We start from the raw sequence: 281,292 nt of genomic DNA on the forward strand, positions 1-281,292 counted from the left end.
ATTAATCCGTACAAATGAAAAAGTACTTTTTTTTCACAAAAGAATTCTTTTAGCCTCAATTTTTTCATTTTCACATGGGCAACAGGATAAAATGGATCCTAAAATGTGTTGGGCAATTTCTCCTGAGTACACCAATACCTCACATGTGGGGGTAAACCACTGTTTGGGCACATGGTAAGGCTCGGAAGGGAAGGAGCGCCATTTGACTTTTTGAATGAAAAATTATTTCCATCGTTAGCGGACACCATGTCGCGTTTGGAGAGCTCCTGTGTGCCTAAACATTGGCGCTCCCCCACAAGTGACCCCATTTTGGAAACTAGACCCCCCAAGGAACTTATTTAGATGCCTAGTGAGCACCTTAAACCCTCAGGTGCTTCACAAATTGATCTGTAAAAATGAAAAAGTACTTTTTTTTCACAAAAAAATTCTTTTCGCCTCAATTTATTCATTTTCACATGGGCAGTAGGGTAAAATGGATCATAAAATTTGTTGGGCAATTTCTCCCGAGTACGTCGATACCTCATATGTGGGGGTAAACCACTGTTTGGGCACTCGGCAGGGCTCGGAAGGGAAGGCGCGCCATTTGACTTTTTGAATGGAAAATTAGCTCCAATTGTTAGCGGACACCATGTCGCTTTGGAGAGCCCCTGTGTGCCTAAACATTGGAGCTCTCCCACAAGTGACCCCATTTTGGAAACTAGGCCCCCCAAGGAACTTATCTAGATGCATATTGAGCACTTTAAACCCCCAGGTGCTTCACAGAAGTTTATAACGCAGAGCCATGAAAATAAAAAATAATTTTTCTTTCCTCAAAAATGATTTTTTAGCCTGGAATTTCCTATTTTGCCAAGGATAATAGGAGAAATTGGACCCCAAATATTGTTGTACTGTTTGTCCTGAGTACGAAGATACCCAATATGTGGGGGTAAACCACTGTTTGGGCGCACGGCAGGGCTCGGAAGGGATGGCACGCCATTTGGCTTTTTAAATGGAAAATTAGCTCCAATCATTAGCGGACACCATGTCACGTTTGGAGAGCCCCTGTGTGCCTAAACATTGGAGATCCCCCAGAAATGACACCATTTTGGAAACTAGACCCCCAAAGGAACTAATCTAGATGTGTGGTGAGGACTTTGAACCCCCAAGTGCTTCATAGAAGTTTATAATGCAGAGCCTTGAAAATAATAAATACGGTTTCTTTCCTCAAAAATAATTATTTAGCCCAGAATTTTTTATTTTCCCAAGGGTTACAGAAGAAACTGGACCCCAAAAGTTGTTGTCCAGTTTCTCCTGAGTACGCTGATACCCCATATGTGGGGGTAAACCACTGTTTGGGCACATGCCGAGGCTCGGAAGTGAAGTAGTGACGTTTTGAAATGCAGACTTTGATGGAATGCTCTGTGGGCGTCACGTTGCGTTTGCAGAGCCCCTGATGTGGCTTAACAGTAGAAACCCCCCACAAGTGACCGCATTTTGGAAACTAGACCCCGAAAGGAACTTATCTAGATGTGTGGTGAGCACTTTGAACCCCCAAGCTCTTCATAGAAGTTTATAATGCAGAGCCGTGAAAATAATAAATACGTTTTCTTTCCTCAAAAATAATTATTTAGCGCAGAATTTTTTAATTTTCCCAAGGGTAACAGGAGAAATTTGACCCCATTATTTGTTGTCCAGTTTCTCCTGAGTACGGTGATACCCCATATGTGGGGGTAAACTACTGTTTGGGCACATGCCGGGGCTTGGAATTGAAGTAGTGACGTTTTGAAATGCAGACTTTGATGGAATGCTCTGCGGGCGTCACGTTGCGTTTGCAGAGCCCCTGATGTGCCTAAACAGTAGAAACCCCCCACAAGTGACCCCATTTTGGAAACTAGACCCCGAAAGGAACTTATCTAGATGTGTGGTGAGCACTTTGAAACCCCAAGTGCTTCATAGAAGTTTATAATGCAGAGTCGTGAAAATAATAAATACGTTTTCTTTCCTCAAAAATAATTATTTAGCCCAGAATTTTTTATTTTCCCAAGGGTTACAGGAGAAATTGGACCCCAAAAGTTGTTGTCCAGTTTCTCCTGAGTACGCTGATACCCCATGAGTGGGGGTAAACCACTGTTTGGGCACACGTCGGGGCTCAGAAGGGAAGTAGTGACTTTTGAAATGCAGACTTTGATGGAATGGTCTGCGGGTGTCACGTTGCGTTTGCAGAGCCCCTGGTGTGCCTAAACAGTAGAAACCCCCACAAGTGACCCCATTTTAGAAATTAGACCCCCCAAGGAACTTATCTAGATATGTGGTGAGCACTTTGAACCCCCAAGTGCTTCACAGACGTTTACAACGCAGAGCCGTGAAAATAAAAAATCATTTTTCTTTCCTCAAAAATTATGTTTTAGCAAGCATTTTTTTATTTTCACAAGGGTAACAGGAGAAATTGGACCCCAGTAATTGTTGCGCAGTTTGTCCTGAGTATGCTGGTACCCCATATGTGGGGGTAAACCACTGTTTGGGCACACGTCAGGGCTCGGAAGTGAGGGAGCACCATTTGACTTTTTGAATACGAGATTGGCTGGAATCAATGGTGGCGCCATGTTGCGTTTGGAGACCCCTGATGTGCCTAAACAGTGGTAACCCCTCAATTCTACCTCCAACACTAACCCCAACACACCCCTAACCCTAATCCCAACTGTAGCCATAACCCTAAACACAACCCTAACCGCAACACACCCCTAACCACAACCCTAACCCCAACACACCCCTAACCCTAACCACAACCCTAATTCCAACCCTAACCCTAAGGCTATGTGCCCACGTTGCGGATTCGTGTGAGATATTTTCGCACCATTTTTGAAAAATCCGCGGCTAAAAGGCACTGCGTTTTACCTGCGGATTTTCCGCGGATTTCCAGTGTTTTTTGTGCGGATTTCACCTGCGGATTCCTATTGAGGAACAGGTGTAAAACGCTGCGGAATCCGCACAAAGAATTGACATGCTGCGGAAAATACAATGCAGCGTTTCCGCGCGGTATTTTCCGCACCATGGGCACAGCGGATTTGGTTTTTCATATGTTTACATAGTACTGTAAACCTGATTGAACACTGCTGCGGATCCGCAGCCAAATCCGCACCGTGTGCACATAGCCTAATTCTAAAGGTATGTGCACACGCTGCGGAAAACGCTGCGGATCCGCAGCAGTTTCCCATGAGTTTACAGTTCAATGTAAACCTACGGGAAACAAAAATCGCTGTGCCCATGCTGCGGAAAAACTGCACGGAAACGCAGCGGTTTACATTCCGCAGCATGTCACTTCTTTGTGCGGATTCCGCAGCGGTTTTACAACTGCTCAAATAGAAAATCGCAGTTGTAAAACCGCAGTGAAATGCGCAGAAAAACCGCGGTAAATCCGCCATAAATCCGCAGCGGTTTAGCACTGCGGATTTATCAAATCCGCAGCGGAAAAATCCGCAGAGGACCAGAATACGTGTGCACATACCGAAACCCTAACCCTAACCCTACCCCTAGCCCTAACCCTAACCCTAACCCTACCCCTACCCCTACCCCTAGCCCTAACCCTAACCCTACCCCTACCCCTACCCCTACCCCTAGCCCTAACCCTAACCCTACCCCTAACCCTACCCCTAACCCTAACCCTATTCTAACATTAGTGGAAAAAAAAAATTCTTTATTTTTTTATTGTCCCTACCTATGGGGGTGACAAAGGGGGGGGGTCATTTATTATTTTTTTTATTTTGATCACTGAGATATAATGTATCTCAGTGATCAAAATGCACTTTGGAACGAATCTGCCGGCCGGCAGATTCGGCGGGCGCACTGCGCATGCGCCCGCCATTTTGGAAGATGGCGGCGCCCAGGGAGAAGACGGACGGGACCCCGGCTGGATTGGTAAGTATGATGGGGTGGGGGGGGACCACGGGGGGGGGATCGGAGCACGGGGGGGGAATCGGAGTGCGGGAGGGGTGGAACGGAGCACGGGGGGCGTGGAACGGAGCACGGGGGGGCTGGAATGGAGCACGGGGGGGTGGAACGGAGCACCGGGGGGGTGGATCGGAGTGCAGGGGGGGTGATTGGAGCACGGGGGGGTGATTGGAGCACGGGGGGAGCGGACAAGAGCACGGGGGGGAGCGGAGCACTGGACGGAGGGGAGCCGGAGCAGTGTACCGGCCAGATCGGAGGGCTGGGGGGGGCGATCGGTGGGGTGGGGTGGGGGCACACTAGTATTTCCAGCCATGGCCGATATTTCAGCATCGGCCATGGCTGGATTGTAATATTTCACCCGTTATAATAGGTGAAATATTACAAATCGCTCTGATTGGCAGTTTCACTTTCAACAGCCAATCAGAGCGATCGTAGCCACGAGGGGGTGAAGCCACCCCCCTGGGCTAAACTACCACTCCCCCTGTCCCTGCAGATTGGGTGAAATGGGAGTTAACCCTTTCACCCGATCTGCAGGGACGCGATCTTTCCATGACGCCGCATAGGCGTCATGGGTCGGAATGGCACCGACTTTCATGACGCCTACGTGGCGTCATGGGTCGGGAAGGGGTTAAGTGGTAATAACTCAAGGACCCTTCAAAGGATCCCAGTTATTCTGAAATTGTTTTTGGGGGGACATATTGTACTTCACGGCAGTGGAAAATTTAGGTAGATTTTTTTCTGCATTTATTTGTGAAAATTTGCGAATTTGAGCAAAAACGTTGAAAATTTCACAATTTTCAAATTTTCAATTTTTATTTCCTTAAAACAGTTAGTCGGGCTATACAAAATAATTTATATATAAAATTTCCCATATGTTTACTTTATAACAGTATACTTTTTTTTTTGTTAAGATGTTAGAAGGGTTAAAAGTTCATCAGCAATTTCTCAATTTTCCAACAAAATTTACAAAACCATTTTCATTAGCAACCACATCATGTTTGAAGCGACTTTGGCAAAAAAATACATGACAAAAATAACCAAAAGTGACAACATTTTAAAACTGCACCCCTCAAAATGCTCAAAACCACATTTAAAGATGTTTATTAACCTTTTAGGTGCTTCACATGAATTAAAGCAATGTAGAAGGAAAAAATAACTATTTAATTTTTCTCACAAAAATCTTCATTTAGCCCCAAATTTTGCACTTTTACAAGGGTAACAGGAGAAAATGAACCATATACTTTGTTGTTTTGAGTTCGCCGATACCCCATATGTGGGGGAAAATTAGATGGCACCCGGCAGGGCTTGGACCGGAATCGGTGTCATTTGACTTTTGGAGAACAAAATTGTCTGGAATAGATAGCAGATTTCATGTGGATTCTGTAGAGCCCCTAGTGTGTCTAAACAGTGGAAACCCCCACAAGTGACTGCATTTTGGAAAGTACACCACTCAAGGAATTTTTCTAAAGGTGTAGTGAGCAGCGTGAACCTAGAGGTGCTTAACAGAATTTTATAACATTGAGTCGTTAAAATGAAAATATATTTTTCCTGCAAAACTGTTGCTTCTGTTCAATTCCCAAATTTTTCATTTTCACAAGAGTAACAGGAGAAAATGGATCTTACAATTTGTTGTGCAATTTCTCCTGAGTACACCGATATCCTGTGTTTGGTGGAAAATTACTGCTTGGGTATACAGCAGGGCTCGAAAGGAAAGGAGTGCCAATCCCAGGGTAATTTTGGCTGGAATAGAGTGCAGATGCCAAGTCACATTTGAAGAGCACCTGACCTGCCAAGACAGAGGAAACCCACACAAATGATCCAATTTTGGAAACTACACCTCTTGAGGGATTCATCTGGGGTTGTAGTGAGCATTTTAAACCCTCAAGCAATTCCTAGAATTTTATAACATTGGGCTGAAAATTATTATTTTTTCCACTAAAATGTTGGTTTGGCCCCAATTTTTCATTTTTCAAAAGGGATAATTGGAGAAAATGAATGGTACAATTTGTTATGCAATTTCTTCTGTGTGCCCCAATACCCCATATGTACTTTTCAGGCACAGTGCAAAGTTCAGAAGGGAAGGAGCACCATATTGCATTGGACATTTTGCAGTTATGGATTGCTAGTGCCATGTCACATTGGAAAAGCCCCTGAGGTTCCAGAACAGCAGAACCCACCCATAAGTGCCCTCATTTCACAAACTACACCTCTCAGTGAACTCATGTAAGGGAGCCGTGATTCTACTGACACCATGGGTGTGCCACAGAATTTTATATTATTGAGCGGTGAAAAAATGATACTTATATTTTTGCCCCAAAAGATTTGTTCTAGCCCCAGATTAGACATTTTCATATGGGTAAATGGGGAAAAGTGGCACTAAAATGTGTCACACACTATATGCTGACAGTGGTAATGCACCATAAGTGTCTATACAGTACTGATTAGCCACATGGCGAGATTGAAAGGAGTGTTATATTACTCTTGGAGAACAAATTATTTTAGAATAGCTTGCAGACTGTATACAGAGCCCTTAAGTGCCAGAAGAACAGAATCCCCCCTCAAGTAACCCCATTTTGGAAATTACACCTCTCTGGGAATTTATCTACAGGTGTAGTGATGATTTTGACTCCATAATTGTTTTCCAGAAACAAGCAGCAGTGAATGTTGCTGAGCAACAATTGAAAATCTGCCATTATACTGCCCATAAATTGTAGTGCCCGTACATTGTAATGACTGTAAATTGTGCCTAGCTCGTACTTATCGAGACATGAACCCTGTAAATTAAATGGGTTCTTATCATTACAGAGATACCAAATGTCACGATCCAATTTTGGATTTGTGGCAGATCTGGTTGCCTCAGTTTAAGACCTTTTTTCCTTTCTGGTCATCGGGGGTTAATGCAGTTTTTTCCCCCCCAGTGGCCGCTGATGTTATTGCATTGCTGCTTGGTCGGCTGATGTTTGTGGTGACCACTCCCTCCATCCTTTAAGAGGTCACCGGGTTCATCAGCTGACTGTCGGTGTTAGTTCATTCTTCAGCGACCAAGCCGGGAGTAGGAGCTAGCTGGGAACTGTTGTTCTACAGGTGTGTCCATTGTATCTGGTGTTTCTTCCTGCAGTGCTGTGCCTTGCAGCATTAAGCTAAGTGTGTTTTTCCTTTTCCTTGTCTGTATACTCTGTTATGGTGATATTTATACACTGGTGCAGTCCACCTCTCTTGGGGGAAGAGGGGGTCACTGATAGGGCCTGCACAGCAGACAGGGATACGCTGGCGGCTCAGGCCTCCTAACTTTCATCGGTACCCCTGAGATAAGGGAAAGCCAGGGCCCCTTATAGTGGCAGGGACAGGTGCGGGTTAAAGTGCGCCGTCCTGCCCCTTTATTGCCATAAACGGCGTGACGTTAACACCGACCTTCACATTTTTTTGGGTGAGCCATGGCTCAGATGCAGGCCTTTGCCCAACTGCATCAGACACTCACCAACGAGTTTAAGGTGCTGCGTGGTGAGGTGGTACAACAGCTGCAGCAGTTGGTGGGGTTTTGGGCTTCGGCCCAGGTACATGCTCAACCAGAGCCCAAGATATCTCTTCCTGACAGGTTCTCTGGTGGGAGAGATACATTTTTGGTTTTTAAGAAGGCCTGTAAGTTATACTTTAGGCTCCGCCCTCGTTCATCAGGGAGTGAGGAACAACGGGTGGGAATCATCATTTCCCTTCTTAAAGGTGATCCCGACAGTGGAATGACTCGGCCCTTAGGAGCCATTTTGTGCAGGGTCTGTCCCCTAGGTTACATGATACTTTGGTGCAGTACGCCGCCCCCAAGTTGTTGGAGGCCGCCATGTCCCTTGCCATCCGGGTGGATAGACGCTTGAGGGAGAGGCACACACCAGCTAACATAGAAAAAACTCAGAAAAAACTCAGAAAAACCTCAGAAAAAACACAGTGTGAGTTTTATCAATGTGCATTTTTTCTGCTAGGCAGCCAACCCCTGCAATGTTTGGTTGGGGTGGCTGTTTTTATCAAGTAGTCTGCTCCTGTGCCGCTCCTAGCCTTTATCGGTGGAGGCCTGCTGCATCCTGCTAAGTGTGCATTTGTCATCAGACAGGGTTTTGGGAAGGCCGTATCTCATGGTACGGAGAGGCACACACCAAATGTACCCCCTATAGTCCTTGTAAGGGAGGAGGACACACCTGGGCAGGCGGACGAACCCATGCAGCTGGGAGGAGTTGGTTCCCAAACGGGGTTGTCTGGGGTTCGCCGTGGTGTGGGGGTATGTTTCTACTGTGGGCAGACTGGTCATTTTATCAATGTCTGCCCAGCTCGCACCAAAATACCTGTTCCATCTAAAGAGCCGCGTCCTCCTGGTTGTGTGGAAGGAAGCGACCAGGGAGTGTATATTTCCTCCGTTTTCTCATTTCAGTGTACTTTACCTGCTGAGGTGGTTGTTGGTGGGGTAACTGATAATATTCCGGTGCTGGTGGACAGTGGAGCAGGAGTCAATTTGATGAATGCTCATTTTGTCCAGACCCATGGCCTGATGAGTAGGTCGCTAGCTACACCCCTAAGTGTCCAGGCCATTGACTCTGTACCGCTCAGCCAGGGGACCATTACCCAAGTCGTTGACAATACACTTCTGCGTATAGGGGCTTGTCATGAAGAGTACCTGTCATGTTACGTCTTGAAGGGCATACCAACTCCCATTGTCTTAGGTCTCCCTTGGTTGAAAAGACACAACCCTGTCATAGACTGGCGGTCCAAAGAAGTAGTCAGCTGGGGTCGGTCGTGTGAGGACTGCTGCCCTGGAGCTACGATCTCTGTCGTCCTTCTACAACCTACCCCTTCTTCTCCAGTGGGGGCAGTAGAGGTGCTTAAAGGAAGTAGGGGCAAGACTCTTCCCTCTCTACATTCTAACCCGGTATGTCAGAGACCTCTAAGGAGGAGGGGTCAGAGGAGGGTGGTGGTTCCCTCGGTGCATATTGCGGGGTGTGAGTTTGGTGACACAGGGGGACCCCACTGCTGTCGGTTCTGTAAACAGTTCACCATCTTGTGGCAGATGCATGCGTGAAAATAAACATTCAGGTCCGGACCTGTGTGTGAATGACTACGTATGGGTGTCCACCAAAAATATCAGGTGGAAGGGTGGAACTGGAATCTGGAGTTCGAGGATAATCGGGCCATATCGGGTGTCAGCCATTGTCAGTCCGAAGACTTACCAGTTGGAGTTACCCTCAGTAATGCCCATACACAACTCATTCCACAGGTCGACGCTCTGGAGATTTGTGCTGCCTACGTTGTCTTCTCCACCGTGCTGTGTCCACCGTAAACCTGAGGGTCAGGTTACTGGGGAGGTGAACTCTGGTGAATCGAGTCATTCTCACTGTAGGTTGTTTACTGGTGAGGTCCAGTGTTGAGGGTCCAGAGGCCCCTCATTGAAAGGGGGGTACTGTCACAATCCAATTTTGGATTTGTGACAGATCTGGTTGCCTCAGTTTAAGACCTTTTTTCTTTTCTGGTCATCGGGGGTAAATGCAGTTTTTCCCCCCAGTGGCCACTGATGTTATTGCATTGCTGCTTGGTCGGCTGATGTTTGTGGTGACCACTCCCTCCATCCTTTAAGAGGTCACCTGGTTCATCAGCTGACTGTTGGTGTTAGTTCATTCTTCAGCGACCAAGGCGGGAGTAGGAGCTAGCTGGGAACTGTTGTTCTACAGCTGTGTCCATTGTATCTGGTGTTTCTTCCTGCAGTGCTGTGCCTTGCAGCATTAAGGTAAGTGTAGTTTTCCTTTTCCTTGTCTGTATACACTGTTATGGTGATATTTATACACTGGTCCAGTCCACCTCTCATTGGGAGAGAGGGGGTCACTGATAGGGCCTGCACAGGAGACAGGGATACGCTGGTGGCTCAGGCCTCCTAACCTTCATCGGTACCCCTGAGATAAGGGAAAGCCAGGGCCCCTTATAGTGGCAGGGACAGGTGCGGGTTCCAGTACGCCATCCTGCCCCTTTATCACCATAAACGGCGTGACACCAAACATGTCTATGTTAAAATGTGTTTTAGGCACACTGGGGCTCAAATGGGAGGAGGACATTTGAATTTGGGAGCTTAAAATTAGTGCTGAGCCACCTCCCTAGTGTTCGAGTTCGGTTCGGTTCGTCAAACAGGGAGGTGTTCGCCGAACTGTTCGTCGAACGTTCGACGAACACCGTCAAACCCCATTGAAACCAATGGCAGGCAAACACAAACACATACAAACACATGGAAAACACATAGAAAACACCTTAAAAGGTGTCCAAAAGCTGACAAACTGCTCAGAAGACACAACAAACATGGAAAAGTCACAACTACATATACTCATGCGACAAGAAAAGAGGTGGAGGAGTAAAAAGAGGAAGAGACACAGATATAGGCATATCATGCCCTTCTAAAATCAAGAAAGGCTGGAGTAAAAATGTAAACTCACTTTACCAACACCCAGACGTCTTGACAAAAAAAATAAAACAATAAATATCTTTAGGTAGAATAGTGGCGGGTCCATTCAGAACACTTTCCTTAGAAGACGTAGTGGTGACCACGTTCGGAGTTGTGCCAAAAAATGAACCCAATACATTCAGACTAATCCACCATTTGTCATATCCAAGGGGTAGGTCAGTAAACGACAACATCGACGTGGAACCATGTACAGTACATAGTACTATGTACTGTACCTCCTTTGACAAGGCAATCAGGCGGGTCAAGAAGTTGGTAAGGGGCACCCTAATGGCCAAAACAGACATTGAGGGGGCGTTCCGGTTACTACCTGTGCCTCCGAATGGTGTCCTCCCATTGGGCTGCTTCTGTGATGGAGCATACTACATAGTTCGCTGTTTGCCCATGGGGTGCTCCATATCCTGCTCACTATTTGATTCATTTAGTTGCTTCCTCGAATGTGTCGTCATGGACGTTTGTAAGGCCATCCAAAATATAAATGAACAGCGCTCCACCCAGGTGTAGAAATCTTCAAACAACGCTTTATTAAGCCATGGTATAACAGCAACGTTTGTAAGGCGGCACATATTATCCATTACCTCGACGACTTCTTATGCCTGGGCCCAAAAGATTCGCCACAGTGTGAAAACACGCGGTAGTCCACCTGTGAGAAGGAGAGAGCTGGAGAGAGAGTGGACACCCCAGAGCCGAGGGGTAAGATTGAGAAAGAAAGAAGGCGGTGTAACTTGCTTCATGGGTGAGTAGCAGAAATTGCGACTAGGCCCAAAAGGATTTCCTGGGCCAGATGCCGTTAAAAAATAGTACTTAGGTAAACATGCGGTGGAGCTTGCATCATGGGTGGGGTATGCTGCTGAGTAGCACTAAATTCTACTAGGCCCAAACGGATTTCCTGAGCTAGATGACATTACAAAATAGTAGTTAGATAAACAGGCGGTGTAGCTTGCTTCATGGGTGGGGTAATCTGCTGAGTAGCACAAAATGCTATTAGGTAAAAAACGATTTCCTGGGCTAGATGCAGTTAAAAATTAATAATTAAATCAACAGGAGGTGTAGCTTGCTTCATGGGTGGGGTACGCTGCTGAGTATCACTAAATTCTGCTAGGCCCAAACGGATTAACGGATTTCCTGGGCTAGATGCCGTTACAAAAAAGTAGTTAGGTAAACAGGCAGTGTAGCTTGCTTCATGGCTGGGGTACTCTGTTGAGTAGCACAAAATGCTATTAGGTACAAAACGATTTCCTGGGCTAGATGCCGTTAAAAAATAGCACTTAGGTAAACAGGCGGTGTAGCTTGCTTCATGGGTGAAATACGCTGCTGAGTAGCAACAAATTCTAATAGGCCCAAAAGGATTTCCTGGGCTACATGCCATTAAAAATTGTACTTAGGTAAACAGGCGGTGGGTGGCTGGGCTACTCTGCTGACTAGCAGACACTGAAGCTTTAGGGCAGACCTCTGAATCCCAGACCATAGTATGAGGAAACAACTCTGCAGACGACCCCACCCACCTGGAATTGATGATGGCAACGTCATGTAAAACTCAGCAAGGGGACTAAATAAAAGAGTCTCCATTTTTTCCAAAAATTCGGCCACAGACACCACTTAAGTGGCATCAATTTTGCCAGAGTTTTTTAAAACGGTTGGTGAGGTGATTTTCAAAAATCATCAAGCTTTTAGTCTCCCCAAGATGACACAGGGGTAGAAAAGTCCTTGCGGATCCAGGATTTGTTCATCTTGATGAACGTTAGTCTGTCTACATTGTCACTGGACAGCCGCGTGCGCTTAGCTGTCAGCACACTACCAGCAGCGCTGAACACACGTTCAGAGAGAACGCTGGCTGCGGGGCACGACAAGATCTCCAAGGCGTGAGTGGCGAGCTCAGGCCATTTTTTAAGATTGGAAGCCCAAAATGAGCAAGGGTCCAGTTCCACAGTCATGGCATCGATGTTAACTTGGAGATACTCTTGTACCATCCTCTCTAGGCGTTGGCTGTGCGTCAGACTTCTTGTCTCCTGTTGCCTTGCAAAGGATGGTCTAAAAAAATCTTGAAATGATTGGATAAAATTGCTGTTACCACCAGATATGATGTTACTGTTACGGTTTGAGTGATGACTTGATAGTCCCACAGTTGGCAAGTTAGAACTCAGAGATTGACTACGTGCACCACTGGAGTTTTGTGGAAAAGCAGATGTTAGATTCTGTAACAGTCTCTGCTGATACTTCTGCATGCATGAATCCCTTTCTATGGCAGGAATTATTTCACCAAATTTGCTTTTGTACCGGGGATCTAAGAGTGTGGCAACCCAGTAGTCGGCATTACTTCGGGTCCGAGGGTCATATTGCAGGTAGTGCAGCAAGAAGGCACTCATGTGTCTTGCGCATCCAGGAGTCCTTGTTGTCTGTCCTTGTTGTCTTGGTGGTGGCGAGGTGAGAATCATGCTTCCTTCATCTGCCCTCTCCCCCCAACCTCGCACAACAGAAATTTGATCAAGGTCTCCCTCATCTGATGAGTCTTCCATGCCCAGCGCCAGTTTGTCCTCCACTTCTTCCTCACCTCCTGCACCTTCCTCAGCAGTTTGACTTCTACCATGCGCCCTCGGTAACCCCTCTCCCCCAGCCTCCAATGCCAGCCGCCTTGGTGCTGTCAACCTTCTTGACCTTGGAGATATGATCCCTTCCGCATACGACTCCTCCTGTTCCTCCTCCTCCTCTTCCTCCTCTTGTTCCACCACCTGACTCTGAACACTGTAATGTGTGCTCCAGCATGTAAATCTGTAAATCACCGGAATGGTCATGCTGATAATGGCATCGTCAGCACTAAACATCTTCGTTGCTATTTAAAAACTGTGCAGAAGTGTGCATAGGTCACTGATCTGAGACCACTCCTGCAGCGTGATTTGCCCCACCTCTTGATCTCGTTGGTCCAGGCTATATGTCATAACGTATTGCACCAGGGCTCGTCAGTGCTGCCACAGTCGGTGCAACATGTGCAGTGTTGAATTCCACCGTGTGGGCACATCGCATTTCAGTCGGTGAACTGGCAGGCCCAACGACTTCTGTAGAGATGCAAGTCGTCGAGCTTCGGGATGTGAACGGCGGAAGTGAGCACACAGCGACCGTTCCCTCTGCAGAAACCCATCCAGTCTGAGATAGTGGGATAAAAATTACTGGACAACCAGGTTCAAAACGTGAGCCATACAAGGCATGTGTGTGACATTGCCCCAGCCAAGGGCCGCACCCAGGTTTGCAGCATTGTTGCACACAGCCTTCCCTGGTTGCAGGTTGAGTGAAGACAACCATTGATGGAACTCGGTCTCCAGAGCTGACCACAACTCCTCTGCTGTGTGACTCACATTTCCCAGACATTTCAATGTAAACACTGCTTGATGCCATTGAGCTCTGGTGACAGCATAGTGAGGAGGTGTGCAGGATTCCTTCTGTGCAGTTACAACGTCAGTGGCATTACCAGACAGGCTTTGGGTGCAGGTGGAGGACCGAGAGGAGGTTGAGGAGGCAGAAGCAGTGGAGGAACTTCTAGATACAGAGGATCGACGAGAAACTCGTGGCGACGGCAAGACTTGGACAGCAGCCCCTTCTCCTGATGTCACCGTAGTTACCCAGTGCCCAGTCACCGACATGTAACGCCCCTGTCCATGTATACTCGTCCAAGTGTCTGTGGTGAAATGCACCCTGTCACACACAGAGTTTCTCAAGGAAGCGGTGATGTTGTGTGCGACATGCTGGTGGAGCGCAGGCACAGCTTTCTTTGAGAATTAGTGGCAACTGGGCATCTGGTACTGGGGCACTGCGACGGACATAAGGTCTCGAAAATCCTTTGTGTTCACCAGGTGGAAAAGCAGCATTTCTGTAGCCAACAGCTTGCAGATGGTGAAATTCAACCTCTTAGCTTTGTCATGGCTAGGAGGAAATGGTCTTTTACTTGTCCACATCTGAGGGACTGAGGGCTGGCTGCCGTGCTTAGACGGAGTTGAGTAGGGAGTCCCCGGCAAACTGCTGGTCTGTGGGGAAGGTGCAGGCGGAGATGTTATGTTCGTAATAGTATAGGGAGCAGAACGGCACTAGAGCAGAATGTTTCCAAGCATGCAGGACTGTTAATGGACAGCTGTGTATTCAGGCGTCACAATCGTAAAGGGTAATGGTGCTCTGCATGAATGTCCAGAGAGTAATCGGTATGCAGTAAAAGAGAAGAAACTAATGCGGCACTCACCCCGAATTTGCTGTGAAGATTGTGATCTTTAATGGAGAAAGATGAAAATTACATCCATCAGGACATCAGGTACATATGAGGGTGCGGTATAGGAGCACAGTCTACCTGCCTGGACTCGTAGAAGCACCTGTGTGTGCGAAACGGCCGTCGTCCGTGCTCCTATACCGCACCCTCATATGTACCTGATGTCCTGATGGATGTAATTTTCATCTTTCTCCATTAAAGATCACAATCTTCACAGCAAATTCGGGGTGAGTGCCGCATTAGTTTCTTCTCTTTTACTGCATGGAGATGTTATGTTGCCTTGATCAAAATGTGGTGTTGATGTCAGAGAGCGCTCAACACCAGCAGGTGTTTCCACTAGCAAATGTCTTGACGACCTGCCAATCACACTGGCTGTTGCGGGTAAAGAGGTGGAAGGTCTGCATCCAAAACCATGTGTGACTGCTGTCCCCACAGTCACAGAGGATGAAGAGGACGCGAATGCACTTGATGGGGCAGACGGTGGTTTGCCCGGCCCACTAGGCCGCATTGTAGCACAGTGAGCTTCCCACTGCAACTTTTGCCTCATATCCATGTGACGGTTCATGCATGAAGTACTCAAGCTAGTGATTTTTTGGCCTCTACTGAGATTTTGTTGACAAATCTTACAGACAACATGAGTTGGGTCATCCTTTGCCATGTCAAAAAATGCCCAGGCTATGCAAGGCTTAGAGCCTGTGCGACCTGAAGAGCCACCACTACTTCTGGTCTGAGGCACAGTTGGGGTTGAGGATGCAGTTGTTGACGTGCTTCCAGTACTCTGTCTCTGTCCAGGAAGTCGCACCGTTACCTTGTCATCAGACTCGTCGCTAGCATCCTCCTCCACCTCCTCTGCTGACCTCATGGACTGGCGGACTGGGGTTGACAATAAGTGGGGTCTACAACCTCATCATCATCATCCTGTGTGTTCTCACACCCGTTGTCCTCAGAACCAACCTCTTCCTGTCCCGACCGAAAAGTCAAGTTTTCGTTCCAATCAGGTATCTCAGTCTCATCATCATCTTCCTCATGGTCTCCACCAACAGGAGTTACAGTTTGGGAACGAGGGTCTACATTATGCTCAGAACCTTCTTCATCTGGGCCTGGATGTGACTCACAAAGATTCTGGGCATCAGTGCAGATAATTTCCTCTTCTGGATTCACAGAAGCTCTGGAGCAGACCTCTGATTCCCAGGCTATAGTATGCGTCAACAGCTCTACAGACTCAACCATGTGTGTTACCCCATGCTCAGACGGGCAGCTGGAGACTTGGGAGCTGTGAGGAAGCAAGTGTGATTGGGGTGACAACTCGGAGGACTGGAGTAGTTGTGATGTTGAAGTTGACATGGAGGAGAGCCCACTTGAACGAGCACTTGATATCCGTTCAAGCACCTGCTGTTTTTGTGCCTCATCTGGAATTTTTGGCGATGCTTGTAGCAATGGTCGTAAGAAAGGGATCATATCAGATTGTCCACCAAAAGAAGCAGACATCTTACTTTGGCTGGAAGATGGTCTTTCTTCTGCAGATGTTACTGTTGCTTTACCACCTACCCCATGGACACAACCTTTTTTTCCCTTTCCAACACACCTACTCTCCTTTCCACCAGCAGCAGGCCTTTTGCCACTCATTTTAGTGCTTAACTAATTGGCAACTCTGTATCTGTAGTTGTTGGCACCACAACCGATGGATGAAAACCGAGCAGAACTGAGTGGCCAAACTGTGGTACTAGGCCCAAAACTAATAACTGGATTAGATACAGCGAATATTGAGATACACAGGCGGTATAGTTTGTTTCACAGGCGGGCTACTCTGCTGACATGCAGACACTGCTGCTAGGCCCTAGACTATTAACTGGATTAGATGCAGGGAAAATTGAGATACACAGGCATACATCCCAACTTTTGAAGATGGGAAAGAGGGACAAAGTTTGTGGCGCGCAACGTGCGCCGCGGCAAATTTTAGGCCACGCCCCTGACCACACCCATTCATAATTAGTCACACCCATATCCACATCCCAACCACACCCATTTAGCACTGCTGATCACACGGTTTCATATACAATAATTATAAACAAAAAAAATGGCTACACAGTGCTCGATACTGTATAATGGCCACACATGATGTTCCATACTGTATGATGGCCACATATGATGCTCCATACTGTATAATGGCCGCACATGATGCTCCATACTGTATATTGGCCGCACATGATGCTCCATACTGTATAATGGCCACACATGATGCTCAATACTGTATAATGACCGCACATGATGCTCAATACTGTATAATGACCGCACATGATGCTCAATACTGTATAATGACCGCACATGATGCTCCATACTGTATAATGGCCCCACATGATGCTCCATACTGTATAATTCATACCATATAATGGTGACACATAGCACTTCGTACCATATAATGGCGACACATAGCACTTCGTACCATATAATGGGGACACATAGCACTTCGTACCATTTAATGGCAACACATAGCACTTCGTACTATATAATGGCGACACATAGCACTTTGTACTATATAATATAGCACTTTGTACCATATAATGGCGACTCATAGCACTTCGTACCATATAATGGCGGCACATAGCACTTCGTACCATATAATGGCGACACATAGCACTTCGTACTATATAATGGCGACACATAGCACTTCGTACTATATAAGGGCGACACAGCACTTTGTACTATATAATGGCGACACATAGCACTTCATACTATATAATATAGCACTTCGTACCATATAATGGCGACTCATAGCACTTCGTACCATATAATGGTGGCACATAGCACTTCGTACCATATAATGGTGACACATAGCACTTCGTACTATATAATGGCGACACATAGTACTTCGTACCATATAATGGCGACACATAGCACTTCGTACCACATAATGGCGACACATAGCACTTCGTACCATATAATGGCGACACATAGCACTCCGTACTATATAATGGCGACACATAGCACTTTGTACCATATAATGGCGACACATAGCACCTCGCAAGCACACGGCTCCGCTCCGTACACCTCGCACGCACACGGCTCCGCTCCGTACACCTCGCACGCACACGACTCTGCTACGTACACCTTGCACGCACACGGCTCTGCTCCGTACACCTCATACACACACGGCTCCGCTCCATACACCTCGCACACACGGCTCCGCTCCGTACACCTCACACACACACGGCTCCGCTCCGTACACCTCACACACACACGGCTCTGCTACATCCACACTGTACACCTCCTGACCCCACACAAGGCAGCATACTTACCTCATCCTGCAGCACCATGTGGCAGCAAGTTGGCAATCAGCACAGGCAGCGAGTCCTGCAATCCACGGAGGTCCCGATCATGTGACCGCTGACTCCTCCCCTCCTGTGACCTCATCACAAGTCCTGTGCACAGAAAGCAGGCAGCTATATGGAAGGGTAAGGGCCCGGGGCATGGCTTAACACAGGGGGGCGTGTCGGTCCTGCTGTCTGCGGGTGCGGGATCAGAGCGTCCCGTGCAGGACAGCAGGGCAAAGGCTCAAATCCAGGACAATCCCGCTCAATGAGGGACGGTTGGGAGCTATGACACAGGTGGTAAAGTTTGTTTCACAGGCTGGCTACTCTGCTGACGTGTAGACACTGCTCCTAGGCCCTAAACTAATAACTGGATTAGATGCAGTGAAAATAGAGATACACAGGCGATATAGTTTGTTTCACAGGCGGGCTACTCTGCTGACGTGCGGACACTGTTCCTAGGCCCAAAACTATTAACTGGATTAGATGCAGTGAAAATAGAGATACACAGGCGGTATAGTTTGTTTCACAGGCGGGCTACTCTGCTGACGTGCAGAAACTGCTCCTAGGCCCAAAACTATTAACTGGATTAGATGCAGTGAAAATAGAGATACACAGGCGGTATAGTTTGTTTCACAGGTGGGCTACTCTGCTGATGTGCAGACACTGCTCCTAGGCCCTAAACTAATAACTGGATTAGATGCAGTGAAAATAGAGATACACAGGCGATATAGTTTGTTTCACAGGCGGGCTACTCTGCTGACGTGCGGACACTGTTCCTAGGCCCAAAACTATTAACTGGATTAGATGCAGTGAAAATAGAGATACACAGGCGGTATAGTTTGTTTCACAGGCGGGCTACTCTGCTGACGTGCAGAAACTGCTCCTAGGCCCAAAACTATTAACTGGATTAGATGCAGTGAAAATAGAGATACACAGGCGGTATAGTTTGTTTCACAGGTGGGCTACTCTGCTGACGTGCAGACACTGCTCCTAGGCCCTAAACTAATAACTGGATTAGATGCAGTGAAAATAGAGATACACAGGCGGTATAGTTTGTTTCACAGGCGAGCTACTCTGCTGACGTGCAGACACTGCTCCTAGGCCCTAAACTAATAACTAGATTAGATACAGTGAAAATAGAGATACACAGGTGGTATAGTTTGTTTCACAGGCGGGTTACTCTGCTGACGTGCAGACACTGCTCCTAGGCCCTAAACTAATAACTGGATTAGATGCAGTGAAAATACAGATACACAGGCGGTGTAGTTAGTTTCACATGCGGGCTATTCAGATGACTATCAGACAATGTTACTAGCCCAAAAGGATTGGCTGAGCTAGATTACACCAAATGCTGTGACAAACACTTGCACAGCACTGGCACAGACCTGCTTGGCAAACAGTGCTATGAACTGCATCGAACGACTCGAACACCGCCCAAAACAGCTCGAATTTGAGATTGGCGAACAGTTCGACTCGAACACCGCTCATCTCTTCTTAAAATATACAGGATTTTTTGGGGGGCAAGGAGCTATAGTTCTTTTCTTGAGTCTGTGTGCTACCAGTAAACAAGGAAACTCCCTATATTTCCATTAACAGATGAAGGACCTGTGTGTATCTACTATATAATTGTCTAAGGGGTACTTCCATCTGTCCTTCTGTCTGTCTGTCTGTCTGTCTGTCTGTCACGGATATTCATTGGTCGTGGCCTCTGTCTATCATGGAAATCCAAGTCGCTGATTGGTCGCCACAAAACAGCTACAACTAATCAGTGATGGGCACAGTCCGGAAGAAAAGGGCCGCTCCATACTCCCCACAGTCAGTGGCCGGCGCCCGCTCCATACTCCCCGCAGTCAGTGTCCCCGGCGCTCAGCTCCCCGCAGTCAGTGTCCCCAGCGCTCCGCTCCCTGAAGTCAGTGTCCCCAGCGCTCCGCTGCTTACTCCCTGCAGTCAGTGTCCCCGGCGCCTGCTCCATACTCCCCTCCGGTCACCGCTAACACAGGGTTAATGCCGGCGGTAACGAACTGCGTTATGCCACGGGTAACGCATTTCGTTACCGCTGCTTTTAACCCTGTGTGTCCCCAACCTTTTACTATTGATACTGCCAATGCGGCATCAATAGTAAAAAAAAAAGTAATGTTAAAAATAGTAAAAAAAACAAAAAACCTGCTATACTCACCCTCCGTAGTCTGCTGAGCCGCTGGCGCCTGCCGCCATCTTCCTTTTCCAGCGATGCTTTGTGAAATTACCCAGAAGACCTAGTTGTCTCGTGAGACTGCTAAGTCATATGGGTAATTTCGCAAAGCATCCTGGGAACGCAAGACGGCGGCAGCAGCGCGCCCATCTGCACAGCGCCGTTGGATCACAGGAGGCGGAGAGACGGGACGCTGAGGAGCAGCGACCAGAATGGTGAGTATGTTAAACTACAAGGGGCCCTCGGATCGTTAGGTGAGTATGTTTATTTTTTATTTTTTTAACCTGTGACATACGTGGCTCGGTAATATACTACGTCACTGGGCAATATACTACATGGCTCTGTGCTGTATACTACAAGGCTGGGCAATATACTACGTCGCTGTGCAATATACTACGTGGCTCTGTGCTGTATACTACATGGCTGGACAATATACTACGTCGCTGTGCAATATACTACGTGGCTCTGTGCTGTATACTACGTGGCTGGACAATATACTACGTGGCTCTGTGCTGTATACTACGTGGCTGGGCAATGTACTACGTGGCTGGCCAATATACTACGTCGCTGTGCAATATACTACGTGGCTCCGTGCTGTATACTACATGGCTGGGCAATATACTACGTAAATGGGCAATATACTACGTAACTGGGCAATATACTACGTGACTGGGCAATATACTACGTGGCTGGGCAATATACTACGTGGCTGCGCAATATACTACATCACTGAGCAATGTACTTCTTGACTGGACAATATACTACGTGGCTGGGCAAAATACTACTACGTCGCTGGGCAATATACTACGTCGATGGGCAATATACTATGTAACTGGGCAATATACTGCGTGGCTGCGCAATATACTATGTCACTGGGCAATATACTACGTTGCTGGGCAATATACTACGTGGCTGGGCAATATACTACGTGGCTGGGCAATATACTACGTGGCTTGGCAATATACTACGTCGCTGGGCAATATACTACGTAGCTGTGCAATATACTATGTGGCTGGACAATATAGTACGTGGACATGCATATTCTAGAATACCCGATGTGTTAGAATCGGGCCACCATCTAGTATTTTTATATTTACCTAATACAGATAAGTTAAACTCAATCGGGCTGCCTTGATGTGTTTGAATGTGTATGTTTTTAGCATTTGACTTTCCCATGTTTCTCACTAAATGGGTGGTTTATCATCCCCACCAAATATGACTTTTTGCCCTATAAAGATTATCTAATTTGACCCCTGTGGCTTGCTAGCTGTTACTGGGATTTCATCTGTCTTGTGAAGTATTGTATTTAACCCCTTTACCCCCAAGGGTGGTTTGCACATTAATGACCGGGCCAATTTTTACAATTCTGACCACTGTCCCTTTATGAGGTTATAACTCTGGAATGATTCAACGGATCCCGGTGATTCTGACAAAGTTTTGTCATGACTTATTGTACTTCATGATAGTGGTGAAATTTCTTTGATATTACTTGTTTATTTGTGAAAAAAATGGAAATTTGGGGAAATTTTGGAAATTTTGCAATTTTCCAAATTTGAATTTTCATGCCATGAAATCACAGAGATATGTTACACAAAGTACTTAATAAATGACATTTCCCACATGTCTAATTTACATCAGCACAATTTTGGAACCAACATTTTTTTGTTAGGGAGTTATAAGGGTTAAAATTTTACCAGCGATTTCTCATTTTTACAACACCATTTTGTTTAGGGACCACATCACATTTGAAGTCCCTTTGAGGGGTCTATATGATAGAAAATAGCAAAAAGTGACACCATTCTAAAAACTGCACCCCTTAAGGTACTCAAAACCAAATTTAAGAAGTTTGTTAACCCTTCAATTGCTTCACAGGAAGTTTTGGGATGTTTAATAAAAATGAACATTTAATTTTTTTTGACAAAAAATTATTTCAGGTTCAATTTGTTTTATTTTACCAAGGGTAATAGGAGAAATTGGACCACAAACGTTGTTGTACAATTTGTCCTGAGTACGCTGATACCCCATATGTGGGGATAAACCACTATTTGGGCGCATGGCAGAGCTCGGAAGGGAAGGAGCTCCATTTGACTTTTCAATGCAAAATTGGCTAGAATTGAGATAGGATACCATGTTGCGTTTGGAGACCCCCTGATGTGCCTAAACAGTGGAAACTCTCCATAAGTGACACCATTTTGGAAAGAAGACCCCCTAGGGAACTTATCTAGATGGGTGGTGAACAGTTTGAACCCCCAAGTGCTTCACAGAACTTTGTAATGTAAAACCGTAAAAATAAAAAATCATTTTTTTTTTTACAAAAATGATATTTTCGCACCTATTTTTTATTTTCCCAAGGGTAACAGGAGAAAGTGGACCCCAAAAGTTGTTGTGAAATTTGTCCTGAGTACACTGAAATCCCATATGTGGGGGTAAACCACTGTTTGGGCGCATGTTGGGGCTCAAAAGGGTAGTAGTGATGCTTTGCAATGCAGACTTTGATGGAATGGTATGCGAGCGTCACATTTAGTGTTGAGCATTCCGATACTGCAAATATCTTGTAGCGGCCGATATTCACGGTATCGGAATTCTGATACTGAGTTCCGATACTTTCACAATATTGGATACCGGAATTGGAAGTTCCCATAATTCAATGAGCCAGTTTTATTTAATTCAGCCAATGACAAATCCTAAGAAGTGTGGGCACATCCTGTTATGCATGTTAGTCATGTAACTACTGGCATGGCTGTGATTGGCTGCTGAAATGATGTCATGATACATAGTAACATAGTAACATAGTAACATAGTTAGTAAGGCCGAAAAAAGACATTTGTCCATCCAGTTCAGCCTATATTCCATCATAATAAATCCCCAGACCTACGTCCTTCTACAGAACCTAATAATTGTATGATACAATATTGTTCTGCTCCAGGAAGACATCCAGGCCTCTCTTGAACCCCTCGACTGAGTTCGCCATCACCACCTCCTCAGGCAAGCAATTCCAGATTCTCACCGCCCTAACAGTAAAGAATCCTCTTCTATGTTGGTGGAAAAACCTTCTCTCCTCCAGACGCAAAGAATGCCCCCTTGTGCCCGTCTGTTGTGAATTCTGTGGCTGAATTCACTCCTGTGGTCACAAGTGGTACTGCAGCTTCTGAGCTTCCTCCCTCAGGTGTTCTGGTGAGCTCGTTAACTGCTTCATTACTTAACTCCGCCTGATGCTGCTATCCTTGCTCCTTGTCAATGTTTCAGTGTTGGATCTGAGCTTCTCCTGATTGTTCCTGTGACCTGCTGCTCTGTATAGCTAAGTGCTTTTTGCTTTTTTGTTGCTTTTTTTTCTGTCCAGCTTTTCTTTTGTTTTGCTGGAAGCTCTGAGACGCAAAGGGTGTACCGCCGTGCCGTTAGTTCGGCACGGTGGGTTTTTTTTGCCCCCTTTGCGTGGTTTTGCTTTAGGGTTTTTTGTAGACTGCAAAGTTCGCTTTACTGTCCTCGCTCTGTCCTAGAATATCGGGCCCCACTTTGCTGAATCTATTTCATCCCTACGTTTTGTCTTTTCATCTTACTCACAGTCATTATATGTGGGGGGCTGCCTTTTCCTTTGGGGAATTTCTCTTGGGCAAGTCAGGCCTATTTTTCTATCTTCAGGCTAGCTAGTTTCTTAGGCTGTGCCGAGTTGCCTAGGTAGTTGTTAGGCGCAATCCACAGCCGCTTTTAGTTGTGTTTAGGATAGGATCAGGTGTGCAGTCTACAGAGTTTCCACGTCTCAGAGCTCGTTCTTGTATTTTTGGGTATTTGTCAGATCACTGTGTGCGCTCTGATCGCTAAGCACACTGTGTTTCTGGATTGCCTTCATAACACCTGTCATTAGCAAACATAACACCCGTCACCTTCCTTGGTATAAACAGATTCTCAGCGAGATATTTGTATTGTCCCCTTATATACTTATACATGGTTATTAGATCGCCCCTCAGTCGTCTTTTTTCTAGACTAAATAATCCTAATTTCGCTAATCTATCTGGGTATTGTAGTTCTCCCATCCCCTTTATTAATTTTGTTGCCCTCCTTTGTACTCTCTCTAGTTCCATTATATCCTTCCTGATCACCGGTGCCCAAAACTGGACACAGTACTCCATGTGCGGTCTAACTAGGGATTTGTACAGAGGCAGTATAATGCTCTCATCATGTGTATCCAGACCTCTTTTAATGCACCCCATGATCCTGTTTGCCCTGGCAGCTGCTGCCTGGCACTGGCTGCTCCAGGTAAGTTTATCATTAACTAGGATCCCCAAGTCCTTCTCCCTGTCAGATTTACCCAGTGGTTTCCCATTCAGTGTGTAATGGTGACATTGATTCCTTCTTCCCATGTGTATAACCTTACATTTATCATTGTTAAACCTCATCTGCCACCTTTCAGCCCAAGTTTCCAACTTATCCAGATCCATCTGTAGTAGAATACTATCTTCTCTTGTATTAACTGCTTTACATAGTTTTGTATCATCTGCAAATATCGATATTTTACTGTGTAAACCTTCTACCAGATCATTAATGAATATGTTGAAGAGAACAGGTCCCAATACTGACCCCTGCGGTACCCCACTGGTCACAGCGACCCAGTTAGAGACTATACCATTTATAACCACCCTCTGCTTTCTATCACTAAGCCAGTTACTAACCCATTTACACACATTTTCCCCCAGACCAAGCATTCTCATTTTGTGTACCAACCTCTTGTGCGGCACGGTATCAAACGCTTTGGAAAAATCGAGATATACCACGTCCAATGACTCACCGTGGTCCAGCTTATAGCTTACCTCTTCATAAAAACTGATTAGATTGGTTTGACAGGAGCGATTTCTCATAAACCCATGCTGATATGGAGTTAAACAGTTATTCTCATTGAGATAATCCAGAATAACATCCCTCAGAAACCCTTCAAATATTTTACCAACAATAGAGGTTAGACTTACTGGCCTATAATTTCCAGGTTCACTTTTAGAGCCCTTTTTGAATATTGGCACCACATTTGCTATGCGCCAATCCTGCGGAACAGACCCTGTCGCTATAGAGTCCCTAAAAATAAGAAATAATGGTTTATCTATTACATTACTTAGTTCTCTTAGTACTCGTGGGTGTATGCCATCCGGACCCGGAGATTTATCTATTTTAATCTTATTTAGCCGGTTTCGCACCTCTTCTTGGGTTAGATTGGTGACCCTTAATATAGGGTTTTCATTGTTTCTTGGGATTTCACCTAGCATTTCATTTTCCACCGTGAATACCGTGGAGAAGAAGGTGTTTAATATGTTAGCTTTTTCCTCGTCATCTACAACCATTCTTTCCTCACTATTTTTTAAAGGGCCTACATTTTCAGTTTTTATTCTTTTACTATTGATATAGTTGAAGAACAGTTTGGGATTAGTTTTACTCTCCTTAGCAATGTGCTTCTCTGTTTCCTTTTTGGCAGCTTTAATTAGTTTTTTAGATAAAGTATTTTTCTCCCTATAGTTTTTTAGAGCTTCAATGGTGCCATCCTGCTTTAGTAGTGCAAATGCTTTCTTTTTACTGTTAATTGCCTGTCTTACTTCTTTGTTTAGCCACATTGGGTTTTTCCTATTTCTAGTCCTTTTATTCCCACAAGGTATAAACCGCTTACAGTGCCTATTTAGGATGTTCTTAAACATTTCCCATTTATTATCTGTATTCTTATTTCTGAGGATATTGTCCCAGTCTACCAGATTAAGGGCATCTCTAAGCTGGTCAAACTTTGCCTTCCTAAAGTTCAGTGTTTTTGTGACTCCCTGACAAGTCCCCCTAGTGAAAGACAGGTGAAACTGTACAATATTGTGGTCGCTATTTCCTAGATGCCCGACCACCTGCAGATTTGTTATTCTGTCAGGTCTATTAGATAGTATTAGGTCTAAAAGTGCTGCTCCTCTGGTTGGATTCTGCACCAATTGTGAAAGATAATTTTTCTTGGTTATTAGCAGAAACCTGTTGCCTTTATGGGTTTCACAGGTTTCTGTTTCCCAGTTAATATCCGGGTAGTTAAAGTCCCCCATAACCAGGACCTCATTATGGGTTGCAGCTTCATCTATCTGCTTTAGAAGTAGACTTTCCATGGTTTCTGTTATATTTGGGGGTTTGTAACAGACCCCAATGATAATTTTGTTACCATTTTTCCCTCCATGAATTTCGACCCATATGGACTCGACATCCTCATTTCCTTCGCTAATATCCTCCCTTAAAGTGGACTTTAGACAAGACTTTACATAGAGACAAACCCCTCCTCCTCTCCGATTTTTCCGATCCTTCCTAAACAGACTGTAACCCTGTAAGTTAACTGCCCAGTCATAGCTTTCATCTAACCATGTCTCGGTTATTCCCACTATGTCAAAGTTACCTGTAGATATTTCTGCTTCTAGTTCTTCCATCTTGTTTGTCAGGCTTCTGGCGTTTGCGAGCATGCAGTTTAGAGGATTTTGTTTTGTTCCAATCTCCTCGCTGTGGATTGTTTTAGAAATGTTCTTACCTCCCTTCTGAGTATGTTTTCCTGGATCTTCTTTGTTCAAGTCTAATGTTTTTCTTCCCGTCCCCTCTTCTTCTAGTTTAACGCCGTCCTGATGAGTGTAGCGAGTCTTCTGGCGAATGTGTGTTTCCCAGGTTTGTTGAGGTGTAGTCCGTCTCTGGCGAGGAGTCCATCGTACAAGTAATTCACACCGTGGTCCAGGAATCCGAATCCTTGTTGTCTGCACCATCGTCTTAGCCAGTTGTTTGCATCAAGGATCCTGTTCCATCTCCTGGTGCCATGCCCGTCTACTGGAAGGATAGAAGAAAAAACTACCTGTGCATCCAGTTCCTTTACTTTCTTCCCCAACTCTTCAAAGTCTTTGCAGATTGTCGGTAGGTCCTTCCTTGCCGTGTCATTGGTGCCAACATGTATCAGAAGAAATGGGTGGACGTCCTTGGAGTTGAAGAGCTTTGGTATCCTATCGGTCACATCCTTGATCATCGCACCTGGAAGGCAGCATACTTCTCTTGCAGTTATGTCCGGTCTGCAGATGGCTGCTTCTGTGCCTCTCAGTAGTGAGTCTCCCACCACCACCACTCTTCGTTGCTTCTTGGCTGTACTTTTTGCTGTCACTTGTTGCTGTGTGCCCTTTTCTTTTTTGCTTGCTGGTATTGTTTCATCCTTAGGTGTGCCATCTTCATCCTCTACAAAGATTTGATATCGGTTCTTCAGTTGTGTGGTTGGTGATTTCTCCATGGTCTTCTTGCTTCTTTTGGTCACATGCTTCCACTCATCTGCTTTTGGAGGTTCTCTGACACTTTTTTCACCTTCTGTGACCAGTAGAGATGCTTCTGTTCTGTCTAGAAAGTCTTCATTCTCTTTGATGAGTTTCAAAGTTGCTATTCTTTCTTCCAGACCCCGCACCTTTTCTTCTAAAAGGGCCACTAGTCTACACTTCTGACAGGTGAAATTTAATTCTTCTTCTGGTCGATCTGTGAACATGTAGCACATGCTGCAGCTCACCATGTAGGTTGTCACATCTGCCATGTTGCTCCTAGATCCTGCTGACTTGCTGTGTGTTTTCCTTCTTGTGTAATCTACTCTGATGATGCACTATAGAAGTCGCTGCCGCCATTTTGATTCACTCTGCTGTGAATTCATTTAGGGACAGGACGCTGTGTTCTGCTAGATTGTGGAAAAACACTATATAGGAGTACATAGAGGAGCTTTTTTGGCCTTGCAGCGCTGTTCACGGCTGTCTGCAAGGTCTCTGTGTGAGTTAAGCTCATGCAGTAGTTTGTTCTGCAGCCACAGCTGATTGTAGTCAGCTCAGCGTGCGTCACTGCCTCATACTGTTCAATTGTCCTTTTTTCAATTAGTGCTGCCTGCTGCATATTTTTCCAGATTTATCCTATTAGTGGGTTTCCAACCATATCCTGCTAGATTGCGGAAAAACACTATATAGGAGTACATAGAGGAGCCTTTCTGCAGCCTTGCGCCCTGCAGCCCCAGCCAGATTAGTATTAGCCTATTTTTTGGAGCCTCATCTATTGCATTGTAGGTTACCTTCCTGCATTGCAATCGCTCCAAAAAGTTTGTGATACTATTGGTTTTACATCTTTGGGCACATCCAGTGTCTTTTTGTGAAATAAACAAAAAGTTAATAAAGTTTGTGTAGGCCACATTAGCTCATATTAAAGTCTAGTCCACACTTTATAAAATTAGTGTTTCTTATACCTGTTAGCAGCTGTTCAGGAATAAGCACACTAAGCCCTTAGTACTTTTCTGCCTATCTTTATCAGTCTACCAAGATGAAGAAGGTAGGGAGTAAGGCACGTGGTCGTGGGTGTGGAGTTTCTGCAGGGAGAGGACGTGGGGATTCTGTGCCTGCTGTGGGCAGCAGTGACTCATCATCCCCCAGTTTTAGCAGGGAACAGTCCTTCATGCGCAGCTTTGTAGGAGCTCGCCGTACCCCACTGCTGCGGGACGAAAAAATTGAAGCCGTTGTCGGATGGATGGCAGCTAACGCATCGACTTCAATTAGTGCCACATCCTCTCAGGCACAGAGCACTGAAGAGCACCCATCTGTCTCTTCACCACCTGCCAAATTGCCCAGGCAGTCAGAGAGCCCAGGACAGGAGCCATCTCTACTTCTGTTCTCTGAATCTCTTGGCTTGGAAAGAGGGGCCAGCCAAGCAGCATTCGAGAAATTGAAGAAGAGGCAGTATGCAGTGATGCGCAACTGCTTTGTCTCTCTGAATCTGAAGAGGCAGGTGGGCCAGTGCCTCCGGTCAGCACACCTCAGTATGCATCTGATGATGAGACTCAGGTGCCACTTTCTGGTGCGTACTGTGCCGCTGAGACTACCCAGGAGAAGCATATTGTTGGAAGAGGGTAGTGTAGATGATGAGGTCCTTGACCCATCATGGCGTGAGGTACAGGAAGGTGGTGGGAGCAGCTCTGAGGAAGACTGCGTTGCCTGTAGCCTCCACTTCTGCACCCATTAGGAGCATGCTTCTTTCAAAACCCAAAATGGGTGCTCACAAGACTTGCAGTGCCTTGTCCTTTTTTGACACAGTTGCAGATGACATTTGCTTTGTCAAATGCAAGCTGTGTAATCAGAAAGTTAAAAGAGGGAAAAGTGTCAGCAACCTCAATACCACAAATATGTGGAAACATGTGCGGACCAAGCAGTTGGTAGAGTTACAAAAACACACTGAAGACCTAGGCCAACCTACAGCGGCACCTACCACCTCTTCAGCTCATGTTGTAGCCTCTTCCTCCAGCTCACATACAGCTGGTTCGGCTTCCTCACATGATCGCAATGGAAGAACCTCTGGCACTGTTGCACAGAGACCCAGTGTAATTCCACCCACAGCACCACGTTCCCTGTCATCCCCACACTCCCAGCCCAGTCTACAGCCATCGGTAGCACAGGCATGGGAGAAAAGGCAGCCATTCTCTGCAAAGCACCCCCAAGCACAGGCTCTGAATGCTGGCATTGCAAAACTACTGTCCTTTGAAATGCTCTCATTCAGGCTGGTGGAGACTGACACCTTCCGTAACTTGATGGCATTAGCAGTCCCACAATACAACATGCCCAGCTGCTTTTATTTCAGCAGGCAAGCCGTCCCTGCCCTGCAAAAGCATTTGGAGGGAAACATTAAACATGTGCTACTAAACGCTGTCAGTAGCACGGTCCACCTCACCACCGATGCGTGGACCAGTCACCTCACTGCCCATTGGATAAATGTTGTGGAGCCGGGTACAGATCTTGAGAGTGGCGCTTTACATGTTCTCCTCCTCATACTCCAGTTCCTCTGAATCAGCGCTGCCGGAGCTGTCACAGTCTACCTCTACATGGACCCGTGAACGCTTACCTGTTACGACTGATATGAGCACAGCCATGGCCAAACGTCAACAGGCCGTATTGAAATTAATTTCTTTAGGGAATTGAAGCCACACAGCGCAGGAGCTCTGTAATGCCATCAAGGAGGAGAGCGATGTGTGGTTTGTGACAGCAAATCTCCAGCCAGGCATGGTAGTGTGTGACAATGGCCGAAATCTGGTGGCAGCTCTGGGCCTAGGCAACCTCACTAATATACCATGTCTGGCACATGTGCTCAACTTGGTCATGCAGAGTTTTTTGAGGGACTATTCAGATCTTGATGCACTGCTGCACAAGGTCCGCCTAGAGTGTGCTCACTTGAATCGTTCCAACATGGCAAGATCGCGCATTGCAGCTCTGCAGCGCCGAGTCCACCTTCCGGAACATCGCATCATATGTGACCTACCCACCAGGTGGAATTCAACCTTACATATGTTGGAGCAGTTGTGTGAGCAGCAGGCAGCAGTAATGGAGTACCAGCTGCATCAGGCGCAAAAAAGTTGCACTGCGTGTCATTCAGACTTAACAACCACTGAGTGGGCCACTATGAAGGACATCTGCCAGGTTTTGCGTGCCTTCGATGATTCCACGCGGATGGCGAGTGCAGATGATGCACTAGTCAGCATGACTATCCCCCTTATCTGCCTGCTTGAAAAAACTCTGCAAGCGCTAAGGGAGGAGGTTGTGGAAAAGGTGGAGGATAAGGAGTCACAAATGCCATCTGCTTCTGGACAGTCTGCGCAGTGTGGTTCCTCACAAAGGCCTAGGCAGGGAACACTTTGTGGGGATGAGGAGGAGTCAATGGATGAGGAAGACATCTGTCCAGAGGATGGAGTTACACAATGCTTTAGTAGTCAATATGTAGAGCGAGGGTGGAGAGCAGGCAGAAATCACGCTTCTAGCAGGAGATAGCGTTTCTTGGTCTGTTGGCGGTCTGCAGCACATGGTTGATTTCATGCTGCAGTGCCTGAGAAATGACTGCCGCATCGCCCACATTCTCAACACGGCTGATTTTTGGGTGTACACCCTCCTACATCCTCGCTACCGGGACAACTTAAAAAGCCTCATAACACCGTTGAACCGGGAGCGTAAAATGCGGGAGTACCAAGACACACTGGTGCATTCCATCATGTTCTCCCTTCCAACTGAGAGTAGTGCTGCTAGTGCTTTACAAAGCAGCTCAGTGTGTCGAGGCAGTGGAGGAAGCTCTGCACAAAGAGGGAGCAGATGTAGTGCCTCAGCACAAGGCAAGACCAGTTTGGCCCAAATGTGCAAAGTTTTGTGTGCCTGCCACAAATGTCTACACCATCACAGACGACTCCAGTCAGCAGGAGGCAACGTTTCCGTCAGATGGTTTCAGACTACACGTCTTGCCCTCTCAGTGTACTCCCACACGGCTCTTCCCCCTTCAAGTTTTGGTCTCTAAGCTGGATACATGGCCAGAGCTTAGCCAGTATGCATTGGAGGTGCTGGCTTGCCCTGCTCCTAGTGTATTAACGGAACGCGTCTTTAGTGCTGCAGGTGGTGTACTAACAGACCGTCGCATGCAACTATCCTCCGATAATGTTGATCGGCTTACTTTTCTGAAAATGAACAAGGCCTGGATCTAGAAGCAATTTGCCACTCCTCTTCCAGATTAAATAATTGGTTGGCAACAGTATCCAGGTCTCCTGTTGTGTTCATGTTTCTACCACCTGAAATGTAATCCCTGGGCTCCAACACCGCAAGTTGCTGCTCAGAAGTGCCGTCTGCACAGATAACACATGACCCAGTGTTATTGAGTTTTAGTAACGTCAGCTGATCCCCTGCTGTGTATCCGGCAATTTCTCCTGCTCCCTCCACACTCACACTACAACAGATATTAAACGTGCTCCAATTAGGCCTCAGCCTACACTTTGGTTCTCCTGGATCCATGGGCTCCAACACCGCCAGTTGCTGCTCAGAAGTGCCGTCTGCACAGTCAACACTTGCTGCCGTGTTATTGGGGTTCAGTAACGTCAGCTGATCCCCTGCTGTGTATCCAGCAATTTCTCCTGCTACATCCACACTCACACTACTTCAGATATTAAACTTGCTCCAATTAGGCCTCAGCCTGCACTCTGCATCTCCTGGATTCCCTGGGTTCCAACACCGCCAGTTGCTGCTCAGAAGTGCCATCTGCACAGTCAACACTTGCTGCCATGTTGTTGGGGTTCAGTAATGTCAGCTCATCCCCTGCTGTGTATCCGGCAATTTCTCCTGCTCCCTCCACACTCACACTACAACAGATATTAAACTTGCTCCAATTAGGCCTCAGCCTACACTCTGCTTCTCCTGGATTCCCTGGGCTCCAACACCACCAGTTGCTGGTCAGAAGTGCCCTCTTCACAGTCAACACTTGCTGCCATGTTATTGAGGTTCAGTAATGTCAGCTTATCCCCTGCTGTGTATCCGGCAATTTCTCCTGCTCCCTCCACACTCACGCTACAACAGACATTAATCTTGCTCCAATTAGGCCTTGGCCTACACCCTGATTGACCCTGTGCTCCAACACTGCCAGTTGCTGCTCAGAAGTGCCGTCTGCACAGAGAAAAACACTAGCTCCTGTGTTAGTGGGGTTCAGTAACATCAGCTGCTCCCCTGCTGTGTGTCCGGCAATGTCTCCTGCTCCCTCCACATTCACATTACTTCAGATATTAAACTTGCTCCAATTAGGCCTCGGCCTACACCCTGATTGACCCTGGGCTCCAACACCACCAGTTGCTTCTCGGAAATGCCGTCTGAACAGAGAAAAACACTAGCTCCTGTGTTAGTGTGGTTCAGTAACGTCAGCTGCTCCCCTGCTGTGTGTCCGGCAATGTCTCCTGCTCCCTCCACATTCACATTACTTCAGATATTAAACTTGCTCCAATTAGGCCTCGGCCTACACCCTGATTGACCCTGGGCTCCAACACCACCAGTTGCTTCTCGGAAGTGCCGTCTGAACAGAGAAAAACACTAGCTCCTGTGTTAGTGTGGTTCAGTAACGTCAGCTGCTTCCCTGCTGTGTGTCCGGCAATGTCTCCTGCTCCCTCCACATTCACATTACATCAGATATTAAACTTGCTCCAATTAGGCCTAGGCCTACACCCTGATTAACCATGGGCTCCAACACCGCCAGTTGCTGCGCGGAAGTGCCGTCTGCACAGTCAACACATGCTCCAGTGTTTTGGGGTTCAGTAACGTTAGCTGATCCCCAGCTGTGGGTGCGGCAATTTCTCCTGCTCCCTCCACAATGACACCACTACAGATTTTAAACTTGCTCCAATTAGGCCTCAGCCTACACTCTGTTTCTCCTGTAATTCCTGGGCTCCAACACCACCAGTTGCTGCTCAGAAGTGTCTTTGGCACAGGTACTCCCTCCTGCCCAGCCTGGTTCCAGCACGCCAGCTGTTTCCGGGTAGTGTCAAGGTCACTTTGCCTCCAATACGTTGTACTGTCGGGTTGCGGTCGGGTTAGCCAACTCTATGGTGTCTGCAGTTTAGGTGCTTCCTATGTGGGCTGCGGGAACTGGCAATCAAGGCTGGTTCCATAGTGCTAATAGGACAAGCTCCCCCTGTAGGACTGTGGGTTTTCTGTAACTACGGCCGGCTCGTGGCCCAGCAATTTTTTTTTCATGTGGACCTTCTGCTGTCTATCTGAGTTCCAGCACCATTATCTGGTTCTTTGGAAGACAATCTTGAATAGGTCCCTCTGGTTCCAGTACCGTTAGCTGGTTCCAAGCCTTTGGTTCTAAGGCTTTGGCTTAGGTGCCTCCTTCTCGGTATCCGAGTTCCACCAACGTCTTGTGGTCCTTGGTAGTGCTTTCTGGCACGGGTACCTCCTGCTTAGTAACCGGGTTCCAGTACTGTCAACTGGTTCTTGGTAGTTCCATTGGCTCTTGAACCTTCTGCTACCCATCCGGGTTCCAGTACCATCAGCTGGTCCTTGGTAGTTCCATTGGCTGTTGTACCTTCTGCTACCCATCGGGGTTGCAATACCGTCAGCTGGTTCTCGGCAGTGTCTTTTGCTCTTGTACCTTCTGCTACACATCCTGGTTCCAGTACCGTCAGCTGGTTCCAGGCAGAGCCTTTGGCTTAGGTGCCTCCTTCTCTGTATCCGAGTTCCACCAACATCTGGTTTTCCTTGGTAGTGCTTTCTGGCACGGGTACCTCCTGCTTAGTAACCGGGTTCCAGTACCATCAGCTGGTCCTCGGTAGTTCCATTGGCTCTTGTACCTTCTGCTACCCATCCGGGTTGCAGTACTGTCAGCTGGTTATCGGCAGTGTATTTTGCTCTTGTACCTTCTGCTACACATCCTGGTTCCAGTACCGTCAGCTGGTTCCAGGCAGAGCCTTTGGCTTAGGTGTCTCCTTCTCGGTATCCGAGTTCCACTAATGTCTGGTGGTCCTTGGTAGTGCTTTCTGGCACGGGTACCTCCTTCTTAGTAACCGGGTTCCAGTAACGTCAGCTGGTCCTCGACAGTTCCATTGGCTCTTGTACCTTCGGGTAGCCATCTGGGTTGCAGTACCGTCAGCTGGTTCTCGGCAGTTCCTCAGCCTTCTTGTACCTTCTGCTACATTTCCAAGTTCAAGCTTTTGGAAATGGTTTTCGCTAATCACCCTGGATCTCCCTGACGATGACCCTAAAGACAACGACCCTGAAGACCACCCCGAAGAAGATGACGACTCCGGAGACGACGACCCCGGAGACAATAATATGATGAAGAAAAAGAATATGAAGAAGATGAAGAAGTAGAATATGAAGAAGAATAATAGTTGAATAAAAAGAATATGAAGAATGTAAAAAAAAAAGAATAATAGGAAGAAGGTGAAGAAGAAGATGAATAAGGTGAAGAAGAAGTCGATGAAAAAGATGCTGCTGCTGAGGATGATGAAGAAGAAAGTGTGGGAGAAGTAAAAAAGAAGGTGAAGAGCATGGAAGTAGTGAAACATAAATATCTGACAAAATATAAAAAATCTTAACATAGTCAATATCTTTGTAACTCCGAACGGAAAAAAAAATAATTAATTCCTACTATTCCATTTGATTGGGCTAAACCTCTATGCCTTTAATGTCTCCTCCATCTCGCCCAATACATCCTACATTATTCTTAGTTGTTTCACTTCATGTAGAATTAACCTACAAGGAAAGAAAGGGTTTATTTTAATTCCGATATTTTTGTTCCATTGACTTGCATTGGTATCGGGTATCGGTACCGGCGATATCCGATATTTTTTTGGATATCGGCCGATCCAATCCGATACTGATATTTCCGAATATCGCTCAACACTACTAAACACCAGTTGAAAATGTATTGACCACATATGTGATTTGAAAAAATCCCTTTAAAAATTTCCAAAAAAATAAAAAAAACCTCTTAAAAATTTTCATAAACCTTTTCTATTAAAAAATAAACCCTCATCCAACTCTGAATTGCATGTGTGTACATTTGTACATACACCACACTTTAAAATATACCTTTATGAAATTATACTACGGACAGTTTGAATTAAAAAATTTTGTTGAAAAGGATCTAAAGGATTTAGAATACAGTTCAAACAACAACAATAAAATGCGAAAAAAACCTTTCATATCGGCAGTGGAAAGCACTCAATGAACTAAAATCGTTGAAAAATATAATCATTAACCCCTTCCCGACCCATGACGCCACGTAGGCGTCATGAAAGTCGGTGCCAATCCGATCCATGACGCCTATGTGGCATCATGGAAAGATCGCGTCCCTGCAGATCGGGTGAAAGGGTTAACTCCCATTTCACCCGATCTGCAGGGACAGGGGGAGTGGTAGTCTAGCCCAGGGGGGGTGGCTTCACCCCCCCCGTGGCTACGATCGCTCTGATTGGCTGTTGAAAGTGAAACTGCCAATCAGAGCGATTTGTAATATTTCACCTATTATAACTGGTGAAATATTACAATCCAGCCATGGCCGATGCTGCAATATCATCGACCATGGCAGGAATTACTAATGTGCCCCCACCCTACCCCTCCGATCGCCCCCCCAGCCCTCCGTTCTGTCCGGTACACTGCACCGGCTCCCCTCCGTCCTGTGCTCCGCTCCCCCCGTGCTTTTGTCCGCTCCCCCCGTGCTCCAATCACCCTCCCCGTGCTCCAATCACCCCCCCTGCACTCCGATCCACACCCCCCCCCCCCCCCCCGTGCGCAGTGCGCCCGCCGAATCTGCCGGCCGGCAGATTCGTTCCAAAGTGCATTTTGATCACTGAGATAGATTATATCTCAGTGATCAAAATAAAAAAAATAATAAATGACCCCCCCCCCCCTTTGTCACCCCCATAGGTAGGGACAATAAAAAAATAAAGAATTTCTTTTTTTTTCCACTAATGTTAGAATAGGGTTAGGGTTAGGTGTAGGGTTAGGGTTAGGGTTAGGGTTAGGGTTAGGGTTAGGGGTAGGGTTAGGGGTAGGGTTAGGGTTAGGGGTAGGGTTAGGGGTAGGGTTAGGGTTAGGGGTAGGGTTAGGGGTAGGGTTAGGGTTAGGGTTAGGGGTAGGGTTAGGGTTAGGGCTAGGGTTAGGGTTTCGGTATGTGCACACGTATTCTGGTCCTCTGCGGATTTTTCCGCTGCGGATTTGATAAATCCGCAGTGCTAAACCGCTGCGGATTTATGGCTGATTTACCACGTTTTTTCTGCGCATTTCACTGCGGTTTTACAACTGCGATTTTCTATTTGAGCAGTTGTAAAACCGCTGCGGAATCCGCACAAAGAAGTGTCATGCTGCGGAATGTAAACCGCTGCGTTTCCGTGCAGTTTTTCCGCAGCATGTGTACAGCGATTTTTGTTTCCCATATGTTTACATTGAACTGTAAACTCATGGGAAACTGCTGCAGATCCGCAGCGTTTTCCGCAGCGTGTGCACATACCTTTAGAATTAGGCTATGTGCACACGGTGCGGATTTGGCTGCAGATCCGCAGCAGTGTTCCATCAGGTTTACAGTACGATGTAAACATATGGAAACCAAATCCGCTGTGCCCATGGTGCGGAAAATACCGCGCGGAAACGCTGCGTTGTATTTTCCGCAGCATGTCAATTCTTTGTGCGGATTCCGCAGCGTTTTACACCTGTTCCTCAATAGGAATCCGCAGGTGAAATCTGCACAAAAAACACTGCAAATCCGCGGAAAATCCGCAGGTAAAACGCAGTGCCTATTACCCGCGGATTTTTCAAAAATGATGCTGAAAAATCTCACATGAATCCGCAACGTGGGCACATAGCCTTAGGGTTAGGGTTGGAATTAGGGTTGTGGTTAGGGTTAGGGGTGTGTTGGGGTTAGGGTTGTGGTTAGGGATGTGTTGCGGTTAGGGTTGTGATTAGGGTTATGGCTACAGTTGGGATTTTATAGTTAGGGGTGTGGGGGGGTTAGTGTTGGAGGTAGAATTGAGGGGTTACCACTGTTTAGGCACATCAGGGGTCTCCAAACGCAACATGGCGCCACCATTGATTCCAGCCAATCTCGTATTCAAAAAGTCAAATGGTGCTCCCTCACTTCCGAGCCCCGACGTGTGCCCAAACAGTGGTTTACCCCCACATATGGGGTACCAGCATACTCAGGACAAACTGCGCAACAATTACTGGGGTCCAATTTCTCCTGTTACCCTTGTGAAAATAAAAAAATGCTTGCTAAAACATCATTTTTGAGGAAAGAAAAATGATTTTTTATTTTCACGGCTCTGCGTTGTAAACGTCTGTGAAGCACTTGGGGGTTCAAAGTGCTCACCACATATCTAGATAAGTTCCTTGGGGGGTCTAGTTTCTAAAATGGGGTCACTTGTGGGGGGTTTCTACTGTTTAGGCACACCAGGGGCTCTGCAAACGCAACGTGACGCCCACAGAGCATTCCATCAAAGTCTGCATTTCAAAACGTCACTACTTCACTTCCGAGCCCCGGCATGTGCCCAAACAGTAGTTTACCCCCACATATGGGGTATCACCGTACTCAGGAGAAACTGGACAACAAATATTGGGGTCAAATTTCTCCTGTTACCCTTGGGAAAATTAAAAAATTCTGGGCAAAATAATTATTTTTGAAGAAAGAAAACGTATTTATTATTTTCACGGCTCTGCATTATAAACTTCTGTGAAGCACTTGGGGGTTCAAAGTGCTCACCACACATCTAGATAAGTTCCTTTCGGGGTCTAGTTTCCAAAATGGGGTCACTTGTGGGGGGTTTCTACTGTTAAGCCACATCAGGGGCTCTGAAAACGCAACGTGACGCCCACAGAGCATTCCATCAAAGTCTGCATTTTAAAACGTCACTACTTCACTTCTGAGCCCCGGCATGTGCCCAAACAGTAGTTTACCCCCACATATGGGGTATCACCGTACTCAGGAGAAACTGGACAACAAATTTTGGGGTCAAATTTCTCATGTTACCCTTGGGAAAATAAAAAATTGCAGGCTAAAAGATCATTTTTGAGAAAATAATTTTTTTTTTATTTTCATGGCTCTGCTTTATAAACTTCTGTGAAGCACTTGGGGGTTCAAAGTCCTCACCACACATCTAGATTAGTTCCTTTGGTGGACTAGTTTCCAAAATGGGGTCATTTGTGGTGGATCTCTAATGTTTAGTCACACAGGGGCTCTCCAAACGTGACATGGTGTCCGCTAATGATTGTAGCTAATTTTCCATTTAAAAAGCCAAATGGCATGCCTTCCCTTCCGAGCCCTGCCGTGCGCCCAAACAGTGGTTTACCCCCACATATGGGGTATCAGCGTACTCAGGACAAACTGTACAACAACATTTGGGGTCCAATTTCTCCTATTACCCTTGGCAAAATAGGAAATTCCAGGCTAAAAAATCATTTTTGAGGAAAGAAAAATTATTTTTTATTTTCATGGCTCTGCGTTGCACCTGGGAGTTTAAAGTGCTCAATATGCATCTAGATAAGTTCCTTGGGGGGTCTAGTTTCCAAAATGGGGTCACTTGTGGGGGAGCTCCAATGTTTAGGCACACAGGGGCTCTCCAAACGCGACATGGTGTCCGCTAACAATTGGAGCTAATTTTCCATTCAAAAAGTCAAATGGCGCGCCTTCCTTTCCGAGCCCTGCCGAGTGCCCAAACAGTGTTTTACCCCCACATATGAGGTATCGGCATACTCGGGAGAAATTGCCCAACAAATTTTATCATCCATTTTATCCTATTGCCCATGTGAAAGTGAAAAAATTACGGCAAAAATAATTTTTTTGTGAAAAAAAAGTACTTTCTCATTTTTACAGATCAATTTGTGAAGCACCTGAGGGTTTAAAGTGCTCACTAGGCATCTAAATAAGTTCCTTGGGGGGTCTAGTTTCCAAAATGGGGTTACTTGTGGGGGAGCGCCAATGTTTAGGCACACAGGAGCTCTCCAAACGCGACATGGTGTCCGCTAACGATGGAGATAATTTTTCATTCAAAAAGTCAAATGGCGCTCCTTCCCTTCCGAGCCTTACCATGTGCCCAAACAGTGGTTTACCCCCACATATGAGGTATCTGTGTACTCAGGAGAAATTGCCCAACAAATTTTAGGATCCATTTTATCCTGTTGCCCATGTGAAAATGAAAAAATTGAGGCTAAAAGAATTTTTTTGTGAAAAAAAGTACTTTTTCATTTTTACGGATCAATTTCTGAAGCACCTGGGGGTTCAAAGTGCTCACTATGCATCTAGATAAGTTCCTTGGGGCGTCTAGTTTCCAAAATGGGGTCTCTTGTGGGGGAGCTCCAATTTTTAGGCACACGGGGGCTCTCCGCTAAAGAGTAGAGCCAATTTTTGATTCAAATAGTCAAATGGCACTCCTTCCCTTCCAAGCCCTGCCGTGCACCCAAACAGTGGTTTACCCCCACATATGAGGTATCAGCGTACTCAGGACAAATTGTACAACAACCTTCGTGGTTCAGTTTCTCCTTTTACCATTGGGAAAATAAAAAAATTGTTGCTAAAAGATAATTTTTGTGACTAAAAAGTTAAATGTTCATTTTTTCCTTCCATGTTGCTTCTGCTGCTGTGAAGCACCTGAAGGGTTAATAAACTTCTTGAATGTGGTTTTGAGAACCTTGAGGGGTGCAGTTTTTAGAATGGTGTCACTTTTGGGCATTTTCAGCCATATAGACCCCTCAAACTGACTTCAAATGTGAGGTGGTCCCTAAAAAAAATGGTTTTGTAAATTTCGTTGTAAAAATGAGAAATCGCTGGTCAAATTTTAACCCTTATAACTTCCTAGCAAAAAAAAAATTTTGTTTCCAAAATTGTGCTGATGTAAAGTAAACATGTGGGAAATATTATTTATTAACTATTTTGTGTCACATAACTCTCTGGTTTAACAGAATAAAAATTCAAAATGTGAAAATTGCGAAATTTTCAAAATTTTCGCCAAATTTCCATTTTTATCACAAATAAACGCAGAATTTATTGACCTAAATTTACCACTAACATGAAGCCCAATATGTCACGGAAAAACCATCTCAGAACCGCTAGGATCCGTTGAAGCGTTCCTGAGTTATTACCTCATAAAGGGACACTGGTCAGAATTGCAAAAAACGGCAAGGTCTTTAAGGTCAAAATAGGCTGGGTCATGAAGGGGTTAAGAAAAGTGATAAGTGGGGGTTTAATAGTCATATTAAATGAAAGTGACTATAAGGACAAAATGTACGAACTATTATCTGATAATGCTACCTATGATAAATTAAAAAGGAATCCAACTAAAGAATACAATGAGAAAATCAAGAAATTGATTGAAGAGGGTGCATTTCTAGCAGTTATTAGTAAAAAACAAGCTGAATATCTATATGTAGAAACCCCAAAACTACCTATTATGTATGGCCTTCCCAAGGTGCATAAAAGTACAGGCTTACCAGCCATGCGACCAATAATATCAGGTATAGGCTTCATGTCAGAACACTTATTTGAATGGGTAGACTCATTATTACAACCGTTGGTGAGGAAAATGCCCAGGATACATCAAAGACTCCAGAGAAATTTTAAAAACATTTAGAAATTGAAAATGGGAGGCCAATCACACCTGGCTTAGTTGCGATGTAGTCTCGCTATACACAAGTATACCCCATGATATAGCCATGAAAGCGCTAGAGTTCCATTTAAAGGATTATGGTCAATATTCCCAAAGTCTGATAGATTTTTTATTAAGAGTAACATTCTTTCTCATGGAACATAATATCTTTTCATTTGATGGTGAAGTGTATGTTCAAAAGTCGGGAGTCCCAATGGGGGTGAAATATTCGCCATCTTTGGCTAATTTGACAATGGCACATTGGGAACAGGAATTTATTTATTCTGTTGAGAATCCTTATGTTGACCACATCTCCTGGTATGGCAGATACATAGATGATACCCTCATTATTTGGGGGGGTGATGTGTCTGCCATACCGGGATTTGTGGAATACATTAATTCTAATAAATTTGGCATCAAATTTACTTCTGTTCAGAATAATAACTCCATTTCTTTTTTAGATTTGGAGCTGAGTGGTATTGTAGGCGAAGAAATTACTAGTCGAACTCACATAAAACCAATCAGCGGCAATACAATTTTACACGCTAAAAGTAGTCACCTTGCCCATACTATAAAATCCATACCAGTGGGGGAGTTTACCAGGTTGAAAGGAAATTGCAGTAAAAAAGAGGATCAATCAATAGAGTTTCATGAATTAAAAACTAAGTTGAAAGCCAGAAATTATCCAAATTGGACTTTGAATAGGGCTATCAATATAGTGGAGAAAAAACAAAAGGAGGACTTACTAGTCCCCTTTAAAAACAAAAAGTGTGCAAATGATAATAAAAATAAAAATAAAAATAGGAAACATGCAAATAATTTACACCTATGTTTACAATTTTCCCCACAATTCAATTCAATCAGAAAAATCATTAATAAAAGATTACCTATTCTTTATGAAGATCAAGTGTTGTCACACTTATTAAAGGATGGCGTAAATATAGTTGCAAGAAGGGCACAAACTATTGGTGACATAATTGCCCCTAATTCATTTCAATCTAAAATTAAATCCAAGTCCAACACTTGGTTAGACTGCAAGGGCTTTTTTAAATGCGGTACCGCAGCTTGCAGCACTTGTGCTCATGCGCAGCTGGGAAAAAAATTTTGGAATTCTGATAAATCCAAGAGCTATAATATCAATAGCTTTATAAATTTCCATACAAAAAATGTAGTTTACGAAATAGAGTGCACTATGTGTCAGAAATCTTATGTGGGCTGCACATCACGCAAATTAAAAACACGTATTACAGAGCACCTTAGAGATGCCAATATGTGCAATACGACTAATAGAAATATGTCAATGGCGGCAAAACATTTTCGCATGATACATAACGGTGACGTTTCATTACTCAAGGTGTATGGCATTGAAAGAATCTATCCGTCTAATCGGTGAGGGGACATAAAAAGACGCCTACTCACAAGAGAGGCGTTTTGGATCTTTAATCTAAATACTCGCTTTCCCTTAGGTTTAAATAAAAGAAACGAATTATTGTACTACTATTGCTAATTGTTTAGTGTCATTGTTTTACATTGTTTGTTATACTCGCATGTATGTTCGTAGGACCTTTCACAAGAGATCATGTGATGTGGAGAGGGCGGAGCCTTTGTCTTTGAACACTATATGTGTAGTCTTCATTTGTACTGTGGCATAGGCATGAGTAAGACCGATTCAGGTCGAAACGCGTAGCCAATACCATTACAAACACCTGTTTGGTCCATCGTATGTAAGGATTTTCTGTTTTAACCATTTTGGATCAATAAAGATTTCACGTTTTTATCGGAGCTGGAGTATCTATCTTCTATTTGGAAAAAATTTTAATAATTTTTTTTCATTTTCATTTTTTTTTACCGTCACAATTAGGAGCTACAATTCTCTTTATTTTAAATACAAGTACATTAACTGTAAATGTTTTCAACAACACAATTAAAAAAAAAAATTTAAACACACAGATGCACACACATGCACAAAGCACACCGACACACACACAGACACGCACACAGACACACGCACGCACACACAGACGCATGCAAAAATGGCAGAACTCACACTGGCTGACAGGCCTCTGGCTGGATGCTGGCTGGCTTCTGGCTGGATGCTGGCTGGCTTCTGGCTGGACGCTGGCTGGCTTCTGGTGGGACGCTGGCTGGCTTCTGGCTGGACACTGGCTGGCTTCTGGCTGGATGCTGGCTGGCTTCTGGCTGGATGCTGGCTGGCTTCTGGCTGGCTTCTGTCTGGATGCTGGCTGGATTCTGGCTGGATGCTCGCTGGCTGCTGGCTGGCTTCTGGCTGGATGCTGGCAGGAGTCTTGCTGGCACATTTGGGGGTGAAGCCCCAGGCCAGGTTTATATAGATTTGGGGCTGTCTGGTAAATTGGCTACAAAATCTTGCTTTCGAGCATGCTCAGTGTAAAAAGACGTATTACAGCGCTGGATTTCATCATACGACCTGCCACGACGGATCCTGTGTCCATATGCTTCCATTCTAGCCAACAACTTATGCCGCAGGATCCATCGTGGCATGTTTTTCCGACGCAGACAAAAAACATTACATTGAACGTTTTTTCCAGACGATGTGTCGTCAAATTCCGACGGATCCAGTGCACGACGGACGAAACGTGTGGCCATACGTTGCAATCCGTCGCTAATACAAGTCTATGGGAAAAAAAACGCATCCTGCGGGCAAATTTGCAGGATGTGGTTTTTTTCACAAAACGACTCATTGTGACGGCCGCCAGATGACGGAAGTGTGAAAGCGGCCTTAGACTGCAGTATCTATCCAAACTATTTTTTGTGTGTTTTTAGGCACAACTGGAGCCTTGATAAGCACCATATAAAATTTCAGTGTTGACAAAAATTGCAGTATTACTATTGCATGAAAATTTGCACAATTCAGATGTACTGGTTACACTGCGATGTTATTGAGATCCAACCAAGTCTGTCTATATGCTTTTGACGCACAACTTCCGCAATAAAAATGGTATATAATATTTCCCTTGCAGGATTAAGAGCGCAAAGAATATTATTAACCCTCAAAAGGGGTTTTGGTATGAGTTGTAGTCTGCAGCATAAAGGACATGCAACAAGATCTCTTGAACACAATTTCTCCCTAAGGCTAGGGAGCAACATTTGCGGTTGAGTCTGCAGCGTATCATCTGCAACTGCAAACGCATGCAAAAAAGCATGTAAATGCATGATAACGCCGCATTTTTTTATCCACATCAGCTTACGCATGACGGCAAAAATAAGCAGCGTTTGCATGCATTTTTACATGTGTTTATGCTTTTTATGCACATGCGTTTGATACTTCCAGGAGGGCGTGTCTCAATGGGTGTGTCTAAATCAGTTCCCGCACATGCGCAGTCCGAAGTACGCAAGCACATCGAATGCATGCTTATGCAAAGACATGCGTATGCATGTGATCCTATAGACATTAATGCATTTTTTAACGCACTCATCCACATGCGCATGCCTGCGCATATTTGATGGAAATTTACCTCCTCAAAAATTGCAACATGGTGCGTTAGCCGTGCCCCGCCACACACCGCGAAAAAACACATGCGTAAGCAAATGTGGGCCAACACATGCAAACATGCAGTGAGCAGAGGGGACCCGAACCATAGTTAGTAACTAGGGACAGTTACATAGGAAAGGAGACACATGGGACAGGATCATGAAAAAGATGGGGCAGGATTACGAGACAGATGGGGCAGGATCATGGGACAGGATGGAGACACATGGGGCAGGATCATGGAACACATGGGGCAAGATGCAGACACATGGGGCAGGATCATGGAACAGATGGGGCAGGATCATGGGGCTGGATGGGGAAATATGAGGGAGCATCATGGGACACATTAGACAGGTTCATGGGACAGTATCTGTTATGAATTCTGTTGTTAAGCTCCCTCCTGTGGTCATGAATGGTACTTCGGCTGGTTCTGTCCATGGGCTTCCTCTGGTGGTTGTGAGTGGGGCTGCGGCTTCTGAGGTTCCTTCCACAGGTGACGAGGTTAATTCGTTAGCTGGCTGCTCTATTTAACTCCACCTAGATCATTGCTCCATGCCACCTGTCAATGTTCCAGTATTGGTCTATTTCGCTCCTGGATCGTTCTTGTGACCTGTCTTCCCAGCAGAAGCTAAGTTCCTGCTTGTTTTTCTCTGTTTGCTATTTTTTCTGTCCAGCTTGCTGTTTTGATTTTTGTCTTGCTTGCTGGAAGCTCTGGGACGCAGAGGGAGCGCCTCCGCACCGTGAGTCGGTGCGGAGGGTCTTTTTGCTCCCTCTGCGTGGTCTTTTTGCAGTTTTTGTGCTGACCGCAAAGTTACCTTTCCTATCCTCTGTCTGTTCAGTAAGTCGGGCCTCACTTTGCTAAATCTATTTCATCTCTGTGTTTGTAATTTTCATCTTTACTCACAGTCATTATATGTGGGGGGCTGCCTGTTCCTTTGGGGAATTTCTCTGAGGCAAGGTAGGCTTTATTTTTCTATCTTTTGGGCTAGCTAGTTCCTTAGGCTGTGACGAGGCGCCTAGGGAGCGTCAGGAGCGCTCCACGGCTATTTCTAGTGTGTGTGATAGGATTAGGGATTCCGGTCAGCAGAGTTCCCACATCTCAGAGCTTGTCCTGTATTATTAGTAACTATCAGGTCATTCCGTGTGCTCTTAACCACCAGGTCCATTATTGTCCTCACTACCAGGTCATAACAGTACAGGTGCCCAAAAGTATTAATGCATCTCAATAGAGGGATAAGAGAAGTTCTGAGACCATTTTTTTTTCTTTGCAGTGTGTTTTGTCTCTTTTCCCCTTTACCTCTGGGTGGTTCAGGATACAGGTGTAGATATGGACATTCAAGGTCTGTCCTCTTGAATGGATAATCTCACTGCAAGGGTACAAAACATTCAAGATTTTGTGGTTCAGAATCCGATGTTAGAGCCTAGGATTCCAATTCCTGATTTGTTTTTTTCGGGGATAGATCTAAGTTTCTGAATTTCAAAAATAATTGTAAATTGTTTCTTGCTTTGAAACCTCACTCCTCAGGTGACCCTGTTCAACAAGTGAAAATCGTTATTTCTTTGTTATGTGGCGACCCTCAAGACTGGGCATTTTCCCTTGCGCCAGGAGATCCGGCATTGCGTGATGTTGATGCGTTTTTTCTGGCGCTTGGATTGCTTTATGATGAACCAAATTCAGTGGATCAGGCAGAAAAAATCTTGCTGGCTCTGTGTCAGGGTCAGGATGAGGTAGAGATATATTGTCAGAAGTTTAGGAAGTGGTCTGTACTCACTCAGTGGAATGAATGTGCGCTGGCAGCAATTTTCAGAAAGGGTCTCTCTGAAGCCCTTAAAGATGTCATGGTGGGATTTCCCATGCCTGCTGGTCTGAATGAGTCTACGTATGTCTTTGGCCATTCAGATCGATCAACGCTTGCGTGAGCGTAAAGTTGTGCACCATTTGGCGGTATTATCTGAGCATAGACCTGAGCCTATGCAATGTGATAGGACTTTGACCAGAGCTGAACGGCAAGAACACAGACGTCGGAATGGGCTGTGTTTTTACTGTGGTGATTCCACTCATGCTATCTCCGATTGTCCTAAGCGCACTAAGCGTTCCGCTAGGTCTGCCACCATTGGTACGGTACAGTCGAAATTTCTTTTGTCCGTTACTCTGATTTGCTCTTTGTCATCCTATTCTGTTATGGCATTTGTGGATTCAGGCGCTGCCCTGAATTTGATGGACTTGGAGTTTGCTAGGCGCTGTGGTTTTTTCTTGGAGCCCTTGCAGTATCCTATTCCATTGAGAGGAATTGATGCTACGCCTTTGGCCAAGAATAAGCCCCAGTACTGGACCCAATTGACCATGTGCATGGCTCCTGCACATCAGGAGGATATTCGCTTTTTTGTGTTGCATAATCTGCATGATGTGGTCGTTTTGGGGTTGCCATGGCTACAGGTCCATAATCCAGTATTGGATTGGAAATCTATGTCTGTGTCCAGCTGGGGTTGTCAGGGGGTACATGGTGATGTTCCATTTTTGTCTATTTCGTCATCCACCCCTTCTGAAGTCCCGGAGTTTTTGTCGGATTACCGGGATGTATTTGATGAGCCCAAATCCAGTGCCCTACCTCCTCATAGGGATTGCGATTGTGCTATCAATTTGATTCCTGGTAGTAAGTTTCCTAAGGGCTGACAGTTCAATTTATCTGTGCCAGAACACGCCGCTATGCGGAGTTATATAAAGGAATCCTTGGAAAAGGGTCATATTCGCCCGTCGTCGTCACCATTGGGAGCAGGGTTCGTTTTTGTGGCCAAGAAGGATGGTTCTTTGAGACCTTGTATTGATTACCGCCTTCTTAATAAGATCACAGTCAAATTTCAGTACCCTTTGCCGCTGCTGTCGGATTTATTTGCTCGGATTAAGGGGGCTAGTTGGTTCACCAAGATAGATCTTCGTGGTGCGTATAATCTTGTGCGTATTAAACAGGGCGATGAATGGAAAACAGCATTTAATACGCCCAAGGGCCATTTTGAGTACCTGGTTATGCCATTCGGGCTTTCCAATGCTCCATCAGTATTTCAGTCCTTTATGCATGACATCTTCCGAGAGTACCTGGATAAATTCCTGATTGTACATTTGGATGATATTTTGGTCTTCTCGGATGATTGGGAGTCTCACGTGAAGCAGGTCAGAATGGTGTTCCAGGTCCTTCGTGCTAATTCTTTGTTTGTGAAGGGGTCTAAGTGTCTCTTTGGTGTTCAGAAGGTTTCATTTTTGGGTTTCATTTTTTCCCCTTCTACTATCGAGATGGACTCTGTTAAAGTCCAGGCCATTTATTATTGGACTCAGCCGACATCTGTGAAGAGTCTGCAAAAGTTCCTGGGCTTTGCTAATTTTTATCGTCGCTTCATCAGTAATTTTTCTAGTGTTGCTAAACCGTTGACTGATTTGACCATGAAGGGTGCTGATGTGGTCAATTGGTCTTCTGCGGCTGTGGAAGCTTTTCAGGAGTTGAAGCGTCATTTTTCTTCTGTCCCTGTGTTGTGCCAGCCAGATGTTTCGCTCCCGTTTCAGGTCGAGGTTGATGCTTCTGAGATTGGAGCAGGAGCTGTTTTGTCGCAGAGAAGTTCTGATGGCTCAGTGATGAAACCATGTGCCTTCTTTTCTAGAAAGTTTTCGCCTGCTGAGCGCAATTATGATGTTGGCAATCGAGAGTTGTTGACCATGAAGTGGGCATTCGAGGAGTGGCGTCATTGGCTTGAAGGAGCCAAGCATCGCGTGGTGGTCTTGACGGATCACAAGAATTTGACTTATCTCGAGTCTGCCAAACGGTTGAATCCTAGACAGGCTCGTTGGTCGCTATTTTTCTCCCGTTTTGATTTTGTGGTTTCGTACCTTCCGGGCTCTAAGAATGTGAAGGCTGATGCCCTGTCAAGGAGTTTTGTGCCCGACTCTCCGGGAGTTCCTGAGCCAGCGGGTATTCTCAAAGAGGGGGTAATTTTGTCTGCCATCTCCCCTGATTTGCGGCGGGTGCTGCAAAAATTTCAGGCTGATAGACCTGACCGTTGCCCAGCGGAGAAACTGTTTGTCCCTGATAAATGGACTAGTAGAGTTATCTCTGAGGTTCATTGTTCGGTGTTGGCTGGTCATCCTGGAATCTTTGGTACCAGAGATTTGGTGGCTAGATCCTTTTGGTGACCATCTTTGTCGCGGGATGTGTGTTCTTTTGTGCAGTCCTGTGGGACTTGTGATCGGGCTAAGCCCTGCTGTTCTCGTGCCAGTGGGTTGCTTTTGCCCTTGCTGGTCCCGAAGAGGCCCTGGACGCATATTTCTATGGATTTTATTTCGGATCTCCCTGTCTCTCAAAAGATGTCGGTCATTTGGGTGGTTTGTGATCGCTTCTCTAAGATGGTCCATTTGGTACCCTTGTCTAAATTGCCTTCCTCCTCTGATTTGGTGCCGTTGTTTTTCCAGCATGTGGTTCGTTTACATGGCATTCCGGAGAACATCGTTTCGGACAGAGGTTCCCAGTTTGTTTCGAGGTTTTGGCGATCCTTTTGTGCTAGGATGGGCATTGATTTGTCTTTTTCCTCGGCTTTCCATCCTCAGACAAATGGCCAAACCGAACGTACTAATCAGACTTTGGAAACATATCTGAGATGCTTTGTTTCTGCTGATCAGGATGATTGGGTGTCCTTTTTGCCTTTGGCTGAGTTCGCCCTTAATAATCGGGCCAGCTCGGCTACTTTGGTTTCGCCGTTTTTCTGCAATTCTGGTTTCCATCCTCGTTTCTCTTCAGGGCAGGTTGAGTCTTCGGACTGTCCTGGTGTAGATACTGTGGTGGATAGGTTGCAGCAGATTTGGACTCATGTGGTGGATAATTTGACATTGTCCCAGGAGAAGGCTCAACGTTTCGCTAACCGCCGGCACTGTGTGGGTCCCCGACTTCGTGTTGGGGATTTGGTTTGGTTGTCGTCTCGTTATGTTCCTATGAAGGTTTCCTCTCCTAAGTTTAAGCCTCGTTTCATTGGTCCGTATAAGATTTCTTAGGTTCTCAATCCTGTGTCATTTCGTTTGACCCTTCCAGCTTCTTTTGCCATCCGTAATGTATTCCATAGGTCGTTGTTGCGGACATACGTGGCGCCTGTGGTTCCATCCGTTGATCCTCCTGCCCCGGTGTTGGTTGAGGGGGAGTTGGAGTATGTGGTAGAGAAGATTTTGGATTCTCGTATTTCGAGACGGAAACTCCAGTACCTGGTCAAGTGGAAGGGTTATGGTCAGGAAGATAATTCCTGGGTCTTTGCCTCTGATGTTCATGCTGCCGATCTGGTTCGTGCCTTTCATTTGGCTCGTCCTGGTCGGCCTGGGGGCTCTGGTGAGGGTTCGGTGACCCCTCCTCAAGGGGGGGGTACTGTTGTGAATTCTGTTGTTAAGCTCCCTCCTGTGGTCATGAATGGTACTTTGGCTGGTTCTGTCCATGGGCTTCCTCTGGTGGTTGTGAGTGGGGCTGCGGCTTCTGTGGTTCCTTCCACAGGTGACGAGGTTAATTCGTTAGCTGGCTGCTCTATTTAACTCCACCTAGATCATTGCTCCATGCCACCTGTCAATGTTCCAGTATTGGTCTAGTTCGCTCCTGGATCGTTCTTGTGACCTGTCTTCCCAGCAGAAGCTAAGTTCCTGCTTGTTTTTCTCTGTTTGCTATTTTTTCTGTCCAGCTTGCTATTTTGATTTTTGTCTTGCTTGCTGGAAGCTCTGGGACGCAGAGGGAGCGCCTCCGCACCGTGAGTCGGTGCGGAGGGTCTTTTTGCGCCCTCTGCGTGGTCTTTTTGTAGTTTTTGTGCTGACCGCAAAGTTACCTTTCCTATCCTCTGTCTGTTCAGTAAGTCGGGCCTCACTTTGCTAAATCTATTTCATCTCTGTGTTTGTAATTTTCATCTTTACTCACAGTCATTATATGTGGGGGGCTGCCTGTTCCTTTGGGGAATTTCTCTGAGGCAAGGTAGGCTTTATTTTTCTATCTTTAGGGCTAGCTAGTTCCTTAGGCTGTGACGATGTGCCTAGGGAGCGTCAGGAGCGCTCCACGGCCATTTCTAGTGTGTGTGACAGGATTAGGGATTGCGGTCAGCAGAGTTCCCACGTCTCAGAGCTTGTCCTGTATTATTAGTAACTATCAGGTCATTCCGTGTGCTCTTAACCACCAGGTCCATTATTGTCCTCACCACCAGGTCATAACAAGTATCATGGGACAGATGAGGCAGGATCATGGGACAGATGGAGTTAGGATTATGGGACAGATGGGGCAGGATCATGGGGTCAGAATCATGGGACAAATGGGGCAGGATCATGGGACAGATGGGGCAGGATCATGGGACAGTTGGGACAGGATCATGGGACAAATTGGGCTGAATCATGAAATAAATGGGGCATGATCATGGTACACATGGAACAGGTTCTTGGGCAGGATCATGAGACAGATGGGGCAGGATCATTGGACAAATGGGGCAGGATTATGGGCCAGAATTATGGGAGAGATGGGGCAGGATCATGAGAGAGATGGGGAAGGATCATGGGACACATGTGGAAGGATTATGGGACACAAGGGGCAGGATAAAGAAAGATAAGGGAGCATCATGGGACACATGGGGCAGGTTCATGGGACAGATGGGACAGGATGAAGACAAATGAAACAGGATCATGGGGCTGGATCATGGGATAGATGTGGCAGGATTATGGTACACATGGGGCAGGATCATGGTATACATGGGGCAGAATAGAGATGTCAAATGGAAAAGGATGGGAGATCATATCGGGCAGGATGGGACATCACATGGGGGCAGAATGGAGACACATGAGGCCAGAATGGTAAAACTTGTGGCTTGAGCCAGGAATGAGACACAAGAGGGCCAAGATAGGAGATATTATTACTGCAGTGATGTATTTTATTTTTGAGGATACTGTTTTCAATGTGGGGGTCTTATTACGGTGCAGGGCGGCACTAGGTTGCCTTTTTTTCTTCATCTGGTGAAGTGTAGAAGTTGGGGAAAAAAATAAGTAATGTGCTCTGCAAGCAAGTCTATCAGGGATTTGACACTGCAACGGAGGTTCAAACTCCTACAAGACAATGACTCAAAGCATACTGCTAAAGCAACACTCAAGTGGCTTAAGAGGAAATGTGTGATCATTTTGAAGCAAACAGGTCATGTTTTCAGGATATCCTTGTATTGCACAGGTGATAATTTAATCACCTGCACAGAATGATTCCAGCACCTCGTGCAATGCGAAGGAAATCTTGAAAACACGCATGGTCTGAGGCCCTCGAAGAATGCAGTTTGAGACCCCTGCTCTACAAAGTACTGACTTAAAGGCAGTGAATAGTTATGCACTCTGTATTTTTAAGTTATTTTGTCCTATTTGTTGTTTATTATAAAAACAAAGCCAAATGTTCACAGTTGTAGGCATGTTCTTTTCATGAACTGGTGCAAACCCTCAAAAAAAGAGGAAAATTCCAGGCTATGGGATAGCAAAACACAAATAGTGCCAAGGCTGGGTGAATACTTTTGCAAGTTACTGTAAATTGGCAATGGTAAGTAGGATCCTTAATTATTATTATTATTGTTATTATTTAGTATTATAGTGCCATTTATTCCATGGCGCTTTACATGTGAGGAGGGGTATACATAATAAAAACAAGTACAATAATCTTAAACAATACAAGTCATGACTGGTACAGTAGGAGTGAGGACCCTTCCTGCGAGGACTCACAATCTACAAGGGATGGGTGAGGATACAATAGGTGAGGGTAGAGCTGGTTGTGCAGCGGTTTGGTCGATTGGTGGTTACTGCAAGTTGTAGGCTTGTCAGAAGAGGTAGGTCTTCAGGTTCTTTTTTAAGGTTTCGATGGTAGGTGAGAGTCTGATATGTTGTGGTAGAGAGTTCCAGAATAGTCGTGATGCGCGAGAGAAAACTTGTATGCGATTGTGGGAAGAGGAGATAAGAGGGGAGTAAAGAAGGAGGTCTTGTGAGGATCAGAGGTTGCGTGCAAGTAAAGGTACCGTCACACTTAGCGACGCTGCAGCGATACCGACAACGATCCGGATCGCTGCAGCGTCGCTGTTTGGTCGCTGGAGAGCTGTCACACAGACCGCTCTCCAGCGACCAACGATGCCGGTAACCAGGGTAAACATCGGGTAACTAAGCGCAGGGCCGCGCTTAGTAACCCGATGTTTACCCTGGTTACCATCCTAAAAGTAAAAAAAACAAACACTACATACTTACCTACAGCCGTCTGTCCTCCAGCGCTGTGCTCTGCACTCCTCCTGTACTGTCTGTGTGAGCACAGCGGCCGGAAAGCAGAGCGGTGACGTCACTGCTCTGCTTTCCGGCTGACCAACGCTCACAGACAGTACAGGAGGAGAGCAGAGCACAGCGCTGGAGGACAGACGGCTGTAGGTAAGTATGTACTGTTTGTTTTTTTTACTTTTAGGATGGTAACCAGGGTAAACATCGGGTTACTAAGCGCTGCCCTGCGCTTAGTTACCCGATGTTTACCCTGGTTACCAGTGAAGACATCGCTGAATCGGTGTCACACACGCCGATTCAGCGATGTCTGCGGGGAGTCCAGCGACGAAATAAAGTTCTGGACTTTCTTCCCCGACCAGCGACAGCACAGCAGGGGCCTGATCGCTGCTGCCTGTCACACTGGACGATATCGCTAGCCAGGACGCTGCAACGTCACGGATCGCTAGCGATATCGTCTAGTGTGACGGTACCTTAAGTAACGGGAGACGAGGTCACAGATGTATGGAGGAGACAGGTTGTGGATGGCTTTGTATGTCATGGTTAGGGTTTTGTACTGGAGTCTCTGGGCAATGGGGAGCCGACGAAGGGATTGACAGAGAGGAGAGGCCGGGGAATAGCGGGGGGACAGGTGTATTAGTTTGGAAGCAGAGTTTAGAATAGATTGGAGGGGCGTGAGCGAGTTCAAGGGGAGGCCACAGAGCAGTAGGTTGCAGTAGTCGAGGTAGGAGATGATGAGGGCATGGACTAGGGTTTTTTCAGATTCTTGGTTTAGGAAAGTATGGATCCGTGAAATATTTTTGAGTTGAAGGCGGCAGGAAGTGGAAAGGCCTTAGATATGTGGTTTGAAGGAGAGATCAGTGTTAAGGATTACCCCGAGGCAGTGGCTTGTGGGACTGGGGAGAGTGGGAAGTCGTTTACTGTAATGGAAAGGTTCGCTGGGGGGGGGGGGGGCGTGTGAGATGGGGGAAAGATGAAGAATTCTGTTTTGTCCACGTTAAGTTTTAGAAATCTAGCGGAGAAGAAGGATGAAATAGCGAACAGACATTGAGGGATTCTGGTTAGTAAGCTGGAGATATCTAGTCCAGAGCTGTAGATCTGTGTGTCATCAGCATAGAAGTGATACTGAAAGCTTTGAGATTCCATGAGCTGTCCCAGGCCAAAGGTGTAAATGGAGAAGAGCAGTGACCCTAGGACTGAACCTTGCGGGACTCCAACAGTTAGGGGACAATGTGAGGAGGTCATGTGTGAGTGGGAGACACTGAATGTCTGGTCTGTTAGGTATGACGACATCCAGGATAGGGCCAAGTCTGTGATGCCAAGGGATGAGAGGGTCTGTAATAATAGGGATTGGTCCACTGTGTCAAAGGAAGAGGACAGGTCCAGGAGGAGGAGGACAGAGTAGTGTCGCTTGCTCTTGGCGGGTAATAGGTCATTGGTGACCTTAGTTAGGGCAGTTTCAGTGGAGTGCTGTGACCGGAAGCCAGATTGAAAGTGGTCGAAGAGGGGTCAGGAAGAGAGATGGGAGGACAGTTCAAGATGGACGTGTTGTTCCAGTAGTTTTGAGGCATAGGGGAGAAGTGATATAGGGCAATAGCTAGATACAGAGGATGGGTCAAGAGAAGGCTTTTTGAGGATAGGTGTGATTGAGGCATGTTTAAATCTTGAGGGGAAAACATCAGTTGTTAGCGATAAGTTGAAGAGATGCAACATATTTCTGACTGAAGACTGTAATTTGCCACACAACCTTACTAAAAGGCCTCGGAGCTCACAGTTACACACTTCCACTACACAATATCAAAAAGTTTTCTTTTACAAAATTGTCAATACACAGGGAAGGAGATGTGAATAGTTATAGTGGAGTAAAGGAATTAATGACTCTTCAGATGACAGCAAACCTATCTGTATGGGCAAATTAAGAAGATATATTATTCTCAGAAAATGCAGCAAAATAAAACTGTTTTCACAAATTAACTATAAAAGCTGACAAGCATGGCTTGGTTTAGCTTCAACCCTAACAGGATAGTTAGAATAAGTATAGGGAATGAAGACTTGAAAGGATTTAATGGTGCCCTGCAGAGATATTTAAATGGTGTTTAAATTGAGATTAAAGTACAGCCCAAAATATGTTTACATTTTGTTTTATTATTTTACCGAAAACTAAGTTTTGTTCCTGAAGGAAGAGAACAAAGAGTCAAAGTTGAAAATTGTCTTATGAAGAATTTAAATCACAGGAAATAGTAGAAAATAATGTACAAATTTTTAACAAACAGCTAGCTTTGTTCTGTTTAACATAATAACTGTCTACTTGATATATATACATCCTCTTTTATCTGTTTCTCGGCACTATTTCAAAAAATAACATATTTATTGAAATCATTTTAACAGCCGGATGCAACAATCAACCTACTGTAGCATAACATCCTCCTAATTGCTACTGTCTGAGAAAGCCAAGATATATTGCTAGTTCTGACAAATGAACTGATGATTAGAGATGAGCGAACCTTTCAGGGTTGGGTTCGGCTTGGCAAATGTTCCGATGCTTGACAAACAAGCGACAAAAAACTGACTGGCACATCCAGACTAGTGTGAATAGGTGCATACAAGGAGGAGCTACCTCCATATACAATATACAAAAAAAGGTTGCACTCTATCATGCTAAAGCATGTCAATGTGAAATATATGAAATATGAACAGCAATAAGGCTTTTGAATATTAGGAAAAAGTTTTGAGATGCTTAACATAAAATTTGGCCAAATTTTATCTGCCCCTCAATCATCATCAAGGTGGTCCCAAAAATTGATGGGTCCCTACGTGTGTCCAGGATCCGGATCCGCTTGCCTCATCCCAGACCTCTTTAATCAGATCGAAGGAGCAAAATAGTTTTCTAAACTTGATCTCAGGGGGGTGCATAACCTCATTCATATTAAAGAAGGTAAAGGTTAAAATCCTGCAGTGACCGCAAGGTCCTCCTGCTCAAGAACGCCCATGTGCAGGCCCGTCCCAAGTTTACAAATGAACACCTGGATGATTCTGTGAGTGATTGGGAGAAGGTGCTGGGGTCAGATGAGACAAAAATTGAGGTCTTTGGAAAAGAAATGCTGCCTATGACCCAAAGAACATCTTGCATCTTCACAGCATAGACAATTGCCTTCAGATGACCCCAAAGATAAAAGTTCCCACATGAACAGTTTTCTGGAAAGTGGATTGGTCACCGTGAGCCAGTTGAATGACCACCAAGGTCTCCCAATCTGACCCCCTTAGACTTATCTTTGGGGTCATCTGAAGGCAATTGTCTATGCTGTGAAGATACAAGATGTGCAGCATCTGAAACAACAGATACTGGAAGCCTGTGCTAGCATTTCTTCTGCGATGTTGCTATCAGTGTGTCAAGGGTGGGAGAAGAGGGTTGCATTGACAATCCAACACAATGGGCAGCACTTTGAACACATTTTATAAGTGGTCATAAACTTGTAAACAACTCATGAAACAATAAAATTACATTAAAACCAAGCACACCATTGTTTTTCTTGTGAAATTCTCAATAAGATTGATGTGTCACATGATCCTCTTCCCATTGGAAAAAATAAAGTTGGATCCAAAATGGCTGACTTCAAAATGGCTGACATGGTCACCACCCATCTTGAAAAGTTTTCCCCCTCCCATTTACTAATGTGCCACAAACAGGAAGCTGATATCACCAACCATTCCCATTTTATTTAGCTGTATCCATATAAATGGCCCACCCTGTATAACAAATTATTGAGATGAACTTTTGTTAATGACCAAATACTTATTTTTCACCATAATTTTCAAAATAAATCTTGTCAAATCAGAAAAGGTGATTTTCTGGATTTGTTTTCACATTTTGACTCTCATAGTTGTGGTCTACCTATGATGTCAATTACAGGCTTCTCTCATCTTTTTAAGTGGGAGAATTTGTGCAACTGGTGGCTGACAAAATACTTTTTTCCCCACTGTATATTACCAGCACAAAATATTTTTATGCAGAAATGTGGCCTTGCTTCAGGACCACGCTATTAGCATAAGTCATTTGAATTTTTAAAAGTGGACTCCTGCCTGGCCAAATATATTAAATATATTACCAGCACAAATATTTTTCTGCACAAATGTGGCCTCCTGGCTGAAACAAAATATAAGCAGCACAAAAGAGTTATATCCTGAAAAGTGCCCTGGTGTCCCTGGACCCCACAATGAGCAAAAACAATTGATCTGCTGGATGGTTGATTTCACAGCCACACATGATCCTGTGTATCTGAACTAGCTAACTGACAATCAACCGCCTAACTATCTGACTATCCAGTACCAGCTGCAGGAGCAACCTCTCTGTTACACAGACAAAATGGCGCTAAAACAACATGTCCGCTCTTTATATGGAAAGGGACATGTGACTTTGGCAGCCAATGACACAAGCCCTTGTTTTTGGACGTTGTGAATCTGCTCCACATTAAGAAAAAGAAACTAATTAAGAATAACAGTCCGCCGCTCATCTAACCTCTCCCCACTCACTCCCCTCATCAAACACGTCTCCCACGCTCATCATACAGCACCACTATCCTAGCCAAAATCCTAACAAAAGCATTAGAAACACAATCATGTAACCAAGTTTGGCCAAATTTCGGCGATTTTTAGTAAAAATGGTCTGGTGTCTGAACACAAATCCTAATGTACAACGTTTGTGTCTAATTTGAGATTAGAGAACATTGTCCGAAAGTTCGCTCATCTTTACTGATGATATAAGAATAAAGGAAAGGCCAGTGAAAATATAAGATGTTCATTTATTTTAGATGCCTTATCTTTGGGACGTACCTAGGAGTGACTAGTGAGGCATGTTAGGCTGGATTTCAAAGGGGCACCAGCAAACCTCTCTGCCCCAGCTAAGAAACTTAGGAATAGGTAACTGACGGTGCCAATGGTAAATTGTACCCATAAAATTAAATTAGTAATGGACCAAAATGTCTGCCCACATGTACGAGTCAGCTAAAAACTCAAATGTACATTTATTGTAAAGCAGCTATGAATACAGCTAGTTCTATCATTTGTTTGTTGCCTTTCAGCAATGAAATTTAGTGTTTAAATCTATCCAACAGCTGGATCTGAATGAAATTTTGTAACAAAAATAATATGTGAAAATAATTATTTTTGTCCAGCACTCAATCTCTAAATAAAAACTATATCTGCATTATTATTCTATTTAGATGGCATGATTGGCATGAGAGATAAACAACAGAGACACATTTTGGATTTTGGCATTAGATACCCGTTCGGTATGAATCTATGCACATCTTAATATACAGTATACTTACCTTGTAATGTCTTCACATCCTGTCCCATCCCGATGTGTCCGGATCCCAGAATTCCAAGAGGCGGAAATTCACCGACCGCCATTTTGGGACACCCAAGTGATGGGTGTCTCAATATGAAAACTGCTGGTGCTAACAGCCTCTTGCATGGTACTATCAGCAGAACACCATCGCACCACACATACACTGTATACGCCATACGTACTACACACAAACACGCACTGTATATGCTGTACGCACCACACACACACACTGTATACGCTGTACGCAGCACACACACATACTGTATACGTCAAATGCAGCCTCTTGCACGGTACTATCATTAGAACGCCGTCGCACCCCACACACACACACACTGTATACGCCATACATACCACACACACACACACAAACACACACTGTATATGCTGTACGCAACACACACACACTGCATATGCCGTACGCAGCACACACACATACTGAATACGTCATGCAGCCTCTTGTGCGGTACCACCAACGAAACCACCGTCGCGAGCATGCTGCCGCCGGGATCAGCCGAATGATTCACTGACCACCGCCATCTTTGTACAGGAGAAGTGCATGCGCAGTATTAATGTGGCCGCCACTAACTGTCTGCACAAAGATGGTGGTTGTCTGATTTACTGCGCCTGCGTGAATTCTGCACAGGCGCAGTGAATCATTCAACTGATCCCAGCGGCAGATGCGTGACGTGTCTACAGGAAGAGGAAGCCGGTCACAGTAAAGGGGTTTTCCCATGAACGAAAGTTCATTTTAAAAATTGTCTGTGTCTGACCGTGTACGGAGCATACCACATCTCCTGGGCAGGGGAGGAAGCAAGACAATGCTGACATTACAGCAGGGGATTCATTTTGTGAGATAAAATATTTCAGTGACTGTTTTTAAACAATATTTTACCTCACAAAATGTACCCTCTGCAATATCCTGCTGTAATGTCAGTATGGTCTTTTGCTTCCTCCCCTGCCCAGGAGCTGTGGTATGTTCTGTACACGGTCAGACACAGACAATTTTTAAAATTAACTTTCAGTCGTCGGAAAACCCCTTTAGATGGGAGAAGTCAGCACATAGGGAAAGGGAGAGTGGATAGGTGGGCGAGCACATGAGGAGGAGAGATTCTCAACGCTGCTAAGCCAGCCCCATCGTGACATTACCACCCTCCATCTAGTATCTTATATTTACTAAAGATTTAGTCTGACCACTTTATTGAGTATTCAATATGTAATTGTATTGTGTTGTAAGTGCACCTTGCTGCTTTGTGTGTTTTTATTAAAATTTCTCATGGGCTTTGTATTACAAACTTGTTTATTAATTGCTAATAAACACACCCAGTTTGGTTGAGGTCTTTTTGGTGTAGTTATTCAGGATTCAAACATATAAAGAGAGCATTGAAATGGATTCACGCCCATACCATGATTAAGAGCCGGTTACATTTTCAAGTTCAAAATGTGTAGAGTTTTTCTCAGCATGTCCTGAATTTAAATTTGTGCGGGCTTTTTTTATAAATTACTCATTTAATGGAGTAATGAAGCAAATATATATTTTAATTGGTGAGTGAGTGTTGAACAGAAATTATTATTTTTTCTATATGTACTAGGCCACGTTCACATGTTCAGTATTTGGACAGTATTTTAAATTAGTATTTGTAAGGCAAAACTTAACACCCCTCATACTTATTTACCGCCAATTCTCACATGGCAACTGGTACCCTTTTTTTGGTGCAGGTTGCCATATGAGGTTTGGAGTCTTAGGCAATGTGCACATGCTGAGTATTTGGTATGCTTTTACTTCAGCATTTGTAAGCCAAGACCAGGAGTGGGTAAACGATGCTCACATGGTGCATGTTTTTCTACTTTACTTTTTCTCTCGGAAACGCTGCAGCCGCCTGAAAATGGCTTTAGTGATAATTCTCCCTTTATTTTTTTTCAGTAAATTTATTTATGTGAATTTAAATGCATACAGAAAAAAGCAAAAGCAAAAAATACTAAAAAGTTTTTGTAGTTTAGTTTGTAAGCGCTTTAGTTCCCAAGCGACCAAGCAACCCCCACATGTACTTATGCTGGCTAAAAGATGTAAATCACCCAGCTACGGCAAGAAAAACTAAATCTCCAAGCACTAAAAAATTCTCTAAGGACCCCCGAGCATGCTCGAGAGATCTCGAATAATGAGTATATTCGCTCATCACTACTCCTAACCCTATCCGCACTATAGGCTGTGTAGAAACTGCAACAGTCTTTTATCCAGTAACCCATGTGTTCCTGGCATCAGTGAAGGGACAAATCATAAAATATGCATAAAAAAATGTATAAACTCCCTTAATTAGAAAACATTTTTTAAATTTAATTCAATAGGTTTTGGTCATTAACAAAATTAATTTAAAAAAAAAATTACTCCCATTAATACTACTCAACAAAAAGAGACTATACATTTTCCCAGCAGCTGAAAGGTTTATTTACCAGCCTGCCTTATTACATCGTTTTATTCAAACCACTTACATCCTTCAGAGACATAACCTCTTTTCTAAACCTTTCTCTCTGCACTTCAATAAATATATCTCACAAGCTCTATAATGTTTTATATCTGCACTATGTTCTTTTATTACATTCTTTTATTACCAACAGAACATTTAAAGGAAGGACAGGTCTCCGTAGCAATATGCAAAATGACTTAGGTCAAATGCATTCCCTATATAAAATATAATGTACAAGATCTATATTCATGTACATTTCATGAATTATCACAATCCTTTTTATTTATGAAGCAAATTTTAAAGGGAATGTATCACTTATATTTTTACTGAGTAAAACCGCATACTGAAACATTATTTTTCTAATCTGTTTTATTTTGTAATTTGTATTCATTTTGGATTCTTTTTGTACAGGATGATAATGGCAGCCAATTTGCATGTTCATAAATATCCTTAACAGAATCCACATGGATCATAGTGTGAAGATGTTTATTAACTTGGAAGAGTTTTCTAGGCAAGCTTTGTGAACTGTGCAGAGGTTATTGTGCAGGGAGGGAGGGGGAGGTGAGTTGTGACCATTACCAATTTTATGTGATCCTGCCTGCTGTGATAGCAATATGGTGATATGTAAATAAATGGAAGTATCAGATAAATATGAGGCTCAATGATTACAGTGCAAACTGAAAGATTTCAGAGTTTTTAAAAATATATATATATAGTCATGTGAAAAATCGAATGAAAAATATTAGCGTGGGAATTTTTCTGAATATTTTCTCAAGCTCGAGTTCATCTGAGTTTATACCAGCAGGGGGCACAGCACCGCAAGTCTAGGTAGCTACGTTCCCCTTCTTCCCATTCATTCCCCAGTTTTTACAGGCAGGGGCGGCTGCATTAGCAGGCTCCTGCTTGTAAAATTATTTAACCCCTTCAGATGGTTTTACATCGTGGGATATGACTGAGCATCGGAGAGGTATGGGATATTGTTGTTTTTTTTATTTTAACTTTGTTTCAGGTGGCAAGGGTCTTCAATTGGATTGAGAGTATAATAAACTATTACAACACCATGTGTCTTTATTTCAATAAAATACTCTTTTCATAATATGTGTGTGTTTTATTAACTATTTACTACTATTGGATTAATAATGGATAGGTGTCTTATTGACGCCTCTCCATTATTAACCTGGCTTAATGTCACCTTACAATTGCAAGGTGACATTAACCCTTTATTACCCCATATCCCACCACTACAGGGGAGTGGGAAGAGAGTGGCTAAGTGCCGGAAAAGGCGCATCTTCCAGATGTGCCTTTTCTGGGGTGGCTGGGTGCATATGTTTTTAGCCAGGGGGCCAATATCCATGGTACCTCCCTAAGCTATTAATATCTGCCCTCAGTCACTGGCTTTCCCACTCTGGCGGAGAAAATTGCGTGGGAGCCCACGCCAATTTTTTCCGTGATTTAACCCTTTATTTTAACAGCTAGAGCCCGCAAATTTTGCACACATACACTTGTAACACTACTAACGAGGAATATGTAAAAAAAAAGAAGGGATATGAAATGGTTTACTGTATGTAAACCATGTCTCATATCCTGTCGGGTTTGAGAAGGAGATAGCAAAAGCCGGCAATTGAATTACCGGCTTTTAAGCTATCTATCGCTGTATTAAATATAAATATATATATATATGTCTCACAGTCTAGACTGTATATATGTTTTCAGGAATATTTGAGCCCATGGATCCATTGTATGTCCGTTTTGCAAGCCGGCGAGAAAATCTCGCTGTACGGATGCCATACAGATTACATATGGAGGATGACATGCGTAAAATACGCTGCCACACCCTGTCTACGGATGACATACGGATCACTGTTTTGGGAAAATTTCTGCATATTACACATGTAAAATATGGACCGTATTTCCCTACGCTGAGTGTGACCGCGGCCTTAGGCTTGAGCTGCAGGTAACACTCCATGGGCAGCAATAGGCACTGGGGCAGCTGACCCCAAGGATAAGGATCGCAGTCACCAACTCGGAGTCACTGGCAGGACAGGATTTCAAATTACAGGTAGACTAGATGATGGAACTTGTTCAGAAAATACAGATTCTGGATCACAAGACAGGACAGCCCTAGTACTGGTTCAGACAGTGCGGTTTCTGAAACACTAGACACAATGGACACTGGTGCTGGTAAGCATTGCTGGAGGGGGTTCAGGTTCAGCTAGCGCCGAAGCGGTTTCATGTTAAGATACCACTTGAGCCGTTTCAGGTTCAGCTACCGCTGGAGTGGTTTCATGTTCAGCTACCGCCGGAGCGGTTTCAGGTTCAGCTACCACCAGAGCGGTTTAAGGTTCCGGTAGTTCCAGAATGGTTTCAGTTTCAGGTACCATCAGAGTGGTTTCAGGTTCAGTCAGCATGGTTAACGAGAACAGGGACCTGGCAACAAACTAGTTGCACCAACACTAACTAGCCAAAGTGGAAGCATTATGTGCGCGGGCCCAGGGAAGCAGGAACCCACAGAAGAGGAAGAACATACCGCAGAGTGGCCAGGGCAGTGAGTATGTTGGTGTCCCTGCCAGGAGGAGGGCATGGGACCGTGCAGGGCATTACAAGCAGGAGTGTGACATTGTTTATATTTGGAGACCATTGGACAGGAGCAGGCATGACAGAAGAGCAAGAACAATATAGTTGTGTGAAACAGTGTTTACCCCCTTCCTATTTTCCTACTCTTCTGAATGAGGCCGCCGTCACACATGCGAGTTTTACGGACGTAAGAGCGCAGAATCTACGTCCGTAAAACTCGCAAAAAATACGGCACAATTATTCTCTATGCCCCTGCTCCTATTTGCCGTATTTTACTGATCAGTATTATACGGCTTTCTACGGCCGTACAAAATCGCAGCATGCTGCGTTTGTCACCGTACTGCGCAAGAAATACGCCAATGAAAGTCTATGGAAGCGTGAAAAATACGGATTACACACGGACAAGCAGTGTGACTTGCGAGAAATACGCAGCGCTGTTAGAGAGAAAAGCCGGTAATTCAGTGCGGTGTACAGTAAAATCACACTGACAGCTTACAGTAGAATAGGTAGAATAAATGTGTACACATAGAATAGGTATATATATATATATATATGTCATTAGACACATATATGTATATATATTAATATTTATTCCAGCGCTAGACAGCTTGAAAGCCGGTAATTCAATTACCGGCTTTTTCCTTCTCCTTCCTAAAACCCGACATGATTTGAGACATGGTTTACATACAGTAAACCATGTCTTCTCTCCATTTTTTTTGCAGATTCCACACTACTAATGTCAGTAGTGTGTATCTGCAAAATTTGGCCGTTCTAGCTCTTAAAATAAAGGGTTAAATGGCGGAAAAAATTGGCGTGGGCTCCCGCGCAATTTTCTCCGCCAGAGTAGTAAAGCCAGTGACTGAGGGCAGATATTAATAGCCTGGAGAGGGTCCACGGTTATTGGCCCCCCCCTGGCTAAAAATATCTGCCCCCAGCCACCCCAGAAAAGGCGCATCTGGAAGATGCGCCTATTCTGGCACTTGGCCACTCTCTTCCCATTCCCGTGTAGCGGTGGGATATGGGGTAATGAAGGGTTAATGCCACCTTGCTATTGTAAGGTGACATTAAGCCTAATTAATAATGGAGAGGCGTCAATTATGACACCTATCCATTATTAATCCAATACTAGTAAAGGGTTAAATAAAACACAAACACATTTTTTAAAATTATTTTAATGAAATAAAAACAATGGTTGTTGCAGTATTTTATTCAACGCCCAATCCAGTCACTGAAGACCCTCGTTCTGTGAGTAAAAAAACATAATAAACCAACAATATACTTACCCTCCGCAGATCTGTAACGTCCAACGATGTAAATCCTTCTGAAGGGGTTAAAACATTTTGCAGCAAGGAGCTGTGCTAATGCACGCTGCTCCTCGCTGCAAAACCCCAGGGAATGAGGCTAAAAATAGATCAATGATCTATATTTAGCTTCATTTGCGGTGAGGCGCCCTCTGCTGGCTGTTCATAGATCGTGGGAAATTACCTAGAAAGCTCCCTGGCTTTCTAGGTAATTTCCCACGATCTATGAACAGCCAGCAGAGGGCGCCACACCGCAAATGAAGCTAAATATAGATCATTGATCTATTTTTAGCCTCATTCCCTGGGATTTTGCAGCGAGGAGCAGCGTGCATTAGCACAGCTCCTTGCTGCAAAATGTTACTGTATGTAAACCATGTCTCAAATCAAGTCGGGTTTTAGGAAGGAGAAGGAAAAAGCCGGTAATTGAATTACCGGCTTTCAAGCTGTCTAGCGCTGGAATAAATATTAATATATATACATATATGTGTCTCACTGACATATATATATATATATATACCTATTCTATGTGTACACATTTATTCTACCTATTCTACTGTAAGCTGTCAGTGTGATTTTACTGTACACCGCACTGAATTACCGGCTTTTCTCTCTAATATATGTGTCTACTGACACATATATATATATATATATACAGGTCCTTCTCAAAAAATTAGCATATAGTGTTAAATTTCATTATTTACCATAATGTAATGATTACAATTAAACTTTCATATATTATAGATTCATTATCCACCAACTGAAATTTGTCAGGTCTTTTATTGTTTTAATACTGATGATTTTGGCATACAACTCCTGATAACCCAAAAAACCTGTCTCAATAAATTAGCATATCAAGAAAAGGTTCTCTAAACTACCTATTACCCTAATCTTCTGAATCAACTAATTAACTCTAAACACATGCAAAAGATACCTGAGGCTTTTATAAACTCCCTGCCTGGTTCATTACTCAAAACCCCCATCATGGGTAAGACTAGCGACCTGACAGATGTCAAGAAGGCCATCATTGACACCCTCAAGCAAGAGGGTAAGACCCAGAAAGAAATTTCTCAACAAATAGGCTGTTCCCAGAGTGCTGTATCAAGGCACCTCAATGGTAAGTCTGTTGGAAGGAAACAATGTGGCAGAAAACGCTGTACAACGAGAAGAGGAGACCGGACCCTGAGGAAGATTGTGGAGAAGGACCGATTCCAGACCTTGGGGAACCTGAGGAAGCAGTGGACTGAGTCTGGTGTGGAAACATCCAGAGCCACCGTGCACAGGCGTGTGCAGGAAATGGGCTACAGGTGCCGCATTCCCCAGGTAAAGCCACTTTTGAACCATAAACAGCGGCAGAGGCGCCTGACCTGGGCTACAGAGAAGCAGCACTGGACTGTTGCTAAGTGGTCCCAAGTACTTTTTTCTGATGAAAGGAAATTTTGCATGTCATTCGGAAATCAAGGTGCCAGAGTCTGGAGGAAGACTGGGGAGAAGGAAATGCCAAAATGCCTGAAGTCCAGTGTCAAGTACCCACAGTCAGTGATGGTGTGGGGTGCCATGTCAGCTGCTGGTGTTGGTCCACTGTGTTTCATCAAGGGCAGGGTCAATGCAGCTAGCTATCAGGAGATTTTGGAGCACTTCATGCTGACCTGGCACCTGCTCACAGTGCCAAAACCACTGGTAAATGGTTTACTGACCATGGTATTACTGTGCTCAATTGGCCTGCCAACTCTCCTGACCTGAACCCCATAGAGAATCTGTGGGATATTGTGAAGAGAAAGTTGAGAGACGCAAGACCCAACACTCTGGATGAGCTTAAGGCCGCTATTGAAGCATCCTGGGCCTCCATAACATCTCAGCAGTGTCACAGGCTGATTGCCTCCATGCCACGCCGCATTGAAGCAGTCATTTCTGCCAAAGGATTCCCGACCAAGTATTGAGTGCTTAACTGAACATTATTATTTGATGGTTTTTTTGTTTGTTATTAAAAAACACTTTTATTTGATTGGATGGGTGAAATATGCTAATTTATTGAGACAGGTTTTTTGGGTTATCAGGAGTTGTATGCCAAAATCATCAGTATTAAAACAATAAAAGACCTGACAAATTTCAGTTGGTGGATAATGAATCTATAATATATGAAAGTTTAATTGTAATCATTACATTATGGTAAATAATGAAATTTAACACTATATGCTAATTTTTTGAGAAGGACCTGTATATATATATATATATGTAGACAGTATATATATATTTTCTTTTCTTTTTGGGACACATGGATCACTTCTATAGCGGTATGTTGGTTTTGCTAGCCTGCGAGAAAACCACGCAGTACGGATGCCATACGGATTACATACGGAGGATGCCATGCGCAAAAAACGCTGACACACCCTGCCTACGGAGGAGCTACGGACCACTTTTTTCGGGACTTTTCAGCGTATTACGGCCGTAATATACGGACCGTATTGTTTTACGCTGTGTGTGACGCCGGCCTGATTGTCACACTTAAATGTTTCAGATAACCAAACAAATTTAAATATTAGACACAGATAGTAAACAAAAAAAGCATTTTTTTAAATGAAAGTATTTCTTATTAAAGAAAAAAGAAATTCAAACATACAGGGTCCACTTTGAAAAAGTGATTGTCCCTTAAACCTAATAACGGGTTGGTCCACCCTCTGCACATGTTGCACTCATGGTATGTCCGCCCTTGCCAATGGAGAACACAATCCTGACACTGACGAAGTAGTGCTGATATGGGAGGTAAGCATGCATTCGCCATCACCAAGCCTCCTGGCAGCACCTGAAGGCTTGCTACAGAAACAATATGAAATGCAGCCACCTGAATTAATATTCTGGCAACACGAGTCATGGAGATTATTAAGGTTTCATGAATGTAACCATTTCAAATAGAAGCCAATTTAGAGATCAGTCTAGCTTTAGAGTTTCCTGGCAATCAGATTTTCTGGCAATCAGTTGCTATCAGCTGGGAGAGGCAGCAGCTAGTCATACTGTTTGCTTCCTTTGCAGTGGGTACTCACATACTGTAGGAAAATATAAGACCTGCTAGCTGGTGAACTGAATGGCTGCTCATATAACACACATTTATCAGTGGTTCTCTTCATTGACTCAAACAGAGGTGTCGGAAGCGATGGACCCCCATATGACATCCTTATCTCTTTAACGGCAGAAAAACCACAGTACAAACTAGAAAATCTGTCATAATGTCATGTTAATCATAAGATTATTTCTGTAATGTTAATTTTTTTTGTTTTGCATAACATTGCACTACGGGCTTTAGTGATAATTACCATCTCCGGAGGACTCCACATATTCCCATAAAAATACAACTGCTTCCAATGTGTAACATTAACACATTTATTTAAGAATATCTGTTAGCCTTTGTAAACCATGAGAAATGTGAGATACAAGCATTTTATTAATACTGTAATCTGCATACAGTACATGTGTTTGTGGTTACTTCATATGCAAATATATTATGCTACAGCATCTGCTTCTTTGTAATGATTACAATGACTCTACAGCTTACCATTTACTATTGTAGATACATAGAAGGTTTTGGTTTTCTGTTCAACTCCCCCAATGAATAACAGCATAGTTTCCATCTGCTTATAAAGAAATATGGAAAGGTGAAAAGAGTATAATTAACAAAATACTGATATTTACTTTTATGTTGTTCATACCTTTCATTTAATACTAATTTCTCAATATACTGTACAATACAAATGTTGTATTGGGTCCTGAATGAATAAAGCAAAGAATAGAATATTTCATCATTTTCCTGGAAAGAATTACCGTCTTCTGTGTGGATAAATCAAAAGGAAGACAAAAAGAATTAACAGATGAACCTTTGTCTTCTCAGTTTGTGAATGCTTGTTTACTAAATGTCAATGCATTCTGCAGTCAAGGATAGTGAAGAAACGTGTAAGAGAAGAAGGAAGAAACACGTCTTGCATATAATATACCACAAATGAAGATGTATTTACTGGTAAAAGAATGAAAAAACACTGAAAATTATCCAAAATGTTATGATAAAAAAAAAAATATTTGTGTTCCCTGATACAGCACGATATCAACATTGTAATAAGATTCACATATTTTACATGCTGATTAAATGTGTCAGATTAGTATTTCCCCTTATCAACACAGGCACTTAGTATGTTTTGGTCACTTTGGAGACTTAGGGGTAACTATCTATCTATTTATCCATACATCTAATATTTAGCCATGCAAATAATAAAATGAATGGCTTTGTAATAGGATAGTTAAATAGTTATTTAGGATTAACAGAATTACGTTTGGAGGTTGCTGTGTATTGGATGATCTTTACCGGCATGTGCTTGCTTCATATGGGGTTTTGCCTTTTTAGTTTTACTCCTGGCAGTTATTATTTAATTGCGTAGCATTCACTACTGAGACCTTCATCTCTTAGGAAACTAAGTTTCTCAATGGCTTTTTGGCAATATTGTCAAAACAAAGATGAGGTGAAAAGGTGGCCCTCTCTGTTGCAGCCTTAGGGCTCTTTTCCATTTGCAAGAAACACGTCCGTGTCTCGCATGTGAAAACCAAGCTCTGGCGCTTGCACTTGGGAGCGGAGCGTGCAGCTCCATGTGTTGCTATGCGGCCGCACGCTCCGCTCCCAAGTGGCGGCGCCAGAGCTTGGTTTTCACATGCGAGACACGGACGTGTTTCTTGCAAATGGAAAAGAGCCCTTAGGTAGATACTATGAGATTAATTATTTGGGTGGACCATGTATGCCTTTACCACTTCTATATGTGGTTAATGCAGAGGGTCCAGGTTGCAGAAGTATAATGTTACCTCATCAAATATTTTGCCCAGAGATTTGAATTCCGTCATGCATTTAGGGCACATCACACATTCTAGAACGTTTTTAATGTTTCTGTGCTGTTTCTCCAAGGACCTCTGTTAAGGATCTACATTCTCTGGGAATTAAAGACAAGCTTTATACAAAAATAAATTGATTAGTGAATATTTATTGACTACATCAGCAGTTTGTGAATGAGGTAGAACAATTCAATAAAGACCAGGGGGCCTTCCTGTGGCTAATGTTTTTAGCTTCATTTTTATAGGTGGCCACTTATGTGAACTGAACACATTTTTTACTTTTAATGCAATATTACCGTAATACTGCCTATTTAGTACTGTATATTCAGTTCCTCTTTAGTATTGTTTGCCCATAGCCTTCTCCCCATTATCTAGACAGCTATATGGAGCTTCTAATTAAAGATCAAAAGTAACAATTTAATTATCCAGTGGAATGATTAACTCATTTACTTCACCTTGTCATGTTCACATTACTCTAGGAGTTGGCTTATTTATGCACATGTGAACTTAGCATCTGAATTACAGCGTTAATATATCACCTTTTCTCAGCAATTTGTTTCTCCATTATAAAACGAATTTCTTTCAAAGCACTAATGATTCATGCCAGCCCTGCACACCACACCTCTACGTTAATCATTTATTAATATTACTCTGGTGCAGTTTAAGGCAAATTAACTTAAAATAACAATATTCTATTTACTTGGTGGCAAATTGACTTCCTATTACAATTCTGGATGCTGTAATGATTGAGAGCATAGGAAAAAAAGATTTCAACGTGTTTCTTGTTTTACTAATATTAATAAGTATGCTCTGCTGTTTTCTCCATTAGAAATAAATGCTTTTCATGTGTAGTCACCTCATTGTTCATTGCGGATGCAGGACAGGGATTCTAGAGTTAAAGTGATCCTCAGACTTTGCTCAATACTAGAGATGAGCGAATTTGCTTGGGTTCCCTCTTATTTGGCAAGATATAACGCTTGCCGAATAAGCTGCAGAGAAAACCCGGGTTCTTGGATAGTGCTGGCCGATCAGCTGATCGGCGCCGCACCTGCATGTGTCGCGGCTGTGTGACAGTTACAACACATGCAGCCCAACAAACAGGCTCTCCTTGCATGTGCCATGACTGTGACACAGCTGCGACCCATGCAGCTGCGGCGCCGATCAGCTGATCAGCCGGCGCAATCCAGGAAGCCAGATTCCCATGCAGCTTATTCCTCAAGCGCTATAACTTGCTGAATAAGAGGGAACCACAGCAAATTCACTCATCTCTACTCAATATATCACATTGGATATATTGAGACTGCTGTGTACCTTACATATGATATACTAATTTTGATGTATATACAGTGGGTACGGAACGTATTCAGAACCCTTTAAATTTTTCACTCTTTGTTTCATTGTAGCCATTTGGTAAATTCAACAAAGTTCATTTTTTTTCTCATTAATGTACACTCTGCACCCCATCTTGACTGGAAAAAACAGAAATGTAGACATTTTTGCAAATTTATTAAAAGAGAAAAACTGAAATATCAGATGGTCATAAGTAGTGTTGAGCGATACCTTCCGATATCGGAAAGTATCGGTATCGGATAGGATCGGCCGATATTCAAAAAATATCGGATATCGCCGATACTGATAACCGATCCCAATGCAAATCAATGGGACCAAAATATCGGAATTAAAATAAACCCTTTCTTTCCTTGTAGGTTCATTCTACATGAAGGAAAACAACAAAGAATAATGCAGGATGTATTTGGGGAGGTGGCAGAGACATTAAAGTCATAGAGGTTTAGCGCAATCAAATAGAATAGCCTTTTTTTTTTTTTAAAGACGTTCGTAGTGACTAAGATATTGACTATGTAACTTTTTTTTTATTTTGTCAGATATTGATGTTTCACTATTCCACGCCCTTCCCCTTTTATTTTTAACTTTTCCCACACTTTCATCTTCATCATCATCATCAGCATCTTTGACATCAACTTCTTCACCTTATTCATCTTCTTCTTCATCTTCTACCTATTTTTTTTTTTATTACATTCTTCATATTCATTTTATTCAACTATTATTATTCTTCCTATTCTACATATTCATTTTATTCAACTATTATTATTCTTCCTGTTCTACTTCTTCATCATATTCTCATTTGTGACAGGCATTCCCGTAGTTGTTATCTATAAAAGTTTGAAGATTACACCTTCCGTTCTGCCAGTCACAAAAGTTACATTTGTCCGCGTTCAGTTTGGCCTGCAGCATCAGGCTTTATCCAGGGGCACCACGAGGAGGAACGGACTCACCCCCATACACTGCTTAGTCTTCTTCTGCATATAATTTAGATAATATCTTTTGCTCTGATATTAAGTGTTATGCTTAATGTTCTTCTGCTCTTTGTTCTGCAGCCTCTTGTTCTTCTGCTTCTCTGTCTTCCATGTCGTCGTCTCCAGGGTCGTCGTCTCCAGGGTCGTCTACGCCGTCGTCGTCTCCGCCGTCGTCATCGTCATCGGGGTGGTCTTCCGGGTCATCGACTTTAGGGTCTTCAACTTGGAAATGTAGCAGAAGGTACAAGAAGGCTGAGAAAATGCCAAGAACCAGCTGATGGAACTGGAACTCGGATGGCTACCCGAAGGTTCAAGAGCCTATGGAACTACCGAGGACCAGCTGACGTTACTGGAACCCGGTTACTAAGCAGGAGGTACCCGTGCTAAAAAGCACTACCAAGGCCCGCCTGACGTTGGCGGAACTTGGATACCCAGAAGGAGGCACCTAAGCCAAAGGCTCTGCCCGGAACCAGCTGACGTTACTGGAACCAGGATGGGGAGCAGAAGGTACAAGAGCAAAAGACACTGCCGAGAACCAGCTGACGGTACTGGAACCCGGATGGGTAGCCGAAGGTCCAAGAGCCAATGGAACTACCGAGGACCAGCTGACGTTACTGGAACCCGGTTACTAAGCAGGAGATACCTGTGCCTGAAAGCACTACCAAGGACCACCTGACGTTGGTGGAACTTGGATACCCAGAAGGAGGCACCTAAGCCAAAGGCTCTGCCCGGAACCAGCTGACGGTACTGGAACCAGGATGGGGAGCAGAAGGTACAAGAGCAAAAGACACTGCCGAGAACCAGCTGACGGTGCTGGAACCAGGTGGTGGACCACAAGGTCCACAGGAGAGGAGAGAACAGCTAGGCCGCGAGGCAGCCGCAGTTACCGAACCCCAACAGTCCTACAGGGGGAGCTTGGCCTACTGGCACTACAGAACCAGCCTTGACTACCAATTCACGCAGCCCACATAGTAAGCTCCTAAACTGGAGGCACCCTGGAGTTGGCTAACCTGACCGCAACACGACGGGGCAAGCATAGGCGTCTCAGTGAGCTTGACACTACCCGGAAACAGCTGACGGTGCTGGAACCAGGCTGGGCACGAGGGAGTACCCGTGACAACTAGGGTTGAGCGAAACGGGTCGAACATTTTCAAAAGTCGCCGACTTTTGGCTAAGTCGGGGTTTCATGAAACCCGATCCGACCCCTGTGCGGGGTCGGCCATGCGGTACGCGACTTTCGCGCCAAAGTCGCGTTTCAATGACGCGAAAAGCGCCATTTCTCAGCCAATGAAGGTAAACGCAGAGTGTGGGCAGCGTGATGACATAGGTCCTGGTCCCCACCATCTTAGAGAAGGGCATTGCAGTGATTGGCTTGCTGTCTGCGACGTCACAGGGGCTATAAAGAGGCGTTCCCGCCGACCGCCATCTTACTGCTGCTGATCTGAGCTTAGGGAGAGGTTGCTGCCGCTTTGTCAGAAGCAGGGATAGCGTTAGGCAGGGTCCATTAACCACAAAACCGCTTGTGCTGCAGCGATTTGCACTGTCCAACACCACCCTCGGTGTGCAGGGACAGTGGAAGTTTTTTTTTTTTTTTTTCCCCTCAGCGCTGTAGCTCATTGGGCTGCCCTAGAAGGCTCCCTGATAGCTGCATTGCTGTGTGTACGCCGCTGTGCAAACCAACTGCTTTTTTCAAAGCACAAATCCTCTTGTTCCTTCCTTTCTGCACAGCTATCTTTTTTGTTTGTCCACACTTTTTATTTCATTTGTGCATCAGTCCACTCCTTATTGCTGCCTGCCATACCTGGCTGAGATTACTGCAGGCAGGGAGATAGTAGCTGCCTGCCATACCTGGCTGAGATTACTGCAGGCAGGGAGATAGTAATTGTAGGACATTCCCTGTTTTTTTTTTTTTTTTTTTTGTGGTGGGAGATTAAGATTGGCAATTTGGCATTTCTGCTAGAGTGCCATCCCTGTGTGTGCCATCTCTCTCACATAGTGGGCCATAGAAAGCCTTTTCATTTTTCTGTATTTTTTTTTGTGGGGTGTATAAATTCTCCCTGATAAAAATACAGTGGGAGATTAATATTGGCCTTTGGGCTTGTGTGCCATTCCTGAGTGTGCCATCTCTCTCACAAATAGTGGGCCATAGAAAGCCTATTTTATTTTTTTGGGGGTTTTATAAATTCTCCCTGAAAAAAAGGGAGATTAATATTGGCCTCTGGGCTTGTGTGCCAGTCCTGAGCGTGCCATCTGTGCCAGCCCTGAGCGTGCCATCTCTCTCACAAATAGTGGGCCATAGAAAGCCTATTTAATTTTTTTTTTGGTTTTATAAATTCTCCCTTAAAAAAAGGGAGATTAATATTGGCCTCTGGGCTTGTGTGCCAGTTGTGAGCGTGCCATCTGTGCCAGTCCTGAGCGTGCCATCTCTCTCACAAATAGTGGGCCATAGAAAGCCTATTTAATTTTTTTTTTGGTTTTATAAATTTTCCCTGAAAAAAGGGAGATTAATATTGGCCTCTGGGCTTGTGTGCCAGTTGTGAGCGTGCCATCTGTGCCAGCCCTGAGCGTGCCATCTCTCTCACAAATAGTGGGCCATAGAAAGCCTATTTAATTTTTTTTTTTGGTTTTATAAATTCTCCCTGAAAAAAAGGGAGATTAATATTGGCCTCTGGGGTTGTGTGCCAGTTGTGAGCGTGCCATCTGTGCCAGTCCTGAGCGTGCCATCTCTCTCACAAATAGTGGGCCATAGAAAGCCTATTTAATTTTTTTTTTGGTTTTATAAATTTTCCCTGAAAAAAGGGAGATTAATATTGGCCTCTGGGCTTGTGTGCCAGTTGTGAGCGTGCCATCTGTGCCAGTCCTGAGCGTGCCATCTCTCTCACAAATAGTGGGCCATAGAAAGCCTATTTAATTTTTTTTTTGGTTTTATAAATTTTCCCTGAAAAAAGGGAGATTAATATTGGCCTCTGGGCTTGTGTGCCAGTTGTGAGCGTGCCATCTGTGCCAGTCCTGAGCGTGCCATCTCTCTCACAAATAGTGGGCCATAGAAAGCCTATTTAAATATTTTTTTGGTTTTATAAATTCTCCCAGAAAAAAAGGGAGATTAATATTGGCCTCTGGGCTTCTGTGCCAGTCCTGAGCGTGCCATCTGTGCCAGTCCTGAGCGTCCCATCTCTCTCACAAATAGTGGGCCATAGAAAGCCTATTTTTTTTTTTTTTTTGGGTTTTAGAAATTCTCCCTGAAAAAAAAAGGGAGATTAATATTGCCCTTTGGGCTTGTGTGCCAGTACTAAGCGTGCCATCTCTCTCTCTCTCTCAGTCAGTGGGCCATAGAACGCCTATTTTTGGTTTTATTTGTTTTCTAAATTCTCCCTGAAAAAATCATTTTATTTTATTTGGTTTCTAAATTCTTCCTGATAAAATCATATTTTTTTTATTATTTTTTTTTCTAAAGTCTCCCTGAAAAAAAAAAAAAAAAAAAAAAAACAGTGGGAGATTAATATTGGCCTTTCTGCTTGTGTGCCAGTCTTGACTCCTGGGTGCGTCATCTCTCAGTCAGTGGGCCATAGAACGCCTATTTTTGGTTTTATTTGTTTTATAAATTCTCCCTGAAAAAATCATTTTATTTTATTTGGTTTCTAAATTCTTCCTGATAAAATCATATTTTTTTTATTATTTTTTTTTCTAAAGTCTCCCTGAAAAAAAAAAAACAACCAAAAAAAACAGTGGGAGATTAATATTGGCCTTTCTGCTTGTGTGCCAGTCTTGACTCCTGGGTGTGCCATCTCTCTCTCTCTCTCTCTCTCTCTCCAATTGTGGTCCATAGAAAGCCTATATTTTTTTTCCTTGATTTGGGTTCCAAAATCTACCAGAGAAAATAACTACATCAATCATTGGTAGAAAAATATTGGCCTCTGGGCTTGTGTGCCACTCCTGACTCCTGTGTGCGTCATCTCTCAGTCAGTGGGCCATAGAACGCCTATTTTTGTTTTTATTTGTTTTATAAATTCTCCCTGAAAAAATCATTTTATTTTATTTGGTTTCTAAATTCTTCCTGATAAAATCATATTTTTTTTATTATTTTTTTTTCTAAAGTCTCCCTGAAAAAAAAAAAAAACAAACAAACAAAAAAAACAGTGGGAGATTAATATTGGCCTTTCTGCTTGTGTGCCAGTCTTGACTCCTGGGTGTGCCATCTCTCTCTCTCTCTCTCTCTCTCTCCAATTGTGGTCCATAGAAAGCCTATATTTTTTTTCCTTGATTTGGGTTCCAAAATCTACCAGAGAAAATAACTACATCAATCATTGGTAGAAAAATATTGGCCTCTGGGCTTGTGTGCCACTCCTGACTCCTGTGTGCGTCATCTCTCAGTCAGTGGGCCATAGAACGCCTATTTTTGTTTTTATTTGTTTTATAAATTCTCCCTGAAAAAATCATTTTATTTTATTTGGTTTCTAAATTCTTCCTGATAAAATCATATTTTTTTTATTATTTTTTTTTCTAAAGTCTCCCTGAAAAAAAAAAAAAAAAAACAAACAAAAAAAACAGTGGGAGATTAATATTGGCCTTTCTGCTTGTGTGCCAGTCTTGACTCCTGGGTGTGCCATCTCTCTCTCTCTCTCTCTCTCTCTCCAATTGTGGTCCATAGAAAGCCTATATTTTTTTTCCTTGATTTGGGTTCCAAAATCTACCAGAGAAAATAACTACATCAATCATTGGTAGAAAAATATTGGCCTCTGGGCTTGTGTGCCACTCCTGACTCCTGTGTGCGTCATCTCTCAGTCAGTGGGCCATAGAACGCCTATTTTTGTTTTTATTTGTTTTATAAATTCTCCCTGAAAAAATCATTTTATTTTATTTGGTTTCTAAATTCTTCCTGATAAAATCATATTTTTTTTATTATTTTTTTTTCTAAAGTCTCCCTGAAAAAAAAAAAAAAAAACAAACAAAAAAAACAGTGGGAGATTAATATTGGCCTTTCTGCTTGTGTGCCAGTCTTGACTCCTGGGTGTGCCATCTCTCTCTCTCTCTCTCTCTCTCTCTCTCCAATTGTGGTCCATAGAAAGCCTATATTTTTTTTCCTTGATTTGGGTTCCAAAATCTACCAGAGAAAATAACTCCATCAATCATTGGTAGAAAAATATTGGCCTCTGGGCTTGTGTGCCACTCCTGATTCCTGTGTGCGTCATCTCTCACTCAGTGGCCCATAGAAAGCATATAGTTTGTTACATTTGTTTTCTAAATTCTCCCTGCAAAAATCTATTTTTTTTTTTTGGGGGGGTTTCTAAAGTGTTCCTGAAAAAAATAAAAATAAAAAAAAAATAATAGTGTGACATTAATATTAACATTTGTGCTTCAGTGACAGTCCTGCGTGTGGGGCATCTCTCTAATTTGCAGCCACCAAAAAAAGAGTGTGTAACATTGGGCCTGATTTTCGCTGTGGTCTCACCAACCTGTAAAGGGGTAGCTAAATCATACTGAAGTTATAGCTCACCGTGTAAGTTGTGTGACTGCAACAAATAACGTTAGTTTGGTTACGTTTTTAAAACAATGAGGAAGTCTAGTGGAAGAGGTCGTGGCCGGGGGCGTTCATTGTCAGCTGGTAATGAGGGTAGTGGTAGTGGTGGAGCATCAGGTGGTCGTGGGGAAAAAAATATTGCACCTAAGTCTGGAGCTGTGGAGCCAGGTTCGTCGTCCGGCTACACAAGGCCTCGAACGCTCCCTTTTCTGGGATTAGGAAAACCGCTTTTAAAGCCGGAGCAGCAAGAGCAAGTTTTGGCTTATCTTGCTGACTCAGCCTCTAGCTCTTTTGCCTCCTCTCGTGAAACTGGTAAAAGTAAAAGCAGCGCGTCGTTAGTGGATGTTCACGGTCAGGGACAAGTCACTTCCTTGTCCTCTTCAGCAAAAACAACAACAGAGAAGAATGCAGCAGGCGACACAACGTGTTACTCCATGGAGCTCTTTACACATACCGTCCCTGGCTTAGAAAGTGAAGCAGTTAACAGTCCATGCCCATTACAAGTTGAATCTGACATGGAGTGCACTGACGCACAGCCACAGCCAGACTACTATGCTGGTCCTTTGACTCAGACCACAACATTGCCCTCGCAGGGTGCTGATCAAGAATCAGACCCTGATGAGACTATGTTGCCCCATCACGAACGCTATACCACCGAACGACACGGTGACACAGACGAAGTTGCGCAGGAGGTACAAGAAGAGTTATTAGATGACCCAGTTCTTGACCCCGATTGGCAGCCATTGGGGGAACAGGGTGCAGGCGGCAGCAGTTCTGAAGCAGAGGAGGAGGAGGGGCCGCAGCAGGCATCAACATCGCCACAGGTTCCATCTGCCGGGCCCGTATCTTGCCCAAAACGCGTGGCAAAGCCAAAACCTGGTGGAGGACAGCGTGGCCATCCGGTTAAAGCTCAGTCTGCAATGCCTGAAAAGGTATCCGATGCTAGAAAGAGTGCAGTCTGGCATTTTTTTAAACAACATCCAATTGATCAGCGCAAAGTCATCTGTCAAAAATGTTCTACTTCCTTAAGCAGAGGTCAGAATCTGAAAAGTCTCAATACTAGTTGCATGCATAGACATTTAACCACCATGCATTTGAAAGCTTGGACTAACTACCAAACGTCCCTTAAGGTTGTTGCACCCTCGGCCAATGAAGCTAGTCATCAACGCAACATCCCTTCCGGCAGTGTAGGACCACCATTTAGCGCACCACCTGCTGTATCTGTGCAGGTATCTTTGCCAGGCCAAAGCAGTCAGGGTCAGGGAATCACCAGTTTCGTAGTAGGAAACACTGCATCTAGGGCACCGGCGGCAACAATACCATCTCCCACCGTCTCTCAGTCTGCCATGTCCACCGGCACCCCCGCTAGTTCCACGATCTCCAGCTCTCCAGTCCAGCTCACCCTACATGAGACTATGGTTAGAAAAAGGAAATACTTAGCCTCGCATCCGCGTACACAGGGTTTGAACGCCCACATAGCTAGACTAATCTCGTTAGAGATGATGCCCTACCGGTTAGTTGAAAGCGAAGCTTTCAAAGACCTGATGGACTACGCTGTACCACGCTACGAGCTACCCAGTCGACACTTTTTTTCCAGAAAAGCCATCCCAGCCCTCCACCAGCATGTTAAAGAGCGCATCGTCCATGCACTCAGGCAATCTGTGAGCACAAAGGTGCACCTGACAACAGATGCATGGACCAGTAGGCATGGCCAGGGACGTTACGTGTCCATCACGGCACACTGGGTAAATGTGGTGGATTCAGGGTCCACAGGGGACAGCAAGTTTGGGACAGTTCTGCCTAGCCCACGGTCTAGTAAACAGTTGTCTGTAGCCGTTCGCACACCCTCCTCCTCCTCCTCCTCCTCGTCCTCCTGCAGAAGCAAGAGCTCGTCCACAGACCGCAGTCGCACAAACACTCCATCCGCACCTGCCACTGTTGCACACCAGGTCTCCCATTATGGGGCAGCTACTGGCAAACGTCAGCAGGCTGTATTGGCTATGAAGTGTTTGGGCGACAATAGACACACCGCGGAAGTTCTGTCCGAGTTCTTGCAGCAAGAAACGCAGTCGTGGCTGGGCACTGTAGATCTTGAGGCAGGCAAGGTAGTGAGTGATAACGGAAGGAATTTCATGGCTGCCATCTCCCTTTCCCAACTGAAACACATTCCTTGCCTGGCTCACACCTTAAACCTGGTGGTGCAGTGCTTCCTGAAAAGTTATCCGGGGTTATCCGACCTGCTCCTCAAAGTGCGTGGACTTTGCGCACATATCCGCCGTTCGCCTGTACACTCCAGCCGTATGCAGACCTATCAGCGTTCTTTGAACCTTCCCCAGCATCGCCTAATCATAGACGTTGCAACAAGGTGGAACTCAACACTGCACATGCTTCAGAGACTGTGCGAACAGAGGCGGGCTGTTATGTTTTTGTGGGAGGATACACATACACGGGCAGGCAGTAGGATGGCAGACATGGAGTTGTCAGGTGTGCAGTGGTCGAAGATTCAAGACATGTGTCAAGTCCTTCAGTGTTTTGAGGAATGCACACGGCTGGTTAGTGCAGACAACGCCATAATAAGCATGAGCATCCCCCTAATGCGTCTGCTGATGCAAAGTTTGACGCACATAAAGGATCAGGCGTCTGCACCAGAGGAAGAGGAAAGCCTTGATGACAGTCAGCGATTGTCTGGTCAGGGCAGTGTACATGACGAGGTACCGGGCGAAGAGGAGGTGGAGGATGAGGAGGATGATGGGGATGAGTATATTTTTAATGAGGAAGCTTTCCCGGGGGCACGGGAAATTGGTGGCGTGGCAAGGCCGGGTTCTGGTTTTTTGAGGGACACAAGTGACGTAGATTTGCCTGCAACTGCCCCTCAACCAAGCACAACCGCAGATTTGACAACGGGAACTTTGGCCCACATGGCGGATTATGCCTTGCGTATCCTCAAAAGGGACACACGCATTACAAAAATGATGAACGATGACGATTACTGGTTGGCCTGCCTCCTTGATCCTCGCTATAAAGGCAAATTGCAAAATATTATGCCACATGAGAACTTGGAACTAATATTAGCAACAAAACAATCAACTCTTGTTGACCGTTTGCTTCTGGCATTCCCTGCACACAGCGCCCGTGATCGTTCTCACACGAGCTCCAGGGGCCAGCAGACCAGAGGTGTTAGAGGGGCAGAAATCAGAAGTGGCGTTGGCCAGAGGGGTTTTCTGACCAGGTTGTGGAGTGATTTTTCTATGACCGCAGACAGGACAGGTACTGCAGCATCAATTCAAAGTGACAGGAGACAACATTTGTCCAGTATGGTTACAAACTATTTTTCATCCCTTATCGACGTTCTCCCTCAACCGTCATTCCCATTTGATTACTGGGCATCCAAATTAGACACCTGGCCAGAATTGGCAGAATATGCATTGCAGGAGCTTGCTTGCCCGGCAGCTAGTGTCCTATCAGAAAGAGTATTCAGTGCTGCAGGTTCAATACTAACAGAAAAAAGGACTCGTCTGGCTACCCAAAATGTAGATGATCTAACCTTCATTAAAATGAACCACAACTGGATTTCAAAATCTTTTGCCCCACCCTGCCCGGCTGACACCTAGCTTTCCTATGAAAAGGTCTTGCCTGTGGACTATTCTGAATGACTTTTCCAATCTCGTAATTTTCTTCACCTGATTGTCCAGCATACGACATGTTTCCACCTCACGAAATGGCCAAACTCCCCACACGGGGCCGTGCTTTCGCCACTTTGCGCTTGGACCCTTGAGAATGCTGTTTGTCTGAAGAGGTGGGTGTGGCCGCTTTTGGTCGACGGCACTGCCACTGGGTCCCTCATAGTACAATAAAGTGTCTCTGGTGGTGGTGGTGCGCACCCAACGTCAGACACACCGTTGTAATATGAGGGGCCCTGTGCCTGTACCGCCGGCCACAAGACAGTTCCCCCCCCCAGCTCAAACAGTGCTCTACCACTAGCAAAATTATCTCTCACAGCTTCACCAATGTGTAGTCTAGGCGCTGACATCCTTCAATGCCTGGCACTGACAATACCATTGTTTTGACATTTTTGTTATGTTAGGCCTTCGAAGCCTGTCTGCGGTCCCTTCTTTCTACAACTACTACACTGACCAGGCCACTGCTGGCCGTGTTACCCTGGAACCAATTTAAAAGTGCCTACAGTCAGCCCAATTTTGTTATGTTAGGCCTTCGAAGACTGTCTGCCGTCACTCCTTCCACTAGACTTCCACTGACCATACACTGCTGCCCATGTACCCCTGGAACCAATTTAAAAGTGCCTACAGCCAGCCCAATTTTGTTATGTTAGGCCTTCGAAGCCTGTCTGCGGTCACTCCTTCCACTAGACTTCCACTGACCAGACCACTGCTGCCCGTGTACCCCTGGAACCAATTTAAAAGTGCCTACAGCCAGCCCAAGTTTGTTATGTTAGGCCTTGGAAGCCTGTCTGCGGTCACTCCTTCCACTAGACTTCCACTGACCAGACCACTGCTGCCCGTGTACCCCTGGAACCAATTTAAAAGTGCCTACAGCCAGCCCAAGTTTGTTATGTTAGGCCTTGGAAGCCTGTCTGCGGTCACTCCTTCCACTAGACTTCCACTGACCATACACTGCTGCCCATGTACCCCTGGAACAAATTTAAAAGTGCCTACAGCCAGCCCAAGTTTGTTATGTTAGGCCTTCGAAGCCTGTCTGCGTCCCGTTCTTTCAACTACAACTACACTGACCAGGCCACTGATGGCCGTGTTCCCCTGGAACCAATTTTAACTTGCCTACAGCCAGCCCTATGTTATTATGTTAGGCCTTCGAAGCCTGTCTGCGTCCCGTTCTTTCAACTACAACTACACTGACCAGGCCACTGATGGCCGTGTTCCCCTGGAACCAATTTTAACTTGCCTACAGCCAGCCCAATGTTAGGCCTTTGATGCCTGTCTGCCGTCACTCCTTCCACTAGGCCTCCACTGACCTGTCTATTGCTGCCCGTGTACCCCTTGAACCAACATCATTAAATATAAAAAAAATTAATTTGATTATAAAAAATAAGATCGTTTTGAGATCTCAAATGCAGACATTTTAACAATCAAAACAAACACACAACAAATATCTGGAACTGTACTACAAAGGTCCAACAGCTACAATTTCTTTCTCCTGCAAGAAGTTAACTGAAAGTTTTTTGGAGTTGTTAACACAGATATGGCATCCACCGAGTGTTGTCCTGTCGCGTCTCCTTTAAATTATTTCCAATAAGATGTTAAACTATTAATTTAATAAAATCAATAATTAAAAAAATAATTGAGTAAGTCAAAAGCACATTGCAAATAAACATTAATTACAAATCAAGAAGCATGGCGCGTCCGAGGGTGAGTAGATACCGAATAAGAATATAATCACCCTCGGACGCGCAATGCTTATTTACAACAGCCTTCCTTCCTAAGAATCAGCCCTTTCGTGGTGTAGAGAGAGGTTGTGTTACACTCCAAGGTGTTCCCCGGGTTGCCTTTCATGAGCTTCGATCTTCCGGCTCTCGTTTAGTAGTTGGTGGAAACTACGCTGCATTAGGCCTACAAATTTGGTATGGGGTGTAGAGACAGGTTGTGTTACACTCCAAGGTTTTCACCAGGTTGCCTTTCCTGAGCTTCGATCTTCATGCTCTCGTTTAGTAGTTGTAGAAAAGTACGCTGCATTAGGCCTACAAAATGGGTATGGGGTGGAGAGAGATGGTGTGTTACACTCCAAGGTGTTCCCCAGGTTGCCTTTCCTGAGCTTCGATCTTCATGCTCTCGTTTAGTAGGTGTCGGAAAGTAGGCTGCATTAGGCCTAAAAAATGGGGAATGGGGTGGAGAGAGATGGTGTGTTACACTCCAAGGTGTTCCCCAGGTTTCCTTGCCATTGCTTCGGTCTTCCGACTCTCGTTTAGTAGTTGTAGAAAAGTACACTGCATTAGGCCTAAAAAATGGGTATGGGGTGGAGAGAGATGGTGTGTTACACTCCAAGGTGTTCCCCAGGTTGCCTTTCCTGAGCTTCGATCTTCATGCTCTCGTTTAGTAGGTGTCGGAAAGTAGGCTGCATTAGGCCTACAAATTGGGTATGGGGTGGAGAGAGATGGTGTGTTACACTCCAAGGTGTTCCCCAGGTTTCCTTGCCATTGCTTCGGTCTTCCGACTCTCGTTTAGTAGTTGTAGAAAAGTACACAGCATTAGGCCTACAAAATGGGTATGGGGTGGAGAGAGATGGTGTGTTACACTCCAAGGTGTTCCCCAGGTTGCCTTTCCTGAGCTTCGATCTTCATGCTCTCGTTTAGTAGGTGTCGGAAAGTAGGCTGCATTAGGCCTAAAAAATGGGGAATGGGGTGGAGAGAGATGGTGTGTTACACTCCAAGGTGTTCCCCAGGTTTCCTTGCCATTGCTTCGGTCTTCCGACTCTCGTTTAGTAGTTGTAGAAAAGTACACTGCATTAGGCCTAAAAAATGGGTATGGGGTGGAGAGAGATAGTGTGTTACACTCCAAGGTGTTCCCCAGGTTGCCTTTCCTGAACTTCGATCTTCATGCTCTCGTTTAGTAGGTGTCGGAAAGTAGGCTGCATTAGGCCTACAAATTGGGTATGGGGTGGAGAGAGATGGTGTGTTACACTCCAAGGTGTTCCCCAGGTTTCCTTGCCATTGCTTCGGTCTTCCGACTCTCGTTTAGTAGTTGTAGAAAAGTACACAGCATTAGGCCTACAAAATGGGTATGGGGTGGAGAGAGATGGTGTGTTACACTCCAAGGTGTTCCCCAGGTTGCCTTTCCTGAGCTTCTATCTTCAGGCTCTCATTAAATTGTGGTTAAATGGAACAACTGCATTTGGCGTACTAGTTGGTTTGGGGCCTACTATCGGTGTCTGCCACTCCTTGCTGTTCTCCTGGTTTCCTGTCCTGAAATTCCATTTTCAGCCTCTCGTTAAGTAGTTGTTAATGTTAGACTGCATTTGGCCTACTAGTTGGGTTGGGGCCTACTATCGGTGTCTGCCACTCCTTGCTGTTCTCCTCCACTGAACAAAGCTGTGCCGCCTGTTTACTACGGTTGCCAATTTTGAACTGCATTTCGACTACTTACTGATTTGGCCCTACTCTCTGTGTCAGCCTCTCATTCCAGTTGTCCTCCACTGCAATGCCCCCTGGTTATTCCTGTGTTACCAATTTTGAACTGCATTTAGCCCACTTTCTTCTTTGGGCCTATATCTGTGTTTCCACTTCATCGTGCCCATTGCCCAGCCAGTGATAGATGAGTCTGCTGGTACATTGACCCATAACGCAACATTCCCCGTGCACGCTACACAACAACATTGTGACCCTGCTGAAAGTCAGGTTGCTCTTCCCGCATACCATACCACCTTACACAGGGACAAAGAGGAAGGTGCAGATGAAAGTGCAGGTTCCTTCATCAGGTGGGGGGAGGAATACTAGTTGGCGACGTCACTGGCACAGGGCCTCTCATAGTACGCAAAAGTGTTGCTGCCGGTGGGAGGCGCCCCCGCCGTGCAAACACACCGCTGTACTTTGAGGGGCCCTGTGCCAGTGCCAATGCCAACGAGTGGGCCCCCCCTGCTTGCTCAGGTTCACAGCACTTGCAAAGTTGAAATACTTACCTCTCCCTGCTCCACTGCCGTGACGTGGTCCAGATTTCCTGGGCCCACTAATTACTTGAACCAGCCCTACCCCCCACAACTTTAGCCAAATGACCCCCAATTTCAAATGCCTTCCAATTATTATAAGGTAAATTACGCTTGACAAGCTTCATTAAGAAGAATGGATGGTTTTGACATTAAAATGGGTACTCTAGGTGTTTTCCTGGCCCCCACTCACTGCCGACTATGCTGCCCCATTGACTTGCATTGGGTTTCGTGTTTCGGTCGATCCCGACTTTACGTCATAATCGGCCGATTTCACTCGACCCGACTTTGGACATAGTCGGGTTTCGCAAAACCCGGCTCGACTCTAAAAAGGTCAAGGTCGCTCAACTCTAGTGACAACAACACTGCCGAGAACCAGCTGGCGGTGCTGGAACCCAGATGCGTTGCCCCAGTGTGCAAGAGCCAATGGCACGACCGAGGACCAGCTGACGGTGCTGGAAACCGGTTACTAAGCTGTAGGTGCCTGCGCTTAAAAGCACTACCAAGGACCGCCTGACGTTGGCGGGACTCGGATACCCAGGAGGAGGCACCTAAGCCAAAGGCTCGGCCCGGAACCAGCTGACGGTGCTGGAACCAGGTGGTGGACCACAAGGTCCACAGGAGAGGAGAGAACAGCTAGGCCGCGAGGCAGCCGTAGTTACCGAACCCCAACAGTCCTACAGGGGGAGCTTGGCCTACTGGCACTACAGAACCAGCCTTGACTACCAATTCATGCAGCCCACATAGGAAGCTCCTAAACTGGAGGCACCCTGGAGTTGGCTAACCCGACCGCAACACGACGGGGCAAGCATAGGCGTCTCAGTGAGCTTGACACTACCCGGAAACAGCTGACGGTGCTGGAACCAGGCTGGGCACGAGGGAGTACCCATGACAAAAACACTGCCGAGAACCAGCTGGCGGTGCTGGAACCCAGATGCGTTGCCCCAGTGTGCAAGAGCCAATGGCACGACCGAGGACCAGCTGATGGTGCTGGAACCCGGTTACTAAGCTGTAGGTGACCGTGCTTAAAAGCACTACCAAGGACCGCCTGACGTTGGCGGAACTCAGATACCCAGGAGGAGGCACCTAAGCCAAAGGCTCGACCCGGAACCAGCTGACGGTGCTGGAACCAGGTGGTGAACCACAAGGTCCACAGGAGAGGAGAGAACAGCTAGGCCGCGAGGCAGCCGCAGTTACCGAACCGCAACAGTCCTACAGGGGGAGCTTGGCCTACTGGCACTACAGAACCAGCCTTGACTACCAATTCATGCAGCCCACATAGGAAGCTCCTAAACTGGAGGCACCCTGGAGTTGGCTAACTCGACCGCAACAAGACGGGGCAAGCATAGGCGTCTCAGTGAGCTTGACACTACCCGGAAACAGCTGACGGTGCTGGAACCAGGCTGGGCACGAGGGAGTACCCGTGACAAAAACACTGGCGAGAACCAGCTGGCGGTGCTGGAACCCGGATGCGTTGCCTATTAAAGATTGTCATCCTAGAGCCCCAACTAGCGGTGTTGGAGCAAAGGGTAAGCAGGGGGAGCAGAGTGTAGGCCGAAGTCTGCACTGGAGGCAGCTTTGTGTCTGCGTTGCGTTTGCAGGACACTTTGCCGGCTACACAGTGGGGGAACAGCTGCCGTTGCTGAACCCCACTGACATAATGGCGGGTGTTTTTCTCTGTGCAGCTAGCACTTCCGGGCAAAAACTAGCGGTGTTAGAGCCCGGGGGCAGCAGGAGGAGGAGAGGAGCAGAGTGTAGGCCGAAGCCTAGTTGAACCAATTTCAAAGGAAACCTTTAACCCCCCTCAGGTGTTACAAAGTACAAGAGACACACCTTGTGCAGTATTAATGCTGCACAAGTCAAAGGTTGCTCTATTAATTTGTCTACTTGCACACGCTGAATGAAAGACGTACACAATTTAGCCCATTCTACAGTCAAACTGTAGTGGAGGCGTGACATGGCTTTTTAAGGAGACGCAGCACAGGTGTCCCAAATAACGCCTTGGTGCTTGGCGCAGCTTCCTGAGCGTTGTTATTTGCTGTACAGGAGTCTGCGCTCTTGTGTTATCCCTTGGCACTGCCCTGTTAGCGCTGCCCGTCTTATGACCTCATTTCATGTTGGCCGCTGCGGTTAACGATGGCCATAAATCCCAGACCCACAGTGCCTTTTCATAAAGTCACACTGCAGTGCTGGGATTCGTGGCCTTGAGCAGTAAATATTTTCGCCGCTCACACACGTCCTTACACCTGCTTCAGACTGGGCGGCCTCATCTGATCCCTTATCGCATGCCGCGGCCATGAGGCCACCCAGTCTGAAGAAGGCGGAAGGAGATGAGTGAACACAGGCAAACATATGCACTGCTCGTGCCCATAAACCACACCCTCGCTGACAAAATAAATAAGAAACCGAGGGGCGTTTTTTCGAGCAGGGCGGACGCACAGGCGCAGCCAGCTAACCAATGATGTCAAAAGACGGGAAGCGCTACCAAGGGTGGTGCTGCGTATCATTAGAAAGGAAAGTAACACCTCAGGGACAGTGGAATGGTCTCAATGAGACACATTTTGTACGTGTTGAGTTCCACGTGGGCAAGTAGAAAAAGTCAGCCACCTTGTACAAATGCAGCAGTACTGCTGTACAAGGTGGCTGTTATACATAGAAACACCTGGTGGGGTGGGGGCTGGTTCCCTTTAATTTCAGTTCAGGTGCCTGTATGGCGTTTGCAGGACACGTTGCCAGCTACACAGCAGGGGAACAGCTGGCGGTGCTGAACCCCACTAACACATTGGCTGGTGTTTTTCTCTGTGCAGCTCGCATTTCCGGGCAAAAACTAGCGGTGTTAGAGCCCAGGGTCAGCAGGAGGAGGAGAGGAGCAGAGTGTAGGCCGAAGCCTCCACTGGTGGCAGCTTTTGGTCGGTTGTGCCAGCGTGGCTTGTGCTGGACATGATGCCGGCTACACAGCAGGGGAACAGCTGGCGGTGCTGAACCCCACTAACACATTGGCTGGTGTTTTTCTCTGTGCAGCTAGCACTTCGGGCAAAAACTAGCGGTGTTTGAGCCCAGGGGCAGCAGGAGGAGGAGAGGAGCAGAGTGTAGGCCGAGGCTTGCACTGGTGGCAGCTTTTGGTCTGTTGTGCCAGCGTGGCTTGTGCTGGACACGATGCTGGCTACACAGCAGGGGAACAGCTGGCGGTGCTGAACCCCACTAACACATTGGCTGGTGTTTTTCTCTGTGTAGCTCGCATTTCCGGGCAAAAACTAGCGGTGTTAGAGCCCAGGGTCAGCAGGAGGAGGAGAGGAGCAGAGTGTAGGCCGAAGCCTAGTTGAACCAATTTCAAAAGTTACCTTTAACCCCCCCTCAGGTGTTGCAAGGTACAAGAGCCACACCTTGTGCAGCATTAATGCTGCACAAGTCAAAGGTTGCTCTATTAATTTTGCTCCTTGCACACGCTGAATAAAACACGTACACTATTTAGCCCATTATACTGTCAAACAGTAGTGGAGGCGTGACTTGTCTTTTTAAGGAGACGCAGCACAGGTGTCCAAAATAACACCTTGGTGCATGGGCGCAGCTTCCTGAGCGTTGTTATTTGCTGTACAGGAGTCTGCGCTATTGTGATCCCTTGGCCATGCGCTGTGAGCGCTGCCTGTCTTCTCACCTCATTTCATGTTGGCCGGTGCAGTTAGCAATGGCCATGAATCCCAGGCCCGCAGTGTGTTTTCAAAAAATCACACTGCGTGGCTGGGATTTGTGGCCTTGTGCAGTAAATATGTTTGCCGCTCACACATGTCCTTACACCTGCTTCAGACTGGGCGGCCTCAGCTGATCCCTTATCGCCTACCACGGCCATGAGGCCGCACAGTCTGAAGAAGGCGGAAGGAGATGAGTTAAGACAGGCGAACATATGCACTGCACATGTCCATCAATCACACCCTCGCAGCCAAAATATATGAGACAACGAGGGGGGTTGTGTCGGGCATGGCGGACGCACAGGCAGCCAACCAATGATGTCAGAAGACGGGCAGCGCTACCAAGGGGGGTGGTGCGTGTCATTAAAAAGGAAAGTCACACCTCAGGGACATTGTAATGGTCTGTAATGAGACACATATTTTACGTGTTTAATTCAACGTGGGCAATGAGAAAAAGTCAGCCACCTTGTACAAATGCAGCAGTACTGCTGTACTAGGTGGCTGTTATACATAGAAAGACCTGGGGGGGTGGGGCCAGGTTCCCTTTAATTTCAGTTCAGGTGCCTGCATGGTGTTTGCAGGACACATTGCCAGCTACACAGCAGGGGAACAGCTGGCGTTGCTAAACCCCACTAACACATTGGCTGGTGTTTTTCTCTGTGCAGCTAGCACTTCCGGGCAAAAACTAGCGGTGTTTGAGCCCAGGGGCAGCAGGAGGAGGAGAGGAGCAGAGTGTAGGCCGAAGCCTGCACTGGTGGCAGCTTTTGTTCTGTTGTGCCAGCGTGGCTTGTGCTGGACATGATGCCGGCTACACAGCAAGGGAACAGCTGGCGCTGCTGAACCCAACTAACACATTGGCGGGTGTTTTTCTCTGTGCAGCTAGCACTTCCAGGCTACAACTGGCGGTGTTATAGCCCAGGGTCAGCAGGAGGAGGAGAGGAGCAGAGTGTAGGCCGAAGCCTGCACTGGTGGCAGCTTTTGGTCTGTTGTGCCAGCGTGGCTTGTGCTGGACACGATGCCGGCTACACAGCAGGGGAACAGCTGGCGGTGCTGAACCCCACTGACACAATGGTGGGTGTTTTTCTCTGTGCAGCCAGCACTTCCGGGCCCCAACTGGCGTAGTTAGAGCCCAGGGTCTGCAGGAGGAGCAGAGTGTAGGCGGAAGCCTACTTGAACCAATTTCAAAGGTAACCTTTAACCCACCCTCAGGTGTTACAATGTTGAAGAGCCACACCTTGTGCAGCAGTAAAGCTCCACAAGTTAAAGGTTGCCCTTTAAGTTTTGCTCATTGCACACGCAGAATGAAAGACGTACACAATTTAGCCCATAGAACAGTAGTTCAGTTCTGTATTGGAGGCGTGACTTGTCTTTTTAAGGAGACGCAGCACAGGTGCACATAAATAACGCCTTGGTGCTGGGCGCAGCCTCCTGAGCGTTGTTATTTGCTGTACAGAAGTCTGCGCTATTGTGATCCCTTGGCCATGCGCTGTGAGCGCTGCCTGTCTTCTCACCTCATTTCATGTTGGCCGGTGCGGTTAGCAATGGCCATGAATCCCAGACCCGCAGTGTGTTTTCAAAAAATCACACTGCGTGGCTGGGATTCGTGTCCTTGTGCAGTAAATATGTTTGCCGCTCACACATGTCCTTACACCTGCTTCAGACTGGGCGGCCTCAGCTGATCCCTTATCGCCTACCACGGCCATGAGGCCGCACAGTCTGAAGAAGGCGGAAGGAGATGAGTTAAGACAGGCGAACATATGCACTGCACATGCCCATCAATCACACCCTCGCAGCCAAAATATATGAGACAATGAGTGGGGTTGTGTCGGGCAGGGCGGACGCACAGGCACAGGCAGCCAACCAATGATGTCAGAAGATGGGCAGCGCTACCAAGAGGGGTGCTGCGTGTCATTTAAAAGGAAAGTCACACCTCAGGGACACTGTAATGGTCTCTAATGAGACACATTTTGTACGTGTTGAGTTCCACGTGGGCAAGGAGAAAAAGTCAGCCACCTTGTACAAATGCAGCAGGACTGCTGTACAAGGTGGCTGTTATACATAGAAACACCTTGGGGTGGGTGGCAGGGTCCCTTTAATTTCAGTTCATGTGCCTGCGTGGCGTTTGCAGGTCACGTTGCCAGCTACACAGCAGGGGAACAGCTGGCGGTGCTGAACCCCACTAACACATTGGCTGGTGTTTTTCTCTGTGCAGCTAGCACTTCCGGGCAAACACTAGCAGTGTTTGAGCCCAGGGGCAGCAGGAGGAGGAGAGGAGCAGAGTGTAGGCCGAAGCCTGCACTGGTGGCAGCTTTTGTTCTGTTGTGCCAGCTTGGCTTGTGCTGGACACGTTGCCGACTACACAGCAGGGGAACAGCTGGCAGTGCTGAACCCCACTGACACATCAGCTAGTGTTTTTTTCTGTGTAGACAACACTTCCAGGTCCGAACTGACAGTGTTGAAACCCAGGGAATCAAAGAGGAGCAGAGTGTAGGCCGAAGCCTGCAGTGGAGCAAGTTGAAAGGGAACCTTTAACCCCCCACCCCCCCAGGCATTTGTTGCTGAAAGAGCCATCTTGTACAGCAGTAATACTGCACATGGAAAATGGTGGCTCCGAAAATTATGCTCCTTGCAAACGCTGAAGTACACACTCATATAATGTGTCCCCTCACACCGTCAAACCGTCCCGGAAGTGGGACTTTCCTTTGTAATGTGACACAGCACAGCCGTCATTCCAACCCCATTCCAACCAACGTTGTTTGGTTCTGTCAAGGAGCCCGCGCTGTAATATTATCCCTTGGCCATGCACAGTTAGCGGTGCCCGTCTTCTGACATCATTTAGGTGTCAGGCTGGCAGTGCCTGTGCGTCCAAGCTGCCCGAGATCCAACCTCGCAGTGTCATCTAATGTAATCCCACTGCGGGCCAGGGATCCAAGGGCATGCGCATTGCATATCATCGCCTCTCACTCACCTCCTTCCTGCTTCTTCAGACTGTGCGGCATCACGGCCGTGGTATGCTATTAGGGATCAGCTGACGCCGCCTAGTCTGAAGAAGCGTGAACAAGGGGAGTGAGAGGCTAGTATATGCACTGCGCATGGCCATGGATACCAGGCCCACTGTGGGATCACATTAGACGACACTGCGAGGTGGGATTTCGGGCAGCGTGGACGCACAGGTGCAGCCAGGACGACAACAAATGATGTCAGAGGACAGGCAGCGCAAACTGTGCATGGCCAAGGGATAACATAGCAGCGCAGGGTCCATGACGGAATCAAACAACGCTAAGGAGGCAGCGCACGGTGCCAAGGGGGTAGCAATGACGGCTGTGCTGTGTCACATTACAAAGGAAAGTCCCAGCTCCGGGACGGTATAACGGTATCAGTGAACACATTTTATAAGTGTTAAGTTCTGTGTGTGCAAGGAGCTAAACTAAAAGAGCTACCTTTTCCTTGTGCAGCATTACTGCTGCACAAGATGGCTCTTTCAGTAACAAACGATGGGGGGGGGACAGGTTCCCTTACATTTAGGTTGTTGTGCCAGCGTGGCGGTCGCAGGACACATTGCCGGCTACACAGCTGGGGATCAGCTGACGTTACTGAAACCCAATAACACTGGGTCGTATGTTTTTACTGTGCAGCCTGCACTTCTGAGCCGCAACTGGCGGTGTTGGAGCCCAGGAATAGCAGTTCAGGTGGTAGAAAGATGAACACAGCAGGAGACCTGGATGACACCCAATTACTTAATCAGGCAGAGGAGTGGCAAATTCCTGCGAGATCCAGGCCTGGTTCATTTTCAGGAAAGTAAGCCGGTCAACGTTATCGGAGGATAGTCGCATGCGACGGTCTGTTAGTACACCACCTGCGGCACTAAAGACACGTTCCGATAAGACACTAGCCGCAGGGCAAGCCAGCACCTCCAATGCATACTGGCTTAGCTCTGGCCATGTATCCAGCTTAGAGACCCAAAACTTGAACGGGGAAGAGCCGTCTGGGAGTACAGTAAGAGGGCAAGCCATGTAGTCTGTCACCATCTGACGGAACCGTTGCCTCCTGCTGACTGGAGCCGCCGGTGATGGTGTAGACATTTGGGGCGGGAACACAAAAGTGTGCCAGAGTTGTGCCATACTGGGCTTGCCTTGGGCAGAGGCACTGCTTCTGCTCCCTCTATGGGCAGAGCCTCCCCCACTGCCTCGACGCACTGAGCTGCTTTGTAAAGCACTAGCAGCACTCCTCTCAGTTGGACATGAGAAGATGATGGAATTCACCAGTGTGTCGTGGTACTCCCGCAATTTACGCTCCCGGGTCAACGCTGGGATGAGGGTTTGGACGTTGTCCCGGTAGCGAGGATCGAGGAGGGTGAACACCCAATAATCAGGCATGTTGAGAATGTGGTCGATGCGGCGGTCGTTTCTCAGGCACTGCAGCATGAAATCCACCATGTGCTGCAGACTGCCAACTGGCCCAGAAACGCTGTCCCCTGCTTGAGACATGATCTCTGCCCGCTCGTCATCACCCCACCCTCGCTGTACACACTGACCACTGGACAATTGTGTTGCTCCCTCCTCTGGACGGAGCTCTTCCTCCTCCATTGACTCCTCCTCATCCTCCTCACAAAGTGGCCCCTGCGTACCCCTTTGTGAGGAACCACGTGGCGCTGACTCTCCAGAAGCTGATGGAAAAGGTGACTCCTCATCCTCCACCTCTTCCACAACATCATCCCTTAACCCTTGCAAAGTTTGCTGAAGCAGGCAGATAAGGGGGACAGTCATGCTGACTAGTGCATCATCTGCACTTGCCATCCGCGTGGAATAATCAAAAGGATGCAAAACCTGGCAGACGTCCTTCATAGTGGCCCACTCTGTGGTTGTGAAGTCTGATCGGCGCTGACTGCGACTTCTTTGCGCCTGATGCAGCTGGTACTCCATAACTGCTTGCTGCTGCTCACACAACCGCTCCAACATATGTAACGTGGAATTCCACCGGGTAGGTAGGTCACATATGATGCGGTGTTCCGGAAGGCGGAATCGGCGCTGCAGAGCAGCAATGCGGGATCTTGCCAAGCTGGAACGCCGCAAGTGAGCACACTCTAGGCGGACCTTGTGCAGCAGTGCATCAAGATCCGGATAGTCCCTCAGAAAACTTTGCACAACCAAATTGAGCACATGTGCCAGACATGGGATGTGAGTGAGGTTGCCAAGGGCCAAAGCTGCCACCAGATTTCAGCCATTGTCACACACTACCATGCCTGGCTGGAGATTCGCTGGCAGTAACCACACATCGCTCTCCTGCTTGATGGCATCCCAGAGCTCCTGCGCTGTGTGGCTTCGATTCCCCAATGAAACTAGTTTCAAGACGGCCTTCTAACGTTTGGCCACGGCTGTGCTCATGTCGGTCATAGGTAAACGTTCACGGGTCCATGTGGAGGTGGACTGTGACGGCTCCTGCAGAGATGATTCTGAGGAACTTGTGTAAGAGGAGGAGTCAATGCGTACAGACTGGATTCCTGCAATCCTTGGAGTGGGCAGGACACGTCCTGCGCCACTCGCACGATCTGTACCTGGCTCAACAACATTAACCCAATGGGCAGTGAGGGAAACGTATCGCCCCTGTCCATGCTGACTGGTCCACGCATCGGTGGTGAGGTGGACCTTGCTACTGACGGCGTTCAGTAGCGCATGTTTTATGTTTCCCTCAACATGCCTGTGCAGGGCAGGGACAGCTTGCCTGCTGAAGTAAAAGCGGCTGGGCACCTTGTACTGTGGGACTGCCAATGCCATCAAGTCACGGAAGCTGTCAGTCTCCACCAGCCTGAATGAGAGCATTTCCAGGGACAACAGTTTGGCAATGCCTGCATTCAGAGCCTGTGCTCGGGGGTGGTTGGCCGAGAATGCCCGCCTTTTCTCCCATGCCTGTACTACCGATGGCTGTAGAGTAGACTGGGAGTGTGAGGATGACTGGGAAGGTGGTGCTGTGGGTGGAATTACACAAGGTCTCTGGACAACAGTGCCAGAGGTTCTTCCATGGCGATCCTGGGAGAAAGCCAAACCAGCTGTGCGTGAGCTGGAGGAAGAGGCAACACGAGCTGAAGAGTGGTAGCTGCCGCTGTTGGTTGGCCTACATCTTCAGTGTGTTTCTGTAACTCCACCGCGTGCCTGGTCCGCACATGTTTCCACATATTTGTGGTATTGAGGTTGCTGACATTTTTCCCTCTTTTTACTTTCTGATGACACAGCTTGCATTTGACAAAACAAATGTCATCTGCAACTGTGTCAAAAAAGGACCAGGCACTGCAAGTCTTGGGAGCGCCCTTTTTGGCTTTGGAAAGAGACAGGCTCCTAACGGGTGCCAAAGTGGAGGCTACAGGCTCCGCAGTCTTCCCCCTTCCTCTCCCTCTTTGGCCCGTAAGGGGAATCTCTTCCTCAGAGCTGCTCCCACCACCTTCCTGTTCCTCACGCCACGATGGGTCAACGACCTCATCATCTCCACTACCCTCTGCCACCAACTGCTCCTCCTGGGTAGTCTCGGCAGCACAGTACGCACCAGAAAGCGGCACCTAAGTTTCATCATCAGATGCGTACTGCGCTGTGGTCACCGGAGGCACTGGCCCACCCGCCTCTTCAGAGTCAGAGAGACAAAGCTGTTGGGCATCACTGCACACTGCCTCTTCTTCCATTTCTCCAATGCTGCTTGGCTGGCCCCCTGTTTCCAAGCCAAGAGATTCAGAGAACAGAAGTAGAGACGGCTCCTGTCCTGGGCTCTCTGACTGCCTGGCCAATTTGGCAGGTGGTGAAGAGACAGATGGCTGCTCTCCAGTGCTCTGTGCCTGAGAGGATGTGGCACTAACTGAAGTCGATGCCGAGGCGTTAGCTGCCATCCACCCGACAACGGCTTCAATTTGATCTTCACGCAGCAGCGGTGCACGGCGCTCTCCGACAAAGCTGCGCATGAAGGACTGTTCCCTGCTGAAACTGAGTGACGACGAGTCACCGGTGCCCGCAGCAGGCACAGAATCACCACGTCCTCTCCCTGCTCCTCTCCCTGCTCCGCGCCCACGCCCACGTTCATCTTGGTTGACAGATAAAGATAAGCAGAAAAGTACTAAGGCCTTAGTGTGCTTATTCCTGAAATGCTCCTCCTAACAGGTGTAAGAAACACTAATGTTGTAAAGTGTGGACTAGACTTTATTATTTTTCAAATGTGGCCTACACAAGTGTTAAGTGGTGTTTGGTGAACTTTACTTTTTTTTTTTTCTGCAGATCGTACTACAGAGCAAGTTTAACTCACACGGGGACCGTGCAGACAGCCGTAAACGGCGCTGCAAGGCCCAAAAACCCTCCTCTAGGTTATACTATGTAGTGTTTTTCCACTATTTAGCTGGAGACGGGTGGAAAGACACTAATAGGAAATTTTTTAAAAAATTTTAAACAGGCTGCACTATTTGAAAAAAAGGAAATTTTTTTTCAAGGTATGAGGCAGTAACGCACCCTGAGCTGAATCCAACCGGCTATGGCTGCACACAGACTACAGGGCGAGCTGCGCTCACACGGAGACCGTGCAGACAGCCGTAAACGGCGCTGCAAGGCCCAAAAACCCTCCTCTAGGTTATCCTATGTAGTGTTTTTCCACTATTTAGCTGGAGACGGGTGGAAAGACACTAATAGGAAATTTTTTTTTAAATTTTAAACAGGCTGCACTATTTGAAAAAAAGGAAATTTTTTTTCAAGGTATGAGGCAGTAACGCACCCTGAGCTGAATCCAACCGGCTATGGCTGCACACAGACTACAGGGCGAGCTGCGCTCACACAGAGACCGTGCAGACAGCCGTAAACGGTGCTTCAAGGCCCAAAAAACCCCCTCTAGGTTATCCTATGTAGTGTTTTTCCACAATTTAGCTGGAGACGGGTGGAAAAACACTAATAGGAAATTTTTTTTTAAATTTTAAACAGGCTGCACTATTTGAAAAAAAGGAAAATTTTTTTCAAGGTATGAGGCAGTAACGCACCCTGAGCTGAATCCAACCGGCTATGGCTGCACACAGACTACAGGGTGAGCTGCGCTCACACGGAGACCGTGCAGACAGCCGTAAACGGCGCTGCAAGGCCCAAAAAAACCCCTCTAGGTTATCCTATGTAGTGTTTTTCCACAACTTAGCTGGAGACGGGTGGAAAAACACTATTAGGAAATTTTTTAAAAAATTTTAAAGAGGCTGCACTATTTGAAAAAAAGGAAAAATTTTTTCAAGGTATGAGGCAGTAACGAACCCTGAGCTGAATCCAACCGGCTATGGCTGCACACAGACTACAGGGCGAGCTGCGCTCACACGGAGACCGTGCAGACAGCTGTAAACGGCGCTGCAAGGCCCCAAAAACCCCCTCTAGGTTATCCTATGTAGTGTTTTTCCACAATTTAGCTGGAGACGGGTGGAAAAACACTAATAGGAAATTTGAGAAAAAATGTGCAGCAGGCTGCACTATGAGCAAAAAAGGACAACTGTGTGAGGCAGTGTGAACCCCCCTGAGCTGAATACAACCGGGTATATGGCTGCACACAGACTACAGAGTGAGCTGCACACACACACACACAAAGAGACCTTGCAGAACGCTGTTAAAACAGCGCTGCAAGGCAAGAGCAAGGTGAACAGTGAAGAACACACAGCGTTTTGCTAAATTAGCCTTGGGAAAGGAAAATAAAGCAATAAGCTATCTCAACTGGCCCTCAGTTAGAACACAGCGTCCTGTCCCTAACTGAAATCACAGCAGAGTGAGCGCAAAATGGCGGCAGCGTTTTTTATAGTGCAGAGTGACATCATTTCAGCAGCCAATCACAGCCTTGCCAGTACTTACATGCCCACCATGCTAAACAGGATGTGCCCACACTTCCAATCATTCCTCATTGGCTGCTGCGTTCAGTTTGAATTCTGGGAACTTCCGATTCCGGTATCCAATACGCGGGAAGTATCGGAATTCGGTATCGGAATTCCGATACCGCAAGTATCGGCCGATACCCGATACTTGCGGTATCGGAATGCTCAACACTAGTCATAAGTATTCAGACCCTTTGCTCAGTATTGAGTAGAAGAACCCTTTTGAGCTAGGACAGCCATGAGTCTTCTTGTTAATGATGCAACAAGTTTTTCACACTTGGATTTAGGGATCTTCATTCGTCACAGAGAAAAATGCAGAGGTGTTTACCTGCTGAGGCCTCCAAATAAATGCACTGCAGGGTGCAGTGGACCGGATTAATGATGACAAACACACAGGTGCAAAAAATACAGATGAAACAACCACTTTCAAACCAGTGTTGGCTGTTTAGCTTTAGTGCACAAAAAGATAAGCGATAATAGTCTGTATGTGGCGTTGTTCACACAGGCAATGCAGAGCATCTGGTTTACAGCTTATTACTAACGCACATATATGCGGAGTGGATACAGAAGGTTACAGATGAAGGACCTTTGCACAATTCTGCACAGTTTTGAAATGGCTACTAGGATGGTTAGCGCTGATGATATCATCAACAGCATCCCTATTCTGGTCACCTAAATGCTGGAGAACACTTTGAATAGCCTGCGGGAGGAAGTGATCCCAGAGGAAGAGGAGGAAGCAGAGGAGGATGCAGAAGAGACACCAATATCTCTAAGTTCTGGACTGTCATTGCACAAGTGGGTGCCATGGGAGCATGGATTATAGCAATCGAGGGGGGCACATGGTATCAAACTGTGAACTGACAAGCTGAGGAACAAATGGAGGATGAGGAGGATGAGAAGATGGGCATGGAACAGTCAGGAGATGAAGAGGATAATGATCCCCTTTCTGTTGTCTGTGGTAGGCGGGAGGGGATGAAAGAAGTATGCTTGATTGTTACACCACCACCAATACACTATGGACCTCAAGTAAGGACCCGACACATAAGCACCTTCTTGCTGCACTATCTGTAACATGATACCTGCATTGTTAGGATTAGAAATATTGCTGATTACTGGGTTGCCACTCTATTAGATCCATGGTACAAGAGTACATTTTTCCAGATGCTTTCCCCCTGGAAATGCACACGCGCATGCTGGAATATCGAAACACGCTTGGAGACAATGTTAAGAGTGATTTTCCCCAAGACAGCAGTGAGGCACACAGTGTGCAACACAGTTATAAACTTCCAACTCTGGGAACATTGGGTTGTCAATACAAAATCATTAGCATCAGCAGTGTAAGTGGCAGAAGCAATTGCTGTGATTCATTTCACACATTTTTTTAGACCAGCCCATGCACCAGCAGAACAGAGTACAAGCTTGACACATACTGAACAACTGGAGAGGATGGTGCAGGAGTATCTTGAGCTAAATATCAATGCCATTGGGGGGTTTGGACACTTTTGCATTTTGGTCTTCAAAAATTGAAGAGTGGGCTGAGCTCGCCTGTCATGCCTTGGAGGTTTTGTCATGCCCGGCAGCCAGTGTTCTCTCAGAACATGTCTTCAGTGCTGCTGGTGGTGTCCTGATGGATAAGCATATCCAGCTGTCCCCTGAAATTGTAGACTGCCTAACATTTATCAAGATGAACAAGTCATGGATCTTCAATGACTTTTGCACCCAAGTTGCAGACTGGGCTGACTAGGTGATGGTGTAGTTTTTAGTATTCTGCATTGATCTCACGTTATAGCAGTCTGTGACACCTTTGTTGCGCCTTCTATGCCTGCTGCTGCTACTGCTGCTGTGGTTACTATCATTCTTTTAAAATGTGGAGAGTCCAAGTTGTGTCTCCGTCTGGTGGGTTGCCTGTAGTGGAAGGGGTGTCAGAGCCCCATTTTAATTTTTCCACTCTGAGGAAAGTGATGTCACTTTAGAGGTGTCTGTCCCTAATTTTTGGAAATTTTTTATCTCCAAGTTGGGTGTCCTTCATGTGTGTTGCCTGTAGCAGAAGGGCTCCCAGACCAGCAGACCTGCACTTTTACTTTCATTCAACTACCTGTGTTTCTATTAGTGATGAGCGAATATACTCGTTACTTGAGATTTCTCGAGCATGCTCGGTGGTCCTCCGAGTATTGTTTTAGTGCTTGGAGTTTTAGTTTTTCTTGCCGCAGCTGAATGATTTACATCTGTTAGGCAGCATAAGTACATGTGGGGATTCCCTAGCAACCAGGCAACCCCCACATGTACTTATGCTGGCTATCAGATGTAAATCATTGAGCTGCGGCGCTAAAAACTAAAACTCCGAGCACTAAAAAAATACTCGGGGAACCCCCGAGCATGCTCGAGAAATCTCGAGTAACGAGTATATTCGCTCATCACTATTTTGTATCCTTAAATTTGTCTACCAATAGTAGTCTACAAAAATTATATTTGTGCCACCTGACTGCTGCCATTATAACATTTCTACTGTGAGTTAATTGATGCCACTTTTCCTGAGCTCTGCCTCTAATTTCTGGAAATGTTTGGACTCCAAGTTGGGTCTCCTTAATGTAGGTTACCTGAATTTTGCAAGGCCCTCAGAGCACCAGGCTTATATTTGTCACTCATCCATCTGTTACTGATCAATTTTTAAGCTAGAAATAATGATCCAAGCTCTGTCCCATGCATCCATACTGTGAAATGATAATATTTGTACTCTGGGTTAGTTTGGCGGTTGGAGAGTAGTGACGTGGGGAAAACAAGGGTAATTTGGGTACCACCACTGAGGACAGTACTGTGTGTGATATTAAGGTGGAGGAAGAGGAGGAGAGATCACTTGATGCCACGCTTGCCATCCACTGGAGCACATGCTCTTTCTGGCCATCATCTATAAGGCATACTGCTGTGTGGCTGCAAAAGAGAGGGAGTTGAGTAGCCCATCAACTAACAGAAGTTGTCAGTTATCTTTGGATAGGATGAGCCAGTGTTTGTTCAGTAGAGCTTTCAGTAACATTACCACCTACCCCATGTACACCACGAACACCAAGCCTATTCCCCCTTCTAGCATGACCTCACTTTTTCCCTACTTATGTGGGATATACCCTTCCCCTCTTTTATCCAGCTGTTTCAAAACCATAAGCCTACACCTGTCATTTAGCTGTAAGTAAATTAACAATCTGTATTTATTTGCTGAGATAGCGTGGCTGGACCACAGAATGAGTAAAAAAAAATTTAAATGTTGAAATGTGGACTGATGTCTGGAACACATAATTAGCACAAAGAAGTCAGATGCTGAAATGTGGACTCCTGGATGGACAACACAATTAGCACAAAGGATTTAGATGCTGAAATGTATACGGCTGGCTGGACTATACAATTTGCACAAATGATTTAGATTTTGAAATGTGGATTCCTGGCTAAACTACACTACTAGCACAAACCATTTTGACTCTGAAATGTGGACTCATGGCTGGACCACACTATTAGCGGAAAGGATTTAGATTCTGAAATGTAAACTTGTGTCTGGACCACACTATTAGCAGAAAGGATTTAGATTCAGAAATGTGGCCTGGTGTCTGGACCACACTATTAGCACAAACTATTTAGATTCTGAAGTGTGGCCTCCTGGCTACACCACACTATTAGCACAAATGATTTAGATTCTCAAATGTGGACTCTGAGATACACCACACTATTTACTCAAACGATTTAGACTTTAAATGTGGACTTTCCTGGCTGCACTACACTGTTGGCACAAACAATTTAGTTGCTGGAAAGTCTATTTGACATAGAATCCTATCTAGCTGAACTAACTGACAATAAACTGTGTAGCTAACTATCTGACTACTTGCAGCAGCAGGAGCAGCCTCTCTGAGCTCTTACACTGACAAAAAGGCGCAAAAACAACATGTCTGATATTTGTATGGAGAGGGACATGTGACTTTGGCAGTCAGTGACAGAAGCCCTTGTGTCTGGACGTTGTGAATGGTTTCTTCAGGAAAGAGAAGGAGATCCAGCTCAACGATGTAGTGAAAGATCCATAGTTTTATTTCACTTCAAAATATAGTGTAAGGATAAAACATCAGCATACAAAAAAGTTAAAAACCAAGGTCAACGCGTTTCCGGTGACTAAGCACCCTTAATCATGATCCTTACACTATATTTTGAAGTGAAATAAAACTATGGATCTTTCACTACATCGTTGAGCTGGATCTCCTTCTCTTTCCTGTTCGCCCACGCCCTGACACAGCGGTTCCGTGCTCCGAGCTCTTGGGAATGTCGGCATGGTGAGCTGGACTTTGTTTTTTCTTCCAATGGTTTCTTCACCCTGATTGGCTGCTGGAATCTCCTTACATTAAGTTATTAAAAAAAAAACCTTCCGCCCCTCCTCTGACCTCACCAAACCCCCTCCCCTCATCAAACACGTCCAACCCATTCATCATGCAGCACTATCCTAGTCAAAGTCCTAACAAAAGTATTAGTGGAAACTTGATCATTTGGCTGAATTTTGCTGATTTTGAGGAAAATGCTCGGGAATCTGAACACAAATCTGAATATGCAATGTTCTTGCTGACTTTGCGATTGGCGAAGTTCGCTAATCTCTAATCGCTAGTCAGCTCTCAGTTCAGAAAATATCCCAATTAATTATTACTAGCGCTTTAAGATTTTTTTTAAGTATGTATTTCTTTATTTAATGTAAAATCTCTATATATAATTGTCTAAGGGGTACTTCCGTCTGTCTGTCTTTCTTTCTGTCGGCAACTTCCGTCACGGAAATCCCGTGTCGCTGATTGGTCTCGCCAGCTGCCTGTCATGGCTGCCGCGACCAGTCAGTGATGTGCACAGTCCGATTAGTCCCTCCCTACTCCCCTGCAGTCAGTGCCCGGCGCCCGCATACTCCCCTCCACTCACCGCTCACACAGGGTTAATGCCAGTGGTAACGGGCCGTGGGTACGCACTCCGTAACCGCTGCTATTAACCCTGTGTGACCAAGTTTTTACTATTGATGCTGCCTATGCAGCATCAATAGTAAAAAGATCTAATGCTAAAAATAATAAAAAAAAACAAAAAAACCTGCTATGCTCACCTTCCGTAGTCCGACGATGCGCTCGCGGCTGCCGCCAGCTTCCGTTCCCAGGATGCTTTGCGAAATTACCCAGTCTCGCGCGAATAGGGACAGCTTCGCTGGATCCCGGCGGGTGAGTATATAACTATTTTTATATACTACGTGGGCAGTGTTATATAGCGCGTGGGCTGCGTTATATACAGCGTGGCTGCTATATACTATGTGGCCAGTGTTATATACTACATGGGCAGTGTTATATACCGCATGGGCTGCGTTATATACTATGTGGCCAGTGTTATATACCGCGTGGGCAGTGTTATATACCACGTGGGCTGCGTTATATACCGCGTGGCTGCTATATACTACGTGGCCAGGGTTAGATACTATGTGGGCTGTGTTATGTACTGCATAGCCTGTGCTATATATTACGTGGCTACTGTTATATACTACATGGCCTGTGTGATATACTACGTTGCCTGTGTTATATACTTCGTGGCTGCTATATACTGCGTGGGCTGTGTTATATATTATTTGGGCTGTGTTATATACTGCGTGGCCTGTATTAACGCATTGGGTATTCTACAATATGTATGTATATAGAGGCCACATAGTATATAGCACAGGCCACATAGTATTTGTCTGCTATATTGTACATGGTTCCTATATACTACGTGGCCTGTGCTATATACTATGTGGCTGCTATATACATACATATATACATATTCTAGAATACCCGATGCGTTAGAATCGGGCCACCATCTAGTAATAAATAACAGACAATTTCAATAAATTCTTGCTTTATTTCCCCCTATCTACATGAAATTTGAACTCATAGATTAGAGACTTAATACTAGTTTCTATAAAGTAACTTTGACAACAAGACAGCACGGACAGCACTTAAAATATTTTCACGCGACGGGTCACGTGACCGCGATGTCATCGAAGGTCCTTTGCTCAATGCATTCTTAGGAATGGAGGCTGCCGCTTGCACCGCTGAGAGCGGTGGGCCGTCGGAGGGTAAGTATATCCCATATTTTTTATTTTTATTCTTTTTTTACATGAATATGGATCCCAGGGCCTGAAGGAGAGTCTCCTCTCCTCCAGACCCTGGGAACCATTCGCACCACACACGCCGTATAAGATGATTGGGCGTGTAAGATGACCCCCGTCTTATACGGCGAGTATATCCCAAACTCCATATTTTATATGGAAAAGTTGGGGGTCGTCTTATACGCCCAGTCATCTTATACACCAGAATATACGGTATATAGAAAATAGAAAACAATGATACTCCACTGTATAAATCACACAAGATTACAGAGGATACACTGAGACACTGCTGGACATATTACATAGAAAATACTGAGATTGTGTTGTTAGGTATTGTGGTTCTGTGCTCCCACCTGGAAATGGATCGGGTCTGGTGCTATGCTACTTCAGTCATAAGCGCCACAATTGTCCTGCTGGCCCCAATAGGGTACACTGTCAGCCTTCCCTGGTCATCAGGAAGGGGTCTGTTCACCCTGATGGTGGAGCTACCACGTGCTCAGAGAGAGCATGCTCAGGGAGAACATCCCATTGTTATGGAGCGTCGCGCTCTGGAGAAGTAGTATGATGTGTGGGGATGCTGGACACCGTATCTCCCACGGATTTCACTGCCCTAGGAATACAGGACGGTGTGTGTCCTGGTTGCCAGGTAACACAGGACACTGTTGTGTATGGAACTAGGCAGTGGTGGGGTTGTGTCCATTCTGTTGTGCAAGTTAGAAGGGAGTTGGGTTTTGGGGGTGATTGGGAGGTATTCAAACCTGATCATTTCTTCAGCATCAGGTGGGCTATTTCACTCCCAGTTCAGGTGTTTGTTTTTTATTAATCACCAAAAATGTCCCACTATATAGAAATATTGGTACTTCTCGACACTTACAACACCAGAGCGACCGTGAATTATGGTCAACTCAATGAAGCTCACCAATCAAAAAATACTTTTTAAAATATAACATTTATTAAAGAATATTTAAAAAGATCCAAAAGGCCACATATAAAGACACGAACAATAACCCCATATCAGAGGGGAACATCCACCCACAAGCCAATACACATATATATACACAGGGATAATCTATAAATCTGCTGGAAAGAAAGCAATCACATATAGTAAACCCAGGCTGAAGCACCTATTCATATAAGCATACTGTGCCCATCGGAACTCTATCTACAATGAGTGCAGAAAACCGCATCCCAATAGTACTGAACCGACGGGAATCATAACAAGTGCCAAGGATTCAGTATATTAACAGCCCAGGATGATATATACAAAACCATCCGCATCTTACCAGGAAAGTGCCCGTATAGTGGATGTCCTCCTCTGGCGCCCCGACGCGCGTTTCGCCCTCTGCTTCTTCCGAGGGCGTGACTATGGAGGTGAGGAGGGTTTATCTAACTAGGGTTGTAGCCAATAGAAAATGCCGAAAGTGTGTGGAGGGTAGGAAGGGCGGAAGTCTAAAGAGGGTACAACGGCGCATGCGTCAGCCACTCACCACCGTAAATGAAAAGCACTTCCTGACCTGCGCTAAGCGGACCGCATGTGGAACACATGCAGGCCCATAGCAGGTGCAGTCAGAAGTGTACGGGGTACGGGCCGACAGCGCATGCATACCACCTCCGTGGAGTACTGATAAGAATATATGTGCCGTCCAGAATCAGCACATTGCGCATGCGTGCCCACAGAGGAAATAGCTTGTACTGCTGAACTTAGCCAGTAGTGGGGATTAATAAAAAGAATAAAGAGTGAAAAGAAACGAAAAAGCGAAAAAATTCACCGCTAATAACATATACAGTGCTGCATGAATGCACAATAATTATACCAAAAATTAAATAGATAAATGACCAACATGATAGTAGCGATATATTACACCAAAGAGATAGAAAGTTAAAAAAGGGGAAGATACCAAAGTGTGTAGAAACGAGAAATCCTTAATAAAGATAATAATAAAAACCCCTAAAAATTATATATAGATATATAACTAAGGGCACCTATATATAATGTGATAACCACGGACATAAACTCACAATAAGGCCCATAGGGCCATAGCGCAATAAACATCTTGTATATAAAACCCCTAGATGCTTGTGAAACAAGGCGCCAGGTGCAAAATGCAATAATATACAATAATATATAAAGGTACCCTACCCCCAAGGATATTAAACACAACCCCCTATAACAGTTATACAAAAATACATGTATAAAACACCTTTGTATTGAAAAATTTTTTACTATATAGAACATCTTTTCATATTAAGTCCCTTACCTCATCCTTTGGACTTACTCAGTGGTCCTCCGCAGCCACCCACACGGATGGGCATACACTAGACCTGGTATTCACCCGTCTCTGCTCTCTATCTAACTTCACCACCTCCCCTCTCCCTCTATCCGACCACCATCTGCTCACCTTCTCATCCCTATCCTCCTCACCAATCATCCATATCCAGCAACATGCACATCCACGCAGAAACCTTGCACACCTAGACACCCACACACTCTCTGACTCCATCCTACCACTGGCATCAATATCCTCACTCCACGACACAGACAGTGCCGCTGCTTTCTACAATGCCACTCTCGCATCAGCTATTGACACGGTTGCCCCTCTCATCCATGGCAGAGCGCGACGTATCAATAGACAACCTTGGCATAATAGCACCACCAAAAAGCTAGGGCAAGTGTCCAGGGTTGCGGAGCGGCGTTGGAAGAAAACACACTCGCAAGACAACTTCACTGTATTCAAACAAGCAACACTCGCTTTTAAATCTGCACTCACCTCTGCTAAACAGGCCTACTTCACAACCCTCGTATCTTCCCTATCCCACAACCCCAAACAGTTGTTCAAAACATTTAACTCCCTCCTCCGCCCACCACTGCTCCCTCCAACCTCCCTCATCTCTGCTGAGGACTTTGCCACACACTTTAAAAATAAGATCGACCAGACAAGGCAAGTCTTTATTGTTCAACCACCACAACCCCTTTGTATACCAGACCAATGCCCAAACCCCATAACCTCCCTATCCAACATCACTGAAGGGGGACTTAATTGTCTCCTCTCCAAATCCCACCTCACCACCTGTGCGCTCGACCCCATCCCATCCCACCTCCTCCCCAACCTCACCACCACACTTATCCCATCCCTAACCCACCTCTTCAACCTATCATTAACTTCTGGCACCTTCCCCTCTGCGTTCAAACATGCCACAATCACGCCTATCCTTAAAAAGCCAACCTTCGATCCAACTGCTATGTCCAGCTATCGCCCAATATCGCTGCTCCCATTTGCTTCCAAACTCCTGGAGCAGCACGTCCATGCTGAACTCTCCTCCCACCTCTCATCTAACTTGTTGTACGACAATCTACAATCTGGTTACCGCCCCCATCACTCAACTGAGACTGCCCTGACCAAAATCACTAACGACCTACTTACCGCCAAAGCTACTGGACAATACTCTGTACTCCTCCTTCTAGACCTGTCCTCTGCTTTCGACACAGTTGACCACTGCCTCCTACTGCAGATGCTCTCCTCCTTTGGCATCAAAGACCTCGCCCTATCCTGGATCGCCTCGTACCTTTCCAACCGCACATTCAGCGTCTCCCACTCCCATACTACCTCCTCATCCCACCCTCTCTCTGTTGGAGTCCCCCAAGGCTCTGTTCTAGGACCCCTACTCTTCTCAATCTATACACTTGGCTTGGGACAACTCATAAAGTCCCATGGATTCCAGCACCACTTCTATGCTGATGACACTCAGATCTACCTCTCTGGCCCAGACGTCACCGCTCTGCTGTCCAGAATCCCAGAGTGCCTATCAGCCATATCCTCCTTCTTCTCCTCTCGCTTCCTCAAACTCAATGTGGACAAATCTGAACTCATCATCTTTCCTCCATCCCACAAATCTTCCTTACCTGACCTATCTATCGCAGTCAATAACATCATGCTTTCCCCTATACCCGAAGTCCGCTGCCTCGGAGTAACCTTCGACTCTGCCCTGTCCTTCAAACCACACATCCAAGCTCTTTCCACCTCCTGTCGCCTCCAGCTCAAAAATATCTCCAGGATCCGTCCTTTCCTCAACCCCCAATCTACTAAAATGCTTGTGCACGCCCTCATCATTTCCCGCCTTGACTACTGCAACATCCTTTTCTGTGGCCTCCCTGCTAACACCCTTGCACCTCTCCAGTCCATCCTTAACTCTGCTGCCCGACTAATCCATCTCTCTCCTCGCTACTCCTCCGCTTCCCCCCTCTGCAAATCTCTTCACTGGCTCCCATTCCCTCAGCGTATCCAGTTCAAATTGCTAATACTGACCTACAAAGCCATCCACAACCTGTCTCCTCCATATATCTCTGAACTAATCTCTCGATATCTTCCCTCACGTGATCTCCGGTCCTCCCAAGACCTCCTTCTCTCCTCCACACTTATTCGCTCCTCATCCAATCGCCTCCAAGACTTCTCCCGAATATCCCCCATCCTCTGGAACTCTCTGCCCCAACACGTCCGACTATCAACCACAGTCGGATCCTTCAGACGGAACCTGAAAACTCATCTCTTCAGGAAAGCCTACAGCCTGCACTGACACCGCTGCTGCCTCATCACTATCGAAGCTACCGCCTCACCAACACCGGAGCTACCGCCTCAACAACACCGGAGCTACGGCCTCACCAACACCGGAGCTCCTGCAACCCTCAACCTACTGTCTCCTTCCCCATAATCCTGTAGAATGTAAGCCCGCAAGGGCAGGGTCCTCGCCCCTCTGTATCAGTCCGTCATTGTTAGTTTGTTTACTGTATGTGATATTTGTAACTTGTATGTAACCCCTTCTCATGTACAGCACCATGGAATCAATGGTGCTATATAAATAAATAATAATAATAATAATAAATAATAATAATATTAAGTCAAAACCAAACAATAATTACAATATAAAAACTTGTCAATGTGAGGCAAAGTAAAAGAAGAAAGTCCCCGACTGTATTTCTTGGCTCTTCATCATAGATGGAATAAACAAATCCTCCACACGTACATAGTTCACATAAGACGGCAACCCACACAGATGACAAGGCCACGACCCTCTCAAAATAATGGAAACTAATGGAAAAAATTCAATAATTAGTACAATGAGACAAAACATAATTAAAACCAGATTAGTAAAAGCATGATAAAATAACCCAACCATCCCTAAAAGGATAACCATTCCCCCTCAGGGATATACTATACATTAGAAAGCTACCAAAAAACCGCAAAACCCTAAAAAGACACACGTCCATTTATAAGAAAGCTGAAAAGCCCAAGGTTTCATTCAACCCGTGGGGACTTAAAGTACTCAGTCGGTAGATCCATCTACTTTCAATTTGGGCCAAAACCTTGGCCAGATCCCCTCCCCTAGATCCTAATTGAACTTGGTTAATGGCCTTAACCACCAGACCTTTAGCATCACAATTGTGGTATGCTTTAAAATGTCTGGGAAGGGGTTTAAGTATTAAGTCCTCCTCACTGGTTTTAGCCTTCTCAATATCTCTAATATGTTCCCGTGTCCTTACCTTCAATTCACGTGTAGTCAATCCAACATACACTTTCCCGCACGGGCATTGTGCATGATAGATGACCCCCTGAGAGTTACAGCTCAGATGTTTCCAAATGTTGAAGGAACGGGATCCATCATAATTACAGAAAGTCTTGGATTTGATGTGGTTAAGACAACCTTTGCAGAGGCCGCACGGGAAAAAGCCAGGTGATCCAGGTGATGATTTTGTGCCAGAGTTTTTGGGGTCATAATGGCTCTGTACCAGAATGTCCTTTAAATTAGCAGACCTTTTGGGTACAAAAGATGGTAATTCAGATAAGATTTTACACAAAACTGGGTCCATTTTCAAAACCTGCCAGTGTTTACATATAATTTCTTTCAACTGGTTCCATTGATTACTATAGGTAGAGATGAACCTTATTGGATGTTGCTGATCCGGTTTCTTGATATTAGATGGACCATATAGCAACCTGTCCCGACTAATTCCACATGCCCTTTGGTATCCTTTCCTAATCATTTTTTTACTGTAACCCCTTTCAGTGAACCTTCTTGTGAGGTCAATGGCCTGTTTTTCAAAATTACTCTCATTAGAGCAAATTCTCTTTGCTCTAAGAAACTGGCCAACGGGAATTCCACGAATAGTAGCAGGGGGATGAGCGGAATTAGTGGAATTAGTCGGGACAGGTTGCTATATGGTCCATCTAATATCAAGAAACCGGATCAGCAACATCCAATAAGGTTCATGCATCTTATTGCTTACCGGGGTGGTGGCTGCGGTGAAGCGAGGTTCCAGGGTTGCTGCTGGCGGAGGCAGGAGTGGGGCGATGCTGCAGACCCCAGGCTGCGATCTCATCTCCCAAAACCTTGATGCCGAGATCTCTATCTGCGCATGTGCCACCCCCAGCAGCCATTTTCCCGTTGTCCACCGCAGAGTAAACCATGGAAGTGTGGGGGTTCTGTGCTTTCACAAAGTGTCGGCGGAGCCCCCGCACCACCAAACACCCACAGCATCGCACAACTGAACACCCTCTTATCCTAGCCTGCAGCAACGCTCCACTCTTGCCTCCTCCAGCAGTGACCCTGGGACCCTGCTCCACCAGTAAGGTATATTTACATTACACTGGGGAACACAATTTTTTAGGAGTTAGGTCAGACAACTGTTCTTAACTAATTTTTGGATGCTGAATCCAGAAATGATCTCAGTTTTTCTCTATCACGTCAAGTTTTTGAACTATAGGATTTTTGTCTTCTCAAAAATACCTAAACTACTGTTCCTAAAAAGTGTTGTTTTTTTTTAAATAGTACAAATAGGCATTTACGACGAGAGGAAGAAGGAGCAGACATGATCTGAAACAAAGGAAATATGTACATATGTAAATAAAACACTGAGATGGAAAGTTACAAACTTTGAAAACTAACAGAGAAAAAAATCATAAAAGATATATAAATTACAACTAAGCGCCCAATGTAAAGAGAAAAGCTATCACAAATCCTATTTATTCCTACTATGATAATTTTTTTGTGTAAAGATATTGATAATTATGACGTATTGGGAGCTGCAAACACCTCTCACCACACTGTCTCAGTTGTGACTACTCTTACAAGTTGCCACGTAGCTCTATATGAGTCGAATTGTAATCAGATAACAAGTCTTATTACAGATATCAGTGCTTCTCTGGCAGTTAAGTTGTGGAGGAAAAACTTGACGTGCTAGAAAAAAAATGACTACATTTTTGGAATCAGCATGCCAATTTTAGTATAAATCAGCTCAAAAACCTAACTCAACAGAAATTTTTTTTCAAATTGTTCCCCAGTGTTATTATTCAAACAAAAGAAAAAAGAAAAAAAGTTGTGCTGCACAGCCTCACTCCTTTCAGCGAATCAATCGCGGTGAGTAGAAACAGTCTAACTTCAGCGCTCGCATGGAAACCAGATGCACATGTCATGAATATAAAGAAGAATATGCGGCAGCACTCACCCACCTTCGTGTGGTCCAGTTCTTTATTTAAGACATGAAAAAATACAGCTTCACGGCCCGAGGGAGTGCAGATAGGAGGGAGGTGAGCAGGAAACGACGACGGCCGTTTCGCGCTGATCCAAGCGCTTCTACGGGTCTGGTATCACATTATTAGACGCACCCCCTTTTTCCCAAAAAAATTTTGGGGGAAAAAACTCTGTCTTATAATCCGAAAAATACAGTACTTCATATAGGATTCCCTAGAGAGTCTGTTGAACCCATTGCAAAAAATACACTGAGACTGCTGTGTACATCGCATAGACTTCAATAAGACTGTTGTATACATGACATGAATAAACTGATATTCTGCTAGATACTCAAAAAATGGAAAACAATAAGACTGCATTGTATAAACCATGCAAGATTACACAGGATACACCGAGACTCCATTAGATATATTACATAGGATACACTGAGATTCTGCTGGATACATCATATAAAATACACTGAGAATCTGCTCTATATAACACAAAGGATACACTGAGCCGGCTGTCTATACACCGCATATGATACACTGACTCTTCTGTATACATCATTCAGGATACTATAAGACTGATGACTAATGCAAACATCTTCTATATAGTTGTCTAAGAGTCACTTCCGTCTGTCTGTCTGTCTTTCGGTCTGTTTGTCTTTCTGTCACGGATATTCATTGGTCGCAGCCTCTGTCTTTCATGGAAATCCAAGTCGCTGATTGGTCACGGCAAAACAGCCACGACCAATCAGCGACTGCCACAGTCCGGGAAAAATGGCCGCTCCTTCCTCCCCGCAGTCAGTGCCCGCTCCATACTCTTCTCTAGTCAGCCCTCACACAGGGTTAATGCCAGTGTTACCGGAACGCGGTGTAACGCACTCCGGTTACGCAGCTATTAACCCTGTGTGACCAACTTTTTACTATTGATGATGTGTATGCAGCATCAATAGTAAAAAGATCTAATGTTACAAATAATAATAATAATAAAAAGGTTATTCTCACCATCCTCCGTCGCGTCCTCTCCTCGGCAGTGCAAGCGGCAGGTTCCAGGGCCAAGGATGGTATGCGAGAAGGACCTTCCATGACGTCACGGTCATGTGACCGCGACGTCATCACAGGTCCTGCGCTTATCCAACCCTGGGACCGGAAGCTGCCACGTGCACCGCACACAGACAACAGGACTACAAGGGCTCCCTCGGAAGGTGAGCATATGTTTATTTTTTATTTTAACTCTTTTTTAACCTGCTACATATGTGTCTGGGCAATATACTATGTGGCTTGGCAATATACTACGTGACTGGCCAATATACTACGTGACTGGGCAGTATATTACGTGGCTGTGCTGTATACTATGTGGCTCTGTGCTGTATACTACGTTGCTGTGCAATATACTACGTCGCTGGGCAATATACTACGTGACTGGACAATATACTATGTGGCTGGGCAATATACTACGTGGCTCTGTGCTGTATACTACTAACTGGGCAATATACTACGTGACTGGGCAATATACTATGTGACTGGGCAATATACTACGTGACTGGGCAATATACTACGTAGCTGGGCAATATACCACGTGAGTGAGCAATATACTGTACTACGTGGCTGGGCAATATACTACATGTCTGTGCTGTATACTACGTGGCTCTGTGCTGTATACTACGTCGCTGTGCAATATACTATGTAGCTGGGCAATATACCACGTGACTGGGCAATATACTACGTGGCTGGGCAATATACTATGTGGCTGGGCAATATACTACGTGACTGGGCAATATACTACGTGGCTGGACAATATACTACATGGCTGGGCAATATACTATGTGGCTGGGCAATATACTACGTGGTTGGGCAATATACTACGTGGCTGGCCAATATACTATGTGGGCTGTGCAATATACTATGTGGATATGCATATTCTAGAATACCCGATGCGTTAGAATCGGGCCACCATCTAGTCACATATAATACACTGAAACTCTGATTTATACATCACATGGCATACAGTGAGACTTTTCTGAGACATTACATAGGATATACTGAGACTCGGCTTTAGATATCACATGTGATACAATGAGACTGCTGTATATACAGTGCCTTGTGAAAGTATTTGGCTCCCTGGAACTTTTCAACCTTTTCCCACATATCATGCTTGAAACACAAAGATACCAAATGTAAATTTTTGGTGAAGAATCAACAACAAGTGGAACACAATTATGAAGTTGAACGAAATTTATTGGTTATTTAAAATTTTTGTGGAAATTCAAAAACTGAAAAGTGGGGCGTGCAATATTATTTGGCCCCTTTACTTTCAGTGCAGCAAACTCACTCCCGAAATTCATTGTGGATCTCTGAATGATCCAATGTTGCCCTAAATGCCTAAATGATAATGATAAATATAATCCACCTGTGTGTAATCAAGTCTCCGTATCAATGCACCTGCTCTGTGATAGTCTCAGGGTTCTGTTTGAAGCACAGAGAGCATCATGAAGACCAAGGAACACAACAGGCAGGTCCGTGATACTGTTGTGGAGAAGTTTTAAGCTGGATTTGGATACAAAATGATTTCTAAAACTTTAAACATCCCAAGGAGCACTGTGCAAGTGATCATATTGAAATGGAAAGAGTATCATACCACTGCAAATCTACCAAGACCCGGCAGTCCCTCTAAACTTTCTTCTCAAACAAGGAAAAGACTGATCAGAGATGCAGCCAAGAGGCCCATGATCACTCTGGATGAACTGAAGAGATCTACAGCTGAGGTGGGACAGTCTGTCCATAGGACAACAATCAGTCATACACTGCACAAATCTGGCCTTTATAGAAGAGTGGCAAGAAGAAAGCCATTTCTCAAAGATATCCATAAAAAGTGTTGTTTACAGTTTGCAACAAGCTACCTTGGAGACACACCAAACATGTGGAAGAAGGTGCTCTGGTCAGATGAATCCAAAATCAAACTTTTTGGCAACAATGCCAAACGATATGTTTGGCGTATAGGCAACACAGCTCATCACCCTGAACACACCATCCCCACTGTCAAACATGGTGGTGGCAGCATCATGGTTTGGGCCTGCTTTTCTTCAGCAGGGACAGGGAAGATGGTTAAAATTGATGGGAAGATGGATGGAGCCAAATGCAGGACCATTCTTGAAGAAAACCTGTTGGAGTCTGCGAAAGACCTGTGACTGGGACGGAGATTTGTCTTCCAACAAGACAATGATCTCAAACATAAAGCAAAATCTACAATGGAATGGTTCACGAATAAACGTATCCAGGTTTTAGAATGGCCAAGTCAAAGTCCAGACCTCAATCCAATCGAGAATCTGTGGAAAGAACTGAAAACTGCTGTTCACAAACAATCTCCATCAAACCTCACTGAGTTCGAGCGGTTTGCCAAGGAAGAATGGGCAAGAATTTCAGTCTCTCGATGTACAAAAATAATAGAGACATATACCAAGCGACTTGCAGCTGTAATCACAGCAAAAGGAGGCGCAACAAAGTATTAAGTTAAAGGGGCCGAATAATATTGCACGCCCCACTTTTCAGTTTTTGAATTTCCACAAAAATTTTAAATAACCAATAAATTTCGATCAACTTCACAATTGTGTTCCACTTGTTGTGAATTCTTCACTAAAAATTTACATTTGGTATCTTTATGTTTGAAGCATGATATGTGGGAAAAGGTTGAAAAGTGAATACTTTCACAAGGCACTGTACTTCACATGGGATAAACTGAGACTTTGATGTATTCATCACATGGCATACAGGGAGAATCTATCATTTGCATTATATAGTATATACCGAGACTATGCTATATACATGTCACAAGGGTGTCACGACCCCCTGGGAGACGTGGAGATAGAAGGTCACAACAGGTAATGAATCGCAGGTCTTTAGAGACTGTGTGATTTGCATCTTATTTTAAATGGATTTCCTTTCCATCAGTCCTGAAGAGGTTAAGGACTCTTTCCATGCTGGCTGGGAACATACAGGTGGTTGCTCCTAGCTGCAGCTGCTAACATCATCTCATCTCCTTATATATACTAGTCCTGGGCATTTCTTCCTTGCCGGTGAAAGAATCAGCCACACTGCTTTGCTGTTTGCTTTCCTCCTGTTCATTTTAAATATGACTATGAACAATACTGTGAAATTACAACAGAACTCAAACCATTAATCTTTAAAATATTCCCTCCATTAGATATTAACTCCATAGATTTAGGAACAATACCTTATAGTAGGCCTGCAATATACATACATTTTTAATATTAATTATGCATTGTTTCATTAATGATACATTTTTGCTATGTGTAAAATGGAACATGAATTTCATTGTACTCAAGGATGTAGTAACTGTTTAATGTGTCATAAGATTAATTATTAACTAAATGCTTTTCTGTGAACTTGAGGCTTGATTGGTTGGTTTCATATCTGTCATTGGCAAAGCAAAGATTAAGTTTTATTTGTAATGCAAAATTAATTTGTTTCTTGAACATGATTGATGACTTAGCCCACATACCTGGCACCAAGAAGTGATTTCCTTTGTTTCGAGCAAACTAAATGTGATACGTCTGTGGGTTACATTATCAGATTGGGTGGAGTTGGCACATTACCATCGCAGGTTTCAACCAAGCCTGCTTCATTTGGAGTCTGTTCGACTATTCATCCACTCACCGCCTTCAGAAGAAGACCTACGTCACAATGTTTTGTGGGGACTATGTAAGTTTTATTACTCTATTGATAACATACATTGGAATAACTTGGGTTTTTCATATAGATCTAAGTATATTGTTGAATGTCATTGCCATGCTTTAGTTATCCATACTGTATAGTATTATTTGCCCTTTTTGATAAGCAGAAAGTAAATTTTAGAGATTATTCGCAATCGGGGTAAGAATGAGACAATTTAAGTTTGGCTCATGTTCTGACTAGTGCATTTTTGGGACAAACATTTTGTGTTATTCGTTTCTGACAACATTTTATATTGTATGTTTTATTAGTGAATTTTTTGTAATATAATATCAGATTTCTTTTCCTTTTGGTTTTGTCCATTTTGTTCTGTGACTATGACCTTTGACTACTGAACCTTGACCACTGAATCTTAACAAAATCCATACATGAGAATGAAGATGGCACACTTTCTATTTATCCCGTGACTGTTAAATATACCCATATGGAACATTTTACTTAAGCCACATTATATTTTATTGTTGGTATTGAGGTATGCAGTAATTTTATGATCTGACCCATTATCGATTTCCTCGGATGTGGCTGTTCCTATATTTCACAGTAAGACATGTTTCAATTAATGCTATCAATATCATCCAAACAGGTAACAGTATAGTGACAAAAAAGTCTCATGACTATACCAAGGTAACGATCCAAAATAAGAAAAGATCGGACACTCCCCTACAACATATTTCCTACAAGAGACATGGAGTAAAATGTACAAGAAATAATAAAATCACAATTTTATTAAAGATCATAAAAAGTAACAGTAGACATAACGTATCCCAATGGTCTGAGTACTGATCGCGATGCATGGACTAGCTGCAGGTCTCCTGACTTGAACCTGACAGCCTTGCAGGCATAGATAAGGCTGTCCACTTCTGGTCAGGAGACCCTTGGCCAGTCCATGCATCACGGTCTGTACTCAGGCCGTCAGGATACACGATTGGCTGAATTCGACCTTACAGAAAATCCGACTCTGTTCTATCCATTGTTAACAAGATCTCTTCTATCTAACATAAAAGACTTTGTAGCCAAATCGACTATACATGTTAAATATATTATAAAGGTTGCTAGAGAAAGCAAACATTGCTCCCAGCAAAGCCTACAAGCTAATCATGTGTAGAGTCTACAGGGATTTCTTATCAGGAGCTGCACTATTTTCCGCGTTGTGTATTTTTTGCCATTGCCTCAATATTGTAATTAAGAGCTGCGATGTAAAACGGGCTACTTAATTTCAGGCTTCTGTGCACACAAATTGTATGTTGGTTCATTCAAACACAGGACTGTGTTGGAGGATTTGGGAAAATAGCAGAAATTGTATTTTAGGGATTGCTTTTAAGAAGAAGTAAGTAGTAACGATTAAGGGAAGAAATCTGTGTTACAAACCATAGTCAGCCATATCATCAGCATATTGTAAGGTAAACTGAGCACTAATGGGCTTGGTCACCATCAAAAGTTGACTTTGTGATAAGCTTCTTCTGCAAACAAGTCACAATTCACGGGGACATTCAGTGTGCTATATTATATGCTACATAAATGCCTAGCTATTCAATATTTTCTCTAAATAGCAAATTAATGTGACTATGCTAATTCTAGGAAAATGTAGGCAGTTGTTTTGTGCTATTTTTTCCCTAAGACTAATAATGAAGGATGACAAACAAAAAACGGAGAATAAACAAATATTGGAATTAACAAGTTACAGATGAAGCAGCCGCCAATGTTATGGCCTTGATGTTATACTCTGGTAAAAACAGGGGTAGGCCTCTCTGCCATTTTATATAGTCCCCCAACAATCTTGTCTTGCCTGTGTGTGGCTAATTGCTTGTAGTTTCCATAAGAAACCGAGGGGCTGCACACAGCCATCGCTGTGTCCACATAAATGTTAGGAGAATGGGATCCATTCCAGCGGCCAAGTAGAGTTGTAGCGCTCTTCATTGGAATTTATGCAATTTACTTTTTCAATGGGACAGCTCTCCTAAGTCCTAAGTCCTAAATAAGGGTAAAGGAGACCCTCATTATTTCTATAGGTGCAGATGCCACTGCCTTGTCTACTATCAGACATATACTGTATTTCTGTAATGACGGAAATGTCTCTGATGGATACATATATATACAGTGGGGCAAAAAAGTATTTAGTCAGTCAGCAATAGTGCAAGTTCCACCACTTAAAAAGATGAGAGGCGTCTGTAATTTACATCATAGGTAGACCTCAACTATGGGAGACAAACTGAGAAAAAAAAATCCAGAAAATCACATTGTCTGTTTTTTTTATCATTTTTTTTGCATATTATGGTGGAAAATAAGTATTTGGTCAGAAACAAACAATCAAGATTTCTGGCTCTCACAGACCTGTAACTTCTTCTTTAAGAGTCTCCTCTTTCCTCCACTCATTACCTGTAGTAATGGCACCTGTTTAAACTTGTTATCAGTATAAAAAGACACCTGTGCACACCCTCAAACAGTCTGACTCCAAACTCCACTATGGTGAAGACCAAAGAGCTGTCAAAGGACACCAGAAACAAAATTGTAGCCCTGCACCAGGCTGGGAAGACTGAATCTGCAATAGCCAACCAGCTTGGAGTGAAGAAATCAACAGTGGGAGCAATAATTAGAAAATGGAAGACATACAAGACCACTGATAATCTCCCTCGATCTGGGGCTCCACGCAAAATCCCACCCCGTGGGGTCAGAATGATCACAAGAACGGTGAGCAAAAATCCCAGAACCACGCGGGGGGACCTAGTGAATGAACTGCAGAGAGCTGGGACCAATGTAACAAGGCCTACCATAAGTAACACACTACGCCACCATGGACTCAGATCCTGCAGTGCCAGACGTGTCCCACTGCTTAAGCCAGTACATGTCCGGGCCCGTCTGAAGTTTGCTAGAGAGCATTTGGATGATCCAGAGGAGTTTTGGGAGAATGTCCTATGGTCTGATGAAACCAAACTGGAACTGTTTGGTAGAAACACAACTTGTCGTGTTTGGAGGAAAAAGAATACTGAGTTGCATCCATCAAACACCATACCTACTGTAAAGCATGGTGGTGGAAACATCATGCTTTGGGGCTGTTTCTCTGCAAAGGGGCCAGGACGACTGATCCGGGTACATGAAAGAATGAATGGGGCCATGTATCGTGAGATTTTGAGTGCAAACCTCCTTCCATCAGCAAGGGCATTGAAGATGAAACGTGGCTGGGTCTTTCAACATGACAATGATCCAAAGCACACCGCCAGGGCAATGAAGGAGTGGCTTCGTAAGAAGCATTTCAAGGTCCTGGAGTGGCCTAGCCAGTCTCCAGATCTCAACCCTATAGAAAACCTTTGGAGGGAGTTGAAAGTCCGTGTTGCCAAGCGAAAAGCCAAAAACATCACTGCTCTAGAGGAGATCTGCATGGAGGAATGGGCCAACATACCAACAACAGTGCGTGGCAACCTTGTGAATACTTACAGAAAACGTTTGATCTCTGTCATTGCCAACAAAGGATATATTACAAAGTATTGAGATGAAATTTTGTTTCTGACCAAATACTTATTTTCCACCATAATATGCAAATAAAATGTTAAAAAAACAGACAATGTGATTTTCTGGATTTTTTTTTCTCAGTTTGTCTCCCATAGTTGAGGTCTACCTATGATGTAAATTACAGACGCCTCTCATCTTTTTAAGTGGTGGAACTTGCACTATTGCTGACTGACTAAATACTTTTTTGCCCCACTGTATATATAACACTTTTATTGTGCCCCTTGGGAGTGATTAAACATGGCAATGTGCCCCTCAGGCTAGAAAAAGTTTGGCATCCCTGATGTAAAATGCAATTTCTGTGCACTTTGAATGAACAGTGTGCTACCTAAATAGTGTAGAGACACTATCAGGTGCTGCGGCGGCACACTACAGCTATTGATAGCTACTACATCTGTAACTAGTGAATGAATTAACAGCCAAAGAGCTCGGTAAAGGGTTTCCCAAGCGTTTTCTCCCATCCCATATTACATTGAGAGATGCATGAATATCATACATGGGTACTGTTCTATTTTCTGGAAACACTGTTAAATACTCAGTATCAGGAATTTGTCTTACCGATCTGATTGCCCAATGTGTAGTCATGTCTCAAAGGCAGATTTCATATTAGGTGGAAGGGTACTACTGTTTTAAGGCCCATATGTGTGTGCATGAATTAAACACAATGGCATACCTTGGATGAGATCTTAATAGTTTATCCTTTAGCAAGCAAGAAGTTATCTCCTACTGTAGCTTGTATAATAAAGGTACCGTCACACTCAGCGACACTGCAGCGATATAGACAACGAGCCGATCGCTGGAGCGTCGCTGTTTAGGTCGCTGTAGAGATGTCAAACACAGCAGCTCCAGAACGCTGCAGGAGCGATCCAGTGACGTAACGGCGACTCACTTCTCGTTCTCGCTGGTTGTTAGCTCCATGTAAAACGTTGCTGGCATCGTTGCTTTTGCTGTCAAACACAACGATACACGCCGACCTGACGACAAAATAAAGTTCTGGACTTCTAGCTCCGACCAACGATGGCACAGCAGGATCCTGATCGCTGATGCGTGTCAAACACAACGAGATCGCTATCCAGGACGCTGCAACATCACGGATCGTTGTCGTTCTCGTTGCAAAGTTGCTGAGTGTGACGGTACCTTAAGTGATAACTTATAAACTCAGCACAAGCCCTTTGAAATGAAGGCATTTTAGTGTCCTTATTAAGGTGCACACAATAGTCAAGTCTGTGTGATCTAGATTACACCATTGTACCCTTTTAACAAATAATGCTGTGTAGAAGGATAAATAATAGGTTTGTCATATAGCATTTCAATTGTTGCATTGTGTTCCATTCTGTAAATGAAGGCGGCAATGTTAACTATAGACATTTCCAGTCCTTCTATCAAGGCTATGTCATTGGCATGTATAAATCTATATTATTATTGTGTTTCTTTCACAAATATAATATATAAGAAAAATGTCCCCGGACATAGATAAAATGAAATCTTCCATTGCTTAGTGGAAAATGGATGTAGGTTTTATATTACGTAATGACATTTGCTAACCTCTGGCTGAACGCTTGTTTCACGTTGCACAATCCTCTCCATATTAATAGTCCACAGAGCTCTACTTGTACAGCTGAAATAATCCCCTTATAAACATGGTTTACAATAAAGTTCTTCAAGAAAAATCTTTTTGAAAACAGCCAAATTATTTGCATGAATAGTAGCCACATTTTCATGGGATATTATGATTTTTCATTCAATGCACTCTGTGTTTTTGCGGCCCTACTACAGATTTTTAATAACCATTTCATGCTCAATATCAAAGCGTTTTGATGCCTTTTGGATGCAGAGACACAAAACAGGGGTTAATTGTGGCCTTTAATAGGGGTAAAATATTAGATAAAAAATCCTATGAATTTCGAACTTATAAATACTGTATGCACAATAGCACAAGAGTAAAGAAATTAATATATATTTCTATATTATATATATATACCGTATATATTTCTTAAATACAAACATGTTTAAATTGAAAATGGGATGATTACAAATAAAGCCATGATATAGATAGATTTACCATAACCATGTAAAGTAAATTATAAGCATCAAATGCACAGAAGGTTCCATGCCTGTGCCAGTGCAAAAGAAGGGTGTACTGCAATGTCAAACGGGGATAATCACATGAGGGTCACAAGCAAAAGTGCGAATAGCATAAATTGATCCCACATAGATAAAGGATATAAAGTGCTTAGTGCAATAAACAGATATGATAAATATATCATGAAATAATAAACATGACTATAAGGGTCCCATGCAAAAAAATTATCTTGTGTCCCAGTAACAACTGCCATCTCCTATCTCAGTAATGTAAAAACCTATGTATACTGAATACAATTTTTTACCTGGGAATTGAGAATTTTGATAATGAAATAGCAGTCCTGGCAGAGAAAGAAGCTAATTTCTCTGATAAGATATATTACAAAGTTTCTAATTTTTGTCTGATTCATAAAATGAAAAATTTAAATGAAGGTTACTATGCAAATGCTGTTGTCAATTAACCCCTTTACCCCTGAAGGTGGTTTGCACGTTAATGACCAGGCCAATTTTTACAATTCTGACCACTGTCACTTTATGAGGTAATAACTCTGCAATATTTCAATGGATCTGAGATTTTTTTTCGGGACATATTGTACTTCATGATAGTGGTAAAATTTCTTTGATATGACAGGAAAAAAACTGAAATTTGGCAAAAATTTCCACATTTTCTAACTTTGTGATTTAAAGGTATGAAAATTCAGAGATATGTAACAAACATACTTAATAGGTAACATTTCCCGCATGTCTACTTTACATCAGCACTATTTTGGAACCTACAATTTTTTTGTTAGGAAGTTATAAGGGTTAAAAGTTGACCAACGATTTCTCATTTTTACAACAAAATTTACAAAACCATTTTTTTTAGGGACCACCTCACATGTGAAGTCACTTTGAGGGGTATATATGATAGAAAATGCTCCAAAGTGACACCATTCTAAAAATTGCACCCCAGTTTGAACCCAGGACTCCAGCGCTGCAAGGCTGCTATGCTAACCACTGCGCCACCATGCTGCCCCATATAGTATAATGCACCCCATAGACAATTCACCCTATAATTCTCCACATATTATAATGCACCCCCATAGGCCTCCATATATTGCAATTCACACCATAATCCTCCATATATTATAAGGCAACCCCTGAGTGCTCCATATGTATATATATATATATATATATATATATATATATATATAATGCACCATCCATAGCTCTCCAAATACTATAATGCATCCCCCATAGCCCTCCATATACTATACAGCACCCCCATGTACAATACAGCACTACCCCCATATACAGCACAGCACCCCTATATGCAGCACAGCATCCCTATATGCAGCACAGCATCCCTATATGCAGCACTGCATCCCAATAAACAGCACAGCATCCCCATTTACAGTACCCCTATATACAATACAGCACCCCTGTATACAATATAGCACCCCACATATACAGCACAGCATTCACATATACAGCACAGCACCCCCACATACAGCATAGCACCCCCACATACAGCACCCTCATATACAATACAGCACAGTACCGCCATATATAGCACCCTCGATATAAAGCACAGCACCCCTATATAGAATACAGCACCCCCATATACAGCACAGCACCCCCATATACAGCACATCACCCCCAAATACAGCACTCCCATTTATGGCACAGCACCCCCATATACAACACAGCACCCCCACATACAGCACAGCACCTCCCATATACAGCACCTCTATATAAAATACAGCACAGGACCCCATATACAGCACAAGTCGCCCATATACAGCACATGACCCCTCATATACAGCACAGGACCCCCATATACAGCACCCCTCATATACAGCACAGCACCCCCCACATAGAGCAAAGCACCCCCACATACAGCACCCCCCATGTACAGCACAGCACCCCTATTATACAGCACCCCCACATACAGCACAGCACCCCCCACATACAGCATCCCCCACATAGAGCACCCACCACATACAGCAAGAACCCCCCATATACACTACAGCACCCCCTATATACAGCATAGCACCCCCATATACAGCACCTGGAGTCTGATGAACACAGACACAGTCACTTGATGTGGAGAGGTAGAATGACTCACAGATGAACCAATCATTCACACTCCCTGGCTGGATGGGGCGGATGCAGAGGAGGCAGAGTCAATTGCTGCTGTATTGAAGGTGAAAGTGCAATCAGGCAGCCTACTCCCTCCCAAGTCCTGACCACAGCTTGTTCTTCTGACTCACTGACAACACACAGAAATGCACGCAGGAGAAGGGCACCAAGTTATCTGCCTATAGGGGCGGCGCCGCGCTGCCGCCTTCTGTCTTCACAGACTTTACTGCCGCCTGAGGCAAAGTGGTCAACAGGCCTCATTATAGGTGCACCCCTGGACAGGGAAACTGATGGGCGGAGCTAGTGACATGCATCCGGTTTGCGCAAGTAAAATGCCACTGTAAGAGTTTGACAGTGGCATTCATCATTTAACAGCTGTGGGTGGATCGCGATTCCACCAGATGTTGTTAGTGACACATGTCAGCTGATCAAATCAGCTGTCTTGTGCCTGAAAAGATGCGGGCTCAGCGTCGGAGGAAGCATCAAAGGGGGAGACATGACATATGATGTATATATATATGTTGTGAATTCTATTGTACAAGCTATTGCAATTTTTCATGAAATATGGGAAAGGACAGATTAAAAAAAAAAATCTGAAAGAGGTCATTTATATAAAGGGATAAAAGATGATTTCTCAACAATAACACATCTGATGTGAGACACACAGGTAGGACTGTCTTCAGCAGTCTATAACCTGTACGCCCATATTAATAGTGTAGATAGGTCAAATGTGGTGACAGATTCCATTTAATACAGACCAGAATAGTGCATGCTGCAATTTAATTCTACTTGCACATAGGTTTATATTGGTCTGTGTCTGGTCTGTGTGCAGCCCATTGTGTCCATGAACATAAAAAGCTCATCTGAACAAGCCCTTACACTGCCCATTCAGCATCCTCTATTATAATGTACAGAGTACATACCGCACAGAATAATATATGTAACAGCGTCACCGAAGCACAGAACATATTGTCATATTGCGTTAATTATTTCATTGTGTAGAGCGGGATTATAATGGAATAAGTGTTCAATGTCACAAGGCGAGTTATTCACTAATACGGAGTTAAATGTGACAATACAATTACAATGGGAATTACCTGGGATTGGTATAATATGCTTTACGCAATAGAGGCAAATGTCGCTTTGGCTGCTATGCTCCACTGCACCTTTGTATTTGCACTTTTAAAATGTTTTCCATTATTCTAGTAAATTGCATGTACACCTATCTTTGGCTTTTACACTCCTGTGTGTTTTGTGTAAAGGTCAGTAATCAGTAAAATAATGAATATCCATCGGTCCATCTGTCCTACAAATAAAGAGACAACGTGGTAAATAGTACATTGAAGGATTTGCCAAACATTTTGCATTTTTAACCCACTTATGTTAAATAGTTTGACTACTTTTTCTTAATTTTGACAAACGTGTTGGAGACGTGAATTTGTGGCAGTCATTAATATTTCAGCATTGCACGTTCTTCTGCTGCACATGTTAATTCACCTTCTCTAACAGGCTGCACAGATCTCCTGTTCTCAAAATGATGGCGAAGGATATGAGCAGGGTTATTTGTATAGCTGCTGCTGCCCTAGAATACATCCCACAAGTCTGGGACAAGGTGAATGGAGTAGTGTCTGCAAACACGTGGCCATACCTGTGGATTTGAAAATCTGCACCATGCTTTGAAAGCAACTATTTTTTTGTGGTGTATGTGAATGGGGTTTTATAAAAATTAAATGTCAAGTACTGTAAATTGGAGGAGATATTTGGTGTAAAATCAATCCAAAAATCCGTAACAAATTTGCCATATCTGAGCAGTTTCATACATTTTTAGGCAATGATCACACCGTGGGTTCTCCAGTGGAAAAATCTGATGAGTATATGCAGTGGAACCAGGTACAAATCCAAAGCTGTTCCTTGGATTTTACTTGAGGATCAACAGTGTGACCTGCATGGGGTCAGCAGATGGGTTAACACCACTTAGTATCCCTACCTGGTACCTGGTACCTCGTCGAAACCTCTCACATTGGAAACAATTGATAGACAGATTGTGGGTGGGTTTCACAAAGACTTTGGCGCAAATCCCCATGAAAGTTTCATTTTACCCCAAAACACATTTCTGCCACTTTTCTACATCTATCTAATCAGCTAATTCTTTTTCGATTTTGGCTTTGTTCTGAAATTCTAAATGCATTCACAATAAATTCAAAACTAGAAATTTATCAGCACGCATGTGTGTCTATATATCTAAATATATACAATATTTATACACTCTGCACATATACATGTACACATCACACACTGCACATTGTTATGCACACACTATATTCTGGTATATATATATCTATATTGTAGGGATTCACGTTCTCAGGTAGTGTTCACACAGGCACTGGATTCTTTAGCTAAAATAATGTGACATTTACTTCCACAGGTTGCACAACATCAAACAACAGGCCCGGATTTAGGGGGGGCCAAGGGGCCCGGGCCCTGGACCACCCACCAAGTGGGGGCCTACCGCCAATATAGAGATAAATATCTCAAAACTTGTAAAATACACGTCTCTTCGCTGTGAACCATTTCTAATGATAAGGAACATTTAACAAAATAGAAACTATTGAAAGTGTAGGGACCTGGCTACGGTCCTACATCTCAGTGGCTGGCGCAGAGCGGCACCGCACGCACTCCCGTGCATCCAAATTATTATTTTGGTTACGCTGACACCCCAGTTGTGGTGTCGAGCGCAAGAGGTCTAGTTGTACTCTAATCCCGAGTCTAAGGGTAGAGTTCTGTGACTCCTTTCTTGCACTCTTTGTGCGGTACCACGGCCCTGTGACACAACAGGGTTCGCTTTCTTCATACTGGGTGAAGTTAACCCGTGTGTGAATCCATATTGTACCGCTATATATTACTATTACTCAGCAGCAGGTTCCATCTCTGCACAGTGGACCCCGGGCTGCGAACGCACCTTACTCTATTTTTCTAATTTTTGGGTGTGTTCCGCTAGCCCTTACACTCTGCGTAAGTGATTTTTGTAAATAAACTTGCGTTCGTTTCATTTTGTGTTTTTCATTACATATTGCAACACCTTGAAAAATGGGCCTCCCTCTAAAATAGGCCCCGGGCCACCCACCTCTTAAAACCGGCCCTGCCAAACAACATCATAAACATAAATCCATAGCCATATCCGGTAGCTACCTGAACAGAGTAGACCCTGGCTGAGCTAGTCCCAATTTGGTCAAACACAACAGTTATTGTAAATTAGATAAACACATAACTTGTTTATAGCCAGAGCTAGCCAGGTGCAAATCAATGCCTGCAGAGCTAGGATGTAACAGTAGCTTACTCGGCATTGCTACAATATAGAGGTACTTCTCACATTGAAATTGCAACAAAAATGTTACTGAATTATGGATATGACAGGTTCGGTAGGCATGATAATAACATAAAAATGCTAAAGAAATGTAAACATTTTCATTTATATCCATGTAATTTACAGATAAATAATTATTGCATCATGGTAGAACGATATGGAAAAACTAATCCTTCCCCCAATAGCATACATATAGTCATGGCCAAAGGTGTCAGCACCCCTGACATTGTTCCAGAAAAAGAAGTATTTCTCCCAAAAATTATTACAATTACACTTTTTTTATGCACGTTTATTCCTTTTGTATGTATTCGAACAACACAAAAAACAGAGAAAAAAAAGTAAATTGGACATAATTTCACACAAGACTCCAAATATAGTCCAGAAAAAAATTGTTGGCACCCTCCACTTCATATTTGGCTGCACCGCCTTTGAAATAAATAATTGCAAATAATCACTTCCTATAATCATCAATAAGCTTCTTACACCTCTCAGCTAGAATTTTTGACCACTTTTCTTTTGCAAACCGCTCTAGGATTCTCATATTTGAAGGGTGTCTTCTCCTAACTGCAATTTTAAGATTTTTCCATAAGTTTTCAATGGGATTTAAATCCAAACTCATTGCTGGCCATTTTAGAACTCTCCAGCACTTTGTTTCCATCCATTTCTGTGTGCATCTTGAAGTATGTTTGGGGTCATTGTCCTGCTGAAGGAACCATGACCTGGGATACAAAACCAGCTTTCTGACACTGGGCACTAAATTGGGATCCAAAATCCATGGGTAATGGTATTCCATGGTAATCTTCAGATTTCATGATGCCTTGCACACAGTCAAGGTACTTAGTGCCAAAGGCAGCAAAACAACTCCCAAACCTCTTTGACCCTCCACCATATTTGACTGAAGGTACTGTGTTCTTTTTTTTGCAGGCCTTATTCTGTTTTTGCTAAACAGTAGAATGATGTGCTTTACTAAAGAAGCTCAATCTTGGTCTCAACTGTCCACAGGACACTTTCCCAGAAGGACTTTGGCTTAATCACATACATTATAGCTTTTTTATGTCTCTGTATCAGCAGTGGGGTCCTCCTGGGTCTCCTGCCATAGTGTTTCATTTAATTCCAATGTCAATGGATAGTTTGCGCAGACACTGATGCACCCTGAGCCTGCAGGACAAATTGAATTTCTTTGGAACTTGATTGGGGCTACTTATCCACCATCCAGCCTATCCTGCATTGAAACCTTTGATCAATTTTTCTCTGCCTTCCACATCCAGGAAGATTAGCTACATTTCCATGAGTTATAAACTTCTTGATTATGTTGTGCACCGTGGACAAAGGAACATCAAGATCTTTGGAGATTGACTTGTAACCTTGAGATTGTTATTTTTCAACAATTTTGGTGCTCTAGTCCCCAGACAGTTCTCTTATCCCCTTTCTGTTATCCATGCTCAGTGAGCCAAACACCAACATACATTGTAAAGATTAAGTCAACTTCACTCCTTTTTATTTGGTTTCAGGTGTGATTTTAATATTGCCCACAGCTGTTACTTGCCACAAGTGAGTGTGAACGAGCATCACATGCTTGAAGCAAAGTTGTCTACCCACAATTTTAGAAAGATGCCAACAATTTTGTCCAGAACATTTTTGGGGTTTCCTGTGAAATTATGACAAATTTGCTATACTTTCCCTATTTTTTTGTGTTGTTCCAATGCACACAATGGAGACAAACATGTATATATCAAAACATGTGCAATTGCAATAATTCTCTGGGAGAAATAATTCATTTTCTGGATCAATTTCAAGACTTTCAGCCATGACGGTATATGTTACATACTAATCCAATGTCTTGATTTTATTTTATGACATATAGATCTGATTTTGTTTCTGAATTTATTTTTCTTACTTTAAAAAAAATAAAATGTGTTTCTTTTCTTTTTTTAAAATATCAAGAAATATTTCTTCAGGGTTGGCTATGTCATACATAGTCTTGACTATGGCCTGAATAGGACCCGACCATGGGCTAAGCTCTAAGCAGCAGCTGGCCTAATCACATCAGCCTGCACTTGTTATATACATATATATATATACAGTACAGACCAAAAGTTTGGACACACCTTCTCATTTAAAGATTTTTCTGTATTTTCATGACTATGAAAATTGTACATTCACACTGAAGGTATTAAAACTATGAAGTAACACATGTGGAATTATATACTTAGCAAAAAAGTGTGAAACAACTGAAATTATGTCTTATATTCTAGGTTCTTCAAAGTAGCCACCTTTTGCTTTGATGACTGTTTTGGCATTCTCTTGATGAGCTTCAAGAGGTAGTCACCGGGAATGGTCTTCCAACAATCTTGAAGGAGTTCCCAGAGATGCTTAGCACTTCTTGGCCCTTTTGCCTTCACTCTGCGGTCCAGCTCACCCCAAACCATCTCGATTGGGTTCAGGTCTGGTGACTGTGGAGGCCAGGTCATCTGGCATAGCACCCATCACTCTCCTTCTTGCTCAAATAGCCCTTATATAGCCTGGAGGTGTGTTTGGGGTCATTGTCCTGTTGAAAAATAACTGATGGTCCAACTAAACGCAAACCGGATGGAATAGCATGCCGCTGCAAGATGCTGTGGTAGCCATGCTGGTTCAGTATGCCTTCAATTTAGAATAAATCCCCAACACTGTCACCAGCAAAGCACCCCCACACCATCAAACTTCTTCCTCCATGCTTTACGGTGGGGACCAGGCATGTAGAGTCCATCCATTCACCTCTTCTGCGTCACACAAAGACACGATGGATGGAACCAAAGATCTCAAATTTGGACTTATCAGACCAAAGCACAGATTTCCACTGGTCCAATGTCCATTCCTTATGTTCTTTAGCCCAAACAAGTCTCTTCTGCTTGTTGCCTGTCCTTAGCAGTGGTTTCCTAGCAGCTATTTTACCATGAAGGCCTGCTGCATAAAGTCTCCTCTTAACAGTTGTTGTAGAGCTGTGTCTGCTGCTAGAACTCTGTGTAGCATTGACCTGGTCTCTAATATGAGCTGCTGTTAACCTGCGATTTCTGAGGCTGGTGACTCGGACAAACTTATTCTCAGAAGCAGAGGTGACTCTTGGTCTTCCTTTCCTGGGGCGGTCCTCATGTGAGCAAGGTTCTTTGTAGTGCTTGATGGTTTTGCCACTGCACTTGGGGACACTTTCAAAGTTTTCCCAATTTTTCAGACTGACTGACCTTCATTTCTTAAAGTAATAATGTCACTTGTTTTTCTTTACTTAGCTACTTTTTTCTTGCCATAATACAAATTCTAACAGTCTATTCAGTAGGACTATCAGCTGTGTATCCACCAGACTTCTGCACAACACAACTGATGGTCCCAACACCATTTACAAGGCAAGAAATCCCACTTATTAAACCTGACAGGGTACACCTGTGAATTGAAAACCTTTCCCGGTGACTACTTCTTGAAGCTCATCAAGAGAATGCCATGAGTGTGCAAAGCAGTCATCAAAGCAAAAGGGGGCTACTTTGAAGAACCTAGAATATAAGACATAATTTCCGTTGTTTCACACTTTTTTGTTAAGTATATAATTCCACATGTGTTAATTCATAGTTTTGATGCCTTCAGTGTGAATTTACAATTTTCATAGTCATGAAAATACAGAAAAATCTTTAAATGAGAAGGTGTGTCCAAACTTTCAGTCTGTACTGTATGTATATATATATACATGATCAAATACTGACTAGGAGGCAGGTTTAGACAATGTGTAATATGCCTTAATGCTAATACAAAGCTCTGGACAAAATTTGTACCATATAGTGTAACTATTGTGTAACTTACCCCATTCTGGTCATATTGACAGCTTATAAGGTCAAGAACATCTTTCTTTTGTTGTAACATTTGTTGCTTTGCTTGTGTGACAGAAGCTATATCTCTTTCAAGTGTAATTGGTTAAGCATATCTTGCTGCAGAGCTCCAGTGCGACACTATATATTTTCATTTTTTTTCTTTTATTAAATCCTGATATTCAGCAGTGTAATTATTTATATTTTGACAATTCAGCAGGTCCAGGGGACAGTGTTCCCAAACGCCATCTGTGATCCCATGATAGACGCACAACTTATTGGAGGGGCTCTACAAGGATTTGGTCTGTATTATATTGTAATTATGAAACATATGTGATATGTACCTATAAAAATCATTTATCATTTATTAAATGTGCATGTTGTCCAAAGTATAAAGAATTATATATCTTTCAAAACCCAAACTGGCAAATATTGGTACAACACACACACGCATATATACGCATACATACACACATAAACGCACAAAACAAATGTAATAAAAGTGCAGGCCTTGGATTCCCAGCATTTCACATATAAATTAACTCAATAAATTCCCTGTCTTGTGATTGGTTGTGACATTCTAAATGCCAGAAACGGTGAGCCATCTAGCCTTGGCTAAAACAAAATGTTATGCTTTGTTATTTCAGCAGTAAAGACTAGAGGATTTCAATACTGTATTGTCAAAACGTATACACTAGGAAGGTTGAAACAGGTCACCCACTTCAACCCATTCGCACATTGTGGCATAACAGTATGTAGGCGTGAGTAATTTGTTCCAGCAAACTGCTATAGTCTTTGGATAAAATGATGGCGTGAACATAAGAGCAGTGCAAAAAATCACTCGGGGGCACCTGCTGTATTGTACAGCTGACAGCCTGCTCCAACAGCTGGGGTCAGAAATTTCTTATTTATCCGCGGAACCTAAATAGTTTTACAGCAGGAAGGGGCTCCCTCTGTATCCTAACAAATTAGTTGTGACAAGGGTGCTAATAATGTCAGAACTGTTATTTCTAAAATCCTTCTCTTAAAAAGATAGTTAAGTAGTTGTAAAAACCCAAAATAGCACCAATGAAAACTACAACTCATCCTCCAAAACCTCCTACAGCAACTCTGGAAGAATAAAAAGTGACAGCTCTTCAAACGGAGTGACAAAATAAAAAAAAATGTTAATGCAAAATCAGTAAAACATCAAAAACTCATCAATTTGGTATCAACAATGTCACCATTTGAAACTAAAATAATAATTTTCTGTGTTAATAAAAGTTATTCAATACATTATACTGTATATATATACACATCAAAATGATCAATAGCAATACAACTGATACTCCAAAACAAGCCTTATTCCTGCTAGATCAACAGCGAAATAAAAAAGTATAACCCTTAGAATATGGAGATGAAAAAAAAATTAAAAAATCATTTAGGGCCCAAATTAGACCACGTACTTGAACAAGTTGTTCAGTACTTTGGATTGGTTATCAATATCAGCTCTGACACCCCTCACTCCGCACGTTCAACTGTTTGTCGCTGCCGCAGTGTCCGGATGTAGATGCCTGGAACAGCACAGCTCCAGACACTGTGTCGTGGACTCGCTCTGGTGCTGCCGCTCAGCGTCCATTACTCTGGAACAGGCACTACAAAGGGGATAGAGAAGTCCTGTTCCAGCTCTGTACACTGGCTACATTCGGCCGCTGAAGGAGCTGCAAACAGCTGATCAGTTGGGTGTTTTATGACGTGCCCCCATTGACCTAATACTGGTTACCTATTTTGTGGGTAGGCCATCAATAAATAAGTCCTGGAAGCCCAATTATCGGATAAGAAACTGTCACTTTTTGCATTTGTTACATAAAATTAAATGTAAACTAAATAAAGCTGGCCTCTGTTGTCATCTAGGCAATTCTCTTACTTTCATGGGTTTAAAAACCCTGCTGTTGTCTTCGCTCAAAAATGACTGACCTTGAACTTCAATATTCTTTAAAATATTCAAGATGCGGCCCTGAAACCCGTGGCCGACCGACCCATCCTCATTTAAGTCAATCAACTAGAAGTTTCAGAACCGCATCTTGAACACCCCCAAAAATACCAAAGTTCAAAATAGGTCTCCCCAGACCGAAGACAACAGCAGGGTTAAGTAAATTTGGCGGGTGTGTTTGGCCCCTTTCCTGTGACCAAAAATACCAAATCTATTACAGAAAAAAAGTCCCTCTGATGCTTTAAGGTTAGATATTGTAATTAAAGAATCAGTAACATTAATGCGACTTTAAAGCCTCCAGTTCAGTCCCTACTTCACTTCATCAGCACAAGATGCCTATCATTAATGTTTCTGGAATGAGTGCTTTAATTGTTTCTTGTATTTAGAGCACTTTTGATAACTGATTATTTTAAGCACTTTAGCAACTGTTCCCCACAACACTCCATCTACAAGGAATTTAATAGAGTTTAATTACTAGGCACTGTATGCTAAAGGCACAAAATGTTGGTCATCTGAGATACATTTAGTTTATAGTTTAAATGATGCATCTACATTGAATTTTAATCGGGTATATACGAATGCTAGGCAGAGTTATAGGCAATTATAAATTTAGACATCTCATTAGCAATTTATTCTCAGCACAGATCAAAAGTTGTAAGCTATAAATTAGCCAGCTATTCTTTTATGCAAAGATGAACGTGTACGTACAGTGTATACTAAATTTACTGCAACACAATCTGTCTGCACTGCATAAACTATCCTGCATGCACAGCACTCTGAATCATCATTGTAAACGGTACAAGAAGAGGCATTTTGTTACTAACCTCCTCCTTAGATTCTGGCAATTTAGAGAACGACTTTGTTTCTTTCAAAGTTTCACTATATCGATTTGATCAAAGAAAAACACTATAGGCTGTCCCATAAATCAATAAAATTGATGCTTCGTTATGTTACAATTACGCACTTAATCTCCTACAGGTAAAAAAATGTAAATTGCATTTCACTGAATAATTCACCATGGGGCTATCTGCTTTAAAGAGAACGTCTCGTAAAAATGACCTACTATTTAACTCAAGCTTCTATGCTAAACATATTTTTTTTAAATTGTGCTTTAAAAATGCTTTAAAGTGTTAACAGTTTATCTTCATCAATTAATAAAATGCAAGGCGAATAAACAAAAGAAAAATCTAAATCAAATCAATATTTGGTGGGACTATATAATTCGCCTTTAAAAGAACATACATTTTCTAGACACACTTGCTCAAAATTTGTAGGATTATAGTATACAGTTAAACCACACAGTTGATTATGATCATCATGTTCATACCTAGGCTGAAACATAGTTGTTATCTGAAACAGCAACAGCTGTGTAGGAGGCTGAAAACTCAGTAAAAAAACAGCTCAACTCTGCTACAAGGGTGAGGTTGTAGAAGTCAGTTTCATGTCACAGGTAGGGTTGAGCGAAACGGGTCGAAAATTTTCAAAAGTCGCCGACTTTTGGCAAGGTCGGGTTTCATGAAACCCGACCCGACCCCTGTGTGGGGTCGGCCATGAAGTCGGCGATCTTTTGAATCTAGAATCGGAATTCCGATACCGATTCCCGATATGTTTATATCGGGAATTGGTATTGGAATTCAGATTTAAGTGTAAAATAAAGAATTAAAATAAAAAATATCGTAATACTTACCCTCTGACGCGCCCTGGTACTAACCGGGAACCTTCCTTCCTTAGAATCAGCCTTCCAGGACCTTGCGGTGACGTCGCGGTGACGTCGGGGCTTGTGATTTGCCGCGCGGCCGCCCATGTGACCGCTCGCTCGACCAATCACAAGCCGCGACGTCACCGTGACGTCACCGAAGGTCCTGGAAGGGCTGATTCTTAGGAAGGAAGGCTGCCGGAAAGAAGCAGGGCGCGTCCGAGGGTGAGTATATACCTAATAGGAATATACTCACCCTCGGACGCGCCCTGCTTCTTTCCGGCAGCCTTCCTTCCTAAGAATCAGCCCTTCCAGGACCTTCGGTGACGTCACGGTGACGTCGCGGCTTGTGATTGGTCGCGCGAGCGGTCACATGGGCGGGCCGCGCGGCCAATCACAAGCCGCGACGTCACCGCGACGTCACCATAGGTCCTGGAAGGCTGATTCTAAGGAAGGAAGGTTCCCGGTTAGTACCAGGGCGCGTCAGAGGGTAAGTATTGCGATATTTTTTATTTTAATTCTTTATTTTACACTAAAATATGGATCGCAGGGCCTGAAGGAGAGTTTCCGCTCCTTCAGACCCCGGGAACCATGGAAACCCAATGCACTGCATTGGGTTTCGAGTTTCGGCCGACTCCGACCCCGACCCCGACTTTTTTATAGGAGCGGCCGATTTCACTCGACCCGACTTTTGAAAAAGTCGGGTTTCGTGAAACCCGACCCGATCCTATAAAAGTAAAGGTCGCTCAACCCTAGTCACAGGTCTTACACTATGGAAAGACGTAGCAAACTCAGACACAAGGTAGTTATACTATAGTAGCGACCAAAAGTTTAGGAATTTGTTTAAGTGTGAATATTTTTGTCTGGTTCTTGTGATGCCATTTTCTTAGTGATGAATTGAAAGTGCATGAAGTTGTTATCATGCAAGACCTTAATTTTAACCAAGATGCTTTAGAATATAAGTATATTAATTTAGTTAAAGAAAACTGACTGCCAAAAGTTTTGCACATACTATTTATTGATCACAACATAGAGAGCAATTCATTGTTTAGAATGCCATAATTTAGTATTTTGTAGCATAACCTCTTGCTTTAATTACTGCACCACACTGATGGGCATTGAAGCCATTAGGGTATTCAAGACTTCCTGAAGCATCTTGCTCCATTCCATTTGCAAATCTGCAAACATTTCATCTTTATTGCTATGGGTACAGGCCCCAACACGTCACCCTAACTCATCCCAAAGGTGCTCTATAGGGTGTAAATCAGGTGATTGGCTTTGTCATTGCAACAGATGAACATTTTTCTTTGCTAAACATTTTTACTAAATTGGATGTGTGCTTAGTATCATTGTCTTACTGGAATTTCCAGCGCCAGACTACTTTGGCTTTACCATGTGGCAGCATTACATTCTCCAGTATATCTTTGTACATTTTGTAGCATTCGTATTTCCATCAATTCAATGCAGGGGGCCAATGGAAGATGCAAAATGGTAGCCCCAAACCATGACCTTGCCACCACTATGTTTCACTGTAGGTATTTGGTACCTTACATCATTATGTTTACCATTTGGGCAGTATATATAATGCTTACCATCACTAAAAAACTGATTGAACTTGGATTTATCTCATCACAACACAATCGACCAATCTGACTCTTTCCATTGACTGTGTTCTTTGCCAAACTCAAGTCGGACCTTCTGGTTCTTTGCAGAGATCAAAAGCTTCTTGACTGAAACCCATACAGTCAAACCTACTGCTCTAAGTCGTCACATCACAGTTTGGCAACTCACTTTCACCTCATATTCTTCATTCATTTTGTGAGAAATCTGTACAGCACTTTTGTAGATATCAGATACTGACTTTTTCCTAATAATGTGTTCAAATCTTGATGAATAATAAGCTTCCTTACATCTGATGATAAATTTAGTTTTGTCTTTGCCATGTTTTAACCTAAAACCACACCAACAAAAAAAAAAAAAAAAATTTTAGGAAAAATTTGACTACCCATTACAAAATATGCAAAACATTTGGCCGAGCGTTGAAAACTAACACATAAAGGGATAAAATCATGTCAAACACAATATTCATCCTTAGAGCGGAAAACCATTTGCTTTCGGTTTACTAAAATCACCATGAAAATGGCATCACAACAACCAGACAGAAGTAATCACACTTTTAAAAAAATGTAAAAAATTTGGTTGCTGCTGTACATCAGTAATGTCTCTCCCAGGAAAAAAATTCAAAGCAGACTGTGCTTTCAAATGTGCTGTTCAAGATCTTTTGAAGAAATGCCAATCAATGAGCATCGCTGATTATCAAAGATGCAATTGTTGGCCAAGGTAACTTAGTGCAGCAGATCAGCAGATGAAAAAAACATTATGTTTACCTCCCATCACGGAAAATGTCCAGCTGAGAACTGCCAGCAACCAGTGGAATACAGCTAAAGTCCAGCCAGTAGTGGTCTTCAGGGGAGAAGTGCAGCTAAAAAGCCATACATTTGTCATAGAAACAAGGCCAAGCTACTAAACTATGCATAAAAACATAGGATCTGGGGTGCAGAAAAATGGCAGCAAGTGCTTTGGACTGACAAATCAAAATTTGGCTGTAACGAAAGGCATTTTTTTGGGTGAAGGGCTGGAGAATGATACAAATTGAGTATCTTAAGGTAACAGTGAAGCATAGTGGATGTTCCTTGCAAGATAGGCCCTTCATTTTGGTAAACAGAGCTCATGATTTTGTCAGGAATAATGGTGTCTTTAAAGGGAACCTGTCACCCCCCCAGGCATTTGTAACTAAAAGAGCCATCTTGTGCAGCACTAATGCTGCATTCTGACAAGGTGGCTCTTTTAGTTATTGTTCGTTGCACTGCAGAAATAATCGCTTTTGAATTTGGTCCCTCATACCTTCAAAACGTCCGGGGGCAGGTCTTTCCCCCCTCATCCAGGCACAACACAGCCGTCACTCTGCGAGAAGGGCGCCTCCTCCTCGGCGTTATTCAGTTGTCCAGGCGCCTGAGCGGTCATATTCTGCCAGGGTCAGGGTCCCGGGCAGAGCCAACCAGCGAGCTCCTGTAGGGGATACTGGAGAATGGCGGGGCCGAGGGGAGGTCAGGCAAGAGGTCAGCAGGGAATCAGAATGAGAGACAAGAGAATGGTCAGGTCAAAGCCAAGAGTCAGATATCGCGAGAGCGACGGAGGTACTAGAGGAACAGGCAAAACGGGCAGTCAAAAAACGAAGCAGGAGTCAATACCAGTCGAACAAAAAACAGTACAGAATCAGCAGACAAGAGCAAAATGGGAATAGACCAGGTCAGAAACAGGGGGATCACACGAAAGCATGCACAAGGCACAAGCACTCAAGGGTCAACTAACTCAGCTGAGGGCAGGAGTATCACTGACAAAAGGACAGCCCAAGAAAGGCTATTTAAAGCCCTCCCAAAGCCAGAGGGAGACCACCAGGATTAACCCCAGAGACAGTAGGCAGAACTTAATACAGACCATGACGTATTCAAGTGGGAGGGGGGGCAAGAATAGCAGCAAATCAAAATAAAGTGGAAATGCAACCCAGCAACGGGTGTTCCCATATTATAAATATAGTTTATAGTCTATATATAGACAAAAAGCACACCCACTCTAAAGCTCACTTAATGTCAAATAAGCACCACAAGATAATCAAGTAATATATTGAGCAAAAAGGGTGAAAAATGTCAATGCCAGGGAGTCAATTGTGACCACCTGGTGAAGAAAAGTATACCACTTTAAGGGAACAAAAACATATTAAGTGTGCCAAAAACTGCCCATGCCCATATTTACCACCTGGGGACCACCTGGAGACCCATTGCAGCAGCCCCAACGCATATTTTGCATGGGCTTCCTCGGGGGGGGCTGTAGCAAAAGGTGTCATGTCCTGTCCTTAAATAGTGATGCCAATCATTCAGACTTTGTCGGGGCATGCGCGGTGCCTCACAAATGCCTCAAACTGGCGCCGTTGGAAGGGGAAATCCCCATATGACGTCATTTACCCAGACTGCACCAATGGGTAAATTACTGATACAGTCTGGGTAAATGACGTCCAACTGTTGGAAGTAGCGATCCTATAATTCACAATCAACCCTTTAACGAGTCTTGCAATATGACTTAGGATAAAAGCCAAATCAGAACCTCAATTTGCAGACACGGTGTTTTGGGCTTGGGCTTGTCAGTGCAAAGTATGAGAACTGATTTGGCAAGGTGAGCTGAAGAGACAGAAGGATTTGTAGAAGCCTATATCCACAGACGATCTGTGATTAGTTCTGAAAGATGTTTGGAATAACCTCTCTGCTTTCTTTAAAAACTGTGCGAAATTGTGCCAAGAAGAATTGAGGCTGTTTTAAATGAAATGGTGATAACACTGGTCAAAAGTTTGAATGCACCTATTCATGTAATGCTTTTCCCTATTGGAATGTACAGAGAGAAGATTCAGACTGAAAGGAACACACATATGCAAATAAGGAGTGAAGAAACTAGTATGAAGCAAACTAGGTTAAGTGTTAAACATTAGATTCCCCAAATTATCCTCCTAGAGGAGCAAGCTCAGAGAAGGACGTCCAGGATGGTAAGCGGACTGCAAATATTTCCTATGAGGAACGATTAAAGGATCTATTCTATTCTTAATAGCACATGGAAACACAAGAAGCATTGGAATGAAACTGAAAATGAGAAGATACAGATTAGATATTAGAAATACATTTTTGACAGTGAGGGTGATCAATGAGTGGAACAGGCTGCCATGAGAGGTGGTGAGTTCAACTTCAATGGAAGTCTTCAAACAGAGGCCAACAGACACGTGTCTGAGATTATTTCATTAATCCTGCACTGGATTGACACAATGACCCTTGAAGTTCCTTCCAACTCTAATGATTCTATTACTCTGATGACAGATTTATACCCCTTTGGAATTCTTTCAAGCAGCTTCATCAAGTAGTCACCTGTAATGAGAAAATTTGCCTAATCAAGAACTATGGAATCATCGGCCTTCAGAATGTATTTGCGGCCATCTAGTGTGTTTTGTAGAGCCAGTGTTAGTACACAGTTCCGTGTACTGCTAAGCTCTATTCCATAGCTGTTCTAAGCTATAATTTGACAGTTAATTCAGAAATTTGCTAGAACCTTGAAGGTATCAAGTATCATTGTGAAAACCATCAGTCAATGTAATGAAACTGGCCAAGAAAGGAAGACCAAGAATTACCTCTGCTGTAAAGTTACTAGTCTCTGAAACTGCAAATTGACAGCACCTCACTCAGCACTCCCAAATAATGCACATCCCTCATAAACGATGCACAAACATGAAGTAGCAGACACATGTCAACATCAACAGTTCAGAGGAGAAGAAGAAACTATGAGAATGGGCCTTTATGATTGAATTGTTACAAAGAAGCCACTATTAAGGACCAAAAACAAGAAGAAGAGGCTGGCCAAGCAACCTAAGGACTGAAAATTAGCAGAGTGTAAAGCTGTTCTGTGCTCTGGTGCGTCAAATGTTAAACATTTTTATACCAACCATCATGTCTTTGTAAAAAGCAGAAAAGGTTATCATATATTTTCTACATATATGGTGCCAATCGGGAAAATTAGTGATGACGTGGGGGCACTTAACCAGCATAGCTACCATGGCACTGTGCAACAACATGCCATCTCATGTGATTTGACCATGATTTTGGTTTACAACAGGACAATGATCCAAAACAATCCTCCACGCTCAATTTGGGCTGAGTAACCAAGAAGGGGAGGGATTGAGAGATGGAGTGCTGAGTCCGGTGATATGGCCTCAATCCAAGTGAAATGGTTTGGGATGAGTTAAACCACATGGTAAAGGTAAAGCAGCCAAGAAGTAGCCAGCACCTCAGGGAACTCCTTTAAAATTGTTGGAAAGTCATTCCAAGTGACCACCTGATGTAGCTCATTGAGAGAACGACAGTGGTATGCAAAGCTGTCATTGAAATAAAAGTGGAGTACTTTGAGGATTCAAAGGTTTAACCCATTTTCTGATGTTTCACATTTGTTTCTTTATTCCTTGTTTCTACACTTGTTTCTTCTTCCTCCTCTCCCTGCACAAGGACTTCAGTCCTTGTCACAGAGTATGCTCACAACACTATCACATAAAATACATTTTATGTGGTTTTCACTTCACAGGTGTGCCCTGTTTTTGCCATTGCACTTGGGGACACTATCAAAGATTTCCCAATTTTTCGGACTGACTGACCTTCATTTCTTAAAGTAATGATGGCCACTCGTTTTTCTTTACTTAGCTGCATTTTTCTTGCCATAATACAAATTCTAACAGTCTATTCAGTAGGGCTATCACCAGACTTCCTCTCAACACAACTGATGGTCCCAACCCCATTTATAAGGCATGAAATCCCACTTATTAAACCTGACAGGGCACACCTGTGAAGTGAAAACCATTTCCGGTGACTACCTCTTGAAGCTCATCAAGAGAATGCCAAGAGTGTGCAAAGCAGTCATCAAAGCAAAAGGGGGCTACTTTGAAGAACCTAGAATATAAGACATATTTTCAGTTGTTTCACACTTTTTTGTTAAGTATATAATTCTACATGTGTTAATTCATAGTTTTGATGCCTTCAGTGTGAATTTACAATTTTCATAGTCATGAAAATACAGAAAAATATTTAAATGAGAATGTGTGTCCAAACTTTTGGTCTGTACTGTATATATATATTTTTAAGCTCCCTTTGTCCTCCTTTTTGAGATTTCTTGTTTGAGAGCAAGTGTGTCAGTAATCTGGCCTCTAAGTGGCTAGGGAATTTGAACTCAGCTTCCCAAAGATGTGATAAACCACAGTTAATTTATGTTTTAAGTTAAAAGGCAATCACTTTTTCCCACAGGGTCGTGTAGGTTTGGATTTATTTTTCAATTAAGGATAAAGACCTTCAATTAACAACTGCATTTAGTGTTTATGTGTGTTATCTTTGTCTAATATTTAAATTTGTTTGGTGGTCTAAAACTTTGAACCCCTTAACGACCGCCGATACGCCTTTTAACGGCGGCAGTTAAGGGTACTTAAACCACAGCGCCGTTAATTAATGGCACTGTGGAAAAGGTGAATAGCGTCCCCCAGAGTCGGATTTTCTCTGGGGTCTCGGTTGCCGAGGGTAGCCGAGACCCCAGAGAACATGATTCAGGGGGTTTTACCGATCTCCGGGTTGCAATCACCGGTAATTAACCATTTACCAGCGGTCGCAAAAAAAAAACACAATTTCCCATTTAATTTCTCTGTCCTCCAATGTGATCGCACATCAGAGGACAGAGAAATGGGGTCCCCGATAGCCCCCCGATACTCACCTGTCTCCACGATGCTCCTCATGGCTCCCGATGGGCGCCACCATCTTGTTCCGGTCAAAAAATGGTTGGCGCATGCGCAGTGCACTCGCTGGCCGGCACAGGGGAAAATCTTTGGGGTCTTGGCTGCCAGGGGTAGCCGAGACCCCAAAGAACATGATTGTGGTCAGTTTTTACCGACCCCTGTTTTGCAATCGCCGATAAATAACTGTTTATCGGCGGCTGCAAAAAAAAATGTGATCTGTCATTCTCTGTCCTCTGATGTGATCGCACATCAGAGGACAGAGAAATAGGGGGATTTGGAGCCCCTGCTATACTTACAGGTGTCCCTGTTTCCTTCTGCATCCCCTCCTGCCCGCCAGCTTCTTCATCCGCTAAGAAAATGGCGGGCGCATGCGCAGTACGCCCGCCATGATCTGCCGGCCGGCAGCTGGAGGAGTTGGGGCTAAATTTAGGGTTAGGGTTAGGATTGGGGCTAAATTTAGGGTTAGGGTTAGGGCAAAATTTAGGGTTAGGTTGGGGCTAAATTTAGGGTTAGGGTTGGTGCTAAATTTAGGGTTAGGGTTGGGGCTAAATTTAGGGTAGGGTTAGGGTTGGGGCTAAATTTAGGGTTAGGGTTAGGTTTGGGGCTAAATTTAGGGTTAGGGTTGAGGCTAAATTTTGGGTTAGGGTTGGGGCTAAATTTAGGGTTAGGGCTAGGGTTAGGCTTCTTTCACACTCGCGGCAGTACGGGGCCATCGCAATGCGCCGGCCTGACGTACCGATGCATGTTGTGAAAACTGTGCACAACGTGGGCAACGGATTCAGTTTTTCAACGCATCCGTTGCCCAGTCTATGTCCTGGGGAGTAGGGGCATGCGCGGCCGGAAATGGCGGTTAGGGTTGGAGTTAGATTGGGGGGTTTCCACTGTTAAGGTACATCAGGGGTCTCCAAACACGACAGCAAATTTTGCGCTCAAAAAGTCAAATGGTGCTCCCTCCCTTCTGAGCTCTGCTGTGCGCCCAAACAGTGGTTTATCTCCACATATGGGGCATCAGCGTACTCGGGATAAATTGGACAACAACTTTTGGGGTCCAATTTCTCTAGTTACCCTTGTGAAAATAAAAACTTGGGGGCTACAAAATCTTTTTTGTGGAAAAAAAAATATTTTTTATTTTCACGACTCTGCATTATAATTTTCTGTGAAACACTTGGGCATTCAAAGTTCTCACCACACATCTAGATAAGTTCCTTGGGGGGGTCTAGTTTCCAAAATGGGGTCACTTGTGGGGGGGTTTTACTGTTTAGGTAGATCAGGGGCTCTGCAAACACAACATACCACCCGCAGACCATTCTATCAAAGTCTGCATTCCAAAACGGCGCTCCTTCCCTTCTGAGCTCTGTCGTGCGCCCAAACAGTGGTCCCCCCCCCCACATGTGGGGTATCAGCCTACTCAGCATAAATTGCACAATGAATTTTGGGGTCCAATTTCTCCTGTTACCCTTGTGAAAGTAAAAATTTGGGGGTGAAAAGATCATTTTTGTGGAAGAAATATGATTTTTTTTATTTTCATGGCTCTACATTATAATCTTCTGTGAAGCACTGGGGCATTCAAAGTTCTCACCATACATCTAAATAAGTTCCTTGGGGGGTCTAGTTTCCAAAAAGGGTCACTTCTGGGGGATTTCTACTGTTTAGGTACATCAGGGGCTCTGCAAACGCAACATAATGCCCGCAGACCATTCTATCAAAGTCTGCATTCCAAAACGGCGCTCCTTCCCTTCCGAGCTCTGCCATGCGCCCAAACAGTGGTCCCCCCACATATGGGGTATCAGCCTACTCAACATAAATTGCACAATAAATTTTGGGGTCCAATTTCTCCTGTTACCATTTTGAAAGTAAAAATTTGGGGGTGAAAAGATTATTTTTGTGGAAAAAATATGATTTTTTTATTTTCATGGCTCTACATTATAAACTTCTGTGAAGCTCTTGGGAGTTCATAGTGCTCACCACACATCTAGATATGCTCCTTGGGGGGTCTAGTTTCCAAAATGGGGTCACTTGTGGGGGGTTTCTACTGCTTAGGTACATCAGGAGCTCTGCAAATGCAACATGATGCCCGCAGACCATCCCATCAAAGTCTCATTCCAAGCGGCGCTCCTTCCCTTCCGAGCCCCGATGTGTGCCCAAACAGTGCCCCTCTCCCCCCCCCAAATTTGGGGTATCAGCATACTCAGGAAAAACTGGTCAACACATTTTGGGGTCCAATGTCTCCTGTTACCCTTGAGAAAATAAAAAATTGCAGGCTAAAAAATCATTTTTGAGGGAAAAAAAGGATTTTTTATTTTCACGGCTCTACTTTATACATTTCTGTGAAGCACTTGGGGGTTTAACCTGCTCACCACACATTTAGATAAGTTCCTTACGGGGTCTAGTTTCCCAAATTGGGTCACTTGTGGGGGGTTTCTACTGTTTAGGCACATTAGGGGCTCTCGAAACACGACATGGCGTCCGATCTCAATTCCAGCCAATTCTACATTGAAAAAGTAAAACGGCACTCCTTCTCTTCCAAGCTCTGCGGTGCGCCCAGACAGTGATTTACCCCCACATATGGGGTATCGACGTACTCAGGAGAAATTTCACAACAACTTTTGTGGTCTAATTTATCCTGTTTCCCTTGTGAAAATAAAAATTGGGGGGCAAAAATATAATTTTTCAAGAAAAAAATGTGATTTTTTATTTTCACGGCTCCACGTTATAAACTTCTGTGAAGCAACTGGCTGTTTAAAGTGCTCACCACACATCTAGATAAGTTCCTTAAGGGGTCTAGTTTCCAAAATGGTGTCATTTGTGGGTTTTTTTCACTGTTTAGGCACATCAGGGACTTTCCAAACGCGACATGGCATCTGATCTCAATTCCAGCCAATTCTACATTGAAAAAGTAAAATGGCACTCCTTCTCTTCCAAGCTCTGTGGTGCGCCCAAACAGTGGTTTACCCCCACATATGGGGTATCAGCGTACTCAGGAGAAATTGCACAACAACTTTTGTGGTCTAATTTCTCCTGTTACCCTTGTGAAAATAAGAATTTGTGGGCGAAAAAATCATTTTTGTGTAAACAAATGCAATTTTTTATTTTCACGGCTCTACGTTATAAACTTACGTGAAGCACCTGGGGGTTTAAAGTGCTCACCACACATCTAGATAAGTTCCTTAAGGGGTCTAGTTTCCAAAATGGTGTCAATTGTGGGGGTTTTCCACTGTTTAGGCACATCAGGGGCTCTCTAAGCGTGACATGGTATCCGATCTCAATTCCAGCCAATTCTGCATTGAAAAAGTCAAACGGCGCTCCTTCTCTTCCAAGCTCTGCGGTGCACCCAAATAGTGGTTTACCCCCACATATGGGGTATTGGCGTATTCACGAGAAATTGCACAACAAAATTTATGGTTACATTTCTGTTCTGAAGTAAAATGTTTGCAAAAAAAAGTTAAATGTTCATTTTTTCCTTCCACGTTGTTTCAGCACGTAAAAGGGTTAATAAACTTCTTGAATGTGGTTTTGAGCACCTTGAGGGGTGCAGTTTTTAGAATGGTGTCACACTTGGTTATTTTCTATCATATAGACCCCTCAAAATGACTTCAAATGTGATGTGGTCCCTAAAAAAAAAATGGTGTTGTAAAAATGAGAAATTGCTGGTCAACTTTTAACCCTTATAACTCCCTAACAAAAAGTTTCCAAAATTGTGCTGATGTAAAGTAGACATGTGGGAAATGTTATTTATTAACTATTTTTTGTGACATATCTCTCTGATTTAAGGGCATAAAAATACAAAATTTGAAAATTGCAACATTTTTAAAATTTTCGCCATATTTCCGTTTTTTTCATAAATAATCGCAAGTAATATTGAAGAAATGTTACCACTAACATGAAGTACAATATGTCGTGAAAAAATAATCTCTGAATCTGTGGGATCCGTTAAAGCGTTCCAGAGTTATAACCTTATAAAATGACAGTGGTCAGAATTGTAAAAATTGGCTCGGTCATTAAGTACCAAATTGGCTCCATCACTAAGGGGTTAAGGGTGACAAACATTCAAAAGAATAGGAAATCAGGAAGGAGGCAATCACTTTTTTATACAACTAAATTCATATGAAGAAAAAAAAGGATATCAAATATATTATTAGAAGATTAGGAAATTATATTAAAGTGAATTTTGGTACATAAAAAAAAGGACACGTTCCTGCTAATCTTTCATCCCTAGGATTGATCACAGAATGTCATACTAATAAGACCTCCACGATCCATAGGGTTATCAAGAGCTGAAAAATAAAGTAACCAACAGGGGAATGGGTAGTGTATATCTTCTCATGAGAGGAATGCATCTGGTGTTGTGTCTTGTAGGGAATAAAAAAGATCCAATATTTTATGGATCTTGTAGTGTGCTTATAATTTTACGGAAAAAAAGGAAGTCACACCATAAAAGCAATACATCTCTTATCTGGTTCCACTTCCTCCCAACAATTGATGCGCATTTGCTGTATTTTTTCCAGATATGTATTTCTTTTAAATAAAGGACTATGTTGCTGCAGCAAGATGCAGAAAACCAACAAGGAAATAAAACACATTACAAAGAATATATTTACACTAGATGGTGGCCCGATTTTAACGCATCGGGTATTCTAGAATATGCATGTCCACGTAGTATATTGCACAGCCCACGTAGTACTGTATATTGCCCAGCCACGTAGTATATTGCCCAACCATGTAGTATATTGCCCAGTCACGTACTATATTGCCCAGTCACATAGTATATTTCCCAGCCACATAATATATTGCCCAGCCACGTAGTATATTGCCCAGCCACGTAGTATATTGCCCAGTCACGTACTATATTGCCCAGTCACGTACTATATTGCCCAGCCACATAGTATATTACCCAGTCACGTAGTATATTGCCCAGTCACGTAGTATATTGCCTAGTCACGTACTATATTGCCCAGCGACGTAGTATATTGCCCAGCCACATAGTATATTGCCCAGTCGCGTACTATATTGCCCAGTCACGTACTATATTGCCCAGTCACATAGTATATTTCCCAGCCACATAGTATATTGCCTAGCCACGTAGTATATTGCCCAGCCACGTAGTATATTGCCCAGTCACGTACTATATTGCCCAGTCACGTACTATATTGCCCAGTCACATAGTATATTACCCAGTCACGTAGTATATTGCCCAGTCACGTAGTATATTGCCTAGTCACGTACTATATTGCCCAGCGACGTAGTATATTGCCCAGCCACATAGTATATTGTCCAGTCGCGTACTATATTGCCCAGTCACGTACTATATTGCCCAGCCACAGAGTAAATTGCCCAGTCACGTAGTATATTGCCCAGCCACATTGTATATTGCCCAGTTACGTAGTATATTGCCCAGTCACATAGTATATTGCCCAGTCATGTAGTATATTGCACAGCCCGCATAGTATATTGCACAGCCCGTGTAGTATATTGCACAGCCCGCGTAGTATATTGCCCAGCCCGCGTAGTATATTGCACAGCCCACGTAGTATATTGACAAGCCCACATAGTATATTACCCAGCACACGTAGTATATTGCCCAGCGCGCATACTATAATGCACAGCCCGCGTAGTATATTGCACAGCCCATGTAGTATATTTCACAGCCCGCGTTGTACATTGCCCAGCCTGTGCAGTATATTGCCCAGCACGCATAGTATATTGCACAGCCCGCGTAGTACATTGCCCAGCCCGTGTAGTATATTGCCCAGCTCACGTAGTATATAGCAATGTGGGCATCATATCACTGTTAAAAAAAAAGAATTAAAATAAAAAATAGTTATATACTCACCTTCCGTTGGCCCCTGGATCCAGGAAGCGTTTACCGACGCTCCTCGCGCACTCCGGTCTCAAGAGTGTATTGTGGTCTCGCGAGATGATGATGTAGTGGTCTCGCGAGACCGCTACGTCATCATCTCGTGAGATCGGAATGCATGGATCGGTCACCGGAGTGTCGCGAGGAGTGGGAAAGGTGCCGGAAGGTGAGTATATGATGATTTTTTAAATTTTTTTATTATTTTTAACATTAGATCTTTTTGATAATATACTATTGATAATAATAATCTTTATTTTTATATAGCGTTAACATATTCCGCAGCGCTTTACAGTTTTGCACACATTATCATCACTGTCCCCGTTGGGGCTCACAATCTAAATTCCCTATCAGTATGTCTTTGGAATGTGGGAGGAAACTGGAGTACCTGGAGGAAACCCACACAAACACGGAGAGAACATACAAACTCTTTGCAGATATTGTCCTTGGTGGGGCTTGAAACAGGACTCCAGTGCTGCAAGGCTGCTGTGCTAACTACTGGGCCACCGTGCTGCCCAATAGGCAGCATCAATAGTAAAAAAGTTGGTCACACAGGGTTAATAGCAGCATTAATGGAGTGCGTTACACCGCGGCATAACGCGGTCCATTAGCGCTGCCATTAACCCTATGTGAGCGATGACTGGAGGGGAGTATGGAGGGGGCACTGACTGCGGGAAGGAAGAAGCGCCCATGTTGCCACCGGACTGCACCCGTCGCTGATTGGTCGTGGCAATGGTCGTGGGCGTTTTGCCACGACCAATCAGCGACCTGGATTCCATGACAGACAGAGGCCGTGACCAATGAATATCCGGGACAGACAGAAAGGCAGAAGTGACCTTTAGACAATTATATAGTAGATATTTTTTTCTTCTTTCTGTTGTTGACGTATGCTGCATTCATTTTTCTTTTCATAGCATTTTTGTTATATTGAAAATTGTCAACATATTTTTTTAGGCGTTAATCAATTCCTATAGGGAAGCCTTGAAATAATATATATATATGGGAAATGCCTTGAAATAATGTCAAACACATAAAAGAAGCCAAACAATACAGCTAAATATTCCACTTAAGGAACACAGATACAGAACATGTTCATGAGGAACAAGGTGGCACACTGGTAAGACTCAGGGTCCTTGGTTTGGCTTCATCCAGTGGCAATTAGGGTTGAGCGACCTTGACCTTTTTAGAGTCGAGCCGTGTTTCGCGAAACCCGACTATCTTAGAAGTCGAGTCGAGTGGAATCGGACGATTATCGCGAAAAGTCGGGTATCGCCCGAAACACGAAACCCAATGCAAGTCAATGGGGGAGCATAGTCGGCAGTGAGTGGAGGCCAGGAAAACACCTACACTGCCCATTTTAATGGCAAAAACATCCATTCTTGTTAAAGAAGCTTGTCAATCATAATTTGCCTTATAATAATTGGAAGGCATTTGAAATTGGGGGTCATTTGGCTAAAGTTGTGGGGGGTAGGGCTGGTTCAAGTAATTAGTGGGCCCAGTAAATCTGGACCACGTCACGGCAGTGGAGCAGGGAGAGGTAAGTATTTCAACTTTGCAAGTGCTGTGATCCTGAGCAAGCAGGGGGGGCCCACTCGTTGGCATTGGCACTGGCACAGGGCCCCTCAAAGTACAGCGGTGTGTTTGCATGGCGGGGGCGCCTCCCACCGGCAGCAACACTTTTGCGTACTATGAGAGGCCCTGTGCCAGTGACGTCGCCAACTAGTATTCCTCCCCCCACCTGATGAAGGAACCTGCACTTTCATCTGCACCTTCCTCTTTGTCCCCGTGTAAGGTGGTATGGTATGCGGGAAGAGGAACCTGACTTTCAGCAGGGTCACAATCTTGCTGTGTAGCGTGCACGGGGAATTTTGCGTTATGGGTCAATGTACCAGCAGACTCATCTATCACTGGCTGGGCAATGGGCAGGATGAGGAGGAAACACAGATATAGGCCCAAAGAATAAAGTGGGCTAAATGCAGTTCAAAATTGGTAACACAGGACTAACCAGGGGGCATTGCAGTGGAGGACAACTGGAATGAGAGGCTGACACAGAGAGAAGGCCCAAATCAGTAAGTAGTCGAAATGCAGTTCAAAATTGGCAACCGTAGTAAACAGGCGGCACAGCTTTGTTCAGTGGAGGAGAACAGCAAGGAGTGGCGGACACCGATAGTAGGCCCCAACCCAACTAGTAGGCCAAATGCAGTCTAACATTAACAACTACTTAACGAGAGCCTGAAAATGGAATTTCAGGACAGGAAACCAGGAGAACAGCAAGGAGTGGCAGACACCGATAGTAGGCCCCAAACCAACTAGTACGCCAAATGCAGTTGTTCCATTTAACCACAATTTAATGAGAGCCTGAAGATAGAAGTTCAGGAAAGGCAACCTGGAGAACACCTTGGAGTGTAACACACCATCTCTCTACACCCCATACCCAATTTGTAGGCCTAATGCAGCGTAGTTTCCAACAACTACTAAACGAGAGCCGGAAGATCGAAGCTCAGGAAAGGCAACCTGGAGAACACCTTGGAGTGGAACACACCATCTCTCTACACCCCATACCCAATTTGTAGGCCTAATGCAGTGTAGTTTCCAAGAACTACTAAACGAGAGCCGGAAGATCGAAGCTCAGGAAAGGCAACCTGGAGAACACCTTGGAGTGGAACACACCATCTCTCTACACCCCATACCCAATTTGTAGGCCTAATGCAGTGTAGTTTCCAAGAACTACTAAACGAGAGCCGGAAGATCGAAGCTCAGGAAAGGCAACCTGGAGAACACCTTGGAGTGGAACACACCATCTCTCTACACCCCATACCCAATTTGTAGGCCTAATGCAGTGTAGTTTCCAACAACTACTAAACGAGAGCATTAAGATCGAAGCAATGGCGAGGAAACCTGGGGCACACCTTGGGGAGGCAGACACCGTTAGTAGGCCCTACCAAAGTTGTACCCCCAATGCAGTTTTAAAATTCCTAGAGGCTGAAAACAAGACTATTGACGCTCAGCTTTTTTCAAAGGAACACAGCTGAATTGAGTGGCGCAGACAGACACAGGTAGTAGGACTTAACCCAAAAATGTGCAGCTTAAAAAAGTTACAGGGGTACACAAGCAGCAGTGCTCTGGGCAGTGGAGGACAATTTCAATAGTGGACCGCAGACAGACTTTGTACGCCTACTATTAAAAAAAGGATGCTCTATGCAATTAAAAATAGGTTCCAGGGGTCCACGGGCAGCAGTGGTGTGGTCAGTGGACGAGTATTGGAAGGAGGGACCGCAGACAGGCGTAGTAGGCCTAACATAACAAAATTAGGCTATAGACACTGTAAAATTGGTTCCAGGGGTACACGGGCAGCAGTGGTGTGGTCAGCGGAGGAAAATTGGAATTAGGGACTGCAGACAGACTTTGTAGGCTGTCTCCTGTGGACCATGCATCCAACACATTAACCCAGTGCGCCGTAATGGACACGTAACTTTTTGTGGACATGCCTACTGGTCCATGCGTCTCTTGTCAGGTGCACCTTTCTACTGTTTGATTGCCTGAGTGCTATGACAATGCAGACTTTTTCATGCCGGTGGAGGGCTGGGATGGCTTTTCTCGCAAAAGAAATGTCGACTGGGTAGCTTGAACCGTTGCACAGCGTAGTTCATCTGGGCTTTCTAAATATAAAACAAAGAAAAAAAGGAGGCTACATGCACTTTCAGCTGGGTTCCAGGGGTACACGGCCAGCATTGGTCTGGTCAGTGGAGAACTATTGGAAGGAGTGACCGCAAACAGGCATCGAAGCCCTAACATAATAACACATTGCTGTTGGCAATTTTAAATTAGTTCCAGGGGAACACGGGCAGCAGTGGCCTGGTCAGTGTAGTAGTAGTAGAAAGAACGGACCGCAGACAGGCATCGAAGGCCTAAAATAAAAAAATTGGGCTGGCTGTAGGCAATTTTAAATTGGTTCCAGGGGTACACGGGCAGCAGTGGTGTGGTCAGTGGAGGCATATTGTAAGGAGTGACCGCAGACAGGCATCGAAGGCCTAAAATAATAACACATGGCTGTAGGCAATTTTAAATTGGTTCCAGGGGTACACGGGCAGCAGTGGTGTGGTCAGTGGAGGCCTAGTGGAAGGAGTGACCGCAGACAGGCATCGAAGGCCTAAATTAAAAAAATTGGGCTGGCTGTAGGCAATTTTAAATTGTTTCCAGGGGTACACGGGCAGCAGTGGTGTGGTCAGTGGAGGCATATTGTAAGGAGTGACCGCAGACAGGCATCGAAGGCCTAAAATAATAACACATGGCTGTAGGCAATTTTAAATTGGTTCCAGGGGTACACGGGCAGCAGTGGTGTGGTCAGTGGAGGCCTAGTGGAAGGAGTGACCGCAGACAGGCATCGAAGGCCTAAAATAATAACACATGGCTGTAGGCAATTTTAAATTGGTTCCAGGGGTACACGGGCAGCAGTGGTGTGGTCAGTGGAGGCCTAGTGGAAGGAGTGACCGCAGACAGGCATCGAAGGCCTAAATTAAAAAAATTGGGCTGGCTGTTGGCAATTTTAAATTGGTTCCAGGGGTACACGGGCAGCAGTGGTGTGGTCAGTGGAGGCATATTGTAAGGAGTGACCGCAGACAGGCATCGAAGGCCTAAAATAATAACACATGGCTGTAGGCAATTTTAAATTGGTTCCAGGGGTACACGGGCAGCAGTGGCCTGGTCAGTGTAGTAGTAGTAGAAAGAACGGACCGCAGACAGGCATCGAAGGCCTAAAATAAAAAAATTGGGCTGGCTGTAGGCAATTTTAAATTGGTTCCAGGGGTACACGGGCAGCAGTGGTGTGGTCAGTGGAGGCCTAGTGGAAGGAGTGACCGCAGACAGGCATCGAAGGCCTAAAATAATAACACATGGCTGTAGGCAATTTTAAATTGGTTCCAGGGGTACACGGGCAGCAGTGGTGTGGTCAGTGGAGGCCTAGTGGAAGGAGTGACCGCAGACAGGCATCGAAGGCCTAAAATAAAAAAATTGGGCTGGCTGTAGGCAATTTTAAATTGGTTCCAGGGGTACACGGGCAGCAGTGGTGTGGTCAGTGGAGGCATATTGTAAGGAGTGACCGCAGACAGGCATCGAAGGCCTAAAATAATAACACATGGCTGTAGGCAATTTTAAATTGGTTCCAGGGGTACACGGGCAGCAGTGGTGTGGTCAGTGTAGTAGTAGTAGAAAGAACGGACCGCAGACAGGCATCGAAGGCCTAAAATAAAAAAATTGGGCTGGCTGTAGGCAATTTTAAATTGGTTCCAGGGGTACACGGGCAGCAGTGGTGTGGTCAGTGGAGGCCTACTGGAAGGAGTGACCGCAGACAGGCATCGAAGGCCTAAAATAATAACACATGGCTGTAGGCAATTTTAAATTGGTTCCAGGGGTACACGGGCAGCAGTGGTGTGGTCAGTGGAGGCCTAGTGGAAGGAGTGACCGCAGACAGGCATCGAAGGCCTAAAATAATAACACATGGCTGTAGGCAATTTTAAATTGGTTCCAGGGGTACACGGGCAGCAGTGGTGTGGTCAGTGGAGGCCTAGTGGAAGAAGTGACCGCAGACAGGCATCGAAGGCCTAAAATAATAACACATGGCTGTAGGCAATTTTAAATTGGTTCCAGGGGTACACGGGCAGCAGTGGTGTGGTCAGTGGAGGCCTAGTGGAAGGAGTGACCGCAGACAGGCATCGAAGGCCTAAAATAAAAAAATTGGGCTGGCTGTAGGCAATTTTAAATTGGTTCCAGGGGTACACGGGCAGCAGTGGTGTGGTCAGTGGAGGCATATTGTAAGGAGTGACCGCAGACAGGCATCGAAGGCCTAAAATAATAACACATGGCTGTAGGCAATTTTAAATTGGTTCCAGGGGTACACGGGCAGCAGTGGTGTGGTCAGTGGAAGCCTAGTGGAAGGAGTGACCGCAGACAGGCATCGAAGGCCTAAAATAATAACACATGGCTGTAGGCAATTTTAAATTGGTTCCAGGGGTACACGGGCAGCAGTGGTGTGGTCAGTCGAGGCCTAGTGGAAGGAGTGACCGCAGACAGGCATCGAAGGCCTAAAATAATAACACATGGCTGTAGGCAATTTTAAATTGGTTCCAGGGGTACACGGGCAGCGGTGGTGTGGTCAGTGGAGGCCTAGTGGAAGGAGTGACCGCAGACAGGCATCGAAGGCCTAAAGTAAAAAAATTGGGCTGGCTGTAGGCAATTTTAAATTGGTTCCAGGGGTACACGGGCAGCAGTGGTGTGGTCAGTGGAGGCATATTGTAAGGAGTGACCGCAGACAGGCATCGAAGGCCTAAAATAATAACACATGGCTGTAGGCAATTTTAAATTGGTTCCAGGGGTACACGGGCAGCAATGGTGTGGTCAGTGGAGGCCTAGTGGAAGGAGTGACCGCAGACAGGCATCGAAGGCCTAAAATAATAACACATGGCTGTAGGCAATTTTAAATTGGTTCCAGGGGTACACGGGCAGCAGTGGTGTGGTCAGTGGAGGCCTAGTGGAAGAAGTGACCGCAGACAGGCATCGAAGGCCTAAAATAATAACACATGGCTGTAGGCAATTTTAAATTGGTTCCAGGGGTACACGGGCAGCAGTGGTGTGGTCAGTGGAGGCCTAGTGGAAGGAGTGACCGCAGACAGGCATCGAAGGCCTAAAATAATAACACATGGCTGTAGGCAATTTTAAATTGGTTCCAGGGGTACACGGGCAGCAGTGGTGTGGTCAGTGGAGGCCTAGTGGAAGGAGTGACCGCAAACAGGCATCAAAGGCCTAAAGTAAAAAATTTGGGCTGGCTGTAGGCAATTTTAAATTGGTTCCAGGGGTACACGGGCAGCAGTGGTGTGGTCAGTGGAGGCATAGTGGAAGGAGTGACCGCAGACAGGCTTCGAAGGCCTAACATAACAAAAATGTCAATACAATGGTATTGTCAGTGGCAGGCATTGAAGGATGTCAGCGCATAGACTAAACATTGGTGGAGCTGTGAGATAATTTTGCAAGTGGTAGAGCACTGTTTGAGCTGGGGGGGGGGAACTGTCTTGTGGCCGGCGGTACAGGCCCAGGGCCCCTCATATTACAACGGTGTGTCTGACGTTGGGTGCGCACCACCACCGCCAGAGACACTTTATTGTACTAGGAGGGACCCAGTGGCAGTGCCGTCGACCAAAAGCGGGCACACCCACCTCTTCAGACAAACAGCACTCTCACGGGTGCTGTCGCCAAGTGTCGATACCACGGCCCCGTGTGGGGAGTTTGGCCATTTAGTGAGGTGTAAACATGTCGTATGCTGGACAATCAGGTGCAGAAAATTACGAGATTGGAAAAGGCATTCAGAATAGTCCACAGGCAAGACCTTTTCATAGGAAAGCTAGGTGTCAGCCGGGCAAGGTGGGGCAAAAGATTTCGAAATCCAGTTGTGGTTCATTTTAATGAAAGTTAGATCATCTACATTTTGGGTAGCCAGACGAGTCCTTTTTTCTGTTAGTATTGAACCTGCAGCACTGAATACTCTTTCTGATAGGACACTAGCTGCCGGGCAAGCAAGCTCCTGCAATGCATATTCTGCCAATTCTGGCCAGGTGTCTAATTTTGATGCCCAGTAATCAAATGGGAATGACGGTTGAGGGAGAACATCGATAAGGGATGAAAAATAGTTTGTAACCATACTGGACAAATGTTGTCTCCTGTCACTTTGAATTGATGCTGCAGTACCTGTCCTGTCTGCGGTCATAGCAAAATCACTCCACAACCTGGTCAGAAAACCCCTCTGGCCAACGCCACTTCTGATTTCTGCCCCTCTAACTCCTCTGGTCTGCTGGCCCCTGCAGCTTGTGTGAGAACGATCACGGGCGCTGTGTGCAGGGAATGCCAGAAGCAAACGGTCAACAAGAGTTGATTGTTTGGTTGCTAATATTAGTTCCAAGTTCTCATGTGGCATTATATTTTGCAATTTGCCTTTATAGCGAGGATCAAGGAGGCAGGCCAACCAGTAATCGTCATCGTTCATCATTTTAGTTATGCGTGTGTCTCTTTTGAGGATATGTAAGGCATAATCCGCCATGTGGGCCAAAGTTCCAGTTCTCAAATCTGCGGTTGTGCTTGGTTGAGGGGCAGTTTCAGGCAAATCCACGTCACTTGTGTCCCTCAAAAAACCAGAACCCGGCCTTGCCGCGCCACCAATTTCCAGTGGCCCCGGAAAAGCTTCCTCATTAAAAATATAATCATCCCCATCATCCTCCTCGTCCTCCTCCTCCTCTTCGCCCGCTAACTCGTCCTGTACACTGCCCTGGCCAGACAATAGCTGCCTGCCATCAAGGCTTTCCTCTTCCTCAGCTGCAGACGCCTGATCCTTTATGTGCGTCAAACTTTGCATCAGCAGACGCATTAGGGGGATGCTCATGCTTATTATGGCGTTGTCTGCACTAACCAGCCGTGTGCATTCCTCAAAACACTGAAGGACTTGACACATGTCTTGAATCTTCGACCACTGCACACCTGACAACTCCATGTCTGCCATCCTACTGCCTGCCCGTGTATGTGTATCCTCCCACAAAAACATAACAGCTCGCCTCTGTTCGCACAGTCTCTGAAGCATGTGCAGTGTTGAGTTCCACCTTGTTGCAACGTCTATGATTAGGCGATGCTGGGGAAGGTTCAAAGAACGCTGATAGGTCTGCATACGGCTGGAGTGTACGGGCGAACGGCGGATATGTGAGCAAAGTCCACGCACTTTGAGGAGCAGGTCGGATAACCCCGGATAACTTTTCAGGAAGCACTGCACCACCAGGTTTAAGGTGTGAGCCAGGCAAGGAATGTGTTTCAGTTGGGAAAGGGAGATGGCAGCCATGAAATTCCTTCCGTTATCACTCACTACCTTGCCTGCCTCAAGATCTACAGTGCCCAGCCACGACTGCGTTTCTTTCTGCAAGAACTCGGACAGAACTTCCGCGGTGTGTCTGTTGTCGCCCAAACACTTCATAGCCAATACAGCCTGCTGACGTTTGCCAGTAGCTGCTCCATAATGGGAGACCTGGTGTGCAACAGTGGCAGCTGCGGATGGAGTGGTTGTGCGACTGCGGTCTGTGGACGAGCTCTCGCTTCTGCAGGAGGACGAAGAGGAGGAGGAGGGGGTGCGAACGGCTACAGCCAACTGTTTCCTAGACCGTGGGCTAGGCAGAACTGTCCCAAACTTGCTGTCCCCTGTGGACCCTGCATCCACAACATTCACCCAGTGTGCCGTGATGGACACGTAACGTCCCTGGCCATGCCTACTGGTCCATGCATCTGTTGTCAGGTGCACCTTTGTGCTCACAGATTGCCTGAGTGCATGGACGATGCGCTCTTTAACATGCTGGTGGAGGGCTGGGATGGCTTTTCTGGAAAAAAAGTGTCGACTGGGTAGCTCGTAGCGTGGTACAGCGTAGTCCATCAGGGCTTTGAAAGCTTTGCTTTCAACTAACCGGTAGGGCATCATCTCTAACGAGATTAGTCTAGCTATGTGGGCGTTCAAACCCTGTGTACGTGGATGCGAGGCTAAGTACTTCCTTTTTCTAACCATAGTCTCATGTAGGGTGAGCTGGACTGGAGAGCTGGAGATCGTGGAACTAGCGGGGGTGCCGGTGGACATGGCAGACTGAGAGACGGTGGGAGATGGCATTGTTGCCGCCGGTGCCCTAGATGCAGTGTTTCCTACTACGAAACTGGTGATTCCCTGACCCTGACTGCTTTGGCCTGGCAAAGAAACCTGCACAGATACTGCAGGTGGTGCGGAAAATGGTGGCCCTACACTGCCGGAAGGGATGTTGCGTTGCTGACTAGCTTCATTGGCCGAGGGTGCTACAACCTTAAGGGACGTTTGGTAGTTAGTCCAGGCTTGCAAATGCATGGTGGTTAAATGTCTATGCATGCAACTTGTATTGAGACTTTTCAGATTCTGTCCTCTGCTTAAGGTAGTTGAACATTTTTGACAGATGACTTTGCGCTGATCAATTGGATGTTGTTTAAAAAAATGCCAGACTGCACTCTTTCTAGCATCGGATACCTTTTCAGGCATTGCAGACTGAGCTTTAACCGGATGGCCACGCTGTCCTCCAACAGGTTTTGGCTTTGCCACGCGTTTTGGGCAAGATACGGGCCCGGCAGATGGAACCTGTTGCGATGTTGATGCCTGCTGCGGCCCCTCCTCCTCCGCTTCAGAACTGCTGCCGCCTGCACCCTGTTCCCCCAATGGCTGCCAATCGGGGTCAAGAACTGGGTCATCTATTACCTCTTCTTGTAGCTCGTGTGCAACTTCGTCTGTGTCACCGTGTCGGTCGGTGGTATAGCGTTCGTGATGGGGCAACATAGTCTCATCAGGGTCTGATTCTTGATCATTACCCTGCGAGGGCAATGTTGTGGTCTGAGTCAAAGGACCAGCATAGTAGTCTGGCTGTGGCTGTGCATCAGTGCACTCCATGTCAGATTCAACTTGTAATGGGCATGGACTGTTAACTGCTTCACTTTCTAAGCCAGGGACGGAATGTGTAAAGAGCTCCATGGAGTAACCCGTTGTGTCGCCTGCTGCATTCTTCTCTGTTGTTGTTTTTGCTGAAGAGGACAAGGAAGCGACTTGTCCCTGACCGTGAACATCCACTAACGACGCGCTGCTTTGACATTTACCAGTTTCACGAGAGGAGGCAAAAGAGCTAGAGGCTGAGTCAGCAAGATAAGCCAAAACTTGCTCTTGCTGCTCCGGCTTTAAAAGCGGTTTTCCTACTCCCAGAAAAGGGAGCGTTCGAGGCCTTGTGTAGCCAGACGACGAACCTGGCTCCACAGCTCCAGACTTAGGTGCAATATTTTTTTTCCCACGACCAGCTGATGCTCCACCACTACCACTACCCTCATTACCAGCTGACAATGAACGCCCCTGGCCACGACCTCTTCCACCAGACTTCCTCATTGTTTTAAAAACGTAAACAAACTAACGGTATTTGTTGCTGTCACACAACTTACACGGTGAGCTATAACTTCAGTATGATTTAGTTACCCCTTTACAGGTGAGTGAGACCACAACGAAAATCAGGCACAATGTTACACACTCTCTTGTTGGTGGCAACAAATGAGAGAGATGCCACACACGCAGGACTGTCACTGAAGCACAAATGTAAATATTAATCTCCCACTGATTTGATTTTTTTTTTTTTTCAGGGAGACTTTAGGAAAAAAAATAATAGAATAAAATGATTTTTTCAGGAAGAATTTAGAAACCAAATAAAATAAAATGATTTTTTCAGGGAGAATTTAGAAAACAAATAAAACAAAAAAAGGCTTTCTATGGCCCACTGAGTGAGAGATGACGCACACAGGAGTCAGGAGTGGCACACAAGCCCAGAGGCCAATATTTATCTCCCACTGATTGATGTAGTGATTTTTTCAGTTAGATTTTGGAACCCAAATCAAGCTAAAAAAATAATAGGCTTTCTATGGCCCACAATTGGAGAGAGAGAGAGAGATGGCACACCCAGGAGTCAAGACTGGCACACAAGCAGAAAGGGCAATATTAATCTCCCACTGATTTGTTTTTTTTTTTTTTTTCAGGGAGACTTTAGGAAAAAAAAATAATAGAATAAAATGATTTTTTCAGGAAGAATTTAGAAACCAAATAAAATAAAATTATTTTTTCAGGGAGAATTTAGAAAACAAATAAAACAAAAAAAGGCTTTCTATGGCCCACTGAGTGAGAGATGACGCACACAGGAGTCAGGAGTGGCACACAAGCCCAGAGGCCAATATTTATCTCCCACTGATTGATTTATTGATTTTTTCAGGTAGAATTTAAAACCCAAATCAACCAAAAACATAAATAGGCTTTCTATGGCCTACTATTTGTGAGAGAGATGGCACGCTCAGGACTGGCACACAAGCCCAGAGGCCAATATTAATCTCCCATTTTTTATTTTTTTTCAGGGAAAATTTATAAACCCAATAAAAAAATAAATAAATAGGCTTTCTATGGCCCACTATCTGAGAGAGAGAGATGGCACGCTTAGGACTGGCACACAAGCCCAAAGGCCAATATTAATCTCCCTTTTTTTTCAGGGAGAATTTATAAAGCAAAAAAAAATAAATAAATAGGCTTTCTATGGCCCACTATTTGTGAGAGAGATGGCACGCTCAGGACTGGCACACAAGCCCAGAGGCCAATATTAATCTCCCACTTTTTTTTTTTGTTCCAGGGAAAATTTATAAACCCAATAAAAAAATAAATAAATAGGCTTTCTATGGCCCACTATCTGAGAGAGGGAGATGGCACGCTTAGGACTGGCACACAAGCCCAAAGGCCAATATTAATCTCCCTTTTTTTTTCAGGGAGAATTTATAAAACCAAAAAAAAATAAATAAATAGGCTTTCTATGGCCCACTATTTGTGAGAGAGATGGCACGCTCAGGACTGGCACACAAGCCCAGAGGCCAATATTAATCTCCCACTTTTTTTTTTTTTTGTTCCAGGGAAAATTTATAAACCCAATAAAAAAAATAATAAATAGGCTTTCTATGGCCCACTATCTGAGAGAGAGAGATGGCACGCTTAGGACTGGCACACAAGCCCAAAAGCCAATATTAATCTCCCACTGATTGATTTATTGATTTTTTCAGGTAGAATTTAGAACCCAAATAAAGCAAAAAAAAAAAAAATGGGCTTTCTATGGCCCACTGAGTGAGTGATGATGCACGCAGGAGTCAGGAGTGGCACACAAGCCCTGAGGCCAATATTTTTCTCCCGCTGATTGATGTAGTGATTTTCTCAGGTAGATTTTAGAACCCAAATCAAGCAAAAAAATAAATAGGCTTTCTATGGCCCACTATTTATGAGAGAGATGGCACGCTCAGGACTGGCACACAAGCCCAGAGGCCAATATTAATCTCCCACTTTTTTTTTTTTTGTTCCAGGGAAAATTTATAAACCCAATAAAAAAAATAATAAATAGGCTTTCTATGGCCCACTATCTGAGAGAGAAAGATGGCACGCTTAGGACTGGCACACAAGCCCAAAGGCCAATATTAATCTCCCACTGATTGATTTATTGATTTTTTCAGGTTGAATTTAGAACCCAAATAAAGCAAAAAAAAAAAAAAATGGGCTTTCTATGGCCCACTGAGTGAGTGATGATGCACACAGGAGTCAGGAGTGGCACACAAGCCCTGAGGCCAATATTTTTCTCCCACTGATTGATGTAGTGATTTTTTCAGGTAGATTTTAGAACCCAAATCAAGCAAAAAAATAAATAGGCTTTCTATGGCCCACTGACTGAGAGATGGCACACACAGGAGTCAAGAGTGGCACACAAGCCCTGAGGCCAATATTTTTCTCCCACTGATTGATGTAGTGATTTTTTCAGGTAGATTTTAGAACCCAAATCAAGCAAAAAAATAAATAGGCTTTCTATGGCCCACTGACTGAGAGATGGCACACACAGGAGTCAAGAGTGGCACACAAGCCCTGAGGCCAATATTTTTCTCCCACTGATTGATGTAGTGATTTTTTCAGGTAGATTTTAGAACCCAAATCAAGCAAAAAAATAAATAGGCTTTCTATGGCCCACTGAGTGAGAGATGGCACACACAGGGATGGCACTCTAGCAGAAATGTCAATCTTAATCTCCCACAAAAAAAAAAAAAAAAAAAAACAGGGAGTGTCCAACAATTACTATCTCCCTGCAGTAATCTCAGCCAGGTATGGCAGGCAGCAATAAGGAGTGGACTGATGCACAAATTAAATAAAAAGTGTGGACAAACAAAAAAGATAGCTGTGCAGAAAGGAAGGAACAAGAGGATTTGTGCTTTGAAAAAAGCAGTTGGTTTGCACAGCGGCGTACACACAGCAATGCAGCTATCAGGGAGCCTTCTAGGGCAGCCCAATGAGCTACAGCGCTGAGGGGAAAAAAAAAAATGTAGCTTCCACTGTCCCTGCACACCGAAGGTGGTGTTGGGCAGTGGAAATCGCTACAGCACAAGCGGTTTGGTGGTTAATGGACCCTGCCTAACGCTATCCCTGCTTCTGACGAAGCGGCAGCAACCTCTCCCTAAGCTCAGATCAGCAGCAGTAACATGGCGGTCGGCGGCAACGCCACTTTATAGCCCCTGTGACGCTGCAGACAGCAAGCCAATCACTGCAATGCCCTTCTCTAAGATGGTGGGGACCAGGACCTATGTCATCACGCTGCCCACACTCTGCGTTTACCTTCATTGGCTGAGAAATGGCGCTTTTCGCGTCATTGAAACGCGACTTTGGCGCGAAAGTCGCGTACCGCATGGCCGACCCCGCACAGGGGTCGGATCGGGTTTCATGAAACCCGACTTTGCCAAAAGTCGGCGACTTTTGAAAATGAACGACCCGTTTCGCTCAACCCTAGTGGCAATATCTGCATGGGAGTTCTATGCTGTTTGTGCGTTCTGTGTGTTCACAGCAACTAGTCTGATACTACTTGCATTTAGCCTTTATATGGTAATTCGTGGAGGTGTAATCATGAATAATCTCTCTGTATGTATATGTATAGGCTAACCTTGATAGAATGAACATGTTAATATATATTGAAGATTTTTGAGCATTAGATTTATCAATTCAAACCTTTGTCTACCGCCTCCACATAAGAACAAGAGATGTAGAGGAAGAAAGTTTTTCCGTTGAATAATTATAGTAGTTGAATAATAATTACCCAATGCTTATTTGTAAATCTGGAAGAGAAATCAAACTCTCACATATTGTCATAAAGGGCCAGGAAGTGAGAGAATGGTAACTATGGAGTCCATTGTCTATGAGTATGCAGAGCTGTACATACATCTGTACATACATCTATTCAATTCACTTTGTGATCAGTGACTATTAGATGGAACAATGTATTTATTCCTCCTTGAACTGACAGACTGAGACAAGTAAACCTTTCTTTATTTTTTCTGTTATTTCATTTGCCATGGAATCCGAGCTTACTCAAGGCCGAGGCTGCTATGACAATTGTCCAGTGTATGAATAAATTTAAATGTTTTCTATATAAGCTCATTATTCATTTAATTAGAAAATATTAGATTTGTGAACTTTGTCTATAAATGTTATCAACAGATGTTAAACCTCTTGTATGAATGTTGTATTAAAGTCCTGGGAAGGGGTCCTCAGGTGTGGAGGTGGCTCAGGAGCTGATGTTCCTCTATACTCAACAGATACCAGCTATATCACATAGCCAACACCTGACCCCAACAGCTACAGCTGGTGTCCAGTTCTGGCCCCGGCTGTTAACCATGTAAATGCTGCTGTCGATCTTTGACTGCAATGTTTTAATGCAAAGCATGTCAGTGCTCTTGTGCACCGGCACCCATCAGCCCCCCCATGAGATGATTGTGGGGGACCCATGGGTTATTATGACAGAGGAGGGTATGCTGAAGACACAAAATTAGTATCAACGAAAATGTCAACTCACAGCACAAAAACAAGCCCTCACTCAGCACCATAAACAAAAAAATAAAAATGTTATGAGTTTCGGAATATGGCAACATAAGGCAAATTTATTTTACAACACTCCTTTTTTTTATTTCATCATTTAAATAGAAAAAAACAATGCATATTTGGTATCAACATAATAATACTTACCTGGACAATCACGCTTCCAGGTGATTTTTACAGCACAATGAACACCCTATAAATAGTGTTGAGCGATACCGTCCGATACTTGAAAGTATCGGTATCGGATAGTATCGGCTGATACCCGAAAAATATCGGATATCGCCGATACCGATATCCGATACCAATACACGTCAATGGGATACCAAGTATCGGAAGGTATCCTGATGGTTCCCAGGGTCTGAAGGAGAGGAAACTCTCCTTCAGGCCCTGGGATCCATATTAATGTGTAAAATAAAGAATTAAAATAAAAAATATTGATATATTCACCTCTCCAGCGGCCCCTGGACATCACCGCGGGTAACCGGCAGGCTTCTTTGTTTAAAATGAGCGCGTTTAGGACCTGAGAATGACGTCGCGGCTTCTGATTGGTCCCGTGCCGCTCATGTGACCGCCGCGCAACCAATCAGAAGCCGCGACGTCATTCGCAGGTCCTAAATTCCTAGAATGAGGAGTTTAGTGCCTGAGAATGACGTCGCGGCTTGTGATTGGTCGCGTGGCGGTCACATGAGCGGCACGCAACCAATCAGAAGCCGCGACGTCATTCTCAGGTCCTAAACGCGCTCATTTTAAACAAAGAAGCCTGCCGGTTACCAGCGGTGATGTCCAGGGGCCGCCGGAGAGGTGAATATATCAATATTTTTTATTTTAATTCTTTATTTTACACATCACTATGGATCCGATACCGATTCCCGATACCACAAAAGTATCGGAACTCGGTATCGGAATTCCGATACCGCAAGTATCGGCCAATACCCGATACTTGCGGTATCGGAATGCTCAACACTACCTATAAACAAAACCTAAAAAACAATGGCAAAATTATATTTTTTTTCACCACTTCATCTCACTTGATTTTTTCTATTTTTCTGGATATTAAATGGAAAAAAACGAATATTGTCATTCAAAACTAAAATTTATCCCACAAAAAACAAGTAATCATATGTCTATTTCATTGGAAAAATCAAAATGTTATGGCTCTTGGAAAAAGGTGAGGAAAAAAGGAAATCACAAAAATGAACAATTAAAAGCCATTTAGAGGTTAAGGTTCAGAATAGTAACAAACAAAGCCATAGGTAGGACAATTTGATTTTTTAAGTCAAATAAACAAGGTGGAAATTTTTTGAAATTTGATTTTTTAAGGCACATTGACACAAGTTAAGGCCTCTTTCACACATCCATGTCTCCAGTACGTGTGGTGACAGCATTCACACGTACCAGAGACACAAGTGAATGGGTCTGTGCACGTCAGTGTGTTTCCACGAACTGTGTGTCCATGAGAAAAACACACTGACATATCAGTTTTTTACTGTCAGCATGGGCCGCAAAACATCTCACACACATGCACACGGAGAACACACATTGATGTCATCCATGTGACACGCATCAGCACGGGGAAGAAGCATTACAGTAAGCGCTGTTCCCCGATGGCAGGTGCTGAAGACGACTCTCATCATTCTCCCCTGCTCTGCCAGTGATCGACGCGAGCCGAGGAGAATGATGAGTTATATTAAAGTCAGAACGATGATAGCAGGTGGAGGCTTTTGGGGCTATTACTCCCAACCTACACTTGCTGCCGCTAAGAACAGTCACAGCAGGAGCAGAGGATGGGAGTATTCCTCACCCTCCACCTGCGCTAGAACTAAATGAATGAAAGCCGTGGAATTTTTCACGATGATCTGTTGTGAAAACACTGACCAGGAACTGTGGTGACCTCATCACTGACTTTTTACCATGGTCTTGAGGTCACCACAGTTCAGCACGGCTGGGAACCTCGATGATGTCACTGCTGGTCAATGATGCTGCGCTTGTAGCAGCTCATTCACCAGTGGTTCTCAGCCTGGATGGTCACACCTTGGCACCATCCAGGTTGAAAACTATTTAGCCCCCAGACATGGATTACGGCATGGGACAGAACAAAAGACAGTTATGGTATATTGTTGTTTTTTATTTTATTTTTATTACAGGAGATCGAGGGCATCGGTGGAAATAGGCGTTAGGTGAGTATAACTGTGTTTGTTATCTAATATATAAAGCTGAATGTGTGTGTGTGTGTGTGTGTAACGCTCGCGCCGAGACTGGTTGGCGCGGGCATCTGGGGGTGTGGCCCCACTGCACCACAGACCAAACTTCCCTGGAAGGGGCGTAACTAAGTAGCTTCCTAGGTGTTCGCTGGAGCCTCTGATGGTGAGGTCAGACTTGTGCAATAGGCAGCTACCAGGTGCCACTGCAGGGTGGAGTCTGACTGTGGATGCTGATCCCACTGGGGACGAGACACAGGCAGGCATGCACAGCTGTGACACTGGCTGACAGATGGGCACGGCAGAGGCCCTGACGGGCAGACTAGCTTTACGGAGACACAGGCAGACAGACGGGCACGGCTGGCACTCAGGCAGACAGGCAGGCATGGCTGGCACTCAGGCAGACAGGGTTGATACTCTGGTAGGAACTGGTATACAGGCGGGTGAATGGAAACAGGTAAGAACCTGTTCAGACTGGAGAGTATATGGAAACAGGTAGGAACCTGTATGGCAAGTTGCTGAATAGAGGTAGAGCAAGAACGGATGCAAAGCAGAACCACAGGAGGCGGAGTAAGAGCAGGAAGGAGAAGGCGGAGCTAAGAGCAGAGAAGGAGAAGGCGGAGCTAAGAACAGAGAAGGAGAAGGCGGAGCTAAGAGCAGAAAAGGAGAAGGCGGAGCTAAGAGCAGAAAAGGAGAAGACAGAGCTAAGAACAGAGAAGGAGAAGGCGGAGCTAAGAGCAGAGAAGGAGAAGGTGGTGCTAAGAGCAAAGAGGTGGAGCCACATGTAGGAGCACAGGAGGTGGAGCCAAGAGCAGGAGGCGGAGCCACATGCAGAAACACAGGAGGTGGAGCCAGGTAGAGCCGCAGGGAGCGGAACCACAGAGTGAGAGCTAAGTGGCGCCACAGAGTGCAGAGCAAGGTCAGAGTGTAGAGCAAAGTTAGAGAGCAGAGCTGAGAGCAAAGCCACAGAGTGCAGAGCCGAGAGCAAAGCTGAGAGGCACAGAACTACAGGTTGTGGCAGAACTGAGCAGAGAGAAACAGAGCCACAGACAGTGGTGAACAGAGCAGAAAGATAAGGCAGAGGTACACACAGCAGAGTGGGAAATGACTAATGACAAACAGGAACAGACATAGACCAGAGTTCAGATAGGAACGGACACGGATACACAAACAGAACACAGATGAAGGCCTGCTAATTGCAGCCCTCTGAGACAGGTAACAGACACGACCTGGCAGCTCATTAGCAAGTGCTAACTGAGGGAAATAGTTGGCTCAGGCATCCTCCAATGGGTGAGGATGCCTTAAGTATCAGAGGCCTCAAGGCTATTGGCCAGGAGCACCCAAGGGAGGTGCACACAGTCTCAATAAGAATCCGGAGTTGCTGGTGCCGCCCCCCTATGCACACAGCCAGGAAGTGTACACAGAGTAAGCGGCCATGGAGCACATGGCATGGAGCCGGCAGCAGACAGATCTCACAGCATGGCACTGGGTGAGTGAGTTGATGTAACAGGCAGGTGTGGAATGGAAGGCCATGCAGTGATGCCGGCGGGGTTGTTACAGTGTGTATGTATGTGTGTATGTCCGGGATTGGCATCTGCACCGTCGCAGCTACAGCCACACGTCTGGACCCCGAGAGCATCATATAGGCTATGTTGTGAGGCAAAATTTTAACCCCGCGCTTTCCAATTCGCCAAACAATGTTGCCCCATCTACATAATGGGGAAAAAGTGAAAGGAAAAGTGTTGGAGGCAAATTGACAGCTGCCAGATGTAAACAAGGTGGACTTAAAGAATGAGAGCAATGGCGCCAAAGAGTGTATACCGTACAGTTGCTAAGGTGGGGCCCCAACATGGCATACTCACCACACACAGGGATATGAACACACACACGAAATGCGCCACACACTACCACGTGCTTGAACACATATACCACCCCCAGCACACATTTCACCACACATACACCAACCTCACCACATAAAAGTCGAAACACAAAATTCACCACTCAAAACTCGCCATGTGCAAAATTCGCCACATGCAAAACGAGGCTCATGCAAAAGTCGCCACACGTGTAAAACTCACCTCATGGAAAACTCACCACACGCAAAACTTGCACACGTGGAAAAATTGCCACATGCACAAAAGTTGCAACACATGCAAAAATTGCCTCATTCAAAACTTGAACCTACTCAAAACGCACCACACATAAAACTCGCCATGCGCAAAACTTGCTGCACACAACTTGCTACACTAACCTGTCACATGCAATTCGACACACAAAAAGTTGCTACACGCATGTCGCCACATAAAACTCATCTCACAAAAGGCGCTACATACATGTCGCCACACGCAACTCAACACACACAACTTGACACATGAAACTCGCCCTAAAACACACACAAGTCTGGTATTATCCTTCAAAAATAAAAATCTGATTAATAAGCAGACAAACTACAAGAGCAACAAATGTACCATATAGTAAATACGGCAGCTGTCAGTCACATAACATGTCTATTATGTGTATGTGTGCGCTAATATATACTGCCAGGGGGGAGGGCTTCCTGTTGGCTGGGGATTTATCAGGCTGCCAATTTAGCTTACAAATACTGAGGTAAATACTGACCAAATAACGTGTGAATGAAGTCTAATACAGGAGGAGATGACACACACACATATATACTATATACAGGAGGAGATGACATACAGGTACATACTATACACAGGGGAGATGACACAGGTATATACTATATACAGGAACAGATGACAAACAGGTATATACTATATACAGGAGGAGATGACTTACAGGTATATACTATATACAGGAGGAGATGACATACAGGTATATACTATATATAAGAGGAGATGACATACAGGTATATACTATATACAGGAGGAGATGACACACAGGTATATACTATATACAGGAGGAGATGACTTACAGGTATATACTATATACGGAAGGAGATGACATACAGATATATACTATATATAAGATGAGATGACACACGGGTATATACTATATACAGGAGATGACATACAGGTATATACTATATATAGGAGGAGATGACATACAGGTATATACTATATACAGAAGAGATGACATACAGGTATACTATATACAGGATATACTATATACAGGAGGAGTTGACACATAGGTATATACAATATACAAGAGGAGATGACATACAGCAGGTATATACTATTTACAGGGGAGATGACATACAGGTATTTACTTTATACAGGGGAGATGACATACAGGTATATACTATATACAGGAGATGACATACAGGTGTATACTATATATAAGGGAGATGACAAACATGTATATACTGAGGGGAAAATGAGAGGTGTGAGGTGAAAATGAGAGGTGTGAGGAGAAAATGAAAATGTGTGAGTGCAAAATGAGAGGAATGAAGGAAAATAGTGGTGATCGGAAAATGACAAGTGTTAGGGGGAATGAGAGGAGTGAGGGGCGAATGAGAGGAGGGGGAAAATAAGAGGAGTGAGGGGGAAAATGAGAGGTGTGAGGGAGAAAATGAGAATTGTGAGGGGGAAAATGAGAGGCGTGATGGGACAATGAGAGAAGTGAGGTGCTAAATGAGAGGCGTGATGGGAAAATAAGAGAAGTGAGGTGCTATAACTAACCACATATATTTACTATGCCCAGGCAACACTGGGATCTTCAGCTAGTTTTTAAATGAAATGGGAAAACTGTGTCTTTCTTTATTTCTAATAAAAGACTTTATTCTGGCTGTGTCTTTATTTACCATATTACTATAAAATTAGTAATGAAGAGGTGTCTTATAGACACGTCCCCATTGCTAAGCCGTGGGATTGATGTCACCTTACAATATAAAGGTGACAGTAACCCCACAAATATGAACCCCACTTGCCACCGCTACAGGGCAAGTAGGAAGAGGCAAGAAAGCGCCAGAATTGGTGCATCTAATAGATGTGCCTTTTCTGGGCAGCTGTGGGCTGCTGTTTTTAGGCTGTGGGGCCTATATCAATGGTTCCTTACCAGCCTGACAATACCAGCCCCCAGCTGTGAGCTTTAGCAAGGCTGGTTGTCAAAAATGGAGGGGACCCCATGCCGTTTTTTTAAATTATTTATTTAAATAATTAGAAAAACAGCATGAGGACCCCTCTATTCTTGATAACCAAGCTTGCTGAAGAAATTCCCAGTTGTGAGCTTTGCCAGGCTGGTAATAGACAACAGAGGGAACCTATGCCGGGTTTTTATTCATTTATTTAGCTATAGCGCAGGTGGCATGTGAGGAATACCCCCATCATCTGCTCCAACTGTCACTGTTCTTAGTGGCAGCAGGCATAGGTTGATGGGAGTAATAGTCTCAAAAGACCCCACCTGCTGTCATCGTTCTGACTTTAACCCCTTTATGACCCCAGCTTTTTTCGATTTTCCGTTTTCGTTTTTCGCTCCCCTCCTTCCCAGAGCCATATCTTTTTTTTATTTTTCTTTCAATATGGCCATGTGAGGGCTTATTTTTTTGCAGGACAAGTTGTACTTTTGAAGACATCATTGGTTTTAGCATGTCGTGTACTAGAAAACTGGAAAAAATTCCAAGTGCCGTGAAATTGCAAAAAAGTGCAATCCCACACATGTTTTTTGCGTGAATTTTTTACTAGGTTCACTAAATGCTAAAACTGACCTGCCATTATGATTCTCCGGGTCATTACCCGTTCATAGACACCAAAAATGTCTAGGTTATTTTTTATCTAAGTGGTAAAAAACATTTCCAAACTTGCAAAAAAAAAAAAAAATTGCACAATTTTCCAATACCGATAGCGTATCCATTTTTCATCATCTGGGGTCAGCTGAGGGCTTATTTTTTTCGTGCTGAGCTGACATTTTTAATGATACCGGTTTGGTGCAGATATGTTCTTTTGATCGCCCGTTATTGCATTTTAATGCAATGTCATGGTGACCAAAAAAACGTAATTCTGGCATTTCAAATATTTTTCTAGCTATGCCGATTAGCGATCAGGCAAATCTGAATGCGGCGATACCAAATATGTGTATGTTTGTTTTTATTTTTATTGTTTTATTTTGAATAAGGCGGTGATTTAAACTTTTAGATTTTTTTATTTTTTTCATATTTTTCAAAACATTTTTTTTTTACTTTTGCCATTCTTCAATAGCTTCCATGGGAGGCTAGAAGCTGTGCACAAGTGGATCGGCTCTGTTACATAGAAGCGAAGCTCAGATCGCTCCTATGTAGCAGAATTACAGGCTTGCTATGAGCGCCGACCACAGGGAGGTCGTCATAGCAATCCAGCATCAACAACTTTAGCAACCGCCGGAGCCCGCATCAAAGCAGGTAATCTGACCTCGGACATACTATGCCATCCGAGGTCAGAAAGGGGTTAATATAACTCTCATCATTCTCCCCTGCTCGCACCGATTGCTGGCAAAGCAGGGGATAATGAGAACCGTCTTCAGCACCCACCATCGTGGGAACAGAGCTTACTGTTGCACTTTTTCCCTACTGGCCATCTGTGTAGTACTGATGCGGCACACAGTTGCCACACTTGTGCCGCAAGTATTACACACGACACATGACACGGATATCTCCGGTACCGGTTTTTCCAGTACACAAAATATCAGGACATGTGAAAGAGACCTAAGGCTACTTTCACACTTCCGTTTTCTAGGGTCCATCGTGGTGCAGCAAAATAACGTATAGACGGACGTCATGAAAATAGTGAAAACCGTGTGCGACGGATCCAGTGTAATGACGGACCCGTCGTAGAGAAATTCCAGGAATTACATGTCCGGGGATGAGAGAGAGAGACTTTTTCCCGGACTTGAAAATCCTTCCGGGCATGATCAAACTGGATCCGTCGCTGGATTCCTGCGTGTGACGGTCAGCAATGCATCCTGCGCCCATAGGCATTCATTGGAGCCGACGACGGGCAGCGCAGGATGCGTCGCTGACCGATTTTCCGACGTGCACAAAAAACGTTACAATGAATGTTTTCTCTGCATGACGGACCGCTATTTTACGACGGATCCAGTGCACGGCGGATGAAACGGATGGCCACAATCCGTCGTTAATACAAGTCTATGGGAAAATTTTTTTTGCAGGATCTTGCATTCTCAAAAATCAACGGATTGTGACGGATCTGAAAAGACAGAAGTGTGAAAATAGCCTAACATCCATATTTGCCACTTCAGAGAGAAAGAGAACTTGAACTCTAGCGCCACCTATTGGAAATAGCAATCAAAGTCACTATCAGGGTATGTTTCCACGTTCAGGATTGCATCAGGATTTGGTCAGGATTTTATGCAGGTAAAATCCTGACCAAATCTGCACCTGAGGTCACTGGCAGGTCACTTGCGTTGTCCTTGCGTTGTTTCTGCAATGTAAAGACATGCTGCGTTTTTAAAAGATGCGCCGCATGTGCGTTTTCGCGGGTATGCCGCATGCGTCTTTTAATGCATAGTGGAGACGGGATTTCATGAAATTCCCTCCACTATGCTGTAACATCTGGACGCTGCGTGTTTGACGCTGCGGCTCAACGCAGCGTAAAAAAACGCAGCATTTCCTGAACTTGGAAACATACCCTCGGTGACCAGAGGCCAGTGTTATGTATCCTATCTATTTAGATCCCACAGTTAGTGCACATGTGTAGTGTCGTAAACCCAGAACCCTTCAATTCCGACATTCACTAAGAGCCCACGTCACAGAGAAATCTATGAATGACATTGGAGACATGAACACTTTAGGTGTTTTGAAACCATCATGGAAAGCTGAACTGTGGAACTTTGAACCGGCGGACATTTTTGTGAAGTAAAATCTAAAATCACTGCACTACACATATTTTCAAAGATATATTCCATATCAGCAAGTAAAAAGAAAGAAAAAGGAGAATAACAATAAGTATGAGTCCAATGAAAAAGACTCTATTCAGATGCATCATAGGGGAAAAAACATTCTAGTACTAAGAAAAATAATATCCTAAAAAAAAGTGAGATGCACAAGTGAATACAAAAAATCCAACTGTTCCAAGACAGGAAAAAATGTAAAGTGAAGAAAAACTGATGATAAGGGCCCCTTTCCACTTGTGAGAAAAAAAAACGGTCCGTAATCTGGACCGAAAAAATGGATGTAACGTATGCGATTGTCATGCGTTTGTGATGCGAGTTCAATGCGATTTTTTTAATCGCACCATCCGTTTTACATCCGTATGCAATACGTTTTTTTTCTCTGCAACTATTTTTGTACAGTCATTTACAGGACTCTTTACAGTGCTCTATGCCACAGAATGGTAAGGTATCCGTAAAAAACGGATGGAATACGGATGGTCAGTATTCCATGCGTTTTTTTTCTCGCACCCATTGACTTGCATTGGCGAGTCTCGTCCGAGACCCGCAGCAAATCGCAGCATGCTGCGATTTTTTTCTCAGTCCGATTTCAGCTGAGAAAAAAAATTGCAAATGGAATGTCACCTATTGAATAACATTGGTCCGAGTGCAATCCGATTTTTTATCGGATTGCACTCGTCCGTTTTCCTCGCAAGTGGAAAAGGGCCCTAATAGTGGAAAAACAAAAAAAGGGTAATAAAAAGTGAAACAAAAAGTGCATATTCATGTTTCATAGTACTAATTAGTTGATGCAGTGAATATCAACCATTAATGGTTACTACTAACTATATTGAAATGTGTATGTGCATGTTGTAGTAGAGAACTAAAGTTAACTATGTTATTTCTCTCCAGGTTGTGACAAGGACGTCTTGATTGATATTCTTACCCAACGCAGCAGTGCACAAAGAATTATGATCGCAGAGGCCCATGGGAGTTTGTATGGCAAGGTATAAAATATCTAAATTTCTGGAATTTGCAGAGAATGATCTGTCGTTTTAGTCTTTCATTATTGTATTATATCTATTGATTTACTACACATGATAAACATCTGACTAGCTATCTGCATGCAAAGGACAATTATTTTTTAATGTTAAATAGATTGCTCTACATAATTATAAATAATAATAATTTTTATTTATATAGCGCCAATATATTCCGCAGTGCATTACAAATTATAGAGGGGACTTGTACAGACAATAGACATTACAGCATAACAGAAATACAGTTCAAAACAGATACCAAGAGGACTGAGGGCCCTGCTCGCAAGCTTACAAACTATGAGGAAAAGGGGAGACACGAGAGGTGGATGGTAACAATTGCTTTCGTTGTTCGGACGTTCATATAAAGCTGCATGAACCAGTTAACTGCCTAAGTATGTAACAGTACAGACACAGAGGGTTATTAACTGCATAAAGTGTATGAGAACATGATGCGAGGAACCTGATTATGGTTTAAGTTTTTTGAATGGGCCACACAGGGATAGTTAGGTTAATGCGTTGAGACGGTATACAGTACAGTAAAGTATTACACTGAAAAAATAAAAGAACTGTTGGAGTACACAACAGCTGCAGGCTTATGGACTGGCTGAATGGAGCATATATCAGTCATGCTCACTGCCTCTCCATTCATTTTAGCACAAACGGTGAACATCAACCAAGTGCTTCGCTCGGCAATCCCCAGAGCTCCCATTCTTAAACTAAATGTTCAGTCCTGATAAAATAATAAAGCCTATACACACTTCCTGTGCCAGCTTCATTCCCATGGTGTTGGCACTCAAGGTCCCTAGGCTGTGATGCGGTGGAATGACATGTGATGCCCGGCTCCCAATCAGCAATGGCGTCAATTTCTCCACCTTTGGACAAACTGAAAATGTAACCCTGCAGCCCTGGCTTCCTCTTCAAGTTCAATTCATATGAAGGTGGAGACAGTGACGCCATCGCTGATTGGGTGCTGGTGACACAACTCACAACACTGTATCACAGCCCCGGGAAGAGCGAGTGATAACACTGCAGGAGCGACGACGGCACCGGAGTTGAGTATAGGCTTTATTATTTTATCAGGACGAACACTTAGTTTAAGAGAAGGGGTTGTCTTAGTAGTGAACAACCCCTTTAACCCTTTTCTGACATTGGGCGTAATAATATGCCGATGTCGGACACCCTACATTTGATACGGACTCTAGAGGTGAGCGCACATCATTTCCAGGAGAAGTCAGGTGTTTTGAACAGCTGACATGTGCCGCTAACGACCGCGGGAGGAATAGCGACCCACCCGCCGCTGTTAACACGTTAAATGCCCCTTTCAAACTCTGACAGGGGCATTTAACACGCACTTCCGGCAAGCGCGCCGCAAATCCTGCCCATCGGCGCCTGTGTCACATGACCACGGGTCGCCAATGGGTTGGCATGACAACCAGAAGTCTCCTGCAGACCTCTATGGTTGTCACTGCCAGATTGCTATGAGTGCTGCCTTGTGGTCAGCGCTCTTAGCAAGTCAGCAATTTCACTACATACAGGCGATCTGATCATCGCCTGTATGAGGCAGAGCCGATCGAGTTATGGCAGCTTCTAGTTTCCCATGGAGACTATTGAGGCATGCCAAAAGTAAAAAAAAAAATGTTTTTGAAAATATTTTAAAAATTAAAAAAATAAAAGTTCAAATCGCCCTCCTTTTGCCCCATTCAAAATAAAACAATACAAAAATCAAACATACACATATATGGTATCAGCGCATTCAGAACGGCCCGATCTATTAACATAAAAAAAGAATTAACGCGCTCGCTAAACGGCGTAACGAAAAAAAAGTCAAAACACCAAAATTACGTTTTTTTGGTGTCTGCAACATTGCATTAAAATGAAATAACGGGCAATCAAAATAATGTCAGCTCAGCAAGCAAAAAATAAGCCCTCACCCAACCCGCAATTATGAAAAATGGAGACGCTACAGGTATTGGAAAATTGCGCAATTTTAATTTTTTTTTTAACAAACTTTGGAATTTTTTTTCACCACTTAAAATAAAATAAAAGTAGACATGTTTGGTGTCTGTGAACTCAAAATGACCTGGAGAATCATAATGGCAGGTCAGTTTGAGCATTTATTGAACACAGTAAAAAAGCAAAACAAAAAACATTTGTGGGATTGCACTTTTTTTTGCAATTTCACCACACTTGGAATTTTTTTCCCATTTTCCAGTACACGATATGTTAAAACCAATGATGTTGTCCAAAAGTACAACTCGTCCCGCAAAAAATCAATCCGTCACAAGTCAATATTTACAAAAAATAAAAAAGTTATAGCTCTGGGAAGAAGGGGAGCAAAAATTGAAAATGCTAAATCAAAAATACCTCTGGTCATGAAGGGGTTAACAATAAATGAAACAGTATTGCGCATGAGCGACCTCCACTCCATTTAGTCTTGTCCTCTGTATTGGCAGTGGCCATAATGGTTGAACTCCAGCAATTGGAAGGTAGATAATGGTGGCTGTGTGTCCCAAGTAAAACAGTTCATTCTCACACCACATCTGAGTGCTGATAATTCTCCTGAAATCTGCAACAGGCACAAGGGTCATAAGTGAACAATTGACAAAAGTGAATTCTATGAATATACGTAGTTGCCGGTTCATTTAAGCTAATATTGCATTGAGGGATATTTCCACCTAAAATAAAACATATTTGTTATTTCTCTTTTCCATTATTGATAACAGCAAATCTGGCCCGTATTGCTGCTGCTTTCTAGACACATCAGCCTTATATCATAGTCTTGATAATTTGGTAGATTTGAGTTGAAGAGCATTTAAAAGTCAGGTACTACTGTGTAAGGCCGGCGTCACACTCGGCGTAAGACAATACGGTCCGTATTTTACGCGCGTAATATGCCGAAATGTCCCAGAAATATTGTTCCGTAGGTAATTCGTTGCCTAGGTGTGGTCGCGTATTTTGCACATGTACTGTTGCGTGTGTAATCCGTATGTGATCCGTATGGCGTATTTTTCACGCAACATCACAAAATGGACATTTAACGGTTCTCTGGCCTGCAAATAATTCAAATCATCATTAACATCACTATTTAAGACCTCTACAACAGGTGGAACCCTCCCATCTGCCCATTTATTTGTTGAGCTTATTTTGGGTGTGTTGCTTTTACCTTCCAAACATGTCTGACCATGTGTCTTTAACCCTTGTCAGGCTGCATAATTTTACAACCTTAACAGGCTGCATAGGTACAATTGTACCTTCACATATACCTCCACTGTGGGAAGACTTTACTTGGTTTCAGAAACTAAAGTTCATTCAGCTACAAATGTTATGCTGATATCTATTGTTCAGTGTTGTTACTGGTCACTTATGTTGCTGTCAATTAAGTTAATTCAAACTGGGAGTGGCTTCTACTTGTCTTCCTGCCTCCCTCCTCTCATTAGCCATTTTGCTGTTCATCTCATTGCTGTGAGCACACATTTCTAGGCTTGTGAAGTCTTCAATTTCTTGGAAACGAAGGTAGGAAAGTCTCACAGCATCTAACAGCCAGTTATACCTTTATTCTCATTATGTGGGGACAGAACAGTCAAATTGTCTTTCAGCCTGGACTTGGCTTACATATATTTTGTATGAAACTTATCACTATAGGTATAATTTTTATACGAAAAATGGATAATAATTAGTATCTACATATTGTTTTACGATGTTTTATTTATATTCAGCACAAAATACGAAGCCAAAATTCATCTAGCAAGTCATCATGAGTGATAGTAATGCTGGATCTAGTTTCCGCCATAATCCAAGAAAACGTGTTTGCAGGTTAGTATAATTTTGTGAAAAGCCAATAATGTAGTATTTCGGAAAATTATTTATTTTACATTTTTTCATATTTACAGATTTACGTCTGACGAAATAATGCGAATGCTAGAAGAATCTGATTCTGAGCATGAGGATGAACCATATGTTCCATCTGATGATGAAAACTATGTACCACAAGTGGATGTTACTGAAGAAGATTCAGACATTGAACAAGAAATGGTCATAGAGCATGAAAATGAATACGAATCAGACGAAAGTGTTGAGGATGATTCTGTGCCTCAAAGTGCAGGCGACATTTGGACTGCTAAGGATGAAACTCAATGGTGCAGTAATCCACTGCCAAATGCACAAACAAAATCTCGTAATGTCCTACGACAAAGAGGTGGCCCTGCAGCAATCAGCAACCTATATACAGCAAAAGAGCTATTCAAGTCCATCATGACTCCCGAGATGTGTGACATCATATTACGGGAAACGAATCGAAAGGCCAAGAGAGTTTGTGATGCTTACAACAACGAACTGGTACAACGTTTTCCTGATTCTTCCAAACGGCCACCACAAAAAACATTCAAGCAATTTACTGAAACTGAACTTCATGCATTTTTGGGCATACTGATTGCTGCTGGTGTGCACAGAGCCAACAAAGAGAATCTGGAGGAAATGTGGAATGTTGCTGCTCTGCCTCTTATACGTGCAGCCATGTCTCGTGACCGCTTCAAGATGATACTCAGATTTATCAGGTTTGACAACGAAAATACACGTGCAGAACGTGTGCAAACAGATAAAGCTGCACCAATACGGGACATCTGGACAATGCTGAACAGTAATCTGGAGAGAGCCTACAAGCCATATCATTGTATCACCGTCGACGAGCAATTATTTCCATTTAGAGGTCATACTAAATTTACCCAGTATATACCTTCAAAACCAGCTAAATATGGCATAAAGATTTTCTGGGCTTGTGACTCATCAAATGCCTACCCTTTACAAGGTCAGCTCTACACTGGGAAACCAACTGATGGTCCTCGACAAGTAAACATTGGAGAACGAACAGTATTGGACCTAGTGAGCTCGTATAAAGGCTCTGGAAGAAATGTCACCACCGATAACTTCTTTACAACCATGGAACTAGCTAAGGTATTGAACTCCTGGAACATGACACTAGTTGGTACAGTGAGAAAAAACAAAAGGTTCCTACCTAACAACATGCAGCCTGCCAAAGAAAGGCCTGTATACTCGACAAATTTTGCCTACAATCATGATGCAACAGTCTGTTCATATGTACCAAAGAAGAACAAATCAGTCGTGCTTCTATCATCTATGCACATGACGGGAGAAGTTGAAGAGACACTAGCAGCCAAGCCAGAGATAATAAAATACTACAACATAACAAAAGGTGGCGTTGATGTTATGGATAAAATGTTGGGAGAATACACTGTGAAACGACGAACATCACGTTGGACTTTGGCATTTTTCTACAATATGATTGATGTCAGTGGGTTAGCATCCTACATCATCTACAGAGAACACAATCCAAGCTTCAGGGCAAAGGATCAACGAAGAAAGTTCCTGAAAGATCTCGCAAATCAGCTGTGTATGATTGCAATTGAAGATCGTAGTACAAACAAAATGATAATGAGAAACCATTTTCTTCGAGGTGCAGTAGAAATGGTGCTTGGACGATGCATTGTGGTAGCATCGCAGCCAGCAGCTGGCCCCAAAATACCTCATGGTAGTCGTGGACCCTCCCCTGTTGTTGGTAGTTGCTATGTCTGCAGAGACCTGAGGCGAAAACAACGCAAGACTAGAAAGTCTTGTGTGGTTTGTGTGAAACCCATTTGCGATGAACACTCTGTAGCAAAGCCAACATGCATTACTTGCAAAGAAAATCAATAAAAAAAAGTTTCTTACATTTTCTTTTATAATGTAAATGAACAGTTTTTTACTTGTTTATAATAGTTAAATAGCATTATCATTAAAAAAAAATTTATGCTTTTTCCCTTGCATTATCTTCATTCAAAATATATGAGGTACATTTGTACCTATGCAGCTTGTTATGGATGCAAAAAGATCTCGACCCCTTATCTCGGAAGCGGGTGGAGATATTTTATTGAAATTTGGCCAATATATTCTGGACCAAAAATGTAGAGATGTCACGAAATTTCAGCCCTCTACGTCTTTTCAAAAAAAAGTTATTGCAATTTTAAAACGGAATAGTTACAATTGTACCTATTCAGCCGGATAAGGGTTAAGCACAACTCAGCGAGTGTTGTTTCACTGGCTGTTGTCGCGTCGCTTTGGCCAGCCATATCCGGTGAATGTTGATCCGCGAAGGAGGAGTCGAAGATTGTGGGTGCATCCTCTATTGACCCAACGCCTCAGTAAAGGACATTTTGAGAGGCTCTTTACAGCTTTGGGGTCACATCCTGACAAGTTCTATCTGTATAGTCACATGACCATCAGTACCTTTGATATCTTGTTGGAGATCTTACGTCCAGGTATCACCTATCAGGACACAAGGATGCGAAAAGCCATATCTGCTGAAGAGCGTCTTCTCCTAACATTACGGTATGTATTCCACATTCTCACATACTGTATGTTGATGATTTTTTTTTTTAATGTTGTGTTTTAGCATGTTTTTTAAAGTTTTTTTGGACATTATGGCCCAAGCACTTCACCCAAACTGTGGTGAATGTTGTAGTTAAGTAACCCAGGTAATTTTTATCATGCAAATGAAAATAATGTATTTGTAAATATACTATGCACTTGTGCTTCATGTTTTCATTCTACTCATGTTAAATACTTAATATTATCTTTCTTTGACTTTCAGATTCCTGTCCACAGGCTTGTCGTATGCGGGACTACACCTGGAGTTTCTGATTGGGCGTTCAACAATTTCAGGCATTGTTCGTTCAACCTGTTTTCAAATATGGGAGAAACTTCAGGAACTTGTTATGCCTGAGCCCAAACAGGAGGATTGGCTCAAAATCGCCCGTGGATTCCAGAACACTTGTGACTTCCCTAACTGCATTGGAGCTGTGGATGGGAAACATATCAGGGTGCGTAAGCCGCCGAACTCTGGCTCCCAATTCTACAATTATAAGCAGTTTTTCTCTGTAGTTCTGTTAGCTGTTGCTGACAGTAACTACATGTTTATAATTGTAGACATTGGGGCCTATGGGCGAACTGGAGACTCTAGGGTCTTCAATTCGTCCATAATGGGTCATCGGCTACGTGACAATCAGTTAAACCTCCCACCACCACAACTACCAGGCTCCAATGTGGAAGCAGTGCCTTTTGTTTTGGTTGGAGATGAGGCTTTCCAACTGACAAGGCACGTCATGAGGCCTTATCCCCGGCGCAACCTGGACCACCGGCAGAGGGTCTTTAATATGAGGCTTTCCAGGGCGTGGAGACTGGTGGAGTGTGCCTTTGGGATTCTTGTTGCAAAATGGCGTGTTCTCCAGTCTGCCATTCAGCTCAGTGAGGCTTCAGTGAATGAAGTCATAAAAGCTTGTGTTATTTTGCACAATTTTACACGCATCCATGATTGTTCCTCAGCTGATATTGGTGAACACCTGATGAGCAATGCGATTAGGCCTAACCCATATGGCCATCCTCCGCGGCATCCCCTTTCTGGCCTAAAAGTTAGGGATGTTTTCACCAATTTTTTTTGTTCTCCTCAAGGTGCAACTCCCTGGCAAGATTTGCCAATTTGGCATGTTTCATTTTTTGCCTTTCTAAATATTTGACATATTTTAATAACAATTTAAATTTAAATCTCAAACTACTGTGTGTTGTCTTTTCTTAAATCACATATGGTTCTGAGGCTAGCATGTGTGTGTAATGTAATAATGATTTGCCGACAACCATAATTAGGCTTGGTAACTGCTCATTTTTACTAAAATGAAATGCCTTTTTGAGGGTTTTTTTTATTCAAAACTCTTTTTTTAACCTCTTTTAAGCCAATAATTTTTAAGGCCAAGATATGCCTAAAACACAAAAAAACAACATAGTGCTATGTCAGAAAAAACATAATAAAGACATTAAAATGTCCGCAAAAAGAATTCCAAAAAATAATAAACCTCACAGATCTTGATAAGTAGGTGGTGGAGATGGGGGAAGATCTTGGACATCATCAGGTGACCTTTGTCTGGCCAATTGTCCTTCACCCTGTGTGGATGATGTTTGGGCTGGAGGTACATTCTGCCTGGACTCATGTGGGCCAGTTGTGGAATGGCCATAAGGATTTTGTGAAAATCCCTCATGTTGAGGATAATATGGCCTAGAATCATATCCAAACCCAATATGCCCATGTCGTCCAAACCCAGGTTGGGACCAGCCTCCAGCACTGGACAAGTAGCCATATTGAGATGGTTGCTGATAGCCTGACATATGGGCCTGAGGTTGCCATGGTGGGTTGGTTGTGGGTAGGGGTTGAGGTGTGGGCTCACGTGGAGGGGGTGGTTCAGATCCTTGTTGAGCATGCACCTGTGGACATCTTTGCAGCCGCAGGAGATTTTGTGGTGACAGCTGCCAATTTTCAATTGTCTCCATAAGCTGGTATGGGTTATTTGGGGGGGTGCATGCATCAATAAGGATCTGAATGCACTCTCTCACACGAAGCCTCACCTCCTGCTCTAGGGGCTGTAAATACCTGGCCAGGCTCCTCGTAAAGCCCTCCTCCCCATCATCCTCACGAACCCTTGCCAGGTAGTTCAACACCCCAGCATCCCCATTTCTCCTACTTTGGAGGAGTTCTCTTCTTCGGCGAGCACGCTGTGAGATAACTGCAGCCTGTGGTGATTGCTCCAGGGCAACAGTAGGGCTGCTTCTGTTTGCAGGGTCATCCTGACTAGCTTGTGCTGCTGGTGCTGATGGTGGGGCATCTTCTTGGGATGGTGGTGCTGGAGCTGGCTGGGCAGATGTTGAGGATCCTTGAGGGATGGAGCCTGACGGATCAGAAGATGGGCCAGCCACCTCTTCTCCTTCCCCAACTGGGTCTATGACCAACTCTGAATCCGACCCTGTCTCCCTGTCAGTGAGGTTAGACTGTGTTCTGTAATTAATTTTTTTTTTTTTTTTTTTTAATATCTTATTTCATTTAAAAAAAAAAAAAAAAAGGTTGAAAATGTGTTGGGAGGTTTGTACTTACGGTCTGAGGTCCATGCTGGGATTCAAGAAGGTCAAGCGATCAAAATATATGTACTTTTTTTTCTTAGGGGGTGCGCCTGCCCAACTCCTATCATGCTGCTGCCTCTCCCTCCTATATTGATCGCAGATGCTCCGCCATCTTGTCATAACATCACCCACTGCAACAAAATATATTAAACAAATAGATTAGCCCATTATGCACAGTGGTCACACAAGGTGTAATTGACTACACAGATTTGAGTGTAGCATAGGAACATGCATTTGTGGAATACATTTATTAGTAATTGTGAACAAATAATAAAATTTGTATGTAAGGCCACAAGTACAGAGTCCGCTACCCTCTATCCCAGAATGTAATTGTTCAGGTTAACACTGTAAGGGACGTCTGTTACAACCATTATTTCAATCCGTTTATCATGTACAGCACCATGTACGTACTGGTGTGCTTTAAATTAAGTTCTGTAATAATTAACAAATCAAAGGAGTTAGGTACTGCTGTTTCACACGAAAAATAAATTACAAACATGAGTGTACTTACTTATTTGTCTCTGTGCCTCACGTGGCTGCTGCTCATAATGTGGGAATAGGGACCCACACACGCTCCTCCATGCTGCATCTTTTTGGGCCCTGTTGGAATAGTTGGGATCCCTCTGGTCCCAAATTACTGGCCTTTCTTGCACCAAAATAATTAGCAGGTCCACATTAATAATGTGTGCCATGGTGAATCTCACTCCGTGGAGGCGTGCAGCAGACTTCCGGGTTCACTGTCTGGCTTTTTCAGCTAATTAGCATGTCTCACCTGCCTGATTGAGGCCTTTGGACATTTCCGGACATCTGCCAGAGTGTAGCGTATTTCTCGCAAGTCACACGCATGGTCCGTATGCATTGCGTATTTTGCGTTCCCCCATAGACTTTCATTGGCGTATTTTTTGCGCAATACGCTGACAAACGCAGCATGCTGCGATTTTTTTATATGGCCGTAGAAAGCCGTATAATACATATGCGTAATATACGGCTGCTAGGACCTGACCCATTGAGAATCATTTGGCCGTTTGTAATGTTTTATGGACGTATTTTATGCGCTCATACGTCCGTAAAACTCGCTAGTGTGACGCCGGCCTAATTGTCACCAAAAGTGCTGTATAGAAAATGGCAACTGAAGGACTCATATTTAGTATTCTTGTTTCAGCAACTAAATAGTCTTTATATAATAAAAATAATAAAGGGATTATTCCATACTACACTCCCTGACAGAAGTCATGTCTCTTATCCATGTTATGTAAATAAACGCTTAGAACCTGATGTTAAATTCATCCATTGGTTGTATAAATTATTCTTTTGAAAGCTATAACCCTCCGAAATGTGGTTTAGGTTAAGAAAATAAATTGGCATCAATGCAGAAATATTGGTCAGTTAATGGACACAGAATGGTCATCTTTTGGCATCCTCATCTTCCTGGTCCATGAGCGAGTCCCGTTGTGGGACACCCGGGTTCCGCAGCACTCGGACAACGTGATAATCCGGCGACTATGGAATGAGGTGGCCCAAGAAATGTGGGATGGCTGGGACAACGCCCCGGCTCGGGACCGCAAGGCATTTTGTAAGTATTGCATGTGATGCAGCAGTGACCTTGGCCGGGATCACACAACTGTGTGTGATGAGAGAAACTCCTGAGGCTGCCGTCACACTAGCAGTATTTGGACAGTATTTTACATCAGTATTTGTAAGCCAAAGCCAGGAGTGGATGATAAATGCAGAAGTGGTGCATAGGTTTCTGTTATACTTTTCCTCTATCTGTTCCACTCCTGGTTTTGGCTTACAAATACTGATGTAAAATACTGACCAAATACTGATAGTGTGACGGCAGCCTGAGAGTTTCTCTGATCACACACAGTTGTGTGATCCCGGCCAAAAGTGCATTGTCTAACCATTTTTTTTTTTAAAACAGTGCTCAAAGTCAGAACACATTGGCGTTCGATGAAGGATCGCTTCAGCAAGGACCTTCGTCAAGAGAGACGGGTTCCCAGTGGTTCTGGAGCAAGGATCAGAAAATATAAGCATCACCACATGCTGGTATTTTTGAGACCGGTCCTTGCTCAAAGAACGTAAGTATTTTTGTCTTGCATTGGATTGTGTTGTATTGCCTAATCTGTATTTTTCAATTCCACAGGAGTTGGTGCTTTTACTACTATAAATGTTTTGTACTAATGTTTTCTTTTGTTCACAGCACCTGGAGCAGCACTCTTGACACTGGTTCTGTAGCGGTTCTTCATCAAACAGCCATGGACCCTTCCCAGCCATCCAGCAGCACAGCAGCAAGTGGGCCTGCAAAACAGACTGGAGACCAGAAAGCTGGTCCATCAGGTGTCCCCCTGTCCCAGTCCTCTGCCTCCTTTTTTTTGGGCTCTTCCTGGCAGCGGCAGAGGGCCTCGGACAGGTCACTCATGCCGGAGTTTTTGCACTTGAGCTCGATCTTTCATGATGGACTCAAGGCGATGGGATACAGACTGGATAGTGGCTTAAACCATATGCATACACTTATCCAGGATGTCACCAGAAGCCTTGACCAATGTAATTTTGAGCTGTTAATATACCTGAATAAATTTTCGTTCCTGGTGTGAAAACCTTTGCATATGCATGTCCACGTAGTATATTGCACAGCCCACGTAGTATATTGCCCAGTTACGTAGTATATTGCCCAGCCATGTAGTATATTGCCCAGCCCACATAGTATATTGCCCAGCCACGTAGTATATTGCCCATCCACGTAGTATATTGCCCAGTCACGTAGTATGTTGCCCAGCCACGTAGTATATTGCACAGCCCACGTAGTATATTGCCCAGCCACATAGTATATTGCCCAACCACATAGTATATTGCCCAGTGACGTAGTATATTGACCAGCCACGTAGTATATTGCCCAGCCACGTAGTATATTGCCCAGCCACGTAGTATATTGCCCAGCCACGTAGTATATTGCCAAGCCACGTAGTATATTGCCCAGCTATGTAGTATATTGCCCAGTGACGTAGTATATTGCCCAGTCACGTAGTATATTGCCCAGGCACGTAGTATATTTCCCAGGCACGTAGTATATTGCCCAGGCACATAGTATATTGCCCAGTGACGTAGTATATTGCCCAGTGACGTAGTATATTGCCCAGTCATGTAGTATATTGCCCAGTGACATAGTATATTGCCCAGTGACGTAGTATACAGCACAGAGCCATGTAGTATATTGCACAGCGACGTAGTATATTGGCCAGTCACGTAGTATATTGCCCAGCCACGTATGTCACAGGTTAAAAAATAAAAAATAAACATATACTCACCTTCCTTGTAGTTCGGTCACATGAACGTGACGTCATGGCAGTTCCTTCTCGCGCAGGCGCGCAGGACCTGTGATGACATCACGGTCAAATGACTGCGACATTATCACAGGCCCTGCGCACCTGCACGAGAAGGACCTACCATGACGTCATGGTCATGTGACCGTGACATCATCACAGGCCATGTGCGCCTGCGCGAGAAGGACCTGCCATGACATCGCGGTCCCATGACCGTGATGTCATGGCAGGTCCTTCTCGCGCAGGCACGCAGGGCCTGTGATGACATCGCGGTCACATGACCGTGACGTCATGGCAGGTCCTTCTCCCATACTATCCTTGGCACCAAAACCTGCCGCTTGCATGGAGCGGTCACCGGAGCGTCGCGAAAGGTGAGTATATAATGATTTTTTATTTTTTTAAATTATTTTTAACATTAGATGTTTTTACTATTGACGCTGCATAGGCAGCATCAATAGTAAAAACTTGGTCACATAGGGTTAATAGCGGCGGTAATGGAGTGAGTTACCCGCAGCATAACGCGGTCCGTTACAGCTGGCATTAACCCTGTGTGAGAGGTGACTGCAAAGAGTATGGAGCGGGCGCCGGGCGCTGACTGCAGGGGAAGGACTAATCGGACTGGGGCCGTCACTGATTGGTCGCGGCAGCCATGACAGGCAGCTGGCGAGACCAATCAGCGACTTGGATTCCATAACAGAGGCCACGACCAATGATTATCCGCGACAGACAGAAAGACAGACAGAAGGACAGAAAGACGGAAGTGACCCTTAGACAATTACATAGCCGATTGGCCTAATGTGCAGTAGCTGGCTCCTTCTAGTCATCATTCCAGGTACATTAACAGCTTGATATACATTGATTAGGTCATGGAACTCGTATTATGGCTATTTCTCCAAAGTGTTCCAAAAGCTATTTTTCAACACGACAACACCAGGCCATATGATGCTCGTGTTACTGTGAGCAGCCGATGTAGCCTAATCATTCTACTGTGGCCTACAGCATCTCCAAACTTGTCTCCACTGTGCAATTATAGGACGTAATTGGTTCGCAATTGCAAAGGAAGCTGCAAGCAGTGGATATTGATGACTTGCATGACCACATGTATTCAGCATGGCAGATCATTCCTCAGACAACCATTAATAGCCTGACTGAAGGCATGACAAGAAGTGCAAGTGCGAATATTTCAGCTCATGGTGCCCTTTACTTCATACTGAATATATTGAGATATTTTGACAATTTTGTTTCCACTGTTTCATTTAATCATTTATATATTAACATGCCTTTGGATCCTGTTTCATGAGTTTTGCTTTTTAGTGTTCCATTTTAACACATATATAACTTATATATACTGTGTATATATATACATATATATATATATATATACATATATATATATATATTTATTTATTTTCAAAATTGTAACTCATTGTAGTAGTCCAGGTTTGTCTTAGTTCTAATTCTTATAGAAGAACTGCTGTCGTAAAAAAAAACACAACTTTTTAATTATCTATTTTTTTTCCAAAGAACTTGCTTGAAGACTTGAAGGAAAATCTAGATGGTCATTTTAAGGAAGTTATGGTTGGCTTGATATACTCTCCACCTACCTTTGATGCTCATGAACTGTGGCATGCTATGAAGGTAATGAAGATATCGCAGGTCACTAAATACCTCGATGCTTTACTTCTTGAATTAAGCCTAGACTAAAGTATTTCTCATTATTCCAAATGTACTTTTAAGACATGTTAAGACATATTATCAAAGGCATAGGTGGAAAAGCTCCAAATCCGTGGTCCAGATGTATGGATAATCATTTGAAGCATAAAAACAAATTCAAATGGACAATTCAGACAATATGAAATGCACCAGATATATAAATAATGTGCACTTTAGCTTCTAAAGATAAATCAGGGATATATCCATCATGCTAATTGTAATTGCCTTCATAATGCAGGAGCCTGCCTGATATAAATAGCCAGGTTGCTATGTATATTGATGGCTATATAAGTAGCCATCAATTCGAACACCAAAACCCGCAGTTTAACCCAGTCTAATCCCTTAGATAACATGGTCAGTAGCCACCATGGTATGTAGATGATTTGACAGAGGGCTAGAGCTCTCTTTACCAGCATCTTGTTCTTCCACAACCCAAATACAGAGGTATCAATGAGCTGTTACGGCAGCCTAACAAAGATCCTCATGGCTGCCACCTTGCTCCTCCTCAGTCTTCACCAAAGCCTGTGTCTAACAGGATGCCTAAGCGTTATCATAACAAAGAGATAATACAATACAGAAGTATTGTAGTGTATTGTATGAGAGACCAAGACAGTTGAATGCCCAAGTGGAACTTAAATAAAAAGTGTAAAAAACTTAACATAAAAATATATATAAAAAAAAATTGTATTGCACTTACCCATTTCTTTATTAAGTAAATTAAACAAATATTACAAAATAATTGGTACTGTTACATTTGTAAGCTTCCCAGTTCTAAAAATAACATATTAGTTAACCTGTGTGAGAAATACCAAATAAAAATATTCGGAATAGCTATTATTCGTTTATCTGCCTCCCAAAATTTGACCGTAAAACAATTAAATACAAAGCCTCATACAGCTTAAAAATGTGGATTTAATTGTACAAAATTATGAAAAAAAAACTCAAAAACGAAATAATCATACTAACCCTTAGAATAAAGATAACAAATCATTAACCATGCACGGTAAACTCCATAGTAAAAAATAAATAAACTGAACAAGTTGCAGAATTGTATGTATTTATGTTTGTTTAAACCTCAAAATAACATAATTTAAAAATTCAACTTGTCTTACAAACAACAAGCCTTCAAATAGTTACGTTGAATGAAAAATTAAACAGCTATGGGTCTTGGAACACAGTATTTCAAATGTAGAAAACATTACTAGGCTCTCAAGATCCAAAAGCTGAATCCTTAGGAGGATAATAAATGAAAGCCAATCTGTCAGAAGGATCAACCCTCCGAAGACATCTATATGGGCATGCAGGATATAGAAAGTTGAATGAAATACCACATTAATATCTGCAATCTGATGCCTTATTCCTGAAAAATCAACATTTTCCTTAATATGTATGTCCTTAATGTACTGTTAAGATCTGTGGGTGGGGCAAAGATCTTCCCCTGGAGTCTGACTCTTAGGGCATGTAGTTCCTCCCACTTTTGACCAATCATAAGCAGGTAGCAACATGCATTGGGAAGAACACATCCCCACAATGACATGCAGCCTGTTCTTGTCACTGAGCTCCCCACTGAACTGTATGTGATTTCATAATGCCAGAAGTAGAATAGAGATGAGTTTGGTTATTAAAACTTCTCCAGCTTTCATCAAGGCAGAAAGCATTGGGGAGAGGGGCAGTGCAGCTGAGCTGACCTTTAACTCATTGCAAACCCTTTTATCAGCTCTTCTGTGATAGGGTTGCCAGCTCTGGGCTACCCCTCGCCCCACACTGACTGCCATAATGAAAGTTGAAGAAGTGTTAGTAATCACACTCATCTCTGCTCTACGCCAAGCACTATGCAATCCTGCATAGCTCAGTAGGCATATCAGTGAGAGCAGAATGTCTCTCATCACGTTTCCAAAAAAGCAATAAGAGGCGATCAAAACATTGTATCTACCCCAAGTTGGTATCAGTAAAAAAACATCAGCTCAGAATGAAAAACATAAGCCTACACGGAGCCCCATATCCTGAAAATTTGAAAAGTTACAGCTCTCAGAAAATGGCGACCCAAGCAAAAAAAAAAAATTTCAACAAATTTTGGATTTTTTTTCACCACTTAAATTAAGAAAAAAACTATACATGTTGTTGCATAATCATACTGACCTGCAATTCAATCATTTAAATCATACCTGGCTCGATTAATAGGCAGGGAGAAAATTGTTATATTCTGTCTGGAGGCGCTCATTCCCAGTCATTGGAGTGGTGCAGAGAGTTTTTGCAGTCACAACTCACTGTACTGTGAACACACTGTAATCACTTCCATGCATATTGATTGACAGCCTGCTCTCCAAGAAAGCAGATGCAGAGATAATATAGCTTCATTTTCTACCTGTGACCGCTGCTCCAATAAGCCGGGCAGGCACGACTGAAACACTATTAACCTACATATTACCAATATATCCGCAGATGTTTCTGGAAGTGACAGGTTTCCTATAATACTGTAAATTGAGATATATTGAGGCATGATGATGCACTTTCAGCTCCTCAGCCTAAGGGCGCAGTCAGAAGGCCGTATTACTCACTTAGGCCAGTCTCACACGTCCAGATAATTCCGGTACCAGAGAAAACTGTACCGGAGTTATCCGTGTCCGTGTGTCCGTGTGCTCACGTGGCACATCAGAGTGGCACACGTGCGGCAGACGTGTGCCGCCCGTGTACTGCCTGAGGACCACACGGACTGTGCAGGAGAAACAGCGCTAGAGTAAGCGCTGTCCCCAGCGTGTGGTGCTGAAGGCAGCATTCATCTCTTGTCCCCTGCAGGAGTGAAGAGAAGAAAAATCTTTTTTTTTTGTTAAAAATAAAGTTTGAGGGTCATCTCCCGCCTCCCACCTCCCTTGCGCCCACCTGCTTGCAGAGAAATACTCACCCAGCTCCCGCGATGCCTCCTCTCAGCGCCGGCAGCTCGTCTTGTGTGAGCGGTCACGTGGTACCGCTCATTAAAGTGATGAATATGCGGCTCCACCCCTATGGGAGGTGGAGCCGCATATTCATCACTGTAATGAGCGGTACCACGTGACTGCTATCTGCTGAATGTGAATAGGAAGTTTGCTGAGAATATTCACATCCTTGCTTTGCTTCTTCTTGTTTTTCCTACATATCCCACTGCTTTCATCCGCACTGATCCATAATGGATCCCATGATTACTGTTTCCTTGTGGCCTGGTTATCCACAGCCTTTTAAGTTGAGGACGCTCATTTTGATATTATTAAGGCTATGTTTTCATGAATAAGTTTGAAAGGGGTTAAATATTATCTAGATAGATTTCAGAATGTTAGAAATTAGTGATGAGCAAACGTGCTCAGATAAAGAGTTATCCAAGCATGTTCGTGCCCTTCAGCATGCTAGAATAATATGTTCGAGTACCCATGCCTGCACGTCTCGTGGTTGTTTGACAGCTGGAACACAAGCAGAGATTCCCTAACAAACATGAATTCCCTGTGCAGCGCCCCAGAGATCTGGTCGTTACAGTATGACACTCTGCCGCTAAGGGGAGTGATGGTACGTCTGATGGCACTAAAGGAGTTCTGACCAGGTATCACAAACACACATGACACTTCACACTCCGGCCACCAGGGGGAGTGGTTCTATCTAGTGGGCCACTCTTCACACTCTGGTAAAACTGGGGGTTGGACAGGAAGTTAGACAGAAAGAGCCCGGGAGAGTTCGGGAGAGGACCTGTCAGGGGCGGGATCCTGACAGCGGTCTAGAAAGAGAACAGATCGTTACGGAGCCGCGCCTGCACTACCTTGCGGCGGTATTCTAAGAAAGGACACGAAGCAAAGTTGATTGTGGAGAAGTGAGAACCGGGATCACAGTGTAAAGGAGATAGAGATAGTAGGAGTCATGCCGTGAGACCGAGGCAACATCCTTCTGAGGCGCATAGCGGTGGCCGGAGCACCGAGAAAGTAAGAGACTTTACGTATTACTTCAACACGACAGGACAGTTAATTATAGGTTGGCTGTCTCACCTAAATCACCTAAGCAGACAAGGGAGGCAACTGTGGGAGAGGGGCGTCTCTGGGGTCCCAGAATAACTCCAGGCCTACCCGTCATACGGGTGCGTCCTAACCATATCATCTGGGGGACGAAGAGAGAGAGAAAGAACAACAAACACAGACACAACAGTTGTGAGGACTATCCCGTGGTGCTCAGCAGGGAAGGACTACAACATACAGGCGCTAGTGGGTAGGCACTGATTTCCACCTGCAAAGGAAACCCTGGATGTGCCTTTGGACCGGCCGGTCTCAGACAGCCCTGTTAGCAGTGCTCTGGATTGCGGATCCCAAAGCCTTCAGTAAAGAGGTAAAGAGACTGCAACCCTGTGTCCTCGTTATTCATCGCGCCTCGCACCACGCATCACACCATCACCTTTCATTGGGCGCCTCTTAGCAGGGTCACGGACCGGGTCTAGCCACCGTGATGACCCCAATACAGAGACTGAGGGGCCCGATATCGAGAACTTGTGGCCCTGTGTCTGGGGGTGCTCCACCTGCGTGTGTTGCGGCTGTTGAATAGTTGCCAGACATGCAGGTGCGGGGACTCAAACATATTTTTCAACCACGCCAAAGACACTCGATTAGTACATGAGCATGCTGGGATAACACCTTATCCGAGCACGTTCACTCATCCCTAATAGAAAAGTCTTTTAAATACAGTTGGAAGCTTTGAGATACTTGTGATTTGTAGCAATCAATATATTGCAAATCAAATAATAAAATTTGGCAAAGATGGCAAATTTGAATTTTTTTAAAAATGTCATGTTTACTTAATACAATAGCCAGTTGCACTTTCACAAATGTATGAGAAGCATTTAAAAATAAATGTCCCGAAGATCTAAAACAAGGAAGATGGATAAAGAACTATAATTGTCTGTTTCTTATAGCAAAGACTGAGCCAGTAAACCCAATGTGCTGGATGATTAGGTATTCAGGTCATAAACTGTATAATGAGCCCAACTCTTGGAGCAATTTCGTGCCCTGAATTTGTTCATTTCTTCTAAACCATTGTTGGAGACAAGGGTAGAACGCCTTTAGGGTCAGTTCCCTCTGGTGTTTCTTTGCTAACATTGCTTACGGACATTCAACCATAAGAAAGGGAAATGTGGCCAACAAAATTTCAGCACAGACTGTGCTTAAAATGCCATTTTCATGAGATATTTGCTATAAATTTATACAACACCTAAGGGTAGTTAAGAGTAGCGAGTGCAGAGCTCAGGATTAGTGATGAGCGAATATACTCGTTACTCGAGATTTCTCGAGCACACTCGGGGGTCCTCTGAGTACTTTTTAGTGCTCAGAGATTTAGTTTTCATTGCCGAAGCTGAATGATTTACATCTGTTAGCCAGCATAAGTACATGTGGGGGTTGCCTGGTTGCTAGAGAATCCCCACGTGTACTTATGCTGGCTAAGGCCAGTCTCACACGTCCAGATTATTCCGGTACCAGAGAAAACGGTACCGGAGTTATCCGTGTCTGTGTGTCCATGTGCTCACGTGGCACATCAGTATGGCACACGTGCAGCAGCCGTGTGCCACCCGTGTGCCGCCTGAGGACCACACGGACCGTGCAGGAGAGACAGCGCTACAGTAAGCGCTGTCCCCAGCGTGTGGTGCTGAAGGTGGCATTCATCTCTTGTCCCCTGCAGCGCTCGCAGGAGAGAAGAGAAGAAAAATCTTTTTTTTTTTGTTAAAAATAAAGTTTGGGGGTCACCTCCTGCCTCCCACCACCCTTGCGCCCGCCCGCTTGCAGAGAAATACTCACACAGCTCCCACGATGCCTCCTCTCAGCGCCGGCAGCTTGTCCTGTGTGAGCGGTCACGTGGTACCGCTCATTACAGTGATGAACCTATGGGAGGTGGAGCCGCATATTCATCACTGTAATGAGCGGTACCACGTGACCACTCACACAGGACAAGGTGCCGGCGCTGATAGGAGGCATTGCGGGAGCTGGGTAAGTATTTCTCTGCAAGCGGGCGGGCGCAAGGGGGGTGGTAGGCGGGAGGTGACCCCCAAACTTTATTTTTAGCAAACAAAAAAAAATGTTCTTCTCTTCTCTCCTGCGAGCGTTGCAGGGGACAAGAGATGAATGCCGCCTTCAGCACCACACGCTGGGGACAGCACTTACTCTAGCGCTGTTTCTCCTGCATGGTACGTGTGGTCCTTAGGCGGCACACGGGTGGCACAGGGACAGCATCCGTGTGCGGTACGTGTTTACACGGACCCATTGACTTTAAAGGGTCCGTGTGATCCATGCGCTCCCACGAACACTGACATGTCTCCGTGTTTTGCAAACGGACACACGGTCCGTGAAAACACACTGACATGTGCAGAGACACATTTATTTTAATGTGTCTACGTGAGTCAGTGTCTCCGGTACATGAGGAAATTGTCACCTCACGTACCGGAGCCACTGACGTATGAAACCGGCCTAAGAGATGTACATCAGTCAGCTGAGGTGAGGAAAACTAAATCTCCGAGCACTAAAAATACCTGCCGGACTCTCGAGTAATGAGTATATTCGCTCATCACTACTCAGGATGTCTGGCATTGCTGTAAGCTGATTACTCAGTCCTCTGAAAATGGCATTTGGCAAAGGTACTCTCCTTCAGTCGGAAAGGACAGGAGTCTCTTCTCTGCACCATTTTAAGAGGAGTGATTGAGCGTCGTACATTATGTCACACTTCAGACTCTGATAAGGGAGATTCACATCTCTGCTCCAGTTATTCCAGCTATTGGTTGCCATTGAAAATGTCTCCAATGTTCAGTTCTCTAAGGCCTCATTCAGACATTAGTATTTTCCATGTAAGTGGAAAACAAACCGATTATTCTGATCAGACTTTGATCAGAGCGTGGTCCGAATGTCATTCATTTTTCTTGTATGTGGAGAAAAGGAAAAAAAAAATGTCCACCTTCTCCTATATGGCAGTCCGTGAAAATCGGACCATCCAAGTGCAGTCTAATTTTTCACGGACCCACACACTCGCATCACTTATTTTGATCTGACCCAAGGATCAAAATCAGACCTGTCTCCAATTTTGAATGGACCACTCAGTCGGAGAAAAAGAATCGGACATGTGAACGGCCCCGTAGGTCCGAGTGCTCTCCGTAAAAAACCAGGATGAGAAAAACTGACGTCTGAATGATCCCTTAGTTTTATCAATTCTCCCCATTATGTGGAAATCGAATCTAATCTGAATGGAGAATACAGACGATCCAGCGCCCCATGCACTTGTTGTTCATCCGCTGGTATGATCCATATAAAAAAACACAGCCCTGGCCGTAGAAGTTGCCTATAATGTGGGACATAGGATGCACAATGCTGTAATAAAGCTTTGAAAACTTACATAATTCCAAGTATTCCCAGGGTACAAGAACAGCATATGAATAGCTATAAGCAATGATCGGATCATATTATTGTGTTATATGAAATCATATGCTTCATTTTCCGAGAAAACTATCTCATTAAAATGCACATTTCATGCCCATCTGAAAAACAATGTCCCTTATCAGTCATGTTAATTGGTGGCGGTTGTGCTTATGACAAACAGTATGTACACAGGACGTGACAGTATTGTACATTGCCTTTTAAAATCATTCATTTGTTCACTTGTGTCACATCTTTTTCACACAACGCAATTGTTTACAGGGAGTCGGCACAGATGAAAATTGCCTTATTGATATTTTAGCTTCAAGAACAACTTCAGACATATTTCAGCTGAAGGAAGCCTATTTAATGCGTGAGTATTCCTCCGGTCACAATATTCCAAGCTAATTAAATAACTGTTGCATTGTCTACATAGTCGCGGAGGAAACAAACCAATTATTCCGGTGCAATTTATCAAATAATGCACCGCAGCTGCGCTCGGGTCTAGCGTATAGTTTCTAATGTGTTTGGCTCAATTAGAATGTATAATAAATTGAGTCTTTTTGACATTTTTCTTAATTAGCTCTTTATTTAAACATTGAGGTTGAATGATAAAAGCCCCACAATGATCACGTTAGGCAAAAAGTTGTGCACGAGTTACAAGGAAGTCATGTGCAAACCTCAAAACAATTCCAATGAAAGATATTGGATTACAAAAAGTATGTGCGACCCCAGATTAAATGATTTTTTGTAGTCGAAGGCCCCGATTAGGGGAGGAGATACAGATTAAATATTAGAAAAATCTTTTTGGCAGTGACGGTGATCAATGAGTGGAACAGGCTGCCACGAGAGGTGGTGAGTTCTCCTTCAATGGAAGTCTTCAACCAGACTGTCTGAGATGGTTTAGTGAATCCTGCATTGAGCCGGGGTTGGACACGATGGTTCTGGAGGTCCCGTCCAACTCTGGCATTGTATGATTGAGTAGGGCTGGCGTTTCATAATGATGGGCGTGTAGGCATAAGAGAGGCGCATCTTATCAGCGGTGGGCTCCTCATAGAGTAACATTTTTGGCATAAGGTGCACCGACACTTTAATGGATTTGTAAGGTGACAATGTCACACCTTTTCCCGCCTCGGATTCTCCTCTTCTCTTCCCATTTTGCTGAAGCATAAAACTGTTGTGAAAACTCCAAAATTCGCAATAGTTCTTTATGTTGTGCATAAATTCTGTGACATTTGAAGATGTTTTACACCACAAAACCATGATGAATTGGGGCCTAAGACTTTTTTTTATGAATACACAGACGTAGATTTTCATAAAATGCTAAAAAAAATCAAGTGGCAGAAAGATAACCTGATGTGGAATAATCTATTTCGACACCTGACTACAAATTCTGGCTATGTTAATGTTAATAGTTAACATTCTACATTGTGATATCTTTCTTGTGCGCTAGTTTAAGAAACGCTACATCTATAACCGTCACACAAAATTTGCCTGAAAATCTCGTGACAAGATCACTTATATGTGACGCACTGCATTTTTATGGGCATTAGTTCTCACTCCATATTTATCATTAGGCTAAGGTCACATGACTGTAAACGCTATCATCCAAAAAAGCTGGGTCGATTGTGTTAATGACATTTTGATCAAACTTTGATCTGAGTGTCAGCTTAGTGTGATCTGATTCTCTCTGAAGGGGGAACCGTAGTACAGGTGAAAAGATGGAGAACAAAATTTCTCCATCTTTTCCATTGTATGAGTCCTTGTAAATAAGACTGCATTCAGATGTCACCCGAGTGCAGTCAGATATTTTTCATGCATCCACAGATTGAATGGGTAAATAGCATCTGATTTCAGAGTGAAATCACGGCATGCTGCAATTTTTTTCATTGACAGATTCTGCATCTGCATCAGTCATCTGCACTGCACCATTGAATAACATTGGTCCGAGTGCTATGTGATAAAATATCAGATATCACTCGTCCGATGTATACGCTGGTGTGAGTGAACCCTTGAATGAGTAAAATGAGATTACAAAAACTTGGCTGCTTTCTTTAAAGAAACAGCACCACGCTTTCCACACTGTGGACTGTCTCCGGGCCAATTAAACACACTCTCCATGATCTCTTTAGATCACAGACTTGGGGTAGATATATAATACTAGACGGTGGCCCGATTCTAATGCATCGGGTATTCTAGAACAGGGGTGTCAAACTGCATTCCTCGAGGGCTGCAAACAGGTCATGTTTTCAGGATTTCCTTGTACTGCACAGGTGATAATTTAATCACCTACACAAATAATTAGTTGGTGATTAAATTATCATCTGTGCAGTACAAGGAAATCCTGAAAACATGACCTGTTTGCAGCCCTCGAGGAATGCAGTTTGACACCCCTGTTCTAGAATATGCATTTCCACGTAGTATATTGCACAGCCCACATAGTATATTGCCCAGCCACGTAGTATATTGCCCAGCCACGTAGTATATTCCCCAGTCACGTAGTATATTGCCCAGCCACGTAGTATATTGCCCAGCCACGTAGTATATTGCCCAGCCACGTAGTATATTCCCCAGTCACGTAGTATATTGCCCAGCCACGTAGTATATTGCCCAGCCACGTAGTATATTGCCCAGCCACGTAGTATATTGCCCAGTTACGTAGTATATTGCCCAGCCACGTAGTATATTGCCCAGTCATGTAGTTTATTGCCCAGCGACGTAGTATATTGCCCAGCGACATAGTATATTGCTCAGCCACGTAGTATATTGCCCAGCCACGTAGTATATTGCCCAGCCACGTAGTATATTGCCCAGCCACGTAGTATATTGCCCAGCCACATAGTATATTCCCCAGTCACGTAGTATATTGCCCAGCCACGTAGTATATTGCCCAGCCACGTAGTATATTGGCCAGCCACGTAGTATATTGCCCAGCCACGTAGTATATTGCCCAGTTACGTAGTATATTGCCCAGCCACGTAGTATATTGCCCAACCACGTAGTATATTGGCCAGTCATGTAGTATATTGCCCAGTCACGTAGTATATTGCCCAGCAACGTAGTATATTGCCCAGCGACGTAGTATATTGCTCAGCCACGTAGTATATTGCCCATCCACGTAGTATATTGCCCAGCCACGTACTATATTGCCTAGTTACGTAGTATATTGCCCAGCCACGTAGTATATTGCCCAACCACGTAGTATATTGGCCAGTCACGTATGTCACAGGTTAAAAAATAAAAAATAAACATATACTCACCTTCCGAGAGGAGCCCTTGTAGTCATGTCGCCTGTGTGCGGTGCACTCGGCAGCTTCCGGTCCCAGGGTTGGTAGCGTAGGACCCGTGATGACATCGCGGTCAGATGACCGTGACGTCATAGCAGGTCCTTCTCGCGCAGGACCTGTGATGAGGTCGCGGTCACATGACCGTGACGTCATGGCAGGTCCTTGTCGCATACCATCCTTGCCACCGGAACCTGCCGGTTGCATGGAGCGGTTACCGGAGCGTCGTGAGGAGCAGGAAAAGCGGCGGAAGGTGAGTATATAATGATTTTTTTAAATTATTTTTAACATTAGATCCTTTTACTATTGACGCTGCATAGGCAGCATCAATAGTAAAAACTTGGTCACACAGGGTTAATAACGGTGGTAACGGAGTGAGTTACCCGCGGCATAACGCGATCCGTTACTGCTGGCATTAACCCTGTGTGAGCGGTGACTGCAGGGAGTATGAAGCGGGGGCCGGCGCTGACTGCAGGGGAGGGACTAATCAGACTGTGGCCATCGCTGATTGGTCGCGGCAGCCATGACAGGCAGCTGGCGAGACCAATCAGCGACTTGGATTCCATGACAAACAGAGGCCGCTACCAATGAATATCCATGACAGAAAGAAGGACAGACAGAAGGACAGACAGAAAGACGTAAGTGACTCTTAGACAATTATGTAGTAGATAAATTAACAGTCTCATAGGGATCAATGATGCCCTTAGTTTGGCTTGATGGGCTTTCAATTAGGCCTGCAGCTGTATTACGCCTGTATTACGGCCATTGGATTTTCATGCTGTAGATTTTTTAGCAGAAATTTTTGCTACTAAAACCAGTTTTATTCATCAGAATGTGGCTGTTTTCGGTGGCTAGTACATGACTAGTTAGCTAGCCGCACAATATCTGCAGCAAAATCTGCAGCATGATAATATTTACTTCATGTGAAATTCCCTGCAGTGACATAAGACTGCAACTGGAGATATTCTAGGCGAGAATTCAACAACCCAGCTCCTTTCTCTCCTTTTTTAGACAATTGTCCGTTCCATTATATATAATGCCTATACATAAAATGAGATTCACATGCAGAAAAAATAATAGTAGTACACCACAGATAATACTATTACGGAATCTGTCAGCAAGCTTTACCTGTAAAATCTGGGAGCTGCATTATGTAGGGAAGAGACCCTGATTCCAGCGATATGTTACTTATTGGGCTGCTTAGTGCAGTTTTGTTAGAATCCCTGTTTTCTCTGCTGTATATGAAGCAGTGGTTAGAATGCCGAGTTGTGTATAACCCCACCCACACCCCTGATTGGCAGCTTCCTCTTTACACTGTGCATTGTCAGCAATCTGCCAATCAGGGGTGGAGGCGGGGACACACACATTAGCTGCATGGGTCACCTAGGCCAGCGGTGATAATCTCCTGCTGATAAAACACTGAGTATATTGAAACTACAGCAAACAGACTAGTAAGTGACACATCCGCGGGGTGAGGCTCTCTGCCCCTACATTATTTAGCTGTCAGATTAACTAGTAAATACCTGCTGACGGATTCCCTTTAAAGGGAGGCTATCAACAGAAAGTGACTGTTCAAACCAAGCATATGCGCTCGGTGCACAAATGGTATGGCCGAGCAGTTCAAGTCACCTTCTTACCTACTTGTTTTCCATCAGTCTCCTGTGAATCCACAGCTACCAATCACAGAAGGTGCAAAACAAGTAGGTGATCAGGTGCACTGAGCGGTTTTATCTAAATTGAACACTTTTGCTTGGTTTGAACAGTCGTTTTCTGCTGACAGGCTTCCTTTAAAAATTATTCATTACACATACAGTTTTAAACAGTATACCAAAAAAACCCTAGAAGGTCCACTAAAGAATAAAACAGAGATCTGAGTCATTTAGAGGAGCCTGCCAAAAATCAGCAACCAGCTTACTGTCTATGGTCATATGGTGTTTGTACATTTGTTACTTTGATGATTCCTTTTACTTAACATGTCTGATTGGCCTCCGTGCAGTTAAACAACTGTATGGAACCGCTGCGAATGTTGTTATATGTGGGCTTCAAAGACATAAAAAGAGCTACAAGATTAAAGCCCCCAAAGCCTGATTATTCGGCTTTGGATCTGCCCAAGCATTGTAGACGCAGGCTAATTCCACTGCGGCGTCTGGTTTGTGTTGCTCCGAGTGCAGTTTGACGAGTCTTCGATATTTCTTGAAGATCTGCCTGTAACTGTTCTTCACAGATACATTTGTGGTGACGTACGCCGCACTTCAGATGTCTGATTACACAGAATGGATGCTTTCCTAGAACACATGCATGACATTTAAAATAATCTGCAAACATTTGCTTCCTTTGTAGAATATGGCAACAATCTGGATCAAGACATTTATTCGGAAACCTCGGGGCATTTTAGAGATGCTTTAATAAACTTAGCCCAGGTACTGTATGTGCATTGTATCCTATTGCAAAAAGATAGACTAGGACCAAAACAAACACAATAAACACAAAATAGATAATGAAATCCAATATGATAAAACCGCAGATATATTTTCCAAATAAATAATAATGTTAACAAGCTTTACAGCAAAACAGTAACAATTCCACCATTTACCATGTGGGTTTTTTTTATCAGTTGATGATCATGGTCAATTGCAATTTACTGCGTCCTCATTAACGACAACTATTCTCAGTGCAGAGGTACCAATTAACTCAGAGCCTTTTAGTGATAAGGGATTTGCAGAAATAGAAAACAACAGATCCACATCTATGCATTGGCTGTGTCTAATATTTCAGCTCATTTCCTTTTAAAAGGAACCTGTCAAGTGAAAAAAACACTATTAACCTGCAAATATGGGGTTAATCTGCAGGTAAATAAAGTTCTGAACCTACCCCCGCTCTAGACAAGGGGGGGCGATGCAGGTTCATTCACCGCTCTGTGTATAGAGAGCAGCGGCTGTAACCGCACCCCCTGCACTGACTGACATCCAGCCCTAATGATGAGCTGCTGTCAGTCAGTGTCGGTGACATGGTTACAGCCACCACTTACAATACACAGAGTGGTGGCCTCCCGGCAGCGGGGTCTCAGAGCGTTATTAACCTGCAGATTAATCCAAAACTGAGGGTTTCTAGTAAAGGAATTTTTTTTATTGTTTTGCGCACAAGGATTAAAACGCACCTGGCAAACACACAGCTTTTTATGGCAAGACTTCCAATGATTTATCAATGGGAGTCCTGTCAATAAATGACTGACATTGATTATCAATCTTTTGGATAAGTAATAAATGTCAGCCTCTTTAAAATCCCACTTGACTCTCTAGAGTTTTACATGCGGTATCACGCTTTACTACATTTTTTGCTGTTTAGGATCGGCAGTACAAATGACATAAAACACAATGCACTTATCCTCAGACATATGTGTACAGATTAAATATTGTCATCTCGTGGCAGAACAATGACATTGTACATCATGTTAGGATTAGCTTACACTATTTCTATAAAAAAAAGCTTTGGGAAAACACATAATTAAGAAAAATACTGCACATGTAATAATAGTATTAATGTTGCATTTTAGCCATCAACCGTTACCATAGAACAGGCAGTGACAGTGCGGTTCTGATTGTATTCTAGCTCAGTGTCTTGATATCATTTGGTCTTTGCTGACCCCCGATGGGCTTCTTTTAGGTCAAGAACTACATTATTTTGGAGGCTTTTCTTAATGTCTTTCTGTTATACAGCGGTGACAGTAACAGAAAAAGACGTGGTCATGCTTAAAGGGAACCTGCCACCCCCCCCAGGCGTTTTTAACTAAAAGAGCCATCTTGTGAAGCACTAATGCTGCATTTTGTCAAGGTGGCTCTTTTAGTTGGGGTCCCTGTCAACGCTGAACTATTCGTTTCTAGAATTTGCCTTTCCTACCTGTAGTTTGTCAGGGGTCGCATGTCTTTTCCCCCTGACACAAACGCCTCCCAGGCATCACTCAAGGCCTCCGTGCGCCGCCTCCTGTGCCTTCATTAATGTCTCCGGCGCCTGCGCTGTAAGTTCCCATCATGTGATGGGAGTCGAAAGGCAGCACAAACTGTGCATGCCTGAAAAAAACCTTACAGCGCAGGCGCCGGGGACGTTAATGAAGGAAGTGGAGGCGGCGCCCGACGCACGGAGGCCCTGAGTGATGGCTGGGAGGCGTTTGTGTCAGGGGGGAAAAGACATGCCCCCCTGATAAACTACAGGTAGGAAAGGCAAATTCTAAAAACAAACAGTTCAGCATTGGCAGGGACCCCATCTAAAAGAGCCACCTTGACAGAATGCAGCATTAGTGCTGCACAAGGTGGCTCTTTTAGTTAAAAATACCTGGGGGGTGACAGGTTCCCTTTAAACTTTAGCACTAGTTTGGGGCAAGCCAATAATCTTTACAGAAGGCAGCATCACCAGTCACATGCCCATGCTGGCTCGGTTCTCTCCACCCGATTCTACTCATGATAATTGTGCCATAGATTTGCCTTCTTTCTATATATACACAAGTGCTTCTCACTAATTTAGAATATCATCAAAAAGATAATTTATTTCAGGTCTTCAATACAAAAAGTGAAACTCATATATTATATAGAATCATTACAATCAGAGTGATCTACTTCAAGTGTTTATTTCTGTTAATGTTGATGATTATGGCTTACAGCAAATAAAAAACCCAAAAGTCATTATTTCAGTAAAATAGAATACTTTATAACACCAGATTGAAAAATGATTTAAAAATCCGAAATGTTGGCCTACTGAAATGTGGACCTACACCAGAAGGTGACATGGCTCCCCAGTCCATCACTGATTGTGCAAAGTTCACACTAGACCTCAAGCAGCTTGGATTGTGGCCTCTCCACTCTTCCTCCAGACTCTGGGACCTTGATTTCTAAATTAAATGCAAAATTTACTTTCATCTGAAAACAACACATTGGACCACTGAGCAACAGTCCAGTTCTTTTTCTCCTTGGCCCAGGTAAGACGCTTCTGGCGTTGTCTATTGGTCATGAGAGGCTTGACACAAGGAATGTGACACTTGTAGCCCATGTCCTGAATATGTCTTTGTGTGGTGGCTCTTGAAGCAATGACTCCAGCAGTAGTCCACTCCTTGTGAATCTCCCCCAAATTTTTGAATGGCCTTTTCTTAACAATCCTTTCAAGGCTGCGGTTATCCCGGTTGCTTGTGCACCTTTTTCTACCACACATTTTCCTTTGACTCAACTTTCCATTAATATGTTTGGATACAGCATTCTGTGTAGCCAGCTTCTTTAACAATAACATTTTGTGGCTTTCCCTCCTTGTGGAGTGAGTCAATGACTGGCTTCTGGACATCTGTCAAGTCAGTAGTCTTCCCCATGATTATGGCACCTGCTGAAACAGACTAAGGGACATTTTTAAATGCTTAAGAAGCCTTTGCAGGTGTTTTTTGCTAATTATTCTAATTTATTGAGAAAATGACTTTTGGGTTTTCATTGACTCTAAGCCATAATCATCAACATTAACAGAAATAAACACTTGAAATAGATCACTCTGCTTGTAATGACTCTATGTAATGTGAGTTTCACTTTTTGTATTGAAGAACTGAAATTAATTACATTTTTGATGATATTCTAATTTTGTCTCTTGTATATACACATTACAACTCATTTTGTCACTTCGTGTATCCATTAAAGGGAACCTGTTATTAGATTCATGCTGCATAAACCATGGTTTTCTCTATTTGGATGACAGGGGGAGACCTATTATTCAACTGCAGCAGTGAAAAGTTGGCAAGGGACCCGCCTCGGACAAGTCAGCAGAGTCACATAGTATGTTTGCTCTGAGACACCGCAGCATTTCAGAGTATTACATACCTGGCTGAAATCGCACCCGATGATTCTGATGACAGGCTACCTTTAAAGACAATGTTATTACAGTAATGACAGGCATTAGTGGTACATTTATATTATCTTTTCATTACAGGGAGTAAGAGAGGAAGGATATGCAGATCCTGGCATGGCAGCGCAGGATGCTATGGTATGTGCCCTGTGGTTTGGAGGCTACAAACCTGATTATTCTTCAGTATTTTAGAATTTAAATTATTTTTTGTGGTCATTTAAAAAAGTGACAAGTTTATAATTTTCATTATATCCTCTTTATATAAAGTGTTGTGAGTTGTGTGATCGGGCTCCCTCCTGTGGTCATGAGTGGTACTGCGGCTTCTGAGTTTCCTTCCTCAGGTGATGAGGTTAAGTCGTTAGGTGCTGCTCTATTTAACTCCACCTAGTGCTTTGATCCTGGTCTCCAGTCAATGTTCTAGTATTGGTCTTGCTTCCTCCTGGATCGTTCCTGTGGCCTGTCTGCTCAGCATAAGCTAAGTTCTGCTTGTGTTACTTTTTGTTGCTTTATTTTCTGTCCAGCTTGCGTTTTTGGTTTTGCTTGCTTGCTGGAAGCTCTGAGATGCAGAGGGAGCACCTCCGTACCGTTAGTCGGTGCGGAGGGTCTTTTTGCCCCTCTGCGTGGTTGTTTGTAGGTTTTTGTGTTGACCGCAAAGCTATCTTTCCTATCCTCGGTCTATTTAGTAAGTCGGGCCTCACTTTGCTAAATCTATTTCATCTCTGTGTTTGTGTTTTCATCTTACTCACAGTCATTATATGTGGGGGGCTGCCTTTTCCTTTGGGGAATTTCTCTGAGGCAAGGTAGGCTTATTTTTCTATCTTCAGGTCTAGCTAGTTTCTCAGGCTGTGCCGAGTTGCATAGGGAGCGTTAGGCGCAATCCACGGCTACCTCTAGTGTTATTTGATAGGTTTAGGGATTGCGGTCAGCAGAGTTCCCATGTCTCAGAGCTCGTCCTATGTTTTGTGGTTTTTGTCAGGTCACTTGTTGTGCTCTGAACTTCAAGGTCCATTGTGGTTCTGAATTACCTATTCATAACAGTACTGGAGGCCCAAAGTACTATGCTTCTCAATAGAGGGAAAAAAGAAGTTCTGAGACCATTTTTTTTTCTTTGCACTGTGTTTTGCCTTTTTTTTCTCCTAGACATTTGGGTGGTTCAGGACACAGGTGTGGTGATGGACATTAAAGGTCTGTCTTCATGTGTGGATCTTCTCACTGCAAGAGTACAAAATGTTCAAGACTTTGTGGCTCAGAATTCTATGTTAGAACCAAGAATTCCTATTCCTAATTTGTTTTCTGGAGATAGAGCTAAATTTCTGAGTTTCAAAAATAATTGCAAACTGTTTCTGGCGTTGAAACCTTGCTCCTCTGGTGACCCAGTTCAACAAGTTAAGATCATTATTTCTTTATTACGTGGCGACCCTCAAGACTGGGCATTTTCCCTTGCGCCAGGAGATCCTGCATTATGTAATATTGATGCGTTTTTTCTGGCGCTCGGATTACTGTACGATGAACCTAATTCAGTGGATCAGGCAGAGAAAAATTTGCTGGCTCTGTGTCAGGGTCAGGATGAGATAGAGATTTCTTGTCAGAAGTTTAGAAAGTGGTCTGTGCTCACTCAATGGAATGAATGTGCTTTGGCAGCAATCTTCAGAAAGGGTCTCTCTGAAGCCCTTAAGGATGTCATGGTGGGATTTCCAATGCCTGCTGGTCTGAATGAGTCTATGTCTTTGGCCATTCAGATCGGTCGACGCTTGCGTGAGCGTAAATCTGTGCACCATTTGGCGGTATTATCTGAGCATAAACCTGAGCCTATACAGTGCGATAGGACTTTGACCAGAGCTGAAAGGCAAGAACACAGACGTCAGAATGGGCTGTGTTTCTACTGTGGTGATTCCACTCATGCCATCTCCGATTGTCCTAAGCGCACTAAGCGGTTCGCTAAGTCTGCCACCATTGGTACGGTACAGTCGAAATTTCTTTTGTCCGTTACTTTGATCTGCTCTTTGTCTTCCTATTCAGTCATGGCATTTGTGGATTCAGGCGCTGCCCTGAATTTGATGGACTTGGAGTTTGCTAGGCGCTGTGGGTTTGTCTTGGAGCCCTTGCAGTGTCTTATTCCATTGAGAGGAATTGATGCTACGCCTTTGGCCAAGAATAAGCCTCAGTATTGGACCCAGCTGACCATGTGCATGGCTCCTGCGCACCAGGAGGATATTCGCTTTCTGGTGTTGCAAAATCTGCATGATGTGGTCGTGTTGGGGTTGCCATGGCTACAAGTCCATAACCCAGTATTAGATTGGAAATCTATGTCTGTGTCCAGCTGGGGTTGTCAGTGGGTACATGGTGATGTTCCATTTCTGTCTATCTCATCATCCACCCCTTCTGAGGTCCCAGAGTTCTTGTCTGATTACCGGGATGTATTCAATGAGCCCAAGTCCAATGCCCTACCTCCACATAGGGATTGTGATTGTGCTATCGAGTTGATTCCTGGCAGTAAGTTTCCTAAGAATCGACTGTTTAATTTATCTGTACCTGAGCACGCCGCTATGCGGAGTTACGTAAAAGAATCCTTGGAGAAGGGTCATATTCGCCCGTCGTCATCGCCATTGGGAGCAGGGTTCTTTTTTGTGGCCAAGAAGGATGGTTCGCTGAGACCTTGTAATGATTACCGTCTTCTAAATAAAATCACGGTCAAATTTCAGTACCCCTTGCCGCTGCTATCTGATTTGTTTGCTTGGATTAAGGGGGCTAGTTGGTTCACCAAGATAGATCTTCGTGGTGCATATAATCTTGTGCGTATTAAACAGGGCGATGAATGGAACACTGCATTTAATACGCCCGAGGGCCATTTTGAGTACATAGTTATGCCATTCGGACTTGCCAATGCTCCATCAGTATTTCAGTCCTTTATGCATGACATCTTCCGAGAGTACCTGGATAAATTCCTGATTGTATACTTGGATGATATTTTGGTCTTCTCGGATGATTGGGAGTCTCATGTGAAGCAGGTCAGAATGGTGTTCCAGGTCCTGCGTGCTAATTCTTTGCTTGTGAAGGGATCAAAGTGTCTCTTTGGTGTTCAGAAGGTTTCATTTTTGGGGTTCATTTTTTCCCCTTCTACCATCGAGATGGACCCTGTTAAGGTCCAGGCCATTTATGATTGGACTCAGCCGACATCTCTGAAGAGTCTGCAAAAGTTCCTTGGTTTTGCTAATTTTTATTGTCGCTTCATCTGTAATTTTTCTAGTATTGCTAAACCATTGACCGATTTGACCAAGAAGGGTGCTGATGTGGTCAATTGGTCTTCTGCTGCTGTGGAAGCTTTTCAAGAGTTAAAGCGTTGTTTTTCTTCTGCCCCTGTGTTGTGTCAACCAGATGTTTCGCTTCCGTTCCAGGTTGAGGTTGATGCTTCTGAAATTGGAGCGGGGGCTGTTTTGTCGCAAAGAGGTGCTGATTGCTCGGTGATGAAGCCATGCGCCTTCTTTTCCAGGAAGTTTTCGCCTGCTGAGCGAAATTATGATGTTGGCAATCGAGAGTTGCTGGCCATGAAGTGGGCATTCGAGGAGTGGCGTCATTGGCTTGAAGGAGCTAAGCATCGCGTGGTGGTCTTGACTGATCACAAGAACTTAACTTATCTCGAGTCTGCCAAACGGTTGAATCCTAGACAGGCTCGTTGGTCGCTGTTTTTCTCCCGTTTTGACTTTGTGGTTTCGTACCTTCCAGGCTCTAAAAATGTGAAGGCGGATGCCCTGTCTAGGAGTTTTGTGCCCGACTCTCCGGGTTTGCCTGAGCCGGCGGGTATTCTCAAAGAGGGAGTAATTGTGTCGTCCATCTCCCCTGATTTGCGGCGGGTGCTGCAAAAATTTCAGGCTAATAAACCTGATCGTTGCCCAGCAGAGAAACTGTTTGTCCCTGATAAGTGGACGAATAAAGTTATCTCTGAGGTTCATTGTTCGGTGTTGGCTGGTCATCCTGGAATCTTTGGTACCAGAGATTTGGTGGCTAGATCCTTTTGGTGGCCGTCTCTGTCGCGGGATGTGCGTTCTTTTGTGCAGTCCTGTGGGATTTGTGCTCGGGCTAAGCCCTGCTGTTCTCGTGCCAGTGGGTTGCTTTTGCCCTTGCCGATTCCGAAGAGGCCTTGGACACATATCTCTATGGATTTTATTTCGGATCTCCCCGTCTCTCAAAAAATGTCGGTCATTTGGGTAGTTTGTGATCGCTTCTCTAAGATGATCCATTTGGTACCCTTGTCTAAATTACCTTCCTCCTCTGATTTGGTGCCATTGTTCTTCCAGCATGTGGTTCGTTTACATGGCATTCCAGAGAACATCGTTTCTGACAGAGGTTCCCAGTTTGTTTCAAGGTTTTGGCGAGCCTTTTGTGCTAGGATGGGCATTGATTTGTCTTTTTCCTCGGCTTTCCATCATCAGACAAATGGCCAGACTGAACGAACCAACCAGACCTTGGAAACATATCTGAGATGTTTTGTTTCTGCTGATCAGGATGATTGGGTGTCCTTTTTGCCGTTGGCTGAGTTCGCTCTTAATAATCGGGCCAGCTCGGCTACCTTGGTTTCACCGTTTTTCTGCAATTCTGGGTTCCATCCTCGTTTCTCTTCAGGGCAGGTTGAGTCTTCGGACTGTCCTGGTGTGGATACTGTGGTGGACAGGTTGCAGCGGATTTGGACTCATGTAGTGGACAATTTGACCTTGTCCCAGGAGAAGGCTCAACGTTTTGCTAATCGCAGACGCTGTGTGGGTCCCCGACTTCGTGTTGGGGATTTGGTTTGGTTGTCATCTCGTTATATTCCTATGAAGGTTTCCTCTCCTAAGTTTAAGCCTCGTTTTATTGGTCCGTATAGGATTTCTGAGGTTCTTAATCCTGTGTCTTTTTGTTTGACCCTTCCAGATTCTTTTTCCATCCATAACGTATTCCATAGGTCATTGTTGCGGAGATACGTGGCGCCTGTGGTTCCATCTGTTGATCCTCCTGCCCCGGTTTTGGTGGAGGGGGAGTTGGAGTATGTAGTGGAGAAGATTTTGGTTTCTCGTGTTTCGAGACGGAAACTCCAGTATCTGGTTAAGTGGAAGGGTTATGGTCAGGAAGATAATTCCTGGGTCTTTGCCTCTGATGTCCATGCTGCCGATCTTGTTCGTGCCTTTCATATGGCTCATCCTGGTCGGCCTGGGGGCTCTGGTGAGGGTTCGGTGACCCCTCCTCAAGGAGGTGGTACTGTTGTGAGTTCTGTGATCGGGCTCCCTCCTGTGGTCATGAGTGGTACTGCGGCTTCTGAGTTTCCTTCCTCAGGTGATGAGGTTAAGTCGTTAGGTGCTGCTCTATTTAACTCCACCTAGTGCTTTGATCCTGGCCTCCAGTCAATGTTCTAGTATTGGTCTTGCTTCCTCCTGGATCGTTCCTGTGGCCTGTCTGCTCAGCATAAGCTAAGTCCTGCTTGTGTTACTTTTTGTTGCATTATTTTCTGTCCAGCTTGCGTTTTTGGTTTTGCTTGCTTGCTGGAAGCTCTGAGACGCAGAGGGAGCACCTCCGTACCGTTAGTCGGTGCGGAGGGTCTTTTTGCCCCTCTGCGTGGTTGTTTGTAGGTTTTTGTGTTGACCGCAAAGCTATCTTTCCTATCCTCGGTCTATTCAGTAAGTCGGGCCTCACTTTGCTAAATCTATTTCATCTCTGTGTTTGTGTTTTCATCTTACTCACAGTCATTATATGTGGGGGGCTGCCTTTTCCTTTGGGGAATTTCTCTGAGGCAAGGTAGGCTTATTTTTCTATCTTCAGGTCTAGCTAGTTTCTCAGGCTGTGCCGAGTTGCATAGGGAGCGTTAGGCGCAATCCACGGCTACCTCTAGTGTTGTTTGATAGGTTTAGGGATTGCGGTCAGCAGAGTTCCCACGTCTCAGAGCTCGTCCTATGTTTTGTGGTTTTTGTCAGGTCACTTGTTGTGCTCTGAACTTCAAGGTCCATTGTGGTTCTGAATTACCTATTCATAACAATAAAGCTACTCTTTTATGAGAGGGCCACCCTCCATTCTAAAGACCATGTTAACTGCAATTTTGGGAGGTCACTGCATATAAGGAGAAAATAGAAAACCTCTCTTATTAAAAATAAGAGCTTCTTTCTTTTACTAGTTTATAAAATAGATTCATCGGCTGCTGTGCAAAAAGGTTCTCTACCTAACGGCTCCTGCAGACTTCAGGTTTTATTCACGTATGAGAAAAACTGACCGACTTTCATCAGTGATTTTCATCAGAATTTAGTCAGTTTTTTCTCACTGATGAGAAAATAAAATAATGTTTTTCCACTTTCTCCTGTCTATCAGTCAGTGAAAAACGGACAGCACACGGATGGCATCTGAATGCTGTCAGATTTTTTCACTGCGCCATAGACTTGCCTTGCCGATTTTGATCTGACACTAATATCAGTTTCGGACATGTTTCTGTGATTTTGAATGTATCATTCAGTCCAATGAAAAAAATCAGATATGTGGACAGTCTCAGAGTACCATAACAATGGAAACAACGAGAGCTCATCTCACCTGCATCAATCGCATCCTAGATGTACAACAGCCTGAGCAGGCAATAGAAAATATCAATGCAGATGAAAGTCGACACTCCATTCTCCTCGGTTTAGCACTTTATTGGACATCCATGTGCAACAATAACAGTAAAATCTTCAAACACGCTGTTTGTCATAGATCACTATCTGGCTGATGGTTTCAAGATTTTCCTGTGGTTGTTGCACATGCATTTCCAACAAGGAGAATGGCTATGACTAAGGAATTGTATTCCAGAACGCATCAGATGGCTTGATGATTTTATTGCCTTTGTTTCACATTGATTTCAAATAAAATGTTAAAGCAAGGAGAATAGAGTGCCGACTTTCTTCTGCCTTGATATAGAGTGTCGTTGAGTCATAGGTATAAATTCTATCTCTGAAATAAAAGGGTGGCATTTGTACGTGAAAAACTAACGTGTGAACAAGTCCTAAATAGCATAAAATTGTCTCTTAATATGTTCTAGGTCCTGTGGGAAGCATGTCAAAGAAGAACAGGGGAGCACAAAAACTTGATGCAAATGATCTTGTGTAATAAAAGCCACCAGCAGTTATGGATGGGTAATGTTTCCTTAATATTGTATCTGTACATAAGAAAATAGTTTTATTACCAAATACTATCTTGTTAGATGCATGAAGCTGACAAAACTGACTTTTAAGGCTGTGATCCGAAAGAAAGCTACTTTTAAGCACGCCATGCACATCACATACACTCTTTTGGCTGATAGTTGTCTCCTCCGTATTCCCTACATGTTCCCATAAGCAGAAACACATGGGCTACTTGCACAATGAACAAGTCTGTAGGAACTCTTTTGTGTTTTCAAGGTCAAAAATACTCTGTTGTAAAAAAAAAAATCACAGTAATAAGCAAGTGCTAGTCAAAAGATGGAAAAAACAGGGTATTTAGTTGATACGTTTTTTTTGCAAAAAAATTTATACTAAGCTGCTCCACCAATCGTCAAGGTATACCCATATAGAGCAGTCCTACCTAATGTATATAATCCCTATCTGATGTATTTAAAAACCTGATCATCTGTATAGTACCTGTATAAGCAGGGTTCAGAGAGGGAATTTTCATGTGGACATGCTGGATGGAACAGCTTTGATGCAAATGACCCATAAGGAGTGGTGGACTCCCTAGTCTTGTAGAAACAAGAGAACAATTACAGAACCAGAAACACAGGGGCTACTTGCACAATGAACAAGTCTGTAGGAACATGTTCACACCACCAAAAAAGGGCACAAAAGAGCACAGTGAGGTCAAAAATACTCTGTTGTAAAAAAAAATCACAGTAATAAGCAAGTGCTAGTCAAAAGATGGAAAAAAACAGGGTATTTAGTTGTTCCCATAAGCATGCATTGTTCATCTTGGCAGAGTGTGTTGTGTTCTATAAGGGAAGAAGGGAACATGCTGCTGGCAGATATCTCTTGCTCCCGGGGAACAAAATGATCGGGCATGTTGAAATCCAAGTGCCCAATCCTTATTTATATCAATAAATACCCTGATACTATGTGGCTAGAGAATATTGTCAAAGACCTTCTAGTATGGAGGTGCCTGGTGTGTCATCACACTGTGCCTCACAGCAAGAGATGTGATGTGTATTTGTGCAAGGGATAGCATTCCGTTGTATTTGGGAAGTTGGACATGAATCTATAAAGTGTAACATAAATCAAAAAAGAAGAAAAGAAGGTCACTCATAGCATACAGTAGAGTACTCAAACTATCTAAAATGATACAATATGTAGAAAGATGTACTTCATCAGGATAAAATAGTAACTTTAGTAACTTTACCATCATAAAGAATGTATAAAATCAGCATAAGTATATAAGTATGGAAAAACTAACAGCCAGAAAATAGATAGTTTCATCTATTGAATTGTACATTGACTGAATGCACAAAAGTTGCTGCTATGCATTTCAATTGTGCATATGAATTTACCCAACTCTGAAGTTTTCACTGTTCACTTTGTGCAAATTTGCCATTATACATTTCATGGTCTAGAAAATGTTCAACCACAAACTTTAAACCCAAATTTTTTTTATTATTTTTGAATGTACATTGATTATGTTAAAATTCAGATGGCTATTTAACCCCTAACTACTTCATGTGTTTTGACAATTGTTATTGTTTCTCATTGACACATCTCATAGCCATAGTGTTTAATTTATTTATTCTTTTATTCCCCTGTCTAAAAAGCCCTATTATGGCTATTTTTATTTTTTGCTATACAAATTGATTTTTAATGGCATCTTTCCGGAGTACATACAATGCATTCTATAACTTTAATTTGTTGGGAGTGGGGGCATTCATCTTTTGATATCAGTATCATATTAAATGGATTCACCATATCAAAATGTTTATATCAATTTACATATTTCAATTCTTTTATTCTACATTTTTCTAATCTTACGCAATAAAAACCATTTAGAAAAAAATTAAATTTGCTTTTCAATTACCACTTGACAAACCCATAAAATGTTCATTTTTCTGTTGAGAAAGCTGTAAGAAGGCCTATTGTTACCGGAACGAGTTGTTGTTTCTTTAGGAACTATCTGGGATATATCTTAGTTGCTGTATATTCTAGGTTTTTTTTGAGAGGCTGTATGAATAACAGTTCTGGCATGTTTTTTTTTTTTTCAGCTAAGGTATTTTTTATGTGAAATAGATACCAAAGCAGCCATTTACGAAGTTCAAAGATTTGCAACTTATAGGCAAAGTAGGAGGTCCCAAAGTGTTTAGAAACCAAAGAGAACAAATGTGTGCTTGGATTACAGTAAATATTTGCTTTTATAAAAAAGGGGACTTTTATTAAACATTTATTTATTATCTTAGCTGTTAGAGCAGGAGCTCTGTTACTTAACGATTCAGGCTAAGCTAATAATGAGACTTATGGTGCGAGGTAATGTTCAGTTTGATGCAGGTTGATGCATTTAGCAACAAGCAAATCTGCCAAAATCCAAATTTGGCAATTCACACAAATTTGGGTAGAATTTTTTTTTCCACATTGCAAAGCATAATTAATGTAGTGATTAAAAATAAAAAAATAATGTAATTACTTTGTCACTGAGCTGTCTCACTGATGCAGCTAATGTCAAGTCATACGTTGACTTCGTAAAGCTCCTTCCTCCAAGTCAGGAGTCAGTCACCAGATCTCAGTGGCCAGGTGATTAAAAACCTGGAAACGATCGCTTTTTGTCTGTAACATCCATGTTGATACCTGCCTTCTCTGTTTAACCCCTTAACCCCCGGAGCTTTTTTCGGTTTTGCATTTTCGTTTTTCGCTCCCCTCCTTCCCGAGCCATAACTTTTTTATTTTTCCATCAATATGGCCATGTGGGGGCTTAATTTTTGTGGGACGAGTTGTATTTTTGAAAGACACCATTGGTTTTACCATGTTGTGTACAATAAAACGGGAAAAAAATTCCAAGTGAGGTGAAATTGCAAAAAAGTGCAATCCCACACTTGTTTTTTGTTTGGCTTTTTTGCTAGCTTCACGAAATGCTAAAACTGACCTGCCATTATGATTCTCCAGGTCAATACAAGTTCATAGACATGAAAACATGTCTAGGTTCTTTTTTATTTTCCGTTACCATTAGCGTCTCCATTTTTCGTGAGATGGGTTGGGTGAGGGCTTATTTTTTGCGCGCCGAGCTGACGTTTTTAATGATGCCATTTTGGTGCAGATATGTTATTTTGATCGCCCATTATTGTACTTTAATTCAATGTCGCAGTGACAAAAAAAGTAATTCTGGCGTTTTTACTTTTTTTTCTCACTATGCCATTTAGTGATCAGGTTAATCCTTTTTTCATTGATAGATTGGGCGATTCTGAATGCGGCGATACCAAATATCTGTAGGTTTGATTTTTTTATTGTTTTATTTTGAATGGGGCGGAAGGGGAGTGATTTAAACTTTTTTTTTCATATTTTTAAAAACATTTTTTTTCAATTTTGGCATGCTTCAATAGCCTCCATGGGAGGCTAGAAGCTGCCACAACTCGATTGCCTCTACCATATAGAGGCGATGCTCAGATCGCCCCTATGTAGTAGAATTACAGCATTGCTATGAGCGCCGACCACAGGATGGTGCTCATAGCAATCTAGCATCAACAACCATAGAGGTCTTCAGGAGACCTCTGGTTGTCATGCCATTGCAACGGTGACCCCCGATCATGTGACGGTGTCACCGGTGCACGCATTTCCAGCCGGATGGTGAGAAGCGCTTGTTAAATGCTGCTGTCAGAGTTTAACAGCAGCATTTAACTAGTTAATAGGTGCGGGCGAATTGCGATTTTGCCTGCGCCTATTGCAGGCACATGTCAGCTGTTCAAAACAGCTGACATGTCCCAGATTTGATGCAGGCTCATCACTGGAGCCTGCATAAAAGCGGGGGTACTGACCTCGGACATACTATTCCATCTGAGGTCAGAAAGGGGTTAAACTTCAGTCACTGGAAGGCACTGCATCTTCACTGTGGGTGATGCCAAGCTACATGGCAGGCCTGTTTAATTGTATGGAACTCAGTTAAGATTAATTAAATAATTCTTGCTTTGGTTCTTAATTAGAGATGGGCAAACCTGAACAGTAAAGTTTAGCATCCGTACTGAACACCTACTGCTCGGCATAGATACCAAACACAAACTTCATCAAGAAGTCCATGTTACTGCTAATTCTGGCACTTTGCCTGCTCTTCCCATCTGCCCTGTAGCAGTGGCAAGTGGGGTTCATATTTGTGGGGTTGATGTCACTTTTGTAGGCTTAGTAGTGGAGAGGCATCTATGAGACACCTGTCTATTACTAATCCTATAGTTATATTGTAAATAAAGACACAGAAAGGATAAAGTCCTTTATTTGAAATAAAACAAACACACACTTTTACTTTATTTAAAAATAACAAAGTTATACTCACCTAACGCCTAATTCCATTGAATCTCTCATCTCCTGTAATTAAACAAAATAAAACAACAATATCCCTCACTTGTCCATAGTTCTGACTCATGCGTAATCCATGTCTGGGGCATAAATAGTTTTCAACCTGGATGTTGCCAAGATGCGACTGTCCAGGTTGAGAACCACTGGTGAATGAGCAGCTGCGAGTGTAGCCTAAGTGACTAGCGGTGACATCATGGAGGTTACTATAACTATATAGATATATGATTAGTAATGGAGAGGTGTCTTGTAGACACCTCTCCATTACTATCCCATGGGCTTGATGTCACCTGACGTTATAAAGTTGACATCAACCCCACATTTATGAACCCCACTTGCCACTGCTACAAGGGCAAGTGGGAAGAGCCAGGCAAAGTGCTAGATATGGTGCATCTAATACATGCACATTTTTGGATGGCTTTGGGCTGCTATTTTTGGGTTGCGGGTAATAACGTAACCTTTATACCTCCAATCACAGCTGCATGCTCATGCTGTCTTTTGACAGCATGGGAACCGCAGCTCTCTGACCCGTGGTAATGATTTTACCGCCGATCAGAAGCGGTGTTTACCGCGCTGTCATGCATGTGACAACGTGGCAAACACTCAATGTTCGGGCACCCTATTCAAGTGAGTGGTACTGTTTTGGTACCCAAACCCAAACTTTTTTAACTGTTCGGCCGAACCCACTGGACCCGAACATCCAGGTGTCCGCCCATCTATATTCTTAATTATTTTGTTTTGTGAGTTCATGGTTGTATGGCTTACTATATAGACCCCTGAATTCCTGTCTCCTTGCCAGTTATAACTTCTTCTGTTTGGTCCATACCATTATGCTCAGCTCTTGTAGTTCTATTGTTTTTTCTCTTGTTTCAGACCTCAACCCATTTACTGGCTATTCCTCTGAGTTACAACTTTGTCCCTTGTTCTGGTTCTGACCCAACGACCTGACCATTCCTGTCGCCTGCTCCACCGTCCAGTATCTACTCCGAGGACTCATATCATGGTCTCTATATTAGTCCACATCCCTTTACAGGGGCTAAATGGTGAAGTCTAGAGCTCCTCTAGAACCTGATAGTCAGAATAGCTATCCTGCCCGTGGAAGCCCTAGTTAGAGATGCTGAACAACCACAGATAAAGCAACTTTACTCTGTCCTCATGCAGAATGGCCTGTATTGAATCCACAGAGGTTGGGGTTATTTGATCTTAGTATTTTGAAACCATCCTTGCTGTTTTAGAGGAGCTTCACAACCTCTTTAAACTGATGTGTATTGCAGATAGTACATAAAATGAAATACATTTCATGCTCTTCAAAAGGTTACATTGAAGAAAAACCTAACTGTATAAGTACAACATTTTCAAGTTATTTTATCATTTTAAGTTTTTCAGGAATTTCAAAACATTTCTGGACAAGACATATCAGCGGTCATTGAAAATTGTTACGATGGATACTTTCAGCAGCTGCTCTTGGCAATAGGTACGTAACTACAAAATCATCATATTCCACGTGTCCGATATACATTTACCACCAGTTTCTGCTAATCTATAATTAGTGTCCTTAAATGATGTTCATTATTTAAAAGGTAGAAGTGGCCAATTTATACCTCATAATAGTCAGGACTTGAAATGCGAATAAGATTTAATTTACGCGGCGTGCTGAAGCTTTCACTCTACAAAGCGAGTAATGTTCTGTATCCATACGGAGAAGATTCATTTATATAAATGCAATTTCCTCTTGGGATAATACTCTTTCTTATTTTGCAAGATGCTTGAGGCAGAATGCATTACTATGAAATTTCATCGTACATAAGAGCTCCTGCTTCTATTTCTGCAAATCATATTTGTCGGGTCAGTTGTCTATGTTGTTATCATGAAAAGAGATTTGTGTGAATATTCAGACCTATTCCATCCACATCTCTACAAAAAGAGACAAACAAGGTACAACATATTCTTCATTCTCCACAATTTGTATATACAGCTTCTAGTTAAAGGGAACCTGTCACCCCGAAAATCGCGGGTGAGGTAAGCCCACCGGCATCAGGGGCTTATCTACAGCATTCAGTAATGCTGTAGATAAGCCCCCGATGTTACCTGAAAGAGGAGAAAAAGACGTTATATTATACTCACCCAGGGGCGGTCCGCTGCTGGTCCGGTCGAATGGGCGTCTCTGGCCCGCTGCGGCGCCTCCCATCTTCATTCCAAGACGTCCTCTTCTGATCTTCAGCCACGGCTCCGGCACAGGCGTACTTTGCTCTGCCCTGTTGAGGGCAGAACAAAGTACTGCAGTGCGCAGGCGCCGGAAAGGTCAGAGGCGCCCGGCGCCTGCGCACTGCAGTACTTTGCTCTGCCCTCAACAGGGCAGACAAAGTACGCCTGCACCAGAGCCGTGGCTGAAGATCAGAAGAGGACGTCATGGAATGAAGATGGGAGGCGCCGCAGCCGACCAGAGACACCCATCCGACCGGACCAGCAGCGGGACCGCCCCTGGGTGAGTATAATCTAACGTCTTTTTCTCCTCTTTCAGGATACATCGGGGGCTTATCTACAGCATTACAGAATGCTGTAGATAAGCCCCTGATGCCGGTGGGATTACCTCACCCCCGATTTTCGGGGAGACAGGTTCCCTTTAAAGGGAATCTGTCAGATGATCCATGCTTCGCAAACCGTGGGCAGCATGTATCGGACACTGGCTGTACGATCACAGCCATGTATGTGTGTCTCTGAAACACTGAGGTACACCTGTACATAGAACAAGAAAACACTTTTGCATCTTTACTAATAAAATGTATACATAGGACACATCAATGGAAGATCCTACAATTTACATCAGCTCTTGAGAGGAAGATAGTAAAAAAATACAATGTAATCTACGATAATTAAAGTAAAGGGTGTTACTGACCTCCCGATTCCCTTCCCTGAAGCTAGGATGTAGAGTAGCTAATTGCCTGCTTGACATTTGCTTTACACAAGCTTGGAGGTGAGGTCCCAGCTGAGTCTATGGGGAACATTTTAAACTAATACTTCTCATATGACCCTTAATAGAAAGTAGCAGTCTAGGGTCAAGTTAACATGTGTTTCTATGAAGACCCCTGTTGCTTTTTAGGCTCTAGTGTGATTTCTGCCTACATCTAATTCCACGACTAAATGTAATCATTTTAATAAACGTTACTCATCCACTTGACAAATCTTTTAGGCTTTCTTCACACAATTTTTTGCAAACAAACTACACATAAAAGTGCCTGCTGTTAATTTCAAAGGTACATGAATTTGCTTTCTGGCATTTTTCATTTTTTTTGTAATTAGTATGTTTAGCAGCACATGTTTTTATACCTTTTTTTCCCTGTTAGGCTATGCTGCGTTTTTGTTGTTGCGAGCCGTCTGAGTGATGTTTCCGCTCTTCAGACTCTCCGGATCACACTGTGTAATCGAGAAGTGTCTTTAAGGCCACGTTCACATGTTCAGTATTTGGTCATGGGAAGGCTTCTCTAAATAGAAACTAATGGGACAAATGTATGTTATATTGGTATCTTTTTGACATACCTTTGTGCACAAATTCATTTCAATCCATTTTTTTATGCAGGTGGTTTTTCATCTTTTAAAAAAAAAACAGTTAAAAAATACATATTCTGTTACAACACTGCAGTATTGGAAGACAGATGCAAATGTATTGTCATATATTTGCATCTGTTTTTATCATTTTTTTGTTACAAAAACAAGTACCATGATCTCCTAACACTCCTCACCCCCCTCCATATCATTTAAAAACCACATGGATCCATTTTAATTGTTTAAAAAAATTGATGCAATGTTGATGTTAAGGAAAAAAATATTGCTTGAAAATAATAATCTTTATTTTTATATAGCGCTAACATATTCTGCAGCACTTTACGGTTTGCACACATTATCATCGCTGTCCCCAATGGGGCTCACAATCTAAATTCCCTATCAGTATGTCTTTGGAATGTGGGAGGAAACCGGAGTACCCGGAGGAAACTTTGCAGATGTTGTCCTTGGTGGAATTTGAACCCAGGACCCCAGTGCTGCAAGGATTTAGTGCTAACCACTGCTAACCACTGAACCATCGTGCTTCCCATTTGCATCAATTGTACAATATAATAAGTTTTTTGTTGTTTATAAAATAATAAGGTGATGCTGTTAAAAATTACAAAAACTTGCTGTGAAGCAGGCTTTAAAGGGGTTGTCCAGGACTTTGGTATTGATGGCCTAACATTAGGATAAGTGATCAACATCTGATCAGTGGGGGTGCGACACTTGGCACCACCGCAGATCAGCTGTTCCCAGTGCCTGGGAAGCTGCAGAGCTCCATGAACTACATAGTGGCTGCACCTAGGTATTGCACAGCCACACCCTATCGATTCAAATACTGAGCGGATGTGCAGTACCCGCCATGGCCACTATACATTTGATGGAGCTGTACTGTGCAGCTCCATAACTGAGCACATTCGACCACCAGAATTAGGCCGGGGTCACACATGCGAGAAACACGTCCGTGTCTCGCGTGTGTAAACCAAGTTCTGGCGCCGGCACTCCAGAGCGGAGCGTGCGGCTGCATAGCAACACATGCAGACGCACGCTCCGCTCCCAAGTGCCGGCACCAGAGCTTGGATTTCACATGCGAGACACGGACGTGTTTCTCGCATGTGTGACTCCGGCCTTAGGAACAGCACCTCCACCAATCAGATATTAATGACCTGCCCTAAGGATAGGCCATCAATATAAAAGTACCGGGCAGCCACTTTAATAAGCGGAATATGCGATTCAAAACAATGATAGAAGGTAACTCTCATATTTCACCTAAAGAATTCTAGTCTTGATTATAAAATAAAATTAATCCTTTATTTAACATTTTTGTCTATTTCTCAGTGTCTTGTGTTCGAGACAAGCCATCATATTTTGCATACAGGTTGCACTCTGCAATTCATGTAAGTGGATATTCTTTATCATGCATGTTATAATTATGCGTCCTGTTCATTAAAGTTCATGGGTAGACAGCACAACAATTCTGAGGGGATCTGAGCTGGATGAGACATTCTGGATTTATAACTTAAAAGCATTATCATTAGAGGGAATACACACACAACAAATTTGTTGCCAAAATTTTGCATCTGTCCCATTCAGCTAAATCCTTATGCTTGCTGTAGGAACAGACTTATATGTAGGGATCAGATTTCAGTTGTATACATTTCTGTAATCGATCTCTAAGTATATATACTTTAGGGCAGAGACAGACTGCCGTATAACCTGTGCGATGATCACATCGCACTGCACGGACTGGCCGGCACCTCTCCTGACCGGAGCATGACAGCATGACGTATTTCTATGCAGCTGTCAAGCTCAAGTCAGGAAAGCCGGCAGCCAGTACAAGGTTTACGATGTGGTCCTCGCACAAGTTATATGGCAGTCTGTCTCTGATCTTAAAGGTACAGTCACACTAAGTTTGTTTACATGGATTTTTTAGGCTGAGAAATCCACATCTAAGAACCCCAGAGGGCTTATTCACATGTCAGCATTTTGCCAAAATCAGGAGTAGAACTTACAGAGAAAAACTATAATTGAAAGAATGACACCTGTTCTGTGTTTTGGAGACACTCCTGGTTTTGACATACAAACACTGGTGAAACAAAGATGCAAAAATACTGATTGTTGAATAAAGCCTAAGGATATGGAGTTTTTTATTCATATTTGCATAGATTCCGTGTTGTAATCCACATAAAATTAGCTGCAAATCTGCTTGCTGCAAGATTCCCCATTCATTTGAATGATAAAAAGTGTCAATAGTGTACATCATGGTTTTCTTTGTCTGTTTGCCTACTCCATGATGCGTAAACCATGTCAAAATCTTTATTTTTGAAGAGTTTGGTCAAGGTTTTTGCACCTATTTTAATTAAAAACACTTAAAAACCAGGCTGAAGGATATGTCAAATATTGCATCAAAATAGCCTTGAAAAACGCATGTTCTTAAAAAATTGGGACAAAATCCGTATGAATCTTAGAAGCTGTTTTGAGATGTAGATTTTTTTTTTTTGACCAGAAGAATCCGTGTTAAAAAAACATTAACATACTCTTAGGCTACGTTTCCACAATGAACTTTTGGGGAGTTTTTGATATTGCGGATTTTATAGGTAACTTCCATTTTGTCTAAAATACACAGCATCAAAATCTCACTAAAAGCTCTTTGTGGGAACGCAGCCTAAAAGACACTTGTTTTTTTTACCAGTTTAGGCAAAATATTTTATAATTTCAAATGTAATATTGCCTAAAATATTACACCTCATGCAAGGCTCTTAGCTCATGCGCTCCATTGCTACACTGCATTAGATGTAAAATAATATACCGTATATACTCGAGTATAAGCCGAGATTTTCAGCCCAAATTTTTGGGCTGAAAGTGCCCCCCTCGGCTTATACTCGAGTCACGGTAGCGGTGGGGTCGGCGGGTGAGGGGGTGAGGGCGCTGAGGCATACTTACCTAGTCCCAGCGATCCTCGCGCTGTCCCTGCCGTCCCACGGGCTTCGGCGCTGCAGTTTCTTCCTCTCTTCAGCGGTCACGTGGGACCGCTCATTACAGAAATGAATAAGCGGCTCCACCTCCCATAGGGGCGGAGCCGCTTATTCATTTCTCTAATCAGCGGTGCCGGTGACCGCTGATAGAGAAAGAAGCTGCGGCACCGAAGACAGGAGGGGACAGCGCGAGGATCGCCAGGACTAGGTGAGTATGTTATATTCACCTGTCCTCGTTCCAGCCGCCGGGCGCCGATCCATCTTCCCGGCCGGCGCCTCCATCTTCCCGGCGTCTCTGCTCTCTGACTGTTCAGGCAGAGGGCGCGATGACGCATACAGTGTGCGCGGCGCCCTCTGCCTGATCAGTCAGAGCAGAGACGCCGGGAAGATGGAGGCGCCGGAACGAGACGCCGGGAGCTGCAATCAAGGGAGGTGAGTATGTGTTTTTTTTTCTTTATTGCGGCAGCGGCGGCACAAATTTATGTGGAACATCTATGGGGCACAGTGAACGGTGCAGAGCACCGTATAAGGCACAGCACAGCTATGGGGCACAGTGAACGGTGCAGAGCACCGTATATGGCACAGCACAGCTATAGGGCACAGTGAACGGTGCAGAGCACCGTATATGGCACAGCACAGCTATGTATGGGGCACAGTGAACGGTGCAGAGCACCGTATATGGCACAGCACAGCTATGGGGCACAGTGAACGGTGCAGAGCACCGTATATGGCACAGCACAGCTATAGGGCACAGTGAACGGTGCAGAGCACCGTATATGGCACAGCACAGCTATAGGGCACAGTGAACGGTGCAGAGCACCGTATATGGCACAGCACAGCTATGTATGGGGCACAGTGAACGGTGCAGAGCACCGTATATGGCACAGCACAGCTATGGGGCACAGTGAACGGTGCAGAGCACCGTATATGGCACAGCACAGCTATGGGGCACAGTGAACGGTGCAGAGCACCGTATATGGCACAGCACAGCTATAGGGCACAGTGAACGGTGCAGAGCACCGTATATGGCACAGCACAGCTATGTATGGGGCACAGTGAACGGTGCAGGGCACCGTATATGGCACAGCACAGCTATGGGGCACAGTGAACGGTGCAGAGCACCGTATATGGCACAGCTATGGGGCACAGTGAACGGTGCAGAGCACCGTATATGGCACATCTATGGGGCACAATGAACGGTGCAGAGCACTATATGGTTCACACCTATGGGGAAATATGAACGGTGCAGAGCACTATATGGCACAGCTATGGGGAAATAATGATCTATTTTTATTTTTGAAATTCACCGGTAAATGCTGCATTTCCACCCTAGGCTTATACTCGAGTCAATAAGTTTTCCCAGTTTTTTGTGGCAAAATTAGGGGGGTCGGCTTATACTCGGGTCGGCTTATACTCGAGTATATACGGTATTTATGATAAAAATGACTTGTTCTGAGCTGATAAAAGACTGTAGATAAGCGGTGGCTGGTTGGAATGATTATTATTTCTGTACTAAGATCATTTTTTATATGGACTTTGCTGCCACCTGGTGTTATAAGTTTTAACATATCCCTCCAACAACTGCAGTTATTCTAGATACAATTATTAAATCTGTGACAACTGATAGTAGTTTACAACCAATCTTACCTTCTAATATTATTATTACTATTACTAATAATAATAATTACTCACTTACGGCATTTAGAGCCATTAATTTAAGAAAGTTTTACAGACATCATCATCACTGTCCCCATTGGGGCTCACCTTCTACATTCCCTATTAGTATGGTTTTGGAGTGTAGAAGGAAACCCACGCATACACGGGGAGAACATACAAACTTGCAGATTTTGTCCTCGGTGGGATTTCAATCCAGGACACCAAAAAAACAGTACGAACTACTGACACCTTTTAGATATTTTTACCAAAAGCTCTCAGCAATGATCATATTTGCAAGGAAGCAATGTTTTTCTTTCAAGCCTTACTGTTCTTAAAGGGGTTGTCTCATCACCCGAAATTATTAAAATTGCAAACTACTTATTAAAAATCCCCTCTGATCTCACAAGTGGCAGGATATTTCATTTCACTGTTACCTGCTCATTGCCTAAGGCCTGTCCCACACATCCAGATAATTATGGTACCGAAAAAATCGGTACCGGAGTTATCCGTGTCCGTGTGTCCGTGAGCTCACGTAGGCCCTATTGGAGGTGGAGCCACATATTCATGACTGTAATCGGCGGCCCCACGTGACTGCTCATACAGGAGAAGCTGCGGCGAGGACAGGACGCTGCGATGGTGCCGGGTAAGTATTTTATTAACAGCGGGTGGGGGGGGGGCGGCGCAACGCTGCTGGAAAGAAGATATGAATGGCGGCTTCAGCACCACGCGGGGGGGACAGCGCTTACTGTAGCGCTGTCTCCTGCACGGCACACGGACTTCACATGGACAGCGTCCGTGTGCGGTACGTGTTTTACCCGTTTCGCTCATACAGGAGAAGCTGCGGCGAGGACAGGACGCTGCGATGGTGCCGGGTGAGTATTTTACTAACAGCGGGGGGGGGGGGGGGTGCAACGGGGGTTGGAAGGGGGATGGGGACAGGGATCTTTATTTTAAACACGAAAAAAAAAAAAGGATTTTTCATATATTCTCTCCAGCAAATGCTGCTGGAAACAAGATATGAATGGCGGCTTCAGCACCACGCGGGGGGGGACAGCGCTTACTGTAGCGCTGTCTCCTGCACGGCACACGGACTTCTCTACAGCAAACGCTGCTGGAGAGAAGATATGAATGGGGCTTCAGCACTAGTGGGGGGGCTGTCTCCAGCACGGCACACAGACTGCACACGGACAACGTCCGTGTGCGGTACGTGTTTTACACGGACCCATTGACTTTAATGGGTCCGTGTAATCCGTGCGCTCCCACGAACACTAACATGTCTCCGTGTTTTGCACACGGACACACGGTCTGTGAAAACACACTGACATGTGCAGAGACACATTGATTTCAATGTGTCTACGTGAGTCAGTGTCTCCGGTACGTGAGGAAACTGTCACCTCACGTACCGGAGCCACTGACGTGTGAAACCGGCCTAAGATACTGGCCACCACTGCATTCTATCTTTCCAGTATAGCTTGAAAGCTCTGTACTGAAGACGGCCTATTTGCTAGTTCCAGGCGCTAACTAATTAACACAGACCCTGGCTACTCATGCACGGCTGAGCTAGTCCCAATCCAGTCAAATACAACAGCTATCATTCACAGCAACCAGTGATACTAGCAGTTTGGTGCCCCAACTGTCTGTCTTAGGCTAGTTTCACATTTGCGTTTAAATCTGCAGCGTTTAATCCGCATCCGCAAGTGGTGGAAAAACCGCATATAAATGCGTACAAACGCGGCGTTTTTTAGACGCATGTGGGAACGCATGCGGTTTAAAAAACGCCGCGTTTGTACCGTTTATATGCGTTTTTTCCTGCGTCTGCGTTTTTGGTGCGCATGTTGAGAAATTTCACAAGAGAAAAATCTAGATAACCAGACACCGGCAATGGGACTACAGAGGGCGTATATGATGGGATCTCTATATATAGACCCCTGAACAGCTGCAATCTTCAAATTTTGCTCCTGTATCCTGTGTCATGATGGATCTTCGCATGGAGAGCTTTTATTTCAACCTGGATCTAAGCATCAAGCTGTTTCTTGCCTGTGCGTTTGCTTGGGAGCAAGACAGAAATCACGAAAGATGGAGAAGGAGACAACGTAGGCGTTTTTGGAGACACCTCATTATCGAACTACGTGACACACAAGACACACAAAGCTGCAGTCTTTTTTTATAACTACTGGAGATATGATGTGGCCCAAAAAATAAGTGTGTGGCAAAGTTTCTTTTTTGGCGCATGGTGTGTGTTGCCGGTGGCGATAGACACAATAAACCAAACATAATTGGGGCAAATCAAATTGTATTTATTTTTTAACAACCAAAAAATTTATTTAACTGCGCCGGCTTGGGGTAGAATGATGTAAACGGGGGGGTGAAGCACTGAGGCCTGGCTAACCGTGGACGACGCAGAGGTGACAGGAGAAGGGGCAATGAAACTAGTGGGGTCTGGAAGTTCGGGGATGGGGCTTGACCCATGAGAGGCTTGAGACGCACTGGAAGGGTGAGACAAACCTGACATTACAGACACACTGGGAGGTGAAGGGGGAGGAATACTAAGAGTCCTCTGTTTTTTTTGTTTTTTGGGGGGGGTTTGCCGTGTTCTGGGAAGCCTTGGTGGGCTCATATGGCGTGGCGTGGTGGTGGGTGACCTGCCAGGGTCCGGCTGCACTGTGTTAGAGTCTATAGTGCTCGTAGAGTGTGCAGCCATGCCAGAATCCATAGTGCTCGTAGAGTGTGCAGCCATGCCAGAGTCCATAGCGCTCGTAGAAAGGAAGGCCATGCCAGGGTCCTGCTGCATCGTGGTGGTGGCGGTACGGAAGGCCATGCCAGGGTCCTGCTACATCGTGGTGGTGGCGGTACGGAAGGCCATGCCAGGGCGATGCTCCTCATCAGAAGAAGACATTCTGATGCATGTAGAAAGAAAGAAATACAAGATATTAGGACATGTAGAGACAGAAAATAGAAAATAAAGGCATTGGCTAGGATATACTCACATTCTTCAGTGTCTTGTTTTCCTCCAAGATGTAGCCTGTGTCTCGTCTGCTTCAGTGTCTGCTGAGTAGTGACCTGCAAATGTCCATTACCTTCCTTTATCACCTACTATGTGGGGGGTGGTTTATCAGTGTCTAGACATGTTTTTCTCTTGTGAAACGCATGCGTTCATGAACGCAAGCAAACGCATGTGCTTGTGAACGCATGCATTTATATAGACAGCAATGCGTTTTTTTGTCGCAATCCTTGCGCAATAGATCGCATACGTTTCCAGGCGGCAAATTGACGCCTGTAAAAATTACTACATGTTGCATTTCCGCGCCAAGCCGCAAACGACGAAACGACGCATGCGGCGTCAAACGCGGCAAAACGTGAACAATCAAAAACGCATGAGTCCTTAATGTTAAATATAGGAATACACAACGCATGCGGATATATTTGGTAGAAACGCTGCGGACACAACCGCAAATGTGAAACCAGCCTTAGATGAACAACTAGCCTGTTTATATGCAGAGCTAGCCAGGTGCACCTAATCAGAGCCTACAGAGTGAGGATTTAATCATAGCCTACCTGACATTGATACATTCCCCCTCCCCCCTTTGCCAAAAGAAGGAGGGCTGGGCACTATCTGCCAAAATACAGAGCCTATAGGGCTTTACATTGACCTGAACATGAGGCTCATGCTTAAAGGGAACCTGTCACCCCGTTTTTTCAAGAAGAGCTGGGCTTTACATTAGTGCTGGGCTTTACATTAGTGTATTTTGGAGCCTTTATTCCCCACCTATGCTGCAGAAATACCTTTGTAAAGTCGCCGTTTTGGGCTGTCACTCACGCTGGTCAGGTCATATGGGCGTAGTGACAGCGCTGTTTCTCCCCCAGATCTCCGTTGGTGGCGTAGTGGTGTGCGCATGTTCAAGTGGCGAATCCACTGCGCAGCTTCAAGGAAAATAGCGCGATCTGCGCTATTCAGGCGTTTATCGGTGGGCGCGGCCATCTTTGTGAGGCCGCGCGTGCGCAGATGGTTCTTCTCGGCTTCCCGGGGCTTCAGGAAAATGGCCGCGGGATGCCGCGCGTGCGCAGATGGAGACATTTTGACATTTAATTCTATAGGTTGCACAATACTAAAACAAAATCATAAATATAAATCCCCAGCCTTGTCCAGGTGTTAACTAAACAACCAATACCCTGACTACTCACACATGGCTGAATTGGTTCAAATCTGGTCAAACACAACAGCGACTATCCATAGCATCCAGTTATACTTGCAGTTTGGCGCACATGACCTCTGCAGTCTCTTCTCAGAGCGACATTCTGGATTGTCCCTCTCTTTAACTTACTGACTGGAGACTGAAACAGTAGCATGAGCAGCACTAATTAAAGGCAAAAATAATATCACAGTAGTGTGCAAAAGTTTTAGTCAGTTGTGGAAAAAAGGCTTCAAAATAAGAATGCTTTCAAAAATAGAAGTTTTAGTGGTTTATTTGTATCACTTAACAAAATATAAAGTGGATGAACAAAAAGTAACTCTGAATAAAATCAATATTTGCTGTCAAAGCATCAATTCTTCTAGATACACTTGCACACAAATCTACAGTCAATGTTACCCATCTCTCAGTGTCCTCAATACTGAAAAATACAGGCAGATACCATCTAGGAGGCATCTGACTCCTAATTTAGTCTGCAGCAGGACAAAGATCCCAAACATATAGCCAATGTCACTGGGAATTTTCTTCAGCATGAAGAAGAACAAGGAGTCTTGGAAGTGATGGTATGGCCCCACAGAGCCCTGATCTCAACATCATTGAGTCTGACTGGGATTACATGAAGAGACAGAAGGATTTGTATAAGCCTACATCAACAAAAGATCTGTGGTTAGTTTTCCAAGAAGTTTGGAACAACTTGATGATGAATTTCTTCAAAAACTGTTTGCAAGTCTAGGGAGAATTGATGCTATGATGTTGTTTTGAAGACAAAAGGCGGCCACAGCAAATGTTGATTTGATTTAGATTTGTCTTTTGTTGTATTTTGGTAAATTGATAAAAATAAACTATTCACACTTTACATTTTGAAAGCATTCTTACTCTGTAGTATTGCCTATAACTTTTGCACAATATTGGATTTCAACATACTTATATACCTGTGTACTCATTGCTATTCAACTTGCAACACTAAGAAGAAAAATTTGTCGAATTATGAAGATCACAGGATGGACAGACAACATGTTAATGAAACATTTTCAAAACTTCCTGATTTATTCAGTATTGAGAATGAGCGCCACATTCTGACCAGTGTCTACCTGTGTGCTCCCATCAGAACAACACAATGGATTGTTCTGATGGTCTCCATGGAGACCCCCGTCCCCAAGATGGCGGCGGTGTCCTTCAGGGACCTGCAGGAAGGTGGCTGGTGAGCGACACGACTCCTTCCCTGCCTGGTAGATGCTGATCTGATGCTCTGCAGAAAGGAGTTTACTACAGAAAGGGTCGGACTTCCAAAGGGGAAGAAAGGCTACTGGGAAAGAGAAACAATGGCTCTGTAACAACCCTGCCGGCATCACTGCATGGCCTTCCATCCCCTACCTGCCTGATACATCTACTCACTTACCCCAGGCCATGCTGTGAGTTCTGTCTGTGTGCTTAATTGCTGCTTGCTCTGTGTACACTTCCTAGCTGTGTGCATAGGGGGGCGGCACTGGCAAATCCAGATACTAATTGAGACTGTGTGCACCTCCCTAAGGTGTCCCTGGCCAATTGCCTAGAGGCCTCTGATACTTAAGGCATCCTCACCCATTGGAGGACGCCTGAGCAAAGTATTTCCCTCAGTTAGTACTTGCTACTGAGCTGCCAGGTCGTGTTCTGTTTCCTGTCTCTGAGAGCTGCAATACACAGGCCTTTATCTGTGTTCTGTTTGTGTATCCGTGTCCGTTCCTGTCTGTACTCTGGTCTATGTTCGTTCCTGTTCATTCTTTGTTTGCCATTCCCACTGTGCTGTGTGTACCTCTGCATTCCCTGTCTGCTCTGCTTGCCACAATCAGTGGCTCTGCACCTCAGTGCTGCTCGCCACAACCTGTGGTGCTGCACCTCTCTGCTCTGCTCGCCACAACCTGTGGTGCTGCACCTCTCTGCTCTGCTCGCCACAACCTGTGGTGCTGCACCTCTCTGCTCTGCTCGCCACAACCTGTGGTTCTGTGCTTCCCTGCTCTGCTCGCCACAACCCGTGGCTCTGTCCTTCTCTGCTCCGCTTGCCACAACTTGTGGCTCTGCGCCCTCTGACTCTTGGCTCCGCCTCCAGCGGATCAGCTTTTGGCTCCGCCTCCTCCTTCTCTGCCCTGGACTCCACCTCCTTCTTCTCTGCTCTTAGCTCTGCCTTTTCTTTCTCTGCTCTTAGCTCCGCCTCCTCTTTCTCTGCTCTTGGCTCCGCCTCCTGTGGTTCTGCTTTGTTTCCGCTCTTGGGGTCTTGCTCTATCTCCGTTCTGCAACTTGGCATACAGATCTTTACCTGTTTCCTTACATTCACCAGTCCAAACAAGTCCCTACCTGTTCCCATATACCCTCCAATCTGAACAGGTTCTTCCCTGTTTCCATACACCCGCCTGTATACCAGTTACTACCTGTCCTACCAGAGTATCAGCCCTGTCCGCCTGTCTTGCCAGAGTGCCAGCCGTACCCACCTGCCTGCCAGTGTCTCAGTCGTGCCCGTCTGTCCGCCAGTGTCTCTACCATACCCATCTGCCTGCCAGTGTCACAGCCGTGCCTGCCTGCTTGTGTCCAGTCCCCCGGAGGGATCAGCAGCCACAGCCAGACATCACCCTGGAGTGGTACCTGGTAGCTACTTGCCGCACAAGTCTGACCTCACCATCAGAGGCTCCAGTGAATACCAAGGAAGCTACTTAATTAAGCCCCTTCCAGGGTAGTCTGGTCAGTGGTCCAGTGGGGCCACACCCCTGGATGCCCGCGCCAACCAGTCTGGGCACGAGCATTTCAGGCTCCACTGAAACTACAATCGAAAGGCTGCAGATTCTCACACACAATACGCAGAGGTGCAGAGAAGCCAGCATTGCACAGGCTTTGATAAGCAAAGTAGAATTTAAGGGAGTGGGGCGATGTGATTGGAGGAATAGTTTGTGAAGACAAAGTAACACCCAGCACCAGGATGTAAACAAAGGTGAGGGCTGTGTTTATCTGCTTAAAATATTTTTCTGGCTATATAAATGTTCAAGGCTGAAGTATTTATCAATATTACGGGCAATTTGGAGGTTTTCAGATATTGACATGGATTTCAGAAAACCCCTTTAAATCCCCCGCTTTCAATACAGAGCCCATTTTCAATATTCTGATATAAATATAAATTCTGCCATAACAGTCGGCTTACATTACAGCCATTTTCTATGGATGAACACATAATATAGGAAGCATTTAGGCCACCTACAATGCAGAGAGCATTTTCGTGACTGTCAGATGAACGTGTTATACAGACGTAGTGTTTCTCTAGCAGGCAGAATGAATCACACTTGATCACAGATGGCATTGTGTTTTTACAAAGAGACGTCAGAAGAAGCAAGAGCTGAGAAAAACAGCATTGTTGAAGAATCACTGTGGATAAAAGTCCAAGGTCTTAAATGAAACCATTTTCCTATCTAATCACACTTAACACCCCAAACACTTTTTCAGATATTTCCAATATTTTTGTATGAGTATAAGGCTGGGGTCACACTAGCGTAGAATACAGACAAGTGCTATGGGAGAAAACATCACATAGCACTCGGACCAGTGTTAATTTATGGGGCAACTCAGGCCTGCGATTATTTTCTCATGCCAAATTGGTATGTGAGAGTAATCACAGCATGCTGCGATTGGAACGGAGACTTGGCAGAGTCTCGACTCACTCATACCCGTATAAATCTATGGGTGCGAGTGACACAGCGCACATCACTCGGATATCATCCAAGTGCGGTGCGATATACGCCGACACCGGCAGTGAAGGAGATGGAGAAATTACTTTCTCCGCCTCCTCTGCAGCTGTGCTCCGATTCTCTCTGTGTGAGAGGCTCAGATCACGGTAGCATGACACTTGGCTCCCGCTCACAGCAGAGCAGCAGCCGAGGGTCATTAGCATATCACATCTCATGCTCTTGCATCAGATGCCATACACTAGTGTGACCCCGGCCTTATTAATGAAATCTGTCTGGGCTTAGAAGTCAAGGGGGTGGGATCATAGTTGATAATTGTGTAAACAGAGAGCAGTCAATCATTGATTAGCACTGCCCCTTGACTGCTAAACCCCAAATTTGCGCCATGACAGGTTGTCCATAGATTGAACAGCATTTCCCGGCTGACAGGTTCCCATAAGTACTGGGGCATCACTTAGAACTTTTCAAGTCTGAACACATCTGCTCAATTATGATATATCATTTATTATGCACAGAGGAGCCGCTACTCCTATGGACTTGGCACCACTTTACATAACATTGTGGACCATTTATTAAAATGTGATTTATGTAATGAGCGGCCGCTTGCAGCTCCCTTCAATTACAACAGTAGAAGGTCAGCAGAGAGTAGTTATCTGATCATCAGAGTGTTGTTTTTTTGCAGGATGGGTTGTCCAGATGGATAAACTAATGTAAAGTTATTTTTCTTAGTATACTGCCATATGTAATCTGGGTTTGTCCATTTTTCTCTTTAGGATTTTGGCTTCCACAATAAAACAGTAATAAGAACCATCATAGCCAGGTGTGAAATAGATCTGCTGACCATCAGACAGCGATACAAGGAGAGATATGGAAAAACCCTCTACCATGACATCAAGGTAAACTGAAAAGACATTGGGGTTTAATTAGCCATATTGTCTAATTCTTAGGCCTCCTTCACACATCTGTGTTTAAACACGTACGTGAAACAATGGTGCTGGTGTCATCGGTGTGTCTGTTTTTACTATCGGTTTGTGATCACACCCCTTGGTATAAGTCCTAAAAAATTTTTTTAGCATAAATTGCCCCAGAATACCTGCTTTATAAATATCCTGGATTGATTATATTACCCTAATCCACACTGCTTCAGTCTATCTCCCTTTACTATCAGATAGGGACCAAATAACGTTCGGCACCACCATACTAAGGTTATGTTCATATCTCCAGTTGTCATCCCTTAGAACGGATCCAGCAGCAATCTGTTGACAAAAAAGTTGTGCAGATCCAACATTTTAGTCTGTTTTTAAATAACTAATCTGCAGGATTTGTTTTTTTCACATTTGTAAAGGATCCATCATTGTTTACTGGATCCAGCAACGGATCCTTTACAAATGAAAGAAATATGGATGACTAATTAATAGTGATGAGCGAACGTGCTCAGATAAGGTGTTATCCGAGCAGTATAGGGTGATAACTGAGTGTCTTCAGCGTGGTTGAAAAATATGTTCCAGTCCCCGTGCCTGCAAGCCTCACGGCTACTCGACAGCTATAATAACACATGCAGGGATTGCCTGTTTGTTAGGCTACGTTCACATTTGCGTTGTTGGGCGCAGTGTCGTCGACAGATACCGACGCATGCGTCATGCGCCCCTATCTTTAACATGGGGGGCGCATGGACATGCGCCGGTATGCGTTGTAATGCGTTTTACGACGCATGTGTCGTTTTGACGCACCAGACAGGGCGCGGTCGACGCTACTTGTAGCGTTTTCCCTGCGCCAAAATTCCTGACCTTTACTATTTTATGACAACGCATGCATCAGAAAACGCTGCGTTGTGTATATGCATTGTGGGTTGCGTCGACGACGCTGCGGCCAACAACGCAAATGTGAACGTAGCCTTAGGCAGCTGCAACATATGCAGGGATTGCCTAACAGCTGTGAGACATGCAGCCGCGGGGGCTCAAACATATTCTTCGAGCACGCTGAAAACACTTGCTTAGCACCCCAACATGCTCTGATAACACCTTATCCGAGCACGCTCGCTCATCAATACTAATTAATGGATCCATTTTCCATTAATGTTAAAAAAACAGATCCAGCAGAGATCAGTTGTTTAAAAACGGGTGAAAAAGTTGTGTCTGCAGACATTTTTTGCCAATAGATCACTGCTGGATCCGTTTTATCGGTTGATTGCTGGACATGTCAGTAGACTGTAGAAACAACTGAGCCTCTCTCACCACAGCCGCTGCCTTTTCTTTTTGCTTTGACCACTGATAATGAACGGCAGCCTTAGAGCCTGCGCCGTCAAGCTTTGCAGTCTGGTTGCTGTCCTCTCTTGTGAATTATGGCAGATATTTGTAAAAGTCTGATGCAGAAGAAGGTTGAGTATTTGTCGTTCAGAATGTCCAGTGGCAACTTTGTGCCGTCGTGATTTTTCATTTCTGCTTTCTCCTGCCCTTTTTCCCAGAATTGTAACTTTTTTATTGAATGCCTGTTTTTATTGTGGAACAAAATAGGAAATTTTAGTTTTCAAGAAAAAACATAATTCTGCCATTGTCCAATGGGTTTTGTTTTTCGATGTTCGTTGTGTGGTAAAAATGACCTCGTAACACGATTCTGTATGTCAGTATGACTATAGTAATACTAAACGATTTTTTTATTTTTGTTTCAAAACAAAAAATAAAAAACCTTCTGGTTTTTACTTTTGATGGCGCTAAGCTATGCAAAGGCTTGTTTTTGCATGGTAAGCTGTCACTTTTTATTGATACATTTTTTAGGCAAATACAACTTTTTATTTGTATTTATTTAATTTTTTTGGGCATGGCAATCAAAAAATCCGCATTTATGCCATTTTTATTTTTTCTTATTATGGTGTTTACTATTTGGGTTAATAAAAATTGTTGATAGATCGGACTTTAATGGATGTGACAATGCCAAATATGCTTTTTTTAAATCTCTTCATAATTGATGAGGTGATTTTTAGCTTTTATGATTTTTAAAAAAGTTTTTTAGCCCTCTTTGGGGATTTGACACTGCGATAATCCTACTGTATTGCAGTATATAAATAAACTAACTTTCTCCTATGAAGTCCAGCCGCAGTATGATGTCCACATATTATGAGACGTCTATTATGAGTCTACCCTATGGTCCTGAAGGACTGTGCATTAAATTGACTAAATAATCAAGTGATTTAAATATGTCCCTCCTTTCTGTTTAAAGGCGTTGCGAATCGTTGTGAGGGCAAAATTATAATTTTACTGGTGGCTTGAGATATTAAAAAAATAACAAATGAAGCGATACTCCCCTACCGGCACTTACCTGAATCCAGCGCAGGCCGCTCCATTTTTACCGCAGGGAGATGTCACCATTCCAGCAGCAGCAGGACCTCTAAGACCTGTGATTGGCTGTTGCAGTCAGTAGACTTCAGTAATGCGTCAACAATGATATCACCGATGATGCGCTGCTGGAGTCACATGACCACAACAGCCAATCGTAGAATGCAGCGGTCCAGCTGCTTCTTGAATGGTGATATTTCCTTTCTGGTGGAAACAAATCGTGGTGCGGCCTGCACTGGTTCATTGCTGATCGGTGAGTATGACTTTGTTTCTTATTATTTAAGCCACCTGTAAAATGTTAGCATCATGTGTTAGAAGAAGGAACATAAGAACCTGTCTAACCCCTTTAAGTCAACAATTTTTGAACTCCTTATGTTTTCTCCTATTTGAAAATAATGCAGAGCAATTACACTACGATTTCATGTAGAGAAGATGCCAAGACTTAACAAAGCCATTCTATTTCTCCAGACCTTTCATTCTATGGCTTCCTGCACTGTTTATTGTCAATAATACAAATGCCATATGGTGTTCTCACATATTTAATTTACATTAAAGACTTATTGGTTTCTTTTTTGTCATTCTCTAATACAAAACATCTCAGTAGCAGCATATTTTAGCCAGAAGGAGTAATAATCTTATTTGGCCATTTTGCAGATTTGCAGCATATCGCATAACACAAAATGTCAAATGCTATTAAAATTGCAAATTCCCTTTTTTTCCCATCTGATTAGCAAGACATTGCAACAAACAAAGAAATCCAAATGTCTCATGACTTTTTTATTTGCAAAGAGATGTTACACTGGATATAAAATCCACAATCCATACTGCTAGATTAATCTGAATGGCAGTGCACTCTGTGTGACACTATTGATACTTGCTGTTCTAGTCATCTCTGCAGTCACAACTCTCAGGATAAAATATACAATTTATTGTAGTGAAAGTTACTCTGAAAGACATACCATAGGAAAATCATACTGATAGTTCTGTAATTAAAGGGGTTGTTCCGGATGTCTGATAGTTATGTCATTATATCTTTATAAGTAAGGCTTAAAGGGAATGTTTAATCAGAAACGTTTAAATCAGCTGTTCATGTTAAAGGGAACCTGACAGCTGATACATGTTGTCCGATCCATAGACAGCATGTATCAGCCACTCGCTGTATTGTTTCACTTATATATGTTTAGTTCTTAAAGGCTAAGATGTTGCAGAAAAAAACACATTTTAATAGCTGCTGTGGACCAAGCCACACGGGAGACAAAGGGATCCCCGGTGGCTTCTCCCCGCCTGCTACCCTGGAGTAAGATGTCTCTCCCTGTATGCATGTATAGGGAGAGACCTGTTACTCAAAAAATGCAGATGGGGAGAATCTAGTTGTGATGCTAGTCACTATTCACGGGCAAGCTGCAAAGTTTGGGTTGTCAAAAGGTTCAGGGTCAGATACCAAGAGGGTTTGTCATGTACATAAGGGTAAGGTAAAAGGTATAGTCAGGTCACGGCCCAGAGTCAGAATTCCAAGGTCAGAGTGCGTCAAGGTGAAAGGTTTAATAGAAGCGGGTAGTCAATAAAAAAGTCCAGGGTCCAGCAACAAAATATCAGAAGTCAGAAATCAAGGCACAGAGAACAAGCCACACAGACCAGAGAGCTACAACTGGCAGAGAAGAGAGGCAGCCAGCCAGCTAAATAGCCTGGGAATCACTCCAAACAAAAGACAAGTGTAGGAAACCCAGCACGCCCTGGCCTTCATTGGGTGACTGGACTGTCACTCACCACCCAGACAGCCCAGCATGCCTGAGCCTCAGATTGGACCGCTGAGCTGTCTAGCACAATACTGATAGCTCAAAATGCCAGCTGCCACTCACCCCACTGAGCGCAGGAATCATTAAACTAGTCTTCTGTGTGGCTCGGCTCCCAGCAGACATTGTATATATCGGCTGTCAGGTTTCCCAAATGTATTTTTTTTAAATTTTGCCTTTTTTTCATATCACAATCTGAATAAACAAAATATTGCAATTTTCACACTTGCCTGGCAGACCCTATTTTTTTGTTTTGAAGCATCCAATGAGTGTGTGCAGAGGTCATTGTGATATGAGGGGGAGCCGGGTCAACTGTGACATCGCCTATTGTGATTGGTGGATCCTGTATTATCAACTTGGGAAAAGGAGTTACCTGTCATTGTACTCCTGCCTGTGATGATAGTGAAATTCCTGAAAAGTCTCCTGTAAAGAACAGGGAGTATAAGTCTAAAATATCCACAATGATCAACTGCAACTTTTTTATTTTTTTAAATACAAATTGTGATATGAAACAAAAACCTGCAAAAAATTAAAAAAACAATACATTTAACACAAAAACTTGATTCAACCCTTTTCTCTTTTTGTGTTTCATTTTTTCCTCGCTTTTCTTCCAAGAGTCATAACTTTTCAATTTTGATGTCAAAATAGCCATGTAAGGCCATGTTTTTGCCAGACAAGTTGCACGTTTTAACAACTCCTTCCTTTTCATCATGTGAAAAGTGGGAAAACAATTCCAAGTGCAAAGAAATTGCAAAAAAGCGCAGTACTACCATTGGTTTTGGGTTTTTGTTTTTACAGTGTTCATTTAACAGTAAAAATGACCTGGCAATATTATTCTCCAGGTCATTATGATTACAGTAATGCCAAACATGCATAGTTTTTTTCAAATGGTGAAAAAAAAAGGAAATTAATTAATAAAAAAATAAATACGGTACATTTCTCTTGAGTCACCACAGTTTAGATTTTTTTCTCATTGGTAAACGGCGTAATCAATTTAATTGATGTTGATAGATCTGACTTTTACCGAAGTGGAGATGTCACACATACGTATTTTTTTACTTTTTATTACATCTTTATTTTTCATGGAGAAAAAAGAGGTGATTCGAACTTCTTTTTTTTTCATATTTTTAAAAACTTTTTACTGTATTTTGTAATCCACTTGGAGGACTTGAACCTGCGATCAGCTGATGATTTGTTCTATATACAGCAATATATAGAAACAAAAAATCAGTCTCCTATAAATGTCAACGACAGACAGACCCCGGCCGTCATGGCAAGACATCAGCACCCTGCTATCTGCCGGCAAAGATCCGGGCTCAGCTCCTGAGCTTGCAGCAAAGACAGGGAGCCAATATATGACATACTATTGGCCATTTTCTAATGATATATTCCCTTTGAAAAGTTTGAAGCAAGTATTAAAGCTATCATCTGTCCATATGTTAAGTGACAACCGTGTGATTGCTGGGGGTATAACTAAATTAAATGGCTATTCCCATCTTCAAGATCCTACCCCAATATGTAGTAGGTGTAATAATAATATTAGCAAATACCTACAATTAGAAATGTAGTACAGTTTTTCTGATTCGCCATGTCAGGTTACAACCACTAGCAACTAGCAAACTATATCATCGGTCGTAACCATGGATACCTAAGGTCCTGCAATGTTGGCACATGAGGAAAACTATACTACATTTCTAATTGGACGTACAGCTCTGGCAAAAATTAAGATACCACTACAAAATGTTCAGTTTGTCTGATTTTTCTCTTTATATGTATATTTTTGAGTAAAATCTTAATGGTTCTTTTATTCTATTAATTTCTGACCACGTCTCCGAATTTCCAAGCAATAATTTTTTTTTTCTGACAAAGATAAAATGGTCAAAATAAAAAAAACAGTACTTTTGGACCTAAAATAATGCAAAGAAAACAAGTTCATAATCATTTAGAAATAACAATACTAATGTTTTAACTCAGGAAGAATTCAGAAATCAATATTTTGTGGAATCACCATGATTTTTAATCACAGCTTTCATGCGTCTTGGCATGCTTTCCACCAGTCTTTCACTCTGCTTCTGGCCCACAAATGCAAGCAGTTCTTCTCTGTTTGATGGCTTGTGACTATCCATCATCCTCTTGATTACATTCCAGAGGTTTTCAATGGGGTTCAGGTCTGGAGATTGGGCTGCCCATGACAGGGTTTTGATGTGGGGGTCTCTTAATTTTTGGCAGAGCTGCATTTGCTAATATTATTATTATTACTGTTATTACCCCTACTACATATTGGGATGGGATCCTGGAGATGGGAATACCCCTTTAACTATTACTAGTGTCTGACAATACATGGAGAGAGTCATTTTTACAGTCTGCACAGAAATCATCTGAATGACAATAATGTGAGAAGCAAACTAACCTGATTATAATTTCCTTTGCAGCACTTTGCTTCAGGACACTATGAGAAAGCCTTGCTCGCGCTCTGCGCTGGTGATGGACAGGACTTCTGAGAGATGTCTCCGGGAGAAAGTGAATTGATGGCATGAATGATAATAAATTATCACTGACTTGCAGCAGAATATAAATATTCAATCATAACATGCTCATGATCTGATTCTTAACCAATGTGCTAAATAAAGAGCCATAGAGATTCCCATAAATATTAATTTAAGAAAATGTTTTCTTTCTATTTAGCAAAAATAGAATAACATCTCCTGTAATTATAATGTCTAGTCGGCACTGTGTCACGCAATGTAAATCAGCCTTCCCTCTGCAAAGCTTTTCTTTAACCCCTTACCTCCGAATCAAGTTTTGATCTTCCAGACACTGCGCCATTTTTCCACTCTGATGTGTTACTGTATTTGCTAATAACTTTGGTATACTTCTGAGATTGTTTTTTCCTAACACCTAACACTGATTCATCAAAGCTTTTACATCACAATTCTGGCATGAAAAGCTTTAAAAAATCGCAATAAATTTGGTCAACTTGGGGTTGTGCATAAATGTTGCCACTTTTGGAGTTTTCACACCAGTTTCGCAGAGCTTCACCCAAATAGGCAGAGTTTGGATGGGACAGGGATGTGACTCCATAGCTCGTCTAATTCATGGCAAGCTGTGGTATATCTTATCCCATAACTCTTACTCCAGTGGATGACTGGAATAAGATTTGTGGCAAGGTGCACGGAGGCACACAGCTTTTAATAAACTGGGAGAGTTTGCCTCCAACACACCCCTTCATCAGGACTGGAATGAAAATTTCCAGTGTGAGGCCAAAACCGCACCATCCAATGGCCAACTATCAAACTTTCTTGGGATTCTAGAGTTCCTTCCAAAGTGGCAACTTGTGATTTTTAAAATCAGCACAGTTTGGCTATAATTTTTTTGCCCAAACCCTATACACTTGAAGTTGCATTAACAGGTGCACCGTACGCTAGCCAGTGTGCCAGGCAAACATACAGCTTAATGTCTGGTCCGTAGATGTTATTACTACACCTTATACAGTAGTGTGTCGGCCAAGGAAATAGTGCCGTAGATGAAAGACACATCATGCTTACTTCCCTTCAAAATCGGAAGCTGTCCAGCAGCGTCATCAGCTCAGAAATGGCAGCAACCAGTGGGACCCAGTTGCACCCATCTACTGTTCAGAGAAGTGTTGCCAGAACTAATCTTCATGGAAAAATTGCTGCAAAAAAGTCAACATGGAAATGAGGCTGTGACTCAACAATACACAAACACGTAGGAAGGAAAATGGCAGCTGGTGCTCTGGACTGATTAGTCAAAATATTAAATATTTGGATGCAACAGAAGGAAGTTTGTTAGTCGAATGAATGGGGAGCAGTAAAATAATGAGTGTCTGCAGGTTAAGTGAAGCGTGGTGGGGGTTCCTGATAAGTTTGGGGCTGCATTTCAGGAAGTGGACTTGGAAATTTGGTCAGGATTAATGGAGTCCTCCATGCTGAGAAATACAGGCAGATAATCTATCATGCAATACCAGCAGAGATACAGCTAATTGGCTCCAAATTCATACTGCAGCAGGACAACGATCCCAAGCATACAGTCAATGTCATTAAGAACTATTTTCACTGTGAAGAACAAGAATTCCTGGAAGAGATAATATGGCCCCCGAAGAGCCCTCATCTCAACTTTATTGAGTCTGTTTGGTACGAGATGAAAAGACAGAAGGATTTGTACAAGCCTACCTCCACAGATCTGTGGTTAGTTAACGAGATGTTTGAAACTACCTCACTGCTGAGTTCCTTGAACCACAACATGCAAGTGTAGAGACAAAAATTGATGCTTTGATGCTGTTTTGAAAGCAAAGGGCGATCACAGCAAATATTGATTTAACCCCTTAATGACCGCCAATACGTCTTTTAACTGACCTGAGATATAAGAGAATAGCCTCCCCATACAGTTGACAATCCAGCAGCTGTCGGCTGTCCACTATAGCTGACAACTTGCTGTATCAGCCAAGATCAGTGTTTGCACCTCCCAAATCTGGTTAACCCCTTAGATGCTGCTGTCAATAGTGACTACATCATTATAAATGGTTAACAGAGTGTGGGGGTTTCCTCTGTATCCAAACTGGTGCCCTCAGATCATGATTTTGTGGTCCTGATGTTTGCCATGGCAATTCACCACCAAACAGCAGCCTTAGAGTCTGTCGGCTGTTGCAACCTGTTCAGAAGTTAGCATCGTTTAGGTGGTAAAAACACACGTTTTCATTTCTGTGATGTCACTTTGCATTAATTCCTGTAAAGCACCTGAAGGGTTAATAAACTACCTGACAGCAGTTTTCAATATGTCTAGGGGTGCTGTTTTTAAAATGGTATCATGTTTGAGGGTTTCCCAATATATGGAACCCCTAAAGTCACTTCAAACCTGGATAGGTCCCTAAAAAAATACATTTTGTAAATTTCCTTGAAAAAATGAAAAATTGCTGCTACATTTTTAAACCTCCTAAAATGCTAACAAAATAAAATAACATTTTACAAATGGTGCTGATGTAAAGCCGACAGGAGGGAAATGTTATTTATTAATGGTTTGATGTGGTATGACTATCTGGATTAAAGGGATAATCATTCAAGTTTAGAAAATTGCCAATTTTTTTACATTTTTATCAAATTTTTGATATTTTTTATAAATAAACACAAAACATATTGACCTAAATTTACCATTATCATAAAGTATAATGTGTCACGAAAAAACAATCTCAAAATCACTGGGATTTGTTGAAGCGTTGCAGAGTTATTACCACATAAAGTGACACTGGTCAGATTTAAAAAATTTAGCTCTGTCACTAAGGGGTTAATGTAGATTTCTCTTTTGTTCAGTTAGTTTGCTCTTCGATAAAAAATAAACTACTAACACTTCTATTTTTTAAGAATTCTTTTTTGCATTATTTTTTCAACACCTGCCTAATATTTTTGCACAGGGCTGTATGGCAATAAATTGCTGAAAAGTGAATACCATCTCTCCGGTTGATTTATCCAAGAAGTGGCTCCATCAGAGCAATCCACAATTTTCTATTTACTTTCAATGTTGCCAGGCAAACATGGCTCACTTACAGTGGGGAAAAGAAGTATTTAGCCAGCCACCAAAAGTTCTCCTACTTAAAAAGATGAGAGAGGCCTGTAATTGACATCATAGGTAGACCACAACTATGAGAGTCAAAATTAAGAAAACGAATCCAGAAAATCCTCTGGTCTGATTTGGCAAGATTTATTTTGCAACTTATGGTGGAAAATAAATATTTGGTCACCTGAAAACATGCAAGATTTCCGGCTCTCACAGACCTGTAACTTCTTCTTTAAGAGGCTCCTCTGTCCTCCACTCATTACCTGTAGTAATGGCACCTGTTTGAACTTGTTATCAGTATAAAAGACACCTGTCCACAACCTCACACAGTCACACTCCAAACTCCACTGTGAAGACCAAAGAGCTGTCGAAGGACACCAGAAACAAAATTGTAGCCCTGCACCAGGCTGAAAATACTGAATCTGCAATAGGCAAGCAGCTTGATGTGATGAAATCAACTGTGGGAGCAATAATATGAAAATGGAAGACATATAAGACCACTGATAATTTCCCTCGATCTGCGGCTCCATGCAAGATCTCACACTGGGGGGTCAAAATGATCACAAGAATTGTGAGGAAAAATCTCAGAACCACACGGGAGGACCTAGTGAATGACCTGCATAGAGAAAAGGCTACCATCAGTAACACACTACGCCGCCAGTCTGATCCTGCAGTGCCAGACGTGTCCCCCTGCTTAAGCCAGTACATGTCCAGGCCCGTCTGAAGTTTGCTAGAGAGTATTCGGATTATCCAGAAGAGTATTGGGAGAATGTCATATGGTCTGATGAGACCAAGGTAGAACTGTTTGGTAGAAGCAAAACACAAAGTGATTGGAGGAGAAAATGCTGAGTTGCATCCAAAGAACACCATATATAGTAGACACAAAATTGGAAACACCCAAACTAGAATAGAACAATGACAATGTTTTATTATGAGTCACAAAAAAGCACATGCAAAGAAAACACAACACTCAGAATAAAAACATTTAAAAACAAAATATAAGACATAGTCTAGTCATGTCAAAATATAATGGCAATGACTAGATGCAATGGCAATGATGATAATCATGAATTATATCCAAATGTGTGCTCAATGACGACTATAGTTACTTAGCTCACCGAATGATCATAAGTGAATCACAACCACTGTGGCTTCTTCAGAGGAAGGTAAAGTCATACCATTTGGTTTAATTCTCAGGCTGCCTTTTCCTGCGACATCCTAGGAACTATCCTCTTCATTCTTTGCACCCATGATTCACTTATGATCATTCGGTGGGCTAAGTAACTATTAACGTCATAGAGCACACATTTGGATATAATTCATGACTATCATCATAATATATCTTTTTTTTACCTTCCTGTGGTGCTGTGAATAAGTAGACGATTCCTTGCTATTGCTTGATTCCATTGATATCATGGGTATTTGTGGCTTATATATATAATACATCTTTGCTATTTGTTTTTGAGCCTCATTGTATTCATCTTATGTGGAATAAGTTGTGGGCCAGTCATTGCCATTATGTTTTGGCATGACTAGACTATGTCTTATAGTTTGTTTTTAAATGTTTTTGTTCTGAGTGTTGTGTTTTCTTTGCATGTGCTTTTTTGTGATTCTTAATAAAACATTGTCATTGTTCTATTCTAGTTTGGGTGTTCCCAATTTTGTGGGCATGCTCTCTATTTCTCCTTTGTCTGCTATACATGTTCATCAGCATGCTCTTGGAGAACCCCTTTTAGCACAGTGAAGTGGTGCCCTCCGTGTCTTTTTTTTTCTTTCAAAGAACACCATACCCACTATGAAGCATGTGGGTGGCAACATCATACTTTGGGGCTGTTTCTCTGCAAAGGGACCAGGAAAACTGATCTGTGTACATTAAAGGATGAATGCTGCCATGTATTGTGAGATTTTGAGTGGAAACCTCCTTCCATCAGCAAGGGCATTGAAGATGAAACATGGATGGGTCTTTCAGCATAATAATGATCCCAAGCACAACACCATGACAGCGAAGGAGTGGCTTCGTAAGAAGCATATAAGGTCCTGGAGTGGCCTAGCCAGTCTCCAGATCTCAACCCCATAGAAAACCTTTGGAGGAAGTTGAAAGTCCATGTTGCCCAGCAACAGGCCCAAAACATCACTGCTCTAAAGGAGATCTGCATGGAGGAATGAGCCAACATACCACCCACAGTGTGTGCCAACCTTGTGAAGACTTACAGAAAATGTTTGACCTCTGTCTTTGCCAACAAAACATATATAACAAAATATTGAGATGAACTTTTGTTAATGACTAGTGATGAGCAAGTATACTCATTGCTCGGGTTTGCCTGAGCATGCTTGGGTGGTCTCCGAGTATTTGTGATTGGTCGGAGATTTCGTTATTGCTGATGCAGCTGCATGATTTGCGGCTGCTAGACAGCTTGAAGACATGTGTGTATTCCGTAGCACGCAGGCAACCCCCACATGTACTCAAACTGGCTAGAAGCCATAAATCATTCAGCTGCGCCGACAAAAACGAAATCTTTGAGCACTCACAAATACTCGGAGATCACCCGAGCAACGAGTACACTCGCTCATCACCATTAATGACCAAATGCTTATTTTCCACCATGATTTTCAAAATAAACCTTGTCAAATCAGACATGGATTTGTTTTCTCATTTTGACTCTCATAGTTGTGGTCTACCTACAGTATGATGTCAATTACAGGCCTCTCTCATCTTTTTAATTTGTAAAGCGCTGCGGAATATGTTGGCGCTATCTAAATAAAATTATTATTATTATTATTATTATTATTATTAAGTGGGAGAACTTGCACAATTGGTGGCTGACTAAATACTTTTTCCCCACTGTACTTAATGTGTAAATTAATATGCAATCAGAATCTTCCATTCTAGAAATAGGATTACATGTATACTCCTCAATTAACCCCTTAATCCGATATGACGTACTATCCCGTCGAGGTGACCTGGGACTTAATTCCCAGTGACGGGATAGTTCGTCATAGTGGATCGGCCATACTCACGGACCGCTCCTGGCACATTAACCCCCGACACACTGCGATCAAAGATGATTGCAGCGTTCCGGCGGTACAGTGAAGCATCGTGCAGTGAGGGAGGTCCCTGCGTGCTTCCCTGAGACCCTCGGAGCAACGCGATGTAATCACATTGCTCCAAGGGTCTCCTACCTCCTCCTCCCTGCAACCACGGATCCAATATGGCCAGGGAGCTCCTTTTGGGTCCTGCAGGGAGGTGGCTTGCAAGCGCCTGCAAGCCTCCAGAAGTGCACGTCAGATCGCTGATCTGACACAGTGCACTGCAAAGTGTTACATCAGCGATCTGACCCTTTAACATGATGACCCCCCCAGGGGCAATGTTATAAAGTAAAAAAAAAAATATTTACACATGTAAAAAAAAAAAAAAATCCTAAATAAAGAAAAAAAAATATTGTTCCCATAAATACATTTCTTGATAGTAAAAAAACAAAAAAAAAACACTAAAAGTACACATATTTAGTATCGCCACGTCCGTAACGACCCGACCTATAAAACTGTCTGGCTAGTTAACCCCTTCAGTCAATACCGTAAAAAAAAAAAAAAAAAAACGAGGCAAAAAACAACGCTTTATTATCATACCGACGAACAAAAAGTGGAATAACACGCGATCAAAAAGACGGATAGAAATAACCATGGTACAGCTGAGAACATCATCTTGTCCCGCAAAAAAGCCGCCATACAGCATTATCAGTGAAAATATTAAAAAGTTAAAGTCCTCAGAGTAAAGCGATGCAAAAATAATTATTTTTTCTATAAAATAGTTTTTATCGTACAAAAGCACCAAAACATAAGAAAAGATATAAATGACGTATCGCTGTAATCATTCTGACTAGAAGAATAAAACTGCTTTATCAATTTTTCCAAACGTGGAACGGTATAAACGCCCCCCAAAAGAAATTCCTGAATTGCTGGTTTTTGGTCATTCTCCCTAAAAATATCGGAATACAAAGCGATCAAAAAATGTCATATGCCCGAAAATGGTACCAATGAAAATGTCAACTCATCCCGCAAAAAATAAGACCTCACATGACTCTGTGGACCAAAATATGGAAAAATTATAGCTCTCAAAATGTGGAGATGCAAAAACTATTTTTTTGCAATAAAATGCGTCTTTTAGTGTGTGACAGCTGCCAATCATAAAAATCTGTTAAAAAAGCTATAAAAGTAAATCAAACCCTCCTTCATCACTCCCTTAGAAAGGGAAAAATAATAAAATTTAAAAAATGTATTTATTTCCATTTTCCCATTATGGTTAGGGTTGGGGCTAGGGTTAGAGTTAGGGTTGGGGCTAGGGTTAGGGCCAGGGTAGGGGCTATGGTTAGAGTTAGGGTTAGGGCTAGGGTTAGGGTTGGGGCTAGGGTTAGAGTTGGGGCTAGGGTTAGGGTTGAGGCTAGGGTTAGGGTTGAGGCTAGGGTTAGGGTTGGGGCTAGGGTTAGGGCTATGGTTAGGGTTAGAGCTAGGGTTAAGGTTGGGGATAGGGTTAGGGCTAGGGTTAGGGTTGGGGTTACGGCTACAGTTAGGGTTGTGTTGGGGCTAAAGTTAGGGTTAGGGTTGGGATTAAATTTACAGTTGGGATTAGGGTTAGGGGTGTGTCAGGGCTAGGGGTGTGGTTATGGTTGGGATTATGGTTAGGGATGTGTTGGAGTTAGGGGTGTGGTTAGGGTTGGGATTAGGGGTGTGTTGGGGTTAGGGATGTGTTGGGGTTAGGGGTGTAGTTGGGATTAGGGTTGTGGTTGGGATTAGGGTTAGGGGCATGTTTGGGTTAGGGGTGTGGTTAGGGTTATGGTTAGAGTTGGGATTAGGGTTAGGGGTGTCTTTGGGTTAGGGATTCAGTTAGAATTGGGAGTTTCCACTGTTTAGGCACATCAAGGGCTCTCCAAACGCGACATGGCGTCCGATCTCAATTCCAGTCAATTCTGCATTAAAAAAGTTAAACAGTGCTCCTTCCCTTCCGAGCTCTCCCGTGCACCCAAACAGGGGTTTACCCCAGTATATGGGGCATCAGCTTACTCAGGACAAATTGGACAATAACTTTTGGGGTCCAATGTCTCTTGTTATCCTTGGGAAAATAAAAATTTGGGGAGTTAAAAAAATTTTTGTGGGAAAAAGATGATTTTTTATTTTCACAGCTCTGCATTATAAACTGTAGTGAAACACTTGGGAGTTCAAAGTTCTCACAACACATCTAGATAAGTTCTTTGGGAGGTCTAGTTTCCAATATGGTGTCACTTGTGGGGGGTTTCTACTGTTTAGGTACATTAGGGGCTCTGCAAACGCAATGTGACACCTGCAGACCATTCCATCTAAGTCTGCATTCCAAACGGCGCTCCTTCCCTTCCGAGCTCTGCCATGCGCCCAAATGGTGGTTCCCCCCACATATGGGGTATCAGCTAACTCAGGACAAATTGGACAACTTTTGGCATCCAATTTCTCCTGTAACCCTTGGTAAAATACAAAACTGGGGGCTAAAAAATAATTTTTGTGCAAAAAAAAATGATTTTTTATTTTCACGGCTCTGCATTATAAACTGTAGTGAAACACTTAGGGGTTCAAAGTTTTCTCCACACATCTAGATAAGTTCCATGGGGGGGTCTAGTTTCCAATATGGGGTCACTTGTGGGGAGTTTCTACTGTTTAGGTACATTAGGGGCTCTGCAGAAACAATGTGACACCTGCAGACAATTCCATCTAAGTCTGCATTCCAAACAGCGCTCCTTCCCTTCCGAGCTCTGCCATACACCCAAACGGTGGTTGCCCCCCACATATGGGGTATCAGCGTACTCAGGACAAATTGGACAACAACTTTTGTGGTCCAATTTTTCCTGTTACCCTTGGTAAAATACAAAACTGGGGGCTAAAAATAATTTTTGTGGAAAAAAAATGATTTTTTATTTTCAAGGCTCTGCGTTATAAACTGTAGTGAAACACTTGGGGGTTCAAAGCTCTCACAACACATCTAGATAAGTTGTTTAGGGGGTCTACTTTCCAAAACGGTGTCACTTGTGGGGGGTTTAGGCACATTAGGGGCTCTCCAAACGTGACATGGTGTCCCATCTCAATTCAAGTCAATTTTGCTTTGAAAAGTCCAACGGCGCTCCTTCCCTTCCGAGCTCTGCCATGCACCCAAACAGTGGTTTACCCCCACATATGGGATATCAGCGTACTCAAAACAAATTGTACAACAACTTTTGGGGTCCAATTTCTTCTCGTACCCTTGGGAAAATAAAAAATTGGGGGCGAAATTCATTTTTTGTGAACAAATATGACTTTTTATTTTTTACGGCTCTGCATTATAAATTTCTGTGAAGCACTTGGTGGGTCAAAGTGCTCACCACACATCTAGATAAGTTCCTTAGGGGGTCTACTTTCCAAAATGGTATCACTTGTAGGGGGTTTCAATGTTTAGGCACATCAGGGGCTCTCCAAACGCAACATGGCGTCCCATCTCAATTCCAGTCAATTTTGCATTGAAAAGTCAAATGGAGCTCCTTCCCTTCCGAGCTCTGCCATGCGCCCAAACAGTGGTTTACCCCCACATATGGGGTATCGGCGTACTCAGGACAAATTGTACAACAACTTTTGGGGTCCAATTTTTCCTGTTACCCTTGGTATAATAAAACAAATTGGAGCTGAAGTCAGTTTTTTTCTGAAAAAGTTAAATGTTAATTTTTTTTTAAACCTTCCAAAAATTCCTGTGAAACACCTGAAGGGTTAATAAATTTTTGAATGTGGTTTTGAGCACCTTGAGGGGTGCAGTTTTTAGAATGGTGTCACACTTGGCTATTTTCTATCATATAGACCCCTCTAAATGATGTGATGTGGTCCCTAAAAAAATGGTGTTCTAAAAATGAGAAATTGCTGGTCAATTTTTAACCATTATAACTCCCTAACAAAATTGATTTAAGGGCATGAAAAGTTGGAAAATTTCCATTTTTTTCATAAATAAATGCAGGTAATATCAAAGAAATTTTACCGCTATCATGAAGTTCAATATATCATGAGAAAACTGTGTCAGAATCATCAGGATCTGTTGAAGCATTCCAGAGTTATAACCTCATAAAGGGACAGTGGTCAGAATTGTAAAAATCGGTCCAGTCATTAACGTGCAAACCACCCTTGAGGCTTTCACATTGTAAAAAAGTCACTTGCAAACTACTGAAGGGGAGATATGTATCACTGTGGCTGTTAGATTCAGTGATATGAACCTAGGGAAATGCTCCAGCACACTAAGTGCTGAGAGGAGTAAATCGGCCATGTTTAGGGCTAAGATGAGTGAACAGCTGAAGAGTGGGTGGAGTCTAGAGGATGAATACACAGCCTTCTGGCTCATTCAGTGTTGGGTGTGCCTAGAGATGGGAGCTCCAGATCTGTGGTTTCATAATAAGGAAATCTGAATTTTTGTTGTTTGTTCCTGAGCGGGCAGACCCCCACAGTAACACAGAGTGTGCCACACATTATGTTTTTATTTTTCCGTTAGGCCAGAAAGGCTGTGTTTCACAGTACCTTTACTAAATCAGAGGAAGATTTAAAGAGACAGTGTGCATGTGTCTACCTCTATATGCAAATTTTAAAAAACTGAACGTCACATCCAAACATAAACAAAGTGTGAACAGGTTGTAATCTAGAGTCACCAACTCATATACACTCAAACAAAAATGCAGCACTCTGTGGCACCATAGCATGCAAATATGAAATATGAAAATTGAATTGCATTCCTGGATTAGAAATTTGAAAAATTGAGAATGCTTAGTGCATAAATTGGCCAATTCATGTGTACCTGGAAGCCACGTTAAGGTGCTTCTTGTTTCCAGGACCTATGCCATTACTCTCTTAGAATAAAGTCTTAATCTGTATGGGAACCCAATGTGAGTCCTCTCTTAGGCTGAAATCTATCTCTCTGTGGAGGGGTAGTGGGTCTGCTGTGATTAAAAACACCTGTGGCTAAAAGGCAAAGTGCCCAGTCAGAAGGCTAATGAATACAAATTTCAAAAAACTGACAGTCACATCCAAACATAAACAAAGTGTGAACAGGTGCTAACCTAGAGTCACCAACTCATATACACTCAAACAAAAAAGGCAGCACTCTGGCACCATAGCCCTGGAAACGAGAAACGCCTTAATGTGGCTTCCAGGTACACATGAATTGTCCAATTTATGTGCTAAGCATTCTCAATTTTTCATATTTCTAATGCAGCAATGCAATTCAATTTTCATATTTCATATTTGCATGCTATGGTGCAACAGAGTGCTTCTTTTTTTGAGTTTACCTCTATATGCAATCAAGTGAGTCGATCTACCACAGTTGGTGTTAGACGTATGGGAAAGATCCCCAGAAAGCGAGTGTGATGGCTGTGGACAAACTGCATGTCCTGGGTAAAGGCTATTATAGGTATGGAACAGCAGTCAGATAAAATGGAAGAGCTGATCAAGCACCTGGCACAAAGCCAGCAGAAGCACCAGCAGCTCCAGCTGCAGCACCCGGTCCAAAGCCAGCAGCAGCTCCAGAAGCAGCAAGCCCAGCAGGAGACAACTAAACTCCTGATGCAGCAGATCCAACAGCAGCAACGGCAGATGGAACTCCTGGCGGGGATGTCTGAAGCAGAGAAACCACTCCACCCCCAAATTCAGGTGATGTCTCATGCGACTGGAAGGCGAGATGAGCCACGCAAAGATGATTTTTCGACTGTGTTTGAAAGGGTGGTAGAGTGGGAGAAGATGCAGCTGGAGCAGTGGGAGGAGTTGCTTGTTCCCTATCTAACTGGTGAGCCCCAAAAGGCTTAATATGACCTGGCCTTACAGGATGCTCAGGAGTATGTCAAATTTATAACTGAGATACTGTCACGCTCAGGAGTGATTATGTCTGCTAGAGCTCGAAGGGTCCACCACTGGGCGTATTGCAGTAACAAACCCCCTCGCTTCCAAATGTTCGACCTACTACATCTGGTACAGAAGTGGTTGCTCCAGAGTCCCCTACGCTAGTCCAGATGGTCGAGCAAGCCTGCAACCAAAGAGTAAAGAGAGTACAAAAATCCAAAGATAAAAATAACACGAGAATTTAATTAATTTACATAAAATTGAACACAGTAACAATACATTTAAAGACAAAGTAAAAAAGTGACCATGACAGGTGTATCGCACAAGGTCCACCTACATTATAAAGGATGGGGGAGCAAACTGTGGTAACAAATTCAAAAGAGGAAAGAAATGTGGGAAAAAGGGGGAGAAAGTTTTAAAGTGCCAGTGCAGATCAACACTCCCACATATCCCAAAAACACATACAGACACGAGCCTGCACAAAGTAATCTATAACTCCTCCTATGACTAAAGAACACACAACAAATTATCACCATACCAGAAGCCTGCTCTTAACCATAGTGTCCTTATTAGAGACCAGATGTGCACAGCTCCAATGCGCATTTCACGTGAGCTTCTTCAGGCTGGTTTCTGTACATGTTTTTGGAATATGTGGGAGTGTTGATCTGCACTGGCACTTTAAAACTTTCTCCCCCTTTTTCCCACATTAATTTCCTCTTTCGAATTTGTTACCACAGTTTGCTCCCCCATCCTTTATAATGTACTGTAGGTGACCCTGGTAAGGGCCAGACTCCCCCACCAGGTGATCCCTGGAAAAATTGTGGGTGTCAGCTGTATTCATGGGGATGCCAAGGACTACCCCATTCCTAGAGTGTCTATAAAAATGAACCTGCTACATCCAGTAATAACAAGGTGGGACTTTAAGTTGTCCTGGGACTTATGGTCAAATGCGGGGGGTGCAAAGTTACTAAGATAGGAACCGGCTCAACCATGAAGAATCCCCATTGCAGTTCCCATATTTCACAGGAAATGAGGATCTGCTATATCGGGTCACTAAACTGATAAGTATTAGAGCAGCTGTTAGTAACAGGACCCTATAGGGATTGGGTACTGGACCCAGCCCATTCACATGTCTTGGGTGGGCATCTGGGCGTAGACAAAACTCAGGAGCAAGTACTTCAAATGTTCTACTGACACAGAGAAATTTTTAATTATTGACGGTCCTGTCCTACATGTCAGCTAATGCTCCTGTCTCCCACTTCCGCAGTCACCTATTGCCCTTCCCCATTATAGAGGTTTCATTTGACCAGATTGCCATAAACCTTCTCGGGTCAATAGTTAAGTCCTCCAGAGGGCATCAATGTATCCTGGTGGTCATGGACTATGCAACACGGTACTTGGAGCCGGTACCAATGAGAAACTTCTCCGCCAAAAGGAGAGCTCAAGAGCTAGTTAATATTTTTTCCCAGATGGCCTGCCAAAGGAGAATTGGAGTGCCCTGCCAGGGCCGTGGGGTGCTCAGCATCGGGCCGGTTCTTAAAGGGATGTGGTCACGGCAGCAGTGAGCCAGTCCGTGGACCTGGGCTTCCAATAAAAGTCAATGAATTGAAAGGGGGAAATAAAGTTTATGGGGGATAGTTCGTGATGCCACCCATGGTACTCGGTCAATATGGCCAATGCTGCAGTTCACATCCACTGGGGTATTTGGTAATGCAGCTAAGATGTTTCAGCTCTCCATGGGCAGAGCTAGTCCCCAGGGCAAATATAGGTGTTAACTGTGATGATGGTGGTTGTGGTAGTTGTAGTGCAGGGCAAGTGGCGCAGGAATAATTCAGAGGACACAGTTGGGTGCAGTTTTCAATGCTTTACTCGCAGTTCTGCAGATTACTGTCTCTAACCATGTGCTGTATCCTCTGGGTCTGTGGTCCAGCCAACCCCCAGATAATTTGGGGTACACTTTTCCAGGACTCTTCTCTTATGTTCCTTTCCTGGCCGTCTCACTGCACTGGTTCCCGTCTCTCCTGCCCTGCGCTTTCACACAGTGTCCCAAGCCAGCAGCTGCGGACCTTGTCGGGTGACCACCTTTGAGTCCCTTTGCTCCTATATGGCTGCCTTTTCAGCAAATGTGTATGGATGTGGCTGTGGCACCTACAGCTGCCACAGCCTCCGGCTTGCTAGCTGAGCCTTGTAGTTCTCCAATAGTCTTGGAGGCCGGTTCCCCCCACTGCTGTATATAACTAAGCGTGTGCACAGCCATTTAAGGGAGGTGCCGGAGTAGGTTCCTGTACTGGACGGACGAGCGGTGGATACGGCATCCCTACACCATCCAGGCAGGCGCACACTACCCAGGCTTTCTGGAGACCGGCTAGCCCTCATACAGGTCATTCCTCCTCTATATGCAGGCAGCACTCTACTATATGGTCTGATCTTTCAGCCCCTATCCTGACCACTCACACCTCAATAAAGGCAGTAATTTCACAAATAGCCTGGATTGACTACCTCTAGCAATAAGTGATCTCATGGGTTCACCCACATCTCTACACATACTATAACGGTTAGTGATGAAGGTCCATTATCAGTTTTTTTGCTACATATAGTTCCCCCCACTGTGACCTGGTCCCTCCACCTGGTGATGGTCAGCGTGGATACGGGCCCCACTGGTGGATTCCTCATTACCCGTGCCCCTAGGACCCCTTCTTTCTCTTCCTTCTGTAGCTTCACCTTTCTCTAGCTTCCTCTCTCTGGGAGCTCCTTTCTGCACATCTCACTCCTTCCACTTCCTCTCAAAGACTCTGACTCACTTTGCCTCCAACTGTCACTACTCTTCTTTCCTAAGTGAGATCCTGCCCCTTTCTCTAGGGTCTGCCCATCTTTCCAGGCTAAAGTGTTGTAATGTTGGATGCAAGTGTGTGGATCCTGGTTAGTGCCCCCTCCTTACCTGAGAGCGGAGTCCCACACCTCGGGATGAGGTGCAGTATCTCTCTGGTGACCGGACCTCAGGGACGCCACAGACCCTGATGCACCAAGTAACGCCATTCATGTCCAAGGAAATAAGAGAGTTATGTAAGGCTCTCCAGAATACTCAACTCAGGACTTCGATGTACCATCCACAGATGGAAAACATCCCTACAGCATGATGCTGCTGCCATCATGTTGCACTGTGGTATTGGTGCTTTTGGTGATCTTTGCTCTGTTTATTTGGTGACAGAAAAAGCGTTTACCTTGTTGGCCAAAAAGTTCAATTTTGGTTTCAACTGACCACACCACCTTTCTCCAAACATTTAGGGAGTCTCCCTGTGTCTTTTGGCAAACTCAAAATGAGCCTTACAATTTTTGCGTGCAAGGGGTGAATACATATGCACATGCCAATTTTTAGTTATTTGATTCCATAAATTTAAAGTATGCCTATATTTTTCTCACTTCACGTCACCAACTTCAACTATTTAGGACTGATGCATCACATACAAACCGGATTACAAAAATATTTAAACACAGGCTTTAATGTAACAAAATAGGTAAAAGCCAAGGGGTTGAATACTTTCTCAAGCCACTGTACCTTTGAATGTAGACATGTGTGATATTGTGCTATTCACATCTTACGGCTTTTCAGATAAGACTTTGCATATAAGGTCTCCCTAATGTGTATATACCCCCAGCCCCTCTTATGATGTATATATGTCTGCAGCACCTCCTGTGATGCGTATAGGCCCCCAGCATCTTCTGTTATGGTAATATGTCCCCAGCATCTCCTGTGATGTATATGACTCCTGATTAGTGATGAGCGAGAATGCTTGTTACTCGAGTTTCTCCGAGCATGATCCTGTAGTCTTCGATTATTTCGGCGTGCTTGGGGATTTAGTTTATGTCACCGCAGCTGCATGATTTGCGGCTGCTAGACAGACTGAACATATGTGGGGAGTCCCTAAAAGTCAGACAATCCCCACATGTATTCAGGCTGTCTAGCAGCCACAAATCATGCAGCTGTGGCAACACAAACTAAATCTCCGAGCACGTCCAAAACACTCGTAGATCACCCAAGCATGCTTAGAAATCTTGAGTAATGAGCATACACGCTCATCACTACTCCTGATCAAATCAAATGTCATGTGCCGGAAAGATAAGGACTCAACGTCGGAGCCCGCATCAAATACAGGGACACGACCTATGACGTACCTATGCGTCAGGTCCAATAATGATGTTAATCTGCAGATATGGTGTTAATCTGCATATTAATAGCATTCAAAAAAGCACAACCACTTTCCACTTCCTGCCGACTTCAACTCAAAAATATTTCACAAATCCGTTCATTCCTCAACCAAGAATCTGCAAAAACCCTAGTCCATGCCCTCATCATCTCTCGCCTTGACTACTGCAACCTCCTGCTCTGTGGCCTCCCCTCGAACACTCTCGCACCCCTCCAATCTATTCCAAACTCTGCTGCCCGACTAATCCACCTGTCCCCCCGCTATGCCCCAGCTTCTCCCCTCTGTCAATCCCTTCACTGGCTCCCCATTGCCCAGAGACTCCAGTACAAAACCCTAACCATGACATACAAAGCCATCCACAACCTGTCTCCTCCATACATCTGTGACCTCGTCTCCTGGTACTTACCTACACGCAACCTCCGATCCTCACAAGACCTCCTTCTCTACTCCCCTCTTATCTCCTCTTCCCACAATCGTATACAAGATTTCTCTCGCTTATCACCCCTACTCTGGAACCCTCTACCACAACACATCAGACTCTCGCCTAGTATCGAAACCCTCAAAAAGAGCCTGAAGACCCACCTCTTCCGACAAGCCTATAACCTGCAGTAACCACCGATTGACCAAACCACTGCATGACTAGCTCTTCCCTCGCCTACTGTATTCTCACCCATCCCTTGTAGATTGTGAGCCTTCGTGGGCAGGGTCCTCTCTCCTCCTGTACCAGTTATGACTTGTATTTTTTAAGATTATTGTACTTGTTTTTATTATGTATACCCCTCCTTACACGTAAAGCGCCATGGAATAAATGGCGCTATAACAATAAATAATAATAACCACTGTAATAAAAGTACTGCACCTGGGATAAAATATACTTTATTTGTCCTGGGAGTCACCAGCTATCAGTCATACAAGTGTGTTGGCACGGCTGAAGTCCCCAATCAGCACATAGTGAGTGGCAACCAGTAAACATACCTCGGCACTTTCACTGACAGCTGGCTCTGCAGTGCATCAGTGCACAACCAGCTTTCAGTCAAAGTGGTGAGGATGACTTCAGGTGTGTTGGCACAGCTACTTATATGACTTTAAACCGGTGGCTTCCGGGAGGAACAAAGTTCACTTTCGTGCGGAAGAGGTGCATTTAGTACAGTATTAACTGTCTCAATAATGAAACATAAGTTCTTTGTGCATACTGAATTTACTTGGATTGCATATATCAAGGCTGTACATCCAATATACTTCGCGGGCACTGAGACACTTCCTGATGTCTTCACCCCTTGAGGTTGCTAAAACTCAGTCTATGTTGAACACTTGCAACAAAGAAGTCTCGCAATTATGATGTTGAATGACATGCCTAGATGCATGAGAGATCGCTCGGTTAGTATCAGAGATATTATAAATGTCAGTTATGTCCTCTGAGATGTGTTTTTATAGTTTCCCCGATGTACAACCAACATAAAATGTGTATATACTGTAGAAGAGATGGAGGGCACCACTGCAAGGTATTATAGCTAGGGGTTCTCCTAAAGCATGCTAATAATGAATGTGAAAGGAAACAAAGAGCAAAGAAGCATGAAAAGAACCTTTGGGAACACCCACAATTCATAAAAGGCAAAAAGTTTTAAATTTTATTGAACAATGACAACACATGCAAAAAAACACAGCAAACCTCAATAAAAAATATTTAAAAACAATGGATGAAAAGACATCTAGTTGAGCAGATAATGTGGCAATAACTAACCCACACCAAACCCCTAACAGCTAGTATAATTAACTACATAAGGCTCTAAAGAAAGGGGAATATGATTATAATATGCACAATGTGTTCTAATTCCAACATTAAAAAATGCAAATAAATAGAACTGCATATGGGTAATCATAGCACCATATTTATGAACACAGTCATTAGTAGTGTTGAGCAACCCCTCTAGTGTTCGAGTTCGGCTCGGTTCATTGAATTTGGGCGTGTTCGACAAATGTTCGGCGAACGTTCGGCGAACACCATCGAACCCCATTGAAACCAATGGCAGGCAAACACAAACACATAGAAAACACATAGAGGAGACACTGATATAGGCATGTCATGCCCTTCTAAAATCAAGAAAGGCTGGAGTAAAAATCTAAAATCAGCCTACCAACACCCAGACGTCGTGACAAAAAAAAAAAAATAAATAAATATCTTTAGGTAGAATGGCGGGTCAATTCAGAACACTTTCCTTAGAAGATGTATCCCCGTTGAGAGTCTTGCCAATAAAGGAACCCAATACATTCAGACTAATCCACCATTTGTCATATCCAAGGGGTAGGTCAGTAAATGACAACATCGACGCAGAACCAAGTACATTACTATATACTGTACCTCCTTTGACAAGGCAATCAGGCGGGTCAAGAAGTTGGGAAGGGGCACCCTAATGGCCAAAACAGACATTGAGGGGGCGTTCGGTTACTACCTGTGCCTCCGAATAGTGTCTGCCTATTGGGCTGCTTCTGTGATGGAGCATGCTACATAGATCGCTGTTTGCCCCTGGGGTGCTCCATATCCTGCTCACTATTTGAGGCGTTTAGTTGCTTCCTCGAATGGGTCATCATGGATGTTTCTAAGGGGGCACATATTATCCATTACCTCGATGACTTCTTATGCCTGGGCCCAAAAGATTCGCCACAGTGTGAATACACGCGTTAGTCCACCTGTGAGAAGGAGGGAGCTGGAGGGAGAGCGGACACCCCAGAGCCGAGGGGTTAGATTGAGAAAGGAAGAAGTCGGTTTAGCTTGCTTCATGGATGGGGTACTCTGCTGAGTAGCAGAAACTGCTACTAGGCCCAAAAGGAGTTCCTGGGCTACATGCGGTTAAAAATTAGGAGTTCCTGGGCTAGATGCAGTTAAAAATTAGTAATTAGATAAACAGGCGGTGTAGCTTGCTTCATGGGTGGGGTACTCTGCTGAGTAGCAGAAACTGCTACTAAGCCCAAAGTATTGCCTGGGCTAGATGCAGTAAAAAATTAGTGCTTAGATAAACAGGCGGTGTAGCTTGCTTCATGGGTGGGCTACTCTGCTGAGTAGCAGAAACTGCTACTAGGCCCAAAAGGATTTCCTGGGCTACATGCAGTTAAAAATTAGCAATTAGATAAACAGACCTCTGAATCCCAGGCCATAGTATGAGTAAACAGCTCTGCAGACTCAACCATCTGTGTTACCCCAAGCCATAGTGTTTGTAGCTTCTAAAGGTTAAAAGGAAGTGGGGGAGCGACACCACCCACCCACCTGGAATTGACAATGCCAACGTCATGTAAAACACAGCAAGGGGACTCCAGAAAGAGTCTCCATTTTTTCCAAAAATTGGGCCACAGACACCACTTAAGTGGCATCAATTTCGCCAGAGTTTCTTAAAATGGTTGGTGAGGTGATTTTCAAAAATCATCAAGCTTTTAGTCTCCCTGGGATGAAACAGGGGTAGAAAAGTCCTTGCGGATCCTGGATTTGTTCATCTTGATGAACGTTAGTCTGTCTACATTGTCACTGGACAGCCGGTGCGCTTATCTGTCAGCACACCACCAGCAGCGCTGAACACACGTTCAGAGAGAACGCTGGCTGCGGGACACGACAAGATCTCCAAGGCGTGAGTGGTGAGCTCAGGCCATTTTTTCCAGATTGGAAGCCCAAAATGAGCAAGGGTCCAGTTCCACAGTCATGGTATCAATGGTAACTTGGAGATACTACTGTACCATCCTCTCTAGGCGTTGGCTATGCGTCAGACTTCTTGTCTCCTCTGGCCTTGCAAAGAATGGTCTAAAAAATTCTTGAAATGATTGGAAAAAATTGCTGTTACCACCAGATACGATGTTACTGTTACGGTTTGAGTGATGACTCGACAATCCCACGGTTGACAAGTTAGAACTCAGAGATTCACTACGTGCACCACTGGTGTTTTGTGGAAAAGCAGATGTAAGATTCTGTAACAGTCTCTGCTGATACTCCTGCATGCGTGAATCCCTTTCTATGGCAGGAATTATTTTGCCAAATTTACTTTTGTACCGGCGATCTAAGAGTGTGGCAACCCAGTAGTCGGTATTACTTTGGATTCTGACAATCTGAGGGTCATGTTGCAGGTAGTGCAGCAAGAAGGCACTCATGTGTCTTGCGCATCCAGGAGGACCAAGTCCTTGTTGTCTTGGTGGCTGTGAGGTGAGAATCATGCTTCCTTCCTCTGCCCTCTCCCTCCAACCTCGCACAACAGAAATTTGATCAAGGTCTCCCTCATCTGATGAGTCTTCCAAGCCCAGCGCCAGTTAGTCCTCTACTTCTTCCTCGGCTCCTGCACCTTCCTCAACAGTTTGGCTGCTACCATGCACCCTCAGTAATCCCTCTCCCCCACCTTCCAATGCCAGCTGCCTTGGTGCTGCCGACCGTCTGACCTTGGAGATATTATGCCTTCCGCATACGACTCCTCCTGTTCCTCCTTCTCCTCCTCTTGTCCCACCACCTGACTCCAAATACTGTTTAAGCTGTGCTCCAGCATGTAAATGACCAGAATAGTCATGCTGATAATGGCATCGTCAGCACTAAACATCTTCGTCGCTATTTCAAAACTGTGCAGAAGGGTGCATAGGTCCCTGATCTGAGACCACTCCTGTAGCATGATTTGCCCCACCTCTGGATCTCGTTGGCCCAGGCTATACATCATGACGTATTGCACCAGGGCTCGTCGGTGCTGCCACAGTTGTTGCAACATGTGCAGAGTTGAATTCCACTGTGTGGGCACATCGCATTTCAGCCGGTGAACTGGAAGGCCCAACGACTTCTGTAGAGATGTACGTCATTGAGCTGCAGGATGTGAACGGCGGAAGTGAGCACAGAGCGACAATGCCATCTACAGAAGCCCATCTAGTCCGGAATAGGGGGGCAAAAATTGCTGGACAACCAGGATTAAAACGTGAGCCATACAAGGCACGTGTGTGACATTGCCCCGGCAAATGGCCACACCCAGGTTTGCAGCATTGTCGCACACGGCCTTCCCTGGCTGCTGGTTCAGTGGAGACAATCATTGATGGAACTCGTTATCCAGAGCTGACCACAACTCCTCAGCTGTGTGACTCACATTTCCCAGACATTTCAAGGTAAACACCGCTTGATGTGTTGTGAATTCTGCTCTTGGGCTCCCTCCGGTGGTTGTAAGTGGCACTTTTGTGAGTTCTGCTCTTGGGCTCCCTCTTGTGGTTTCTAGTGGTATGGCTGCTCCTTGGAGTTAGCTGTCATCAGCTGCCTCCACTTATCGTCTCTTCTGCTCGGCTATTTAGGCCTGGCTCTTTCTTCAGCCAGTGCCACTTGTAAATGGTTCCTGGTTGGATTGACATCTCTTTGGAGTTCCCTGTTATCCTGACCAGTTCAGCAAAGCTAAGTTTTTGCTTGCTCTTTTCTGTCCATCGATTGTGGACTTATCCATTCTGTGCTTTCTATGTTTGTCCAGCTTATCAGTGTGAATTAATTCTGTCTTGCTGGAAGCTCTGGGAGGCAGATTTGCCCTCCACAGGTCAGTCAGGTGTGGAGATTTTTTGTAAACTCTGCGTGGATTTTTGTAGTGTTTTATACTGACCGCACAGTATTCCATCCTGTCCTATCTATTTAGCTAGACTGGCCTCCTGTGCTCATCCTGGTTTCATTCTGTGTATGTCTTTTCCCTCTCCACTCACAGTCATTATTTGTGGGGGGCTAATCTATCCTTTGGGGATTTTCTCTGAGGCAAGATAGCTTTCCTGCTTCTTTCTTTAGGGGTAGTTAGCTCTTAGGCTGTGACGAGATGCCTAGGAAGAGTTAGGAGCATTCCACGGCTACTTCTAGTGTTGTGTTGAGCTTAGGGACTGCGGTCAGTACAGTTACCACTTCCTTCAGAGCTCTTTCCATGTTGCTCCTAGACCACCGTATCATAACACTGATGCCGTTGAGCCCTGGTGACAGCATAGTAAGGAGGTGTGCAGGATTCCTTCTGTTCAGTTAGAACGTGGGTGGCATTACCAGACAGGATTTGGGTGCAGGTGGAGGACCGAGAGAAGGTTGAGGAGGCAGAAGCAGTGGAGGAACTTAGAGATACAGAGGATCGACGCGCAACTCGTGGGGACGGTAAGACTTGGGCAGCAGCCCCTTCTCCTGATGTCACCATAGTTACCCAGTGCCCAGTCACCGACATGTAACGCCCCTGTCAATGTCTACTCGTCCAAGTGTCTGTGGAGAAATGTACGTTGTCACACACACAGAGTTTCTCAAGGAAGCGGTGATGTTGTGTGCGACATGCTGGTGTAGCGCAGGCACAGCTTTCTTTGAGAAGCAGTGGTGACTGGGCATCTGGTACTGGGGCACTGCGACGGACATAAGGTCTCGAAAATCCTGTGTCCACCAGGTGGAAAGGCAGCATTTCTGTAGCCAACAGCTTGCAGATGGTGAAATTCAACCTCTCAGCTTTGTCATGGCTAGGAGGAAATGGTCTTTTACTTGTCCACATCTGAGGGACCGAGGGCTGGCTGCCGTGCTTAGACGGGGTCGAGTAGGCTGTCCCCGGCAAACTGCTGGTCTGTGAGGAAGGTGCAGGCGGAGATATTATGTTGCCTTGATCAAAATGTGGTGGTCTCGATTTCGGACAGCGCTCAAAACTAGCAGGTGTTTCCACTTGCAAATTTACTGATGACCTGCCAATCACACTGGCTGTTGCGGGTAAAGAGGTGGAAGGTCTGCGTCCAAAACCATGTGCGACTGCTGTCCCCACAGTCACAGAGGATGAAGAGGCTGCGGATGCACTTGATGGGACAGACGGTGGTTGGCCCGGCCCACTAGGCCGCATTGTAGCACAGTGAGCTTTCCACTGCAACTTATGCCTCATATCCATGTGATGGTTCATGCATGAAGTACTCAAACTATTCATTTTTTGGCCTCTACTGAGATTTTGGTGACAAATCTTACTGACAACATGAGTTGGGTCTTCCTTTGCGATGTCAAAAAATGCCCAGGCTGTGCAAGGCTTAGAGCCCATGCGACCTAAAGAGCCACCACAACTTGTGCTCAGAGGCACAGTTGTGGCTGAGGATGCAGTTGTTAATGTGCTTCCAGTACTCCGCCTCTTTCCAGAAAGGCGCAACCTAACCTCGTCGTCAGACTCGTCACTAGCATCCTTCTCCACCTCCTTTGCTGACCTAATGGACTGGCGGACTTTGGGTTGACAGTAAGTGGGGTCTCCAACCTCGTCATCATCACCCTGTGTGTTCTCACACCCATCGTCCTCAGAGCCAACCTCTTCCTGCCCTGACCGAAAAGTCAAGTTTTCGTTCCAATCAGATATCTCAGTCTCATCATCATCTTCCTCATTGTCTCCACCAACAGGAGTTACAGTTTGGGAACGAGGGTCTACATTATGCTCAGAACCTTCTTCATCTGGGCCTGGATCCGACTCACAAACATTCTGGGCATCAGTGCAGATCATTTCTTCGTCTGGATTCACAGAAGCTCTGGAGCAGACCTCTGATTCCCAGGCTATAGTATGAGTAAAAAGCTCTGCAAACTAAACCATCTGTGTTACCCCATACTCAGACAGGCGGCTGGAGGCTTGGGAGCTGTGACACCTCTTGGGGTGACACCTCTGAGGACTGGAGTATTTGTGATGTTGAAGTTGAAGTGTAGGAGAGCCCACTTGAAGGAGCACTTGATATCCGTTCAAGCACCTGCTGTTTTTGTGCCTCATCTGGAATTTGTAGCAATGCTTGTAGCGATGGTCGTAAGAAAAGGATCATATTATATTGCCCACGAAAAGTAGACTTCTTATTTTGGCTGGAAGATGGTCTTTCTTCTGCAGATATTACTGTTGCTTTACCACCTACCTGTTATGAAAGGCAATTCAGTACCACAATGGACATAGCGGTCAGAGCACATACAGTGATCTGACAACAACCCAAAATCATAGAACGAGCTCTGAGACGTGGGAACTCTGCAGACCGCAATCCCTAATCCTCTCCAAACAACACTAGAGGCAGCTGTGGATTGCGCCTAACTCTGCCTATGCAACTCGGCACAGCCTGAGAAACTAACTAGCCTGAAGATAGAAAATAAGCCTACCTTGCCTCAGAGAAATACCCCAAAGGAAAAGGCAGCCCCCCACATATAATGACTGTGAGTTAAGAAGAAAAGACAAATGTAGAGATGAAATAGATTCAGCAAAGTGAGGCCCGACTTTCTTAACAGAGCGAGGATAGAAAAGATAACTTTGCGGTCTACACAAAACCCTAAAGAAAACCACGCAAAGGGGGCAAAAAGACCCTCCGTACCGAACTAACGGCACGGAGGTACACCCTTTGAGTCCCAGAGCTTCCAGCAACAAATTAGACAAGCTGGACAGAAAAAATAGCAAACAAATAGCAAAGAAGAACTTAGCTATGCAGAACAGCAGGCCACAGGAATGATCCAGGGAAAAGCAAGTCCAACACTGGAACATTGACAGGAAGCCAGGATCAAAGCATTAGGTGGAGTTAAGTAGAGAAGCACCTAACGACCTCACCAGATCACCTGAGGGAGGAAACTCAGAAGCCGCAGTACCACTTCCCTCCACCAACAGAAGCTCACAGAGAGAATCAGCCGAAGTACCACTTGTGACCACAGGAGGGAGCTCTGCCACAGAATTCACAACACCTACCCCACGGACACAACCTTTTTTTCCCTTTCCAACATGCCTATTCCTCTTTCCACCACCAGCAGGCCTTTTGCCACTCATTTTGGTGCTTTACTAATTGTAGTTGCTGGCACAAAACACGATGGATGGAAACTGAGCAGAGCTGAGTGGCCAAACTGCGGTACTAGGCCCAAAACGATTTACTGGGTTAGATGCAGTAAAAATTTAGATACACAGGCAGTGTAGCTAGCTTCACAGGCTTCACAGGCGGGCTACTCCGCTGACGTGCAGACATTGTTCCTATGCCCAAAACGATTTACTGGGTTAGATGCAGTAAAAATTTAGATACACAGGCGGTGTAGTTAGCTTCACAGGCGGGCTACTCCGCTGATGTGCAGACACTGCTCCTAGGCCCAAAACGATTTACTGGGTTAGATGCAGTAAAAATTTAGATACACAGGCGGTGTAGCTAGCTTCACAGGCGGGCTACTCCGCTGACGTGCAGACACTGCTCCTAGGCCCAAAACGATTTACTGGGTTAGATGCAGTAAAAATTTAGATACACAGGCAGTGTAGCTTCACAGGCGGGCTACTCCGCTGATGTGCAGACACTGCTACTAAGCCCAAAATGATTTACTGGGTTAGATGCAGTAAAAATTTAGATACACAGGCCGTGTAGCTAGCTTCACAGGTGGGCTACACCGCTGACATGCAGACCCTGCTACTAAGCCCAAAACGATTTACTGGGTTAGATGCAGTAAAAATTTAGATACACAGGTGGTGTAGCTAGCTTCACAGGCGGACTACTTAGATGACTACTAGACGATGCTACTAACCCAAAAGGATTGGCTGAGCTAGATTACACCAAATGCTGTGACAAACACTTGAACAGCACTGGCACAGACCTGCCTGGCAAAAAGTGCTATGAACTGCTGTAATCTACCCTGAAAAGGGCTGATATTACAACTAGTCCTGACTACCGACTCCCTAAACTTATCTCTCTCTATCTAACAGAAAATTTGCTCACAAAAAACACTCTTAGACTCTATAGCGCCCACATCAGCAGTGGTGCCATCTAACACTAAGCTGCAGCAGTGAGGAAATGGCGGCGATGGGGAAAATGGCTGGTTCTTATAGGGCAAGGACATGTGACATACACAGCCAATGACACATGCCCTTGCTTGTGTGCATCACATGCACATTGCTGTGTGTGCACTGCTGATAGGCTGAGAGACTGCACCGCCCCACTGTAAATGCGAGAAAAAAAGAAAAAAACGAAGATCAGCATTATTTCAGCACAGAACTATCCCCAGCCCCCCGCCCACTATACACTGAAACAGTCTATTAACATTGATAAACAGTTTTAATGTGAAAATCAAGTTAGGCTTTTGGGGAACGAACAGTTATCGAACTGAAACTCGAACAGCCGAATTTTAAACTAATTGTTCTAGTTCGTCGAATGACTCGAACACTGCCCAAAACAGCTCGAATTTGAAATTGGCAAACAGTTCGACTCGGACACCGCTCATCTCTAGTCATGAGCCAGAAAGAAAAATAAGGCTGCTCCACTAGAAAATCAATGAGTCTGGTATATAAAAGATCAAACCAATTCCTGTAGTATGGAAGAGGAAGCAGCCCAGTGATTTAGCCCAATGCTAGATGAGATGAAAGCGGCATTGAAGGAATCATGGGAGCTGAGAGGGAATGGAAGTATGCGAACTCCACGCGTATCGCCACAAAACTGTGTGGCTTCCTCAGGGGGAAGTGGTCAACCGAAGGCACAAACATCAGTTTCATACAGTACTATTGGTAGAAAATGTAAGGAAAGTAACACAGCTAGTTGACTGATCAATTGAGCCACAGTAATGGCACAAAAGCAATCAGCCATGAGCCATGGATGAGGTATAAGGGGTCTGGCCCAGCATTTACAGCTTGAAATTGAAGTTTCAATGAGGACTTGAAGGTTAAGGGAGAGGTGTAAGCCTTCCTAGCTGGGAGCCCTGATACTTCATGCAACACCTCCATTTTTTTTTCCAGCTACACTCAGATGGCACAAACATCAGTTTCATACAGTACTATTTGTAGAAAAATGTAAGGAAAGTAACACAGGTAGTTGACTGAAATTAAATGCAGGCCTGCCTGACTAAGAGTCCTACTTACACAGGCAACCAACCAGATGGAGACCCAACTTGGAGACTCCACATTTCAAATAGTAATTGTCACACACCACTAAAGTGGCATCAGTTTCCACATAGTAGAAATATTATAATAAGGCTCTGACACACCTTCCACCACCGGCAACCTGGTGGTCCTGCAATTTCTCAGCCACTATCCTGGCCTGGATGTGCTTCTGAAGAAAGCACAGTCGCTGTGTGATCACCAGGTTTGTGCCACCATCAGGTTTGCACTGTTATCACACACGGCCTATTGTGAATACTTCACAGTAGGCCTTGGAAATCAAGGTTCCAGAGTCTGGACGAAGAGATAGACAATCCAAGCTGCTTGAAGTCTAGTGTGAAGTTGCCACTATCAGTGATGTTTGGGGAGCCATGTCATCTGCTGGTATAAGTACACTGTGTCATCAAGACCAAAGTCAGCACAGCCGTCTACCAGGAAATTTTAGAGCACTTCATGCTTCGCTCTGCCGACAAGCTTTTTGGAGTTGGAAATTTCATTCTCCAGCAGGACTTGTCCCCTGTCCACACTGCCAAAAGTACCAATGCCTGGTTTAAAAACAACAGTATCACTGTGCTTGACTGGCCAGCAAACTCGCCTGACCTTAACCCCATAGGGAATCTATGGGGTATTGGCAAGAGAAAGATGAGAGACAACAGACCCCACAATGTGGACAGGCTGAATGCTGCAATCAAAGCAACCTGGGCTTCCATAACACCTCAGCAGTGCAACAGACTGATCGCCTCCATGCCACACCGCATTGATGCAGTAACTGATGCCAAAGGAGCCCCGACCAAGTATTGAGTGCATTTACTGAATATACATTTCAGAAGGCCAACATTTTGGATTTACAATCATTTTTTCAAGCTGGTGTTATAAAGTATTCTAATTTACTGAGATAATGACGTTTCAGTTTTCATTGGCTGTAAGAAGAAATCATCAACATTAACAGAAATGAACACTTGATATACATGACTCCGTTGGTAATGACTCTATCTAATATATGAGTTTTACTTTTTGCATTGAAGAACTGAAATAAATTAACTTTTTGATGATATTCTAATTTTGTGAGATGCACCTGTATTATTGGTATTTGTTAGTAGAGTATGTGTTTTTAGACACAGGACTGGAATATAGGCAGCATACCTTCGATATTCTTTGTTACTCTATTTCTCTCTGGATAGCACTGAAGTTCCCTCTACATGGTACACCTTGTGTTTATTTGTTTTTAGCCTTTTTTACAATTTTTTATACAGTATGTTGATAATGAATGCTTTCTGGTTTTAATTAAGTTTGGATCTCTTCCTCAGACCAGATATTTTTACTGTTTTTTGTTGTACCGTATATACTCGAGAATAAGCCGACCCGAGTATAAGCCGACCCCACAATTTTGCCACAAAAAACTGGGAAAACTTAATGACTCGAGTATAAGCCTAGGGTGGGAAATGCAGCAGCTACCGGTAAATGTCAAAAGTAAAAATAGATACCAATAAAAGTAAAATTAATTGAGACATCAGTAGGTTAAGTGTTTTTGAATATCCATATTTAATCAGGAGCCCCATATAATGCTCCATAAAGTTTATGATGGCCCCATAAGATGCGCCATATTAAAATATGCCTCATATAATCCTGCATAAAGGTTAATAATGGCCCCATAAGATGCTCCATAGACATATTTGCCCAATATAATGCTGCACAAATGCTGATTATGGCCCCATAAGATTCTCCATAAAGATATTTGCCCTATATAGTGCTGCACAAACGTTGATTATAGCCCCATACAGACACTTGCGCCATATAGTGCTGCAGAAACGTTATGGCCCCATACAGAGACTTGCCCCATATAGTGCTGCACAATTGTTATGGCCCCATACAGACACTTGCGCCATATAGTGCTGCACAAACATTATGGCCCCATACAGACACTTGCGCCATATAGTGCTGCACAAACGTTATGGCCCCATACAGACACTTGCCCCATACAGTGCTGCACAAACGTTATGGCCCCATACAGTGTTGCACAAACGTTATGGCCCCATATAGTGCTGCACAAACGTTATGGCCCCATACAGTGCTGCACAAACGTTATGGCCTCATACAGTGCTGCACAAACGTTATGGTCCCATATAGTACTGCACAAACGTTATGGCCCCATATAGTGCTGCACAAACGTTATGGCCCCATATAGTGCTGCACAAACGTTATGGCCCCACATAGTGCTGCACAAATGTTATAGCCTCATATAGTGCTGCACAAACGTTATGGCCCCTTATAGTGCTGCACAAACGTTATGGCCCCATAGATGCTCCATACAGACACTTGCCCCATTTTGCTGTGATAAAAAAAATTGCATACTCACCTCTCCGTCACTCAGGCCCCCGGTGCTTTCAATAGTCACCTGCTCCTCATTCCGGCGCCGCTCCAACTTCATCACTGGCGTTCAGGCTGAGGGCGCGCACTAACCACGTCACCGCGCCCTCTGACCTGAGCGCCACTGCTGAAGATGGAGCGGCGCCGGAATGAGGAGCAGGTGACTATCGCGCAGCGCAGCGCTCCCCTCCCTGTTATACTTACCTGCTCCTGGCGCTGTGCAGTCCCTGCTTCCCCGGCGCTGCAGCTTCTTCCTGTAGTGAGCGGTCACCGGTTACCGCTCATTACAGTAATGAATATGCGGCTCCACCTCTATGGGAGGTGGAGCCGCATATTCATTGCTGTAATGAGCGGTACCATGTGACCGCTCAGTACAGGAGGAAGCTGCCGGCGCCGGGAAGCCAGGGACCTACAGGGACCGCACCAGGAGCAGGTGAGTATAATTAGACAGCCCATGCTCCCCCTCCCCTGCCGACCCCTGGGTATGACTCAAGTATAAGCCGAGAGGGGGACTTTCAGCCCAAAAAAGTGGGCTGAAAATCTTGGCTTATACTTGAGTATATACGGTCTATTCATTTGAAGTGCCATTTGAAGTGCCAGCTTTGTTATTCATGGACATTTCTTGAATTATTTGAGTTTTTTGGGCAACGTTGACAGATAACGTGTGTTGGGTCATCCTTTACGGTCTCAAAAAAGGCCCAGGCTAGGAAACCCTTGCGAACTGAACACTCCTGATCAGAGCTGGCCACAGATGGGCTGAAGATGCAGTGCTTGTCGTGGTTGTAACACTTCATGTCTGTGTGGCAAGCCACAAAGTAACCTCTTCATCTTCTTCCTCCTCTGCTGAGTTACTCAGCTGTATACCTCTGAGTTCACACCCTGTGGGATCTACAACCTCATCCTCTCTGTTCTCACACTCCTCACCCTGAGAGTCGCCCTCCTCATCTTCCCTGAGTTACTCAGCTGCATACCTCTGAGTTCACACCAAGTGGGATCTACAACCTTATCGTCATCCTCTCTGTTCTCACACTCCTCACCCTGCGACTCACCCTCTTCTTTCTGCCCTGACACCACAGTACAGTCTGTGTGCGGCTCTGGTATATCTTATCAGGATCACCTACAACCTTGGTAGTTAACATCTGGTGATGAGGGTCTGGATTATGCTTGGAGCCTACTTTGGCCCCGGATCCAACATGAAAAGTTTGTGCATCAGTGCCGATGCTTTCCTCCTCTATATTTTTGTCACGGTCAGCTGCAGCCGTTCATGTGGCCCAGCCCAAAGACGCCCCCAAGCCGAAAAACCTAAGAAGGCGAGGGGCACGCATCCCCCGGGGATGCAATATGGACCCTTTATACCGCAGAGTGGGATCCGGGCCTACTTGAACTAGGGGAGGGCAGAGACCGGGGCTCTGTGGCAGCTGAGCATGTGGACAAGGAAAGAGACACGTAGGACTTGATTACACTGCACAACTTCAGGTATAGAGAAAGTAAAGTTTACTAAAGTCAGACAGTACATAAAAAAAACATAATGTCAGGCTCCCGATTCCACACCTCCAGAAGGGTACCACCCAGTGGACCCCAAGGATCACCGAGGCACACATATAGGCGGGACATCAGGACACAGGCAGGACATTAGGGTAAACAAGGTCAACAGGACACAGGCAAGACGTCAGGGTACAGACAGGACATCAGGAAGGACATCAGGACACAGGCAGGGCAACCCAGGGCATCGGCTGGGACACTGGCATGGCAGCCCAGGGCATCAGTTACATCAGAACATCGGACACAGGAAGGACATCAGGACCTCAGGACACAGGCAGGGTTACAGGGTGAAGACAGGACATCTGGACCCAGGATCACCGGCAGACAACGGACAGAAGTTTTATGAGTTTTGTGTTAAAAAAAAAACGGACAGGAGTCGTTCGGTTCCGGACATGCGACACGACCTACAAGCACCACCAGTCATCCGGCTCCAAGCTCCAGGCAGCGGTCATCCGGATCCAGACTGTGGTCGTCAGGCTCCGGGAATCGGACCTAGGATGGAACTCAAGCATGATGGCGCAAGCACCGCCGTACTGGACGTGGGCCAGACGGGGTTAACACCGCATGGTAGTCAGAGAACAGAGAGTAGTAGATGATCAGCAGAAACACCGGTTACAAGAGACTCAAAGTCACAGGGTGTGTGGCTCCAGATGCAGAGGGATTCCAGGAACATAATCACAGCAGACACAGTTCAGACAGGTTCAGGTACAGGACAGGTACATGATCAAGGCCTGGATATACCGCCTCCAGGACAGGTGCCAGAACAGGACAAAACAGGAATCGAGGCAAGGATTTTGGTACCAAAAACATAGACAGAAGAGGTCCAGGAACACAAACACACATAGCAAAGTTCAGTAGCTTTGAGAGTAACTCAGGCCCCACCCATAGGCCAGGGGAATTTTATATAGGAGCTGCCCCTCAGCAATTGACTGGGGACAGCATTTCAAGTACACACACTAACCCTGATAAAAGCAGGGGAGGTGTGGCCGCGCACGCCCTAAGCACAAGCAGTAACCATTACAGCACAATCAGTGCAGGAACGGAGGCTCAGGGCACCTGGCTGTGACTGCATGCACTGACACACGTGGAAAGTAATGCACCAGCTGCAAATCACCTTGCAACCCGCGGACAGCTTCCACAGTGGCAACCAGGGACCGCACATGTGGATGGTCAAGCAGCAGAGCAAAGACCTAACCACCCATGTACGGCTACGCAGCAAAGCAGGGAACTGAGAAGGCTCCATACAGGTAACAGCCAACAGTATCCACGCTCAATTAGGGGAAAAGGAGCAAAGGGTTAAAGCATTGTCACGCCGAAAACAAGATACAGACAGAACGGCGTGAGAATTCTGGGATTCTTTGGAGCAGACCTCTGATTTCTATGGAATAGAATGTATGAGCAGCTCTGCAGAGTGGCCCATCTGTGGTTCCCACAGTGGGCGTTTGGAGATTTTTGATGCCAGGGGAAACAAGTATGATTGGGGTGGCACCTATGAGGATTTTACTGTGTGTGATGTTAAGGTGGAGGAAAAGGAGAGGCCACATGATGCGCTTGCCATCCACTGTAGCACATGCTCTTTCTGAGTCTCATATACAAGGCGTACCGCTGTGCGGCTGCCAAAGGGAGTCGAGTAGTCCGGCCAATAACAGATGATGTCAGTGGTCATTGGATAGGATGAGACAGTGTTTGTTCAGTTGAGCTTTCAGTAACATTAACACATAACCAACGTACACGTCGAACACCAAGCCTACTCCCCCTTCCACCACGACGTTGCTTTTCCCACTCATGTTGCAAGTAGCTTTACCCTCTTGTAACCTGCTGTTTCACAACTTTAGGCCCACAGCTGTCAGTTACCTATCACTAAATGAACAGTCACTATTTTCTTAGGCCTTTTCACATGTTAGTGCCTCTGTTACATGTGGTGACAGTTTTCACACGTATAGGAGACAATGACACATGTGGACACATTGAAACCTATGTTGTTTTGCACATATCTGTGTGCTTCCACAGTCCTTGTGTCCGTGTGACCCCCACATAGACATGTCTGTTTTTACCGGCAGCTCGGGCCGCGAACCATCCTGCATGCTTGCACACGGATGACACACTGGAATGTCATCCATGTGACACTTCCCGCACTTGAGAAGCAGTACAGTTAGTGCTGTTCCCCGGCGCCATGTGCTGAAGACGTCTCTCATCATTCTCACCTGATCTGCCGGCGTTCAGCACTTACTGTACTGCTGCTTCACTGGCGCCCATGCATGTGGTACTGATGCGGCACATGCTTGCCACACATGTGCCGCAAGTATTACACACATGGACAGTGACATGTCCGGTACAGTTTTTTCCTGTACCGGAAAAAAAGGATGTGTCAAACCAGCCTTAGATAGTGTGCCTGAACAACACTGTTATACCGAAGTGGAAATTTGGCCTTCTGATTTGCCACTGCAACAGTTTTATCACAAAAGATTTGCAGTAGCTAATTGAGCCTTGTGGCTGGACCCCAATATTAGGCCTAACGATTTTTATGTGGAAATCTGGCCTTCAGATTTGTCACTGAAACACAGTTTTATCAAAACCGATATGGAGTAGTAAATGGAGCCTCCGGAGACTGTCACACAGTTTTTGCTCAATCTAGCTCAATGCTGGAAGATTTATTTCACATGGGACAGAATCCAATCTATTTCACTGACAAGTTCACTTTCAGCAGCAGCACTAGCGCAGAAGCAACCTCTCTGCACTGTGGCACTGAGACAATGGTGGCAGTACAACAAGATGTCCGCTTTTCATATGGCCAGGGACATGTGACTTCGGCAGCCAACCACAGAAGACCTTGCGTCATGACGTTGTGGATGGTTTCTGAAGCCTGATTGGCTGCTGGAATCAACACACATAAACTTAAAGGGAACCTGTCAGCAGGATTGTGCACAGTAACGTACAGACAGTGTCATACTGATTAAAATGTTACCTTAGTTGATGAAATGCATCTTGTGCTTCTTTTGTAATCCTTATTTTCAGTTTGTAGTTAATGATATGCCCGTGCCCCGGGGCGGCCTGTGGAGGGTCTTCTTGTGGTGCTCTGCTTAGGTATTACTGACCTGCATCCCAGTTTGCATAATGAATATACTAATGTATTAGAAAAAAACATTGTAATCAGTATAACGACGCCGACCTGACACTGTGTGTAGGTTACTGTGCACAATTCCTTTCCCTTAAAGGAAAAAAAAAAGTGCGAGCTGCTGCTGTAACCTCTCCACACCCCCTCTCCTCATCAAACACATCACCCTGTCCCCCTCGCTCATCATACAGCATCACTATCCTAGCCAAAGTAATAACAAAAGCATTAATGGAAACGTGATAATTTACCAAACTGTGAGCGAATTTTGCCAACTTTGACTAAAAGTGCTCGTGAAAGCGAACACGAATCCGAATGTGCCACGTTCATGCTAAATATCAAATTGCCGAACGTTTTTCTGAACAAGTTCGCTCATTTCTATTCATAATGTGCAGGTTTTCCCCTTACTTTTGTTCCTATGGTGCATAGTAAAATATTCCCTTCTGACAGAGGCCAACAGTCACTGAAAAATATTGTAAAACCATACAGAGTATATTCCTCTGCAGAAATGAAAAAGAACCTAGGCTTTTGCTTTTGTTAAAAATATTTTACTAGCCTGCAAGTAGAAAATGTACCGCCAGGTGGCACCCTACCTCCCTACTGGAGTGAGAATTGCTACTTGCACATATTTGCTAAGCAAGCAACACTCATTCCTTTATTTACTTTTATAACCAAGTGCTTTCGAAGAAGACAGTGGGTATGTTCTCACGTATGATTTTTTATGCAAATCTTAGCTGTGTTATACAGTACCAGCTATTCCTGTGAGGTTTTGGAAATCTCATGCACATACCTGTTTTTTAGTCCTCAGTATTTTGTGCTAAATCGAAAGCCTTGCAGAATGGAGCATGTCACTTCTTTCAGCGTATTTCACCCACTGAAAGCAATGGGTGATGAAAAAAACACTGAAAAAAACACAGGTTTCAGGTTTTGATGCGTTTTGGGTGCCAAAACCTGAAGTAGAATCAGATTTTTGGGAGGGTACTGGTTATTAAAAATACAGGGGAACCCACGCCGGAATTTTTATTTATTGGGCTGGCGGCGGCTGAATACTCCCATCAGCCGCCACCTGCTCTCACTATTATCACTTGACTATAACTGTCATCGTTCTTTCCTGCTTGCGCTGATCGCCAGCAGAGCAGAGAATGATGAGTGAGAGCCATCTTCAGCACCCGGAGCCAGGGAACAGCGCTAACTGTACTGCTGCATCCCTGACGCCAGTACATGTGGTACTGATGCGGCACACGGTTGCCACACGTATGCCACAAGTATTACACAAACATATACATGGACACCAACATCTCTGGTACTGACGTGTGAAACAGGCCTAAGAGAATTGACAAACCAGTGAAAGTGAAATTTGTGAATATTTTTATATACGTATTAAAATACTTGGGTTTATTTCTCAAGTTTCTCTGAAATCTAAGTAGGGTTAGTGTCCAACACAAGGGTAGAGTAAAGACTAGAGACCAGGAAAAACTTCTATATATATGGAACCCTTTTTGAAAAAGCAGACCGCGAAACGGGCGTCAGGGGGATTGCGTGTGGAACTTGGAAAGACATCCATACACGATGGGTAAGCTGCTTGGTACTTATGAATGGTAATATCTTTGCACTGTGGCACTTTAACTAATAATTTAACTATGGGAGATTGTGGCATTTGTCACATGAAATCCTTATATTAGTGATCTTGTACTAGCAGCCCCAGAGATGTGATATATATTTTTTTCTTTCTGTTTCGCCGCTACCATCTGTTTCCTCCTCACTTTATCCTGTGCTATATATGTATTTACTGATGTAATGTTTTCAGAATATTGTTGATTAATAAAAAAAGTATATTTTTAAATATGTGTATTGGGATCTATATACTCCGTTTTTTTGTTTTATATATATTGGGGAGTATCCTAGGCTGTCCCAGAGATTTGGGCAAAAATATTGGGAGAGATTTATTTATTTTCTCTCGGCCAAAAATTTATGTAAATTTTTGTGAGTTTTGTGTGGATTCTATATATATAATTGTCTAAGGTCCACTTTCGTCTGTCTGTCGCAGAAATTCCGCTTCGCTGATTGGTCGCGGCCGGCTGGGCGCGACCAATCAGCGACAGGCATAGTCTGGCCGCGAATTGGCCCCTCCATACTCCCCTCCAGTCAGTGGCCACATAGGGTTTTACCAGTCCGTTACACGGACTGCGTTACACAGCGGCATAACGCGGTAAAACGCAGTCCGTTAATGCTGCCATTAACCTTGTGTGACCAACTTTTTACTATTGATGCTGCCTATGCAGCATCAATAGTAAAAACATATAATGTTAAAAATAATTTAAAAAAAAACATTATATTCTCACCCTCCGTCATCCGCGGCAGCCTTTCCCGCTCCTTGCGACGCTCCGGTCCCAAGAATGCATTGCGGCAATGACCGGAGTTGACGTAGTGGTCTCGCGAGACCACTACATCATCACGTGTTATTGCCGCAAAGCATCACTGGGAATGGAGTGTCGCGAGGAGCATCGCTAAAAGCTTGGGCTGGATCCGGGGGCCGACGGAAGGTGAGTATACAACTATTTTTTATTTTAATTCTTTTTTTAACAGTGAAATGGTGCCCACATTGCTATATACTACGTGGCCTGTGTTATATACTACGTGGGCTGTGTTATATACTGCATGGGCTGTGCAATATACTGCGTGGGCTGTTATATACTACATCACTGTGCTACACACTACGTGGGCTGTGCTATATACTATGTGGCTGTGCAATATACTACGTGGCTGTGCTATATACTACGTGGCTGTGTTATATACTATGTGGGCTGTGTTATATACTGCATGGGCGGTGCTATATACTACGTGGCTGTGCAATATACTACGTGGCTGTGCTATATACTACGTGGCTGTGCTGTATACTACGTGGCTCTGTTATATACTAAGTGGCTTGTGTTATATACTACGTGGGCTGTGCTATATACTATGTGGGCTGTTATATATTGCGTGGGCTGTTATATACTGCGTGGGCTGTGCTATATACTATGTGGGCTGTGCTATATACTACGTGGCTGTCCAATATACTACATGGCTGTGCAGTATACTACGTGGCTGTGCTATATACTACGTGGGCTGTGTTATATACTACGTGGGCTGTGCTATATACTATGTGGCTGTGCAATATTCTACGTGGCTGTGCAATATTCTATGTGGAAATCTTCATAAATAAACTACATACATATTCTAGAATACCCAATGCGTTAGAATCAGGCCACAATCTAGTATATTTAAAGAAGCAATCCTCCTCCTCCCGTCAAGTTTTTATCCTCTTAATATATTGCAATCATCATCTACTATATAATTGTCTAAGGGTCACTTCCGTCTTTCTGTCTGTCCTTCTGTCTGTCTGTTGCGGATATTCATTGGTCGCGGCCTCTGACTGTTATGGAACCAAGTCGCTGATTGGTCTCGCCAGCTGCCTGTCATGGCTGCCACGACCAATCAGCGACGGCCACAGTCCGATTAGTCCCTCCCCTGCAGTCAGCGCCCGCTCCATACTCCCCGCAGTCACCGCTCACACAGGGTTAATGCCAGCGGTAACGGACCGCGTTATGCCGCGGGTAACTCACTCTGTTACCGCCGCTATTAACCCTGTCTGACCAAGTTTTTACTATTGATGCTGCCTATGCAGCGTCAATAGTAAAAACATCTAATGTTAAAAATAATAATAATTAAAAAAAAATCATTATATACTCACCTTTCGCGACGCTCCGGTGACCGCTCCATGCAAGCGGCAGGTTCCAGTGCCAAGGATGGTATGGGAGAAGGACCTGCCATGACGTCATGGTTATGTGACCACGATGTCATCACAGGCCCTGCGCGAGAAGGACCTACCATGACGTCACGGTCATGTGACGGCGACGTCATCACAGGTCCTTCTCGCGCAGGGCCTGTGATGACGTCGCGGTCACATGACCGTGATGTCATGGCAGGTCCTTCTCTCGACGGCGCACAGGGCCTGTGATGACGTCGCGGTTATGTGACCGAACTACAAGGGACCCTCGGAAGGTGAGTATATGTTTATTTTTTAACCTGTGACATACGTGGCTGGGCAATATACTACGTAGCTGGGCAATATACTACATGGCACTGTGCTGTATACTACGTCGCTGTGCAATATACTACGTGACTGGGCAATATACTACGTGACTGGGCAACATACTACGTCACTGGGCAATAAACTACGTAACTGGGCAATATACTACGTGCCTGGCAATATACTACGTGCCTGGGCAATACACTACGTCACTGGGCAATATACTACGTGCCTGGGCAATATACTACGCCACTGGGCAATATACTACGTGGCTGGGCAATATACTACGTGGCTGGGCAATATACTACGTGACTGGGCAATATACGTGATGTGGGCTGTGCAATATACTACGTGGCTGGGCAATATACTACGTGCCTGGGCAATATACTACGCCATTGGGCAATATACTACGTGACTGGGCAATATACTATGTGGCTGGGCAATATACTACGTGGCTGGGCAATACACTACGCGGGCTGTGCAATATACTACGTGGACATGCATATTCTAGAATACCCGATGCGTTAGAATCGGGCCACCATCTAGTATTATATAGCACTGGGTACTTGCTCATTTTGCCCTTTTAGCCAGTTAATTTTTCTGTTTTATCTGTTGTTTGTAGACACAGGAAGTGTCTTATCTCTGCAGAAATCATTCCCCCCCCCTTCACCTCCTGACCCACCTGGTCCTTCTCCCCATGCCAGGGACATTTGAAGACTCATACAGGGAAAATTGACCTATTTCTACAGAGAGCTTAGAAGGAGTCAACTAGTCAGTTTTTAATCACGTGATGTCATAGATCCAATGGAAAAGAGAAGAATTTACTGGGTAGAAAGGCAAAATGAGCAATTGTAAGGACACAGTGCTATAGAATATGATGACTATAACATATTCAGATTAAAATTTTGATGGGAAGACACCACAGTCGCCATCAGAAAGAGAAGCACTATCACGGAGATAGAAGTGTATCTGTTTTACCCACTACAAGTTATTTATTTTGCTCACTTACATGACACCAGTAGTTCCACAGCGCTTTACAGACGGCATAATCACTTTCCCCATTGGGGCTCACAATTTAGATTTCCCTTTTAGTATGTCTTTGGAGTGTGGGAGGAAACTGGAGAATCCCAAGGACCCATGGGGGGAGCGCGGCCGATCGCGGCTGGGTGTCAGCTGACTATCGCAGCTGACATCCGACACTACATGCCCCCTGGCACATTAGCCCCCGGAACACTGCGATCAAAGATGATCGCAGCGTTCCGGTGGTACAGGGAAGCATCGCGCAGGGAGGGGACTCCCTGCGTGCTTCCCTGAGACCTTCGGAGCAATGCGACGCGATCGCGTTGCTCCGAGGGTCTCCTACCTCCTTCTCCCTGCAGGCCCCGAATACAAAATGGCCGCGGGGCTACATCCGGGTCCTGCAGGGAGGTGGCCTACCAGTGCCTGCTCAGAGCAAGCGCTCGTAAGCCTGCAGCCCTGCATGTCAGATCGCTGATCTGACCCAGTGCTGTGCAAAGTGTCAGATCAGCGATATGTCACTATAACATGATGAAAGCCCCCCCCCCCCCGGGGCAATGTTATAAAGTAAAAAAAAATATTCACATGTGTAAAAAAAAAAAAAAATTTCTAAATAAAGAAAAAAAAATTATTGTTCCCATAAATACATTTCTTTATCGAAATAATAAAAAGAAAACAATAAAAGTACACATATTTAGTATCGCCGCGTCCGTAACGACCCCACCTATAAAACTGTCCCACTAGTTAACCACTTCAGTGAACGCGGTAAAAAAAAAAAAAAAAACGAGGCAAAAAAACAACGCTTTATTATCATACCGTGGAACAAAAAGTGGAATAACACGCGATCAAAAAGACGGATATAAATAACCATGGAACCGCTGAAAACGTCATCTTGTCCCGCAAAAAACGAGCCACCATACAGCACCATCAGCAGAAAAATAAAAATGTTATAGTCCTCAGAATAAAGCTATGCAAAAATAATTATTTTTTCTATAAAATAGTTTTTATCGTATAAAAGCGCCAAAACATAAAAAAATTATATAAATGAGGTATGGCTGTAATCGTACTGACCCGAAGAATAAAACTGCTTTACGTGGAACGGTATAAACGCCCCCCCAAAAAAGAAATTCATAAATAGCTGGTTTTTGGTCATTTTGCATCACAAAAATCGGAATAAAAAGCGATCAAAAAATATCACGTGCCTGAAAATGTTACCAATAAAAACGTCAACTCGTCCCGCAAAAAACAAGACCTCACATGACTCTATGGACCAAAATATGGAAAAATTATAGCTCTCAAAATGTGGAGACGCAAAAACTATTTTTTGCAATAAAAAGCGTCTTTTAGTCTGTGACGGCTGCCAATCATAAAAATCCACACAAAAAAACGCTATAAATAGTAAATCAAACCCCCCTTCATCACCAGCTTAGTTAGGGAAAAATAATAAAATTAAAAAAATGTATTTATTTCCATTTTCCCATTAGGGTTAGGGCTAGGGTTAGGGTTAAGGCTAGGGTTGGGGCTAGGGTTAGGGTTTCAGTTATAATTGGGGGGTTTCCACTGTTTAGGCACATCAGGGGCTCTCCAAACGCGACATGGCGTCCGATCTCAATTCCAGCCAATTCTGCGTTGAAAAAGTAAAACAGTGCTCCTTCCCTTCCGAGCCCTCCCGTGCACCCAAACAGTAGTTCCCCCCCACATATGGGGTATCAGCGTACTCAGGACAAATTGGACAACAACTTTTGGGGTCCAATTTCTCCTGTTACCGTTGGGAAAATACAAAACTGGGGGCTAAAATATAATTTTTGTGGAAAAAATAGGGATTTTTGTGTTACTCACCGTAAAATCCTTTTCTCCGAGACGCTCATTGGGGGACACAGGACAGTGGGTGTATGCTTCTGCCGCCAGGAGGCTGACACTAAGTAAACTTGAAAAAAGTTAGCTCCTCCTCCATCGTATACACCCTGACACCGGCTACCAGAGACTCCAGTTTGGTGCAAAAAGCAGTAGGAGAACAAAACACAAAAAATAATATAACAGCATAAATGCAGAAACTTTATGTCTAGAAAAGATTCTACTGACTAATGTAATCAGATATAACCAAAGCAGCCATAAGGCTACCAGGGAGGGAGCTGTGTCCCCCAATGAGCGTCTCGGAGAAAAGGATTTTACGGTGAGTAACACAAAAATCTCTATTTCTCCTTCGCCTCATTGGGGGACACAGGACAGTGGGATGTCCTAAAGCAGTCCCTGGTTGGGAAAAATAACTCACCAGTCAAAGACATCCGGAAGATGGTTGTCTATAAATGCGCCACTGCCGCTTGAAGAATCCTTCTACCCAGACTTGCATCTGCAGAGGTCTGGGAGTGGACATTATAATGTTTGACAAATGTATGCAGACTAGACCAGGTCGCAGCTTTGCAAACCTGTTCTGCTGAGGCCTGGTGCCGAACGGCCCAGGAAGCCCCCACCGCTCTTGTTGAATGAGCCTTGATTCCGGCCGGAACCGTCATGCCCATGGTGCGATAAGGCTCCTGAATGGTCGCCCTTATCCACCTGGCCAGGGTAGATTTTGAAGCAGCGCATCCCCTCCTGCGACCCTGCGGAAGGACAAATAGAGCATCTGTCTGGCGAAAAGGAGCCGTACGGGAAATATACCTCCTCAGAGCCCTCACCAGATCCAACGTATGGAGAGCTTTTTCTATACGGTGCGTAGGTGCCGGACAAAAAGAGGGCAGAACAATATCTTCATTGATGTGAAAAGATGAAACAACCTTTGGCAAAAAGGACGGTGCTGGTCTGAGAACTACCTTGTCCTGATGAAATTGCAGAAAAGGGGGACGACAAGAAAGAGCTGCCAGCTCCGATACCCGTCTAATGGATGTTATAGCCACTAAAAATACAACTTTCCAGGAAAGAAACATCAAAGAAACATCATGCAGAGGCTCAAAAGGAGCGTTCTGTAAAGCCCTTAAGACCAGATTAAGGTCCCAAGCTTCCAAAGGAGTCTTATAAGGAGGGACCTTATGAGCGACTCACTGGAAAAAAATCCTGACCTGACGATTAGTAGCAATCTTGCGCTGAAAAAGGACTGATATAGCCGAAATCTGCCTTTTAAGGGTACTTGGAGCAAGCCCAGAATCAAGGCCTGCTTGAAGGAAGGCTAGAATGTTAGGAATGGAAAAACGCAGAGGAGGCAGTCCACGCACTCTACACCAGGAAAGGAAAACCTTCCAAGTGTGATAGTAAATCCTGGCCGAGACGGGCTTACGTGC

General features: G+C 44.1%; 2 protein-coding genes across 2 annotated transcripts; both read left to right on the forward strand.

Annotated features, from left to right (window-relative positions):
• Nucleotides 1–115,738: 115,738 nt before the first annotated feature.
• Nucleotides 115,739–241,904, forward strand: ANXA10 (annexin A10). Its single transcript, XM_069745765.1, has 12 exons — nucleotides 115,739–115,810; nucleotides 130,962–131,046; nucleotides 173,058–173,152; nucleotides 187,024–187,137; nucleotides 194,892–194,982; nucleotides 200,234–200,313; nucleotides 203,849–203,902; nucleotides 210,795–210,888; nucleotides 216,635–216,730; nucleotides 220,138–220,196; nucleotides 232,098–232,220; nucleotides 238,882–241,904. The coding sequence occupies exons 1-12, from the start codon at nucleotides 115,793–115,795 to the stop codon at nucleotides 238,948–238,950; spliced, it is 978 nt and encodes a 325-aa protein (XP_069601866.1). The 5' UTR covers nucleotides 115,739–115,792; the 3' UTR covers nucleotides 238,951–241,904.
• On the forward strand, nucleotides 176,899–179,878 carry LOC138657548 (piggyBac transposable element-derived protein 4-like). Its single transcript, XM_069745316.1, has 3 exons — nucleotides 176,899–176,998; nucleotides 177,076–178,855; nucleotides 179,843–179,878. Exons 1-3 carry the CDS (start codon nucleotides 176,940–176,942, stop codon nucleotides 179,876–179,878), a joined length of 1,875 nt encoding a protein of 624 aa, XP_069601417.1. The 5' UTR covers nucleotides 176,899–176,939.
• Nucleotides 241,905–281,292: the final 39,388 nt, after the last annotated feature.

The sequence above is a fragment of the Ranitomeya imitator genome, chromosome 1, assembly GCF_032444005.1.
Source record: "Ranitomeya imitator isolate aRanImi1 chromosome 1, aRanImi1.pri, whole genome shotgun sequence".
Classification (NCBI taxonomy): domain Eukaryota; kingdom Metazoa; phylum Chordata; class Amphibia; order Anura; family Dendrobatidae; genus Ranitomeya; species Ranitomeya imitator.

Coding starts and splice junctions, on each gene's coding strand:
- ANXA10 (XM_069745765.1), top strand. Junction 131,047..173,057: donor AGGGGCTCTACAAGGATTTG/GTCTGTATTATA, acceptor ATTTCTCTCCAG/GTTGTGACAAGGACGTCTTG. Junction 203,903..210,794: donor TGGCAGCGCAGGATGCTATG/GTATGTGCCCTG, acceptor AATATGTTCTAG/GTCCTGTGGGAAGCATGTCA.
- LOC138657548 (XM_069745316.1), top strand. CDS start 176,940: ATGAGTGATAGTAATGCTGGATCTAGTTTCCGCCATAATCCAAGAAAA. Junction 176,999..177,075: donor CCAAGAAAACGTGTTTGCAG/GTTAGTATAATT, acceptor TCATATTTACAG/ATTTACGTCTGACGAAATAA. Junction 178,856..179,842: donor TTTGCGATGAACACTCTGTA/GCAAAGCCAACA, acceptor TCCTGTCCACAG/GCTTGTCGTATGCGGGACTA.